The sequence below is a fragment of the Ambystoma mexicanum genome, chromosome 1p, assembly GCF_040938575.1.
Source record: "Ambystoma mexicanum isolate Mex_15411 chromosome 1p, UKY_AmexF1_1, whole genome shotgun sequence".
In the NCBI taxonomy this organism is placed as follows: Eukaryota; Metazoa; Chordata; class Amphibia; order Caudata; family Ambystomatidae; genus Ambystoma; species Ambystoma mexicanum.
In genome coordinates, this window is record NC_090921.1 from 1,142,894,397 (window position 1) to 1,143,182,754 (window position 288,358).

The following is a 288,358-nucleotide window of genomic DNA, read 5'->3' on the forward strand; positions in this document are numbered from 1 at the left end:
GTAATTGCTACTTGTTTGGATGCATCATTCTATTATGGTGTACGGGTTGGGTAGAAGTGCCGCTGCCTATGAAAAAAGTGTGCATTGTGGTATCTGGCCAAATGCTCACCTGCATGGCTTTGTTATGTTGTGCTGGGTGTGGGCAAGGCCTAGACTGTTGGGTGCATGGCCAAAGGCCATAGGCCTTAGGCCATGCACCCAAAAGCCTAGGCCTTGACCACAGTCTCCACAACATAATGCAGCCAAACGATATTGCGTCATAAAAGGAATTCCGCAGCAAGACACATGGAAAATACGGACAATGTACACAGCCACCCACATACCATTCACCACACCGAATGCAACGTCATGCATTAAACTAGGCCTTGACCACAGCCACCACAACATATGCAACCAGATGACATTGCGTCATGAAAGGAATTCTGCAGCAAGACACATGCAAAATATGGACAATGTACACAGCCACCCAAATACCGTTCACCACAATGAATGCAACGTCATGGAGCCATGCATGCAAACATGTGGGCAGGGTGAAAGATGGCAGACTGAGTTGCCGATGGGGAGTGTAGTGAACATGGTATGAGTATTTAAAGGTAGGGTACACTGTGGTGTGTTGTGTGTGGTGAGGTCCTAGTGCCTTGGGGGCATGGCAGCACGCCTTGCAACGGAAACTATGTGGCCTGCTTGCAAGTAGGTTTCATATTGTTTCCTTCTGTGTGTGTTTTGTGAACATTGCATACATTGCTGGATTCATGGGTGGGGTGATTGTTAGCACATGCTGTAGTTTGTAGTCCATGCCTGGAGCTGATGGAGTGAACACTCCTGCAGTGTGTGCACTGGGTGCTGTGTTCAAATACTCTGTGTATAGAAGTGCACAGGGTACAACTGGATATTTTATGTGCTTGGGTAGTGTGCATTGCGCAGATTACTGACTACTGTAGTGCACTTTGAAGTATTGGTTGTTTGTATTTAGTAGAGTGCTGCGAGAAAAATAAATATTGCTACATGTAGTTTGTGGTGATGAGTCCTGCTCTGGGTGACTCTCGATGCTGAAAGCATGGATACTTTTGGAGAACTTGTTACTGGAGGAGCTTTGAAATCACAAGAGACCTGTAAGTTGTGTGTGTAAAGGTACAGCACTCCACATCAATTACAGCTGTGACCAACGTATGGACCAAGAGAGGATGTGCTCTTCCCTGCTACCAATGTTGGCACTTAATCAGCCCGGCCAGATCACGTGTTTGGATGAACACATTTGTGAGCTCTGGTGCTCTGAATTATCCTGTATTTTGCTGAAAGCGGGCCTCTCTGTGGGCCTCTCAGCACAGTGTTACTTGGGTTTAGAGTGTGGAATGTCACTTGCAACACTGCGACCTTGGCAGCGGCTGTGTCCCTTGCTGCAGCGATTCTGCTTACGCTTACGCGACAGTCTGTGGGCTTCAGGGCTTGAGGCTTGAGGTTTTCTGAGACCATTGGGCCTAATACATTTCTCAAGCCATAGTCTGGCTCCTGTTGTATGTGTCTTCTATAGTGTCCATATGTTAGTGTAATGGCTGTCAGGTCCCTCGAGGGCTCCTGTCATACCATGGGGTTATTTGCATGTAAGCATCTGCATGCATTTACACAAGCTCTTCTTGCTTCTTGCGTTTCTGTGTTGCTGTAGCGAGCCTAATGACAAAATAATAAACATGCAGACAGCATGTACATGTCACTGTCCTCTAACTAATAGAACTGTATACAAGTATTCTTCATGCAGTTGGGTGTGTGACTGTCCGGAAATGTGCAGACGGCACATGTGCTTCCTGTCTAATGCAGATATGTCATCATGATGTCTCAAATGACTGGTGACATGGCGTTAGTCGATGCTGTCCATGCTGCTTTCTCCATCTTTGTCTTTGTTGTCTTCCTCCACCATGGGTGGAGTTTGTACTGCTGCAGGGTTGTAGGGTCTGCTGAGCGGGTATCGTTCATGGTAGATCTTCATTGTGGGAGCAGTGGGAATTGAAGTTAGTTTGTATGCTCGGTGTCCATATTGCTTTTGGTACCTCTTCCTGTTTGGGGGACTTCCAGGATGGAAGGTTTATTCTGACCTTCCCTCTTCAGTCCTCCATTTGGTCAACTTGCCGACCACACCACCATTGTTTCTCCGATCGTCTATTAGGCACCATACCTTAGTTATTACTGCCAGGTGCCCGTATTAGCGGACATGATCTTCAAAGGACCAGTACATGTAGACGCACCCACCTTCAGGCTTGCAATATACCCATTTCCCTACATCTTTGGGTTTCATGGGTTTTCTACCTTTGTTCCACGTGAGAACATGTCTGATTCTGCTATCTTCTGTCTTAGTCTTTCTCTTTCCTTCAAAATCTCATCCATTGCTCCATCATTTTCCAGGTCCATGAGCAGCTGCATTTCAATCACCTCTTCCATTGTCTTCTTGCATTTCCCAACACATATCTTTATTCCACATAAGGATGCTGTCCCTATGATCAGTCCTCCCACTATCACCTTTAGGCTGTCGACCAGCAATGAGGTCATCCATGACCACAGATAGGCGAACCAGCTCTGGTCCTTTGCTGTTCCCGTCAATTCTACTTCCATCTTTGCGTGCATCTGGGCCAATTGTTCTACCGCGTCTGAGGGTGTCCTGTTGTCTTCGTCATTGCCAGTTATGAAGGTGCAGTATGAACTCCCTATTTTTGTGCAAACTCCTCCTTCCATTGCTGTGAGGAGGTCCGGAACATATCCATTCTGTAGTGCCACCAGCCTTACGGCTCTGAGCTCTTCCTTTATTGCATTGAACCCGTTTACCATTTAATTTATTGTTACCATCAACTCTCAACGGGTGATCTGGAGCCACTTAGCATTTGCATATGCTTGCAATCCTGGGGATATTAGTGCTAAAAACAATATTTGTGTCCTGCTAAACAATCTGTGAGACAGGTGTACTTCATCCAGTTATTCTTCAGATCGTCCCTACAATTAGTTTCCTTCTCTCCTCAGTTCCTTGTGTTGGTTGGAAGTTGTCAGTTGGATAGCTGCTGCAGTCTCTAAGGACCTCTTCTTCCTTCTGTTAGTTTGCATCTTGCTGAATTCGTTGAGCTTGACGTCCTTTTTATGTACTACTAAGGAGGGTATGTTCACATGTGTTAGGGAGCATATCCCTCCCCAGTTATATGGCAGCTTATCATATGCCTTTGCTCCACAGGCCCAGTAATGGTCCATTAATACTGCGGTCCCTGCTCCCATTCCTGATATTACTTCTATTCTTTTGCATCCAATGTTTTCTCCTACCTCTTCTGCACCATTGTGCTGGTAGCATAGTGATGGGGTAGTAAGGGGAATTATTGGCATTGGTCCAGCTTCGTTGTCTACCCATGTTACTAACTTTTCGCTCCTGTCCCATTCCTTGAGGCACTTGTCGTTTTCCTCTTGTACCTTGCTCACTGCTGCCTTTGCTAGTGTTAGTGCCTTACTCCCCACTACTCCGTCGTGCCAGCCGTCGTTTGTGTATACTTGTCCATATATTTGTATCTGTGGCCTCGACTAGAATTCTGGCTCTCCTCCTATCTCTCTTGCTTCAGGCTCAGTCAGCTGGTACCAGACCACAAAGGAGTTTTCTTTTAAGGATTGAAGATGTCACAGGGTCAGAAGAGGTGGCACAGCTGCACCTAAGAAGGTCTAAGACTGACCAGAGTGTAAAAGGAAGATTATTTACCCTACACAGCATCAAGGGAAGCCCATGCTTCCCAGTTAAGGGCCTATTGACATATCTAGCCTTAAGGCCACTGGGAAGGGCGAGGCCCCCGCTCTTCCTACACGCAGTTAAGCAGGTTTGATTTTAAAAGCGTTATGAACAGGGCATTAAAATACATAGAGGAAATGGAGGGGGTTTTCAGAACTCACTCCTTCAGGATTGGAGCAGCCACCTCAGCTGCTGGGTAGGTATGACTCCTGAATCTATTAAAAAGATAGAGGGTTGAAGGTCAGACAGTTTTAAAAGATACATAAAGACAGATAAAATGTAGCAATAATCATTCCCCACTCCACATCTCTCCCCACCAAACAGCAACTAGAAGGAGCAGAAGAACAGTATGGGTAGTGGGTCACTTTTTTGTGACAAGGGCTAAAGCAAGATGGACACCGCAGAGGGAAAAGATGACAGCAAGACATTTCAAGATTGAATGGCCTGGAATCCCGGGGATGAGATGGGGTCAGTTGGAAGATCATGTGCAAGAGCTGCTGGCAAGGTACCCCAAACCCGACATTCAACTGGTACACGTGGGTGTAAACGATCTCACAAGCATAGACAGAGGGGTATTGGTGAGACAGATGAGGAGCACCCTGCAAAAAATGGCAGCTCGCTTGTGAGCCACAGATCATGTTGTCAGAGATTGAACCAAGAGAAACATGGAGGGGAGCAGAATCACATTCAGCAATAGAAAAGTCTAGGAGAACTTGAAGTCACCCAAGTACTACGTAGGGGTTGGGGTGCACTTATCAAAAACCAGGATGGATCTTTTTTTCTGGAACGTATGCACACAACTATTGGAGCTATGAGGCCACAACTGGGGGATCCACAGATGGGGGTGGACCCATTAGAGGCGTGGCAGTGTGTGAGCGACCATTGGCACTGTAAGAACTACAAATGAGCTTGGAAAATCAAGAGGCATCTTTGCTCCTCCCGTGATAATCGCCCCTCTGAGGCCCAGCGGTGAGGGCGCTTGGGGAATGGAAGAGAGCCCAGCTTCCCCCAGTGTAAAAGGCACTTCTCCAGCCCATCGCCTGCAGGGGGATGGGGTGCACTTATCAAAACCCGGGATGGATCTTTTCTTCTGGAACCTATGCACACAACTATTGGAGCTATGAGGCCACAACAGGGGGAGCCACAGATGGGCGTGGACCCATCAGAGGCGTGGCAGTGTGTGAGCTTTCAGTGGCACTGTAAGAACCTCAAACGAGGTTAGGAAATCAGGAGACGTTTTCGCTCCTCCTGGGATCATCGCCCCTCTGAGGCCCAGCGGCGAGTGCACTTGAGGAATGTAAGAGAGCTCAGCTTCCCCTGTCATAAATGGCACTCCTCCAGCCCATCGCCTGCAGGGGAAGGTGGATCACGGACAGAGGTGGTTGGGAGAGCTTTGGCCTAAAGTGGAGTTGGTTGAAAAGATGGGGGGAAGCAAGAAAGGGGTGAGTTATTCGGCTGGCCGCCACACCAGGAGAACAATTCGCCAGAGGGTGTTACTGTGATGATAATCATGCAGTGTTTTGAAATAGATGAGTGATGTGGATTGTTATAATAAACCTGCAGCCTTTTTATGCCTCAGAGAAACAACCGGCTCTAGCAGTTATGTGGCACCTGAGGGAGTACAGTGGTACAGAAATGGAGACATGCACCTATGGAATTGGTCTAGTAAGTGGACAGGAGCCCAGGTTATGTCAATCCACCTATTCGTGACAATACATGAAAGCCTTTTATGCCTGTTGGCAAAGGAAGAAAGTGCTGCTTAAACATCACAGAACTGTCAGCGTGCTAATCGCGCACTCCATCATTCTGATGTTTTTCAATATTTAAATCTGCTGAAGGTTTGCCTTGAGACGGAGGTAAAAGGTGAAGGGACCAAATCAAAAGCTTCAGATTTGTGGGGAGGGGGCCTGCCCTACCTAGCCTGGATATCCCAGGTCGGTGCACAACTCGGCTCCCTAACCTGCAGACAAGCATTGGCGTGGCAGGCCACTACAGTGATAACAGGCGCAGTATAGAAGATGTATATTACATGCTGAGATTGGTAAATCCGTATTTTACTGGGGAAATGAAAATCATTTCTCAGCAGGCAATTAGATGGCTGCAGGCATTACGCCCAACTTGGGATCGAGCCTATTCAGCCGGATCGCATCCCTTTAACATAGACATCAGCAACAGATCTGCGAGAGAGATAAGGGTTTTTGCAGGCGGACATAATTCGGGGAAAGCACGTGTCTTATACAAAAAGTTCTTGCCAGTCAAAGCAGTTGGCTCTGGTGAGCTGCCCTTTGACTTAAAGTTGCTGACAGCAGCTCTCGAGCTCGGCGTGCTTTTGTCTGTTAAGCACTGCCTGCTTTCTTCCAAGTGTCTGAGGAGGGCACGATTTGAACCTCATACCAAAACACGGCTCGTTCATTCAGCAACCGCAGCTTTAAACCCGTTGGACATGAAAGTTAAAACGATGCCTCGCATCCTCTTTAAAACACATGCAGGAAAGGGAAACGAGCATAGCGCGTCGCTAGGAGTTTGTTTACTGCAGTCACGCTGAAGAAGACACGTTCATTTCCACTCTGCGAGCAGCTGATTTCATATAAACATTCGGCACTTTCACTTTCATTATAAGAACACGAGGGTTGGGAGGATCAGATGTTAGGCAGAGAGCAGTCCCTCGCCAGGCAGCGATAGGTCATCATTTAATACTGCAGGACAGAAGTGGAAGCAGCCACAAGCAGCAGGTACGCTGGCACCATGCCACCATGCAGTTTAACGGGCGCAAGGAGGGTTTTTAAAACAAGTTAATGTTCTTTTTCTAAAGTGGTGGTTCTTAAAGTTGTTTTGCATATGATTTTTAATATTGCATGCCAATGAGTGTATTGGTTGGTGCTCCAGACTTGGTGGCATCATGACTCCCTGGTGATGCAACCCGTTGCATTTCACTAGGGGGCGCTGTTATGTTGGTGCATCCACATTTATGTTTCTGAGCACAGATGTGTTTGTGCGCGCGCGCACCCAGCACCATGAACCCACTGCGCGTTGCTTGGTTTGCACAGAAATACACGCACTTTGGTGTACTCACTTCTACTTGTGCTATGGGAGGTGCAAGTAGACAGGGTCGGACTGGGACAAGAAATAGGCCCGGACACCCCAAAAAAAGTGGCCCACCCCATCGCCTCAAAAAAGTGGCCCACCCATCACCTAAAAAAAAAGTGGTCCTCAAACCATCATCCGTGAATCGTGTCAATTCACGACTTTACAGAAAATGCTATTTATGGAGGGTTCATGTGTCTGTTACATTACAACACAACTCATAAAATAACATAACTTTGCATACAAGAATGGATCACCATATGTGTCATTAATATCTGTGTGTTTAGATCCATATTGTCAAATTACTGTGAATGCAAGCAGACGTCCAAGGGCAAATGATAATGTTATTGTATAGCGCATACGCTCTTTTTTATGGAACAAATATGCATACAATAGCACCCAACCTGTGTTGGTACTCATTTATCAACCTCAGAAGGATGAAAGGCTGAGATGGCCTTGCTGGGATTCAAACCTGTTACCTGCAGATCACACACACATCGCAGCAGCGAGCACTCAACCCACTGAGCTATCATATCGGCTATAGTAAAATGAGCAATTATTATGTATGGGATACAATTAAACTGGTAAGTGAGATTTAACAGCAGACCAGTTAAATTCTGTTGATTATTTGGCAATCACTAGCTATGGACATCATATATTGATCTAGATATATGTAATCCAAGGCCGATATTCACCTACCCCTCTTATCTTAAAATTACCCCAAGATCCCTTTCCATACTTACATGCTTTTTAAGAGCCCCATTTCCTATGGGCTCTTGTAATAAGAACATTCCACATTGAAAAACCACACCCAAGCTCATTGAACATTGTACACTGAACTGAGGCTGCCAACAGCACATCATTGCTCTATTGCACTCCTGCTCGGTCCCACTAACTCACCCGACCCCCCCTTTCCTTTTCAGATCCGCTAGAGCGCAAGGGGACCATTTGGTGTGTGATACAAATATCCTTTAACATAACATCTAAGAGACCGTGTTATAGCGCCAGCCACCTGAACTTCCTGTGATGAGAGCATCCCCTTTGTTAAAGCTGCTGTTCTTCGAACACCAGCTCCTGGATGGCCACCACCAAGTAACATTCCCGGAGCTCAGACATATGTTTGTAATGGTACAGCCTCGAATAGCAGCATCTGCCATTATTGTGGCTTCTTGGTGCTTGGTTCTGAAAAGGGGGATGGTAGTGGGAGCAGGTAATGTGGAAACAGTGATATGTTTGTGCGTGCAGATTCAGAACTGCGCGCTGTGTGCTGTTGAGATTCTAGGTGAATTGGGTAAAGGTTTGTGTTGCCAAATGGACCCAGGTTACGAACGCGATTCAACTTACGTATGGGGGTGTAACATGGTTGGGATGACAGAGCAGATAAGAGTGCCAAGTGGGCTTGGGAAGCTGCTGTATAAAATGATGGGGGACCTCAGCTGGGTGTGTTTTAGCTGAGTGGTGTCTGCATGGAGCAGAAGAGGAGGTATTAAAATGCTGCTGAATTTCTTTGTAGATGGTAAAGATTGGTCATTTGCATCCATGTCTGGCCCCTGGGCGTGAGATTTGGGCATTATTGTGAATTGTTAAATCTGCTTTCCATAGATGCAAGTGTGTGTGCTGAGATGCTGGTCCAGATGAATAAGCAACACAGAGTATCCACGGGTACGGAATCACGGCCTTTCAACTTTTTTGTTGACATGGGCACTGAACATCGGGAGGGAGGGTGGGGCAAGCAGCTGTGCCCGTGTTGGCTGTGTTCCGACATAGCAAAATGTTCTTTAAATCAGGACATGAAACGTGCGCTGCTAATCTGGTGCGTATTTGGCCGCATTTCAAGCCTGCGTGCATTTACTTTTCAGGCTTTCTAGGAGTGTCGCACTATCGCTAACAGCTGTCCGTGTGTCCCAGTGTTTCAAGCACCCACGTTTAGAGCGGTCTGTGTGTACTTCACCAGGAGCATAAATCTTACCAAAGCATTGTTTTTCAGATGCCAAAAAAAAGCTCTTTCTCGGCCAATTATAATGTAATATCCCTCAATGGGAAAAAGGTTGTTGGAAATCTTTCAAAGTGTAATTCACTGCATTCAAACTTTAAAACTAGCAACATTACCGCCATTTGCCACTGACCTCAGTGGTCTTCTTTTACAATTTGTGTACAATGATAGTAAGTACAGACAGTGTTTGGATATGTTAAAGAATAAATAAATAATAGCCAAGGCACAACTATTTCCTAACACACCTGTGCCGTGTCGAGCCAGCAGCACACCACACACTGTAGCCCCCAACATTATCAACATATCTGGGGTTGCAGATGACACTTCCGCCAGGCCAGCACATTAGGGCTGATGCACTACCATGGGTCATGGCAGAGGTATAATTAACAAAGACCAATCAACATAAAAAATGATATAACATACTAGTTACGTGGGGCATGATGAGCATCTATGCACAGAAAATAGAGTGAAAGCGCTTCTTCCGATGGTAAATTCAAAGTGACAGAAAAATGCAGACAAAATCAATACAGAACGGATGGCCACACCTGCCAAACTATGCAGCAAGATGTTTTGGTATCAGTCAGCTCTCAGTCTCAACACAAGCACTTCACTACCGTGGCCTTTTAACTGGCCTTTCCCATTTGGTGCTGCTGCTGGCTAGTATCAGGGGGGCATGTCTCTTACCTCAGCTCAGGGCCCCGGCTGTTTGCGTCTCTCTGTCTCTCTGCTGCCAGCATCCGCAGGCAGGCAGCCTCAGCCTCAGGTGCGCGCATGTGTGATGATGAGTGGGCTGTGGGGTAGGGGAGCTGCTCTGGTACTCTTGAGTCCTGGACTCCTGGGCCCTAGCAGTGGACTGGACAGTGGTCCTCCATTCTGTCTGTGCGTGAGTGGCTGAACCGAAGGAGCTCTACAAGCTGCAGCACGACCTCTCCACACTCGCTGTGAGTCTGTGTCAGTCAGGGCTGGCTTTTCATCTCAACCCAGTCGACCGCAGTGTCAGAGAGAGGCTGCAGGTCCCAAACAAAATATAGTCAGTAGGGGGCGGCCAGTGAGGACTGGTGGCGGCACGGAATCTCGCTGCATTTTCATTGACATAATAGTTGCTTTCAACTTTGCAAAGTGGCGCGCAACAAATTAGTTGATTGCTTCCTGCAAAGTTGAAAGCAACGTTAATGTGCGCGCTTCATGCACCTTGCCCAGCCCAGCCCTTCAGGCATGGCTCCAGGCTCCTCCAGCAGCTTGCACTGCTGTCTCAGCCAGGTGTGACTTCTCACACTACACATTGCAAACAAACACCACACTGTCTGAGCCGGGCCCGAGCACAGTCCGGACCGCCCCTCTACTTTGTTTGCATTGCATAACCATAATTGCATGCATGTTGGTGCATGCATCATAATTTATGATGCACTCTACACATCATGCATGCATGCAAATCAAAGCAAGTAACAATAAGTGTTACCTTGCTTTGATTATGCTGCCCTGACCCCAGCCAGCCCAACCCCTCCCCCTGCAGAGCACACGGTTGATGAATCATCCAGAGGCAAGGGGCCAGCCAGCCAGGCCCTGAGGCCCAGCCCACTCTCCACTCCAGAGAATCTTAACCTGCAAGCGGCCCCGGGCAGCACCCACCCCCGTGAGCATGACTGCTGGTGGCAAAGGCAAGCCTTTATTGGAAACAAACAGAAACAAATAAACATCAATAAAAGGCACAATGTGGGCCGCCGACACACGATTCAGAGTTTACAGTGAAAGTAAACATAGATGTGTCATAATAAAACCGGCCCAGCCCAGCCCATAAAACCGGCCCAAGTCCTCAAGATCCTTCGGCCACGGACCGAAAGACCGATAGTGCCAATCCGACCCTGCATAAGATACATATTTAGGTGTTTCTTTAAACACATCATCATTGCTAACAGGTTGCTCTGGTTCTATAGGTGGCACGTGGAATGTGTTGAGCATCGATACACAGAAACAAGCATTGGCAATGACAATAGTTTGGGCGTTTACTGTTGTTCTTTGCATTTTTCATCTATATGCACCAGGGTGCACAGAGGATGTGGTAAGGGGTGCATCTGTGCCTTGGAATGAGAAGGGGAATAGAGCAATGGAGGAAGCAATTGATAGTGGGTGCTGATGATGAACAACAGGACATAAGAACGAGAAAGTAAGAGAAAGTAAGAGAAAATTGAGTGTGGGAGGAAGGATGAGAGAAAAAGTAAGAGCTGAGAGCAAAGGTGAGAGGGAGAAGATGGAATAAGGGAATATCTTCAAGAATGCCAGAGAGAGAGCTACAGCATGTGCGGAGAGAGAGAGAGAGAGATAGCGACAGCGCACACGGGTGAGAGAGCAACAGTGCATGCGGGGAGAGAGAGAGACAGAGAACGACACAGGGAGAGGGAGTGACAATGCACATGGGGAGAGAGCAACATGCAGAGAGCGAGCAAGTGAGGGAGTAGTGGCAAAGACCGGAAGATGTCCAAGGGGAGTGCATGCTTTGCAGAAAAATCACCCTTCAGCTATCAGTTTTGCCAGCATTATACTTACAGAAACTGGTGAAAATGGAATGTGTGTAGCTGACATTTACTGTATCTACTTCTAGGTGCTATACAGCAGAACCCTTTCAAGTCATTTGTTCTAAGGATGACTGTCACACATAGGGTTGGTGGACACTAGGCTTGATCAGCAGTAAAATAGGTAACAGATGTCACAAGTTGATGGTGCATCATAGGGTATTCCAGTGTAACATTCGAGTTTAGTGATCCCTGAAGATGGGATTCTAGGGGAACAAGTCAGGAAATGCGTGGAGAACCTACAAGGTCAACAACAAGAATACATTTTGATTGTATAACCACAGCTTCACCTAAGCCCAACCTGCAAGCCTTTGCACTATTTGTGTATTACACGGCCCGCGGTAGAGGCCATGTAGTTATGGTTAAGTTGCTAAACCCATAGGAAGACCTCTTTTTGGGCGGCTTATAACTTTGCTTCCCCTGGAGGAATCCTCACCAAATTTGCAATAAAAGTATATGGCCCCCTCTGAATTCTTTGGGGAAGTTTGGTGAGGTTTATTCAAGGGTGGGCAAAGTTAGATGGGGGTCCCAAATTCTTTTTTTTCTTCCATAGACTGAACGGGAAGAAACTTTGTGCACGGCTACAGCCCAAACGGCTGGATGGATTTTAACCAAATTTGTGGCAGGAGCGGGGGCTTGGTCCCGAAAGCATGCTTTTGTGTGTTTGGTGGAAATCTGAGCAGTACTTCTGTTACAAAGATCTGAAATGTACATCTAAAAAAATTAGTGATATGTGGCTCTGCTTCGCGGACCCCTTTCCCTGTTTGCTCCATGGACAAAAGTCTCATTGGCTTGCAGTACGCCGTGATGTCGGCGAACATTGGACGCGGCCGGTGGTCGGCTGGAGGAGAGCGTGCTCTGCGTCAACATTTTTGGGAAACGCCACCATGGTGTATCGGAGGATAATGCGGCCCCGAAAGGGCCTGGCAAACATACTTAACACCATGGTGGTGAGAAGAAGGGACAGAAAGGGTGGGGGAGTGAGAAGTGGTTTATGTGAGGTATGTCATATTTAGGTGGAAGAAGACAGTGGTGTGCCTGCAGTATTCATGTGTATAGCGCTGATTCGCGGGTTCCTCCACAGGCGACTACCATGTGTGGTGAATGCAGGCATCCTTCGTTACGGCACGATAGGTTGTGCGGTGACCTCTTACCATGGTGACTGCTGGCAGCTGAATTGCAGAAGGGGAGTCCATTGCACATCACATGAAAATTGTAACATAGCATCTAGTACGGTGTGCTGCGCGTGGTAAGGCCGTAGCCCACTCGATGAATGAGTGGAGGCTTTGCTCTGACAACTGTGTGCCGTGGTTACAAGTAGCGGTGACATTGTAGCCTCGTGTGTGTGGTTCATCAGCATTGCATACATTTGTGGTTCCATGGGTGTGGTGATAGTAAGCACATCCTACAGTGTTTAGTCCATGGCTGCAGCTATTGGAGTGAACAGTCCTGCAGTGTGTGCACTGAGTGCAGTGTTGAAGTACTGTGTGCATAGAAGTGGATAGGGTTGAAGTGCATATTTGATTGTCTTGGATCGTGTCACTTGGGCGGAGCGGTGAGTACTGTACTGCACTGTGCAGTATTGATTTTGTGCACTTAATAGAGTGCTGGGAGCACGGCCACTGTTGTTAAGGTTTTGTCATTTGGTTGCCAATAATACAATGCTATTTGAATGGAAGGAGGTAGGGTTGCTGGACACTGTGCTATGTTGGTAGGTTCTGGTAATTGCTACTTGTTTGGATGCATCATTCTATTATGGTGTAGGGGTTGGGTAGAAGTGCCGCTGCCTATGAAAAACGTGTGCATTGTGGTATCTGGCCAAATGCTCACCTGCATGGCTTTGTTATGTTGTGCTGGGTGTGGGCAAGGCCTAGACTGTTGGGTGCATGGCCTAAGGCCATAGGCCTTAGGCCTTAGGCCATGCACCCAAAAGCCTAGGCCTTGACCACAGCCACCACAACATATGCAACCAGATGACATTGCGTCATGAAAGAAATTCTGCAGCAAGACACATGCAAAATATGGACAATGTACACAGCCACCCAAATACCGTTCACCACAATGAATGCAACGTCATGCAGCCATGCATGCAAACATGTGGGCAGGGTGAAAGATGGCAGACTGAGTTGCCGATGGGGAGTGTAGTGAACATGGTATGAGTATTTAAAGGTAGGGTACACTGTGGTGTGTTGTGTGTGGTGAGGTCCTAGTGCCTTGGGGGCATGGCAGCACGCCTTGCAACGGAAACTATGTGGCCTGCTTGCAAGTAGGTTTCATATTGTTTCCTTCTGTGTGTGTTTTGTGAACATTGCATACATTGCTGGATTCATGGGTGGGGTGATTGTTAGCACATGCTATAGTTTGTAGTCCATGCCTGGAGCTGATGGAGTGAACACTCCTGCAGTGTGCGCACTGGGTGCTGTGTTCAAATACTCTGTGTATAGAAGTGCACAGGGTACAACTGGATATTTTATGTGCTTGGGTAGTGTGCATTGCGCAGATTACTGACTACTGTAGTGCACTTTGAAGTATTGGTTGTTTGTATTTAGTAGAGTGCTGCGAGAAAAAGAAATATTGCTACCTGTAGTTTGTGGTGATGAGTCCTGCTCTGGGTGACTCTCGATGCTGAAAGCATGGATACTTTTGGAGAACTTGTTACTGGAGGAGCTTTGAAATCACAAGAGACCTGTAAGTTGTGTGTGTAAAGGTACAGCACTCCACATCAATTACAGCTGTGACCAACGTATGGACCAAGAGAGGATGTGCTCTTCCCTGCTACCAATGTTGGCACTTAATCAGCCCGGCCAGATCACGTGTTTGGATGAACACATATGTGAGCTCTGTTGCTCTGAATTATCCTGTATTTTGCTGAAAGCGGGCCTCTCTGCGGGCCTCTCTGCACAGTGTTACTTGGGTTTAAAGTGTGGAATGTCACTTGCAACACTGCGACCTTGGCAGCGGCTGTGTCCCTTGCTGCAGCGATTCTGCTTACGCTTACGCGACAGTCTGTGGGCTTCAGGGCTTGAGGCTTGAGGTTTTCTGAGACCATTGGGCCTAATACATTTCTCAAGCCATAGTCTGGCTCCTGTTGTATGTGTCTTCTATAGTGTCCATATGTTAGTGTAATGGCTGTCAGGTCCCTCGAGGGCTCCTGTCATACCATGGGGTTATTTGCATGTAAGCATCTGCATGCATTTACACGAGCTCTTCTTGCTTCTTGCGTTTCTGTGTTGCTGTAGCGAGCCTAATGACAAAATAATAAACATGCAGACAGCATGTACATGTCACTGTCCTCTAACTAATAGAACTGTATACAAGTATTCTTCATGCAGTTGGGTGTGTGACTGTCCGGAAATGTGCAGACGGCACATGTGCTTCCTGTCTAATGCAGATATGTCATCATGATGTCTCAAATGACTGGTGACATGGCGTTAGTCGATGCTGTCCATGCTGCTTTCTCCATCTTTGTCTTTGTTGTCTTCCTCCACCATGGGTGGAGTTTGTACTGCTGCAGGGTTGTAGGGTCTGCTGAGCGGGTATCGTTCATGGTAGATCTTCATTGTGGGAGCAGTGGGAATTGAAGTTAGTTTGTATGCTCGGTGTCCATATTGCTTTTGGTACCTCTTCCTGTTTGGGGGACTTCCAGGATGGAAGGTTTATTCTGACCTTCCCTCTTCAGTCCTCCATTTGGTCAACTTGCCGACCACACCACCATTGTTTCTCCGATCGTCTATTAGGCACCATACCTTAGTTATTACTGCCAGGTGCCCGTATTAGCGGACATGATCTTCAAAGGACCAGTACATGTAGACGCACCCACCTTCAGGCTTGCAATATACCCATTTCCCTACATCTTTGGGTTTCATGGGTTTTCTACCTTTGTTCCACGTGAGAACATGTCTGATTCTGCTATCTTCTGTCTTAGTCTTTCTCTTTCCTTCAAAATCTCATCCATTGCTCCATCATTTTCCAGGTCCATGAGCAGCTGCATTTCAATCACCTCTTCCATTGTCTTCTTGCATTTCCCAACACATATCTTTATTCCACATAAGGATGCTGTCCCTATGATCAGTCCTCCCACTATCACCTTTAGGCTGTCGACCAGCAATGAGGTCATCCATGACCACAGATAGGCGAACCAGCTCTGGTCCTTTGCTGTTCCCTTCAATTCTACTTCCATCTTTGCGTGCATCTGGGCCAATTGTTCTACCGCGTCTGAGGGTGTCCTGTTGTCTTCGTCATTGCCAGTTATGAAGGTGCAGTATGAACTCCCTATTTTTGTGCAAACTCCTCCTTCCATTGCTGTGAGGAGGTCCGGAACATATCCATTCTGTAGTGCCACCAGCCTTACGGCTCTGAGCTCTTCCTTTATTGCATTGAACCCGTTTACCATTTAATTTATTGTTACCATCAACTCTCAACGGGTGATCTGGAGCCACTTAGCATTTGCATATGCTTGCAATCCTGGGGATATTAGTGCTAAAAACAATATTTGTGTCCTGCTAAACAATCTGTGAGACAGGTGTACTTCATCCAGTTATTCTTCAGATCGTCCCTACAATTAGTTTCCTTCTCTCCTCAGTTCCTTGTGTTGGTTGGAAGTTGTCAGTTGGATAGCTGCTGCAGTCTCTAAGGACCTCTTCTTCCTTCTGTTAGTTTGCATCTTGCTGAATTCGTTGAGCTTGACGTCCTTTTTATGTACTACTAAGGAGGGTATGTTCACATGTGTTAGGGAGCATATCCCTCCCCAGTTATATGGCAGCTTATCATATGCCTTTGCTCCACAGGCCCAGTAATGGTCCATTAATACTGCGGTCCCTGCTCCCATTCCTGATATTACTTCTATTCTTTTGCATCCAATGTTTTCTCCTACCTCTTCTGCACCATTGTGCTGGTAGCATAGTGATGGGGTAGTAAGGGGAATTATTGGCATTGGTCCAGCTTCGTTGTCTACCCATGTTACTAACTTTTCGCTCCTGTCCCATTCCTTGAGGCACTTGTCGTTTTCCTCTTGTACCTTGCTCACTGCTGCCTTTGCTAGTGTTAGTGCCTTACTCCCCACTACTCCGTCGTGCCAGCCGTCGTTTGTGTATACTTGTCCATATATTTGTATCTGTGGCCTCGACTAGAATTCTGGCTCTCCTCCTATCTCTCTTGCTTCAGGCTCAGTCAGCTGGTACCAGACCACAAAGGAGTTTTCTTTTAAGGATTGAAGATGTCACAGGGTCAGAAGAGGTGGCACAGCTGCACCTAAGAAGGTCTAAGACTGACCAGAGTGTAAAAGGAAGATTATTTACCCTACACAGCATCAAGGGAAGCCCATGCTTCCCAGTTAAGGGCCTATTGACATATCTAGCCTTAAGGCCACTGGGAAGGGCGAGGCCCCCGCTCTTCCTACACGCAGTTAAGCAGGTTTGAGTTTAAAAGCGTTATGAACAGGGCATTAAAATACATAGAGGAAATGGAGGGGGTTTTCAGAACTCACTCCTTCAGGATTGGAGCAGCCACCTCAGCTGCATGGGTAGGTATGACTCCTGAATCTATTAAAAAGATAGAGGGTTGAAGGTCAGACAGTTTTAAAAGATACATAAAGACAGATAAAAGGTAGCAATAATCATTCCCCACTCCACATCTCTCCCCACCAAACAGCAACTAGAAGGAGCAGAAGAACAGTATGGGTAGTGGGTCACTTTTTTGTGACAAGGGCTAAAGCAAGATGGACACCGCAGAGGGAAAAGATGACAGCAAGACATTTCAAGATTGAATGGCCTGGAATCCCGGGGATGAGATGGGGTCAGTTGGAAGATCATGTGCAAGAGCTGCTGGCAAGGTACCCCAAACCCGACATTCAACTGGTACACGTGGGTGTAAACTATCTCACAAGCATAGACAGAGGGGTATTGGTGAGACAGATGAGGAGCACCCTGCAAGAAATGGCAGCTCGCTTGTGAGCCACAGATCATGTTGTCAGAGATTGAACCAAGAGAAACATGGAGGGGAGCAGAATCACATTCAGCAATAGAAAAGTCTAGGAGAACTTGAAGTCACCCAAGTACTACGTAGGGGTTGGGGTGCACTTATCAAAAACCAGGATGGATCTTTTTTTCTGGAACGTATGCACACAACTATTGGAGCTATGAGGCCACAACTGGGGGATCCACAGATGGGCGTGGACCCATTAGAGGCGTGGCAGTGTGTGAGCGACCATTGGCACTGTAAGAACTACAAATGAGCTTGGAAAATCAAGAGGCATCTTTGCTCCTCCCGTGATAATCGCCCCTCTGAGGCCCAGCGGTGAGGGCGCTTGGGGAATGGAAGAGAGCCCAGCTTCCCCCAGTGTAAAAGGCACTCCTCCAGCCCATCGCCTGCAGGGGGATGGGGTGCACTTATCAAAACCCGGGATGGATCTTTTCTTCTGGAACCTATGCACACAACTATTGGAGCTATGAGGCCACAACAGGGGGAGCCACAGATGGGCGTGGACCCATCAGAGGCGTGGCAGTGTGTGAGCTTTCAGTGGCACTGTAAGAACCTCAAACGAGGTTAGGAAATCAGGAGACGTTTTCGCTCCTCCTGGGATCATCGCCCCTCTGAGGCCCAGCGGCGAGGGCACTTGAGGAATGTAAGAGAGCTCAGCTTCCCCTGTCATAAACGGCACTCATCCAGCCCATCGCCTGCAGGGGCAGGTGGATCACGGACAGAGGTGGTTGGGAGAGCTTTGGCCTAAAGTGGAGTTGGTTGAAAAGATGGGGGGAAGCAAGAAAGGGGTGAGTTATTCGGCTGGCCGCCACACCAGGAGAACAATTCGCCAGAGGGTGTTACTGTGATGATAATCATGCAGTGTTTTGAAATAGATGAGTGATGTGGATTGTTATAATAAACCCGCAGCCTTTTTATGCCTCAGAGAAACAACCGGCTCTAGCAGTTATGTGGCACCTGAGGGAGTACAGTGGTATAGAAATGGAGACATGCACCTATGGAATTGGTCTAGTAAGTGGACAGGAGCCCAGGTTATGTCAATCCACCTATTCGTGACAATACATGAAAGCCTTTTATGCCTGTTGCCAAAGGAAGAAAGTGCTGCTTAAACATCACAGAACTGTCAGCGTGCTAATCGCGCACTCCATCATTCTGATGTTTTTCAATATTTAAATCTGCTGAAGGTTTGCCTTGAGACGGAGGTAAAAGGTGAAGGGACCAAATCAAAAGCTTCAGAATTGTGGGGAGGGGGCCTGCCCTACCTAGCCTGGATATCCCAGGTCGGTGCACAACTCGGCTCCCTAACCTGCAGACAAGCATTGGCGTGGCAGGCCACTACAGTGATAACAGGCGCAGTATAGAAGATGTATATTACATGCTGAGATTGGTAAATCCGTATTTTACTGGGGAAATGAAAATCATTTCTCAGCAGGCAATTAGATGGCTGCAGGCATTACGCCCAACTTGGGATCGAGCCTATTCAGCCGGATCGCATCCCTTTAACATAAACATCAGCAACAGATCTGCGAGAGAGATAAGGGTTTTTGCAGGCGGACATAATTCGGGGAAAGCACGTGTCTTATACAAAAAGTTCTTGCCAGTCAAAGCAGTTGGCTCTGGTGAGCTGCCCTTTGACTTAAAGTTGCTGACAGCAGCTCTCGAGCTCGGCGTGCTTTTGTCTGTTAAGCACTGCCTGCTTTCGTCCAAGTGTCTGAGGAGGGCACGATTTGAACCTCATACCAAAACACGGCTCGTTCATTCAGCAACCGCAGCTTTAAACCCGTTGGACATGAAAGTTAAAACGATGCCTTGCATTCTCTTTAAAACACATGCAGGAAAGGGAAACGAGCATAGCGCGTCGCTAGGAGTTTGTTTACTGCTGTCACGCTGAAGAAGCAAGTTCATTTCCACTCTGCGAGCAGCTGATTTCATATAAACATTCGGCACTTTCACTTTCATTATGAGAACACGAGGGTTGGGAGGATCAGATGTTAGGCAGAGAGCAGTCCCTCGCCAGGCAGCGATAGGTCATCATTTAATACTGCAGGACAGAAGTGGAAGCAGCCACAAGCAGCAGGTACGCTGGCACCATGCCACCATGCAGTTTAACGGGCGCAAGGAGGGTTTTTAAAACAGGTTAATGTTCTTTTTCTAAAGTGGTGGTTCTTAAAGTTGTTTTGCATATGATTTTTAATATTGCATGGCAATGAGTGTATTGGTTGGTGCTCCCGACTTGGTGGCATCATGACTCCCTGGTGATGCAACCCGTTGCATTTCACTAGGGGGCGCTGTTATGTTGGTGCATCCACATTTATGTTTCTGAGCACAGATGTGTTTGTGCGCGCGCGCACCCAGCACCATGAACCCACTGAGCGTTGCTTGGTTTGCACAGAAATACACGCACTTTGGTGTACTCACTTCTACTTGTGCTATGGGAGGTGCAAGTAGACCAAAACTTGGGGGATGGGGCGGTTAACACATCTTCAAATGGTGGGGGCGGGGCAATCTTAAGAGCACTGCCTGATATGACTAGGTCATTTAATATACACACGGTTTCTTTGCTTTATATGTAAAAACAAAGTGCCGGGACCCACATATTTTCTAGCATACCTGTGACACATTGTGGTGGGGAGCTCCCCGCCCACTGTTGGATTCCCCTACAGCTGTTTAAGGGTGAACACAGGTTAGTGATCGTGTGCCTGCTGGCCCATTGAAGATGATGGATGCCCGGCTATGGCAGATGTGCGATGTACAGATACTAACCAACAGAACATAAAATAACATACTGGTTGTCTGGACATAAGATACATATTTAGGTGTTTCTTTAAACACATCATCATTGCTAACAGGTTGCTCTGGTTCTATAGGTGGCACGTGGAATGTGTTGAGCATCGATACACAGAAACAAGCATTGGCAATGCCAATAGTTTGGGTGTTTACTGTTGTTCTTTGCATTTTTCATCTATATGCACCAGGGTGCACAGAGGATGTGGTAAGGGGTGCATCTGTGCCTTGGAATGAGAAGGGGAATAGAGCAATGGAGGAAGCAATTGATAGTGGGTGCTGATGATGAACAACAGGACATAAGAACGAGAAAGGGCGAGAAAGTAAGAGAAAATTGAGTGTGGGAGGAAGGATGAGAGAAAAAGTAAGAGCTGAGAGCAAAGGTGAGAGGGAGAAGATGGAATAAGGGAATATCTTCAAGAATGCCAGAGAGAGAGCTACAGCATGTGCGGAGGGAGAGAGAGAGATAGCGACAGCGCACGCGGGGAGAGAGAGCAACAGTGCATGCCGGGAGAGAGAGAGACAGAGAACGACACAGGGAGAGGGAGTGACAATGCACATGGGGAGAGAGCAACATGCAGAGAGCGAGCAAGTGAGGGAGTAGTAGCAAAGACCGGAAGATGTCCAAGGGGAGTGCATGCTTTGCAAAAAAATCACCCTTCAGCTATCAGTTTTGCCAGCATTATACTTACAGAAACTGGTGAAAATGGAATGTGTGTAGCTGACATTTACTGTATCTACTTCTAGGTGCTATACAGGAGAACCCTTTCAAGTCATTTGTTCTAAGGATGACTGTCACACATAGGGTTGGTGGACACTAGGCTTGATCAGCAGTAAAATAGGTAACAGATGTCACAAGTTGATGGTGCATCATAGGGTATTCCAGTGTAACATTCGAGTTTAGTGATCCCTGAAGATGGGATTCTAGGGGAACAAGTCAGGAAATGCGTGGAGAACCTACAAGGTCAACAACAAGAATACATTTTGATTGTATAACCACAGCTTCACCTAAGCCCAACCTGCAAGCCTTTGCACTATTTGTGTATTACACGGCCCGCGGTAGAGGCCATGTAGTTATGGTTAAGTTGCTAAACCCATAGGAAGACCTCTTTTTGGGCGGCTTATAACTTGGCTTCCCCTGTAGGAATCCTCACCAAATTTGCAATAAAAGTATATGGCCCCCTCTGAATTTTTTGGGGAAGTTTGGTGAGGTTTATTCAAGGGTGGGCAAAGTTAGATGGGGGTCCCAAATTCTTTTTTTTCTTCCATAGACTGAACGGGAAAAAACTTTGCGCACGGCTACAGCCAGAACGGCTGGATGGATTTTAACCAAATTTGTGGCAGGAGCGGGGGCTTGGTCCCGAAAGCATGCTTTTGTGTGTTTGGTGGAAATCTGAGCAGTACTTTTGTTACAAAGATCTGAAATGTACATCTAAAAAAATTAGTGATATGTGGCTCTGCTTCGCGGACCCCTTTCCCTGTTTGCTCCGTGGACAAAAGTCTCATTGGCTTGCAATACGCCGTGATGTCGGCGAACATTGGACGCGGCCAGTGGTCGGCTGGAGGGGAGCGTGCTGTGCGTCAACATTTTTGGGAAACGCCACCATGGTGTATCGGAGGATAATGCGGCCCCGAAAGGGCCTGGCAAACATACTTAACACCATGGTGGTGAGAAGAAGGGACAGAAAGGGTGGGGGAGTGAGAAGTAGTTTATGTGAGGTATGTCATATTTAGGTGGAAGAAGACGGTGGTGTGCCTGCAGTATCCGTGTGTATAGCGCTGATTTGCGGGTTCCTCCACAGGCGACTACCATGTGTGGTGAATGCAGGCATCCTTCGTTACGGCACGATAGGTTGTGCGGTGACCTCTTACCATGGTGACTGCTGGCAGCTGAATTGCAGAAGGGGAGTCCATTGCACATGACCTGAAAATTGTAACATAGCATCTAGTACGGTGTGCTGCGCGTGGTAAGGCCGTAGCCCACTCGATGAATGAGTGGAGGCTTTGCTCTGACAACTGTGTGCCGTGGTTACAAGTAGCTGTGACATTGTAGCCTCGTGTGTGTGGTTCATCAGCATTGCATACATTTGTGGTTCCATGGGTGTGGTGATAGTAAGCACATCCTACAGTGTTTAGTCCATGGCTGCAGCTATTGGAGTGAACAGTCCTGCAGTGTGTGAACTGAGTGCAGTGTTGAAGTACTGTGTGCATAGAAGTGGATAGGGTTGAAGTGCATATTTGATTGTCTTGGGTCGTGTCACTTGGGCGGAGCGGTGAGTACTGTACTGCACTGTGCAGTATTGATTTTGTGGACTTAATAGAGTGCTGGGAGCACGGCCACTGTTGTTAAGGTTTTGTCATTTGGTTGCCAATAATACAATGCTATTTGAATGGAAGGAGGTAGGGTTGCCGGACACTGTGCTATGTTGGTAGATTCTGGCAATTGCTACTTGTTTGGATGCATCATTCTATTATGGTGTAGGGGTTGGGTAGAAGTGCCGCTGCCTATGAAAAACGTGTGCATTGTGGTATCTGGCCAAATGGTCGCCTGCATGGCTCTGTTATGTTGTGCTGGGTGTGGGCAAGGCCTAGACTGTTGGGTGCATGGCCAAAGGCCGTAGGCCGTAGGCCATGCACCCAAAAGCCTAGGCCTTGACCACAGTCTCCACAACATAATGCAGCCAGACGATATTGCGTCATGAAAGGAATTCCGCAGCAAGACACATGGAAAATATGGACAATGTACACAGCCACCCACATACCATTCACCACACCCAATGCAACGGCATGCATTAAACTAGGCCTTGACCACAGCCACCACAACATATGCAGCCAGATGACATTGCGTCATGAAAGGAATTCTGCAGCAAGACACATGCAAAATATGGACAATGTACACAGCCACCCAAATACCGTTCACCACACTGAATGCAACGTCATGCAGCCATGCATGCAAACATGTGGGCAGGGTGAAAGATGGCAGACTGAGTTGCCGATGGGGAGTGTAGTGAACATGGTATGAGTATTTAAAGGTAGGGTACACTGTGGTGTGTTGTGTGTGGTGAGGTCCTAGTGCCTTGGGGGCATGGCAGCACGCCTTGCAACGTAAACTATGTGGCCTGCTTGCAAGTAGGTTTCACATTGTTTCCTTCTGTGTGTGTTTTGTGAACATTGCATACATTGCTGGATTCATGGGTGGGGTGATTGTTAGCACATGCTATAGTTTGTAGTCCATGCCTGGAGCTGATGGAGTGAACACTCTTGCAGTGTGTGCACTGGGTGCTGTGTTCAAATACTCTGTGTATAGAAGTGCACAGGGTACAACTGGATATTTTATGTGCTTGGGTAGTGTGCATTGTGCAGATTACTGACTACTGTAGTGCACTTTGAAGTATTGGTTGTTTGCATTTAGTAGAGTGCTGCGAGAAAAAGAAATATTGCTACCTGTAGTTTGTGGTGATGAGTCCTGCTCTGGGTGACTCTCGATGCTGAAAGCATGGATACTTTTGGAGAACTTGTTACTGGAGGAGCTTTGAAATCACAAGAGACCTGTAAGTTGTGTGTGTAAAGGTACAGCACTCCACATCAATTACAGCTGTGACCAACGTATGGACCAAGAGAGGATGTGCTCTTCCCTGCTACCAATTTTGGCACTTAATCAGCCTGGCAAGATCACTTGTTTGGATGAACACATATGTGAGTTCTGGTGCTCTGAATTATCCTGTATTTTGCTGAAAGCAGGCCTCTCCGCGGGCCTCTCCGCACAGTGTTACTTGGGTTCAGAGTGTGGAATGTCACTTGCAACACTGCGACCTTGGCAGCGGCTGTGTCCCTTGCTGCAGCGATTCTGCTTACGCTTACGCGACAGTCTGTGGGCTTCAGGGCTTGAGGCATGAGGTTTTCTGAGACCATTGGGCCTAATACATTTCTCAAGCCATAGTCTGGCTCCTGTTGTATGTGTCTTCTATTTTAGTGTAATGGCTGTCAGGTCCCTCGAGGGCTCCTGTCATACCATGGGGTTATTTGCATGTAAGCATCTGCATGCATTTACACAAGCTCTTCTTGCTTCTTGCGTTTCTGTGTTGCTGTAGCGAGCCTAATGACAAAATAATAAACATGCAGACAACATGTACATGTCACTGTCCTCTAACTAATAGAACTGTATACAAGTATTCTTCATGCAGTTGGGTGTGTGACTGTCCGGAAATGTGCAGACGGCACATGTGCTTCCTGTCTAATGCAGATATGTCATCATGATGTCTCAAATGACTGGTGACATGGCGTTAGTCGATGCTGTCCATGCTGCTTTCTCCATCTCTGTCTTTGTTGTCTTCCTCCACCATGGGTGGAGTTTGTACTGCTGCAGGGTTGTAGGGTCTGCTGAGCGGGTATCGTTCATGGTAGATCTTCATTGTGGGAGCAGTGGGTATTGAAGTTAGTTTGTATGCTCGGTGGCCATATTGCTTTTGGTACCTCTTCCTGTTTGGGGGACTTCCAGGATGGAAGGTTTATTCTGACCTTCCCTCTTCAGTCCTCCATTTGGTCAACTTGCCGACCACACCACCATTGTTTCTCCCATCGTCTATTAGGCACCATACCTTAGTTATTACTGCCAGGTGCCCGTATTAGCGGATATGATCTTCAAAGGACCAGTACATGTAGACGCACCCACCTTCAGGCTTGCAATATACCCATTTCCCTACATCTTTGGGTTTCATGGGTTTTCTACCTTTGTTCCACGTGAGAACATGTCTGATTCTGCTATCTTCTGTCTTAGTCTTTCTCTTTCCTTCAAAATCTCATCCATTGCTCCATCATTTTCCAGGTCCATGAGCAGCTGCATTTCAATCACCTCTTCCATTGTCTTCTTGCATTTCCCAACACATATCTTTATTCCACAAAGGATGCTGTCCCTATGATCAGTCCTCCCACTATCACCTTTAGGCTGTCGACCAGCAATGAGGGCATCCATGACCACAGATAGGCGAACCAGCTCTGGTCCTTTGCTGTTCCCTTCAATTCTACTTCCATCTTTGCGTGCATCTGGGCCAATTGTTCTACCGCGTCTGAGGGTGTCCTGTTGTCTTCGTCATTGCCAGTTATGAAGGTGCAGTATGAACTCCCTATTTTTGTGCAAACTCCTCCTTCCATTGCTGTGAGGAGGTCCGGAACATATCCATTCTGTAGTGCCACCAGCCTTACGGCTCTGAGCTCTTCCTTTATTGCATTGAACCCGTTTACCATTTAATTTATTGTTACCATCAACCCTCAACGGGTGATCTGGAGCCACTTAGCATTTGCATATGCTTGCAATCCTGGGGATATTAGTGCTAAAAACAATATTTGTGTCCTGCTAAACAATCTGTGAGACAGGTGTACTTCATCCAGTTATTCTTCAGATAGTCCCTACAATTAGTTTCCTTCTCACCTCAGTTCCTTGTGTTGGTTGGAAGTTGTCAGTTGGATAGCTGCTGCAGTCTCTAAGGACCTCTTCTTCCTTCTGTTAGTTTGCATCTTGCTGAATTCGTTGAGCTTGACGTCCTTTTTATGTACTGCTAAGGAGGGTATGTTCACATGTGTTAGGGAGCATATCCCTCCCCAGTTATATGGCAGCTTATCATATGCCTTTGCTCCACAGGCCCAGTAATGGTCCATTAATACTGCGGTCCCTGCTCCCATTCCTGATATTACTTCTATTCTTTTGCATCCGACGTTTTCTCCTACCTCTTCTGCACCATTGTGCTGGTAGCATAGTGATGGGGTAGTAAGGGGAATTATTGGCATTGGTCCAGCTTCGTTGTCTACCCATGTTACTAACTTTTCGCTCCTGTCCCATTCCTTGAGGCACTTGTTGTTTTCCTCTTGTACCTTGCTCACTGCTGCCTTTGCTATTGTTAGTGCCTTACTCCCCACTACTCCGTCGTGCCAGCGGTCGTTTGTGTATACTTGTCCATATATTTGTATCTGTGGCCTCGACTAGAATTCTGGCTCTCCTCCTATCTCTCTTGCTTCAGGCTCAGTCAGCTGGTACCAGACCACAAAGGAGGAGGGGGAAGTTTTCTTTTAAGGATTGAAAATGTCACAGGGTCAGAAGAGGTGGCACAGCTGCACCTAAGAAGGTCTAAGACTGACCAGAGTGTAAAAGGAAGATTATTTACACTACACAGCATCAAGGGAAGCCCATGCTTCCCAGTTAAGGGCCTATTGACATATCTAGCCTTAAGGCCACTGGGAAGGGCGAGGCCCCCGCTCTTCCTACACGCAGTTAAGCAGGTTTGAGTTTAAAAGCGTTATGAACAGGGCATTAAAATACATAGAGGAAATGGAGGGGGTTTTCAGAACTCACTCCTTCAGGATTGGAGCAGCCACCTCAGCTGCATGGGTAGGTATGACTCCTGAATCTATTAAAAAGATAGAGGGTTGAAGGTCAGACAGTTTTAAAAGATACATAAAGACAGATAAAATGTAGCAATAATCATCCCCCACTCCACATCTCTCCCCACCAAACAGCAACTAGAAGGAGCAGAAGAACAGTATGGGTAGTGGGTCACTTTTTTGTGACAAGGGCTAAATCAAGATGGACACCGCAGAGGGAAAAGATGACAGCAAGACATTTCAAGATTGAATGGCCTGGAATCCCGGGGATGAGATGGGGTCAATTGGAAGATCATGTGCAAGAGCTGCTGGCAAGGTACCCCAAACCCGACACTCAACTGGTACACGTGGGTGTAAACGATCTCACAAGCATGGACAGAGGGGTATTGGTGAGACAGATGATGAGCACCCTGCAAAAAATGGCAGCTCGCTTGGGAGCCACAGATCATGTTGTCAGAGATTGAACCAAGAGAAACATGGAGGGGAGCAGAATCACATTCAGCAATAGAAAAGTCTAGGAGAACTTGAAGTCACCCAAGTACTACGCAGGGGTTGGGGTGCACTTATCAAAAACCAGGATGGATCTTTTTTTCTGGAACGTATGCACACAACTATTGGAGCTATGAGGCCACAACTGGGGGATCCACAGATGGGCGTGGACCCATCAGAGGCGTGGCAGTGTGTGAGCTTTCAGTGGCACTGTAAGAACCTCCAACGAGGTTAGGAAATCAGGAGACGTTTTCGCTCCTCCTGGGATCATCGCCCCTCTGAGGCCCAGCGGCGAGGGCACTTGAGGAATGTAAGAGAGCTCAGCTTCCCCTGTCATAAATGGCACTCCTCCAGCCCATCGCCTGCAGGGGAAGGTGGATCACGGACAGAGGTGGTTGGGAGAGCTTTGGCCTAAAGTGGAGTTGGTTGAAAAGATGGGGGGAAGCAAGAAAGGGGTGAGTTATTCGGCTGGCCGCCACACCAGGAGAACAATTCGCCAGAGGGTGTTACTGTGATGATAATCATGCAGTGTTTTGAAATAGATGAGTGATGTGGATTGTTATAATAAACCCGCAGCCTTTTTATGCCTCAGAGAAACAACCGGCTCTAGCAGTTATGTGGCAACTGAGGGAGTACAGTGGTACAGAAATGGAGACATGCACCTATGGAATTGGTCTAGTAAGTGGACAGGAGCCCAGGTTATGTCAATCCACCTATTCGTGACAATACATGAAAGCCTTTTATGCCTGTTGCCAAAGGAAGAAAGTGCTGCTTAAACATCACAGAACTGTCAGCGTGCTAATCGCGCACTCCATCATTCTGATGTTTTTCAATATTTAAATCTGCTGAAGGTTTGCCTTGAGACGGAGGTAAAAGGTGAAGGGACCAAATCAAAAGCTTCAGAATTGTGGGGAGGGGGCCTGCCCTACCTAGCCTGGATATCCCAGGTCGGTGCACAACTCGGCTCCCTAACCTGCAGACAAGCATTGGCGTGGCAGGCCACTACAGTGATAACAGGCGCAGTATAGAAGATGTATATTACATGCTGAGATTGGTAAATCCGTATTTTACTGGGGAAATGAAAATCATTTCTCAGCAGGCAATTAGAAGGCTGCAGGCATTACGCCCAACTTGGGATCGAGCCTATTCACCCGGATCGCATCCCTTTAACATAGACATCAGCAACAGATCTGCGAGAGAGCTAAGGGTTTTTGCAGGCGGACATAATTCGGGGAAAGCACGTGTCTTATACAAAAAGTTCTTGCCAGTCAAAGCAGTTGGCTCTGGTGAGCTGCCCTTTGACTTAAAGTTGCTGACAGCAGCTCTCGAGCTCGGCGTGCTTTTGTCTGTTAAGCACTGCCTGCTTTCTTCCAAGTGTCTGAGGAGGGCACGATTTGAACCTCATACCAAAACACGGCTCGTTCATTCAGCAACCGCAGCTTTGAACCTGTTGGACATGAAAGTTAAAACGATGCCTTGCATTCTCTTTAAAACACATGCAGGAAAGGGAAACGAGCATAGCGCGTCACTGGGAGTTTGTTTACTGCAGTCACGCTGAAGAAGACACGTTCATTTCCACTCTGCGAGCAGCTGATTTCATATAAACATTCGGCACTTTCACTTTCATTATCAGAACACGAGGGTTGGGAGGATCAGATGTTAGGCAGAGAGCAATCCCTCGCAAGGCAGCGATAGGTCATCATTTAATACTGCAGGACAGAAGTGGAAGCAGCCACAAGCAGCAGGTACGCTGGCACCATGCCACCATGCAGTTTAACGGGCGCAAGGAGGGTTTTTAAAACAGGTTAATGTTCTTTTTCTAAAGTGGTGGTTCTTAAAGTTGTTGTGCATATGATTTTTAATATTGCATGGCAATGAGTGTATTGGTTGGTGCTCCCGACTTGGTGGCATCATGACTCCCTGGTGATGCAACCCGTTGCATTTCACTAGGGGGCACTGTTATGTTGGTGCATCCACATTTATGTTTCTGAGCACAGATGTGTTTGTGCGCGCGCGCACCCAGCACCATGAACCCACTGCGCGTTGCTTGGTTTGCACAGAAATACACGCACTTTGGTGTACTCACTTCTACTTGTGCTATGGGAGGTGCAAGTAGACCAAAACCTGGCGGGGGATGGGGCGGTTAACACATCTTCAAAAGGTGGGGGCGGGGCAATCTTAAGAGCACTGCCTGATATGAGTAGGTCATTTAATGTGCACGCGGTTTCTTTGCTTTATATGTAAAAACAAAGTGCCGGGACTCACATATTTTCTAGCATACCTGTGACACATTGTGATGGGGAGCTCCACGCCCACTGTTGGTTTCCCCTACAGCTGTTTAAGTGTGAACACAGTTTAGTGATCGTGTGCCTGCTGGCCCATTGAAGATGATGGATGCCCGGCTATGGATGTACAGATACTAACCAACAGAACATGAAATAACATACTGGTTGTCTTGACATAAGATACATATTTAGGTGTTTCTTTAAACACATCATCATTGCTAACAGGTTGCTCTGGTTCTATAGGTGGCACGTGGAATGTGTTGAGCAGCGATACACAGAAACAAGCATTGGCAATGCCAATAGTTTGGGTGTTTACTGTTGTTCTTTGCATTTTTCATCTATATGCACCAGGGTCACAGAGGATGTGGTAAGGGGTGCATCTGTGCCTTGGAATGAGAAGGGGAATAGAGCAATGGAGGAAGCAATTGATAGTGGGTGCTGATGATGAACAACAGGACATAAGAACGAGAAAGGGCGAGAAAGTAAGAGAAAATTGAGTTTGGGAGGAAGGATGAGAGAAAAAGTAAGAGCTGAGAACAAAGATGAGAGGGAGAAGATGGAATTAGGGATTATCTTCAAGAATGCCAGAGAGAGAGCTACAGCATGTGCGAAGAGAGAGAGAGATATAGCGACAGCGCATGCGGGGAGAGAGAGCAACAGTGCATGCGGGGAGAGAGAGACAGAGAACGACACAGGGAGAGGGAGTGACAATGCACATGGGGAGAGAGCAACATGCAGAGAGCGAGCAAGTGAGGGAGTAGTAGCAAAGACCGGAAGATGTCCAAGGGGAGTGCATGCTTTGCAGAAAAATCACCCTTCAGCTATCAGTTTTGCCAGCATTATACTTACAGAAACTGGTGAAAATGGAATGTGTGTAGCTGACATTTACTGTATCTACTTCTAGGTGCTGTACAGCAGAACCCTTTCAAGTCATTTGTTCTAAGGATGACTGTCACACATAGGGTTGGTGGACACTAGGCTTGATCAGCAGTAAAATAGGTAAAAGGTGTCACAAGTTGATGGTGCATCATAGGGTATTCCAGTGTAATATTCGAGTTTAGTGATCCCTGAAGATGGGATTCTAGGGGAACAAGTCAGGAAATGCGTGGAGAACCTACAAGGTCAACAACAAGAATACATTTTGATTGTATAACCACAGCTTTACCTAAGCCCAACCTGCAAGCCTTTGCACTATTTGTGTATTACAAGGCCCGCGGTAGAGGCCATGTAGTTATGGTTAAGTTGCTAAACCCATAGGAAGACCTCTTTTTGGGCGGCTTATAACTTTGCTTCCCCTGGAGGAATCCTCACCAAATTTGCAATAAAAGTATATGGCCCCCTCTGAATTCTTTGGGGAGGTTTGGTGAGGTTTATTCAAGGGTGGGCAAAGTTAGATGGGGGTCCCAAATTCTTTTTTTTCTTCCATAGACAGAACGGGAAAAAACTTTGCGCACGGCCCAAACGGCTGGTTGGATTGTAACCAAATTTGTGGCAGGAGCAGGAGCGGGGGCTTGGTCCCGAAAACATGCTTTTGTGTGTTTGGTGGAAATCTGAGGAGTACTTTTGTTACAAAGATCTGAAATGTACATCTAAAACAATTAGTGATATGTGGCTCTGCTCCGCGGACCCCTTTCCCTGTTTGCTCCGTGGACAAAAGTCTCATTGGCTTGCAGTACGCCGTGATGTCCGCGGAACATTGGATGCGGCCGGTGGTCAGCTGGAGGGGAGCGTGCTGTGCGTCAACATTTTTGGGAAACGCCACCATGGTGTATCGGAGGATAATGCGGCCCCGAAAGGGCCTGGCAAACATACTTAACACCATGGTGGTGAAAAGAAGGGACAGAAAGGGTGGGGGAGTAGGATGTAGTATATGTGAGGTATGTCATATTTAGGTGGAAGAAGACGGTGGTGTGCCTGCAGTATCCGTGTGTATAGCGCTGATTTGCGGGTTCCTCCACAGGCGACTACCATGTGTGGTGAATGCAGGCATCCTTCGTTACGGCACAATAGGATGTGCGGTGACCTCTTACCATGGTGACTGCTGGCAGCTGAATTGCAGAATGGGAGTCCATTGCACATGACATGAAAATAAATTGTAACATAGCATCTAGTACGGTGTGCTGCGCATGGTAAGGCCGTAGCCCACTCGATGAATGAGTGGAGGCTTTGCTCTGACAACTGTGTCCCTTGGTTACAAGTAGCTGTGACATTGTAGCCTCATGTGTGTGGTTCATCAGCATTGCATACATTTGTGGTTCCATGGGTGTGGTGATAGTAAGCACATCCTACAGTGTTTAGTCGTTGGCTGCAGCTATTGGAGTGAACAGTCCTGCAGTGTGTGCACTGAGTGCAGTGTTGAAGTACTCTGTGCATAGAAGTGGATAGGGTTGAAGTGCATATTTGATTGTCTTGGGTCGTGTCACTTGGGCGGAGCGGTGAGTACTGTACTGCGCAGTATTGATTTTGTGCACTTAATAGAGTGCTGGGAGCACGGCCACTGTTGTTAAGGTTTTGTCATTTGGTTGCCAATAATACAATGCTATTTGAATGGAAGGAGGTAGGGTTGCCGGACACTGTGCTATGTTGGTAGATTCTGGTAATTGCTACTTGTTTGGATGCATCATTCTATTATGGTGTAGGGGTTGGGTAGAAGTGCTGCTGCCTATGAAAAATGTGTGCATTGTGGTATCTGGCCAAATGGTCGCCTGCATGGCTCTGTTATGTTGTGCTGGGTGTGGGCAAGGCCTAGACTGTTGGGTGCATGGCTAAAGGCCGTAGGCCGTAGGCCATGCACCCAAAAGCCTAGGCCTTGACCACAGTCTCCACAACATAATGCAGCCAGACGATATTGCGTCATGAAAGGAATTCCGCAGCAAGACACATGGAAAATATGGACAATGTACACAGCCACCCACATACCATTCACCACACCCAATGCAACGTCATGCATTAAACTAGGCCTTGACCACAGCCACCACAACATATGCCACCAGATGCGATTGCGTCATGAAAGGAATTCCGCAGCAAGACACATGCAAAATATGGACAATGTACACAGCCACCCAAATACCGTTCACCACACTGAATGCAACGTCATGCAGCCATGCATGCAAACATGTGGACAGGGTGAAAGATGGCGGACTGAGTTGCCGATGGGGAGTGTAGTGAACATGGTATGAGTATTTAAAGGTAGGGTACACTCTAGTGTGTTGTGTGTGGTGAGGTCCTAGTGCCTTGGGGGCATGGCAGCACGCCTTGCAACGGAAACTATGTGGCCTGCTTGCATGTAGGTTTTACATTGTTTCCTTCTGTGTGTGTTTTGTGAACATTGCATACATTGCTGGATTCATGGGTGGGGTGATTGTTAGCACATGCTATAGTTTGTAGTCCATGCCTGGAGCTGATGGAGTGAACACTCCTGCAGTGTGTGCACTGGGTGCTGTGTTCAAATACTCTGTGTATAGAAGTGCACAGGGTACAACTGGATATTTTATGTGCTTGGGTAGTGTGCATTGCGCAGATTACTGACTACTGTAGTGCACTTGGAAGTATTGGTTGTTTGCATTTAGTAGAGTGCTGCGAGAAAAATAAATATTGCTACCTGTAGTTTGTGGTGATGAGTCCTGCTCTGGGTGACTCTCGATGCTGAAAGCATGGATACTTTTGGAGAACTTGTTACTGGAGGAGCTTTGAAATCACAAGAGACCTGTAAGTTGTGTGTGTAAAGGTACAGCACTCCACATATGGAGTGCTGTACAGAAATGATAGTGTTGAATGCAGAGGTTTTGGATGTTATTGGTGAATGCCTCTGTCATTATTTAATAGTACGTAATGTGGGAGTGCTACAAAAAGAATAGTGGAAATGGAAGAAGGACTGTCCCAGCTTTACTGGGGCACAGCCCTTGCTGTAGCTGAGAAAGAGCATGTGCCACATCCTGCCCTTCTGAGTATGGTGGAAATGGAAAAGCAACTGTGAGGATTATCCAATCAGGTGTCGACGGTGTGCTTCACAGGAGGCCCGGCAGTATTTATTCCCAATACTTTGTAGACTGAGGTCGGCAGAGAAGGAGAGACCGAGAGTGCTGATAGTGGGTGATACTTTTGTGGGAGATCTGCACAGGTATGCCGAGCACAAAGGCATGGCTGCTAATTTCGAGTTGGAAGGAGTGGAGCCTTTCTGGGGCACTGTGTATGAGGGTAGTTTCGGTGCTATGGTTGACGTTTGCAGATGTGTGGCCTCTGTGGGGACTGTTGTTGTTGTCGTGCACTATGGAGCTCTACATTTGGGGTACATGTCGTGTCGACGTTTGCTCCGTTGCCTAAAGAAGTTGATGGAAGGACTGATGCAGATTTTTCCCACTGCCAAGGTGGTTTTCTCAAGTAATTTGTCCCCAGCCAGAGGTCGGAAGGTGTTTTATAAACAGAAGCATGTGTCAATTTATGTGCAGTGCTGGGATGTTCGCCAAAGACTATGACATCATTAATGAGCGAAATATGCACTGGTTCCATGGAAATGGTATTTCTTTCACTCCCATTGGCAATACTGTTTTGGTTTACACTGTGCAAGAAGCGTTGAAAAGAATACTGTACAAATGTAAGGAGGAAAACATACCAGACAGTGAGATAAAGAGCAAAATCAAACAAAGTTCGATTGAAATGGCATTTCTTTCATCGCCATTGGCAATGCTGTTTGGTTTTACAATGTGCAAGAAGCATCGAAGAGAATCCTGCAAAACTGTAAGGAGGAAACGATAATAGAAACTGAGAGGAAGAGCAAAGACACACAAGGTTCTCTGCAAGCACCACAAAAGAAAAAATTAAACAACATTTAAAAAAAAGGCTCTTTTAAAAGGTGCCAGTACAAAGGACATCCTCCACCCAGTTGCAAATGTATTCCCCCGCTCTCGTTCCTAGCACAATATCTTTGCAGAGTCCACGGTACTGTCAGCATTGCTCGTGCCACATGCAGCCCTTTCCAGGATGGCAGTCATGGAAATGGGAGGGTGGTGGCAGAGGTACAGCTCAATCAAGTTTGTGGTTATTGTGTGTACGGCAAAAACTGTGGCAAAAGGTACATTTCTACAGACACATCCAGAAGCCTATTGTTGAAGTGTCCAAGGTAAATGGCAGGCATCCTGTTTGTATCCATTCACTGTATGTACTTTGTGTATGTTGCTAAGATACATGCATTGCTCCTTTTGTGCTATATTTTTACGAATTTTGTACAAGATGGGTAAGTGAGGCACAACATTTGCGGCAGTGTCCGAAGGAAAGAAGAGTGTTCCCATTTTGATGTTGAAATGGGCGACATGGGTAAATTAATACATTGAAAGCTTACTGCATTGCAGTGGCACTTGATGGTAGGTGATGGGAGAAAAAAACGACGTCTTTTACATACGTTGTAGATGTTCAGTGGTAGACAGCCTGCTCAGAGGCACTTGAAACACAGTTGTAACAATAGTGCACACAACATTTTTGTATCTGTACTTTGTGCTGATGGGTCCCCATTTGCATGAATGCAAATGAAGACATTTTGGATAGTTTTATGGAACTTTCTGCTGGAGGAATTAGATGCCACTTTTACTCCGATTTTGTAACAGTGGGCATGAAGTGTTGTACAGAACTGACAGTGTTATATGCGGACGTCTTGGATGTGATTGGTGGATGCGTGTGTCACTTTTTAATATTATCCATCGAGGTAGGGTTGCACAAAGATCAGTCGAAAGGGAAGAAGGAATGATCCTCCTTTACTGGGGTGCGTCCCTCGCAGTAATTGGGGAAGCGCAAGTGCCACATTCTGCCCTTCTCACCATGTTGGCCAATGGAAATGGGACTGTGGGGATTATCCAATCAGGTACTCAGGGTGTGGTTCAAAAGAAGAGGCGGTAAGACTGTTTCTCATTACTCTGCGTACTGAGGAGAGCTGACATGGAGAAGCGGATTGTGTTGATTTTGTGTGATCCCTTTGTGATAGATCTGCACAAGTATGCCCAGGAAAGACACTTTGATGGCGATTTCGGTTTGGATGGAGAGGACACAGTGTGGTCCACTGTCCATGTCCGTCGTTTCAGCATTTTCATTCACCTCTGCCGAAAAATTGCCAGTTTCGCTACTGTGCATGTAGTCGTCATCCATTACGGGGGCATGCATTGGGTTACGCGGCTTGTTCTTGTTTGTTCCTTGACCTCAAGAGGTTGCTGAATGGAGTGAAGAGGATTTTTCCCACCGCCCAGGTGCTTTTCTCATCCATGCCACCACGAAGAGTATGGGACAATGCTAATGCATGTTGTTCCCAGCCAGAGGTTGGAAGGTCTCTCATCAACAGAAGCATGTGTGACTTTTTGTCTGCTCGTAGGATGTTCTTCTGCAACAATGACATCATTAGTTGTCGAAATGCAGAGTTTTTCCATGTAAATGGAATTTCTTTGTCACCCATTGGTAATGCTGTTTTCTTTGCCCATCTACAGGATGCGTTGAAGAGTGTACTGTAAGAATGTGAGGAGTAGAAAAGACAAAATCACATAAAACCACACAAGAAGCTGTTTCTCTAAAAGCACCTAAAAAAAGGCTCTTTTCAGAGCCGCCATTGTACATGAAATACCCTACCCGGGTTGCAATTTATTCCCCCACGCCTGCAAACAGCACAAAAGCCACATCCTGGGCTTTTGGGGATGGCGGCCATGGGGAAATGAGACTGTGGAGGCTAAGGGATTGCACAATAACGTTTCTGGGTGTGGTGTGTACGCAGAGGACTGTTGTACAGAACTGATAGTATTAAAGGGAGAGCACTGCAATATGATTGGTGGATGCATGTGTGAATAATTAACAGTACCCAATGAGGGTATGCTACAAAGAACATAGCAGAAAGGGAAGAAGGACTGTTTGTGCTTTGGTGGGGCACGGCTCTCGCGGTACTTGGGGAACCACATGTGCCACATACTACCGTTGTCAGCATGCTGCGCATGGGAATGGGACAGTGGGGATTATCGGTACTGAGGGTGCAGTTGACAGGAAGGGGCATTAATACCTTTCTTCATTAGTGTGTGTAGTAAACTGGGCTGAAATGGTTGCCATTACTTGAAAAGGTAATGTACCGCAGTACATTTGGTCCGGCATCAATTACAGCTGAAAGCTATGTGGCCACCTATTCTGCGTTGAAAAGCTACAAACAGATTGCACAGCTGCTCTGGGGTGTGGTCTTTTATAGGGCTGCTCTAGAGACCGGGCACCCAGAAAACTGGGTTACATCGTTCAAACAAATACATACATGTGCAATGGTGTTTGTAAGCATGTACTTTCCCAATAACATTCCGTAGATAGTACAATATTGTTCTTTTCTGCTGTCAGATGGTGCGGATTGTGTCCGCGAAAGAAGGGCCAACGCGTAGCGTGGGTGCAGTGGCATGGTGATGTCGCAAATGTTGTCTATTGGTAGGGCTGTGCGCAGGATGCGTTTTGAGTGGAGTAGTTTGTGCGCATGTGCATAGGTGTCGTATGCACATCGTTGGGTTCTCTGGTCTGATTAATATTGCCACACACATGCGCCAACCATTTTGGGACAAGCTGGGTGTTTATAGGGTATAGCAGGTGGCATATTCATGTGTGTAGTTACGTGTAGGGCACGATTGGATGGCTCAAAATAATTAAAGGTTGTTATCACTTTGTTCGCATATGCTGGGCAGGGGCAGTGTTACCAGGAGACAGAGGAAGAGATACGCATGCGTGTATTTGTGCAACGGACAAACGTCCACTCCCACAACTAATTGTAGGTGGTTCACAAGATGCTGACCTGCAGATCATACTGGCATCCTGCGGATGCCTCCATTGTCATTACGAGTAGGCTGACCAGGTGCAGTGTCAGTAGGACACCTCCTTTTTCCTTAATTGCAGCCAATCCCAGCAGTGCTGTGCTCCGCTCAGTCATAACGGCATTTTAAAAACAAAGAAAAAGCTACATGCTCACTGAACAACAACTTAAGTATGAACGTTCACTACCACACATTCATACATACGTTCGGAATGAGAAAGGGTAGCAGAAGTGAATACTTCTTGTGGGGAAGTGGGGGTTAGTACAAGTTGGTCGAGAGGGGAGGAAGGGATTGAGGTATCATTGTACGGTTGCTGATGACACCGATTTTGAGGGGATGTCGGGCCCTGAAATGGGGAAGGGGTACATGTGCAGGTCAGGCAGAGGTGTTTTATTTTGTCCATAATATGTCCTTGTATGTAATATTTGAAAGCAGCAAAATTGTTTACCAATTCTTCCATTTCACCTTCCAGGCTCTACCCTTAGCTATTTATAGAGTTTCTTTCCTTTCCTCTGCCTGTATGCTGTTGTGGAAGGGGTGCCACTTGTGCTGCCTTGCTTTCCTTTCCAATATCTTGTCTTACACAATAAAAAATGTGTTACCTGTACATGAAGCAATAGAGATAAAATATGTTACATTTCCGACTGCTGTGTGTACGAATGGGGTAACTATGGTAAGTCACAATGTTATGAGGGAAATTCTCTTCCAGTCACTGTAAGGTGCTTTACATTGCTGCGTAAAGAAAGCAACGCTATGCTTATTTACTGTTGTGTACTGCACCAACTATCACTCAAGCTTTAGTGTGCTTAGTGTGTTGTACTGATGTTCTGTTCTTACTACTTTCAAGTCCCTACTTTGCCCATTCGTTCTTTCTTCCAATGTAAAGTAGCAGTGCGGTAAGATTGTTGAAGGCAGACATCCCCTCTCTTGTTGGTGCACTTCGTTGTGGTGCCCTCCCTTTGCCTTTGTGCTGTTTGTTTCATAAGTACACAGTTTACAGACTTACTCTATTTTCAGTTGGATATCATGTACATGGTGCTGTTTGTATATGTTACTTGTGTTTGCTGAATGGTAGCACTATGTAAGAGGGCCTGTGCATTTCTCAGCAGGTTGGATGCCACCCGATCTCTGGGACTAGATGCATAGTTGGTGACTACTGTGCATATGAACATATTGCCAGCGGGTTCAGTATGTTGTACAGTAAATCTTTACAAACTAAGGGTATCCTGGCTAAAAGCTGTGAATTTCACTGAGAAAACGTTGTTAAAAGGACATTATGGTTAAGTTGCACTAGAACAACCATATGACGTTCAATGGCAAAATGTTGTTACAGGCACGTTATGGTTACAGGTAAAATTGAAAAACCCCAGAAATTCAGCAGTTATGGTAAGCTATGCAACCATAACTCGCGCTACCACTGTGCACTGCAATGACTAACACCCATGACATCAAGGATGACATCACAATTGTCAATGATGACATCACTGATGACATCACATGTGTATTTACTTTTCATGACAAGCCTCCACAAGGGATTATCATTGTAATGTTGGCAGAAAACTATCAGAGATGATTGGAATAACTATCATTAGATAAATTGTTCATTAAACATTGCATTGCTATAAACACCAATGTATTATAGAGTTCTTTCCAGTACATGAACGCACTCATGCAGAAACAAATGCATTGTTTACAGCATGCATCATAGAGGTGCAATATTCAAAATCCTCCCACGTTTGATAGTACAGTGATGAATGCTTTCATTTCAGATTGTTGTATTCTGTAAAACATGTAATAAGCACCTAAGAATGCCTCACTTACTACATAATTGTACTGATATACACAAGACATAAAGAGACCACAACGCATACACATATGAGCATATACAGAGAAACTAAAGTAATCAAAACAATAGCAGTACTACCAGAAAGTGTTCACAACCACACTGATTAGCTTTATGAACAGAAAGGATTGCTGTGTTTCAGGCTTCCCTCCTCCCCATGATGATGATGATGATGATGATGATGATGATGATGATGATTCTTCCATATGATGCGACTGAACCATAAGGAAAGTAGTCTAAGACCATATCAGAAGGGTAAGGACCACAAATATAGTACTTTTTCCTTTTTTAGTTTCTCACTGTCAGTGAAGAAAAGCATCTGGTGTACATGTGTCACTAAACGAAAAAAGAGGGAGCCAGACATGTGATGTCCTCAGTGATGTCATCAATGAAATTTGTGATGTCATCCTTGATGTCATGGGTGTAAAGAGGGTTGAGGGTGCCTGAAAGAACTCAATGAGCATACAGAGTAAAGGACACTTACAAATCACTCCCAGTCAGGTATATATATATATATATATATATATATATATATAAAAAAAATACAAATACATTCATTTCAAGGCCTTTGAAAGTTCACCACACAATAACCATCACAGTAATACTTTTAGATCAATACAATCCTATCAAAATACATATCTACAAGACCAGGGAATCTAAAGGGTTAATGCACAAAATGGGTCCAGAACCTAAAAGGGAAAGGAAGCAGGCAGTGCAAATAGTCTTTAGGTCCTTTCTGCATCAAACACAATCCTAACTGAGAGGCAGTCCAATCCCTAAAGAGAGTGGAGCCTATTGCTCAAATGTACTTGCAATGCTGGCGCACGCGATAATGCAGATGGGCAAAACGGGGTCTCTTCAAGGGTCTGTAGCAGCTCAGGAAGGTGGGTGAGGTGATGAAGAATAAGTTCTCACTATTCGTGGAGGGTCTCCGCAACAGGGCAGAACAGGTTCCAGAGTTCAGGAATAGTTTGATAGTTCGCACTAGTAGGGTAAAGGAGAGAGGACCTCAGGGGCCACTCGTGCGTAAAAATGGATGGAGGCTCTAGGGGCGGTTAGGGTTGCAATTACTCACCGACCCCCAGTGCACTCCATACCGAACTTCGGCAGTCGAGTCCACTTCAGCTGCAGGTTGAAGTGCGGCAATTTGGTGGCTCTGCGGCTTTCAGCGACGAAGATACAGCGTTGATTCCCAAACAGGACACTGGTGATTTCTCTGCTCCTGGTGGATGGATCAGGCCAATTTCACTGCAGCAGGCTTCAAGGGCAAGAGGGGCACAAAAGCAGCGCACCTGCAAAGTTTGTCACCAGAGCTGGACGACACGGTAACCACGTGTGCTCGGTTCGAGGGCACTCACTTTACTCTAGACCTGGGAATGCCAAGTGTACAGAACACATAGCTAGTGACGTACCAAGTTTTGAGTGTCTCCTCGAAACAGTGGCAGTATCAGGGCAAAGGTCCTGTGTAAGCTGGTCACCACACTGGTTGGCCCAGGGACACTTCCGAGAAGGCTTACTTGCAGGGTTTGATGAAGGTGCCGAGAATAGTTGGTCCCACTATTCCATTGGGTCGAAGCGTCTTCGCAGACCTTCTAGGATGATCAGATGCGGAGGAGTCCAGCGGGACGACAGCGGGCTCAGGGTGCCAAACCTTCCAGCGGGTCACCAGCGGTTCCTCAACTCGGCTTCTTAGTTTTAGGATGCATGGATCCTATCCTTCGTTCAGTGAGAACTCTAGAGATCGACATGGTATGAGTGTTTAGAGCCTTCTTTTATCCAAAATTTATTTTGCGCCAAAATGAAGAGGACCCAATAGGAGATTTGCTCACATACAGGCATACCATACATGGACCAATCATGGACCACGATGGTCCCAGGCATTCACAGCACCTCAGACTCTCTGACACCCAGGATGTGTATTGGAACCAGACGTTCCAGCCCACATCCTGGAGGCACACACACAAGGGATGTAGAAGCCCGCAAAAGCTTGGTGTTTCATGGGAGAATGCATGCCCAAATAAGGACTGACCCGGGTCGGCTCGACCTGGAGAAGGTGAAGGGGCAAGATGGCCAAAGGACAGGATAAAGAACCTTGTGGCATGGCCATTTTGGAGCCAGGCCACCTATTTGTGCTAAACTCAGTTAATGTGGTTTACCTGGCAGGAAAGGGTTAAAATTACATGAAAAGATAAGCTGCCACCAGCCCTGTCCGAGACACATAGGCACTTCTCCTAAAAAAACCTTTGAGAGTTACTAGTGCCTTTGGAAATGACTATTAGACCCAAGTGCGCTGTACTGTAAGGTGCATTGTACACTTGTTAAATGGTGCAGAAAAGTTGCAAGATTGGCACGGACTAAGGGAAACAATATTCCCCCAGTACTGACTGTCTATAAGGGCATGGCAGTTTCCATATAACAAAGTGAGTGAAAAGCCCAGGGGAGTGCAGCAGAGGGCGGTGCTCCTCTGGTAAACTCAGACTATGGTGTTTAAACAAAGCAACATTTTGGGGGGTACACAACTGGAGGGAAAATTACACATTAAATGGAAATCTTTCCTAACAGGAAGTATGGGTAATTGTGTCCTCCATGTTGTAATTTCTTTCCCCTGGCCCACAAAAGAGTATTACAAGTTGAATCAGGATAGGTACATCTTATGGTCATTTGATTCTTTCTTTGTCAATATAATAATTATTGTCTTTAGACTCTTTCTGTTTAAAACCCAAAATTGGGCAATAAACAATGTATAGAACAAGTAAAACAAAATGTAGCTATGTTTTATGATTATCTGTGTTGTTCATGCTCATCACGATGTAAAAGCGACATTATCCAAATCGCATTTTGCAACATAATTACATATGAAGAGAGGGACCCTGGAATGCCCTTTGTGTCCCCTATATGCATGACAGCCTGAAGACTGAGAAACGAGAGATGCCAGTCACTGTTTGGCCAGCCCCCAGGAGGGCCAGTACATTCTACGTATGTGAGCAGATATTCTCTTAGACACCCGTTCAAACCCTATCCAGCTGATGTCTTTGCGGATACAGGTGCCACATCATTGCAAAAGGTTGACTAATGATAAACATCCAGTCTCAAAGCAAACTTGCATCTCTGCATGAAGTTACACAGACATACATGTGCACACACACACAAAGACAGAAGATGTACATACTGTCAGAAGCCTTTTTCTTTCATAACCAAAAGCAGAAATGCAGAAACGCAAGAAAGCAAGAGTCACACAGAGCAACTAACCATATGGACCTTCGGGGACGTATAAGGAACCTGTAAGAGCCAAATACTACTAACCCCTAAGGAGAATACTACAGTATATATCTATGTCAAGGTCAAACAAGTTTATTCGGATGTATAAAAACAACCATCAAAGAACAAATAAACACATTATTGCAAAAATCCAAATTACAAATTCTTAAAATTACATTTCCATAAAAATAGAATCGATAAACATTTCCAAAGGCAGCATACAAGTACAATTAACAGTCGAATGGTTACCTCATCGTGGGCTACATTAAAAGATAGTTTAGTGAGGGGTCATACAAAAAGCAGTACAAAAACCTTTAACCCATTACGGGTGCTATTATGCTTTATTACAGACCTTCACCACCTTGCAGTTTCAGAATGCTATTTCTGAAATACATCACCCTTTTCAAGAACGTCAAAAGAGCCCATGCAGTGTAAACTGTTTCGGCACTCAAAAGAAACACAAGAGCAGCCCTATGTGTGCAGATCATCGTCTTCTTAAGGGCAGGAATCAGGGTCGCTTTACGTATACCAACATACCTCGTACAGAAGAATAACAAATGAGAGATATCCTCTCTACAGTGTCCACAAACCGGGCAGCCCGCTTTGTCGGGAAAACCATTCCACTTATGAGTGTTACCTTGCAGCCGAAGGCAATCAAACCGTGCCCTCGTGATCAACCACCTGTCCTTTTTTAACGTGCTCCAAAGCAGGTAAGGTTGGATTCCAGTTAAGCAGCTAATGCTTGAGTGAGATTCGCCATTTCTATGGCCATTCTCTAGCAAAATTCTTTTTCTTACTATGGTTTCACCCAACTTAGCTTTGTAGACAGTCCCCTCACTCTTAGACAAGAGAGTATCAGGCGGAAAAAGGGCACCTAAGTTGGCTTCACCCAGAGTTGAAAAGACATACGCTAGCCAGGGGATTTTTTTCCAGCCACATTTGCCCTGCACAGTGCGTATACTGGTATGACACAGGGAAGCATGCTCATTAGCCCACAGCCTGACCCAGAATAAAAGAGGGGCCAGCGCCCACTGATCTTCCCAAAACTCCACACCCAGCTCCCTGTGGACGGCTTAAGGGTCACATCCAAAGGCCGGCCCCTACACTTCGACATAAACCGAAAGATTCCACCTATCTGTTGACTCATCTTAACAGATTGTTTGGCCCCATGGTATTTGCCATTTAAGGCCTGCGAAAAACATATTCCAAGGTAGTCAAAGGTCTTAACTCTGGGGATGATTTCACCTGCACATAGCATGGGTTTCATGGGCACAGGACGTTTTCTACCCACGCACGCCATTACTGCAGATTTCTTAGAATTTATTTTTAGGCCCAAATTGTCCATGAAAGTTGAATAGGCATTGATCAATACCTGTAGGGCCCTAGGTGTTCTTGCAAGAAGGACAGTGTCGTCAGCATAGGTCAATACTGGAAACCCCCTACCTCCCAAAACTAGAAAATCAGCCAATACACCAATCAGGTCCTGTGAGAGGCCATTAATATAGAGGCAGAAGCAAATGGGGGCCAGTACACAACCCTGCCTCACACCCCACCCCACCTGAAAGCAAGCCGTGCAGTGCCCCCCAGAGCCACTGCGAACACAGGCCTCGTTATCCGTATGGAGGTCAACCGGAGCCTGTAGAATTTCCCCTGGGCACCCTAAGGACCCAAGCACTGCCCAGAGCTTAGCTCTATCTACTTTATCAAAGGCAGTGCTTATATCTATGTAGGAAAACCATAGAATGACTGTAGTGTTATTGCATGATGCCACAGGCCCCAGAATAAGGGGCTAAGAGAAGCAGATTCTGCAGCACGAAGCAAAGTGCCAGTGCTCGAAGCCAAGGACAAGGGTGGGTGGAACATTCCTGACTCCAGGGACAAGGAGCCACCTGCAAAATAACAGAATAAATCCTCAATAATTGTAGACCAGGAAGCTCAGTTTTGCGTTCCTCACCCAAGTGACTCGGCCAAGCCGAACAGTAACTATTATCGGTGGTGGAAAGAGGAGCTGTTCCCAGCAAAGCAGACAAGAACTGATATCTGTGTTGCCCAACAATCATTGCAATCCGCAGACACTCTCTCAGGCTAGGTGGCTATACCAGTGGTAACAATTGGGACAAGCAGTCTTTCTCATTGCCTTGAAAAGGTACACTGAGCTTTGTGAACAGAGCAGGGTCCCAGGCATGGGGGGACTCGCGCCAGCCAATCAGGGAGGGAAAATCCTGGGGTGGTGTTTAATGGGCAAGGGCCAATGGTAGTCATGTCACCCTGCATCAATGTAATTGATAGTTTTTCTGGAAGCCTCAGGCTAGACCAACTGACATGGAAGGACCACTCATATAGGTGACCTCAATAGGTAATACCACCCGAACCATCCAATAGAATGGACTCTTAGTTTTTTGGGGTAAGGTTAGCTGTTGTGACGCCATTGTGTAATACAAACTTGTGACACAGGCTCAGGAGATGTGATTGCTGGAGAATGTGTTTTTCCTGTATGATCCCTGTTTTTTTGGGAAAATAAAGGACAGTTCTAACTTGCCCTTGGCTGAGTCCTGCATCATTGCCCGAGGAGGGCCTGTTGTGCCCAGGGCACTCTGCTGAAGCGTGACTGTGTAGCATGAACCTCGGTCCTCTGGCATACCTTTACACATATTTTAAAGTGCTTTTATAGGGCAGTAGGGCAATTTTGATTTGCCCCAGTATAAGGTTGAAAACATCAGACAACATTTCTTAAAGAGCTATATATGATGAAATATTGCATTATTATTCACTATTTTTGGGGGGAATGGTTTCAGGATGCTCTTAGGTAGGTGACCAGGAATTAGATTATTTGTTGGACACAGTCTCAAGACAAGCACTTCTTCACTGATGGAGGAGAGTTGCTAAACATAGTTTTTAGTTTCTGTAATGACACACTCCAAGCATGTAAACAGCATGTAAACAATGTATGGATTGTACGTGCTGTAGTACTTACTTATACCCATGCACAATACAATTTGTACTACAAGAAATTGGTCAAGGCACTGAGATTAATCAGAGAAATGATGCCAAAAGCATATATTTTGATATCCAATAAGACGTTTTTGTATTTTCACCTTCAATTAGTATACGTTTTTGGCCATGCTTGATGCCAACTCATGTTTCATTCCACAGGCACTTTTTCAAGTCAAGTCAAATCAATACATTGACCATCCTTTCTTAGTACTAGTTTGATAGCTAAAAGAAACTAATCAAAACCAGAAAATAAATCTGTTACAAAGATCACATTGTGAAACATTCAACATTCCCATTCATGCCGTTTTGCCCCTTAAGTCTCATTGGTCTCGTATTATTATTGCATGAGCGGTAGCCTAAGAATACATTTCAATTAAATCAATATATATTTACCCTGGTATTGATCTAACATATGTTAGCATACCATCTATGTAGCTGCCCATTTATATACACTACTATATTGTGTAACACCCTCATATTAAACGTACAATTCCAGGAATTTAGTCATTTGTTATTATTACATTTCACGAAGCACACATTTTATTTCTCTCATACAGTGAAGATGATCACACAAAATAACTTTGCAGTCTCATTGTAGGTAATTAACTACCACTGGCAAAGGCCATTTTTCATACGTTGGAAGAATATACACATCATACAATTGTCTGGTATCATGTTATAGACAATCTATTTCTAATATGGGATGATACAGAAGAATAACTATTTACTTATGTTGACAAACTTAATGATAACAACATGAATCTAAGGTTGACCATCAATAGCAGCGAACATGAGCTAGTCTTCCTCGATGTTACATTTCAAGTGATTAACAATGAGCTGATGTCTACTCTTTGTAGAAAGGTACCAGCTCTAATTCTACCTTACATGCCAAGAATTACCACCCCCAAGCTCTCATTAACTCCTTTGATTATGGGGAAGTTTTGAGAGCCAAACGAATATGTACCAGAGACTGATTAATTATCTAAGTGAGGCAAATTAAATTGGCGCCTGCTTTATTAAGAGAGGCTATCTACATTTTGTTATCACCAATTCATTCAACAAAACTAAATCTAGAGCTAGAACAAATGTTTTGAAGACCAAACATAAAGAATAAGAAGACAATACTAACCAAACACTGGCACATTTTGGCCAATGATAGAGATCTTAAGAGAGTCTTAGGGGAATCTGCTCAATTACATTTTTCTAGCACACCCTCTTTAAGTAATATTCTGTCTCTCTGTTCTGTTGATATAGAGAAACCACTTTCTAATTGGCTTCCTCATGCACGTAACACCACTGGTTTTTATAAGTGCCACACATGTAAAATGTGTGATTTTGTGTCAAAGGAAGTGTTTTTAATTCAGGGTGGTCAACTGTGGCTTTTCAGATATAGACTAACATGTTTAACTAAGTTTGTTGTCTATAAATCATATGTAGCTGTGATTTATAATCCATAGGATCCATGATAGGACCTTTAAAGATGTGTATATTACAACACTACAAGGTCATCAAAAATGCTGATACTAGCTATATTTTGACACATTTCATAGACAAACACAGTGGAATGTATGAAATGTGTGGGTCTCGCTCATATCCCTGAACACAAGAGAAAAGGGAATAGAGAACTAAAGTTACATCAACTGAAAGCCACATTGTTATGTAAATTGGATACTTTAAAACCGTCTGGGTTAAATGTGATTCAGAAATGTATGTATTTCTAAATTGACTCTATGTATACTGTAAGGAAGGCATGGTATCAACAGTAAGACAGACACAAGTGACCACAGTTCAAGAGTGTTTATTGAACTTCTAAAAGGGTTTGATAAATGCCTATCTAATCCTAAATCTACAGATGGCAGCAAGTTACGACCATCAAATAATAATAACGCAAACCTAGTGGTGTCTTGTCAAAATAAAAGGGCCTATACTAATAAACCTGTTGCAAATCCTTACCTCTAAAACAAATAGTGTGGGAAACAGTGTTACGGAAAAGGAGAAGTGTAATAAAATTATATGTCAGGATGTTCAGGCCATTGGCCTCCAATCCCCACATTTCAGCACGGGCCAAGGCTTTACACTCGAGCTTACCACAGTCTCTGGCTTCTCTAGCACAAAGATACAGTGCAATCACTAGCATCAGGGCCTTCCGTGCCCAAGTTTCTTTGCCTTTCAAAGTCTCTTCTTTCAGAGGGCCTGATGCGACAAACAAACAGTAAGTTATTTTCCTATTGATATTTCACAAGTATCCAATTTCTCAGGCAATTAACTATTCACCTCAAATCCCCCTCAGCCGGGCTCAGATCCTCTCAATATAATGTTTGGAGGATATGCATGCATCCAATTTCTCTTAGGATGCTCTTTCTCTGGAGACTCATGCTTCACCTCGGATCCCCCTCAGCTGGGCTCGGATCTTTTTCAACACAATGTTCAATTAGTCTCCCTTCTCTGGGCTCGGACTAATACCAATTTAACTTTTCAACATAAACTTGCTTTAACCAAGAAGCTCTCAGCTGATCTCCCTCTGCCGTTCTCGGACCAACTTCAATTTACTTTGTCATCAACTTTCTTTACGCTATTAACATTGAATACTTTTGAATGTGCACATGGTTTTGCTTGACCCGTTGCAGGTCCACTTTGATTCACAATTCTTTGTCATTCTTTTGCCACCTTTCAATTGAATACCTTACAGAGACTTTTGAATGAGCACACACGCCATGCCGGACCACTCTGTTTAAGATATCGTATCTTGGCTTCAAAGTTCAATCATTCATCTGTTGCAATTCACTATACAATGTATACATGCATCTGGCACCTTCAGCTATGTTTACATTCTTAGTCAAAATGCATTTGCACTTTATTTGACATGAGATGAGATGCATCTGCATACTGTTTTGCACTTCAATCGATCGGTCATTATGGCCATAAGCAGGAGTTTTGCATTTTGCACATAAGCACATGTACTTTCCCAACAAGGTTGTCAATCATTTTACAACTAATGTGGGATTTTGATACACGTGAAATTGCACTTGCATTATATTCATGGAATGCTTATACTACACGCAATATTCCAATCATATGCTTTTAAGTATTAATGCATATACAGGACTCATTAAGAGATACTTTTAGTAAATAAGTCCATGAATGGGAGTAGCCAAAATACTAAAATGCACAGACATTGTATATACACACATCTGGGAGTGCCATTCTATCTGCGAGGTTTAGTGTGTTGCATTTTCAGATAATGTTACTGCATTTGAAAGGGTTGAGAATGTCACTCATATTTGCTTTAACAATGTTTGTTTAAGGGCGTTGCTGCTGCCCTTGCCTATTGAAAGCACCATTCCATGTGGGGTACGCTGGGACTGAGAGTATATTTTATTCCTTGCACCTGGCAGTTTATCACAGGCTACTGCACTAGCGAATTAAGCTTTCTTATTCAGCTGCGATTAAAGGTATTAAGGTTGGGTCACCCCGTGTTTCAATTTCATCATATTAGTATGGATGAGATTAGATTAATTTATAGGACGGACGCAGGAATTCAATTATTAACTGGCTCTACCCAGCGTAACATACACCGTTCTAGCATATCTTAAAGGTTTTTAATTGAATATGATTGCACTCTTATTTATTCACTTACTCATATATTTAATTGTAAACACAATTAACAATCTCGTTCTTCTCAGACACAACTCTTACTGAGCCATATTATCGAACCTTTGAGAGAGCAACATATAGTTGCCTGTGACTGAATACAGGTTTAAGAAAGTATAGCAGATTCTGTCAAAAGTCTGTCCCTGTGTCTTTTGAATTTGAAAGGCATATTTGTATCAGATGGTATGTGTGGTGTAAGAACAGTATCTAAGTGTAATTAATCGATTACATGGGCCTCTATGATGTGTCTTTGTAGACGCGTAATTGTCAACCTTGTTCCATTGCAGAGTTCCTGTGATGGCATAAGGTTGGGTAGTAGCATAATTACAGTGCACAATGACAGCACCTACTTTCAGTTTCAATTTGTGAGGAGGCATTTGTCATACAGCGTTTCGCTCTTTAGAGACTGAAATGTTGAGCCAATAATTAACTATTAATTGACACTGGAACCGAACCATTGTGCCCTTTGTGAAGATAAGTGGAGGTGGAAGTGGAAGGTGAAGGTGACTGCATAGAACCATGCTCATTCTGTTTGTCAAAATGATAGCTGTTGTTGAAGTGGAAGGGCACACTGAGGTGCACTATGCCATTTGAACAGCAGAGGGCAACCTAACAGTGATCAATTGCATTAGTTATTTGTTAAAATAATAGCTGTGGTTGAAGTGGAAGGGCACACAGATGTGCACTTTGCTATTTGGACAACAGAGGGCAACCTAACACTTATAAATTGCATCAGATGACTACTGAAACATACCTAAGCGTTTATAAATGTATATATAGTTGTGAAACCATGTTTCTTGCACATTTTCTTACACTGTTCCAAGATGGCGAGATGCGCTTATGAGCATTTTCTCTATGGCAGTCACATGATGGCAATGAGATTGGAATGACTCAGCCTGTTTTAAATTAAGAGAAAGCTGCATTTGAAAACTGTCGACATAAGCCTGATAAAGTCCTTGTAATGGATGCAACATGTGGCGTTTTTCACCCGAGTGGGTGAGTGTGTTTACTTTAGCTGATCCGTCCAGATTGTGCATTATGTTTTGCCAATTGTTTTTATGCATTGTGATTTGTAACTTATATGTTAAATACATTGGGCCTCATTACACGGACGGCGGTAAGGGTTAACGGTCACCGTTAATGGCAACGGTGACCGTTAACCCTTACCGCCGTACTACGAGGTCCCTTTGCGGGTTGGAGGATTTAACGCCTGCTTCTTGCAGGCGTTAATATCCAACCCGCTAAGGGACCTCGGAGCTAATTACGGCACCGCAAAATTGCGGTGCCGTAATTAGCGCCTTCCCCATTCCCATAGAGCCCTATGGGGCAGAAATGGGAATGGGGAAGGGCAATGGCGGAAAGGGGATTTACCGCCCCTCCAACCTTGGAATGGGGCGGTAAATCCCCTTTCCGCCAAGGCGGTGCCGGTATTTTACCGGCATGGACCAAGGTGCTAATAGCACCTTGGTCCACCGCCTACCGTGTAATGAGGCCCATTGTTTTTTGCACCTTGCTATGAGTGCCCGGGCTCTTTTATATCTCTCTGAGTGCTAAATGACCATTCTCCTGTTGTACTCTTCAGATGGAGTGGATATATAACGTAGTTAAAGGGACATTATGGATAAGTTGCACTAATACAAACCTATTAAATTCAGTGTAAAAACGTTGTTAAAAGGACATTATGGTTACAAGTAAAACTGAAAAACTCTTGAAATTCGCCAGTTATGGTGAGCGAAGCAACCATAACTCGCGCCACCACCATGTACTTCTACGACTAACACCCAGGACATGAAAGATGACATCACAAATGCCATTGATGACATCACTGATGACATCACATATATGTGCCACTTGTTTTTGTTCACTTACATGTCCACATGGACATGCAGTGAGCATGCTAAACAGCATGCTTCACTGGGCCTTTTCTTGACGCCCAGGCACCACTATTATTCTCAAGTGGGACAGGCATCATCGCAGTGCACAACAGTGCACTGCTTGCAATCTGCCTGTTTCTGTGGAGAACGGACGGATTGCAAACTCTTGGCAGCATTTTCGTAAAATAATGAGGAAATTGTAATTTTACGAAAGAGTGCTCTAGAGATCTGTACTGTTCTGCATGCCTAATGAATCCATTGTTGTCATGCTGCGATGGTGTTACTGAATCACCGGTTTAGGATATTTTGTACGGGGCACCATCTGCCTCTCTGGGCAACATGTATGTGCTGTCAAATTCTTCAAATAAATAACAATACTATATCCTTTGAATGTTTAACTTCTCCAACTGTGCATGAATTAATGGTTGAATAATGTCTTTATTGGAAAAGAGAAAGATAGCTGCAATTATATTATTAAAAGCATCAACATACACAACATTTTTGCCCCGTTCCACCAAAGCAAACCATGCCATGAAGGGGCTTTGCCACTAGGGCCCAACCTATCCTATTATTACATTCTATGAGTAGCCAATCATTGTGATTCTTCCCTGTGGTCAGGTACACCCAGAGAAAGTAGGATATCATAAGGGCACAGAGGATGTCGGGATGTTACCTCTCAGAGAACCTGAAAACAATATTGTCAATATGCAGCAGCATCGAATACTCGGCAGATGATGAAAGAGTGGACAGACCAACAAATAATGATCATTTTTGCAGGACTATTTCCTGCCTCGTGTGTCTGGATTGAGTCATACCTCATGATATGATATAATATTTCATTTATATCACGCTCATACACAAGTGTTTCAGAGCGCGACCAAGCAAAGGGAGGGGAACAAGGAAGAACAAAAACAGCAATCTTAATAATAATAATTTAATTTTTATATAGTGCTACAAACCCTCAGGTATCTGAGCTCTGCTTATTATTACCCACGGTGTGTGGTGCTCATTTATTGACCTCGGAAGGATGAAAGGCTGAGTTTGGCCCTGCTGGGATTCGAACCTGCGTTAGCAGGCTCTGCGCGGATTGAGCTACTCGCTGTGCCACTTGACCGGCTTACTAGGACCAGTGACTTTAAGAACACACAAGTGCACGGAAAAGGGAAAAAGGGGCAAAGTGCGTGGAAGGGGGAGAAGTGGGAAGTTCGGAACAGAGGAGAGCAGAAAATAAATAAAATAAGTGCAATAAATAAATAATTAAAGGCAGTGAAAATTGGTAGTGCAGCCAGCAGTGGAAAGTGCGTGATTAGTCAGATAGGGTATATCTGATAAGTGCAGAAGAAGAATAGGGGACTGTATGGGTACAGATACAGATCCCAGTGAAGGGGTGGCCCGGAGGCATTGCAGGGTGAGCAGGTACCTGGGCCGAAGAACAGAGGGTGGCCAGGTGCGCGGTGACAAGAGAGGAAAACAGATCAACAGGGGAGAAGAGGGGCAAAGGCAGAAGCGAAGAGGAAGGTCTTGAGGTGCTTCTGGAACTGAAAATGGTTCTCCTCAAGTTTCAAGGTGGCTGGGAGGCTGTTCCAAAAGGAAGCCCCAGCTGAAGACAGAGATCTGCCCCAGCTTGTTCCTTTGAAAAACGACTGACCCTGAGGGAGTTAGAAGTGGATGAGCGAAGACCTCGAGAGGGGAGGTATTTACGGAGGGATAGTTGAAGGTATTTTGGACCCTGGCCCCAGAAAGCCTTGTGGACAATGCAGAGGGTTTTAAATGTAATCCTTGCACCCACTGAGAGCCAATGTAGGGAGTTCAGAGCTGGAGAAATACGATCCCAGGGCTTGAGGCCAAGGACAAGTCTTGCAGTCCTGTTCTGGATTAGTTGTAAAGGGCGAAGAGTGGGGGCAGGTAGATTTAGAAAGAGGCTGTTACAGTAGTCCAACATAGAGAGAACCAGAGCTTGGGAGACAGTGAGTTCTGAAGGAAGCAGCGGAAAGGCAGAGTACCTCTAAGGAGGTGCAGTAAGAAGTTTGACTTTTTAGAGATGGCAATGATGTGTGCGTTGAAGGAAAGTGTGGAATCAAAGATGACCCTGAGATTTTTAGCCTTGCAGGTTGGGGTAGGAGGAGGACCAAGGGCCAGAGAGTGAGGGGAAAGGATGGTGACAGTGTGCCAATGAGGAGGATCATAGTCTTGTTGGCATTTAGACAAAGATCTTTGGCGGCACACCAATTTTGAATGGCGATTATGCAATCAGAGATGAGGGAAGGAGAGAAGGTGTCATCAGCATAGCACTGGAAGTTTGAGCAGAAAATGGAAATGCAGTAGGCAAGAGTTTATGTTTATGTTTATGTTTAACATTTATATAGCGCACCTGGTACCCTAGGGCTTAAGGGCGCTTTGAAACGAAACATTCACAATACACAAACGGACAGGCGGGTAAAACCCAAATAGAAGCAAAGGGTTTGTATGCATAGAGAAAACCCAGATGAGAATCCAACCTACGAAAAGAGAGCAGTTTTCAGCCCTTTTTTAAAGATTTCTACGGAGGTAATAGTCCTCAATGTAACAGACAATGAGTTCCAATTGAGAGGGGCTGCTGAGACGAAGGCTGCGTCTCTGGATTTTTTGGTTTTTACATGTGGCATGGACAGAGTGTTTGTTTCATTGGAACGCAGGGAGCTGATGTTATTTTTTACTAAGACTAGGGGCCTCATTACACGGTAGGCGGTGATCCATGGCGCTATTAGCGCCATGGCTCATGCCGGTAAAATACCGGCACCGCCTTGGCGGTAAGGGGATTTACTGCCCCATCCCAAGGTTGGCGGGGCGGTAAATCCCCCTTCCGCCATTGCCCTTCCCCATTCCCATTTCTGCCCCATAGGGCTCTATGGGAATGGGGAAGGCGCTAATTACGGCACCGCAATTTTGCGGTGCCGTAATTAGCTCCGAGGTCCCTTAGCGGGTTGGTATTTAACGCCTGCAAAAAGCAGGCGTTAAAACTCCAACCCGCTAAAGGACCTCGTAGTAAGGCGGCAGGGATTTACCGGTACCGGTATTTTACCGGTGCCGGTAAATCCCTACCGCCTACCGTGTAATGAGGCCCTAGTTCTTTTAGATAAAGTGGCATAACTCCATGTATGCATTTCTGGATGATAAGAAGCAATCTAAACATAATCCTCGCTTTTACCGGTAACCAATGGAGGCTACGTCGGGCCTCCGACACATGGTCTCTTTTTGATAAGCCTTTCACAACCCTGACTGCTCCATTCTGAATAACTTGCAACCGGTGGATGTCAGAAACCGGCAACCCTATGAGTAGGTTGCAGCAATAGTCAATCTTAGAGCCGATTATGGCCCTTGCCAATGTTTCCGCATTGGATTCTGATATGAAGGGTCTCAAACAACGAAACAATTTGAGAAAATATGAGGCAGAGGAGACCAAGTTGTTCACTTGGGCGTTCATGTTAAGGTTTTTGTCCAAGTAAATGCCCAAGGTTTTCACCTTGCTCATAACCTCAATGTAACAGTCATCAATAATGAATCATTTATAGTTAGGACCTGATTTCCTAATTTCTAGTTGCCAGATATTGGTTGAAAAGCCATGGCGAGAGGTTAAACCCCTGAGGAACACCACAGGTAGAGAGGGAGATGGTTGATAGGAAGGACCAAATTATACCTTGGAGGATCAATCAGAAAGGAAAGAGATCAGCCAGGCCGGAGCCTGATCGGTGATACTCAGGTTGTCACGGAGATGATTGAGCAGGATGGAATGGTTGACCGTGTCGAAAGCAGAGGAGAGATCAAGTAGGATGAGGACGGAGAGAATGTTGGAGTCAATGTTGGAAAGCAGGTCTTCCCGGATGCTCCGAAGAGCAGTTTCCGTGCTTCTGGCAGCTCTGGATCCAGATTGGTGGCCATGGAGAGATCCAACAGAATCAGAATGGAGTTTATGCTGGGAGATGCCCAGCTTTTCCAGGAGCTTCCCCAAAAAGGGAGTAATGGAAATTGGGCGATAGTTTGCCGGACAAGAGGGATCAGCTGTGGGTTTCTTGGGGAGAGGAAGCACAAAGGAGTGCTTCAGAGGGGAGGGGAAAGAGCCAGAGGCAAAAGAATGGTTACAGAAATCTGCAAGGGCCGGAGTGAGGGTATTGATGTGGGCCTTAATGGTTTTAGAGGACCAGGGATGGACCTGTTTTGATGAGGCTTTCATAGATTGGACTTGTCTAGCAACCTCATCCGGGGAGAAAAGAGGAAAGGAGGAAAAAGAGGGAGGGGGATGGCTGAAGGAGGGTCAACAAGCCAGGTCAGAGAGGGGAGAGGAGGAGGGGGAGGAGAGGGTGGACAGGATGTCCTGGGTTTTGGAATTGGAGTGAGAGGCAAGGGCATTGATTGCAAAGACCCTGGGAGGCAAGAGTAGGGGTGGAGACTGCAGCAGGGTTGGCCAGCTCTTTGCAGTGCAGATTTTCAAGAGTTCGGCCGAGTTGTTGGATGGTACGTTTACCTATCACCTTTAGGATAGACTACGAGAGCCTCGCTATGCGTTGCTCACCAGAAGCATGCTGGATACAGGTCAGACTTATAATACGGCGATAGAATACACACGCTCACTGGGTTTTCATCACACATTTATCTGTGTAATCACTGCCCGACTGGCTGATAGTTGTCACAATCTGTCTAGTCGTTCATGGTCAACGACATACCTAACAAAGGGTGTATGCTAAGGAAAATGAATCAGACACACTGAATGATTTTTCACAGTTGGCTTATCACAATATACTATTTGTGAATGAACACAGACTTCTGGTGACATTTATAATAAAGGTGAAATAAGCACAATGGGAGTAGTGTGCATGATCGAATACTCTGAGAATACCTATAATGATATGCAACCTTATCAGTTGACTAACAGATGCAATGTACTGTTACTTTCCCTATATGTTTCTCTACATGTTGTCTGTCACTTGTGGGTACCCTGTTGTAACTCCAATGTAATATTATACATGATTTTGTTGTAAATGAAATGCAGTGGAAAAATTATTAGATAAGGCCCTGAGGAAGGATCGAGCATCCGAAATGCATTGGCCAATGTATATGTTAGCTTGAAAAACATTCTTTGGATATTTACAATATGCTGAATGTAACCATATTCATAAATTGAACATTGTTTTTGAAAAAAACTACCAACGAGTAAAGTGAATATTGAATGATCTAAGAACTTTAAAGTATTTCTAAGAATTATACAAACCCCCAGTGGGAATTAAGGGTGTGCACCCCACCCCGAACGCTATAAGCCTAGGTCTCCTTTTCTCCTGGGTTCCAGGAACTCACCAAAGTGAGTGAAGAAAATACAGAGCTTCTAGGGCATTTGAGGCATGCAGACACTGACCTATTCTAAGCAGCCAATGATAGATAGGCTTAGGAGAAAGAAGTGGTCAGTCTCACAGAGAAGTGCCGTGAGTAGGCGCACATTTCACAAGCTCAGAGGGAAAATTAATCCCTCCAGGAATAGGTTCAGGCACTGAGGAATAGATTGGTGGAGCAAAGCAGTGCACTTGAAGCTAGCCAAGCATCAGCGTCAGAGCTAAAAGTTCAGCTCTCGTGGTACCAGAAGGAAATCTGGACAGAGAAGAGCAAGAGTGAAAAAGTACACAAGGGAATTAGGAGAAATAAACAGGCATTGAGATGACCCGATCAGTCAGGGTATGGGGTAGGGACTTCTGATCAAGGACAGACACCCGTCCCATCAGTGACCTCAGGCCAGGTATCTAAAATCTCCCATACACAAAGGGGAACTGACCTCATAAAGACCCCCATTAGAGAACAGAGGGACATGAGGCAGTTGGACTTACTCAAGCTTAGCCAAACTGATCCAGAAGGCCAGTCCTCATCTGATAGTGATGAATATCAAATCTACCAGACAGAAGTGAAGGGGGTCAGACCAGCGTGTCCTGGGAGATTAAACATAATACTGTGAGTAATTCTGACCCAGAAAACTCCTATGATGAGAAAATCAGAGAGTTGGACTTACTAAAGATGAGAAAACAGAGAGACCACCTAGCTAGCTTCGCTGAAAAGGACCATTGAAAGCATTAGCCTAGGAGGGGCATATTAAAAACCTCCATACATTCAAGGGAAGCAGTGACATTCACCAGACTACCTGGAAGGAGGGAGGCCACACATTCGAGTCTGTTTTAGGAAGAGACTGAGTATTATCCTGTGCCAAAGGTGACTACAGGGGTAATTACACTGAGAATTCATGGTGGCACAGGCAAGAGAAGTCGAGACGCTGTGTTTCTGGAAGGTATTCCCAGTCTCATAGAGATAGGGAGCGCATAGACGACAGGCAATGGAGTACCAGTAGCAGCTCAGAGTCAGAAGGTGAATGGACCGAGGCACAGAGGAAGAAAAAGACAGGGAAGCAGAGCACATTTTTAGTTAAAGACCCAATAAGACAAATCAAGGCCATAAAGAGCTTCCTAGCCCCATACCACAAGAATGCCAAGTATTCAGTACGGGAGCACCTGGAACTTTATGAGCAGATGCTAGCCTCATTCCAGATCAGAAACGATGTGAATAGCAATGCATTTACGAAATGGTCATTCTCACTGAGTACTCCAGTTTCTTTGCACGACTGGAAGACCTGGATCATTATAAATGGTCATCCTATAAGGCCGCCATTTTAAAACAGTTCTCCTCACAGAGAAATACACAAGAGGCCCGTAAGGCTGCATATAATTTGCAATGTGGGGAGTAGCAGGCACCTGGGATGTTTGTGCACGAGCTAAAGCGCGCTCTTGCTCAGACTTCCTAGCGAGTGAACACACATAGTATGTACTTCCCAAATACATATTTACTCAGGTGGTGCGCAATTTCCATGAACAAAGGACCATGGATTGGGTAATTTAACAAGCCACCAGTAGCTATGAGGTCCAGAAGCCCACTGAGAATAAAAACAGCCCAAAACCCCCTAAGCCTGCTAACACACCTGCTGCTGCAAACGTGGCAGAGGTGAGAACTACCCCTCCTTTGGAAGCGGAGATGGAGGGGCCTAAAACGATCCCTCCTGCCAACAAGAAACATGGAAGGCAGAAGGGAACCCCCACCACGGCCCAATCTAATGTTTGACAGGCAGGGGAATAGAACAATGATCCCTCAGACCCTGCCACCTATGTAAGCCCAAGGTGCAAGGGTACCAAGCCAATCCTGGGAAATGTATACACTCCCCTGGCCCAGGGTGGGACCAATCAGGTAAGTAATGCCCCAGGAAACATCGATGCAAACTTCCCTTAGGAGAGAAGTGTCACTCCACCTCCCAATTTGAACTTTTTTCCCAGATACTCCCGAACCAGAACTTACAAAATAAACCTCCTTTCTCTTCCCGATTCCAGAACGATTGATCCCTGAACCTGGGAGAAGGGAGGTTTAGGATGGAAAATTATGGGGGAAATGCCCAATACCCAGGCTATCCCGGGAGAAGGGACAGTTACCCTTCTCAGGAGCAGCAGAGGTATGACTCAAGACCTCCTTACAAACCAGAAAATGTGTTACAGCTGGAGCGACAGGTCCAGCAACTGGACGATGATCTAGGGTGTATGCTGATGGCTCAGTCCACCTCTCAACCTAACCCTGCTTCCCAGAATTCCCCCACACCCAGGGCTGATGCCTCGGGCGCAGGGGGAATGATGGGAATAAAACATCCAACAAACCACAGGTGCAAGAGGAGGAGGCCAGGGTGGATGCGAGATGCCAAGCCCTAGAGGAAGCTTCCTTTATCATCCAGACAGAACCCCTAGAAACATCCAAGCCTGAAAGTTGCTGTTCTACCCCCGGTTAGTTAAAACCCAAAGAGCAAAGGGTAAGTAGAAGAGGCAAAAGAAGAACCCACTTTGTGGAGGAGCTCAAGATTATCCCCTTTGAAAGAGAAGAGCCCCAGAGGATTCAGGTAAGAAAACCTCTTTCAGAAATGGGGGGATCCCTCCCAAAGAAAAATGGGTCCCAAAAGACCCTGAGTGGGACAGGGTAAGTATGGAGACTGACCCAGATCAAGAAATTATTGTACCCCAGAAATGTGAGCTAGACACAATAGACATGTAGGTTTATTCTCAGCAAAAAGGTTCTGAGAATTACCTCTAGGTAAAGGGCACTGCAAAGAATTGAGGGAGAGAGAGGATTCCTCAAATCCACCCTTTTTAGTTGCAAAATGTTCTTTACTGATTCCCGATCTCCGACACAGAAAATCACCCAAGATCACACAGTGTCAGAGTTCAATTTTGAGAAAATGACCACCGGGCTGGCAAATAACTCACACTTTCTTTGAACCCTGGAGGTGAAAGAAGGCCAATTCTATGCACCGGTCAGTGTGCAGGGTCAGTGTGAATTATCTGCTCTGGTGGACACTGGATCCCAAGCCACCCTCCTGTCCAAAAAGGCCTTTGACCAACTAAACTCAGGACAGGGGGTGGGTCACCAAATTCCCCTCACACCACTTGCCGGACAACTCCAACATCTTCTCTTTTTGGCCTCCACCAAAGGATTGAGTAAGATCGAGGAAGATATTTTATCAGTGAGGTGATGTAAAAAATGTGGGAGATTCTAGGGGTAAAACGAAAACTCCATATTGCCTACCACCCAGTGGCAGAGAGATACAAAAAGACAATTGTGAGTATCTTAAAGAAGTTTGTGGCAGACTCTGAACCCGGTTGGGACATCCGATTACCTCAAGTCCTGATGGCTATTAGGTCTACACCATCTTCTGCAACAAAGATGTCTCCATTTGAGCTTATGACCAGACAGCAAATGTTGCTACCTCAGCATCTGCTTTACTGAACTCAGGAGCAGACACTGATGAATGCGTCCACCACTCATGAGTACATTGAAAATTTAAGGAAGCACCTGCAGCACGCTTTTGCTTATGCTCAGCGCAATTTAGTAAAGTTTGCTGCAGGAATGAAGACCTATTATCATCTAAAGGCCACCAAGTAAGAGTATGAAGTAGGTGACAGAGTTCACCTGTACAATTTTCAGAGGAACCAGACCAAGGAATGGCAGTTTCTTTCCGTCTTGGCATGGCGACTTTGAAAGTGTATATAAAATATCACCTGTTGCCTACAAGATCTGCATCCCAAAGGAGAACAAACGGAGGAGAAATGGGCTCACATCAATCAGTTGAAAAGCTGTCATCCCAGACAAGCTTTATGACTGATTGACAAATCCAATGAAGGTCGAGCGGAGGGACCATCTGAGGAATGAAAAGGAACAATGAAAAACTCTGATGGAAACTAAGATATATATATGTATATATATATATATATATATATATACATATATATATATATATATATACAGGGAGTAATTTAATTAATGCTCATTGTAAAGAGGAAGAAACTAAATAAGGCTTTGTGAAATGGTGTAAATGCCTTGTGTTATAATTGTATGTTGTTGTTGCTTTTGTCAATTCTCTGTAAGTAATCCGGGTAAATATGTAGTGCATAAAATACTTAACTTCTCTTTTTGTTCCTATCCCCTGAACAACTAACTTCCTTCACTTCCAGCCTGGGGGCAAGAGTGGAGTCAGGGAAGGCCCAAAGAAGGAAAAGAGAGGGAGGGGTTCCATGACCATACCCTGAAATCCAAGCGCCCACTTCCTAAGGAAAGAAAATGAGCCGGATGGGCTCCAATGAAAAAAAAGACTTCAGAGAAAATCCTCAGCCCCCCACTGTACTTTCCCATGACTCACCAGGGAAAGGAACAGGGGGGATATGTGGGGTTAAATGACAGCCTCACATGACTTGAACTGAAGGTCCAACTAGGCCTCTGCTGTGAGAGACATTGCATCTAATGGCAAGGCACACTAAAGAAAATGACAGGCCTAAGATAAAGCTGTAATACAGTGAAAGGGCCTGGTGAATGAACCTCTTGCCGAAGATGACACAAGAAACAGTGGATTAAGGAAAGGGTGTCTTTCTGCAGTTGAAATCTAGAGAAAGCTGAACAAAAGTGCGGATTAGAAAGGCACATCACATTGCTGACTGAGAGATAAATGCAGCATTTTCACTGACACTGCCACACATGGCAATGCTGTGTACACTGAAAAGTAAGAGAAACTGGGCCTCGCATATGAGAGTGAAAGCTAAGTAACATTTTCATTTAAAGCAAATAAGGCCCACCTTCCAATACAGAAGCATTTTACTTTCATTTTTGCCACAGTAAGAAAAATACTGGAAGTGCAAGAAAAAGAAAATACCTGGATTCAAAAATAAATTTCACCATAACAGAAAGATGCAAACTGCTTTAGTAAGTAAGATGCTTTATTCAGAACAGGTGGCCTCAATTGAAAAGGTTGTTTTGTTGCAGATACAATATGTGAATCTCCTTAAACACAGACAAATGTACTTCTTGTTGTTGGGCAGATTCTTAATTGCTGGCCTGGCTCTTCATCTGGAAGGGAAATCTCAAAGCTGATGTACACTCCCAAGTATTTACGACAGGGACAGATCAACACAGACCCAGCCCTCAATGGGGAAAAACACAAAGAAATACATAGTTTTGAGAACAAAATTGTGATCACCTTCAGATAACAGGACCCAGTGCCAGATGTCAGTATGGCCTAATGGCATTACAGGGCAGAGGTGAACAGTCTGTTGCCTGATAAGGATCCCCTCAACCGATCAACTTTTAAGAACAAAGAGACTAATGGCTCTTACTCCGGCATTAGAAAAACATTCTGGTCACCTGCTTGAAGAAGAATGAGAGCTGTGATGTGAAACTAAATATTATATATGTTAATGGTGTGACCATAGACTTACATTGGACATCTGATTTTATTTAATAATTGATGACTGGTTATAGTTACAGACTTGTGGAAGATGTCATTTTAAAGATAATAAAGGTTATCCACATGTGATGTATGGAATTGCAATAGCAAAGCTAAAATGTTTTTCTGGATGCCCTGAAAATGTCCAGAATGTAAGAATTAGCGAGTTGACAGAGTGTGTAATTAGGAACCTGGAGAGTAAATTGCATGTTTATAACTATTATACTTTTTGTATGAATGGCAATACATTGTCACACGCCTTTGCAAAATCGTGTGGACACGGCTGTCGTTTTATTAAATCCCCCATGAATAGCTGAAGCAGAATATATATATAAATATATCATGGCATCAATTTGTAAATGACAAAGTTTTGCTGTACAGGTACTTTTTGCCAAAAGGTGGACATGAGAAAAAAAGGAAATTACAAATGGGAGCTATAAAAGTTCTGTTCTAGACTCCTAAACCAAACCTTAGAGAGAGGTTTGACTTCTAGGGTGGGGAGATGAGTGAAGGGCCAATCAAATGTTTGAGAATTCTTGCAGGGCACTGACCAATATTGAAATCTTGATTTTGTCATCACTAGTATGTAAGGTGGACGCACTATGAGAGAGGGGACAGCTGCCAAAAAACATCAAAGGAGATCTACTGAAATTTCATCTGAGGGAAATATTGGAACAGTGCTGAAGATTTCTATTGCTGGGGAGACTGGAAAGCAGAGACTGTGATTATTCACTGGAGCCAGAGAGAGAAGTCCTTTGGGATCCAATTGACTGATGTGCTGGCTAAAATCCTGTTTTTCGGTACAATCAAAGCTCTGCTCAATCCCTTAGTGCCAAGCCCAGAGATTTCAAAAAGTAAGTAAATTGTCCAACAAAAGGTCAGCATGGGGATCTATTTAATCAACCCATTGTCTTTCATTGGTGTGTTCTTTTTCATTAGTGGTTGGGGGTGAACAACTCTATAGATCCTTAGCATATTTGACTGAATATTAACTTAATTCATTTCCCTTTAGCAAAACACCACAGGGCAATTTGTGTTAACATTTGAAAATAACAAAGCTCATTCCAAGTATACACTAAATCTATAGCCTGTAATGTAATAGACTAATTCTGTTGTTCCTGTTGACCCCAACTTCTTTAAGAAAGAGGGGTGTCCTTGTCCCTCAGCTAAAATTCCCTAAACTGTGTACATCCCCTAACACTGGCCTTTAACTCGAGGGGGGTCTGAAAATCCCAAATTCCTATTCATTCCCATCTTTCTGTCCAACTTCCCCAACACAGGCCTTTAAGTAAAGAGGGGTTTGAAAATCCCAAATTCCTAATCATCCCAATTTTTCTGTCCAACTTCCCCAACACTGGCCTTTAAGTGAAGGGGGGGTCTAAAAATCCCAAATTCCCAATCACCCCGATTTTTTTGTTCAAAATCCCCAACACGGGCCTTTAAGTGAAAGGGGGTTCTGAAAAACCAAAATTCCTACTAATCCTCAGTTTACTGTTCCAGGGGTCTGAAAAACAAACTTCTAAACTGTCCACACTCCCTAGTCCTGGCCTTTGAATAGAAGGGTGCTGCATGTAATTCATGCTTGGGTTTTTGGGGCTGGGGGAGAAGTGCTTGGCAAAAGTGAGAACTCATGTATCCAACAGTGAAAATGTGATGTATGTCTATCTTTGCCTGTGTTTATTTTGAAGCAAACTTTTGGGTGAAATAATAATTGCCATATGCATTTGTACAAATCTGTAAACCAAATTGCTAGCCCTTTTCTGCGTGCAGGAAAAATCGAAATTGCACAGCACTGCATAAGTAAATTGATTTTGTTTATTAACCAGTGTTGACTATTCTTTAGATTGAAATCTGCATGAAGTTTAAATGTGAGCCACAGCGAAGGTGGCATGTGTAATTTTAGTGCGATCTCCATTGCCTATAATTCAAATAAATATATTTTCTGTACACCGGACTGGTACTTGGCTCATTGGTGGCACGAAATGAGTCTGAAATAGGGCTGAGCAAAGAATCCATTAAACAGTTTGTTATGTTACACCTTGATTGGGCAGGGAGGGAACTCCCTGTGTTGAGGGTGGCCTCTCGATAAACCATTACAAGAAAAAATCTCTGCATAGTTTGCTTCACTCTCAGGTGCCGTTACAAGGTACCTCATATGCATCACCAGCCTCTAATGTGCACCTGGGTCAGGGTCTACCAGCTCACTGTACAGGAGCCTATCATCATAGTACATTCTGTCTTTGACAAATGTTTTTTCACTTTTCGCTTCAAAAGCATTTGTCTACAAAGACCCTCGAGATGAAGACATATTTTTTGACCCATCTGGTCAATTTGTCGAGCTTGGGCAGGACCTGCATGTCAGATACCTCAGCGTTCTCAGTGATCCAAGGGACCTGATAAGTGGTTTCTAAATATTCTAGGTTGGACTGCTAAAGGGTAGGCATAACATGGCTTCTGCTCTTTCCTTTAGATGGCCTCTCAGCTGTAGGAGAGCACTCCTTAGCAGGCTGTCCCTTTCTGGCTTATGCCTTTGTGATCACATTCCCTGACAAGAGGGGGCACTCAGACACCCAGACTATGGAAACCAGCTCATTTCCTAACAGTATCTTTAAAGTGATTTATGAGTTTGGCGGTATATTGGGAGATTGCCCAGCTTGTTTCCATTAGCCCCAGTGAGTCCAATGGCATTACCACTGGACTATGGGTGGTGGTCTGGTTTATAAATCCCCATTTGTGGCATCCATAGGACTACAAGGGGAATTTTGGCAGATTCGCCATGAGCAGTAATACTGCACGGTAAATCTGCTGTTTCTTCTAGGTAAAGTGGAGAATTCACCTTCACCATACGCATTTTGCTGGAGGTGATTCCTCCACTTTTCCTCCAAACTCCAAATTCGGCATTGCGAAAGCAGAACTACCACTACTTGTTTACTGCACCGCCAAACTCATAATGAGACCCAATGTCCTGTCCACTGACAGGGTGCTGTGCTAATCTATCACCTATTTGGATGGTTTGAATCTTAGTATGAAATCATCAAGGTACCCCACTTGCTCGCCTAGTCTGCACAGAGGTACCCTATCTCTTATAATTTCTCTGTAAGTGCATCCCATTCCCAACAGTGAGGCTGGCTCCCATGTCTCTCGAGGCAGACGTCTCTTGGTCATTGGTGAAGATGCTCATCATGTATCTAAGAGCAGGGTCGGATTGGACCCTCTGCCTCTCAGCCCGTGGCCGGGCCAAAATCGTCCCCGGGGAGTGGGGCTGGTTTCTGCCCAGGCCTGGGCTGGTTTGAAAAAAAAGAAATTATGAAAACAAAAAACAAATCGATTTTTTAAAAACATTTTTGAAGAAAAAAAACACCTGCAATGGCATAATTCATCAAAGCAAGGTAACACATGTTACCTTGCTTTGATAATTGATGTGCATGCATGATGTGTGCATCATAAATTCTCATGCATGCATCATTCACATGCTGCTGCAGCATGCAAAGTTGAGGGGCCGGGGCCACTGTCAGGCCGGCGGCTGTCACTGTGCCGTCACTCCAGGGGGCACGGTGACCCTTGGAGTGGCTGTGCTGTTGTATTAGTGATAAATATGTATTAGTGATATTAGTGATAAACGACCAATTTTAGAGTAGAATAAGCATCCATTTCAGACTATGTATTTTGCCTTTCGCAAGTTTCAGTAATAGCATGTTTTTTTTCTTCTGCTGTTGTCTCTGTTACGATCATCACAAGACATTTCATCTCGGTGTCCTCAGTCACTTGACAAAATCCTTGTGCCTAAAAGCTTCTGTACAGTGTAGAAATATTTGACCATAGCACATCAAGTGGCCATTGGCTTCATTGTGCCACAATGAATGTTTTGTTGTAATGTGTCTATCTTTCCCATCTCCCTGGCATGCTGTTCAGGATGTTTGTTTGCATGTATGAGGTAACAAGTGCTCAGAATATGGGATGTCCCTGTGAGTGTACTGCTTTCCCTATTTTGCCAACCTTTGAAGCCCGAAAGTAGAAGCATGCAGGCATTACATGCGGGCAACTTTGCACCAGATAAACTTAACTGGTCTGCTGTTAAATCTCAGTTACCACTTTAATGGTATCAACTACATAATAATTGCTCATTTTACTATAAGCGATATGATAGCTCAGTGGGTTGAGCCCTCACTGCTGCGATGTGTGTGTGATCTGCAGGTTCGAATCCCAGCAAGGCCATCTCAGCCTTTCATCCTTCTTAAGTCGATAAATGAGTACCAAAACAGGTTGGGTGATATTGTATGCATATTTGTTTTATAAAAAGATCTTAAGCGTAAGTGCTATACAATAACATATTATCATTTGGCCTTGGACGTCTGCTTGCATTCAGAGTAATTTGACAATATGGATATTAATGAAACATATGGAGATCCATTCTTGTATGAAATGTTAATCACGTTAGTGAAATCATAACCATATTTTTCGCAGTGTACTTAGGAACAATGCAATTTGATGCCACTTCCTGTTTTGTCAAGGGGTGAAAGGTCGTGTCTCATCGCTTCCCGGGATGTCCCTTTGGGCTGGGATCAAATGACATCACTTCTGGTGATGTGATCAGATGTTAAGGGTTGTGAGGCGAGGGGTGGCCCACTTTTTTTAGGCGAAGGGTGGGCCACTTTTTTGAAGCGAGGCGTGGGGCACTTTTTGTTTGTGTCCAGGCCTATTTCTTGTCCCAGTCCGACCCTGACTAAGAGTGTTCCCTGGAATATCCTCCAGTACCTCTTGGTGATGTTTCCAGACACCCATGAAAACCAGCACTGGGGCAAAGTGCCAAAAACATCTGGTCCCTTTGAGCCTTTTCTCCTGCTTCACCAGCAGGTGATTGATTCTGCGTAAAAAAGGTAAAGGTTGAGTGAAAAGTGAGCACGTGTCAGGGTGAGTGACAACGAGGGGAAAGCAGCAAGAATTCTGATGCTGATGCTGAAAATAAGGTGTGCTTGCTAGGAATTGAAGACAGTCTCATTACGACCCTGGCGCTCACGTAATGAAGGGTGCCGGTACGGGACCGGCACCCTTCATTACGTGAGCGCCGATTACGAGGTTCCCTTTGCTGGACCAGGACCAGATGTCTGGTAAAACCAGATGTCTTTTCTGAGTCCCGCGAGGGGAAGAGGGAGGTAATAACGGGCCATTCGTAATGTGCCCGTTATTACCTCCCTCCCCATTCCAATTGAGCCCTATACGGGCTCAAATGGAAATGGGGAATGGTTCCTGCAAGGAGGAATTACTGGGTCCTCCTATGTCGGAATGGCCCGGTTATTCCTCATTGCAGGAACCCGGTAATGGAGCCCGGTTTCGAGGCTACCTCCAAACTCGTAATGAGGCCCTATGATCCAGGGGACTGGGATATTGAAGTACAGGCGTGCTGGAGATTCTAGAAATTATATTGTGCAAATCATTTACATAAAGGGATCGGGAGAGAAAATTCATTAAGTCAAGTATACAAACATTTTGGAGTTCTGAAGGTAGGGACCAGGAAAAAAGGTCCCTAAGCATATGAAAGAACTGTAGAAAGAAATGCAAATTTCTGTACCATTATTACCTCTGAAAGTCCCTTAACGGGCCCCGTCCATAATGCCTGGTAAAACCAGGTGTTAAGGAAGGGACCCGCTAAGGGACCTCGGAATAGGGCCCAAAGGGATTACCGGCACCGATGTCCTTAAGGCTGCCCGGTATCCCTTTGCGCCCACCTCGTAATGAGGCCCAATGTACTGGAGGCGAAGACCTGAAGCTTCCTAGTAACAAGTCCTGAAGAGCAGTGATTTACAAGTTCAGAGATAAGGTCGTCCTGACAGCCTTAAAGATCTAGACAATGTTTATTGATACAAGTTTTTCCTATTGAGGTTGTGACAACTATTTACAATAGGCTCGCTCACGTGGTTCACATAGTGGCCAATCTACTGACCTACAGCCACACCTAGCCGCTTCCTGTCAACCACACTAGAGGGTCAACCACACTGGAGGCATATGCTGATGCAGAAAATGTCGGGAAGACTGTTGGCCCCTTTACAGACATATGACGGGCCCCAATAACCACACCAGAGCCAGCTTCTTCATTACTTCTCTTATTCCTCTCTCCTGTTCTCTTCTCCTTAAAGGCGCTCTGCCCTTATTCACTCGCAACATCCCCCCCCCCCGACTTAACATGAGACTTCCCAGGCTACATCTGCTCGATCAGCTTTTGGGGTCTCTTTATTGTTCGATGAGGTCTGTTCGCCAGCTCACGGGTCTCTCCCGCATTTTCTCGTTGCAGTGCTTCGTATGTCTCTCTGCTCTCTGCTCCTTCCATCTCGATCGATCCCCCTTTTGTTTGTTCAGGTTCCTCCAGGTGTTATTCTTGGAGAAGGGAGGCTTTTGGCATCCTCTCGCTGTGGCCCTTTATCGTTGTTAGCACTTGTTTTTTGTCCCCTGTGGCTAGGAGGGGACCTGCTCGGTTTGTCCTTTATTTGGCTTTCCTTGTCTCTCCCATGTCTTGCTGAGGTGTGTGGTCCTTCATCTGGGTAACTTTGAATGATATATAGTGGATGTTTATGAGGGCGCGCTGTAGTGCTGTCCGATGGCTGAGACAGCTGTTCCCTATGGCAGGATTTGGTATCATGTGGATGGCGGTGGGAATTCTACGGTCTCCCTGTGTTGGGCCACAGCGTGACTGCCCTTTTGGCTGCACCGGCTGTGCTGTTCGCCATTGGACTGCGCAGGATTGAGATTTGTCCAGGGGGTATGCTTCCTCTCTTGTTTGGTACCGTTGCCTGTTGCTGATGTTTACTGTGGCCTCCACGTCGTCCCCCCCAGTACGACATCTCGTAGGGTCCCGGGTGTTTGCATGACTCGCGATCATCTTGCGGGACAGGTGCGGGTTGTGTGCTGTCTTCCTGCCCCGTTCCGTATCTCCATGGGCAACTTGATTCTGGGTAGATTGGGTGTCCATACCTGCACGGTCCGGGTGTGTAGATGTCCATGACCTCGATGGTCTTCTTGACGTCCAGCCGTGCTATCGGTGGTATCGGATATCTTACTTGGGGCGGTGATACCTGGATCTTCCAGTGCATTGGCCGATCGTGGGGCCCTCTTGATTGTACAGGTTGTCTGATCAGGCTCGGTGGTGGTGTAGGTTGGCATGCAGGGTGTGTAGGTAGTCTCACTCTGCACATTCCCTTTGTCGCCAGTTGTTGGAACCCTTTACAGACCATATGACGGGCCCCCTTAATAACCACACCGGAGCCAGCTTCTTCATTACGTATTTTATTTGTTTATTTATTAATTTGGATTTGTAGGGGGAGCAGGACTTGTGTGTCGTCAGCATAGTTGGTGTAAGCTATGTGACGTTGGTCGATCTCATTGAACAGTGGGAGGGTGAAAATGTTGTATAAGGTGGGTGCAGTGCAGGATCCTTGTGGGACACCACAATGGATGGTGGTTGGGGTAGCTTTGCAGATTCAGAAAAGACTTTCATAAGTCGACCCTCGAGGAAGGATTTGACCCAGGCGACAGCTTCAGGCGAGAAGTGAGCTTCATTTTTGAGTTGCGTGCCTAGAATGTCATTTATGACCAGGTCGAAGGCAGCAGATAGGTCTAATAGTAGGAGGAGTGCCGGTTTGCCTTTGTCCAGGATGTCATTAAGTTGAATTTTAAGGTCTAATAGGGCCGATTCGGTCCCATGGCCCGGGCGGAAGCCCGATTGCCTTTTGCCTAAGATGCAATTTTCTTCGAGGTAGTGCTGTATTTGTGAGTAGGCGACTTTGTTGCGGATCTTGAGCAGGAAGGGAAAGGTTGTGATGGGTCTATAGTTGTTGGCGATTTCTGGATCTAGAGTGGGTTTCTTGAGAAGAGGGCGCACCCAAGCTTCTTTTAGGCTGGTTGGGACTGAGTTTGAGTTGAAGGATGCATTGATGAAGGATTTGAGGAATGGTGCTAGTGTTTCAACGCAGTCTTTGATTAGTTTGGCGGGGCAGGCGTCGCCTTTACAATGGAGGGTTTGATTCTGTTGACAATATCGATTACCTCTTTTTCTGAGATTTCTCTAAATTTAAAAGGTGTAATGTGACTTATCTTTTTGTTCTCAGTCACTGTTTCCTTATGGGATGCAGCTAAGATTTCCTGAGTGAGATTTTTGTGCTGGTTTAGGATTTTAGCTTGGAGGAGTTCGATTTTTTTTAGAAGGGCGGATTGTATGGTGTTACACCAGGCTTGGTCCTTGACAATTTCTTGGGACTTAGTGGCCGGTGTGGAGAGTTCTTTGAAGATGGCGAAGAGCTCTTTGGATTCTGAGGTGGCGTTGGAGATTCTTTCATTATATGATGCAGGTGTGTGGTCCTTCATCTGGGTAACTTCGAATGATCTATAGTGGATGTTGATGAGGGCGCGCTGTAGTGCTGTCCGATGGCTGAGACAGCTGTTCCCTATGGCAGGATTTGGTATCATGTGGATGGCGGTGGGAATTCTACGGTCTCCCTGTGTTGGGCCACAGCGTGACTGCCCTTTTGGCTGCACCGGCTGTGCTGTTCGCCATTGGACTGCGCAGGATTGAGATTTGTCCAGGGGGTATGCTTCCTCTCTTGTTTGGTACCGTTGCCTGTTGCTGATGTTTACTGTGGCCTCCACGTCATCCCCCAGAGGCCAGTGATTTGTAGGGTGATAGTGAGGAAGCGTTGGGCGCTTTTTGCCATAAGTTTACGGCTTTACGTTTTTTGGTTCGTAGTTCTTTTAGTTCTGCTGAGAACCAAGTATTGGAGTGTTTGGAGTTTTGGAATTATTTCTTTTGTAGGGGGGCGATGATGTCTATGGCAGTGCTAATAGTAGTATTGTAGATATCTGCCAGTGCAGCTGGGTCAGATGAGGCAGGGAGGTTGTTCGTGAGGGGGGACTAGGTAGGGTGAGATGTTTTCTTTGGTGAGGTTCTTGGCGCTCCTGGCCATGGCTGGGGGTGTGGGCTTGAGTTTTTTTTCCGAGTTGTTAGATAAGGGGATGAAGAAGTGAATGAGAAAGTGGTCAGACCAAGGGGTAGGCGTAGTGGAGCTGATGTCGATGCCGCAGTTGTGGTCAGCTACCCAGTCAAGAGTGCGCCCTTTACTGTGGGTAGGATGGAGAACATTTTGTACAAAGCCCATTTCTTGGAGAGCTTGTGCTAGCTTGGTGGATGGTTTATCTTTCTGGTCGTGGAGCCCCAAGTTAAGGTCTCCTAGGAGAATGGTCTTGGTAGTGCTTTTGAGGTTTTCACCTAGTAGGGGTGTGAGGTTGTCCTGGAAGTCCAGTATCAGGCCTGGTGGGCGATATACTAGATTAAGAGTGATAGTGGTGTTAGTGCGATCTTGGCTGATAGTGAGTCAATGTTATCCCCTAGTTTGGTGGGAGTTTGTCTTAATTCAAGGTGGTCTTTGACTATGAGTGCCACTCCTCCACCTGTGGATAGTGTTCTGTCCTGTCTGAGGATGGAGTATCCTGGTGGGATAGCTAGTGAGATGGCTGGGCCGGCGGCTTTGTGTAGCCAGGTTTCGGTGATGGCGAGAATGTCGAGGTCAAGGTTGGTGAGAAGGTTATGGATTTCGGTGGCGTGGGCGGGGAGGGATCTGCCATTAATTAATGCACACTGTATGTCTGGGTGAGGTGTGGGAGTGGTATTGGGCCTTTTGGCTACCTTCTTGGGAGTGGTCGGTTTCTTGCGTTCAGGGGTTATTTTGTTTTCAATTCTGCTTAGAGGGGTTTGCTGCGAGTGTGTGGAGCGGAGGCCTAATTTTTGATTTCTAGAGTTCGTGGTTCTGGGGCGCGTTGAGAGTTGGTTGGGTTTGTGTTCTGTGGGTTTGGTGAAAAAAGAAGGGAGGAAAGGCGTAGGGGGGATGAGTGCAGATGGTGGGGGTGTGATGTTGGCCATGATGGATGAGCACAGGGTAGCAATCATCTGTAGGTGCAGTCCGTTAAGGCAGAGTGTGGCAATCAGGTAACAGAGGTTTGGGCACAATTGAGGCAGTTCACTAACAGTGTAAGGCACAGGCACAATGCAGCAGTTCACTAGAAGTGTAAGGCACAGGCACAATGCAGCAGTTCACTAGCAGTGTAAGGCACAGGCACAATGCAGCAGTTCATTAGCAGTGTAGGGCACAGGAGTTTGGGCACAATTGAGGCAGTTCACTAACTGTGTAAGGCACAGGCACAATGCAGCAGTTCACTAGCAATGTAAGGCACATGTACAATGCAGCAGTTCACTAGCAGTGCAGGGCACAGGAGTTTGGGCACAATCGAGGCAGTTCACGAGCAGTGTAAGGCACAGGCACAATGCAGCAGTTGACTAGCAGTGTAAGGCACAGGAACAATGCAGCAGTTCACTAGCAGTGTAAGGCACAGGCACAATACAGCAGTTCACTAGCAGTGTAAGGCACAGGCACAATGCAGCAATTCACTTACATTCTAGGAGTGGCGCCTGCGCTGAGTCAATCGGTTGTACAAGTGTCACGCTAAGGTGCTGCGTACATTTGGATGCGCATATGTATGCAGTGTAGTGCATCATAGAAGGGCATGATGGTACTCACAGCGTTTTTTGTCCATGATGGGCCAGAGTTGTTTATGATCATCCTAGGCGACTCGCCACGCGCCGAACACGGCGAACAGGGGCAAACAGGGCCTTAGAGTGGCCTTTGATGCTGGCCGGCTCTTCCGCCTGCCGGCGGATGCTGGGTGCTATTAAGCACGGTTGCTTAGCAACCACGATGCTGAGCCTCGCTCTGGCGCCGCATCGCGCCCGACATTTTGTTTCTATGTTGATGTCGGCACGGATGCAGGAGCGCGACCCGGGCCACTTCTGGGTGAGGGGTGGGCGGCAGTGCGGCAGATTGGCGCTCTTGGAGGGGTGGGCAGCACAGGGGTGGATGCTCGTGATGGCAGGGGGCCTGTCTGGGAGGCGATCCTCTTCGTGCCTCGTGGCACGGTGCAGCAGCTCCGATGGGTTGATCCTGGGCTGGGGAGGGTGGGGGCTCCTGCCCTTGCCACCTGGGCCGATGTGACTGAATGCAGAGGGGCAAACAGGGCCTTAGAGTGGCCTTTGATGCTGGCCGGCTCTTCCGCCTACTTCTCTTTATTCCTCTCTCCTGCTCCTCCCCTTCCTCCCTCTTCCCGCTCCCTCCCACTGTCCTATGTTCTCTTCTCCTTAAAGGGACTCTTCCCTTATTCACTCGCAACAAAGACATCCAGAATGTCCTTTATCCTGATGAAAGTTCACCGCCCATCATACATACCCAATTCCTCAGAACACAAGGGATCAAGTTTTCCCAAAACAGATTCTCTTTCTTGCAGAAATCTCCAAACCTACTTAAGTACTCAGTTTGGGTTTTCCCAAACTTTTGCACAAATGCCTTCCTCATGCCACCATATTTTCATGGTTCCCTGTCACTCAGCTTATATATTGTTTGACTTCAACTCTGAGACAGGAAGCTGAGTAAACAAGGTGAATAATGTTACTCATTCAATTTGTGCACAGTGCATGACAAACCATGTCAGTACCAACTACATGGACTTTTACCAAAGCTTGTGGTAGGGGGAGACAGGGAGAAGAGCCTGGCCCATTGCTTGTCCTTGACGGTGATGCAGTGGTTCTCCACCCCCGAACTCAAGTTTCTTGCGCTCCCCCTGTCAAATCCAGTCCTTCTCTTGTTTAGCCACTTTGCAATTTTCCAAACCCATTTTGTACATATCCATATCATGGGGGCGGGAGGGAGCTCCTGCTCTGCTCGCTGTTCTCTTTAAATCTCCATTCCAAATCCCTTAAGTCGGAGTGCCCCAACATCAGGTGACACCGATGACCCAGGTGTCAGGGATACTGTAGAAGGTCACCCTCATGCCTGGCATGGCAATCTAGCTTGTTACTACTAGCTGCTCTTTACGGATGAAATTTGTATATGTTTTATCACAAGTCACTATAGGTGGTGATAGCGCACAAATTTCACTGCACCATTGTGTAAATATTTAAAGAAAAGTCAAAGAGTTTTGATGATGTTTCTTTCACAAAAAATAATGTGTTTAAAAATGTTTTAATAATTGAAGAAATAAGAAAATAAGACGATACAGAAGTATGTATATCAAAAAAGCAAATGAACAGCCAAATAATTAAATGCTGATTCTGCTCCATATTATTGTCTGTTTACTTGAGTTCTCTCGCACACAGAATAAGTTGGATTGTGTTGAACATGACAGAATAATAGTGTGTTTACAGAAACTAACAGGTAAACCCTTGATTCCAGACATTAGGGCAACCCCCTTGTGTCTCTAGCTTTATCCAGCCCATAGCCCTGACATACCTAGGGCTGTCCCTACAGTTAATAGGATTTAATCATTGTGCAGGGGTGATGAGGTCACTACCTTAACTATCTCACTTACTGAAGTTTTGATTTTCAACAAGTACCCAGTTACCAGCCCCGACACTCCTGCCACCCCCTCAACCAGAACTGTTGTGGGTGTAGTCGAAATAGCGGCTATGATGGCAAGTCTAGGCCTACACCCAGAGAACAGTGCGCCACGAAATTGATTACAGGGGTGGGGGCTTGCTGACCAGGAAAAGTCCAAATAGTGACAACAAAGATGATGCGTTTATCATCATGCAGGGACTTTACTCTAATTTTGCAACATTGGTACTCTCCCCACCCCCCAAAAGCATCGCTGCACCCAGGGAAAATGTGGATGATAAGGGTATTGAAGATAATCTGTGTATTGTCAACGATTCTAGCCCCTCTTGCACAGGTCCGGCTCTAAACATGAAGGGGTCTGTCATGTGGATTGAGAGTGGCCTTTTATTGTCTACTCTTCCCCCCAGCCCTCCAACCATCCCCGTCCATCTATTGTGCACAGGGGTGTTGCTAGGTCTGGAAGAGATCTGGGGCTACGCTAATGCCGGGACTGTCAGTATACAGGGCTAGCTAGCATTTGTTTGTAGACCCTGAGCTTCTATCCGGGGCTACAATCAAAAGACCAGGGGCTATAGACCCCCGCACACCCCTCCTAGCATCGCCTCTGATTGTGCACATGCATGGTTCACTTGCCAAGGGGGCACCTGTGGTTGCAAATTCATTCTTATGCTGTCTGAGCTAGCAGACTTAAAGAGTCTACTTTTGGCTCTTCTGGAAGCCCAAGGAACAGGGAGAGCTACGGGGGGAGGTTACCAACCAGATTGGAGGACATTTTGAGGGTGCCAAAACCATAGGAGGTGGTAGATCTCCATGATTCCGATGTCGCTACAACCATGATAAGTACCAGTCGGATTGGGACAGGGTACATTTATGAAAAGGCCTCTTGCCATTTTGACTCCCCTGTCACCATCCTAAGACCTTTAAATCATGCAGTTCAATCATCCCAGCCGATCTCCATCTGGCGGGCAGACCGTGAACTCAGCACTAACCCCACTGCTGTTAAGCAAGCTATTAGGGGTGGCAATGCGGCACCCAATCTTTCCCTCTGTGGTGTTTGCCCCAGGGCCTGTAGACAACAGTCTGGGCAGGTTATGAATACCAGCAAGGTGAGAGGGAGCTGCATGGGGGGTAGTATATTTGCACAAGTTCCCCCAAACTGGCCTACAATCACATAGAAACCAGGGAAGTACTTATAAATAAATGTACCCACTGGGTCCGTGCTGCACATGGCTACTTATCTGTAATCTGTGAGGATATCCTAAATTGCACCAGATTGCACTATCAAGGGGTGAGTGCCTTTATTGTCTACGGATCGAATTCAGGGAGCAGAAAGTGGCTAATGGTATACTGGACATTTATTTATTTATTTTTATTTATTGTATTTGTTAGTACGCCCAAACCAGGAGGTATTACGTCGTAGGTTACAAAGGGATGAAAAAAGACTTGCTAGTTACAGAGAGGTAAAACAAAATACACCATGAGAAGACAGAGGACATGATGGCAACAGTGGCCTCGTATTTACAAGAATATCATCCGGTGACACCAAAATATAGTACAATGAGGGTGAGTTACAGAGGCCCTACAGTCACAATTGACAAGCTTATTTATTTGTACAACAGATTCACTCACAGAAGACCCGGGGTTGTGTGCCAATCTAACTAGTCAGATTAGAATCTATTAAAAAGCCAGGTTTTTATGAGATGATGTCCCCCACAAAATAGCACAATCGAAATCAGAGCCAACTTCCAGCACAACAATGACTAGTCCCCTCGGAAACTAGATCACAATATCCTGTGCTCTCAGGTTCTAATACTTTGCCATTGGGGAAAAGGACCCTGAGTAATTTCATTGGAACAGAGGAATTTGCCCTTCCGGCCGATTTGAAGAGAACTTAATTGTGATTTGAGTCTGCTGGCCAACAGTTGGGTTCGGGGGTCATAGTAATTTTGCTTTATTGCACTATGGATGGTTGTATATTCATTTGTATTATTGTATTTGTTACAAAGTACTTGTATGGCCTTATGTCCGAAATAAAGTTATTGACTGACTGAATACGAATTTGTGATTTACATAGCACTTTCAGCAGAGCACTGTACATAGAGCATTCACAAACAATTAGTGGAACTTATTTTTCAACATTGGAACAATGAAAGACTGAGTTGACTTTACTGGGATTCAAACCTGCGGCCTGCAGCTCACACACAGACCATAGCAGCAAGTGCTCAACCTATTGAGCTATCTCACCAGCAATCCTGCTGATAGTTGAGTTTTCATCTGTTCACTGATCAGTTTTGGTATTTAGCCAGTTCTTGTCATTGTGATCGCAAAGTGTTACTAGTGAAGCATTTGAAGTGTTCCTCGTGGTCATGATGGCTAATGTAGTGCTTTGATGGTTCCCTGGTTGCAGAACATCGGCAAAACGTCCTCTGGCATGCAGCAAAAGCTGGCATATGCTCCTGTCACAATGCAGAGTGACTTGAGCAGCTTCTTGAAGAGTTCACGGCACAGGGCACCTACACAGTTGTCAATTGTTCCTCCTTTCTATGGTCAGTATCCACACAAGGATCACAGCCAGACATCTCAGTGAAGGGAGTCTTGAGGGCTTACAACTTGACTGGTCAAGGGGTGAAGGGGGGGGGGGTCTGAAGAGCTGAAGCACTGGTGCTCCTGTTGCTAAAGAATGTTGGTGTCCACAGACACCAGCAGAGTTTTGCCATCTGAAAGGAGCGTTGGATGATTTGCAGGACTGACCTTCTTTGTGGTTCATCTTAGTCTTTCTTGGCTTGTTCTGCTGTTCTTTGTGAATCAGCCCCAGGTTTGAAAAGATATGGCTGTACACCAAATACCTGGGTGAATAGCTCGCTAGTTAAGAGCTCGAATAAGGAGACAATAACGTAGAAAGCCATATTATGAACAGGAATTAACGTTTCTTGTCCCATGGCTATGTTACCTATTATGTAAATGAAGGGCACTCTTGGTGCTGCATATTTTTTCTAACAATAACACTCTCAAATGAAAATGTAGCGGGAGCTAAAAACACTCTTTGGTTGGTGAACACAGTGTTCAGATGCCATTCCAAATGCCTCACGGTTAGAATAGAAGAGGGGTGCAAAAGAAATAGAAAAAGAGTTATGCAGTGAGGAAAAAGGGGGCAGTTCCCAGCTATTTTACCTAAGGATAGGCTGCAAAGAGAGCCATTGATAAAAGGGACATAATTTTTTAGGAAAAGGTAGAATCGTTTAAAAATCTAGGGATGATCATCAGTAAAATCTAAGTGGAAACACAAAACATCCTAGTTTTAAGATCTACTATGAAGATGTTGGCTAACCCATCCCTCATGTTGAAGCGGAAATACTGCTGTTACTCGTTACTCCCATTGCTGACATTCTACAAAGGCAAGTTAGGGGCAATCACGATATATGGTGCAGACAATCAGGTACAGTTTCCAAAGAATCAGTGGTCAATCCTAGAAGGCATGTTCTGGAAAAGGGTGTTAAGTCTGTCAAAATCGACTCCTATTCAAATAATTAGAAGAGAGCTGGGACTCACGTCGCTAAAAGCAATGGCCAATTGGAAGACCTTGAGGTTTTTTTATTTTTTTTTTATTTTTTATATTTGTGTTAACAAAATTAATTGTTTTTACAAAAACTGATGCAGCTCCTTTCGATCCATCTTTTCGTTTCTTTTCCTTTCCTGCTTTGTGTATTTGTACTGTTGCATTTCTCCTGCTATTCTTGGTTGCTTATTTATCTATCATTCCCACTCTTGGTCTCTGAGTCAATTTTTTCCAACGCTGACTGTAGGATTTTGGTAGTGGCAATGGTCCAAGCAGTTCTTTGGCCACTGATCATACGCGGCCACCAGCTCGATTCTTCAGGGACCTGTTAAGGCTCTAAGACCGATTTTAGATAGCTTTCTTGTATTGATTGAAGTGCCGTGCATGAAGTTACTAAATGGCGGATTGATTCTGATTCGGCCTCCTCCTTGCATAGTCTGCAAGTATTCGTGATTGCCAATCCTCTGATGAAGCAGATTTCATTCGTTGGCAATAGGTTCAGTCTTACTCTGATAAAAAGATTTCGAAGTTTTTTGCTTGGGAATTTTTTGTAAATTTCCGCTGGATCATTGATTTTCCTTGTAAAGGGTGGCAGATGCCTTAGTAGCTTATTCTTTGCCGCATTTTCTTGAGTCTTGATCCAGTCTAGTTCTTCAAGTTTTTTTTTTATTCTCAGTGGGTTCTGCAGCAGTTCAGTCTCTGAACATGCAACGTATTCCAGCTTGGATTTTCTCCTTGAAGCCCAGGCAGTAAGCATTTTTGATCTGCCTGACTTGAGTTCTTTTTGGAGCAGGATATACAAAGGCAAAGCTTCCGGGAGCAAGATGTTTCTGTAGAGAGACATGCTGTTGTTTTCAGCCCGGGCCTCCAAGGAAATTAGGCCTAGCTCTCTCCTGATGGCCGACATGGATGTGGAGTTCGGTAGAGAGAGAACTGATCTCCAGAAGAATCCTTCGATCTTTACCCAAATCTCATCTGGAAGAGCTGGCATGGCTTCTGCTCCGTACAATAAACTGGGAACCACTTTTGACTTGTAGTAGGTTAGCAGCGGAATCAAGGAGAACCTGCCGAATTTATTGTCTAGCATTCGTGCTTGGGTTGCTGAAGAACTTGCTTTCGACCATATGAAGCGCTGCATGCAGGTTTCTGAACGTGAGTTGTCCAGCATGACCCTCAGGTATTTGAATTCCTTCACAAGTTCAATAGGAATGCTTTCTAATTGCCATGACCGGCACTTCGAATTAGAGCTGGTTTTGTTTCTTGGATTTTTTCCCAAAATCATTATCTTTGTTTTCTTGACATTGATTTGCAGTTTGTTCGATTTGATGTAGCTTGCTAGATTGGTTAGTTGTCTTTGCAGGCTGATGGGGGTTTGGTCGGCCAGGGTTATGTCATCCACACAAAGTAGTCTTCCGATTGCCACTTCACCTATTTTCGGAGGAAAACTTTTCGCCATTTCTGCAGTGACATTGAAGTCTCCTAGAAAAGCAGTAAATAAGGCCGGGGCGAGGGGGCAGCCCTGTTTTACACCCCTGGATGTTGGAATTTCCTCTGACAATAGGCCTTTAGTGTTCAGCTTTACTCGCATTGATGTACTCGTATGGAGGGCCTTTATTGGATTCAGTATCGCCTTAGGACAATTTGCGGCTGCCAGTTTGTTCCACAATAGTGGTCGGTCCACCATATCGAAGGCCTGTGAGAGGTCTACGAATGCGAGGAACAGCTGTACGGCTCCATCTTGTGATTTGCTTTTGAGAGTACTGAGCAGCATGATGTTAACAATGGTTCCTGAGTTTTTCCGGAATCCTGCCTGAAACGGATCGTTAAGGCTCGTTTTCTTGAACCAGAGTTGAAATTCGCGTAGCAGGAGAGAGGCGAACACTTTCCCTATTGCATCAAGAAGTGCAATTGGTCCGTAGTTTTGAGGGTTTGTCCTGTTGCCTTTTTTAAAAATCGGGGCTACCACAGCTGTTGTCCATGATCTCGGGAGCAGGCGGCTCTTTGCGCAGGTTTCGAAGACTTTAGAGAGAAAGATGGACCATTCTTCTGGAAAGTTTTTCAAGGCTACGTTTGTCACCCCGTCGGGGCCCGGGGCCCTTGAATTTTTTAGTTTGCTTATGGCAGTTAAGATGGACTCTCTGTCTGCCACGTCTACACATTCCTCGCTTGTATCGGAAATCCCGCATTCAGAGATTACAATGGGGCCTCCAAAAACTTTGTTGAAGTGGGCCATCCAGCAGGATTCACTCACTCTGTTGGTCAGAGAAGGCTCAGCGTGGGCCCCCGAGGATTTGATCAGTGACCAAAAGGCTCTTACGTTCTTTCCCCCCCATTTTTGCAAGCATTGCTTCTGAGTCTTTTTGGTAGAGGGACAGCCGTTGATTTCTTAACCAGGCTTTGTATAGTGTTGTCTCTTTTTGCCATTCCAGAAGGGCGGCTTCTGTGTTTGCAATTCTAGCCTTTCTCTTTAGGCCTTATTGCAGCTCTTTTCGCCACTAGTTGTTTATCATATTGATGCGCGAACTGGTCGCTCGTAGGAAATTTGTTTTTTGTCCTTAATTTGTAAGGGCTCAACAAGGGCTGATAGTCCGGTTCAGAAAGCCCTTGAGTGGATTTGTTGTCCAAACTGTTGTTGTATCTAACTGTTAGTTCTTTTATTCTGTGCTCCGTTAATTTCAATCGGGACCTCTGTTGGTTGCACTCAGTTTGGGGTTCAGTCCACATAGCTTCCGGGGGGGACACAGTCCAGGTAGCTTTAAGCAGGTTGTGATCGCTTGCGATCGTTTTTACGACTTCAAACGAGGTAGCCAGGTTGAGCATATGGTTGCATGTGAAGATATAATCTATGGTGGCGTTTGAAATGTGATTTTCCCATGTTGGACATCGATTAGGATTGGGAAATGCTAGGGCGAGATTTGCACATCCTCTCGACTTCATCAGCTCCACCCATTGTTTACCGCGGTTTTCCGCTGATGTAGTGCCATGTTTGATGTCACTCGGGGTCGAGGGGCATCTCGCATTTAAGTCTCTGCAGATTATCAAGGCGGACACTTCTTTTTCTGTGTACAGCTAGTCGATAGTCGCTTCAATGGAGTTGAGAAAGGCGTCGTCCTCTATAATTTGAGGGTTCCAGTAGACTGCAATAATTGCAATCTGGAGTTTCATAGTAATTCCTTTTTTTGGAGGATCCGGCAGTATCCAGCTGGTAAGAATTGCAAGATGAGTTCTGGAAACTGATACGGTCTGCTCAAGTGTGATTCCTCTGCCTGATTGAACTGCAAGGAGAATTCCTGCTGACGGACGGCCCAGGACGTTTTTTTTGGCTGGCGAGTCCACTATGGTGAATCCGTCGAGGTATGGAGTTTCTGATAACCAGGTCTCTTTCAAAGCCAAAATATCGTAATCGTTTAGATTGACATCCCCTCTTTGCATCAGGTGCCGGAACCCACGTGTGTTCCAAGATCCCATTGTTAAGACTGTTGACGATAGGACTGGTTTTCCTAGCTTACCCGACGGTTGTGTCGCGAATCCGTCGGTAGCAAACTGTTATTTGTGGCTTCTGATTGACAGCTGTTTAGGGAGCCACGGCCACAGTTGTTCCAGGGGTGCAGTTAGCGATTTGCTTCCTTTCACGTTGTTGGATTTGATTGCAGACCTGTCCAGCTTCTCGCTGGGTGCTGTGAGCGACGAGGTACTGGATTTGCTTTGAGTTCCAATTAGCTTAGTTTGGTTGATTTTTTTATTGTTTTCGTCAGCCCCAGGCTTGAATCTGGGCAGTTGGTCCATTTTTGGACCAAACTCTGTCGCATTGGTGATTCTACTATGACTAGGTTGCCGCTGCACCATTGGATTGGCCTTGCCACTCATCGGTCTTCCCGCTTTGGTGGAGTCTCTTATTGTGGACTTGTGGTAAGTTCTACTTGGCGATTGTTTTAGCTTGTGGTTAGGGTCTGCGGAAGTTGTTAGAGATGTAGTTAGTATTGAAAGGTGAAAACCCGTGAGGTTAGCTCGTCCAGGGCTTTATTCATTGAATGCAGTTGTTCTTATATGGATGTAGGCTTTTGCTGTTTTTCCCCTATGGTAAGGTTCAATCCTCAGGTAGTCTTCCGTTTCCAGGTGTTTAAGTGCCGAGATTTTGCTGAAGATATATCTCACCATTCTACGGTTTAGCACCATGTCGTCTTTGTTCCTAGTTGATTGTTCTAACTTCAGGGTTAAGATCGATGGTGAGCGGCCTCTCCTTTCCCGAGTGTCGGAAAGTGCTGTCTTTCTCTTTTCCTCAGACCTTCCCCTTCGCGAAAGTTTGCGAGGGCTGTTTCTGAGTGCCGATTCTGCATCTGATGAATTCACTGCACTTTTATGCTTTGAGGGTGAGGCTTTATTCTCTCGGCGATGGTTTTTAGGAGGACTTTTCAATGATGCTCCTTTGGCTCTACTGTATTCTAACTCTTCCAACCTCTTAGTGCTGCGCTGCACTGCTTCCTGCGGGTATCTTTGTCGCTCTCCAGTATGCAGTTTAGGTGTTTGCTCCGTTGCTGTCTGGTGTCTTTGGGTGGATCTGGCAGTCGGCGGAGTCCTTTGAGTTCTTCCATCCTCACCTAGCACAGTGTTGTTCAAGTGCTGTGAGAGATTCATTAGAAATGAGTCTGCGAGAAAGTCTTCAGTTGTCTTAGGGGATTGCATGTTGGACTCACGCAGAGTTGCGCACCTTTTTGGCGTCGCCAGAACAGTTTCTGGTATTTTTTTTCCCGACAAGGGCTTCGATTTTCTGGGATAGTCTGGCGACTGGCTTTGGCCAGCCTGATTGGCCGACTGCTTTGGCTGGTCCGATGGATCATTTAATGTCAGAAGGGCTTGTTTTTTTTTGGCGATCTCTGAGCATTAGGAGTATGTTCCAGCGAGCTCTTGGTCTCCTGCGGAACCCTCGCCATTTGTTTCTTGTTGGAGGCTCCTGCTGAGGTGTTAATGTCAGTTTGGACTTTTCTTGGCGAGCTTTCCTTGAAAAAGAAGACCTCCGGCAGGTTTGCACTTTTGGGGGACTTTGGGCCACTTGAGGAATTGAAAATGCTAAAGTTGTCCCAGTGTAGATTCTTTTTAGTCACTGGGAGTGTTTTTTTCTGATCTGTTTGAGTGCTTTGAGATTTCATTGTGAAGCTCTTTTTTTTCGATATGGCTTGGTCTGTATTAGTTCGTGAATTTTCTGATTCATTGTGCATGGACTGAGAATTGGTAGTTGGAGTAGTAGAACTGGCTTGCCTTTTTTCCGTCGCTTGGATGAAACCTTCTAAATAGATGAGTTTCGTGTGCATCATCGCTATTAAAGTTGTTTGGTCTCTTTGACTATCATATAGAGCTTCGTAAAGCTTACAGAATAGGCTCAACGGATGGTAAGGGCTGACATAATGGTTGACAAATCTTTTGACTTCGATGGGGTTTCTTTGAGGGCAGGCGGCAGTTGATTTCCCAGGCTCTGACGTCTCTGGGCCGTACTCGGCGGGGAAGAAAGATTGAGAGCATGGGCTGGAAACAATTGAGGTGTTGAATGTCTTTCAGGTCTACCCAAAAATGGTTGTTCACAGTCTTTTCCCGAGCCCACGTCCTGCTGATTGAGAGACTTATGAGGCTTCGTTTGCCGAGAATTCGAAGCATGATGGTGATTAGGGGTGCCCACTGGAGCAGGGCTTGAGGGCCTGTCAATCGGTAAAGGCTGATCACAGGCTTTCCCAGCTGACAGGTCCAGTTCCCCCAAGGGTTCCGCCGGAGGGGTTGAACCCCGAATTTCAGCCAATTTTGCAGGTTCGTGAGTTTCTTCAGAGTTTTTAGAAGAGTGGACCTGAGGCGGGGCAGTGTACATTTCGATTTCGCAGGTCTGGGCTGCTGATGCTGCAGGAGGTTTATTGTTTAAGTCCTTTGTTTCCAGGTACTTCCCAGCGGGCTCTGCCAGGCCCATTGATGTTAGAAAGGCTGTGCTGTTGTTAGTTTTCCTTATTTTTATGGCCGGAGGAGGCTCCTTTGTGGCCTCTAAAATCTCGGCATCAGAGAGCTCGTCCATTTGATCGTGGTTTCTTTTGCCTTGTTTTATGAAAAAGTCTTTCAATGAGTTCAGTTGGACCATTTTCGCAAAGGTTTTCTTCTGTTTGTTAATTAGGGCCTTTTTCCTGCTCATTCCTCTCTTTTGAACTGCAATGATTTTCCGTTGACATAATGGCTTTAGCAGGCCCGCTTCGGGGCTCGGCACTCTTTTTTCTTGTGTCTTTTTTGGATTGTAGGTGGCTGAGTTTTGGTCTCCGCCGAAAGGACTCTTTTCTCCATTTCCTTGAATCCGCTGGTCGTTCCGTATGGTCTGGCGTTCCTGCGGAGAAAGATTGAGATGGGAAACCAGAGAAACAGTTTTGCTCGTTGAGCCATCGCCAGGCGGCAGAAGCATCTCTACAATCAACGAGTCCGCCTTGCTCACGCATCTGTTTCCGCGGAACGGCCTTCCTGCAGGCACTGCGCCTCCCTCGGGGAGCACGCAGCGATCTCAGATCCTGCGGCTGGGAAATCACCGGATTGGGGACCATCCTCACCGATCCGAGGGCCACAAGGTAAGAAGACCCGGGGGGATTCCCTTAGGGCTAGTAGATCCGTTGATGATTCCGGGTTGATCGCGGATAACTGCGGGGTCACCAGGATGGAAGTACTCGCCGGTAATGTTGTTGGATTTCCACTGGGTGACTCCCGCAGTGCAACTCGAGCGTCGTCACTGTTTTCCAAGCCCGAGACCGGGCTGATATGCGGCTCTGAAGTTTCTGTGGTTTCTAGGTGTTGCACAGCGGCTGACAAAGGCTCCGGCACCGAAGACCCTCCGGTCCTCGGGGCCGAAGATGTCTGAGCCAGCTGAACGTCTGGCTTAGGGCGAGGGGAACCCGCAGCACTGTTGAGTTTTGATCGGGTTTCTGCATGGTGTGGTGACTCGTTTGCACCTTGATCGTCGGTGGAGTCCATATGATCTTCTAGGCTCTGCGTAGAGAGGTGGATTTATTTCTCTGGTGTTACTGGTGCTACCGCGGCCTCCGAGCACGCGGGAGTAGCCAGAGAAGTCCTCTCATTTTCGCGCTGTGATTTAGACTGCTTGCAAAGTTTTGATGGTGCCGACTGCAAGCGGCTTCGCTGAGGGGAACAGATTGGGTGTAGGTCAGTTCTGTTTTGATTCGGTTTAGAGCTATGGAGAATTCGTTTGGCTCTTTCACAATCTGCTTCTTCAATTTGCAGCTCAGTCGGTGTCAGTAATTTGAGCCCGGGAGGCGCCGATGGGGGAGGCATGTCTGGCAAGTCCTGACACGGACTGCACTGACTGCTCCTACCTCAGCGACTAGCTCCGCGGTCGCTCCACGGCCTGGGGTGGGTTTTTCAAGGATCCGCCCACAGCAGAAAACAGTAGATCTGGTAGACAGACTTCCAGGCAGATAACTGGAGAACAGGAGCTCGAGGAGGTAGCGACTGCACTGACCGCTCCTACCTCAGCGACTAGCTCCGCGGCCGCTCCGCGGCCGCTCCGCGGCCGCTCCGCGGCCTGGGGTGGGTTTTTCAAGGATCTGCCCACAGCAGAAAACAGTAGATCTGGTAGACAGACTTCCAGGCAGATAACTGGAGAACAGGAGCTCGAGGAGGTAGCGACTGCACTGACTGCTCCTACCTCAGCGACTAGGTCCGCGGCCGCTCCACGTCCTGGGGTAGGTTTTTCAAGGATCCGCCCACAGCAGAAAACATTAGATCTGGTAGACAGACTTCCAGGCAGATAACTGGAGAACAGGAGCTCGAGGAGGTAGCGACTGCACTGACTGCTCCTACCTCAGCGACTAGCTCCGCGGCGACGTTTTATGAGAAATGTATGAAAGACGACGGGGCTCCAATCCTGGCAATAATAAAACAGAACTGGATCTGGGACCCGAAAAGGCAGTGCAAAAATGGCCAACGGGTTGCAGATTCTTATTAGAACAGGCTAATGTTACACTAGACGACCTTCACAAACAATCCAAACAAAGTAAAAAAGAAATTGCAAGAGTGTGACTGGTTACAAACTTGTGATGAAGCGGACCAGTTTAAGAAGTTTCGGAATCTAGCAACTGAAAGTAGAGCCTTGGGAAACATACCATGCTACATATGAAAATGCCCAGACCCTTATTTTAGGACACCATTTATGAGGTTATGATTGAACATGCACAAAACGAAGGAGGTCCTAGCAGTGAGAAACAGAAAGGTCCCTAGAAACATTACGTGTAGATTCTGTAAATGTGAGGGCTCACTGGAAAACCTGCAACTTCTTCACGAGATAAGGACAAGATTTTTCTCTCGTTTTTTGAAAGACACATGTACACTCTCTGCTGAGGGCTGGTGGAAGCAACTGATGAGGGGGAGAAATCCTCCATGGTGATTACTTCAATTAACTATTTAAAAGAATGCCTGGAGAACAAGGTCCAGGCACATTTTTAACGATACATTTGGACTTTATTTAAAGGACTGGATAGTAAAAAGGAAGTGTGTGGAACATTTTCCTAAACGTTTTAATGAACAAAAATGCAACAACAAAAAAAAATGAAAAATATCTATCTCTAATGATCACTTCCATTACGGTATCCAGTCAATATGTCGAAATTTTTTTTTCGACATACCAATATGTCGAAACAAAAGTGCCGAATTTTTTTTTTCACATTTTTTTATTTTTATTTTATAGGGTTTAGTTTTGTTTAGTTAGCAAAAAAGAGATGTTTTTTTTAAAAAAAAGACGGGGGTGGGGGGATCCCCCAAACATTTTTTTTTAAAAAAAAGCATTCGAAAAAAAAAAATTCTGCACTTTTGGTTGGACATATTGGTATTTCGAAATAGTGACTGTCACAAAAGTCGCTATAAACCTTCCATTACATATTGTAGTCAAACATATGAATGAACATCTTAGTATCGGAGATTGATCCTCACTCCCGTTTCAAGGTGATGAGATGTTTAGTAGAGACTCTTCTGAGTGTGGAACTAGCCCTTTAGCTGCCTTAAATATGGTACTACAATCATTCATACCTCTCTACGACACAGTAGTTCTTGAAGAGAGAGCTAATTCCTGCATCATGAATTAAATTAACGCATGGCTATTAATGGATGATCAGGTAAAAACCCAGGAGAAAATTTACTAGCAAAAAAGGGAGACAAATATAATTGAGAAGAACCGATGTATTTTGAGAAAGGGACAGCAGAGTGTGATTTGCGATTTTCTTGAGGTCGATAAGAATACCAAAAATGGCGACAGCAAAAAGAAATCTAAAAACATCAAGATTTCATTGCCTAGGGTCTGCGGGTATGTCATTAGTAGGGGAAGAACAGGAGGAACGCTGTATGTGGGAGCCCTAGATATTTCCTCTGCTTTCAATAATGTAGATATATCAAGGTAAGCTAATAAAGTGGGGCATTGTATTGGCCTACTACGAATGCTACAGTTGCATATTCAATAACGTTGCTAGAGTCTAGCTAAACACTGATGGAGATTTGTCCATGTGCATACCAATGGAGAAAGGGGTCAGGCCGGGTTGTGTACTCGCCCCAACACTGTTTAATCTGGCTGATTTATGGGAGGTAGGCAGTGGTTGGGGCGGGTTACCACCACAATGTGTAGATCTACAAATTAATGTTATCACATATGCCAACGACTTATTTTTTTAGACTTCACATCGTCGGGGTTTCAGCGAACCCTGAATGGCGTTGAGTCGTACTTTGGTGATCATAAGTTGATAATAAACCCTGCCAAAACATACACTATGACAATAAGTGGAAGAGGTAAAAGGAAGAGGTATGTGTGGCCAATAAATAGACTAAAGGTGTAGAGGTAGAACCACTGAGCTACTTGGGCCTGGTTATTTCCTCGCAAAAAGTGTTAGTAAGATACAAAAATCAAATGGAGGAGAAGGTAAGATCATGCACAACTCTAATGAAGTTGATAAAAACAGATTATGTGCTTTCTCTCTCTGGATCCCATCATAGACGTTTTTCGCTTGAAGGTTTCACCTATGGTGTTATGTGGAAGAGAGCTGACAAACATCTCCAATAGAAAATATTTAGATTCTCTTGAGAGCAATATTTTGAAGCATGTTTTGAGTTTATGAAAATCAGTACCCATAAGCGCTGTTAGACTAGAACTTGGCTTACAATTCAGGTGGGCTCGATATATAAAGAAAACTATATTTTTTTTACCTGAAGTTTGTGAACATGGATAAACCTAGTTTAGGTCCGTATCTGGGTGGACTTTTAAAGAGGGAATCAAACCCATTTCCTGTTAGGTTGAAAAAGCAATGTGTTAGTCATAAGAAAGATAGAGACTCTCAGTGGGCCATCAAAAATAAAATGGAACTCTCTGTGAGAAAGTCATGGTGCTCAGAGGTAGACACAGACACAAGGATACAAGTTTCAAAAACAAAACCTTTACTTATAGAAATGGGGTTTTAAGAATGTCTAACTTACCCTATTTCTAAATGGGAGTAGTCTTGATCATTAAGATAAAGAAGAAAGAATAATCCAAAAGTCTGTCTTTCAAAATGAAAGAATCTGTGTCAAACCTATGTTTGCCCTCACTCTCTGACTTAGCAATGGTTAGGGTATTGAATAAAGTATATAAGTGTCTAGAAAGAATATCAGGCTGATCATGGAGTTTTTTCTCAACACCCTTCCCCACGCTTAAGTGACTTGGGATCTCCAAACGTTCAGTTTGTTCCAAACAGTTCACAAAAAGGCAGTTCAATAGTTTTCTTATTCGGCACAGTTCATGTACTTCTCTCAGGCGTCCCTCGCCTGTTTCAATGCTCTCTAGTATAACACAGTTCTGCATTAACAATGTTCTCTTTCTCATGCTTCCCTCACCTGATTCAATGCTTTCTAGCATAACACAGTTCTGCTTTAACAATGTTTCTGGGTGGATCTTTCAGGCTTTCCTCACCGGAGCTTAGAGCCTCTTTACTTGTTACTTTCAACTCTTTAGTATTTTACATTACAACATTTCATCATCTTGATACACAGGGTTACCTTCCCCAATCTTCCTGCTTTCATCATGTGGCTTATATTGAAGACTTTCGAAATGGCATAGCTTTACCCATCCACATGCGCTCTGGATATTGCATTCTTTATACTTTGTTGGTCTTTCCTCAAGCATGCCCTCTAGCACAATGACAAGTTCTACTTTCTTGTCTCCATCTCAAACATGCTCCTTAGCACTCCGACAAGTTCCACGTTCTTGTTAATTCATTTAATCATTCAGTTCCGTTTCATCGGACCCTCCTTGGGATCTTGTTTCACTCAATATTCTCTTCCGTAGCATTTCCCACCGGCTTTCACTTCCATTAACTTTATTCAACTCGCTTTTCACCTCAGGGATACTTAGTTAACTTTCACATTTCACAGAAACTTTCATCAATGCAGCATTCCACAGGACCACTCTGTTACTATATTTCATCACAGTTCAATACAATTGAAGCTTTGTTTCAACACGTCTTACGTGTAACCTTGTTTGCAACTTGGTAATCATTTGCGTCTTTATAGACCAGGCTCTCTCATCACTTTGAACTCACCAGTTGTACTTCAACAACGCGTCCTTCACAATTCTTTTATCTGAGGTCAGGGTCTCTCCCCTCCTACCTCTCAGACCATCCCGGGCATCCTCTCTTGGCACACAGTTTGGGGAGATGAACCAGCTTCCTGGCTTCCTTTAACAAACCCTTTTGGCTTCTTGGAGACACGGCTCCCTCACCATGCTTTCTCCTGCTTCAACCAGCAGCCTTGTAGAGTCTTGGCATCCTGCTCTCCCAAGCCTGGTTCTCAATATCCTACGCTCAGCTGCTCACCATCTCGCCTGTTCTCCTTCATGAACTCACCCTTCCTCGCTTTCCATGCTCCATTTGTGAATCTGTGTTCCACCGTTTATACTTAGTTCGGTTCTCATTTGTATTTAGGTGTTTGTGATCGTAATTTAGTGCCTGACTTTGCCGGGCCTCATAAGAGAAACATTCATAGAAAGAGAAAAGTTATTTTCAGTGTAGGTGTTCTTTTTTGATGTTATTAAGAAGGGAGACGCATTGAGGGCTCTTGAGAAACCAGGGGTCTGGCTGACAGTAGGCTTAGGGGATGTCGGGTAGGGTGTTATTTGAAAATGGGGATACCATGTCTCACCCTTGGGTAATCCCTCCCCAATCCCAAGGGACCCTCCTCCCAGGGGATCCTCCCTCGCTAGTCCGACCCCAGGATCGGGATCCAAAAGCAATGGCCCTCCCCTGGTCACCTGTTTGGAAGGTACCCTGGGACAGGGACGTCATTTAGGGGTCGCCAGAGGTCGCAAATGCGACCTCTGAGGTCTCCCTTGCGACCTCTGTTGTCTCCCTTGCGACCTTTAAAAAATAAAACCAAAAAATATATATATTTCTTTTTTTTTTGTTTTTAATGCAAGCTCCTGGGCTGTGGCCAGCTCCATGTGGCTCTTTACTTCTGGAGTGGCTGGCTTTCTTGTTCAGGCCCTTTAAATATAAGAAAAATAAGAACAGGAGTGCCACAAGTCTAACACTTTCAGCACTGACCCTAAATAAGAAAGAATAGGAATACCAAAATATGTTTCTTTCTGGAATTCTATGCAATAATTGCTAGGCTCATTAAAGGTTTATTTCAGGCACACTTCAGGAGGTGAGTCACTGATTTAGTCTGTTATTAAACTCCTCAACTTAGCCTTTCATCTTTCTGAGGTCAATAACAGGTTGGGTGATATTGGGTGTATATTATTTCTATATAAAGCGCTTAAGCGTAAGTGCCATATAATAACACGTCATTATCATTTGGTCATGGACGTCTGCTTGTATTCACAGTAATTTGGTAATATGGGCCTATACACACTGATCTTAATGATACATATGGCAATCCATTCTTGTATGAAATGTACATCAAATTATAGTGATATCGTAACCATATTTTTCGTAGTGTACAATGCTATGTGATGCCACTTCCTGTTTTGTCAACAGGTGAAAGGTCGTGTTCCATCCCTTCCCCCGATATCACTTTGCGGTGGGGTCAAAAGACATCACTTCCTGTGATGTCTTCAGGGGGTCAAGGGTCATGTGATGTCACTTCCGCTACCCCTGGCATTTTGGTGAAATGACGTCCCTGCCCTGGGAATGGGAAGGGAAATACCCTCAGGCGTTTCACAGCTGGGACAGGATAACAGACATGGATGATCTGGATAGACTTACATTATACAGAAACAGAGGTATTTTCTATGTTCCTATGAAACATATTAAATTGTATCTTTGTAAGTTTCCCTCACAGAGTTATCGAGACTTGTGTTTTAGGCTTCGACTTAATTGTTTGCCCACATTGGAGGTAATTGGTCCAAGACTTGGAATTCCACAAGAACTTCGAAAGTGTAGACTCTGCAAATCAGGCTTCCAAGAGACATTATATAATTTTGTTTTAGAATGTTCTTAAACCGTTTCATTAAGGCTTACAATACTGGGAGCCTTTCTACATGCTGCATCAGCAGTTATATTAAAGGGCTTGTGGATGAGACTAACGAAGTGTAGTCATTTAGTTATTTTATTGGCATTAGTAAGATTCTTGATGAAAATATTCACCGAACTTCAACGTATTGTAGATCAGGGCGAACAGCTCATTATTAGAGTGACGCATAATGCACTTAATTGAAATATTAGATTTGCTTTTAGATGATATGTTAAACATTTTAGATAATTTGAATTATGTTTTATTAGGTTTTAGTAAGCTTCTGTTCCTATGAGGTGTTTTAGGGCTGAAATTGTTAATATAAAGGAAATGTATAACAGTTATGAAATGAAATAGAAATGTGTTCAGATGAAGTTATTGATATTTTTATATTTTTCCTGTTTTTGTCAAGGTTTGTATTTCATATTTTGTGTAAGGTATCTTGTATACTAAAAACACTAATACATTTTTAAAAAAAACATTGTAGTCAAAGTAACAATTATACTGTTTTAATGAGCAAAGCACATTATCAAAACCTACAATAACAATGTAAATTATGTTCTCATAATAGGCTATTTTTTTTATTGGAAATCTGTTATACTGCTATTTTATAACAAACTGCTAGTTCCAAATAGCCCCATGAACTAGGGGAAGGCTGTCAAACACCAATAAGGAAAGTTTCTGGCTGCTTTGCATAAAATCATTGCACATTTTGGGGGGCATAAGAATGACCACTTATCTTTATGTTTGATAAATATGTCTGTGATAATAGGGTTGTGTGCTGAACCACTAAGTACATAATGACTGCTATGGTTGGCGTTCATTTAATTTTTCAAAGCAGTCACACAAATATTAAATGTGTGTACCCATGAGCCATATATACTCATTCGAACAATCTCAGACCTTAGACATGAGGATTATTTGGCTGTGACAACTGTCATTTCTTCAGTCCAAGTGCCATCTAGAGGATGCTTCAGAGCACTCTCGGTCAAGACAAGCAAATGTGAGGGAGGCATTGTATCACAAGTAGACACTGACACAAGATCTGCAAGTTTCAAAACATTTACTGATGGTTTAAAAGGAGTTGGAAAACTCCTATCTTGCCCTATAACTAAGATGTGAGTATTCTCGGCCATCAAACGAAAAGAAAATACAGTCCTAGTCAGTCCTTAGTCAAAATAAAATGGCCTATTGTTAAGAAACTAGCACAACAGGATTCTAACCCAGGTATATGCAATGGACTAACCTGTTCAGATGCGGCCAACCGTGATGTATGCAAGAATCCCCCTACCGCCTCTGCTGACCCCTGTGATAAGTTGGTTTGCAGAAACAGCAGGGAAACCCTTAAGTGGGAAACAAACCTGTGTCTCATCTTTGATTGCATTGTTCCCAGAGCCTCCAGGAAGCCTTCCCCTGTACTGTGCCGAGGTGAACAGCAGGCTAGCAGCCGATGGGTAATGCGGGCTGCGAATACAGAAGGCAGGATGAAAGGTCTGGACTGCAATGCAATCCGTCCGGACCGTTTTTAATACAAAATGGGGATTGCCTTAAACAGGAATCAAGGAGACAGAGGACAGGGAGAGTCGGGGGGTTTCAAAGCGAGGAGTTCAACTGCACAGAGTTCTATGAACAAGAAAGGGATAGTGAGCGGAAATAGGGAGGATAGTAGCAAGGATAGTTAAAAGTAACACAGAAGTTAAGCAGAGAAGGAAAACAAACTTACAAGCATTATGCGGAATCATAGCAACGCGCCTCGTCTTCGGTCTTTCCTGTACTTGAGGACTTTCCCACTGCAGACTGATTCCGGGGCTGCCAAATCCGCGCACCAACATTCCTCCTTCTGGACCACTAGACCGTTGCGCTGCACTTCAGCAGCCATGTTGTAGGAACCAGGAAGTAGTGCACCAACCCTCTTCCAGCGATGCAGGAATAAATGTCAGCGGAACTGGGATATGACCCCTATACTAATCAACCTAATACCTGCCCTCTTACTAATACAATAAATGTGTAAAGGCAATGTGTAATGCAAAAAGGAAAATCAGTGTTTGAAAGAAGCAGTATAGCTGAGTAAACTCCCTTCCACACATTGTGGGGCACAGGGTAAGGTGGCACACTTGGACCTTGCAACACACTCTGGCTTCGGACACAAGGATGCAGTTTGTTTTGTGGACCAGGTCCCACGTGGCCTTCCACGAAAAGTCACTAGTCTATCCGCTGGACCTATCGGCTTTCTCTCACTTCGGCCCAGGTCACCTTTTGGCTTGTAAAACAAAAGTTCAACAAAAGTTTGTTTCTTTCTGGTTACCACAATTCAGTAGAGGTTTCCCTCTGGCGGGCTCAAACCTTTCACTCACAATTTGTGGGGGTTCCCTTCCCCAAGATTCAATCACACCGTCATAGGCTTTCCTCCATTGGGCTCAAGCATCCTTTCACTTTCCTTACTCTGTCGAAGACTTTTGAAACTGCAAGTCTCTGGCTATTACCTCGGCATGACCACTTCAATTATCTTTTCTCAAACATCATTTTTCCTCTCCTACACCAAGGCCTCTTGGTAAATGAGGTTTCGAGCACAGCACTTATTTCAAAGTTCAAATATATCTCTCACATCAAGGTGTCCCTCTGCCAGGATCAAATCTAACATTTCAAAGACTTCTTTCACATCCAGGTTTCCCTCTGCCAGGACCAAACCTAACAACAGTCCAAATCTTGCATTTAATTTTCTTTCTCTTCCCCTCACTTCTACGGCATCAGACATTTCACAGAGACTTTCGATTGGGCAATCTTCTTTTGGCTGACCACTCTGTTACTTTGCATCTATAATTTACAGTTCTTTAAAATGAGTTAATTTCTCTTGCGTTTTATCAGCACATGCACAACCTTCATTCATCAGATACAGTTGCCGCCAAGTTTCATTTAACACAGATCGGACTTTCATTGCTTTCATCAACTCACCTGCTGTGTTAATTCATTTTCGTCTTTCTCAACTGTGATCCTGAAGTCAAGGCTGCTACCACAACTGATGCTGAACCTCCCCAACTCTGCCGTTTACCCGGGAGGGTGACTGGTATCCTTGAAACACAAAAGAGGTTTGTCTGTTCTCTCTGGCTGGGCTTCATTGCAGGGCCTTCAAGGCCCTTTGAAGGTAACGATCTCTCACCGGGGTGTCCAAGGTTTCTCCGTACCTTGAGTCCGTCCCTCAGCCTGTCACTCTGCTCCACCTGGTTCGCCATCACCCTGGAAGAACTGCTCCTTCTCGTGCATTGCATCGCTCCGAGTGTGTCTCAGTGTTCCACATTCCAACCGTATGGGGAGAGCTAATAGGTACCAGGTGTTTGTAATTAAGATCAAGTGCCTGTCCCTGCCTGATCTTATTAGTGGGACATGTCCAATGCATTGCAGATTGTGTGGGCCCTTGGGGATGACATACATTCAGGGAGATGGGGAATGAAAAGATTTTAATTTGAGTAAGATCTTGTCATAGAGGATGGTGCTGCATAGGTAAGTACTGTTACGAGGAAGATGATGGCATGAGTAATGAAGATTACAAGTAAGTAATACAATCTTTCTTGCAGACACTCTGTGCTACTACACACACACACAACACACTCTTACTTATGTTGCAGTGAATATGGGTTATTCATCACACTCGTTATTCTGCTTACTTGTGGGTACCGTAAAGTATGTGCAATACCATAATACTTTTAGCAGTTGAACAAGTGTGTAAATAGCAACATAATTGTGTGCACTTCCTCTACAGTGATTGTAATGTTTACCAAAACTTCTCAGCAGTTCTATTACCTCCATTTCTTTCTTTCCGAGTATTTACTTTTGCGGGTTTTCTCCCCAACACACTCAGTGGTGTAAAACAAAATGCTGCATCCCTCTGTGAGCACTGCCAACCCAAAGCTCCTCAAAGAATCACAATTTGCACCACAGACTCCAAGGCAACCTGGGCCACCACACATGCACAATGTGCATGACGATCATGCTTGCTGCAAGGTCACGCCGCCCTGGGTAAAAGTTGGAAGTATTTTTTTTAATCAGACCTTCCATGTTCCACTTAGCGAAGAAACAGGGGGTGGGTGGTACCTGCTGCCTGATGTCTAACATGCTTGCACAGCCACAAACAATATTATGTGTATGCCAGTATCAGAGGCAGCTTTTGTTCCCATGGGTGTCTTGGGGACAGTTCCTGAGGGTCACTGGCATTGTAAGAGATTGAAGGTCTGTGGTGGCAGGTAGATAAATTAGTGGAGGGCATTAACATGTAGCACATATTGGCATGAGTGACAAAGCATTCTGAAGAAGCGCCAAGCAATGTAGGGAGGTTTAGGAGGGTTCTCTCCAACCGAGAATATTTTTTAAAGAATGTGTTCAAATTATACATTTTAGAGCACAATTTTAGGGGAAAATGGGATAAAAAGTCATTGAATTTACAATTCGTAGGATAACACATGGGGGGAGGAAACAATAGATGTCATGTTCCTATCATTTAACAACGTTTTCATGGTGCACCGGTCCACATCATATGCCAGCATTGCTATTGTAAGGCATTGTCATGCAACTGTGTCCATGAAATATGCCACCATTGCTGCGGTAAATCACTTAATGAAGCTGTACCCATAATATATGCCAGCTGCACGCATAATATATGCCAGTGATTTTGCATCAAAATCACTTTGATATTGTGGCCACAATCTAAGTCAATATGATCCACGTAAATCACGTTAATTTGGATGTAACCACAATCTATTGCCAGAATTCCAAATATAGCACTTTCATCACATTTATGCAGCCTTCCTCTTCTAAACACATGCAGAATTCACTCTTGTACATGCACATAGACTCACTCACACAAACATATACACGCTGTGACGAAGCAATGGAATTTGTCCCTTCTACCCAAGGGGGAACCCTCACGAAACTGTACTCCGCTCCGCAATACTCTCCCTAGGGATATAGGCAAGCGGGACCTCACTGGGAGAGACTCCCCCTTTGGGGACAAGGACCCCCATTCCCAGGAGCAACTCCCTAAGGAAAAGTCCAAAATAGCCTGTTTGGGAATATCCAACAGCATAAAAGACATAGGGCCTCATTACGACCCTGGCGGAAAACCATGGTGCTATTAGCACCATGGTCCATGACGGTAACTTACCGACTCCGCCATGGAGAAAGGGGGAATTACCACCCCATTACAAGGTTGGCAGGGCGGTAATTCCCCCTTCCTCCATGGCCCTTCCCCATTCCCATTTTTGCCCCATAGGGCTCAATGGGAATGGGAAAGGCGGTAAGTACGGTGCCACAAATTGCAGCACCGTACTTACCACCAAGGTCCCTTTGCGGGTCCCTACTTTAATGGCTGGTAAAACCAGCCGTTAAGGTCGCGAGCCGCAAAGGGACCTCGTAATTAGGCGCTAATGGGTTAACGGCGCTGCTGCCTTTTACGGCGCCGTTAACCCATTAGCGCCAGGGTCGTAATGAGGCCCATATAATTGTTAGGGAGAATTCTCATCTATGGCTAATTTCCCTCACCTAGTGAGTCCCCCTGCAGCTTTGCTGGACTTCTGGAGTTTATTTTTTTTCCACTTGGTAAGAGTGAGAACTTTTCCCCCACTCTTACCTGTGTTTTGCTATGTGTTTTTATCTGTTTTTGTGATTGTGGACTCTGAAGTACACCACTTCAGTAGCCCCCTTCTTTTTGTGTGTAACACAGCACCTTCAGTGCCGTGGCACAGGGTTGTCTTTGAGACTTCCATCGACTCCATTTCTGAGGCGAATACCGTCCCCCAGAAAAGGGTGAAGTTACCATTAACTTTACTTAGTCAATCTACCACAGATCCAGTACACCCCATCTTCCATGGAGTACTGGAAAGAGTTAATTCATATCCCTTTTTATCTGTACCTCCCAGAGCATTGTTTCGCTGTTTTAACATTTAGACTTGGCTGGTGGCAGTGGTATCTACCCTAACTTTCCTACCGCAATTATATTAGATAAACGTGGTACTGTTCTTGGCTATTATATTAGCCTTGAACATAAACCCACTTGACCAAATCGTCTTTCTTTTGGCTCCGGTTGGGTTTATTCGCCATTTATTTTTGTTAAAGTCCTTCTTGTGTTTTACTTTGCAGGGCAAACTAGGTTCACCTTCTTTGTTCGCTGTCTTTTGGCGGGCTTCTGCTCAGAAGCCCTCCTCAAGGCGCCTGGGTGTCTAGGTGGGCTGAATGTGAGGGAGGGGTGTAGTCACCATATGCACAGGGTATCCTAGGAAACCCAGGTCGCACTTTGTCATGATTGGCCAGGTTAGTTGTCCGGGCTGGACAACCCCCCTGCTGGGTGATTGACAGCCAGGCTGTGTGAATGGGGGGTTTTCGCATAAAAGGCAGGTCTCTTGGGCTAGAAGTCAGAGAGTCGCCACTGGAACTACAAGGAACCGAAGAGAAGCGGAGAGAACAACGGCTGCTGGAACTACCCCGTCCCGGTGAAGCCCTGCTGCAGTCCTGAGCTATCTGCCCTTCAACGACTTAGAGAAGATCCAGTCCGGAGTCTTCTTCCCTTGAGCTTGGTGGGGATAACCAGCTCATCTTCTACAGCCATAGGATCCTCTTCCTTGGACGAAATAGCTGCACGCTGCTGTAGTGGTCCGGATAGCCACCTGAAGAGCCTATCCTATTTTTAAGGAGCGCACCTTCTTTTTCCTTGTCGCTGCTGCCGGATTCATCCCTGTGTGGTGCAGACCCCCTCAGATGTCCTCCTTCACAACGAAGCTCCAGGAATCGTGGGTCTGCGGGAAACCAACAGGAACAACTGTCAGGGCACCAGCTACACCATTGGAACAAGGTACTGTGTTCTGCTGAAGAAACTGGGTGAATCCCTTTTTCTTCATTGCCAAGGCTTGCCCTTGTCGTCCCTCCTTCTTATAACTTTTGCTTCCGAACATTGACAATATCGAAGTACTTTTGGCTACGTTGAATCGTGAACTGTCTGACTGTGTGATCTTCGGCAACAGGCCCCGGTGTCTTTCGATCCTGGCTCTGGCCCTTTGACTTTTGAACTCCTGTCTCTGAGTGTTTCTCGATTCTGTCTGCCTAACCAACATATTGCCTATGATTTTTTCCTCCAACTCCCTCTTGGTATCTCAGGTGGTAAGTGTGTTTTTGCCCCGGTAGCATTTCATGTCACGGATACGCGTTTATTTAGTAGACCGAACTGTCAAAAAGTGATCGCAATTGTGTTCGCGGTAACATGTTTTATACCTAACACCGGTTCATTCAAACACAGGGTACTTACCTTGAGACATACTGTACAAAGTGAATTGGTTAGTTGTAGTATATTTAACGTGGTTTTTGTTTAAGTTTAATAGAAGTGTTGTGTTTATAACGATGGTTTAAAAATAAATGTACTTATATTTTTCTACCTGAAACCTTGAGTCAGTGTTTGCTTGAGTCACAGTAATTGTGTCCCTTTGTGTAATCTCTGCTACTGCTCATATACTCTTGAGATAAGCCTGGCTGCTCCGCCACTGCTACCACTCTGACATAGTAGTACAGGCTTGTACCAAAGGTAAAACTTGTGTTGCCACATGTAGTCTTAATTGTGTGTAGTGGTCCCTAAGGGCACTGCACAGGATTCTTCCTAACAATAATATAATAACTGGGATGAAGAAGAAATTGACATTTGTTATTGTCTCTTTAAATACAAATTCACATTTAAATGGGATGAAGAAGCTGATGAGAAAGGAGACGGCACAGTCAGCGTACTCAGAGAGATGTGTACGCCAACATAGGAAGCCAGACAGCTTCCTAACTCCTCAGAGGGGCGGAGACTCGGGTGACGAGAAAACTTGTGAGTTTGAAACCTGCTGTGAAGCTGACAACAGGGCATGGGGCACGGTGCGTCCTTCAGGAATGACCAGGAAGACGGTCATGGTTGTATTGTGACCACAGAGATCCTGTGGTGGAACAGCAGTTCCTCGAACAATGCCAAGACCACTACATGGCCCTGTCTGCCTATCAGCCACTTACCAGAGAAGCTCTCATTCCACCAGGAGAGGGGATACAGAGGACCAAATTGAGAATGAGAGATGGAGAAAAGCAGACAACCCTGAACCTGCAAAGGCTCCGGCAATGTTATCCCAGTCAAGTTCAGGTACTTGGACAAGGGGATCTGTTATGGTGCTATTCATACTCGTCCCAGTCATATAGATCAAAGAACTGCTCATATTCGCCCCATTCACGTATATGAGAAAGTAAGAGAATGGAATAAGGAGGATCAAAGAAACCAGTACGCAAAATGAATGGCAACAAATATTAAGAGTGAGAGAATAACACCTGAAGGGAGAGGCAAAGCAGAATATCCCTTCGAGAAATTAAGAAAAGCGAAGTGCTTAATATGAGAATAACGGATATAATCAAAATTGTAAGAGACATTAAGAATGAGAGTACAAAGCCTGAAGAAAAGGCAAAGTAAGGTATTTTTTAAAAGGCCAAGAAACGGAGTAAAAGAGAATATGAACTAAAGAGAAAAAAGTGTAGATCTGTACCATGGCAAAGGGGAAAAGCCATCCTATATGATATTGGTTGTTGATCAAGATTCAGGAAAAGCACACCCGAGAAGAAACAAGAGACTCTTTCACATAGCCTTAAATGAATGAAAGGAACGGGTTAAAGAGGTCACAGAGACTATTTGAAAATATCATATTAAGAGGAGTATAAAAGATGGAAACTTGCCAGAAGAAAAATCCAGGAGAAGAGAGTCATTCTCCTGTTCTTAGAATAAGTGATAGGGTCAGTGGAGGTTAGTCTGGACTGTGGACACTTTTCCTTTTGAATATTCACAGACGACTGACAAGCACCTTAATTAGTTTTGATAGGTAGGGAACCCCATAGAGACAGGGAGAGTTAGGCTTTATATTTTTGTTCTTCAAAAACATCCTCGAAATGTCTATCAAGAATCAGTGTCCTTCTGATCCGCCACAAGGCACACAAACATTCAACATCTTGCACATACTTATACATTGTAGAGCATTCAAACACGCACATATAAAATCCCTTCTTTTTTTTTGTTTTGCTTACCTTCGAGTTCACACACTGCTACTAAGGGAAACTTCTCTTGTTCTGGCAGGGGAATACTGCACTCAGGAACAAGTTAGGATCCAGATGGTTACGTAGCAACCAATAGGCGTAGGGCTGGCTTTGCATGCAGTCCACATTCCCACACTTCTATTTTTTGGTTCACTGCCACTGGCCAACGTCAAGGCCCCCATGCTCTTTCCCCAGAGGTTTCCAGGGACCCTGCTATGCCAGTGATCACAGGAACCATTTTCAAACTTGTATCTGTCCCGCCCCTTTGAACATTTGAGGTATATACATCCCATATCTTAAAATGCCTAGTTAAAACATTTCCTTTCCTCCAGAAAACAGTTAAAAGGGCAGAGCTTAATCAGCAACATGTGAAAGGTTCCCCTCCATGGCAGACATTGGCGGGCCTAGAGTTGTGCCAGAAGCTTGGAAATCCCCTCTGAGAGCCTGCAAGATTGTTGCTACAAGGTGGAGGGAGGGTGTTTCGACCCAATGGTTTCCAGAATAAAATGGTCAGAAGGTTGCTGGGCCTAGAATTCTGCGGCATTGAAACAATTAATTGTTGCTGACAGACAGATATGAGAGGATGTGTGATCACTCAAGGGATAGTGTGATTAATTATTTAATGGAGAACATACTGCATCTGCTCAATTACTCTGGCTCCGCTCATATACAGGAAGGTTAGGGCTGGGTCACTAGTAGGGAGGAAGGCATGAGGTGCTTTCTCTAGGTGGTGTCTCTGCCCGAGAAGTTAGGACACTACTAAGGGGAGACCGGTAGCATTCTCCTCCTGGTGAATTGTTTCCACAGAATCAGCCATAGGCATGGGGAAAGCATACAACTGACTGTTGCAACTGCAGTGTTGTGGTTCAAGGTAAAGCAAAGTAAAATGATGCCGATGCTGTTTGGGAAAAGAGTGCTATGGTGTAAAATGAAAGTCCGAACAGCCAGGTGGGAATGTGATCTCCTTTACTAAGTTCCAGGTGACAAAGTATATACAACAGGCAGGTCCAAGGGTAAGTAAGTAGGAAGGTATATGAGAGACACCCACCACCCTTCACTCTTACAAGCTGCTTCACTCCAACTGACATTCATGGAACTTACAGGGGCACTCACACCATAACCTTCCCCAGGTATAAATTCCACCAGGCATTCTATCAAGCAAGCATTCATGCAGGTTCAAGGCAGGGAAACACAAGGCATAACATATCTCCCTCCTCAACAGAAACCAAGCTACAGCATATGGAAGGAGCACAAGGGAAACCACAAGGTAATGCGACCAAAGCATAAAACCAACAACACTCTAGCTACATCCAATCTCCAAATCCAAACTCCAATCCAATTCCCACTCACTCCATTCCGAAGAACACAGAGCCATGCTCCCACCTACCTCGCCCCCTCAACGACCTACAGTGAAGCCAACGAAACACACAATACCCTCAAAGTCTGGCCTACAACAGACACTCTAACAAGGGAACCAGCCCTGACACAACAACACTCCACCATGCCACAAAATCTCAAACCAAGACCCACAAGCATCTTACCACGAACCACTAAGGTGCACTGATGTGCAGTGCACCCTTCAGCTACCACTACGCCAAAGCAAACAAACTCAGCACAGGACACAGGCACCCACTCCAGTGCACAAGAGGTGGAGAGGACCACCCCCACAAAGTAGAGGCGTCTATTGTGATGCAATGATATGATGTGGCATTTATAACGTGCCTATACACAAGTGTTGAAGGCTCAACAAGGCAAGGGAGGGGGAACAGAGGGAAGACAGACAGCGATCTTACTAGGCCAGGTGTCAATCAGATCGTGCAAGTGCATGGTAAGGGAGAAAGGGAAAAGTGTGTGGGGGAAGGGAGAGGGGAAAGTGTGGTACATGGGATAGTAGAATAAATAAGATAAATAGAAATGGCCCGATGGTGGCAAGTGCAAGGTAAGAGCAGAACATAAGTGCTGGTAGGGGGACTGTAGTGATACAGAAAACAGTTCCCAGGTGCGGGGGTTGCCAGGGAGGCAGTGCAGGTGTGCAATTGGCAGGGGCCTGATATCAGAAAGGGTGGCCAGGTAACCAGTGCAGTTTCAGCCAGGAATTCAGCAGGGGAGAGGGGGAGAGAAAGCAGAGGCAAAGAGGAAGGTTTTGAGGTGCTTCCGGAACCGGAGATGGTTCTCCTCAAGTCTCCTCAAGTTTCAGGGAGGCAGGACGGCTGTTTTCAGAGGGAGGCCCCTGCCGAAGAGAGAGATCTACCACCAACTCGTTGCTTGGAGAAGCGACTGATACTGAGGGAGTTGGAGGCGGGTGAGCGAAGAGCTCGAGAAGGAAGATATTTGGGAAGAGAGAGTTGAAGGTATTGCGGCCCCAGGCCCCGGAAGGCCTTCTGGACAATGCAGAGGGTTTTGAACATAATCCTCGCAGCCACTGCACAGCCAGTGCACAGATTTCAGTCCTGAAGTGATATGATTCCTGGGCTGGAGGCCAAGGACAAGTCTCGCAGTCCTGTTCTGGATAAGTTGCAGAGGGCGCAGAGTAGAGGCAGGCAGATTTAGATAGAGGCTGTTACAATAGTCCAGCCTAGAGAGAACCAGGGTTCTGGAGACGGTGAGCTCCTGGGGGAAGGAGAGGAAAGGAAGAATACCTCTGAGGAAGTGCAGCTGGTAGTGTGACTTCTTAATACATTGGAGGGACAGGGCCACCATGTCCTTGTCCTGTAGTCCTTTTATCATGTGTGTTCTGTGTTATTTTCTGCACAGGAGTCCATTCAGGACTCGTGGCAGTGCAGCTCTTCCTCTTTTTGGTCCTGGAGAATAGATCCTTGTGATACCCTTATGGCACCCCTGGGTGGGGGTACAACCCTGTACCCCTAGTGTATGTTTTTGGCTGCCTGTGTGTGGCCCACAGAGCAGCGTATGGCAGGTGGCAGCTCCATGCTGAATTTGACAGGTGCTCTGGGAACCCATGCCCTGCCATTGGAATCAGTGATTCCTGATAGGAGACACGATGGCCCCCGTGGCCTCTTGCTTTCTATTGCCTGTTACCTTGTTCTCCCAAAGTCCTGGGAAGCCCTGACTCTGTCCTTTCCCATGACTGGCTGTTGAGTGGTAGTTCCATATATGGTATTGTGGGGAAGTCTAGGTCAGACTGGCTGGAGCCTTCGCAATGACTGTATGTTGTGGGTATGCCCGTGGGGTGGGACTGGGGTGAATGGAGTGTGTGACCAATATACACTTTGTGTTATGGGTGTGTGGTTTCTAGTATGTGACACAATGAATGAGACAGCCCTGCCCGAAACTGGTATGAATGCAGTGTGGAGTGCTGAATTGCTGGGTGCTTGTCCCAATCCATATTCCTTGTTGTGAGTGTCTGGATGAAGAAGAATGGCCAGAATGCACTATGAGCCTGATTGGCTGCCTGCCTGCCTGCCTGGATGCTCTTCTGAATGATTGGTTGCCTGAGTGTGACTCAGCAGAGTGAATGAAAGACCGAACAGTATATCTGGGGACCACTCACTGATGGAAATCGTTCAGAAGCTGAAGTCGAAACTTGATGCTTACTCTCGAAGCCGAGCCGGAAGAAGAAGAATTGCTGCTGCTTTCCTTTGACGCAATCTGAAAGCTGTCGTGCCTTCGAGGACTAATCCAAGAGAGGACCTGGCTAGGAGACCTCTTGCCGAGCTTCGAGGGAACATCGTGCACCAGCTATCCTTCACCAAGGCTCCCTGGATGTCAGTCATCAAAAGGCTGCCGTCTGGAGACGGGGACCGACGCAGAATCTGAAGTGAAGCGCCAAGACATTGAAGTTCATCACCGTTGACGACCATCATCGCCGACCGGAGCCGCAGCACTCCATTGCCTAAGACAATTGAATCAAGGATTCTCTTGCTTATCACTGTCGACTGCTTTTGTCCCGCCGGAGAAAGTCAAGGTCGCCGACTAAACGAGGAGAAGCCGCTGGTGGGTTTCCCTCCACCCGAAGTCCTCAAAGACGCCGACAAAGATATGAAAGCTAGCCGTGGTCGAGTCCCAATCACTGACGACCCGATGCCCTTGCTGGGCCTACGTTCCTCATGGACTCTTTGCAGCAACAAACTATGGTCGCCGAGGTGGACTGCATGCCTCAGCTTCACAGGACGTCCACGATCGATCGCCGACGAGCACCGCGAAGGCCGAAGCTGCCGTCTCGACAATATTGTTCACCTTTTCTTCGAGGTATCTCGACGATCCGTGGCTCCTGCCTTAAAGGAAGTTCACTCAAGAAGGATCCATCTAGTGATAGGGGCCAAGTATTCTGCCAATTGTTTGACCAACTTGTTTTCCTCTTAAATCTATGGTTGATACCTTTTGCTATTGATTTGTATGTCATTTGAAACTGTCAGCAGTTGGTGCATTTTAATGGAGTCAGCGTTGTTACATGGAAAACTACCTCAGACTGAAATCTTATGGATGGAATATAAAAGTATATACCTGCCCACCGGCTTATCTCATAACAATGCCCCTACCACGATGATGGAGGCACAAGAATTGACCTTGGCAACGTATGAGTTGAACTCTCCAACTGACACTCTTATAACCAACGCAATTTTGACATTTAACACTGACGCTGCTCACCACACGATGAACGCTGCTCGACCTGCAATACAGGTTCCGATCATGGGGGAGGGGGGTGGAAAAGGGGGGCAAGGTCATGTTTGTGCACAAACCCTATGTATGAAGAAGGTGTTTGCAGGACAGACACTAAATACGCCAAATTTTAGGGGTTCGCTTTCCCATTATGAGATAGTTAATTGTATACTTAAATGTATCTTTTCTTTGCATGACTTGTATCTGTAAAAACTAATAAAACCAAATTTACACAAAAAAAGAGTAATTGTGGTATCACATGGAAATTGTACATTTATCATTATAGCATTGCCTGAGCACAAAGTGTGTTATTGTGTGTGTATATAACTTCAACCTTATTTATATAAAGAACTGTGTTATCGCTAACATAGTGTGTGGACATTCCTTTGTGGGGGTTTGGGGACTACACTGTACTTAAGAACCAGCCTGCATCACCCCCTGAGAGCTTAAGCCTTGATTGCTCATCCATGTTTACCAAATAGAGAATCTTGGCTGGGGTGCTCTGTGCTTCTACTCTGCCACATAGTGGGCAGGAGTACAGATACCCCCCCTCTAGTCTTTACACTGGTGGCAGTGTTGGGATGCTAATGGTTTTAAGAATCAGTGTGTAACCTTGCCACTTACAAAATATCCACACTTTGTTAAACTGAGGTTTAGTTGTGTACTAGATAACTACATTACAAGCAATGGAATCTATTGCAAATTGTAAATTGACTAGGATGGGCTTAGAGGCTCTCTAGAGTGCTTGTGAAGCCAGGGGCTTAGACTTTGAAGATACGTCTAGGGCTGAGCTGATAGCTGCCCTGGTGGACTACCAGATTGATTGTGAAACTCTTAATGAAGGGGGGGGCGGTGCAACCATTGAGGAACCTGCCTCTGGGGTTGTTACTAAATCCGTTTCTTGGAGTGCCACCACTCCTGCTGCCTCTATTCTGAGCCCTAGCAGTGCTTCTTCAGGGAATCCCTTGGAACTTGAATTATTGAGAATGAAATTGGCCTTTGAATATAAAAAGTTGGAAACAGAAGCTGAACTTAAGAAGGAGGAGTTGGCACAGCAAGTGATACTCAAAAATAGGGATCTTGAACTTAAAGACAGGGATCCTGAACTTAAAAACAAGCACACTGAATGTCAGAGAATCCAGCTAGAGAAAGCTAGGCTGGAGACTTCAGCAAAACCAGTTGAGAGTGTCAGGTCGCCTGCCACGAAGTTTATGAAAGATTTGGTTGGTGTGTATGTGGAGGGTTCTGATATCCTCCAGTGGATTGAAGCATTTGAAATGGCTTGTGGAATCCATGATGTTGATAAAACAGATTGGACTAAGAGTTTGTTAAGTAGAGTGCCTCAGATTGGATATGACTGTATTCTGAAACTGAATGTGGAAGAAAGGGTTCAGTATGAGTGCATGAAATCTGCTTTGATTGCCGAGTTTGGCAAGACACCAACCCAATACCTTAGAAGGTTCAGGGAATATAAGAAAAGAGAGAATATGGGCCTCATTACGACCCTGGCGGAAAACCATGGTGCTGTTAGCACCATGGTCCATGCCGGTAATTTACCAACTCCGCCATGGAGAAAGGGGGAATTACCACCCCATTACAAGGTTGGTGGGCGGTAATACCCCCTTCCTCCATGGCCTTTCCCCATTCCCATTTTTGCCCCATAGGTCTCAATGGGAATGGGGAAGGCGGTAAGTGCGGCACCATACTTACCACCAAGGTCCCTTTGCGGGTCCCTACTTTAACAGCTGGTAAAACCAGCCGTTAAGGTCGGGTCCCGCAAAGGGACCTCGTAATTAGGCGCTAATGGGTTAACGGCGCCGCAGCCTTTTACAGCGCCGTTAACCCATTAGCGCCAGGGTCGTAATGAGGCCCTATGTCTTGGATTGACTGGGTGAGTGCTGCACATAGGAACATAATGGGGTGGATTGATGGTTACAAGATGAAAACGTTTGTTGAATTGTCCCACCTTTTCTTTTTTGAACATTTTTCAGAAGCCTGTTCACCAGAGCTGTGTCAGTATGTTGCTGACTAGAACATTTTAGATCCCTTTAAGCTGCCCAGGCTGGCTGACAAGTGGGTCTCCCACCGGTGTCCCCTAAGGAACCCAGTGGGAAGGACAAGGACAAAGAAAAGGGGGCCTCTCAGAAGTCTGAGGGGATAAATCCTATGTAGGTGGGAGTAAGAGTAGTAATCCTTGTGCTGCAAAGCAGGCTCCCAGTGGCTTCCGTTCCGTACCCCACATTCCTGGCACTTGCTGGGACTGTGGGGTTCTGACCACAAGAAGGGTGACCCCAAGTGTAAAGGTAAGGCACTTGGAGTCCAGGCTGTATGAGCGCGATAGAAATAAAATATCAATATCAATACCCTTACTTTATGCCTGAGGTGGAGGTCACTGTCCTCCCCTCCTCTGCAGGAATCACATTCGGTGCGCCTGCAGAGATTTCGCTAGTGTCCCTTAGGGCCTGTGACCAGTATGCAGAAGTACTGGCTACAATCCCACAGAACACTTTGACTGCTGCTGCAGTCACTAGGTCACAGGTAGTACCAGGTCTGACTTTGAGTCAGGTACCCAAGCCAAAGGGGAGACCCAAGGCAAGAAGGAAGAGAAAGAAGGCCACCTCTGTGAAGGGGGGCTTCTTCTCTTCCTGCTGCTTCAGCAGCACCCACTGGGCTTCATCCTCCAGTCGGGCTCGTTCCAGTGGTAAACCCAGACTCAACTCCTGAGGGAGAAGAGCCAGAAGACCCTCCTGTGGGAGAGGGGCTCAACCCAGAAGATCACCACGACCTTCAATGCCTGCTGGATGAAGGGAGGCCCTCTAGGAGCGACTTCTGTAAGGGTCAGAGAAAGTGCCACTCTCTGGAGGGTCTGAGGAAACAGGCCCTGGCCCAGGCACAAGGTGAAGTGCCTAGGTCTTTCCGGATTTATTGGGAGGTTGAGCTCCTTTGTAGTGAGCCCACTAAGGCAGGGATGCCGGATCCTCTGATTGCTGTACACTGCCTCCCGCCGGAGTTAACTTCTGCGTCCCTGCAGGGATGACAACTCGTCCAACTCTCCCCTTGCCGATGAAAAAGCCCAACATGCAAATCCTCTTGATTCCTGCACCGCCTGGCTTTCAAGCTACTTGGGAAAAGTGCTGAATGGTCATCTGCCAGCCTCCAACTATTTTCCTCTCACCTCTGCTCCTGCGCTGCCCGGCACTCTCAATCGCATCTACTGCCAGGTGTCTGTTGACATGCTGGAGTCTGATCCTACCCAGCCGGCAGGCTCCAGTGTCTGTGCACTTCACCTGCCAACCCAGCCTCGCTGCTGGCGCTTGCTCCACTTTGCATGCAATCCCCCTGGAACCCTGGGGTTCTCCTTGCTCAGAAACAAACTCCTGCTGGCACCTTCAGTGTGGATGAAAACCCCTGGAGGGCAGTGACTGTCCCGTTGCTGCTCCCTTCACCATAGCTCCAGTCCCTAGCGCCTGCTCCAGCTCATTCTTGAAGACCACCTCGTCACCAAAATGTTGTACGTTCGTTGGGTTTGACGTCACTGAGGCCCAAGCTCTTTAAGGTAAGTTTATTAGTCCACTGGTACACATCAGGTAAGTCACATAGGTAGGTTCCTGAACATAAGACACTTGCACATTCACTCCTTCCAGCTCCAGGATTTAAATGCCACACATAGGGCCTCATTACGACTTTGGAGGCAGCCATGCCTCCAAAATCGGGTCCGGGTTCCCTGAATGGGAATTACCGGGCCATTCTGAGTATGGAGGGCCCGGTAGTTCCTCCTTCAAGGAACCTGGGTGCGGGAGCTAACAACGGGCCGATTACGACCGGCCTGTTGTTAGCTCCCTGGTCCCCTCGCGGGACCCGCTATGGATGTCTGGTAAAACCAGACGTCCACATCGGGTCCCGCGAGGGAACCTCGTAATATTGCGGAATGGTGTTAACGGCGCCGCCACCATTAGCGGCGCCCGTTAACCCATTCCGCAATACTTATAATGAGGCCCATAGAATCCCCAGCCGTCACCCACACACAACATTCTGCCATGAACTCACCACATTCCAATGCACCTCACTACATTCCCCATGCATAGTACTTGCACCTCCAGAGAAAGACCACTACATATACATTTTCCTTGTATTGCGTGGCGGCTACTAAAGAGAGCAGCCATTTTGGTCTGGGAGGGGATATCCCGATTTGAGCTGGTGCAGCGTACGGACCAGAAATCCCTGGTTTATCGGTGTGGCTCTAAGGGTCCTGTGTTCACTATGATCTTCACAGGCAAGAAAGCATGTGATATATCTTGAAAAAGAAAGGAACTTCTTGTTTTTGGTAGAGGAAAATAAGGACAGTATGTGAGTGGGTATAGAAGCGATCTGCTTCACCCAGTGAGAGAATTACCCAGGACTGTAAGGAATTGACCTTGATAGGGACTTGGGCAGATGTCTGTGTAGTGGAAAGGGCATGGAAATCATGTCCCTGGAACATGACCCTGATCCCCCAGGCCAAAGGGGGATAGAGCAGTTACTCATACAGCTAAGTGAGGCATGCCAGTGATCTCTGATATTAAATAAACGCACACACAGGAATATAGGGTATGTCAAGAAAGAGGCTGTGTTTCTGACCCTTTCGTGGTGGGTACTCACTGGTGAGTAGCATACTTATGTGACACATACTTACTCTTCCTATACTCCCAGGAAGTGTTACCCATTTTTAAAGACCTTCAATGAGGGCACTCCTCACTTGCCCCATAAAAAGGAGCTGATTGATGCTGGTCTTTTTCTCTACTTTGTGTATTTGTGTAAATCCCAGTGTGACAACAAGCTCTCAATAAGATAGTGTGTATAGTGGCGAAAGGGTGGGCCGAAATACAGACTATAATTATACATCACTGCAAGCGGATCAAAGAAAGAGAGAAGAAAAAGTCAAAGAGGTTGCAGCGGAGGAAGCAAAACCAGTACATAAGTTAGCACAAATAGCAGTTGAAGGGTCGGTTATGGCAGTGACTCAAATGGACACAGCAGAGTTGTGAGTGGCCTAAGCGGAAGCAAGAATAGCAGCATTCTGGCCCGACAGAAGGCAATGGAACGGTGGACTCAGTCACAGTACCTTGAGTGGTACCAACGCGGTCAGCAGCGAGGAAGAGGAGGGTTCCAAGGCAGAATGTGGGGGCAAAGGTGGATTTGGAGGAATGGGGCCGAGAGGGAGAGCAGGGCCAGTTCAATATTGGGGATGCAGAAACATTTTTCATTTTGTGAAGGAGTGCAGGAGCAGGATTGGGGCAGGAAACAATTTGTATGCTTCCACGGTCCCAACACCACAGCAGCAACACTTCCCAGTGCCCCCGATGCCCATGCCAATACCATATGGGATGCAGCAAGTTTATACACAGTTGCCCCCATAGCCCCTTCTGGCACAGTTGCCTGCCCCGCCCAGCATCTCAACACAAGCAGCGCCACCAGGCCAATCATACCGTGCCCAAATACCCGGTAGCAATGCTGTTCCTAATGGGACAGTGACGCATTACCGAGGAGCAAGTGTCAAGGGAGGCAACCCTTTCACGTTCCCAGGTACAAATATATATCCTGATTAGGAAAGCCCACAGAAAACTCTTGCATGCCCATTCCTGTCCATGACTACCCTCCCAGACGAGGAATGCTTGGTGGGCGCTGAGATAGGAAATAAACAATTCATCTTCATGGTTGACATGGGTGCCAATAAATCATGCATTAGTAAAGGAAACTTCCTGTTATCAGGTGAAACTCTCGACGTGCAAGACTTCTCTGGGGCTGTGGCAACGGTTCCTTTCACAGAAGAAATACCCATCAAAATAGGAGTCAATGTGGTGTGTGCACCTTTATTATAATTAGAAACCTCCTCAGTAAATTTGTTAGGGCATGACATCTTGAGCAAACTTAATATGACCATCTCCTTTACAGATCGATGAATAGTATGTGCTACCCCGGGAATGTGTGCTGGGACAGCAAGATGATAACATATGCCATAGGAGGAGAGGTGGTGGTTCGCGGCATTCCTGTTCACACTGATATGTTTGTGTATCAGATTACAGTCTTACTTAATGCAGCGCCCCAGGTCGGAAATGTGTGTTAGCGGATACCATCTGATTTTATTTTTAGACCTGTTGTGTCCCCGGAGCTTGTGGCAGGGACAGCACTGGATTCGGAAGGATTGGTGGTATCAGAGCAGAGGATTGTGGTAATTGGGACTGATTCAGACGGGTGTGGGTGGCTCACCATATTGTGCATTGAGCCAACAGTACCCTTAAAAGAAGTAACAGATGCAGAATTGTTTGAGGACAGGGTTGATGATGGAGAAATAGTGTTGGCTATTTGCATACCCTGTGAGATAATGGTGCAATACCGTAGAGTACCGTGTCCCGTGATGGCCCTTGTAAAAGCACCCCATTCACTGAAAATGACCTGGCACAGGTTCCTGAGAGGTTATGGACAAGCAGTGCCCACAAGTAGGCCTTTTACATGGTGTGGCACCCGTTCAAATCACACTTAAACATGGTGCAGTTTTGCCACGGGTGAGACAATATCCCCTGTCCAAAGAAGCAGAAGAGGGGATAAAAGACACAATTTCCACCCTCCTAAATCAAGGGATTATTGTGCCCTCCAGCTCTCCATGCAACACAGCTATATACCTGATAAAAAAGGTGAAGGGGTCAAGATGGAGAATGATAGATCTCAGCCCCTTCAATTACATTGTACGGGTGGAATTTCTGCTAGTTCCTAAACCTGCAGCCATTCTGTGCTTACTCCAAAACAAGCAACACATTTCACTGTTGTAGACCTAAAGAATGCCTTTTTTCCATACCCCTACACGCATACTCTCTATATTGCACCGTGTTTATGCACAGTGGAAAGCGGTACGAGCACACAAGATTACCACAGGGGTATTCTGAATACCCTAGTATCTTTAATAGAACACTACATGCAGATTTGGTAAACATACAGGTACCCAGCACTATCATTCAATATGTGGATGACTTGTTAATATGCAGTGATAATGAACAATAGTGGCAAACAGACTCTGTCACGCTGTTACAGCTGTTAGCACATAAGGTGTACAAAGTGGATAAGGTTAAGTTTCAGTACTGCCTCCAGGACGTTCTTTACTTGGGCCAATTGATATCTGTCTGTCCGTGGGAAGGAAATAACACCAGAACACTCTGCATCAGTGCGCAATGCTCCCAAGCCAAAAACTGTCAAAGAAATGCAGAAGTTCCTTGGGCTGTGCAATTACTGCAGAGCGTGGATCCTAGATTAAGCTGCATGCACCAGGCCCTTGTTGCAAGGCTTTAAAGGAGCGTACAAGACAGGCACTAAGATAACATGGACAGAGGATATGTTCAAAAGCTTTACCTAACTAAAAGAGGTTATTTCTACCGCCCCGGTGTTGGCAAATCCTGACTGCACTCAAGAGTTTTACTTGTTCACCCATTCTGATGGTCAGATGATTGTGATGCTGGAAATGCATTGGAGGGCAGGGCCTCCATATCCTTGTCCTGTACTCTCTTATGATAGGTTATTTATAACATGCATAATACCCAGAGGTTTCTAAGCACAGACCCGGGGATCGAACGTGTGTTGCTTCGTGGCATTTTGCTTCCAAGGTGAGCATGTTGCCGCAGAGCTATCCTCCCAAGAACAAATCATGTGTGTTCTGTGATGTTTACTGCACAGGAGTCCAGTTGGGACTCCTGGCAGTGCAGCTCATCCTCTTTTTGGTTGTGGTGAACAGAGACCCTTGGGATACCTTTATGGCACCCATGGGTGGAGGTACAACCCTGTACCCCTAGTGTATGTTTCTGGGCACCTGTGTGTTGCCAACAGAGCAGGGTATGGGCTGGTGGCAGCTCCTTGCTGACTTTGAGAGGTGCTCTGAGTATCCTCCATTTCGGAATACCCAGGCCGTACCAACAGAATTAGTGGATTCCTGATAGAAGGCAAGATCGCCCCTGTGGCCTCTTGGTTTCTATTGCCTGCTGCCTTGTTTTCCCAGAGTCCTGGGAAGCCCGGGCTCTGTCCGTTCCCCAGACTGGCTATTGGGTGGAAGAACCATATATGGTATTGTGGGGAAGTCCACGTCAGACTGGCTGAAGCCTTCCCAGTGACTGTATATTGTGGGTACAACCTTGGGATGGGACCTGTGTGAATAGAGTGTGTGACCAATATGCATTCTATGTTATGGGTGCCTGGCTTCTGTGTGTGTGACACAATGAATGAGAATCCTGCCTGAAACTGACATGAATGCAATGTGGTGTGCTGAAAGGCTGGGTGCTTGCCCCAATCCACATTCCTTGTTATGGGTGTCTGGGTGGAAGTGAATAGCCTGAATGCCTGTGAGCCTGATTGGCTGCCTGCCTGCATAAATGCCCTTCTGTGTGATTGGCTGACTGAGCCTGGCTCAGCCAGAGGGAATGAGGGACGGATGTGTATATCTGGGGACCTCTCACTTCCTAATTTGTTCAGAAGCTGAAGTTGAAACTTGAAGCTGCTTATCCTTGAAGCCCAGCTGGAAGAAGAAGAATTGAGGCTGCTTTCCTTTGACAAAATCTAAAAGCTGTCGAGTCTGTCGAGGACTGATCCGAGAGAGGACCTCGCTAGAAGGCCTCTCCCTGAGCTATGAGGGAACATCGTGCAAACGCTGATCTTCATCGAGGTACCCTGGAAGCCAGTCCCGAAAGGCTGTTGACCGGAGAAGGGGTCCACCGAGAATCTTGATGTGAAACACCAGTACATCGAGGCCATTGAAGTCCATTGCCATTGACCAGGGTTCGGAGGATTTCCATAACCACTGGAAGCCAGTCAAGTTGTTTTGCCCGAAGTGGGGACAGCTTGATGCTGTGCTGCTTGACGACCGGAGCCGCAACGCTCCACCTTTGCCTAAGAACATTTGAACGAAAAGCTCCCTTGCCATCACTATCGACCGCTTTGTCCCGCCATGGAAAAAGACAAGGTTGTTAGCTACCGAGGAAAGTACGCCAGTGGGTTTCCCACCACCAGAAGCCGACAAAGACGTCCCGAGGACACTGACAAAGTGAAAATCCGAAGTCCAGCCCATGGTCGAGTCCTGATCGACAAATCTATCCCAAGGTACATGCTGCGGCTGCAGCACTGACAGGCCAGAGGACCGCTGAAGCATCTCCCGACACCTGACGCCCACTGCTGGGCCTACATCCATCACTGAGTCTTCTTTGCGGCACCAAACTCTTTCCACCAAGGTGAACCGCACGCCTCATCTTCACAGGACTTCCACGATGGATCGTCGAAGAGGACCGCGAAGGTTGAAGCTGCAGTCTTGACGGAAATGTTCACTTTTCTTCGAGGAATCTTGATGCCCTATGGCTCCTGCTTTAAACTCTTCTATCTCATGTACATTGGGGTGGTTGAACTTTATGATGAGGAAACAAGATTGATTAGACATTTATGGACTGGGCTTGCTAATACTTCTATTACAGGTTGCCCAGTTGGGGAGGATCCTCACTCAGAATTATGTCTTAGTAGCAAAAGAAGCATTCTGTCATTGTTTAACCGAACCTGCTATGATCTATGCTGTTACACATTGCTGCATGATTTGTATGCCATTATAACTGTCAACAGTTGATGCATTTTAAAGGAATCAATAGCTAAGCGTGGTACCACGTAGACATTGTATATATTTGCCATATTAGAATTGCCAGAATACAAACTGTGTTATTAATTGTGTATATATTGTGAACCTTATTTTTAAATATATAGAACTGTGTTAGCACATAACATAGTGTGTGGACATTCCATTGTGGGAGTTTGGGGACTACACTGTACTTAAGAACCAGCCTGTATCACCTTCTGAGAGCTTAAGCCTTGGTTGTTCGTCCATTGCTACCACAATAGAGAACCTTGGCTGGGGTGCTCTGTGCCTCTGCTCTGCCATATAGAAGGCAGAAGTACAGATACCCACTCCAGTCTTTACAATGATGACCACAGTACTCACTCAAAAGAGCACCATGGGACACAAGCCATTGACCTATTACAGTGGAGTGCTAAACCCAGTAATGCAGGGACAGCTCCCTTACGAGCACAAAGTTCACTGGTACCGATCTAGCATTAAATAAACTAAGAATACCTAATGGAACGAGAGCAAAGATGGAGAGGGTAGTACAATATAAATTGTTGATAGTACAGAGCAAAATATTGGAGCTGTCCCCAAGTGTGTTGCTCTTACATATTTACAGCCCAAGAAGCTACAGGTACATGGCATCAAGCACTAAATCAATAACAGTTTACCATTATCCTAACAAGTTGTCTGGTTGCCTTACATTTGTATAATTGTTTTCACTTCCTAGACATGTGGTCCAGTTTTGCCTACCCCATCCCGCAGTCCTCTGTGAAACAGACAGTTGTGGAACTTAAGCTCATCGGCATGCTGTCTGCCTGGATCAGCGTTATCCTCTTGCTGATAGCAACATCCAATGACTTCTGGATTGTGAGTCATGACAGCACAATGTCAGGACATTGCGGCCTCTGGCACAGCTGCAAGCTGAATGCATATTTTAATATAGCTTCTGGAACAGGTAAGAAATTGGTTGTCCTGCCAATTGGTGAATTTGTTTGAATGACTTCACGTTCAGATAATACATGTACACTTCCACATTATTGACTTGACTCCATTGGTTTTCACTATGATTCTTGCTCTTTGTGACTAGATTTGCCACCTGCCTGGATTTGGTCTGGACATACTGTAATTTGGGTTTAAGTGTATTTTTGGGGGCACAGATACCAAAATATTGCCAACACCATTGCCACAGAGGAGAGGGCAAAGGGGTGCCAGAAAGCTGGCTTTGTGGTTGGCATGACCACTGATAATGCTGTGGCATGATCGGTTGATGCACTAAATATTATTTCTTGTTCTATTACGCTGATGTAATCAAATAGTGGCTTGTTTAATTTTCTTCCAAGCAGCAGTACTGTACCAAGTCATGTGGCTGTGTCACTTTCAAAGCTGGGGCCACGTAGTTATCTTTCTTTTTGCAGCCAGAGGGAGTTGTGCTCTATTTGGACTACTTTCCTGGCCCAGCTGGGCTGCATGTAGATTTCTCTTTCTAGATACTGTTACCATACAAGCGATTATTTTTTGGAGAGGTGCAGTACCACTAACAACATGCAGGTGTCCGTGTAATAAATCACATTGTTATCCAAACTAAAATATAGCACAACAACGACCAAAGGCTGAATTTATACATACAACAAATAGGTGTTATTCCCCACTTGCGATGTTGCTCCTTTCCCCCTTTGGCTGTCCTTTCCCCCTTGCGCTTTTGCACTGTCCCTCCTCACCCTGTTTCGCAGGTCCTCCCCTCCTGAGCTATCCTCCCTTGTGCTGTCGCCCCTTCCGCCTTACTCTGTAGCTCCTTCCCTCTTGCGCTGCTTCTCCTTCCCCCTTGCGTTATCGCTCCTTTCCCCCTTGCACTGTCTCTCCATCCCTTGCGCTGTCGCTCTATTCCACTTGCGCTGTCACTCCTTTCCCTTTGCGCTGTCTCTCCTTCCCCCTTGTGTTGTTGCTCCTTTTCCCCTTGCACTGTCTCACTATTCCCTTGCGCTGTCGCTCTATTCCGCTTGCGCTGTCACCTCTTCCCCCTATAGCGCTGTCACTCCTTCCCCCTCAAGCACTGTGACTCCACCCACCTTTACACTGTCACTCTGCCCACCACCCATTTGCGCTGTCACTCCTTCCTTCAAATGCTGTACAATGCCCCTGTGTACCGTTGCTGGCCTTCCTTTCATATATTCATTCTTCCTCGTGTTGCCATTTATTTCTAATTTCTCCCCTGACAGTTCTTCCCTCACCCCCTGGTGGTGTCCTTCATTCAACCCACATGCTGTCATTTCCTCGTCCCTGTGCTGTTATTCCTCATTCCTTCTCTCCATGCTAAATGTAAAATGCAATAAACAACTGCAGACGCCAAAACTATTGACTTTGCCAATGCTTGTTAGAGCTGTGTCTGGTTCTCTGTTTGTCAGTCAGTAAGTCTGGATTTGTTCTCATTGGTGGGATGGCAGTCTGAGTTGGAGCACTCAGAAGCCAGGGGTGTAGCAATAGCGGCTTGTGGGGTTGTAAGGTGTGTGTCAGCAGAGCGGCCATGACTGGGCTTCCGCCCAGGCACCTGATGACATTTTAAGTCTGCTCTTGTCTCAGATAAGAGCTGCGCGATAGGGAGCAATACATGGAAAATGTGTCATTGGCAAGTTCATCTTCGGTGACCTTTCATTTGCAAAATTGCAACTCTTCATTGAAAGTGCTCATGTTCGAGCAGTGATGGCCCATATATGTTTTAAAACCACAGGTCTCGCCAGTTATTTGGTTTATTTGTAAAAGTAAAGGTCAGCTGTATACTTTAAGACATTTATAAAGTTGCTTGCTTGATTGAAAGCAAAATAAAATACTCTTGTCCAAAATTCCAAAACTGCATATTTTATTTACATCTATGAAAAACAATATGATGGATGTCAGTTTCATATAATGAAACAACGCGAGCATCGTTTACTAAAAATTCAAGCAACCTACAGCAGACTTCGGACACTTAAGTTTTCTCAATGTCGCATGGGAATAGGAGATGCAGGCCATCTGCCTGTTTTCCATTAGATCATTTACAGCTCTGCAATGATAAATGAAGAGCAAAACTGCGAACACCAAAATGATATTCTGATTTACTTAGCATGACAAAAATGCCCTAGCTCAGTTAGGGCAGCTTCAACTCGGTGTTCACCGGGTGCTGAGCTTTGGTGCGGGTATTGGATCGGTGTTAGTCCGCGTGTGCTGTTGCTCCAGTTTATGTGTTGTTGCAGTGTTGTGAAGTGCGTGCGGCTTGTTGTGCGAGAGATGGTTGTGTGAGTTTTTTGAGTGAGATAGGTATGCAGAATTTGAGCCTATAATCGTTAGTGGGTTACAAGACTTTTAGCATGCTAACATTCACAGTTTCGTCTAAGTGTGGCACTTGTTGGCCTTCGCATGTGGGCATGCCAACATTCACAGACTTTTCTAGGTGCGGCGCAGGCTGGTGTTTAGAAATCTGTCCAGGTGTGGGCATGCTAGCATTCATACGCGGATTGATGTGTAAATGTTGTGCACATTAAGCATGACGAAAAGAGGCATGCCTTTGTCAAACATTAACTACAATCAGTTGAGATTTTCATAAAAGCTTTTCTAGAATGCATTTACCTTGGACAATGTAAGGCCTATAGAACAGTTTATGGACATCTCAATTTGCCGTGGGAAAAATTGAATTACTCGCCCATCTCTCTCTTTTTCACTCGTATTTTGCATCCTGGTACTTGCAGTCCACCATTTATAATGTACAGGAAAGCAAAATAACATATATTATAATCGCCAAGATTTACCGAAACATGTTTTCGAGCTTGGTTTCCACATCGTTTTCAGCAACACGATTTGTGAATGAATTGCGGATGTTAGGGGGGAAAAAGGGTATTCGAACTGCAGCACTAACTTCGGTTGGCTGTAGAATTATCAAAATGAGCGGTTACTCTGCATGCAGATTGCTGTTGTGAAACGGAAGTGTAAACATGTACCTCTGTGACTTAAACGGCTTTCTCCCTTAAGGTTCGGTAGGCATATGCGTAGGTCTCCTGAGATATTGTTGCAACCTGTATGGGTGTGGAAGTACCATTCAATGGAGTAACAGTAATATTTACATTCCATTGAAGATAGTGGCTCTCACTGTGACTCAGTGAAGTTTACTCCTTGCAACGGCTATCCTCTAGAACGCTTTTGGGCCTTTGAGGGGCATCAGTCCCTGTAGGCCCTACACGGTACTTAGCAAGCCATGAGGGTACCTTTGTTTGAGCCTCAGCATGTACAGAAGAACTGTCACCGGAGCTGCACATTTGATCACTCATGACCTTTGGGGCAGGACCTCCAGTTTTAGCATATGTTAGAGCAGTGCTAAGGGGATCTATGTGATCACTGCAACCACATATAATTGCGACGGCCGAAAATGGCGACTTTAAAAATGTGTCTTTTACTTAAACCCCCTTTACACCACATGCATATGCGGGGGGAGACTCCCCGCAGGCCCCCCCATATTTCGATAATATCCCATTCCCCCCACATATATATGTGGTGTAAAGGTGGTGTTTAAAAAAATAAAAAAGTCGGGCATTTCGGCCGTCACAATTGTGAGGGTGACATTTTGGGCCATTTCCATGCTAAGGTACCGGTAAGAAATAAGTTACATTCAAAATGTGTGTGTGTGTATACACAAGGATGGGCAGTGGCCAAACTGCCTCCTCAGCTCTCCCACTTCTACAAACCAACAATGATTCAAATCATGAATGTAAAACAGGCATAAACCAAGAAATATACCTCCTTCATATTTTGTGGTAACGTGGGCTGAGGGCAGGTTCTACGGTAAGAAGAAGGTTCTATTCAAATGTATATGCTTTCATTAAACTAATGAATCCTACAACTATTCAAACCCAGTATAAAGGATAGCCAACTGGTAAGAGTGTAGGATGCCTAGCTTTTTAAATTGAAATTTAAATATTAAATGATGCTCTCTCTCAAAAAGGGTGGTCTGCTGATGAGAACCCCCTTTCCACAAACACCATGCTAAAAGCAATGTATACACCTCTGCCCGACTGAATACTGATCTGCAGCTCCTGGTCTCCCTTAGCACAGAGCACATTAAGGGCACTGGTGCCCTCTTGACAGCTGCAGTGGCAGCTCAGTCACTGCAGCCTAAAGGCTGAATTTAAGATATGCACCTCTGTTCCAAAACCCCATAATTATGAGTCTACTGTCCTGGTCGCATATTCATCTTTAATGTAAACCATATGTGAGTTAGGGTTATGGTGGATGGTATTTCTGATAATTATTACAGCCACATCAAGTTGGTATCACACATGTGTCAGCCCTATGAGACGAGCTCAGCTGCGGAAGGATATGTGTATTCCCCCCAGCCAAGGCTGTCTCTGCTGTTCCCAGCAAGAATGCATCCCTGGGTGGTTGCCTCTCTTTGATCATTTGGCAGGGCAGGTAACACCCTCCCGAGTAAGACAGTCACTCTGCAGGAAGTTATCCTGGGAACAGGAATCAAAGGGAACACCTCAAAAGACTAGCCTCACACCAGGGTGCTGTATACCAAAAAGGACAGTTGATGCTATTGATTTTTCTCTTTACCTCCATTCCTGCCCTCTCCACTTTCTCTAACACCAAGCACTTTGGGTGTGATGCCAGAAGGCAAAGTCCACTTTTTCCAAGGACAGGGATTGGACCCTTAATGCAGGGTTGGTTTTGCCCAATCACCTGTAGGTTTTTGACTTCAAAGGAAGTGGTCTCCCACCCCTTCTCAGATTCACTTTGAAACAAACACTTCAGGAAGAATGTCGTTGGACCTCTGTAGGGAGAGTTGACTTCCAAAGCTCCTTACCACTGAAGTGAAGACTGAGTGTCCAAGATAGAGGCGAGCTCTGTTTCCTACCCATCGCCAGGGCACATTGGGAGGACCTGCTTCTGGAGGAAGTCCTGCATCTCTTCCCGTCACACTGCTTCCCAGGACCTCATCTTGGTGAAGTACTCCTGGAAGCATGAACCAGCCTCCCTTACATTGAGAGCCATATAACAAGGACTACCCTTGTCCGTGAGACCCCTTAGTGGGATTCTTAGCACCTTACAGCCAAGACATCCAGGATTCCTACATTTCCTGTTGTTGAAATACTGCCAACTGTAATTCGAACCTGTTTGACTGCATCAAACCATCAGCACCCTCTGTAGCTGCCTTTGACACTCACCTGCTTTGAAAAACGCTGAATTGCACATTCAAACCAGTTAGCGGCCCTACTGTGCTAGCTGAGTGGGTTGTTGCCCCGTCTCAAACCCAACACTATGTGTTGCATATTCCGCCTTCGAACAGCTATTCGACCCACCAGCATCTACGCTGGTAATCTTCATTGCGAGTCAAACCAACTCTGGTGGCCCATCAAACCTCAACCATATAACACTGCATTGAACACCCTGACTCGAACTGTGCATCCAGTCACTAGCATCTTCACCACTGAACTGATCCTGGTGGTTCTCACAATCTGCTCTCAAGCATCCTTTCGAACTGAATGAGCTCAACTTTGACCCCTGAGTGACACAGCTCTCAGTCTATTATAACATGTCCGCTGCACTCAGACCGTCTAGAACAGCACCTGGAATCCTGGTTCTCCATAGTCGAACCACCAAGTAGGTACTACTGACCCATAACTACCCCCCTGGTCCTGGGCCCTAGAGACTGGATAGGTCACTTGTGCACCTTTTTTCTTGAAAGACATATCTTTTTTAAAACAACACTGTGGTTATTGAATGGACGTTCACCTCTGATTGCCCAGAGTTCTGCATTATCCCTTTTCTAGCATATTCTCTGTTATTTCCACAGGGCTGGATTTTGTATAGTTTTCTATTTGGTTTTCTCACAGACAATGTGCTTAATTAAACCATATCTGTTTTTATGGAACCTTGATTGGCCATTCCCTTTATGTTGGGCTGCTATACTTTACTGTTTGGGGTGCTAGAGAGTCACATTCACACAAAAGGCGAAGTAGGAATATCTCGTAACTGGTTCTGTTTTATCTTCATACTTGGGAACACTGTTGGTTTGTAGAAGAGTGAGGGCTGAGTAAGTGGTTTAGTCACTACTCACCCCTATAACCCTACAGGGCAGTCATCTTTTCTTCATCCCCAACCCTGTAGAAGAAGGCAGGCAATGCAGAACAGGAATTCATAAGCATTTTGGATACTTTAGCTGGGAAGAGAAAAGCAACAGCTGCTCTAATGTCACTGAAAGGATAGGTTCTTCAGGAAAAAGAAGCAACACAGGCTTTAACCAGTCACAATGGCCCCAAAAATGGACCAAGGGGACACGGGCGGTCAATAGTACCTGATTCCAGTTGATAAGCAGTTTTATGGGGTTGAACCAGGCTTTGAGATGCAATGCATGTGGGTCAAACGGGGTTCAAAGGCAGCAAGTCACTTTGATCACAAGTCAGTGTTAAGATGGGCTGAAAGCGCTGCCTGGTGTGGTTCGAAGTCGGTGCTGAGTGATGCAGGTCGATGAATCACCGGGAATGGTTTGATGATAGCGTGGTTTGGAATGAGTACCGCTGGTTCGGATGAATGGTCCAGCGGTTCGAGCCCAGGTTTGATGCAAAGACCTGGTGGTTCAATGCTTATTTAAAAAACACAGCAGTTCAAATTTGTCTGCAGGGTCTGCTAGTGTTCCAGTAGGACAGGTGATCAGCTCTGCTAGAGTGATGCAGCGTTGAACTGCTTTGAAGGATGCAAGTAGTAGTTCAAAGTATAAAGCAGAGTGCTACAGGCAGCACTGCAGGTCCCAGTGGTTTGAAAGCATTGCACACTGTACGAATTCTGTTTGAAGTGGTTAGAGCAATGAAAACTGGAGACATATCTTCTCTGGATGCTGCACGGCCTGCTGCAGGGGACTCCAGGACAAGGTGAGTCCTTTTCAGTCTCTGCTCTCCCAGCCTAGGGAGGTTTACTAGCAGAGTGGCAGACCTTGGTTCACAGCAAAGTCAACATCAATGTCCGCTGGGGATGGGTAGGGAGCAGAGGATAGCTCAGGCGCAACGTGCTCGCCTTGGAAACAAGAGACATACAGCACCATAGGTTTGATCCCCGGGTCCGCGCTTAGAAACCTCTGGGTGTTAAGCGCGTCATAAATAACCTATCATCATCATCATCATCAGAGTGTTCCTCTTCCTTGAAATGCCTGTCTTCACTTCTGGCTGAGAGCTTTGGAAAGCACAGTATTCCCAAAGCGGTCCAGATGAATAATTATTCCTGCTGTCCTTTAAAGTCCAAAAGTGAATAAAAGGAGGAGAAGGCACCCCCCATCCCCTCTTTTAAAGGTAAAAGATCACAGGGGATTGGATGAAAGCAAGCTAAGGGGTCCAATCCCTGTTCTTGAGACAACTGACCCTTGCCTCCTGATGTCATACACAGAGTGACTTTCTCAGTGGAAAGGCCCCCTTGTGTTCTGACTGCCCAAACCCTGGCCCTCTTTCAGCCTACAGGTGCACAGACTCTCTGGTGTGCCATCCCCTTGTGACAGGTATTTGATATGAAATTGCTTCTTTGAATCCAGGCTCTCAGGTGATCCCCTAATGGAAGATTCCAGGCCTTGAAGGGAGGAGTTACCAATCCTCCCAGAGTCAACAGAGGCAGGCATCCTCAGTTTTGACTCAGTCTAGTCAGGCTGCCTGGAAACCACATAGCCTCTAATAGCTGTTCTGAGCCCACAGAGTTGACACTGGCATGATTCTAATTTGATGTGACATTAATAATTATGTGAACTATCAGCCACCATACGAAAACCTAGGCATTGCTTATATTTCAAGATTACCCTGCCACAAGACAATGGTTTATCATAATTATTATTGTGTTTTGAATCAGAGGTGCTGAAGTTAATGCAGCCACTGCTTGCAGGAGAGCTTGTGCTCCAGTAGCTGTAGAAGAGGCATTTGTGACCTTTGAACCTGCTTTGTGCTACTGAAGAGAAGATGCCGTAGATATGACAGGAGACTGGCACAGCAGGGCTCATGTGTATACTATGTTTTTGGCAAGGTGTTTTATGAAAGGGGGTCCAGTTATCAGACCACCCTTTCTGAAATGGATTACCCGCATCATTTTATGGTTAGTAAAAATCAAAAAAGGCTGGGGCTTCTATACCCTTGCGTGGCAACCCTTCACATGTTTGAGGGGCGGAAATGCACCATTGCCCCAGTTTTTGGCACATGAGGCAGACCTGGGGCAGCACACACATATTGGTGATAAGGACTGCATGATTTGCCTTAGCCACTATCAACATGAAGGTGGGGCTACTGGAGGATATATCGTTGAACTAGAATGCATGATTTCATTTGGACACAGCAGCTTGTAAGGGGAGAGTGGCATGGGCATATATTGTTTAGCCGGAAAGCATGTTTTGATTTCGGCTTTTGCAGCATTAAATGGGAGGAGCAGTTCTGGTCTTAAATTGTTAAGACAGACTGCATGATTTGCTGTGGGCACTGACAGCAAGAGTGGGGAAAGCATGGGCTTATGTCCTGGAAATAGGACTCCTATTATATTTGGGCACTAGCAGCTTAAACATGTATTTTACAGTGGAAATGATGGCATGTATCGTTGATCACCAGCATCATGAAAATGTGATTTGCAGGGATAATGCTCACATATGTTGTTGAGACAGGTATCATTTGCTTTTGGCGCAAGCATCATGAAACGGGGGCAGCACTGGCAAATAACGTTGACACGCTTCGTGATCTTATTTCTGTGCAGTGAGCATAACAAGCCAAGCAGTCGTGGGTTATTGTGTTGGGATAAGATTCAAGTAGGTCAACTAAAAAGAGCTAATGTGAAAATAGTGTACAAAAGAGTGCACATCAGAACAACTAAAAGTACACATTAATGATTACTTCCACACTGGAGCACCCCAAATCCTGCTCTCTCCCACTTTGTCAAGACTGAGCATTGTGTGTTTCATGAGGAGATCATCAGGAGTCCCTCTTTCCCACTACACAATCCCCTCCACCTGCCTTGTCCCCATGCAGGCAGCAGAAGGGGTATGTGTGCATGGCTCAGTACTGCAGTGCAGTACTCATGTGCCCACCCATACCTGTGATCCTCATTCCAGCAGTCCGTCACATGCTTTTGGGAGTTTTGGGAGAAGTGCCAACTGTTGTTAAAGCAAACGGTACTCGTTGGGTAAGAAAATGAGTAAAGTGCTCCGTATTGTATATGTTGAACAAGGCAACATGCAACATAGTGATATTGTGAGCATCGCCATTATGAATGATGCTATAATAAATACACTGTTTCTAGATACAACTTTATGCTATGATACGTTGTGTTGTGAGGCGTCATGATCTGCATTGGGCACAACAAGGGTAAAAATGTTTTGTACAGTGGCAATGCTGGCATATATTGTTAAGCAAGGTCCTATGACTTTCTTTGAGTCCAAGAAGATGTTTGGTTAGATCTCGCTTTTTCATTAACCAGAAATGGAAATATCCAAAACCCACCTGACAGCGAGCCCCCGTGCCCCACAAAATGGGAACTTTTTCCAAAGTTTGCCATCTGACCTCCTGCCATGCGTCATACCCCAGATTTAAGTGTATTCTCGAGATGCTCAGTGCTGTTGGAACTAGGCGGGCCTTTTGCGGAATGCAGCTTGCTTGCCAGGGGCAAGCTCAGTGACTTGGTTTAGGTGTGAGGACTTGTGCAGGTGGCAACAACGTTTCTTGGCCCAGAAGTGCTAGCCTACCCCACGCCAAAGTGTTGTGAAAGACAAGAGGCGGCAAAGATAGCAATTCATAGCTTGCCTTGAGTTGTCACTGAAGTAAGCACTGCAATTGGGTCTGCTGATCACCGAGAATGGGCAGAGATTCCATAACATGGGCAGCATGGCAGCTCCTAATTACTAATCCTTCAAAATGTTCTTTCATATTTCCAATATGAAACTTGTCAACAAGATGCACATGCTGACTAAGTATTGTGTTTTTATAGACTGAATACATTGAATAGATCCAGGGGACACCACATCTTCAAAATGGGTCACGTGTGCCTTGGGATATGGGCGATTTAAATTGTCACCTAGCCGACCCTGATTTCATAAAGATGCTTGGTAAATTTTTCCATTATCTCTCTCAAGCAGAATTGGATTATCAAATTGATAAATTCGGAGGGTTATCGCTGATTTTATGCCCGAGGCAATTCAAAGGAAATGTGGACTCAATGGTGGTCTGACGACCCTTGTTCGCTAAACTCTTGGTAAAATGAGCGTTCTACTTGGCTAAACAGCTGCCCTTCTCTGTCCTTTGTAATGAGCATAGGAGCAGAAGGCAAACAATTAATATTGATAAATAGCAAAATCGATGTCATGCACTCAACATCCAATTTGGCAACTTCCAGTTCAACGACTGCTGGTTCACGATTTGTCCATCCCTTGTGTCAACCTCACCTATATGAAGCCCACCACCACTGCCCTCTTCACCATCCCCCCAAGACCTTTCCCCGGCAACCCCCTATTTAAAAAAAAAAAATCATTAACATTAGAGTTGTATTTTTTTTAGAAACCTATACCCTGAAAACGCAATTCGTTAACATGGATTTTGTATAGAGAGTATCCCAAATAGCTTCATCCCACCCAATCAGAGCAAATGTTTTGTACAAAGTTTAGAAACATTTCATGTGTAAAATCGTTTTTTTTTAAATAATAGTTTATGTCAAACGTTCAAAGCACATAATCAACACAGATCATAAAAATACAATTATAGATGTACATTTTTTAATAATTTATGCTGAAATAAGTAACATACAATTAATAGGAAGGACACAGCTTAGAAATGCAAGAATTGCTACTAAATGACATAATGATAATATGGAAACTTTAAATTTAAGGTGCATCACAACTGTAAAACACAAAATGGCTAATAACCAAGAGTTCATATACCAGCACATTATAACCAAGTAAGCCAAGACCTAAACATATTTTAAGCAGAAAGACTTATTTTATTTGTAATTATATTGTTTAAAGCACGGTCCTAGCTTGAGAGCAGCGGAGCACTGCACAGATTGTGGGTAGTCGGCATTTGTACTGGCATCCTTGGACAGTAGCGCAGTACATTGAGGTCTGTGTGTCGTTATGTGCATCCATTGGAATTTGTCCTTGGTCAGGTGTTCTTGAAAGAGCCATGCTTCGAGAGATTGGCAAAATTGGAGAATTGTGGGGGCATTCCGAGCTGACACTGGGATCGAGTTCCAGAGGGTGGGTGCATGACAAGAGAAGGAATGTTTGCGGATCCTCCCTTTGCAGACGAGTTGTGATTCAAGACGGTTGGACGATTTGCTGCATGAGGAGCGTGTGCCACTAGGTATATGGAACTTAGCCGTTGCTTGAAGTCTAAAGTGCATAACTACTTTAAAGTGCATAATAATTCAGGACCTCAGGTCTAGGTATCAATTCATTTGGACCAAACAAGATAGGTCTTATGCAGACATTTTGCGAAAACTACATTCCTTTTATTGGTAATTTAAAAAAAGGTCTATGCATCATGAACCCATCTCAGAGTTCTCCCTTAATATTGGCTTTAATATATTATTATAAAAGCTGAATATAATTTGGGCAGACGAAAAGGAAATGCTCAACCGATTCTCTCTCCAAAAAACATACTGGACCGAAATCAGTTGCTCATACCTTCCACACCTGTTGATTATACGCTAATGATAGAATACCGAGACAGGTAGTCAGTCGCCTGTCTGTTTTCATTTCCTTCCCACTCTCCCCCTCCCTTCCTAATCTATGTCTTAGCTCTTGCACTATCTGAAATGTCATCAGGCCTAGTACGATAGTCGCTTGTTTTGTTCCTCCCCACCCTTTCTGCACCCCTCTCCCTCACCTTTTGTTTTTCGCTGTCTTTCTACCAGAAATGTCATCAGGCATAGTACGGTAGACGCCTGCCTGTTTCCATTTCCTTCCCACTCTCCCCCTCCCTTCCTAATCTATGTCTTAGCTCTTGCACTATCTGAAATGTCGTCAGGCAGAGTACGATAGTTAATTTCACATCCTTACTGTTCATGGCCTGTAAGAATGTCATTGTATTTTCCCTTGTTCCCTCCCTTGCCTTGAAGCACTTTGAAACACATTGTTTATAGGCGCTATATAGATAAACGATGATATCATATCATAATTGCAAAAATAACATATGCATATAAGCAGAGACCATCTCATCTAAATAATCTTCAAATCCAAATTCGTTTTACCACACAAATAAGGTAATCCTATCCTCCAAAAAAGTGCAATGTGCTGCATTAAAGGTAGCCTTCATTTTAGCTGCCATGTTGTGAGGATTATGCCACAAATGTAAAAAGAACAGGACTCTAACGTGGATGCACCAGGGCACATCACATCCTCCATCCTTTGACAGGAGGTTGCATATGGAATCTCTATACTTCCCTAGGGAAGGTGTAGACCACAATCTTACCCAATATAGAACAAGCATAAAAGAAATGGTGTCACTTATTGATCTCGGGCTGTAGAATAGCATTAGCCATGCTGGAAGGGAACTAGAACAGCTTTTATATTATGCATGGTCAGTGCTGGTGTAATCAACCCATGCGATTTTAGGGTGTTTAATAATTGCACTGCTGTTCCTTCCAAGTGTAAGATTTGTTTTCTCCACTTACCCTGTCCATTTAGTATTACCTGAAAAGCAAACAACCAGATATTTATAGACCTGCTTTATGCTACCGCCTCCTAAGGTCATATCTAATCGATGTGTTTTTTTGGGGGTGGGTGAAAGACCATGGTCTTGCTCGTACCCATATTAGTGGTTAAGCCATTACGTGTACATTCCTTGTTAAAGACAATACATTGTTTCCTAATACCAGTTGGATTCAGGGATGTCAGGATGGCATTGTCCGTGAAAGGTAGGAGTGGAATCCTATCGCCTCCTAATTTAGGTGCGCTGTTTCTAAGGCTGTGATTCAATTGATGATCCTTGTTACGAATCACCTTCTGGGGTACCAGTGGTCATGGGCTGAATATCGGTTTCTAAACCATCAACCAGCTCACACCTCTAATACACCAGATGGAATCCGAAAAGATTGGAATAACAATCAAATTATAAACCTCCATGTCCAATTTTATTAATGTGGATGGAACGGCAGGCTTATCTCCGAAAGGTTGTGGATCGCTGGTTAGTTGCAACACAGAGAAAATAGAATTATTACCCAATGATAAAAGGGACTGTCTAGTTAAGATTGTATTAAGAATAACTACTTTATCAATCGCAACAGACAGTCTAACAACACTACTAACTACAACCCACCCTGTAAAGGAATGCAGAGGACAGACCGTTTCAAAGAAGGAAAACGGATGCACTTTGGATACTGACAGGAGGGTAGGTGGTATGGTTCCACACAATAGTTTAAGGTTTCTTGGCTTCATCACAAAGGGAGAAATGCATCTTAATATGTCTCTGGGGGCCTTCTGGGAAGGACCAAAAGGACATAACCACAAGGTAACGTGTGCTGTTGGTGTTCTTGGTGCTTGACAGGGTCCAGCTGTCTTCAGGGTACATTGCAGGCTTCTGTGAGAGATTTTGAAACTGGAGTCAGCTGCGGGTATCAGGGGGCAAGACAGTTTTGCGAGCGAACCTGCATGAATGACTGCAGACTGGCCTACACAGCGGCACAGGTCTGGAATCATTGTCTCAGTGATGATCGGACATTCTGAAGCACTGGTTGAGACATCTTGGATGTCTTTAAGCGGCAGCAGCTTGATAATGGTCAGCATTGTTGTTGGTTGCGGATCGAAGATCTCAGCTGGCTCGAAAATGTCCTTTAATGCGAATGTTGGTAGATGCTCATCGAGGTACTTCTACCAGATGGGCTTGTGCCGTCCTTTAAGGCAAACGGCCCAAAGCTTAGTAGTGTGTTGCAGACAGCTGCCTTTTCCTTGGTTGTAGGTGAAGAAACCTTCTGGCACTACCTGCCCAGAAAGCATATTGCGGGGCACACTGTGTGCTTGCTGGGTAGCGGTTCTGGAGCAGCTTGAGGGTCCTATGAGTTCTGTTTCTCCCTCTGCTCTCTGAGAGCCATTTAAGCGAGGGATCTTGCTTCCCTCTTTCGATATCCTGGTCTTCCTTCATAGGCGGGAGATGTAAGGCAGATTTACCTTCAGCCAGGGCAAGGGTGGAGTTCTTCTTTCCTACTTCTTGTGAAGTCTTCAGATGATCTGCAAAAAGAGGGTTTCACCACTACTGCCCCCTGCAAAGAGCGTCTAAACAGCGTCTGCAGGGAAAACCACACTCCCAGAGTGTGAATACACTGCTATGAGCAGCATAGTCCGGAGCATGGTGATGGCATTAATCTATTACTGCTTTAAAGTATTCCTGCCCATGCTAACAATGCCTTGCTGAAGTTTGTAGATTGCTTTGGAAGGCCCTGCCAAGGTTTTCCAGAACTCATTGACTGTGCTAAATCTGACCTTGAATGAAGAACATGCGCGGGAAGAGGGAGCATTAATGAAATAGTCCGCTGCCTCTTCCTGAGCATCTAATCCCAATCGCCCGTAGAGAGTCATTCTGGAATACATTTTCATAAAGGGGGGCACTAGTACACAATGGGTTCACAGTCCCTGTATTCCAGGTGTCCCGTGGGAGCCCCAGGGAGTGGTGGGTTAGCTTCCACCGGCATATCCTCCTCCTTCAGAGAAATGCTGGCAGGATCACTCTGGTTTGGGTTGGTTTGGCTTGGGCCTATGGTGGTGCTGTGCAGCCTGGGTTTCTTTTAAGCACTTGGATGTTGGGGGAGCACAAGGGATTTCCGGGGATGCCTGGCCATCGTCTTCGGGGGGCGGGGAGGGAGGAATAGATCCATAGCTGTACCATCCAGTGTGTGGACATTTGATCCTGTCAACCAGGGCGTTCCTAGGATTGGACCCCTACGCACCTTTACAGTTTGGGTTCAAACCACAGGTGGTACGTGCGCAGGCGAGAGGAGACCATCCCGTTCCTCTCCTCAAAAGCATTCAGACATCACCTGTGATTTATGTTCAGCAGTGTCTTTGTGACAAAATGACGACTACTTAAAAAAAATATATTTAGGCACTTGGGTTATTTCAAACATGTGCAAATTCACGATTGTCGTAGAAAAGTTAAGAAAGTAAAAACACACATTTCAATATTAAAATTCTTTTGTTCATATTTCATCATCAAGACATTGAACATTTGTCTTCAAAAGTGAAAAAAGAAAGGTAAAAAGAACAAAGAAGGGGGGAAGAAACCCGAGTGTAAACTACAGAAATAAAAGATAAAAGAAGTAAGAAAACAGCATGAGAAAGCATCAAACATATTAAAAGGGAAGCAGTTGTTAGTATGTCATTCATGTTCGAGCAATGAGACTGTTTTAAATACTTAGTTATAGCAAGAATTGCTTTAACGTTTTCACCCCGACACATGTATTGCAACCAGTTTTCAATACTTCCAGTTGGAGCCTCAATAGAGCCACGATATTTGGTTCTTAAAGATCTCAATTCAAGACAACAGAGAGACAAATGTTTTAGTGTTTTGCCTAGGGTTTGCCACAATCTGCCGACATCCGTTCGGTCAGCGTTTTGCTTTCTTGAATTGAGAACTTGATTGGTTAGTGGTAAGTTCATTCTAAAGCTCATGAAAAAGGCTGCGATGGTGAGAGCTTGGAAATGTAATCAAATATCTTGGAGATATATTCATGGCTTTAATATCTTTACAAAGATGATCGCAAAGTTTGTACTGTGCTTTCGATGTCTCCATTTTTATCAAGTCCCAATACCATAGTTTTTTCTTCGCTGCATCCAGATTTGTTAATAACATTTCTAACTTTATGTCTGCTTCATCCAAAATTGCCAGACATGTTTTAGACCAGAGATCTTGCACCCAATCCTATGAGGGTCCATCAGTTTATTGAAGAATTTTTAAATTGGATTGGCTGGTCCTTTAAAGTCAGCTTTTTGAATAAGGAGAGAGATTTTCATAATATGACAGCATAGATAGACGTTAGACCTAGCTCATGCCTAATAATGTTGAAAAAAAATGTCTCGGGAGTCCCAGAATTCTCTTCCAAAGGATACCTTCTAGAATGCTCCAGGCTTCCCAAGGAAAGCATAAGCAAATGACGTCTACTATGCAGTTCAGGCATGAGTGGCAATGCAAGTTCTACGTAGCCCCACACTACTTCTAAACCAGCAGCAATCCCAATCATAAAGGTGAAGCAGGCAGTACACCTGCATCTCTTCATGGTAGCATTGGCTGAGGGCATGCAGTTCTACAATACCAAAATAAAAGAATGTCCATCCGAGGTTCTGTAAAGAGAAAAAAAGTCAAATTCAACTAAAAATATACACATCTAAGAACCCACTCCTTTAAGAGAAGACACAGAAATGAAGAGTTTTGAATGAAAGGATGCACTCTGGATCTGATGACGGGGGTAGCCTGGCAATAATGTGCAGCAATGTTCAAGTTCAATGAGGTTGTCTTTATTAATTTATAGAGTGGGGTCAATGAGTGGCACCATGGCCCCTTCAGGCAGGCCAAGTGAACAGAACCACTTCAGATACCTTGAAAGGCTTGTTTCTGAAGGTCAACAGCATAGATTTTGGAGATTTCTCAGGTGTCGATTCGGCTTTGGATTGATGAGCAGACTTGACTGGGTCCAACATGTGGTACAGTTCATCAAGCGTCAACAACAATTGGCATGGAGAAGCTTGGGACAGAGGCCATGTCTTGGTAAGTAAGCTCATAAGTGGTTTGAGGCAGGAACCAGATCCCAGAGGTGTTCTTTTGTCTCTGGGTTGCTGTGAGACGCAGTCCAGTGTCTCAATGGATAAGATGAGTCCTTGTTCTCTGCCCCTCCCAGAAAGAAAGGTTTCCAAAGAGCACTTGCTGGGTCTGCCACCTCAAGTGAGCAGGACGCTCGGTACCCGTGTTCTTTTTGAAGTAAGGCTTTGTCCAACATGAAATCATTCAAATGTTGCTCTGAGATGGGAGAGTGGAAGGCTCTTTCTGGATTCTTTGAGGCCTCTGTCATTATTCTATGGCAGAATTTGGGAAGAATGTACAAAGGTAGAGCTCCAATAAAATCCACTTACTCTGTAGTCCAAAGATTGTTCAGTTAAAGGGACGGTGTTAGGAAAGATTTCGTAATTGTAGGTAATTTTCCTTCCATGTGGCAACCCCTAAACTTTTTGCTATTGTTTTTCACCTTGTTCTCGACTTTGCCAGAGAAGTGCAGCCTTCTGCCGCACTCCTCTGGGCTTTCGCTCCTTTCTTACGGGGAAACTGACATGCCCTTAAGACAGTCAGTACCGGGGAACGCTGTTTCCCGTAGTTTCTTTTATCATGTTGCGGCTTTCGTGCAACATGACACAAGAGGGCACTGTAAGCTAAGTTACAGCTCTCTTGGGTCTCTAGCCTTCTACAGGCCCTAGATACTCGTTTAGGATTGTATCTGATCGGTGCAAGTGATTCAGGGACGGGAATGGTGACAGCGATCGTTTCTTGTGTTTTGAGCTCCTCTTGGCGTTCTAAGCGCGTTTCTCGCGCTTAACCCAAAATGGTGGCCTGGCTCCCAAAATGGCCAGACCACGAGGCTCCTTTGTCCTGTCCGCTGACCGTCTTGCTCCCTTCACCTTCCCCAGGTCGAGCCGACCCGGGGCCTTCCTTATTTGGGCATGTACTTTCCAGCGAAACACAGATGCTTTCGCGGGCTTCTACATGTCTTGTGTGTGCCTCCAGGATGTGGGCTGGGATGTCTGGTCCCAATACACATCCTGGGTGCCAGAGAGTCTAGGGTGGTGTGAATGCCTGGGACCACCGTGGTCCGTGATTGGTCCACGAATGGTGTGAGTGTTGATGAGTGGATCTCCCATTGGGTCCCCTCCGTTTTGGCGCGAAGGGAACCGTGGATAAGAGGGGGCTGGAAACACCACTACCATGTCGATCTCCTGAGTTCTCACGAACGAAGGAATACAGGAGCCAAGTATCCTGCAACCAAGAGGCTGGACCGAGGAATCGCTGGTGACCCGCTGAAGGACTTCTCCTCTGCACTGCTGTCGCCTTGTGAAACCCTTTTCACCTTTGATCGAACCAGAAGTCCTGTACTGGTACTTCGACCCTTGGAATAGCGGGAACAGCTATTCTCGGCATCTTCACCATCTCCTGCCAGTAAGCCTTTGGAAGCGTCTCTGGGCCATCCAGCTGACTGACCAGCTTACACGGGAGTCTTGCTCTGTAACCGCCGCCAGGTTGTGTAGTATTTCGAGTCCTTGTCACTCTCACACGCTTCGTACACTTGGCGTTCCCAGGTCTGAAGTGAGTAGTGTACATTTGGCTCAGATACACACGCCCGCTCCGTTGCCCGGCTGTGGTAACAAACTGTGCGGGTTTCTTCGATTGGGACGTCTTTTTACTCAACACGACGACGAGGCGTTCCCTGCTCTTCTGAACCTGCCAGCTGCTGAAACTGACGCAGAGAAGCCTGGGTCTGCTTGCATCGGGGACCGGTGAGCAGCATAGCTAGGATCTGGTCGCCCTCCTGCAGGAGCCCATTGCTTTTCCCCGCTGTGTCAAACAGCACCCTTTTCCGTACTCGCGCTCAGCTTCTGCCCACTGTGGAGGCTGCGCTTGAGTCACGGAACTTGTTCTTCTTCTTTTGTGCACTAAACTGAACTGCCTGATTTTCCTTGAAGAGCTTCTCCTTTTGCCCGTTGGCACCAGCGCGTGCAGGTACTTTTGAGCACAAGGCTCCACTCTTCGCAGGGCTCGGACTTCCATCTAGTTAGGTGCCTCTGAAGGCGAACTGGGTCTAAGCATTATTTCGCACTCCCTGTCTTCCTTCCCTTTTAGGTGGACTACACATTTCGTGCATATAACGTTTGAGACTTGTTGTATTTGTATATATATTGTGTTTATATGGTATGTGTTGGTTTACTATCGTTATATTGTGATTTTCTCGCTACGGTCATTGTTTTAAAGGCCTTGAAATAAATGTGTATATATTTTTAATATAACAACTGTTTGGAGTAGTTTGTAAGGGTCCTTGCTTTGTGTGCTCATTGCGGGCTTTCAGTCACCCTCACCCCTCTTGAGACCTAGTCTTGACCGCCGCGATCGCTACCTTGATTGGTCTGGCTCGTCCAGAGGTTACCCTGTTCCAAGTAATTAGGTTGGCCTTCTGAACTTCTGCGCCACCAGGACAGAGTTCAGAAATCCGTCTTAACAGATGGTATCACCTCCCTTTTATAGTCAATCTGTCAAAGCGGGTTGGCCCATCTCAAGCCTTCTTTAGGAATCCATTCCTGCTGTGATCAGTGTTGTTTGCCTGATGATGTCAGTCCCAGAGTGATTTGTCTGCAGGAAGTGGGACTGGAACAGGAAATGTCAGTGGCATAACAAAATCCAGTATCTTTGAACCCTTCTTTGGACTATCACTTCTCTTTTGAGTAATCTGACTCCTTCCTCTGCCGGGCGGTCCTACATCAACAGAAACTCCAGTAATTACCCAGTGGCATGGTATTCCCATTGCTGGCAGAGCTTGTCTTTTAATCCTCTGACCACTCCTCAACCACTGGGGTCATATCCTGTTCTGTGGGAAGGTGGCAAACCTTCCCGTGCATGAACAAAGAAAGGCTCTGCCACTCCCTGACAGGCTAATCCACAAACTCTGACAAGAGAATGAATCACTTGGAACCAGGCTTACAATTAAACTACATATGTAGGGTGGTTTGTTGGAGTGGTTGTCGGAAGCGGCCACAGGGAGTTGCTGCGACTTGACGACTGTGTCTCGTTCTGAGGGCCTTTCCTCTAGCCTCTTCAGTGGTAAGTGTGGACGACTCCAAGTAGTGATGAGTGTATCGGCGCTGAGGATCTGCACTCTGAGACCCTGCTATTGCCTGGAGGAATCTACCCCTCGTGCTTGCATCCTCCACCCCCCAATACGTGCCCTAGCTGGTGGGTGTTGGCGGATGTCACCTGAGGCTGACACATGTACCTAGAGTACCAATTGCTGAGCGCCATACATGGGTGAGGGGGTGTGTTGGGCTGGCCACTTGCACCATTTTTTACAGTGTTTAAGATCCCTGTAGGAGGACACAGAAGTATGGGCGATAAGTGTCTGGTGTGATCTGACAGAAAGAAGTATATCGTGCAGCTCTTTTGTCTTTCTGGTGCTGCTTGTGCTGAGACTGTTGACCCTCTAACTCCAGCCAAGCTTACTTATCACCCTCCCCCCACCCCCCCATCCCCACACGAAGCGTGTGTGACAATTGTGGGTGATTAAGTGTCTGCTGTCTGGACATTGGTCGTCTGGGGCTGGGAACAGACCGCAGCGCACCCGCTGCTCTTCCTGTCAATTGTGGACTTCAAAAAGGAGCTATTCGGTGGGAGCTGACTGCGGGCCGTAGTGCCTTTGATCCAACTCCCTGGTCAGTGCTTTATTGATATTGATCAACACTGTCTTGCCCAACTTGTCTTGGTTATGACTCCTGTCTAGTTTCCTTCTTGACGGGCTATTTAGCTACTTTGGATAAGTGCAGTTTGGCACACTACAGCTGTGAATTACTGACAAGAGTATTTTCGTTGATGGGGTTTGGAATATTGCTGCAGCCACAAGGAAATCTTCACACGAGAAGCGTCCTGCTGCTAGCTTTCTTACCGGAAGAATTGAAAGGTTGCGATTCCCCTCTTTGTGCGGGCGGTGTGTTTAGTGTTTGGATGTGTGGATGGCAGGCTGCAGGTAGACGAGTCTCTGTGACCACTACCTGTTCTGGTAACCGCAGTGTGGTAATACCACGAGTGTCAGGATTTTGTGGCCAAGGGGTAAGTTTGACATTTGTTTTCTCCAATCGATGCTTAGTGTATCATCTGTGCAGCATGCAGAAAAGATTTGCTGCCGCAATCAGGGCCGGCACTAGGCGTGTGCAGCATGTGCGGCTGCACTTGGTGCCGTGCTGATGGGGCCCCGTGCAGAGGACGCCGTTCACTCCTTTTTGCATGCTGCAGCGTGTGCCGTGAGCTCAGAGTAGCTACACTTGCATGATGGGGAAGCTTGCCGGTGTTGGGGAATATCTTTTTCAAATGCGACTGTTCTACCTCGATGCTGAGCTCCCTTTTTGTTTGTCCTGTGAGGCAATGTGTCACATCTCAACCTCCTACTGTGACTCTTGAGAGACAAATACCCCCCTCCCTGCTGCACAATAGATGCTTCTGGCCTTGTAAGCACTGCTGATCACTTTTTCTTAAACCAGAGCATTTAAAGCCGCTGATGGCCTATTTAAGAGACCATTGTTTTGGACAATGCAAAGGGCTATTTTTATTTTGAAAACACATGCAAAGCACCAGTAAGCTGCTTAATATCTGTGCCCTCCCCCATCACGTGTTACTTTCTGAGTTTTTTTTTTATCAGAGTGCAGACTCCCAAAAGCACAGAATGCTTTAAGAACCCCCACAAAATAGGGAATGTAATGTCGTTTTCATTGTTAGCACCTGCATTCATATGCACCTATTTTTAAGCAATTGAAATCGTGATGTGGGGTTAGTACTTGCATGTCAGGGGAGTGATTGGAAGGCTAGGGGGGAAAGGATGCAGCTCATTCTCACAGCAGTCCTTAGGTGTGTGGTTTCAGATGCGAAGAAGAGTTAACTGCTTGTAACATTGAAGCTTCACCAGAATATAATAGAATATAAATAGACTGTGACAGGACCCCAACTATCCCTAGCATATGCTGGAGTGATCATCGCTCCAATCAACAGTGCAGGCCTGTCCCCCTTCCAACACTTCAGGATAACATGCTGTTGGCAAAGTGGGTAACCCAGGTAGGTAGTCATCCGCCAATCCTGTAATCCCCAACTGGGAAAAATGAATAATAGTTACTAGCAGCACCATTTACATTATTGAAACTTGACAATAGGTGATATATATATATATATATATATATATATATATATATATATATATGAAAAGGAAGGTCAGGCGCGCACTCTGGTTCCAAGTCATTTAATCCTGATGTAAGTAATAACAGGGTTGTATTCCCAACACAGTTCAAACAATAATAACAGGGCTGAATCCCAGATGAAAATAGTCCCAACAATGTTCAAAAATTACCAGGGTTAAATCCCAACTGCTACAGTCCCAAAGCACAATAGTTAGTTCTACTCCTCCAAGTACTTTCAAGTCTCAAACTCTCATCAGGGAGGCTGTGTTAGCTGTGTTCCTTTTCAGGTGTTGCTAATTACTTTTTTCAATTTCAGTCTCAAAGGATTCTGGTTATTGTAGTGATGGCAGAAGTGTTTCATTCAGGAGATTTAACCCTGGTAATTTTTGAACATTGTTGGGACTATTTGCATCTGGGATTCAGCCCTGTTATTATTTTTTTAACTGTGTTGGGATTCAACCCTCTTCTTACTTACATCAGGATTAAATGACTTGGAACCAGAGTGCGCGCCTGACCTTCTTTTTCTACTTAATGTTACAGGAGACCCAGGCTCCAGAGGCAGCAGCACCGGGGCTATTATGCCCCCACTTTGGAGAGCCATATTCATGGTTTTCCCCCCTCCCCCAATTGTGGGTAAGATTTGTGTTTGGAGGGGAGTTGGTTCCTGGTCTCCTGAATGAAACACTTGTGCCATCACTACAATAACCAGAATCCTTTGAGACTGAAATTGAAAAAAGTAATTAGCAACACCTGAAAAGGAACACAGCTAACACAGCCTTCCTGATGAGAGTTTGAGACTTGAAAGTACTTGGAGGAGTAGAACTAACTATTGTGCTTTGAAACTGTAGCAGTTGGGATTTAACCCTGGTAATTTTTGAACATTGTTGGGACTATTTGCATCTGGGATTCAGCCCCGTTATTATTTTTTGAACTGTGTTGGGATTCAACCCTGTTATTACTTACATCAGGATTAAATGACTTGGAACCAGAGTGCGCGCCTGACCTTCTTTTTCTACTATATATATATATATATATATATATATATGGCAAAAATGAGGAAAGGGGCGCACTCCAGTTCCCTGCACAACCTTCCAAGCCACTGGTGTTCTCCTCCGACTGGTTTCTGTGACAATACACGTCATCAGGGAGGCTGTCTTAACTTGCAGCTCACAACAAGTGCAGGTGATGATAATCTCCTGCAAGGGCTTCTGGTAGATGTAGTCATCAGGTTAGCAGGGAAAAAGCTCACGCGCAATCTCACAATGGAGAAAGGGGGGGAGTAGCCTACAGTGAGGCACTCCAAAGCTGGGCATGTATCACCCTGGTGCAGCACCCTGTCAGGTCTTGAAGATTCCACCCTTCAAGATCCTGGAAAAATGGCAAAAACGAGGAAAGGTGCACACTCCAGTTCCCTGCAAAACCTTCCAAGCCACTGGTGTTCTCTTCCAACCGGTTTCTGTGCCAATACACGTCATCAGGGAGGCTGTCTTAACTTGCAGCTCACAACAAGTGCAGGTGATGATAATCTCCTGCAAGGGCTTCTGGTAGATGTAGTCATCTGGTTAGCACGGAAAAAGCTCACGCCCAATCTCACAATGGAGAAAGGGAGGGAGTAGTCTACAGTGAGGCACTCCAAAGCCGGGCATGTATCACCCTTGTGCAGCACCCTGTCAGGTCTTGAAGATTCCACCCTTCAAGATCCTGGAAAAATGGCAAAAACGAGGAAAGGGGCGCAATCCAGTTCCCTGTACAACCTTCCAAGCCACTGGTCTTCTCCTCCGACCGGTTTCTGTGCCAATACACGTCATCAGAGAGGCTGTCTGACATCAACAGACATCTCATAGCATGGTCTCTCAATTTGCTTCAGAAAAAACATGCGTTATAGAGCAAATACTCTTCATCGATGACGTGAACCTACGTATTTACTAACATCCTACGTGGCAAACTACTAAAACCTAGTAGCAAATGTGATGGCCCAGAGGGCACATTAAGGTATACGTTCCGTACTAGTCTAAGAGAGTGATAGGCTTCTTAACATCAGGTGGTGCAACTAAGCCCTCCCCTCAACAAAGTCACTATGAACGTCACTAAATACACAACGTCCCATTGGTTATGCACACTATTGGGCTCTTAATCATGTGGCCCCCCTACAATTGTTTGGCACTCTTACATTCGTCAGTACTTTTCCACCTACGTTTAGCAACACGCAGGCTAGACTTTCAGGTGCTGGTGAGCTGGTCATAACTATAGGGGGACGCTTATTATTAGCATATCATCTATCATCACCTCAGTGGTCTGCTGTCAATTAAGGCTTTGAACTTGTCCTTGGAAATGTTCCTTGCACTGGAGATTTCTGGGGAGTGAAGGCATGCTCTGCCTTCAAGCATAGGTGCCGACCGTTATGTTTGTCCAACTTCATACTTCCACGTGAATGAAGACCACAAGTTCGAGCTCTATTGCATTTAAAATACTATTTTTTAATAGACCGCTGGCGTCTTCCTTGTTTTGTCCATGCCTTCTGAACAGGAGTTTTGCTCTTTTACACAATTTGTAACTACTTTCTGCTCATCCAAGTCTGACCTCGGCTTGTTGGTGTCCATCCAACCTCGCCTTTCTGAGATCTGCTTCTGTAATTCAATTGCTTTTTCAACTGCGACACACTGGAAAAGAGGCCTTTTTTTTTTTGGTCTAGCAACATGTCGTGGAAAACATCCATTCTTTGTTTATGCCTATATGTATCCATTGGCGCATGCCCCAATCTATTCACTATGTAGCTAACCTCAAGAATACTTCATCTGCTTGCGTTTCATTGCATATGCACATGTGTAAAATGACTTGATATCTTCATCGTTTCTGTAGCATATGTTTCTTCATCCTGAGCCCAAGATGTCACTTATCTTTAATACTTTCTTGATGCCTTAAAGAATATTTGAATTCTCTTGTCTCTGCATCTCCTCTATGTACGTCAGTTCATCTTTGTGTGTGATATCACCATTACGCTTGTATTCATTGGTCCTGCTTCTTCTGGGATTTCATTCAAATGGCCATCATACTTTCTTGTATGCAGGTATAGCTTTCTCAATGGGAACCTAGCCTCCAGGATTCTCCTAGGAGATGGTTTAGGTGGGGGTACTTGGCTCCTCCTTTAGACACTCATTACAAGTTTTCACTTCAACCCGTTTTTCAAGGACGCTTCTGGTAGAATTTTCATTCAGTTTGGTATTCAATGAAGGTGAGCTGTGCTTATCGCTCATTCGCATGTTGTTGCTAGATACGCATTCGTTTTACTTTAATTGACTTGCCCATTGTTTAGAGACCTTCGGAAACATGTTTTTTGACACACGCATCCACTCCAATACAACGTATTTTCAACTCCTCGCAGCTCTTCGATAATTGACAATGAAGGATCGGAGACTTTAAAAAATGTGCTAATTCCAGGCATGCGTCCACTATGATACAAAGTCCCCACACTTGTGCATCGTGTTTCCCATTCAATAGAAACTCACTGATCGCTCCCACAGTTCTTGCTGCTGCTCACATCACACAGCTTTCTGACTTTAGTGTCAGGGCTGCAGCTATTGCCCCTCAGACACTCCTGTGTTGATTCTCCAGCACAGGGGAACAAGCACTTCGAGTAAAAGGGAAAGGACCATCCTTCCCACATGGCTTCCTTCACCTTTTTAGCCTGCTCCAGGGAGTCCTAACTCCTATGCCACATTTCCATAGACCGTCTCTCTACGTGATTCCCAGCATCTAGGTGTCCTGCTCCAGCTGCTTGCACAGGCCTTCTTGCTGCTTCTCCTGCTGTTCTCTTTGCTGCTGGGCTGTTCTTCTTGTATACACCTGCAGCCCACTGACAGGCTGCCGATGTGGATTTCCTATCAGCCATAGAGGACCACAATTAGAGGTACATGCCTGACCTTCACTGCTCTTAGCAGGCATATTCCTCGTCCCAGTACCAGAGTGGTAAAAGAGCATAGTCTTCATTGCTCTTAGTTGCCTCTTCTTCGAACCAGTACTGTCAAGTGTCAATTGTGGAGAAATGAAAGGTCATTGGCTTATAACAGCCTATGAAGGTTGGGGAGGGGTTGGGTTGGTCCTTAATAGAGAAAGGGGGATACCATGTCCCGCCCAAGGCAACCCCGCTCCCTGTTCCCTAAGATACTCCACCCAGGTGATCCTCACTCCCTTCTCCACCCCCAGGGTCAGGATCCAATAGCGATTGACTTTCCCTGGCCACCTGCGCAGAGGATCCAAGGGGTTCAGTAGGGAGAATAACCTCAGGTTTATCACACATCCTTGCTAGTTGGTGGCTTAGGGTTGTGTAGGTTCACATAGTTTTAAGATAAGTTTTGTGCAATAACCAAGAACAGACTAAAATATTTAAATCAGGTTTTTGCAATCACTTGTAGACTACAGCATCCTTCTGGATGTAGAGGCAAGTTTTTGGAAAGGTCCAGCGTAGGATGTTATAACACCTGCACAGGAGGTTTAGTGTCAGGACAACTCGCACAGTCTGCTTCGTAAGATAGATCACCCTTGGGCACTAAGAGAGGCTATCGAGGTACATAGGAGTCCCAGATGATCAAGAATTGATAGGGGGAAGCAGGAGAAGGATATTAACCAGAGCATCACCATCTTGTGTTTGTGCTAAAGATTATGTGACGATCCATAGAGTAGTAAATCTGAATTTAGTTATTTTGTCTCATGTCCCTTTTCTCCTTTAGGGTTGCATTAGTCCCTGCTAGTATACGCAGGGGTGTGTATAACCTCCATGACAGTCTGCAGGTCTAGCAGTGGCTCCTATGGAAATCATTATAAATGGACCTAACACTGGTAAAGCACAATGGCTGTTCTTCTCTGTAGGCCATTTGTACTGGTTCTGATCCTGAGGTGATCGAGGGAGCGGGGTCTCAACATTTTGTGGGCTCTCCGCACTTGTAGAGAGTCTCTGGGTTTATTTAATATTACAACACATCCTCACACCATGCAATTACTAGTGGAAGACTCAGTGACTTTCTCTGGCCCTTTCTATTTTTGGGTTTAGACAAAACCAGAGTTGAAAGTTCCCAAGAGTGTGGAGGCAGTGCTAATCACATCCTGTGAGGCATCAGGTGAAAGTTGAATATAAAGTACTCAGGGGCACTGCAATCCAAGTAGGACCAGTTGGGAGTGTGATCTGGTCCCCTGCCTAGATTATATATGGAGGACTGTCATCAGAGCATGGACTACTGCACAAGTAACACTTTTACCAGACCAAGCAAGTAAAGTGACCATCTTTAAAGGGGCTTATGCTTAAAGTATTTCCAGCCCACCACTCACCGTTCTTTGGAGCCTTTACCCTATTTAATAATAATGATGTGTTTATTTATACAGCGCCTTAATCCAAAGTGCTTTACAGAGCACATATTTACATACAATATCACCCAACCGAAATTGGTACTCATTTATCAATCTCGGAAGGATGAAAGGCTGAATTGGGCTTGCCGGGATTCAAACCTGTGACCTGCAGATCACTCTCAGATCGCAGCAGGGAACGATCAACCTGCTGAGCTATATTACCGGTTCTATTTCATTTCCTGTCACGGCAAACCTTACAGATCTTTGTCCATTGCCCTTGTTTGCAAATTTGCTGGGCAATCTGATGTTATTGCTTAGTTATTACAGCTAAAATCTTCCCCCAGCATGCTGTCCTCAGCCTACCCTTGCTTCTCCAAGATAGACCCTTGGCCTTATCTCAGTAGACTCCCTTGGGGGCACCCTAACCTTCCCTACTCTAGCCTGTCTCTAGTGAGCTAAAGGGATATGGTCTTCATGCCATGTAGACATCCACCTAATTTTGGTCTTCTTCTTTGCCGCTCACTCTCGCCTCTCCTTCTCCTCACCTGTCTTCTCCTCATTTCAACTCCTCCTCCCTCCTCTTCATGTCCCTCTGATGTTTCTCACTTCTTATAGGTCTCACCTCTGCCCTTTGATGTAACTACCTATTCTCCACTCTCAGTACTCTCCATTACTCCACTACTACTCCCTCCTCTGCTCTCTCATCTACACTACTACTCATGCCTCCATACTAGCACTTCCTCCACACTACTACGACTCAGACATTCTTCATTAACACAGTACCATACTCTTCACAGTCACTCCTTACAGTATCTCACCTAATCACACTTGCCACACTGCCATATACATACTCTCTCTCTCTCTCTCTCTCTCTCTCTCTCTCTCTCTCTCTCTCTCTCTCTCTCTCTCTCTCTCTCTCTCTCTCTCTCTCTCTCTCTCTCTCTCTCTCTCTCTCTCTCTCTCTCCAGCACCCATTTCACTCACCTCACCTGCTCCAGAACACACCTCCACACTGTGCTGCGCCTTTCTCCCTCCTGCTGGTCTCTTGATCATCCACCTCCTATGACGTCACTTGAATAACCAACACTTTCTGCTTCCTGTGGCAGTCTTTTATACAGCTCCTCCTGCCTGGAGGGGGCCTCTGGCCAATCTGGCCCTGTTTCCTCCTCCACGGATGGATTGTATGCAGCCATATATACAAATGGGGGACTTAATACCTCCCGCTTCTTCCGTGCATGTCTACCGTGGAACAGCAATGATGGTCCAGGAAGCTGAGGGCTTGCGTTTGTGTTCAGGGTCTTGCTTCTATTGACGCCACAGGTGAGACCCAGTGTTGGATAAGACTGGGGCACTGTATTTATTTCCTGGTGGTCTAGAGTTGTTATCTGCAGCTCACTGTTCTTGCCAGTGTGGCACCACACAGCTTCTAGAGCTGGAATACATTGGAGATGCAGTGTTTATCTCTGTTGGTCTTCCTTCTGTTTCAGCTGAATGACGAATATTGCAGGGTTTGCTTTCTTTGCTCGGGTCATGATCTGCTGGCGTTTTGTGTCAGGCGCTGTATATTGCTTCCAATGTTGCTTGTTTCCATTTGGTTTCTCATGTCAATAGGAGAAATCAAAGAAAATTGACAAGTATCTTGTTGCAGAGGCATGGCCTGGGACAAAGGAGGACTGCTTAGATACATACTGGTAATGGGGAGGGCAGGAATTCGAGCCCACTGAGCTCCCACCATCCACCTCAGTGGTAGGGATGGCCCTGGATTTCTTCTTGGTAGGCCCCCCCTCGCAAGGCCATAGTACTGGCCTAGTGACAGTGGATACAGTGGAAACCACAAACTTTAACAATATGTAATGCAGCCAATACATGCCACAGGTGTAGCCATTTGAAATGGTAGCCAAATATTCTGCTTTTCAACTTTACTTCACTTCTTCTCTTCCCTCTGTAAAATTGTTTTGATCGCAGTTAGGTTAAAACATCACCAGATGCACCAGTTGTGCCGAATCTGGAGACTCCGTTCATTCTTCCCTAGGGAACCACCCCCTTTGAGGCTAGGGAGGTGAGCCCACTCAGCAAAACCCTCCTAAGGTGTTTGGGAAAGCGGGACCTCACTTTCAGTGACTCTCATTTAGGGGACAAGGACTCCCATTCCTGTGAGGAATTTACTGTACCTAAGGTATTATCTACCTACATAGGAGTAAGAAATACTGACAATACCTCTGTGTTTGGCACAAGGGAATGCTGAATTTTCAACATGCTTGACAACCTATGATGAACAATACACCCTTTTTGAGTAGGGCCAACAACCCTTGAATGGAGGAGGGGAAACCCAACGTTGAGGCGAGACTCAGACGTGAGAACATCAGTGAAGGACGGTGCAGCAGCAGACCATCGGAGCCGGCTGCTGCGTGGAAGGAGGCGGGCGGGTGTGGGAGTCACCATTCGCCAGCCAAGGAAGCGCATGGACCCTGAGAGGCAGAGGCCGAATGAAGTGAATCAGACCTGGAGGCGTGACTACGTACAGGAAGTGGTGGGCCCAGAGCTTGCAAACAGCTGCCGAGTCCAGGTACGAAGGGAAGCCTGGGTCCTTCACTCTCAAACTGAGCGCCAACAAGAGTTAGAGAGACCTGAGATAAGCGGAACGCAAAGACCGCTAGCATCCAGCGTGGAAAAGCAGCAAGCAGAGGAGAATGCTGCTGTCGCTTATGAGACAGAACCTCACTGGGGCAAGCACTGCAACATAGCAGGTACGCGGGTTGCCCAGGTTGGAGGGAGGATAAGAGAATGAGAGGGTACAAGGGAAAGACTACCCTACCCCCATCCAAGCGTCGCATGGACCTGAGAAAAGAGAGCGTATGAGACGGGGAGAAGGGAGCCTGAGAAACCTGAGCAGCATAAGGCCTTGAGAAGAGTCCAGAGATCCGAAAAAGCTAAGAGCCAGATGGAGAGAGGGGTTATAGGAACCGTTAAGAATTAACTGAGATATTGGCTCAGGGGACCCCAAAGGAGCCACAGAGGCACACTAGACAAAGTGAAAAGCATATATCATGGGAGCACTGAGGCACCCAACAGTTGGTCGAAGTGCAGAGAAATCGTCCAAGCTGTTGGAAAGGGACCAGACAAATATCCCTCCACCTAAAGCACATTTTGTTATTTCAGTAACGTAAGACTTTTTGTTCGAACTTTGGGACTCTTTGCTGGAAGTTTTGATAGACTGACAAGAACTGTTTTCTTTTAGTAGAACTGTTACTTACTTCTTACCATTAGATTCAGACCCAGGAGGGATTCCTGGGACAACCGGAGGCACCTTTAGGAAGAACCAAGAGTGCATGACTCTCCACATATTTTGTTTTAAGTTTTTGCTATTTTGCTACGTGGTAGGGCCCATTTAGTGGATAGGTTTGGACCGAGGACTACATTTAATTTGGACTATAGACGAGCATCTTAGTTTAGCTAGGAAGGGAATTCCCTTTTAATAGTAGGATCAGGGATGTGTTTTCTTTTAAGTTAAATAAAGCTATATACTAGCATGTCTTCTGGTCTGAATCCTTCTTCTGGCTTGCCACACAATCCAATCAGTATTTGGGTGCGCCTAGTGTTCGTGCCCGTACCTTGGTATAACATGTTATTTAACAGAGTCCTAGCTTAATTTGGGGCACAACCCTTTTGCTGTATTCCCTATCACCACTGCCGATTGAGCGTGCAGCCTTTAGATAATGCACTGCTGTCTGATTCATAGTGGTTAGTAAAAGGATCATTGTGGGCCATTGCACTGCAGCACACTGAATGGAGGCAGGGCCTTTTTTAAGAAATATAAAAACCTTAAATTGTGTAAAAAAGTACAACTTTGTAGTTAAATGACTAGATAATAACCTATGATATTTATTATAACTAAGCTATTCATTTATCATAGAGGACAAAAAACATTGAAACTAGGATGTTTCCACAGTGATAAAACTGCTAATTTGTTGGATACTTTGATGAACTCCTCAGCCCAAATTTGAAGCCATCCAATGTGGTGAACAAGGGGACCTGGTGCCTCCCTGAACTATTATATGGTGGGCCTAGCTGTTGTCGGTGGAGGGTCCTCTGGTCCTCTGGTCACCCGTACTCCTTCCCCACTCTAAAGCCCAGGTCCATCACTTGAGGTCATTTAAGCCCCTTTATGGGCTTTAGAGAACCAACATCTACAATCAAAGAAAACTCTGTAGTGAAGGAATTAAATTATTTTGGCGCTGGTAGTGGACACCTACTAAGACATCAGAAGCCCACTGTATTTTCTTATGGCACTCATTCTGTGAGTCCACTCCGGCATCAGAGGCATGCCACACTTGCCTATACCAATTTCATGATGCATCTGCTTCAGAACCAGCAATGAGTTTATTTCCCTGCAGAGCGAACCCAGTGAGTTTACGCAGGGAAACGCTGCTAATTTCAAAATAGATTTTACGTTGTTCACCATCAGATGGGTCTGCTGTGGAGTACAAGCACAGGGCCTTGATTGCTGGCAGACCCAAGGAATGCTCTGCGAAGCCTGGGGAAGCGGCACCGCCAGCATTAGTGAAAGAAAAATCTGTGATGGCAACACAGCCTTTAAAAGGCATGGTCTGGCCCCAGATTTTCAAGGAAAACCCAAGTGAATCAATTTGGTACAACCAAGCACAACCCATAACCTACTCACATTCACAGGTGCAGACCCTAGCACGAATGAGAGCCCTAAGGGAGGGGCTATACAATCTCGCTGTCCCAGGGAGGCATTGAGGGTGTTTGAAGTATGGTTTGATGGCGGTAACTTGCAGTGACTTGGAGAGCAAGAAAGGACTTTTGTGGAATGGATAGAGGGGGAGTTTGAGGGAGAGATAAGGCAGGGGCAGGTTATTTGGACAGATAGGTGGAGAGTGGCTGGTTAGTTTTAGACATCAGAAGGCTGGTTTGATATATCAGGAGGAGGTTGTAGCAAAACCTCAGGGGGAGGTCCAGGATGCTTGTAAGGCCATTTCTAACAAGACCAAGAAGGTATGAAAGGGTGTGCTTGGCAAAAAGCAGGGCTGGGATCTGGTCTGAAGAGATCACACCTATGGTGGGAGGAGGAATGACATGGCATGGCGTTGAATAGGAACAAGTCCAGAGCAGGTGTAACATGATAGTGAAGAGAGGTGGGGCCAGTTGGGAGCCTAGGAAAAGAAGTAATGGAGTTCTCATAAACTCACTTGTGGAAACTGCAGGAGAAGGCAATCCAAGTTAAAGTCAAAGGGAAGCTGGACTACTAGATACAGCCCATTACTGAGGCACTGCAAATTCTTCCAGAACTACACAGGGGAAACTGAAGTGGTCGTATACCCCAACAACCAGAGACAAATCAGAGGAAGACCAGAGAGAGCCTCCTTGAGGCTCTGAATGACATGGAGGTACCCGGATTCTTGCGAAAATTGTCAGGAAACAGTGTCACTGTTGGGAACTGTTCAGAAGAAACTATCCTGCCACATTATGTGACAGTTTGACCCATGAGAGAACTTTTGTACCGTAAATACAATCTGTTTTAACCTAACGGTTGCGCTCAGCCTATTTGTGAAACACACACAGCTTTATGGCAGTGCCTAGAGGCAACACACTGTCCCCATGTTTGTAAATCTGTATCCAGTGAAACTGATCAATGCCATCAAACCAGCATTCTATAGTTCTAGATGTTTGCAGACACCATGAAGCTTAGGTTTGAGAATGGACTGCATCATGCACTCAGTCTATTCAAGCTTTGTGTAATATTGGAGAAGGCACTAGGCAGTACTTTGAGGTAGCTAAGTCTATAAGGTAGCACTTAATGAATTAAGGGTTTAACAAATGGGATGGCATGAAAAGATTGCATCTAAAATGCTGAATGCACGTTTAGAGCGCATTCCTCATAGTAGATACAATCTAAGCCGGACAGGGGTGCTGGGGTTACATTATAGGCAGTGCGAGGGACAAACAGTGACAAATCCCAAAAGACAGAATTACAAAATGAGAGCTCTGTTATTCGATATTTTGGGATACAATATTACTACGTACATCCTTAACAAATGTGTACTTAAAATGAAGGCAATGCAGGGACAGTGTTGATGCAGACTCAGGGACTTAACAGCTCTCTCCATCCCTTGCCTTCATATCCTTCTAATTGTACCCTTAATATTCTAGTCATGCTATTTTTCACATTGTTCTGCCACTGCGTCCCCTTGTTGTGCAGTGCTTTGCTGTTTCACCGCTAAGTTCATGCCATTTAAAGCAGAAAAACACACATACACGTTTGGCTATGGGAAGTCTAAAATTATAGTATTTTCTTTTTTCGGATAAATACTTCTTTTGCTTTCAGGAGTTGAGTACAAGCAAATTAGGTCATAGTGGTCTGCCTGTAGCTCACTTGGAGAAGCAGCGCAGGTCAGCACGAAGGAGTGTGAGCAGCATAACAAATTATCAATGAATACTGGAGGAGGGCATCTCTGGAGACCTGGGACGATATGATCAGGACTTGCCGGAGACAACCGCATTATACACAAGGGCAATGCACAGAAGAGATCACCTATGATGCAGTCATGAATAGCATTCTATTAATAGTTCCTTATTATGCCTCTTCTCTCACAGGGTACATCTTTGCCACCAGATTCTTCATGAGCCTTGCCACCGTGGCCTGCTTGGTTGCTGGAGTTGCCTCGTTGTCCCCACTTAATGATTGCTACTGTGGCCAAGTAACTGGGGTCTTCGTGGCTTCCATCTCAAGCTATGCCGCAGGTAAGTCATGATCAATGCCGTTTTACCCATCCCTATAGTTTGAAAGAGAAAATGATGCAAAGACGAGTATCAAAGTGTGCCAAAAGAGAATGTTGACATTTTCACTCTCAGGCGAAATTCTCCCTTATCCCCTCACCCTTTTCTATTTGCCCCTATTACTGCAAACTCCCAGGGGGGACATTTGGGATACTAGGACCAGTTCAGAGCTTGCCCTGTCTGAGAAATCCCACATCAGACCCAGCGTTGGGTCCTCACTGGAGATGAGGGGCCAAAGCACAGCCAATACCCCAGCACAGGAGGCCTGCAAAACCTCTTCTGTGTAAAACCAATACAAAAAACAAGAAACTTACATATAAGTCCCTCATAGCACAGCTGGACAGGAAGGTCCTCAACAGATGCAGAGGATACCAAGTACCAAATTGAGGGCATTGAACGGGATCAAAATAGAACCTGACCCCAGGATGGTGCCTGACCTTGTAGTGGTGCCTACCTCTTATGAAGCCTTTCATGTGCTAGGCCAGTGGGATCAACAGTGCTGCACTCCCATCTAACGAGGCTGCAGGAGCAGCGCTTGCATTTCTCCCTCCGAGATAAGCCCTGATGGGCATTGTGTGCTGAACAGTGCACTGTTTGATGTTTTGGAGCTGCGAGTTCTCTGCATGCTTTTAATCTCTGCCTGCATTGCTTTTCTTCATCGCGGCAGCGTTTGCCTTGCTGAATTATGGCCAGAGTGTTTATCTTTCCTGCAAAGCCCAGTTGGCAGACACACCCCTCCAACATGGCCGTCGCCTGATGCGAGCACCGGAGTGCCTGCACCACCCTTCTTCCTCATCTGCGATTGGGCCATCTTTCATTCATCTAGCCCAATCCAGGGAGCTGGCAGGCGAATGCCGGCCCCCTCGCTAAGGCCCACACTAATGCCCCTGTCTGGTGCTGGAGGGAGCTCCTCTCTATGCCGCTACTTCATCATCCCGCCTACAGCAAAGCTCTGAACAACAAACTGGCAGTGTCCCCTAGTTGCTCGGACCATGGAAGCACCTGCTTTCACAATGTACCAGTAAGCAACCCGGTTCGCTTTCATATGGCCTGCATACCTCCCTTGGACCCTCTACCATTGACTGCTTGGTTGTTTCATGCCTCTTTTCCCCCACAAGCTTAACTTTAAATTTCTATTTCTGCGTTATGTTTCTTGCTGTATTGCTCAAACGGAATGCTTTGCTGTTGCTGAATGCCTTGGTAAACATCATATTTACGTGTGCTTTACATCTGCGCATCCTCCATTATTGTGCTGCATTGTTATGCTTTTGGAAACATTCGAGTATAGGTGTGCTTTAGATCTGTGCATCCCCCGCCTCCCTCGGCTGCAAGGCCACCTGGTGACTATGCTAGTGCATTGTGGAGCCTCTCCATCTGTCCCCCTTTCTTCCACTTGAATGGCACTCACTATTTCCCCCATCTATTCGAACAGTTACTCTATCACCTATCGCTTCCTCTCTCATGAAGTCTGGAAGAAAAAAGATTAAAAAAGGTCTCTTGGTCTCTAATCCTGGCCTACTTATCGCTGCCACCTCCATTAGTGCTACTTCCAGACATACTATCACTGATATCCTCCTCTCTGTCCCTTCTTCATACCTTTGGACCTCTCATCTGATCTCTACCCTCGGGCCTTTTTCCTCTTCAACCATTAATGGCGGCACTATCTGGGAAGTACTCTTGGCGCACTTCTATCCTCCAAGTGTATCATTAACATCTATCATAATAACACTGTCATTGCCCAGGATCCTCAATCCAATCTTTTCCTCTTTGACCGGCACCTGCCGGCCCTCATCAACTTTATATCTGCTCCTGCTACTCCTCCTTCCTTTCTCTCTGCATCTCCTTCACCACCTCCGACGGGTATACCACCCCCTGTAACCCTCCTCAAAGGTGGTGATGGGCTTCACTTAGCCACTCTGAATGCTATATCTGCTGTCAAACATTCTGCCAACATCTGCAGCATTCCTGAAGACTTTAATCTGGACATCCTCACTCTCAACGAGACCTGGTTCAATGCCAGCTCAGTCACTGCTTTTGACTCTCTTCCCCTTAATGGCTACAAGATCTTCTCCAAGGCTCGGGCCAAGACTTGGTGGTGGAGTAGTCCTGATCTTCCCTGAATGGGTCCCTACCTCTCTCATATCCACCCAGCCCTACTCCTCTTTTGAAAGTCTTGTCTGCAAGCTTAGCATTTCTCCTATTCTCTCTCTCACCCTTGCCACTATCTTCTGTGTCGTAGGGTTTTAGGGCAAGAATGGTAGATAGGATCTGTTCTTGAGTAACTTCCTTGAAGTTTAAAAGCAGGGGAGAGTCAATGTGTGTCACTTTAGTAGATGTAAGTGCCTTGTGTGTAGGCGCCTTGGCAGCAAGGATAGCCTTTTGCATTGATTTTTAAATGCAGTGATTGAATTTTAGAGGAGAAAGCATTGTGTATTGTGGTGCACCATGTTTTGTCATTGGGGGTCACAGAGATAATGGGGGTGGGAGTCTCAAGTTCTCTCAAGATAGAGAAGAGCTTGTTGGTGGTAGAACTGGCGGTTAAAATTCTCCTGTTGCATGGCTCTGCTCTATGCGTGACAATGGCTTTTTTGTAGGATTGGGAGATAGCGGTAAATGTGTCCTGGTTATTTGTTGTAGGGTGCCTTCTGCACAGATGTTTGCAGGCTCTTTTGTTCCTGCGTAGTTTAACAAGGTCCTCTGAGAACCAGGTCGAGTTTGGTTTGCGTGGTTTTGGAATCTTGGCTTTGATAGGGTCATGCTGGCCAATGGTATGGAGAAGGCAGGTGTGGTAATGATTTGCCAGTTCATGGGGATCATTAATGCATGACAAGGAGCAGAGTTCTAGGGAGGTTAAGATAGTCGGCTTGAGGAGTTCATGGGTACGTTTCTGGGTATTACTTCCTAGAACAGGGTTCATTGCCGGTGGGTAGTTTTTGTGGGGGGGAGTGGGTGCAATTGAGAGCTTGAAGTGGATGAGTAGGTGGTTCAGCCAAGGTATAATATCAATAGAGGTGATCTCAATGGTGGTATTGGCAGTGAGGATCCATTCAAGGATGCGCTTTTTGGAGTGGAGGGGGTCCTTAATCAATTGGGTAAGTGTCATGTCATGCAAAGCTAGAGCAAGTGCAGTAGCTTTGGGGTCAGAGACATCATTGAATCTGAGGTTAAAGTCACCCAGGATGATGAGTTTATGGGTTTCATGATTGGTGTGACCAGGAGGAAGATGTCCAGGTCAGGGGGGTGGACCCATTTGGCTAGTGCTAAAGCAAGAGGCAGTTGTAGGTGGTATGGGGGTTGGTAGAAGCTTAGGTAGTAACATTTCATACCCTGGTGTGTCAGGAATGGGTGATGATCTGATGGAGAGGGAAGTCTTGGCAATGAGGGCTAATCCTCCTGTTGCATTTAGACGGTCTGCCCTGAAGATTGTATAATCCGGAGGGATGTCGAGGGAGACGAGCGGGCCAGGATTCTGTGATGGCAAGTATGTCGAGATGATGTTCGAGGAGTACGCCATGTATGTCGGTAGCATGAGCTCCTAGGAAATGAGCATTTACACAGGTTAGCGTCTGTGAGGGTGTGGCTGGGTACTGAGGTATGAGGGGAAGCTGAGCCTAGTGGGTTCAACTAGGAGATGCCTACAGTGGCAGGCAAAGATGCCAAGAGGGTTTCACAGGTAGGCAGAGGCGGCAGGTCAGTTTCACAGTCAGGCAGAAACGCCTGGTGTGTTACAGTGGCAGGCAGAGACGCCTGTTGGGTTTCACAGGTGGGCAGAAGCACTTGGTGGGTTACAGTGACTGGCCAAGATACCTGGAGGGTTTCACAGGTAGGCAGAGTTGACAGGTTGGTTTTATAGGCCGGTGGCGACATCTGGTGGGTTACAGTATCAGACAGAGACGCCTGGAAGGTTTCACAGATAGAAGGAGGCACCAGGTTGGTTACACAGTCAGGCGGAGATGCCCAGGCGGTTACAGTGGCAGGTGGAGGCGCTTGATGGATTACAGTGGCAGGTGGAATAGGTTTTGCGTGTCTGGATATTCTTGGTAGGTGGGTAATAACCTTGGCACTGCAGAGCACTAGAGGAGCAGTTCTAGCACAGAGCCTAGCTTATCAGGGTACTCCTAGGCAAGGGAGGCTGTATTTTTTTTAGGGTGGCAGGTGGCATTTGTGTGATCATGACAGGCATAGAGAAAGTGATGGGTGAGTTCTCATACTTGACAGGATCGTGTGCATGATGCAGGTGTTGGTTAGGTGGTGCAGGGAACTGGATCGTGAAAAGTGATTAGTATTGTCTAATGTGGCCTGGGATGGTGCTACTTGGTTGCTACTAGGCGGTGTGAAGAGTGGCTGACGGGACAGTGGGCAGGCAATCCAACATGGCAGATGCAGGGGTGGCTGGTCCTGATGTGGGGAGACTTACGATGACTGAGTGCAAATGCAGGCAAAGCATAATGGCAGAAAGAAGAACCTCGGGATCAACAGGGACTCAGCTGTAACAAAGGTGACAAAGCAGTGTGTAATACAATTGCATGTACAACTAGGAGCAAGATTGCTTTTACCTTTATCATTGGGTTCATCTTCATGGTGTGATGGCAGCGCAACTGTGGGCTGGAAGGGCAGATCTGCAGGCCTTAACTTCAATGAGTCATTGATTAGAGTGGGGGGCACAAAGGGGACTCATGGCAGGACAGGGCCAGACAAGGGTAGCTAGAGGCCTTAGTAATTGGGCTTTGTAAGGGGCCAGCTTCATCTGCCGGCTGCAATGATCAGAATTAGATAGCTGTACTGTGGGCCAATCCGCACATCGCAGAGGCGGGCTTTCAGACACAGATGGTAAGCATGGTGGTTGCCATGCAAGGATGGCAGCCATTTTAGACTGCATTGGATTCACTGGATTCGGTGTTAAAAGCAGCCCATGAGTGCTTGCCATTGCATCGGATAAAGTCGAATTTTGCAGATCATACATCAATGAGAGTGGCAAGGCAGGGCTTTCTGGGGCATTAGCAGGTATTATATGCGGTGCATGGCACACAATATCAATATACCCAACTGCACATAACTTCTATTTTTACCACAGGCTTGGGTTCTGGAAGTCATCAAGCTCTGAGAGCACTCAAATAGAAGCATGCTTAATGTGCTCTTTGAGGGCTTCAACAAGATTTGGTGGTCTGTTCAATATATACTTCCCCTAGTTATTATACTATAGATAGAATTATGCCATTGGTGTTGGGACTGTAATAGAAGATTACTTAACGTGACTGACAAGTGACTCTCTAAGCCCCCGGTCTAGAGATTCTGGCCATGGATGCCATTTTTAACCCAGTCTAAGCTAAAGAAGAATGTGTTTTAGAAGACTAATTTCCTCAGTATACTATCCCGCTCTAACCCAGCGGCAGTTTTTTATTGAGCATGCCTCCTTTCTCAGTTCAGCTGTAGCTTTCTCTCACCATTTTTTTCTCGTGCTTTCTCTGTCACACATCACACTACATGTCTCCACCTCTTTTCTTCCCTTATGTTCCACTCCTTACTTTATATTTTAAAAAGCCTTTCTGTTGCTTACAGTCTCTCTGACTGTTCACCCCCCTCTTTTTCTCAAGCTTGCTTTATTTCAGTTTCCTACCCTCCCTCCCTGTTTCCTAACATCTTCACGCTGATCTTCATCTCATGTTTTCTTGGCTATGTACCTACTCTCGTTATCTGTATTCTGGTTCTCTTTCCTTGGACACTTGTTCCCTGCCCTTTACCACAGCAGCTGCTTAGCTGTTTCTAATCTCTCCAGATACCTCAGAGGAAGGCTCTCTGCTGCTTCACCTTCTGTGGGTATCAAGTAATAATGTCCCCATACATAATGTCCTCGTACATAATGTTGCCGGGAAAAGCCATTGGTGACATTATATATAGTGACATTATGTATGAGGGGACGGGTTGCAGGAATGTCCCCTGCTCCCATTGTAAAAAAGAAATGGTGGGTGGGTGTCCCCTTCATGTTCAATGTAATAATGTCTCAAAAACAGCGACAATTTTGTCAGGAGACATTTTTGCGGGGACATTATTATATGAAACCCATCTGTGCTGGTGGGAAGAGGGAACATGGTGGATGCTTGAAGGGGAAGCCAATGCAGCTATGTGAGAATGGGTATGATGTGGTTGAATTTTCTTAATCCCTTGATGGGGCATGCTGTGGCATTCTGGATGTCTTTTGGATGGGCCATAGTGGCAGCTGGGACTCTGAGTAGGGATTTGTCACTGACCAGGTGGGTAATGACCAGGGCTTTGACAACTGTTCTGAAACTGGGGGCAGTGCTGAAAGACTTGTCTTTGTGGAGGAACGCAAGCTGGTACCATGCTACTAGGATCTCCTTGGTGGTGTGTGTTTTGAATGAAAGGTCACAGTCGATAGAAAGGTTGAGAGATTTTACACTGGGTGAGAGCTTGAGGTGTGAATCCAATCGAGCTTCATTTCAGTCACCCAGTCACCCAACTTAAGCATGCTTTCTGGGGTTTCCTATGAGAATTAATTTGGTCTTTGTAGGGTTGAGCTTCAGGCTTGGATGAGGGACAGTGCTTGAGTTGATGGTTGTTGTTGATGCGATTGATCATTAGGTAAAGCTTTTCATCGTCTGCATACTTGTGTACCTTGATGTCGGTGTTGACGAGGAGTTGCCCAGAGTTTCCATGTAGAAGTGGATGGTTACACGGAGAGGATATGGTCTTGTGGAACTCTGTAGGTTACTGGGTGGCTCCTGGATCTGTTTTGGTCTATGTGGATGAGTTGGTCTCTGTTTGAGAGGTATGATGCAAACCACTGCAGCACTGTTGCATTGAGACCTATTTCCATGGCGAGGATGTTGAGGAGGGCTTCATGGTCAATGGTATCGAAGGCAGCTCGGAGGACATGGATGATTAATAAGTATGGGTTCCCTTTGGCCACGATGCAAGGATTTTCATGGTGGATAATGGCGGTGTCTGTGCTGCTCAATAAATGGATTCATAGTCCTCTAGGTGCTTGTGCTGAGGGATCCTTTCATGTGACTAAATGTTGACTGTATTCTCTGTCACTTTGCCAAGGAAGGGTAGATGTGTGATGGGGCAGTAGTTGGCCAGGTGTGGGTTTACTCAGCAGGCAACATATTTGTCCAATTTCAGTGTCTCTGTGAAGGTGCTTTGTGTGAAGAATGCATTGATGGCGTTGAGAAGTAGTGTAAGTGCTTCACCTTTGATGACCTTCACAATGGAGAAGGGGAGAGTTTCATCTTCGTAGTTGATGGGGTTGAGTGCTACAAGAGTGTACGGCAGGTCTCCTAGATTAATTGTCCTGGATATTGTCCATCTTGATATTTTAGGTCCTGGCACCATTGGGATGTCTATAGTGTGTTTGTATCTGTCAATGCCTTATCTTGTCTATCTCAAGTGTGAAACACTATTGGTGGTGCATTTATAATTGAATTGTGGTATTGTGTGGTCTGTCTGCAGGTTGATGCAGTGCTTGACATGATGGTAGAGTCCTCTGCTCTTGTTGGATGTTTTCTGGATGTTATTGTGTGTTATTTTGCTTTGATGTGCTTGCTGTGGATGGCTTCCTGTCTGTATCAAAGTGTGGAGGGCTTGAGTGTAAGTTTCAATGGTGAATGGATGTTGATGATCCCATTTAGGGTGTGGTTGAGTACGCTGATCTGGACGTTGACATTCTACAAGGTGTCCACATGGCAGCAAAAGTGATGAGGTTTCCTTTAACTGCATCCTTTGGAAAGTTCTGAACGATGATACATTGGACTACTAATGGGGTAAAACAGAGGGTTCCGCCCTTGTGAAATTACAGCTGCCCCAAGCATACTTCACTGTACAAGTGAAGATTGATAGGATCACACTAGGACCAACATGGGTTGCTTAAAAAGCACCCCTGTCCTAAGCGCCAAATGGGACCATTTGATATTATAGGAAAAATTGTTATAGTGGCATGGAGAAGTCAGTAGACATCCCTCTGGTCACAAAATAAAGTCAAAGATCCAAGAAAACAAACCGGGAAAAGGCAAAAGGTTTACTGGTCCCACAAAATGGGACCAGATATGGAATTCTGTTCTAAAAGCTTTGTTGTGGTTGAGCCACCCTGACACTTTACTTTGGTACTGTTTAGTTTCAGTTGGACTGTGTACATAATCCCAGAATAAAAGAAATGTGACATGTGGTCTTGGCATTTTCTTGATCCCAGGAGTACTACGTGCCATGGTGTCAGAAGAGGGATCAAGAAAGCCTAGACTGGTAGGTCAACACAGTATGCCGTGGTCAAGACCCAGACCTTCACAGCCAGATCACTACCCTCCTGTTCCAGAGTATAATGGTTTCTCTCAAATCTCAGAGAGGCAACTCAAACAAGAATCCTGACAACTGGTTTTGGGGTTAGTGGAAGGAGGTGTTATGAGATGGAGGCTGGGGAGAAGCCCAAACCCACAAAAAACATAACCTAGGTTGTAAGGGTAATGATCCACCCACCCAGTCCACCCTCCTTCTAGAGCTCTATTCCTCTGTAATAAGTAGGTGGAGGACTGGACCCATACTTTAGAAGAACAATGATTCCAAGACCAGTTGACATTTCATGCAGGCCAGTCAGAGTGCCACATCTTTGGTTCATCAGCGAGACTATTGGAGCCCTTGGGATTCGAAAAGCTCTTTTGGTAGAGACTGCCATACATTTAGATATTTCCAAAGGCTGTAACGGGACAGTAAAGGTCCCTTACTCAGCCATTCCAACCAAGAAGATACTTGTCACGAGTGTCCTGGGCCCAAAAAACCACCATGGAGAACGAACCCATCTCATGATAAACTTAACCCTGACACTGATTCCTATCCATCCAGGGGATGTGTTGGGCTTCCTGCAGCTTTAGCACCAGTACCCAGTGGAAAAGGTTACAGATAGTGGAGTGTACACGTGAGCCCGCAGAGAGGGAAGGTCTAGCCAGATGATCCACATTGGACCATGTACCACCCTGGTTCAGCCGGGACTTCGATGGTGAAACTGGAACTTTCAGACAAGTTGGGAGCAATGGTTCACAGCCCTTTGGCAGCTACACCACCATCCATGACTAATAAAGAGGGGAACGGCGGAAAACAAGGGAGTTGGTGAGAGCCTTAAACATGCTTTGAGGACGAAGAACCCAAGAGCAGAGGGAGCTCTGGAGTGTACAGCCAGTCAGAAGACCAGGTCGCAGAGGAGGTCCCGACAGCCTACCTTCGGACCAGCCCCGAATAGCAGAGCCCATTTTAGAAAGACTATCAGAAAGGCCTGTGGGTGAAGATACACCAGAAACCTGTGGAAACCAGAGAATCAAGCCCTGTGACAATCGAAAATGAGCCCCAGGCCCAGCAAAGGCCAGTATTCTCACCCGAAAGGAAGCAAAGAACCAGTGATGGGCTCTCATGAGAGGAAGTAGACTGTGCCGGTCCTAGGATTAAGGGGCGCCTTGGGCAGCAAAGGATGTGTGGGCCTCCCTAATTTGCATAAATAGTGACATTGGTGATATCACAGAATGAGTCTTCAGTACGCAAAGGTATCATGAGAAGTTAAATTATGGTGCCATGTGTAAGGGATAAGGCAAATACACTGTGACGTCCAGTATATGAACTGTCAGTATTAGCATTTACCTATGTGATGATATCAGGAGCTATTTTTTGAAAGTAGCAGACAGCTGAATACCTTGTACCTTGAATACCTTGTACAGACTTCTAATTTTGGTAGATAAGGCAGTGTGATAAAAAGATGCAGGAGCACTCACTTTGGTTATTTGGATTTAAGAGCAGTCTGCAAGTCAGGAACTTAAACACATTTCAACCCAGATGTAATTGATAGAAATACTGTTTGCAAAAGGTCTTTGAAACTTTGGTTTAAAAACACTATCTGTTGAAGGCATTGCAGAAATATAGTGATTGTGTTTTGATAACTGAAACTAACTGCTGTTTTTGCTGAAGTTTCAAGATTGTTTTTATTTTTATTGTGTGTATATGTGGGTATATTATTCAAATTAGCAATATACTTTTATTTCTGAAGCTACAGATAAGGATTATTTTCACTGTCAAAAAAATAATAGCAATAACTACATTTATCAAGTGCTGCTCACTACAAAATGAGAAGGTAGCCTCATTAATGTACCTCCTGAGCCTTGATTGGAGGGGGACAGCAGTCCAAAACTGTTCAACCTGTGTAGAACACCAGGGGATCCAATGGCAGAAAGCTGCAAAGGCAGATGAGCAGGTTGGGGGATTGTTGCTGAGATGTTTTGTGATTAGAACTTCCTGATAATCATAAGTCTTTTTTTTCTATTTTTGCTGCAACAGCGCCTAGATGCCCAAGGCCTTTGTGCACTTTCTACAAATGTAAAAATAAATAAATAAATGCGCTGTAAATGTGTTTTGACATGAGGATGAGTATAGCTACCACGCTTTACTCAGTGTGGGAACTTTTGCTGCAATAGCAAAAATCAAAAGCTGGCACCCAAGAATATATGGACAGTAAGTGTACATATCTTAAAGTGAAAGATGACATATATAGTTCACTTGACCTTTGCCCTTAGAACAAAGTGCAGCAGACAAAAGAGCATTGGCCTTTCAATAGTAGCAATCAACAACAGAAAAATAATATGTAGTGAAATATTCCCTAGAAAACAAAAGCCCAATACAAGCATGTGCTTTGATGATCATTGTATGCGTCTTGTGTTTGAGGGGTCGATTCATGGAGCAAACGTGCGCCGAAAAATCCCAGCGCAAGCAGGCGCAAGGTAGCGCAAGTGCGAGAAACGCAGCGCACGCACACGTGTGCGATGCAAGGAAGACGGTGCGCGTGTTTCCCGCTGTCCGTGCGCCCAATCCAGCCATGGCGCACACAGGCATACACGGCGGGCACTACGCGCACAGCAAAAGTGCACATAGAGCGGCGCACACAACCAAAGTGGGCGTAACACGCGGAATGGGGAATAACGCGTGAAAAAGAAGGCGTAACTGGGGAAGTACTGCAGGGAACTACACGGAACGCCCACACGCACGCGAACAACCCGTATTCATGGATTCGAATACAGGAAACCGGCGCACGGCAAAAGACGCACACAGGCGTCAACGCGTCCGCCACACGAAGGCAGGCGGAAGCGTCCCCGCGCACAGTATAAAAGTGCGTGCAAACAACAAACACGTATATACAGCTACAATGAATGCCCCAAATGTCGCAGCACTGATCGTGGGACACCGCAGGAGGAGGAGAATAGCCAGGGCACGCATTTTCGCACCACGGACAAGCCTTTTTGGGATGCCTGACGACCAGGTCTATGGCAGGTATAGGTTTCCACCCCACATCATCCTAGACCTGGTCAGGGAGTGGCAAGATGACCTTACATCCCCCACCCTTTGCTCCCAAGCATTGAGCCCCTTGGAGAAGCTGCTCAATGTCCTGCATTTTTTGGCCACTGGGTCATTTCAGCGGACTACTGCCATAGTGGGGGGGGTCTCACAGGCCACGCAGTCACGCTGCCTACACCAGGTACTGGCAATCATGACAGCGCGCCCCTCAGTCCGCAGGCACATATACATGCCCAGAACACCCGCAGAAAGACAGGCCGTTGTCCTGGATTTTTTCAGGGTGGCACACTTCCCCAAAGTGCTCGGTGCCATAGATTGCACCCATGTGGCCCTACGTCCACCTAGGGCCACTGAGCACATCTACCGAAACCGCAAGCACTGGCATTCCATCAATGTACAGGTGGTATGCGATGCAAAGGGAATCATCACCTCTGTCTATGCAAACTACCCTGGCTCCACCCATGACAGTTTCATATACAGAATGTCCGCCCTGAGCTGGGCCCTGGAAGCTGGGCAGCATGGCGACACCTGGCTCCTAGGTGAGTACAAATGCCCTTGCACATGCATCCATGTCACACACACACACAAATAAACAAACCCCAATAATCACAACCATTTACACCTCCCCTGGGGACAGTGCCTACCCTCTGAGCAACCACATGATGACGCCAATCCGGAACCCCACCACACCACCCCAGGTAAGATACAACGCCGCCCATATTGCAACCAGGGCCATAGTGGAGCGCACATTCGGAGTGCTCAAGTCACGTTTCCGCTCCCTTGACCGCTCTGGCGGGCAGCTACTCTATGCACCACCAGTAGTGCGCAGGATCATTGTGGCAGCATGTGTCCTGCACAATGTTGCAACACGGCAGGGCGTCCCGGTGGACATGGTGGTGCCCACACATCCCCAACCACAGGCACAGGCACTGCCCATGGGAGGGGACAGGGCACGTGGCGAGGAAGCCCGGACCCAGCTTGTGGCCACATTTTTCACCTAAACTCCCACCCCTGCAGAGTGCACACAGGCTTGGCACATACCAGGTGACAATCGATGATGACAAAGAAACAGTCAACTGTCACAACCCTACCACCCTGAGATAGTTGCCATGGAAGTGCCACATTGTCTGCATCCCTAGCTACTTAAACACAAGCTATCCTGTGTGACCAAAAGGCACACATATGACATGACATGATATGGCCTATACACAAGTATTTCAAGGTGCGATGAGGCAGGGAGGGGGGAACAAGGGAAGACAGACAACAGTACTACTAGGCCAGGTGTCGTTTAGATTGTGCAAGTGCAGGGGTAGGGGGAAGGGAAAAGTGCAAGGGGAAGGGGAGAGGGGGGAGTGCAGTACAGGGTAAGTAGACCAAAAAACAAGTACATAGGCCAGCTGGTGGCAACTGCAAAGGTAAGTGCAGACAAGTGCTGGGAAGTGGGGACTGTAGGAATAGAGAGACAGTACCGCAGTGCAGGGGTTGCCAGGGAAGCAGTGCAAGTGGAGTGGCTGGGCCAGGGACCGAGGTCGGTGAGAGTGGCCCAGTTGCAGATCCAGTGCAGTTCCAGTGAAGAATTTAGCAAGGGAGAGGCAGAGAGAAAGCAGAAGCAAAGAGGAAGGTCTTGAGGTGCTTCCCGAACCGGAGATGGTTCTCCTCAAGTTCCAGTGAGGCAGGAAGGCTGTTCCAGAGGGAGGGCCCTGCCGCGGAGAGAGATCTACCCCCAGCTAGTTGCTTTGAGAAGCGGATGACCCTGACATGCAAGGTGTGAATCACACACACCTGCGAAACAGGCCATGGCCATCACTGTTATGTCACTCAAACCCTCCCAAACCACAGCATGACATGGCAAGCAATACCCATACACCAACACAGTAACAATAAGGTACACATTGCCATGTCCAAAATGTACAGTGGCATCAGACAATGATGCCTGACCTGGAATCAGATGAAATGACTGACCAACAACCTCCCACCCAAAATAAGTAATTTCCAAATGCATTACAAGAGTTGTAGACGTAACATAACAATGAATGCCTGTCTACATGCACATTGTGCATTGCAAAATCAACACTGCAGCTTCTGTGTGCTGTGTCCTACTCCTGCAACACACTGCTCAGCGCACAGCACAGTGAACAGCCATTGTGTGTGATGCACACCCTGAGCATCACATCTAAGCGACAGACCACATCAAAAAGCAAATTAGGCATGTACAGGATCCATAATTGGTCACAGAACATGTGCTGCAGGGACACAGTGGGCACCAGAAGGCAAACAGTGTACACATGGATATGCAAGGGTGGTTGTACATGTAGTGCATCAGAGTGCAAGTGTGTGGGTCAGCAAGGACATGCACTCAACATATGCATGTGCAATCAAGTGACCATCAGTGTTTTCACCATGTGTACACCCCAGCATGTCAAACCACAACTATCCCCTCGCACCTGAAAGGTAAACACAACACATGAACAGGCATTGATCAGCAGAACACAACATGAACATAGGATACCACCATTACAATATCAGGGTTCCCATCACACTGCAGGGCAAGGCAACTATCAACAACAACCCCCCCTCCCTCACAAATGACCATGACCCACTGAACAACTGCACCTGGGTCATGGAGCCTTCAACCCTCAATTCCACCTGGCCACAGGATCACCTTTCCCCTTTGTCACCATCTCCCACCTTGTGTGTAAAAAGGTGCCTGCACCCTCAGAATCCACACTCATTTCCAAAATCACAAAATCCAAGGCAGAAAAACGAACCAGAACACCCTCCAGTAGATGACTTGACGTAGCAGTACCTCACAAAGGCCAAGTACTACCACAATGATGCAACAACCAAGGTAGCACAGTAAAACAATGTCACAACAGGATGTGAACCATGTGTGGTACATAACATAGAATGATGCACCATGAACGGATGTGTACTGTCACAGGTCCCGTGTACAGGCGCAGGAGTGTTACGAAACAACCACCCCCACTGTGTCCCGGGTGCCTGCAAGGTGAAACTCACACAGGCCCCTGAGACCCTGGTGGGGAACGAGGGTCAGGCATATGCAGTCGGGACCGGTGTTGGCACACTGGATAACTGGAATGAGTGGCAGGAGAGGGGAGGAGGAATGACACATGAAAGTAGGGAAAGCACGAAAATGTACTACCTGCATGAACACATACACAATCCAAACAAACTTGGACATCATTGTCATGGCCTTGTGTAGTCCAGGCTTAGGATTGGCACGAACCAACCACCCCCTCTAGGGTTTTGGCGCCTGCAAATTTGGGGCTTACACAGGCATCCGCAACCCCAGCGGGGATAGAGGGTTAGGGAACGTTGCTTGGATAGGTACAGGAAGCAGGAACACCAGGTAGAGGGTACAGGGTTCAAAATTGCATAGGATTCCGGGTGATTAGGGGGAAAAAAACATACCAAATTGAATTACACATTCATCCATGCATTAGTGCACCCCCCATCAAGCCTATGCAGAGCAGTTTGAAAGAAAAACAACAAGACACTTAGCTCTGGTTTTGAGTGCTGGCCTCCTGCCTGCGCACTCTCAGGTCAGGTTACAGGAGCACTGCAATGCTGCAAAGAGAGCCACAGTCAACAACCTGTATGTGCCAATTACACAAAAACACACCACCAAACATGCCCCAAAGCAACAAACTACTCTACAAACAGACAATCTGGTGTAGATGCTTCGTACCCATATATAATATTACCCCTGTGATGGGCCATACACAGTCAATGCAGTAAGTCAGCCGCCGGTGGGTGCGTGCCAAATGGAACACCAATTTGTCACAATTCACACAACATGCAATGTTCCCTGGGTAAGCAGACATACCCATATAGCAAGCCATGACTTCGGAGCAAGTTGTGTACCACCATGACCGAAACAAAGTTGGCAGTGCATTAATCAAAATGTACATGGAAATGAAATGCACTGCACCCGAGTATGTCCCTTGCTGTATGTCCCTGTGAGCTGCCCCTTTCCATGTCTCGGAAGGCTACATGGTTGATACAAGTGCCTCAATGGACCTTGGTGTACCGGAGGGTATGTGCCACTGCCCCTGCAGGTGTCCCAGACAACCTTACTATCAACAGCCATCAGTCCACCAACACATCTGAGCTGCATTGTGTGCTTCAACACAAATATTCTTCCAAGCTCACCCTCAGTGCTGTGACTAAGCCTGCATGTGCAACTCGCCTGGTGCAAGCTTTGTTGTGTTGTGGCCCCCCTGTGCTGCGCCCCTTGCCTGAAGTTCCTTGGAACACGTAAGCAGTTCTAGGATGTCGGTCTGCAATCCCTGTGCCTCTGCTTGTGCACACATGTGCATGTGGGCACCAACAAACGTGTCCAGAATTCCGTCATCCAATGGGCCATGTCTGCTGGCAAAGGTGCTCTGGAGGCTCATCCCCCTGCAGAAAGGGCATGAAACACATGATTAATGCTTCAAAGTCATCTGTGTGAGTCTCTTCAGGCATCTCATTACTTGACCATGTCAGAGAGTCACATCATAAATCACACCATCAGTCCGTCTTTCACATCCAAAGTGTGGAACACTATCTACGGCATGAATTGCAACAAGCACGTGTACATTAAAGATAAGAAACATACTACACAATGCATAGCAATGAATGTGCACATTAATCATGAAACACCCCAACTAGCAAAAGCTGAACAGTGGACAATAACACCAAAATCATCCCCACTAGGGGTGTAAACACAAGTCACACAGCACCAGACATGCCACGGATATGACAGTCCAAAGCCCTTGTGTAACAGGTTGTGACACCGAACCATCCTTGCAAGCCCATAAATAAGGGAGGCAGGAGTGGCATATGTGAGTCAAGGACCCCAAGCAGCAAACACATACACAAGACAAGCCTGAAGGGCCCAGCTGGAACAGACAGTGGATGCCTTCAAAAGCCACAAAGCACCGCACCGTCACATGAAAGCACAATAGACAAGCAATTTTAAACTATATTAACTAATTACACTAACTATGGAAAACCTACATTACCTAATTAAACTAACTATCAAACAGAAACTTAACTAACTAAACTAAAAGAAAAATCAAAAATGGCCACATACGACCCGGGGGGGGGAGGGGAGGCACCCAGGAGGGGTGAGGTACAGGGGGCTGCTCAACATCCACATGCGATGATGCTGAGCCAAAAAACAAACCTCCATGGGCTCAACGCCTGCACAGCCCGACCCATGTGGGAGATAGATGGTCGTCCGAGTCTGGCTCATCCTGGAAAGGAGGACGTGGCACAGTAGCCTGGCCACGCCTAGCCGCAGCTTGCCCCTCGTCGGCAGCAAGTCTGCCAGACGAGTGAGCCAGGTTCTGTGTGGCGATGTGACGTAGGTCTGCATGCAGAACCTCACGTGATACACGTGCTTCCTCTTGCAAGGTAGCACGTGTAACACGGAGTTCCTCCTGCAAGGCCTGGCTGGACAACCGCTGCACCTCCCGGCAAGCCTGTAGCTCAGCCGAGATGGTACGCTCAAGCTGTGCAAATCTATCCTCTGCCCGCTGCCTCTGGGACATCATAAGGACACCCAGAGTGGATTTGAGGGAAGCATACTCCTCCCTCAGGGCATCCATGTGCGCCTCTGCGTGAGCAGCAATTGCTTGATGCAGAGACGACATTTCAGCCTGGCGTGCCCTGTCTGAGGCCGCCATGCCCAGCCTGAGCAAGCGGGCCGTGGACCGTGCCGCCTGCTGCTGGAGAAGCACCTGCCTAGCAGGGGGGAGCACAGATCGGGCCACACGCTCCATGCTCTCAGCGATGTTCTCCATTGCTGCCCCCTGCCGTTCTGAATTGGCAGTCATGTCTTGCTCCCACTCAGTATACTGCGGTTGCGCGCGGCAACTGCGTTGCCGGGCTTGACCCCTGCGGGACCCAAGGACCGGGGGTCCTCGCTGTGTTGGCACCGCCCGCGGCTGCACGACTACATGCCCCCGTCGACGTGATATCCCAGGCACATCAGTGACTGGTGTGGAGGGTGACCCTGCGTCCCGATCCACCACAGGCGGAGGAACCAAGACTGTCTGATCCCTCAGTGCAGGTGTCGCGGACAGAGGAGTGTCCACATCAGAATCACTCACCCCTGACACATGGACTTGATGCTCATCCAACTCAACATGGACGTCAGTGTCGTCATCAAGGCTGGACTCATAGGCAGACAGAGACAAGATGGACAGTAGCACTTAGGGGTTTTCGTGGCCTACCACCCCACGACCCCCACTAGTGCCGGGTTGATGTAGTGGTAACAACCCTGTGTCTGGCATGACAACACCATCCTCCGCCTCCATTGCATCATCACCTGAAAAATAGAGAGAAAAAAGGTCACTACAGATGTCAGAAGCACACAACACACACACACACCGACAGCAAACGCATCAGGCAGACATGTGACACACAACATATAACCTGGCATGCATGCTGGGTCAACTTTGAATTGCTTCTGTGATCAGACCTGTTGAAATGTGTCAGTTTCCATGGAAGTGGGTCTATGCAGTGCAGAAAATGTGTACGCCACTCACTACCTACATGTACAAGGACTCCATGGTGTGTGCCAGGAAATGTGAAGGCAGTGCAATGTCAAATTCAGACATCACGTGTATTGTGCATTCAATGTGTACCATATCTAGAAGCCAAGCACCCCTCCACCCCAGTACCAAAGCAGGGATGACTAGCATGGTATCAAAAGGATGACCATACACCTGTGTATTGACAGGCAGTGTTGACTGGCATCAACAGCTTAATGTGATTCAAGTGACAACACTGCAAATGATGCTGGGACAGTAAGCAGGACACATGATGAAAACTCTGGATGCCACCCATGTGTGAAGAAGACACAACAACAGTTGGACAGAGTCATTGGCCATTGAACAGGCTGAGGCCTGTGAGCCACACAGATTGTCAGACCCTAAACATGTGTGCAACGCAGGACTGAGCCACAGTTGACATGGGAAGGCTGATGAGATGCCAGGCAATGTATGTAACCAAGGACTTGTATTACAATGATCATCCAGTCAAGGACACATAGGGGCATGCTTGCAATGCACATGGAGCATGAATGGGCACTCATGTCCCTGCGGGACATCTGACCTATGCACAGTACAAGTGAGATACCCTGCATCAAGTACTAAGGCTGTACCACACGGCATATGTCTGGCAGATTCTACGCTGGAAGTTAGCATCTACACAGGACACATGAACAAGAAAGTACACATTGGCAAGATTGAAGCAGACCAGTGCAAAGGTGGAACTGGGGTGCAGAGTGGCGGAGGAGGGGCAAGGGAGCATGCCTACATGGAGTCCCCGCATGCAGGCAGAGGAGACATGCATCACGGAAGCATTGCATTACTTACACATCAGAACCATGTACACGTCACATGTAGTGGCAATCATGCACAACACATCCCACAAGTGAAACACACACGTCCTCAACAAACACGCATCAACACTCACCGGACTGGGCATCAAAGTCCAGCATCTCTCCCACTCCTTCGACCAATTCAGGTGGTATGAACTCCGGAACGAGTGCCTCATGCGGAGTGAGCACTTCCTCCTATGGTGCAGGCCCACCGCCAGTCACCAGAGTCAAGTTGTAATTAGAGGCACACTTAGCCTTAGTGCTGCGTTTGATGTCATTCCAACGCTTTTTGCACTCTTGCGCCGTGCGCACCTCATGGCCGAATGAACTGACATGTTTCGCAACATGCTTCCAGTGGGTGTCACGTTGGGCAGCCGTAGTCTGACTATTGGCACCCACTAGCATGTCACGGCTGTGGCCCCGCACGTAGTCCACGAGGAAGTCCAGTTCCTGCTTGCAGAAAGGCTTCTTCCTCGACGTGCAGGAGGTCGTGGCTGTGTGTGGGGTCCCAGCCTGTGCTGCAGGTGCAACCTTCCTCCTCTTGGACTGTGGCGCAGACCCTGGCTGGCTAATGCCGCCCTGACCAGTATGGCCAGTGGGTTCGGTGGATTGAGCCAAGGGAGTGGCAGGTGGAGGGACGACCAAAGGCCTGACTTGCGTCAGTGGCAGCTGGGTGCCCTCTAATGGACCCTGCGCAGCAACATCAGCTGTGGCAGGGTCATTGACCGCAACAGTCCTGGTTGGCAGACTCACAACCGGGGTGTTGTTGGGTGCATCTGCCCCTGCACTTGCCAACACCCGGCTGTTCGGGGCAGCAGATGACATGACTGCCCCAGGGACACGTGTCTTGGTCTGAGCAGCCTGGCTTGCCCCTATGGTTTCCCTCCTGGCCTGTTGGAGATCTACCAAGGGCTCCTCAAGTGCCAACACAGCCTGCGCTGGCAGACCCTGAGCCTGGGTGGCGGTGTCCACAACTGCACCTGCAGCTACCACTACCCTTGGGCCCGTGGCAGTCGATGGAACAGACTGCCGGGTCACACGGGCGCCAGTGCCAGATGCAGAAGCTGCATCCCCCGGAACCACAGGGCGTGGTGGCATGACTGCACCGACACATGGCACAACATTGTGCTCAAGTGCGCACCCCTGCTTCTTCCCCCTCTGTGGCTGCCCTGGACACCCTGGAGTCCCCCTACTCCCTGGTCACCACGGCCACGTCCCCGACCATGCCCGCCACGAGGAGTACGCCCAGCTGAGGCGCCCCTCACGTTTGGTGGCCTCCCAACCATGGCACAGATGTAGTAGTGCCGGCACAGATGGAGTGGTGCCAATGGGAGGTGTACACCACAATTGACCTGGGCAATTGGGGTGAAGGGGGTGGGAAGCAAGATGTTAACAGCCCCCCTGCACCTGCAAGGCTGTATGTGACCCCGGTGATGTAGTGACGGGTCACGCAACGCTCAGGCACCCCAAAACTGCAGTAAAACCGTGCACGCAACCCTGCAGCCTACGTGCGTGGATTCAACCTCCCGCAGTACGCGGTGGCACCCAGTAACACGAATAACGCATACACGTGGGACACGCAGGCTACTATGACATCGAAAATGGGTGCAATACACAGGGGCACCCGCAGTTGGAAAAAGAGCGTGTGCGACTCACCGTCTGACTAGCGCGATGCAGAAAAACACACGCAGCCAATACCCCCGCCAAAAGAAGAGATACGTCCTTGATAGCTGTGAAGTTGTGATGGCACGCGAAACAGGAAGCAGCAACACACGTCGGTCTCCACGAAAGGCATATACAGCGAACTGCTGGGCCCGCTCACCTTTAACCCGTGCTGAGGGAAACGCCCGCGAGCATCACGTCACTTACACGCATGGGCCCTTTCCTCGGATTACACGTGGACGTGCAGTTTTTCACGCGCGCTGAAATGCCCATGCACGCCTGCGCGCGTCACATCACAGGGGCGCTTGCGCTTGAGGGGCCTTCTGTCCAATGAAATTGCGTATGCGTGCAGACGCGCTTACGCGCTAAGGGCCTTTCCTCGAATTACACGCTGACGTGCAGAATCACTCCGTATCAAGCTGGCCACGCGTAAGCACACAGAAGACCACGCTCCTGCCCAGAAGGCCGAATTACTGCCCCCCAGAGCCCCGAGCACGCTCCCACCTGCTGCTGCCTGACTGCCTGCTGCCCACGTGCCCTGTCATTTGCTGCCTGCACATCAGCCAGGGGTGCTGTTGCTGTGACCACCCCTGCTGGAACCGAAGACTCCCGACTGGGATTCCATCGCTCCACAGCCCAGCCCCAGGACCCAGTTGCCCACCCACTCCTGCTTCTGGGGTTGTCATGTCGGGAACTGCAACATCTGGCACCACTGACAACCCCCGGCCAGAGAGGCAGAGGGGCACCAGATTCAGTGCCAGGGAAGTTGGTGTCCTGGTGGAGCAAGTCCTGGGGCAGTATGATGCCCTCTTCGGGAGTTCCCGCGCCGACAAGGAAGGACGGACCCGGATCTGGACGGACATCGTGACTGCCATCAACGCGGAGGGGGTGGCAGTCTGCGACATCCAACATGTCAAGAAGCGCTGGGAGGACTTCAGGTCCAGGACCCTGAACAAGGCCCGGCGCCTCTTGAGGGCAGCGGATGCTAAGGGGCGCTGGGGCCACTTGTCGGAAGATCAGATGAGGGTCCTGGAACGCATATCCCCAGCGCTCCACGTCCAGGTCCTTGAGGCAGACCCGTCTGGAGTCGAGCGGTAAGTGTACATGCATCCTGATTGTGAGCTGTGCGTGTGGTGATGTTTCAGTAGTGTGCACGTTGCACATCTGTTTGTATGGGGTTGAGTATGGGTGGGGGTGTACAGGGCCGTGAGGCTAACACATGCGAGGGCTGTAATGTGTGAGACATGGATGGTGCTTGTGTGTGTAGGCTTGCATGCCAAATGCAGTTGTGTGGGCACACATGTTTGGATGAATGTGTATGTAAGTAGACATGTTCGTGATGTCACGCATGTATGTTGTTTTCAGCTGCATGTATCAGCACTGTGTATATGTGCATGTGTGTGTATTTGACAAGGGTGCAACAGTGATGCAACATGGATGCATGTGACAGCGGGATGTGGAAGCCTGATTGGCAGATGTGACATGGATGCCCATCTGAACACTGCGACACTTGGCAGAGGTGTACACATGCATGCAAGTGTGGTGGTGTGTGTACATGTGTAGTGCACTTCCTGTGTTGCATGTGATGTCTGGCTCAGCTTTGCCTGCTCATGCTGTTGTATGTGTATGGATGATGCTGGCAGTTGCGATATGGCTGTGGTATGGCTCATGTGTGCGAGTTGAAATGACATGTGTGTTGGGGATTGTGATGGCATGTCTGAGGTTTGCCAATGCCACTCATGTACAACTGTCATGTGTGTATGTGTCCATTGTACAGTGCCCTGATGCCTGTGTTTTATTTCTCCCTGTCTGCAGCGTCAACTGATGAAGAGGGCGTAAAAGGTGCTGTGGAGCACAGCGGCGGGGATCCCACCGCCAGCCGGAGACGCAAGGCCCGGCTCCCCTCCCAGGTTGTGATCTTGTCGGGGAGTGAGGTGTCCGGTGCCGCGTCCCAGGCCGCAGCTGCCGGGGGGAGGTCCAAGAGGCGGAGGTTGGAGTTGGACTCCTCGGCAGCAGAAGGGGCAGCTGGGACCCCACAGGGCCCAACGGGGGAAGATGGCACGGAGTCATCCAGGTTGGAGGGGGGTTTGGTGGAGGAGGAGGCCGTGCAAGCAACAGAGACAGGGTCTGGAGGTGGGGATTCCACTGGTGCAGTGCAGGACCAGGGACAGGAGGCAGCACAGGCCGCCGCGGAGGTGCCTGTGTGCAATCCTGTCTCTGATCCTGTCCCTGCATCATCTTGCACCAGCAGGGATGCCTACGTCCAGACCTGTTTTCAGGCAGGGGATGAGCTCACGACAACTGGCCTTCCTCTGCCTGCGGACGTGGCTATCCGGGTATGGGTTGAGCCTGTCCTGACTGGTGTGGCGTTGTGTCAACGGGCCATGCGAGGTGACCTGCAGTCTTTTCATGAGGAGACTGCACGTCATCTCGAATGGCTCGTTGACCGCGTCGGCCTACTGGGACAGGTCACCCAGGCCGGATTCCTCCGTTTGATGGGGCTTGCTGCGACCCCCTCCTCAACTGAACCCCCTATGCGCCAGTCGTCCTCCATGCCATCTTCTCACCCATCAGTCACCTGGGTGCCCTGTGGAGCTTCCTCTGACGGTGCGGCCAGGCCGGTGGAGGAGGCATCCCTGCCACAGTCGGGAGTCGGACGTCCAGCAGGGGTGGCCACATCAACGACTGCACCCCAGCCAGTGGAGGATGTGCGGGCAGCAGGAGGCAGTGCACGGGCAGAGGCACAGCAGCAGCAGCAGCAACGTGGTGGGAGCCATGAAGGCTCGGGGCCTTCGACATCGGAGAGGCAGGCATCGGCCGGAGGGCAGGAGGACCCAGGACAGAAAGTGTCTTCCATGTGGCAGCGGTTGGGCCACACCATAGATGCAGAGCGGCAGCGGGCGGAAGAGGCACGGCTCATGATGGTCAGGGCAGAGAACTCCATGCGGAGGGCCCTGAGGCGGGCCGAGTGCCTCGAGGCAATCCGCAGGGGGTTGGAGGTGGACACGTCGACGGCCCTGCGGACCCTTGGGGCCATGGAGGAGGACCGCCTCCGGGACATTGAGCAGGAGTTCGATGATGCCCTGGCCCGGGACATCCAAAAGTGAGCCGTCGGACTAGCCCGCTGCCCTTGTACATAGTTCTGTAGTTAGTGTTAGGTTTCCTTTGTTTTTGCATTTTTTTTGGACCTTTTGGACAATGGGCCACTTTTTTGTATATGGTTTTTTTTTATTAGGTAGTGTTGTTAGATAGGTTTCATTTCTTTTGTTGGGATCATGGACCCTGACTTGTTCATCTGTACATAGTTGACTGTTGGATTGTATTTTTATTTTACAATTTACCCATGGAGCAATGGCTTTCAATTATTATTTTCCATTGGATTTTCTTTTATGGACTGTGACTTTGGACACCATTCCTTTGGATTATGATTTTTGGTTTTGCATTTTTTCACGGACATGCTTCTTTTAATTTTTTTACATTCCCATTTCTGTTTGTTTATTTTTGATTCAATTTATGTTTCCTTTAATACATATTTTTTGTTCAAACTTCAATGTGTAGTATCATCTCATTGGTTTCATGCATATCATGATATGGGTTTTGAGATTCACTGACACCCATTGGGTGTATGTGAGGGACATGTGTTAGTTTCCAAACTTGCAATTGGTGTTCTATCATGTTATTGCCATTTCTAAGTGGGTGGATGCAATACTCGGGTGGGTGTTTTGCATTTGGAAGCTGACCATAGGGACCAGGGATCTAGATTGTGATGACATGTTGGCTGGGGAACATGAGTTGGGGCCTGGTGGAGGGTGCACCACAGTGCTGGGGGGTGGGGGTGATGGAAGACATGAGTGGGAGCCTGGTGGAGGGTGCACCACAGTGCTGGGGGGTGGGGGTGCAGGGGAACATGAGTTGGACATGAGTGGGGGCCTGCTGGAAGGTGCCCCACAGTGCTGGGGATGGGGGTGCAGGGGAACATGAGTTGGGGCCTGGTGGATGGTGCACCAGAGTGCTGGGGGGTGGGGGTGCAGGGGAACATGAGTTGGGGCCTGGTGGAGGGTGCACCACAGTGCTGGGGGGTGGGGGTGATGGGAGACATGAGTGGGAGCCTGGTGGAGGGTGCACCACAGTGCTGGGGGGTGGGGGTGCCGGGGAACATGAGTTGGGGCCTGGTGGAGGGTGCACCACAGTGTTGGGGGGTGGGGGTGATGGGAGACATGAGTGGGAGCCCGGTGGAGGGTGCACCACAGTGCTGGGGGGTGGGGGTGATGGGACACATGAGTTGGAGCCTGGTGGAGGGTGCACCACAGTGCTGGGGGGTGGGGTGCAGGGGAACATGAGTTGGACATGAGTGGGGGCCTGCTGGCAGGTGCCCCACAGTGCTGGGGGCTGGGGGTGCAGGGGAACATGAGTTGGACATGAGTGGGGGCCTGCTGGCAGGTGCCCCACAGTGCTGGGGGGTGGGGGTGCAGGGGAACATGAGTTGGGGCCTGGTGGAGGGTGCACCACAGTGCTGGGGGCTGGGGGTGCAGGGGAACATGAGTTGGAGCCTGGTGGAGGGTGCACCACAGTGCTGGGGGGTGGGGGTGATGGGAGACATGAGTGGGAGCCTGGTGGAGGGTGCACCACAGTGCTGGGGGGTGGGGGTGATGGGAGACATGAGTGGGAGCCTGGTGGAGGGTGCACCACATTGCTGGGGGGTGGGGGTGCAGGGGAACATGAGTTGGGGCCTGGTGGAGGGTGCACCACAGTGCTGGGGGGTGGGGGTGCAGGGGAACATGAGTTGGGGCCTGGTGGAGGGTGCACCACAGTGCTGGGGGGTGGGGGTGATGGGAGACATAAGTGGGAGCCTGGTGGAGGGTGCACCACAGTGCTGGGGGTGGGGGTGCAGGGGAACATGAGTTGGGGCCTGGTGGAGGGTGCACCACAGTGCTGGGGGGGTGGGGGTGCAGGGGAACATGAGTTGGACATGAGTGGGGGCCTGCTGGCAGGTGCCCCACAGTGCTGGGGGTGGGGGTGCAGGGGAACATGAGTTGGGGCCTGGTGGATGGTGCACCACAGTGCTGGGGGGTGGGGGTGCAGGGGAACATGAGCTGGGGCCTGGTGGAGGGTGCACCACAGTGCTGGGGGGTGGGGGTGACGATAGACATGAGTGGGAGCCTGGTGGAGGGTGCACCACAGTGCTGGGGGGTGGATGTGCAGGGGAACATGAGTTAGGGCCTGGTGGAGGGTGCACCACAGTGCTGAGGGGTGGGGGTGATGGGAGACATGAGTGGGAGCCTGGTGGAGGGTGCACCACAGTGCTGGGGGGTGGGTGTGCAGGGGAACATGAGTTGGGGCCTGGTGGAGGGTGTACCACAGTGCTGGGGGGTGGGGGTGATGGGAGACATACGTGGGAGCCTGGTGGAGGGTGCACCACAGTGCTGGGGGGTGGGGGTGCAGGGGAACATGAGTTGGGGCCTGGTGGAGGGTGCACCACAGTGCTGGGGGGTGGGGGTGATGGGAGACATGAGTGGGAGCCTGGTGGAGGGTGCACCACAGTGCTGGGGGGTGGGGGTGCAGGGGAACATGAGTTGGGGCCTGGTGGAGGGTGCACCACAGTGCTGGGGGATGGGGGTGATGGGAGACATGAGTGGGAGCCTGGTGGAGGGTGCACCACAGTGCTGGGGGGTGGGGGTGCAGGGGAACATGAGTTGGAGCCTGGTGGAGGGTGCACCACAGTGCTGGGGGGTGGGGTGATGGGAGACATGAGTGGGAGCCTGGTGGAGAGTGCACCACAGTGCTGAGGGGGTGGGGGTGATGGGAGACATGAGTGGGAGCCTGGTGGAGGGTGCACCACAGTGCTGGGGGTGGGGGTGCAGGGGAATATGAGTTGGACATGAGTGGGGGCCTGCTGGCAGGTGCCCCACAGTGCTGGGGGGTGGGGTGCAGGGGAACATGAGTTGGACATGAGTGGGGGCCTGCTGGCAGGTGCCCCACAGTGCTGGGGGGTGGGGGTGCAGGGGAACATGAGTTGGGGCCTGGTGGATGGTGCACCACAGTGCTGGGCGGTGGGGGTGCAGGGGAACATGAGTTGGGGCCTGGTGGAGGGTGCACCACAGTGCTGGGTGTGATGGGAGACATGAGTGGGAGCCTGGTGGAGGGTGCACCACAGTGCTGGGGGCTGGGGGTGCAGGGGAACATGAGTTGGGGCCTGGTGGAGGGTGCACCACAGTGCTGGGGGGTGGGGGTGATGGGAGACATGAGTGGGAGCCTGGTGGAGGGTGCACCACAGTGCTGGGGGGTGGGGGTGCAGGGGAACATGAGTTGGGGCCTGGTGGAGGGTGCACCACAGTGCTGGGGGGTGGGGGTGATGGGAGACATGAGTGGGAGCCTGGTGGAGGGTGCACCACAGTGCTGGGGGGTGGGTGTGCAGGGGAACATGAGTTGGACATGAGTGGGGGCCTGCTGGCAGGTGCCCCACAGTGCTGGGGGGTGGGGGTGCAGGGGAACATGAGTTGGGGCCTGGTGGAGGGTGCACCACAGTGCTGGGGGGTGGGGGTGCAGGGGAACATGAGTTGGGGCCTGGTGGAGGGTGCACCACAGTGCTGGGGGTGATGGGAGACATGAGTGGGAGCCTGGTGGAGGGTGCACCACAGTGCTGGGGGGTGGGTGTGCAGGGGAACATGAGTTGGGGCCTGGTGGAGGGTGTACCACAGTGCTGGGGGGTGGGGGTGATGGGAGACATACGTGGGAGCCTGGTGGAGGGTGCACCACAGTGCTGGGGGGTGGGGGTGCAGGGGAACATGAGTTGGGGCCTGGTGGAGGGTGCACCACAGTGCTGGGGGGTGGGGGTGATGGGAGACATGAGTGGGAGCCTGGTGGAGGGTGCACCACAGTGCTGGGGGTGCAGGGGAACATGAGTTGGGGCCTGGTGGAGGGTACACCACAGTGCTGGGGGGTGGGGTGATGGGAGACATGAGTGGGAGCCTGGTGGAGAGTGCACCACAGTGCTGGGGGGTGGGGGTGATGGGGGACATGAGTGGGAGCCTGGTGGAGGGTGCACCACAGTGCTGGGGGGTGGGGGTGCAGGGGAACATGAGTTGGACATGAGTGGGGGCCTGCTGGCAGGTGCCCCACAGTGCTGGGGGGTGGGGGTGCAGGGGAACATGAGTTGGGGCCTGGTGGATGTGCACCATAGTGCTGGGGGGTGGGGGTGCAGGGGAACATGAGTTGGGGCCTGGTGGAGGGTGCACCACAGTGCTGGGGGTGATGGGAGACATGAGTGGGAGCCTGGTGGAGGGTGCACCACAGTGCTGGGGGGTGGGTGTGCAGGGGAACATGAGTTGGGGCCTGGTGGAGGGTGTACCACAGTGCTGGGGGGTGGGGGTGATGGGAGACATACGTGGGAGCCTGGTGGAGGGTGCACCACAGTGCTGGGGGGTGGGGGTGCAGGGGAACATGAGTTGGGGCCTGGTGGAGGGTGCACCACAGTGCTGGGGGGTGGGGGTGATGGGAGACATGAGTGGGAGCCTGGTGGAGGGTGCACCACAGTGCTGGGGGGTGGGGGTGCAGGGGAACATGAGTTGGGGCCTGGTGGAGGGTACACCACAGTGCTGGGGGGTGGGGTGATGGGAGACATGAGTGGGAGCCTGGTGGAGAGTGCACCACAGTGCTGGGGGGTGGGGGTGATGGGAGACATGAGTGGGAGCCTGGTGGAGGGTGCACCACAGTGCTGGGGGGTGGGGGTGCAGGGGAATATGAGTTGGACATGAGTGGGGGCCTGCTGGTAGGTGCCCCACAGTGCTGGGGGGTGGGGTGCAGGGGAACATGAGTTGGGGCCTGGTGGATGGTGCACCACAGTGCTGGGCGGTGGGGGTGCAGGGGAACATGAGTTGGGGCCTGGTGGAGGGTGCACCACAGTGCTGGGTGTGATGGGAGACATGAGTGGGAGCCTGGTGGAGGGTGCACCACAGTGCTGGGGGCTGGGGGTGCAGGGGAACATGAGTTGGGGCCTGGTGGAGGGTGCACCACAGTGCTGGGGGGTGGGGGTGATGGGAGACATGAGTGGGAGCCTGGTACAGGGTTAGCGCAGCCCTTTGCGCTGGATTGGGGATTTTGATGGCTTTTCCCTGCGCAAGGGGCCTTCTTGGGGGCGTAACTGGCGCTGCTGCAGGGTCGCTGCGCCACTGTGCTCCACGGCTGGTTTTGGTGGCTGGAATCCATGAATACGCTGTGCGCGGAAATGTATTTTGGCGCACGCGGATGGCGCAGGGATTCGCACGCGCACACTGTGCGCCAGCCGCGTGCGCCACTTGTCAGCTGAATTCTATGGATTACCCCCTGAGTGTCTGCACTGAAAACATGACAACTTGGGTGAAATCCTGGTAGCCAAATGCATGAGCAGGCTTGCCAACCTCAAAAACACCCAAGGGGGTTGCGTCTGCCCTCTGAAAAAAGTTACGCTGTCCATGCACATGAATCCTTTACTTGTGCCCTGAAAAGCAGCACATGGCCACAATCAGGGAAACATAGCTGCACAAGTCTCCAGGATTGCAACCTCTCTTGCCACATCCTGTACAAATACTCAGGAATTGCTTGCCCTCTCATCATTCCCGCTATTCAATCCTCAATCCCATGTCTGGCTTACAACAATACTCTGCATTATAAAGATGACCTGAAAGGTACACATACTATAGTAAGGTATCCACTCAAATAAATATAAATCACTACAGAAATATGTTAAGCAAAAAGTGTACAATTGTGGAATTATTATATTATCCAATTCAGCAAAATGCAAAAAAATGGCCTTTGGGTTTTGAAAATGTATTTTCAAGACGTATAACAACATGTAATGTGTGAGAAGGTTACCTGTTGATTGTGTTTCAGTGTTTGAAAAATGCAGGATTCATATGTGATGAAAATATCACATTCTACCGATGCGTTAAATATTAACATCTGAAAATAATGTAGCTAATTTAAAACTGTTTTTTTATATGTTGTAAATGTCCTAAATCTATGTCTTGCATAGATTTACGCAGATAACTGGTGCTTTGAGTGTGCTTTCAGAATTAAAATGCCTATTTGCATTTCTGAACACAGAAACGTTACGAACATCTCTTCCAAAACAATGGTCTCTTAAATGGGCCCTCATTTGCAAGAGGCCCTGGAAACAATTACTGGGAACCAAAAGAGGCCCTGGAAATCATTTTTAAAGTGGCCCCATATTATACATTTTCAGCAAGCCCAACACTTTTTATGAGAACATTTGGAAATATCACACAAAAGAGGCCCACTAGGCCAATCCACCCCTGTTTGGTACACCCACAAACCGGAGAGGGAACAAGAAAACTGGAAACTGCAACTCTCCACGCTGTGCCTAAAACAGTTGCCAACACAACCGGAAATTGAAAACCCCAACTGGATTTTTTCAGTTTGGGAGCCAATGGCGTTGTCTACTGCCCGTAGCTTTCCAAATTATCGGTATTTTTTGTGTAGCAGGAAAAAACCTTTTGTTACAATTCTTGTGATGGACAACAGGGGGAGCGGTTGCCTTAATTTTGGTCGGATTAGAAATTAATTGCGAAGTGAAATGTGAATAAGAGTTAACAGAATGTTGGAAAAAGTTTGAAAATGTAATGCAAATGTATGTTAATATGAACAGAATGAATTACCTTGTATAAAGAGTAATGCCAATTACACAATAATCGTGTTATAAATGTTTAGCTGAATTCTGTATTCTACAGATGAATTTCTATCTTTTTTATAATGGGAAATGTAGTAAGATGAACTACGTTTCTGTTGCTGAAGTTTTAATTGTATTTAATTGCTAACATGTATTTTTATTATTAAAGAAGTGTATATAAATTAATGTGGAACTATGGGTAATAGACATAACTTTATCCACGATGCCAAGCTCCGAAGCACGTGTAGTCTGGGTTGATGTTTGGGGAGCTGATGAGGAGATGCTGTCAAGTGAAGTACGACCTGGTGGTGTGAATTGCAGGGGGCGCCTCTTGGAGGGGAATTGTGAATACCGTTGTCAGCGTTGTATCCCTTCGATCGCATCGCCTGGGCCTCAGTTGCAATAGGGTTGGGTTCTCTTTTCAGGCATGTACCAGTTTACTTTCCAAATGACCTGTAGGGGGCGGAGGGCTTCTCTGCTGCACCAATTGTAGGGTGTACGTCTGCCCCCCTTCTTTATCTCGGATTTTTGTTACATGTGCTGCAGTTTCAGAGTAATGCCTTCGACAGGACCAAGACTTCTTCCACGGGCTCGTGGTGTTGCTATACTCCGGTACCTGACCCCTGTTATGTTCGCGGGCCGCGGCCTACGCGCGGGGGCTGGCGTTGATCAAAGAGGCCGCGCGGCCTGTGGCGCAGCTCCAGCAGGAGCTGGAAAGAATGCACACCCACGCTGATGTTGGGTCTGCCCCGGAACTGCCTCCCGAACGCGGGGGCGGGGCTTTTATTAGGACGCCCTGCGTCACCGCGCAGCGGGACGCAGGGCGGAACGTAACATTCCTCCTTTATTATAAAACAAAACAACACACATAACTATAACTGCCAAACAACTGCGAGGTCCAACAACAACTGTCCGTCTTCAACACTCAGCCGCCCCGCTAGTAGGGTTCAGGGCACCAGTGTACCATCTACCACACATAGTCACTTAGCTTAGCTGGCGGTCTTGTTGTTGTTCTCAGTCTGTATCGTCCTTCGCGGGGGTCACCGCCCCTTGCTTCCGGCTCTGTTCCATCTTCGCGGTTCGGGTCCTCGAGGCCGGGTTCATTCACCGGCTCCCAGTCTCCATCCCTCGCTCCGTTGTCCTCAGGAATGGCCTCCGGCTCTTCTTCACTGGGAGGAGTGTCCTCGCCTTCACAGTGGCCCTCCTTGTCGGTCCACAGTGTACGTGGTACGGCCTTGAACCATGACGCATTCCTCGTCACTTGGCGGCTTCCCCGTGTTACCGTCACCATGGTTCCATGCCGGTTGCTGACGGTCCATGGAAGTTCCTCGTACCTGGTGTCCAGTTTAGACTTGGAGGGGTTTCGTAGCATGATGACCTGGTCACCCACTTGATGATGGGACGGCCTCGCTCTCCGCTTGCCACTCATGTGTTCGTTGGCATCCCTTCTCCTTCTCTCTGTGCGTTCCTCGTTCACCGTGTCCGGGGTTCTGCTTGGGTGATGCGGGATTGAGGATCTGATGACGGTGCCGAACATGAGGTCCGCTGGCGGAATGCCGGTTGTGCTGTGAGGCGTGACCCGGTAATTTCGGAGGAATCGGAAGAGGTCAACCTTCCAGGGGCTGGCGTTGGCCTTAGATACTCTGAGCACCTTATTGATAGTCCTCATAAATCGCTCTACATCCCCGTTTGCCTGGGGGTGTCTTGGAGTGATGTGATGATACTTCACATTGAGTTCCTGTAGATACTTTTTGAAATCCTCCCCTGTAAACGGCGGCCCATTGTCGCTTTTGATTTAGATAGGTAGTCCGTGAGTCGCGAACATTTTCTCTAGTGCCGGAATTACCACTTCCGCTGCTGTGGACTCAACTACCTCGACTTCCGGGTATCGAGAGTGATCATCGACTGCCACCAACAGGTGGAGGCCTTCTCGGAGCTTGCAGAAGTCAATGCTGATGGCCTCCCAGCGAGAGCGGCCCCGTTCTGCTGATATGATAGGTTCCGGGTCTGGCGGGGCCCCCGTGATCTGACAGGGTAGGCATGTGGCAACGAGTGTCTCGACCCGCTCCTCGATCTGGGGAAACCATACTCGGTGCCGAATGCGGGCTTTCGTCCTCACCAGTCCTTGGTGTCCTTCATGTGCTAGGGCCACTATCCTGTCCTGTAGTTTGAGAGGTATCACTATGCGGTTTCCCCGTAGCAACAGTCCACCTTCCGTGACTGACAAGTCTTGCCGCACTGTGAATATGCCGGACAGAAACCCTTTTGCTTCCGCTGTTCTGTTGTGTGTGTGTCTCATGAAAGTCTTCCAATCACCGGAAAGGATGGCATTTTTCACTAAGTCACAACACGGGTCCTGGTGCGTTTCCGCCTCGATCTCCTCGATGCTCACCGCCTTGGGTCTCATTGCGCGCACTACTTGGCATATGTGTTCCTCTGTTTCTGCCGCCACTTGGATCTCTTGTTGAGTGGCCTCTCGCGGAGGCCTGGAGAGATAGTCCGCTGGGTTTCCACTGCCTGGTTGATAGACGAGATTAAAGTCATATTGCTGGAGGTGCAGTAACCACTTGGTGATTCGGGCCGGAGGGTGTGCAGATGTTCCCATGAAGATTGGTAGCAGGGGCTTGTGGTCCGTGATTGTTGTGAAATGACGCCCATAGAGGTAGAGGTGAAAGTGTCGGCACCCCCACAGCACGGCAATGGCCTCTTTTTCGATGTGTGAGTACCTTTGTTCGGTCTCTGTGAGGGCTCTCGACGCATACGCAATCGGTCTCTTCTCCCCTTCTCTCGTGACTTGCATTAAGATGGCTCCGAGCCCTACGGGGCTGGCATCTACGAATAGCTCTGTGGGCAGTTCAGTGTTGTAGTAGGCCATCTTGGTGTCAGCTGAGAGGGAGTCCTTGATGCTCTCGAACGCGTCCTGGCATGTTGGCCCCCATTCCCACTTGACGTTGGCCTTCGTGAGTTCCCGCAGCGGCTCAGATAGTGTGGCCAGGTTTCGGATGAACCTCCCGCAGTAGGTGGCCATGCCTAAGAAACTGCGCACTTCCGTGGGGGTCATCGGTGGGCTTGCCGCCTGGATGTCTGCGACCTTCTGCGGGTCAGGTGAGATGCCTGTGCTGCCAAACTTGTAGCCGAAGAAAGTGATCTCGGATTTGAGGAACTCGCACTTTTCCCGGTGTATTGTGAGCCCAACCTCTTGTAGTCGGCCCAGTAGGGCGTGAAGCCTCTTGACGTGTGTTTCTTTGTCGGGGGCGTGAATTAGAATATCATCGCTCACGTTGAGGACACCGGGGATGCCCCTGATGACCTCTTGGATGGTCTGCTGGAACACCTCCGCGGCAGACGATATTCCAAAACTCAGGCGTTTGTATCTCCGTAGCCCCAAATGTGTAGAGAACGTTGTTATGTATCGAGAGTCTCTGTGGAGTCTGAGTTGGTGATACCCCGCCTTTAGATCAATCTTTGAAAATATGCTCGACCCTGTGAGGTCAGCCACAATCTCGTCGATTGTTGGGGTTATGTGGCGTTCCCTTTTGATGGCGGTGTTGGGGAGGCGCATGTCTATGCAGATCCGTACCTTTCCAGGCTGCTTGGGCTTCCGTGTTACCACCATGGGAGAGACCCAGGGTGTGGGCCCTGTGACTTCCTCAATGATACCTGCTTCTTCCAGGGCCTTGAGTTCCTGCTCCACTTGTTCTCTCATGTGGAAAGGCGTTCTCCGGTGCCGGACGGCTTTCGGCTGCACTGTCTCATCAATATGAAGTTTGATGGTTTTGCCTTTCAGACAGCCTATGCCTTCTTGCAGGTCAGGGTACTGGTTCAGCATCTGCTCCACTTCCTTTTCATCGTTGACATGGCCGATGAATTGGACCACCCCCAGATCCTCCGCTGCGTCCCCGCTCAGGAGGCTCTCAACACCTGCCTTCACCACATAGACTTTGGACCATAGTCTGTTTTTTCCGTGTTCCAGCGTGGTGCGGAACCTGCCAATGACCGGCAGGGGCTTTCGACAGCCGTATGCATACAACAGAGTGTCGGTGCTTTTCAGCTCTGGTGTAGGACTTAGGGTCAGGAAAATGCTTTCAGGCATGACGTTCACCGAAGCGCCTGTGTCGATGGTCATCAGAATGCACTGGTTTTGGATGGATACCATGCATTTGCGCCTTCGGGCGGCTTTTCTGCGAGGTCCTCGGTCTTGGCATAGTGCAGACACCATGTATACCTTCCTTCCTTTCCTGTCTGTGTCCTTGGAGGGGGCCTGCAGCATCGCCGAGATATCATCCCCTTCATCCTCCGTGGAAGAGCTGGCCACTGCGACCCTTCTGGCACTGGCTTGCTTCTTTTTCTTAGTCGCAGCCTTCTCCGGCTGGTTCTGCGGGGGCTGTATGGGGGTGTCCGTCGATCGGCATACCTTCGCGTAATGGTCCTTCCGGCCACATGCTCCACATGTGGTGCCTTGAGCAGGACAGTTGCGACGGCCATGTCGTGGGCCACCGCACCAGCCACACTCTGTGGATCCCGGACCGCGCGGTTGCCACCTGTTTTGGCCGTATCCACCACTGTTGTCATCTCTCGAGGGTTGTTTGTTGGTGACGCGGGCCACCATAGCTGTGTTCAGAGCAGGTTGCAGCCTGTGTAGTGTGGCCTCCATGTTGGCCGCTCTGGTGTGTGCCAGTTCCCTCTGACGTCCTAGTTCAAGGATCCGCTGTAGGGGAATACCCTTCTCACTAAGTATCAGGCGCCTCAATTTTTCCGAATGAATCCCGTTGATGATCTGCCTCCTGATTTCCTTCTCCACGTTCGTGAATTCACAGGACATGGCTAACTTTCTCAGGCGGGTGTGGTATGCATCAAGGGTTTCCTCCGCTGCCTGTAAGGTGGTGCAGAAGAGAAACGTCTCATAGTCTGGGTTTAGTTGAGGGAGGAAGTGATCGGTGAGGGCGTCTTTCGCGCTTCGGTACCCATCCAGGCCATCATCAACGTTGAGGGAATTGAAAATGCGCAGTACCTCGTCACCCACGCTGAGTAGAAGGTGTGCCTTCAGTTTCCTGGGCGCAGTGATCTCTTTGCACTCCATCGCCATCTCGAACTTCTGGATCCACAGCTGCCATCTGGGACCGCATGACGACGGATCCGTGAAAGGGTCAAACGGCTGGACCAGTGTCGACGAAGTGCCTTGTGTTCGAGGTGGAGGTGGCGTCATGGACAGGTTTGCTGCAATTCTGGACGGCGTGGAGGGCCCAGGCGTGGATGCGCCGGCCGCCATGTTGGCGTGGACCTGATCCGTGTTGTCGTAGTTGTCTCTGACGGCCACCCATGCAGCGACGTTGGGCCTACCTTGGAGGTGCCGCCGTATCCAGGCACCGTGTTACGACTCAGGGCCTGGCCTTCCCTACCCGCCGTGATGCTGCTCCCTTGTGTTGGAAGTTCGATGCCACCTGGTTTTCTCGATTCTGGAGTGAAGAAAAGTGGACTTGGTGGCAGAGAGCATGAATGGATGAGGTAGACAAAAAAAAAAAAAATTTTTTTTTTTTTTTTTTTTTTTTTTTTTTTGGGTGGGGGGGGGTCACGTGTGTGATGGCACCCCCACCGGGTGTCCAAAAATTTAGCCGATGGCTGTGTGGCGTTATTGTGCTCTCCGAGCACCGAGCCTTTCGTGAGGTTCGTCTCTCCTCGTCGCCATTGTTATGTTCGCGGGCCGCGGCCTACGCGCGGGGGCTGGCGTTGATCAAAGAGGCCGCGCGGCCTGTGGCGCAGCTCCAGCAGGAGCTGGAAAGAATGCACACCCACGCTGATGTTGGGTCTGCCCCGGAACTGCCTCCCGAACGCGGGGGCGGGGCTTTTATTAGGACGCCCTGCGTCACCGCGCAGCGGGACGCAGGGCGGAACGTAACAACCCCCTTCGCTGGGAGTCGGTAGAGAGAGACCCAGCTACGCTTTCCCAGGTATTTATAGCGCCTCTCTGCGCGCTCGGGATGACGTCACCCCCGACCCCCCTCCTGGCTGGGGGGATGCTTGGCTCCACGCCCCCCACCTCCCGACTTCCCATCCCACCGTGCCTCATGAGGAGGTCGGCACTAAGGAGGGCCCCGCCGAGGGGCCCTCCTTTGTAGGGGGCGGGAGCCCGTCGTTCCTTCTGCTCTGCCAACGTCACGAGAACAACCGGCTCAGAAATAACCAGGATACTTTTGGGGACTACGTGTATGGAGCCTAGGGGAGGTTTAACGGTGTTTTACCGACCTCGCCTCGCCATCATTTGTTCTATCCAATGGGCAGTTTTATGTGCACTGAACACTTCAAGTGGAAGGCTAGGAAGGGGGGCAACAGAAGGGAATGTTATGATGTAGTAAAATAACTGAATAGCAAACTAAATGGCGGAGGGGTGGGCGGGAGTTCAAAACATGAAGACAAGTTTGTTTAACAGTACTGAACATGGATGGGCTGCAATCCCGGGGAGAACGAGCCAGCAGAATAGGGATGTCAGTTCACCAACAATCCAGGCATCGTGGAAGTGACATTACACACCCGATGACATCAAAAGAAGTTAAGTCATATTACATTTTACCGTGATGCATCACATGCAATGACATCACCTGACAGTTAACCCCAATGACATCATCTGAAGTGACTGAGTAGTATAAAAACAGGCGCACGAACTTGCATTTCATAAAATAACAAACCATTACAAGCAGCCATACATTTATTTTTAGATACCAACCACATTTTATTTAGGGTGTTGCATTGATATGCCATGGAGTGGGTCATGTTATGACAGGGGCAGGCATAGTACAATCAACGTAGGTCAGGAGCGCTGCCATGTGTGTGGCACTACAACCTCATATGACCATTTGCTGCCGTCTTATCTCTGCACATGTCAAATCTAGTATTCATGAGCTAAACAAAGCCACACATCCCCAGGTGCTGCCATTATTCAGTACAAAATGTATCCTCTATTTGAGGAAACTGACATCTTGTGTCTGTTATTAGCCGCCGATGTACAGTAAAAATATATAAGTCACAGCTTTTTATATCCTGTTGCTTCTGTCACCCACTCTCTTTCCCCTACCCCCAAATCCAGAGAAATCCGCCCGACCTGTTAAACACCCCCCAAAGCTTGCAAGCCCAATCAGTTCACCACCAACACCAAGAGGAGATTGTCTCCTGATTCTCCACACCTGACTTGATCACAGACATTGGAAGCCTCTACCCCACCACTAACGCCAAATACTCTCCCTCTTCAAACCAACGTTAACCTGAACACTAACTCTCTCCCCCTTCACATACTCCATCAAGTCTCCAAGACACCATACCAAACAACCTCCCGACCTCTCCAACCACCCTAACCTTCTCCACACAACCCCCAACACCATGTCTGCCATCACCTTCATCTCCTTCCACTTCAATCCAAACCCCAACCCTCTGCAGGCAACTTTCCACCACACCAAGCTCCCACCCAGCACCTACAGCCCCAGCCGCAACCAAATAAAAACTCTCTTCAAATGCATCCTCATTAATGCCAGATCTGTCTAAAAAAATCATCATAATATAAATGATCTAATCATAACAGTGTGGTGTCCTGACATCCTTTTCATCACCGAAACCTGGTTTTCCCAAGCTTTCCTCCCAAATGCACAGACGGCCTTCCCACTGACATACAAACAAATCATCCAAAACCGGGCCAGCGGGGAAGGTGGCATTGCCATCCTCCACAAAGTCTCTCTCTCTGCTTCTCATTTTGACAACTTGCCTACAAAACCAGTTTACAAATCCCTCCTAGTCAAATTCCTGCTCTCCCCCACCTCTACACACTCCTTCGTGCTTATATACCAACCCCTGTGATACAATATAATCTTTGCTGAATCCCTAAGCAACACCATCACACCCATCATGGTCTCCCACCCCCATTTAACAATATAATGGGACTTCAACATTTGGTTTGATATGCCGCTTAATCTAATGACCCGCTCTCTTCTGGATAACCTGTAAACTTTGCAACCAACACAGATAATCTAAGCCCGACCTTATCACACCTTATTTGCAATCTTCAGATCCCCTGACTTCCTCACCACGTTACCACCAGCCTGACTCGCATGGTCGGACCATTCTGCCATCTTCTTCATCCTATCATCCTGGGACTCTCCCTCCCATTTGGTAGCCTCGGGACCAGGAGCCCAATCCCACATCTGGAAAGAAGTCAGAGTGATGCCTGACCTGGTAGAGATACTACTTGTCTCTCAGACCACTCTTTCTCTTTCCCTGGCTCAGGTCACGGTCTTTACATTGATAACTGGCTTTCCGAAGCACTCAACTCCCTGACACCCGTTAGATCTTTCTCAAACAGTAAATGCCATTCACCCAGCTGGTTTTCACCAGCACTCAACAAACTGAAAACCTTGAACCATATCCTGCAGCGTTGATGGCGTTCAGACCAATCTGCACACAACAAACTTTCCTATGCCTCTCAGCTCAAACAGGAATATAATCTCCAAGTCCCCACACCCAACCAGGCAACTCTTTAAGATCATTGCTGAATTTAACTCCCCTGCAGGCCCCACCAACTCACCCCACTATATACAATCCCTGACCACTTATGCAATAAAGCACTAGAGAGACACACTTCTATCCTGTCTAAAATCTCATCCCCCATGCTACCTCGTCCCCTCAAACAGAGCGATTATCTACCCTTACACTTTTCTCCTCCTCTTCACCACTTTTCCCCATCAGAATTTCTCAAATTACTATCACATAGCTGTCACCTTCTTGCCAGCATTGCATGTTATCTTAGATCTGGTCACGCAATGTATCACAGGGATGGAGGATCGCATACAACACTGGCAGAGTGCATTCATTAACACCTGCCTCTGAATGTATGAGGGTATTAGAACGCATGTCAGAGTGGGGCATGCTGTCACTAACAGACTGATAACCACTCCTTGGCCATTAACACCTCTTCAAACCCTAAAGCAGTGTAATAGCAGGGTGCAGGCTGGCTAGAAAAGGAGTATGACTCCATTGTGCCCCTTTCTCAGCTGTTCTGTGCACATAGAGATCACCTCCCTACCACCAAGTGTTGTAGGGGGGGGCGAGGGGGATGAAGAGCCCCTGGGCTAGGCGAGTGTCAGGTGGACACGTGCCAGGGGAAAGCAGGGTGTGCAGACAAAGAGGTTCCACATGATAAGTGCAAGGACGGGGAAGGATCAGACTCAGTAGGGTTGTAGGCCCCGCCCGGGGGAGGGAGCCTGGTGTGGCAAGTGTAGGTTTGGGGTGAGCAGGGGAAAACAAAGTGCTGGGGTAAACTGGGTGAGGAGGGCCTGGTGCCCTGAATGACTCAGAAGGAACCAGGAAGCCAGTCCAAATGCGGCAGAGGTGGAGATTAGCAGGGGCGGGGAAGGTGAAGGAAGAAGAGAAAAGGAGGATTTTGAGAAACTTCAGGGAACTTAAGGAGAGCTGGCTCAAACCTGAGAGGGGCAGGAGTCCATTGCAGACGGAGGCTCCTGCCGAAGGAAGCGATCTACCCCCTCTATCTGGAGGTAGCAGGGTCCCAGGCCCCAGAAAGACTTGTGGATGATGCAGAGGGTCTTGAACTTGATCCTCACAACAACCGGGAGCCAGTGGAGAGATTTTAGGGTTTGCAGAGATGAGGTCCCTGGGCTTGAGGCCAAGGATACCTCTTGCAGTCCTATTCTGGGTTATTTGAAGGGGGGCAAAGGGAGGATTTAGGCAGATTGGGGAAGAGACTGTTGCAGAAATCCAGCCTAGAGAGGACCAGAGCTCTGGAGACAATGAGTTTCTGGGGGACGGTGAGGAAAGGGAGAATGCCACTGAGGAGGAGCAGCTGAAAGTGGGCCTTCTTTGCAAGGTCTGTGATGTGAGGAGAGAAGGAGAGAGAAAGAGGAGTTGAAGATGATACCAAGGTTTTTTGCCTCACAAGAGGGTGAGGATAGGGGGTCCATGTAGGGGCGCAAGAGAGTATGAAGGAAGAAGGGAGCAGGGGCCCCAATGAGAAGGATCTCTGTCTTACTGGCATTTAAGCAGAGATTGTTAGCAGCACACCATGCCTGAGTAGCAGTCAGATAGTCAGGAATGAGAGTGGAAAAGGGGGAAGTGGAGTGAAGCTTGAAGGAGAGCTGTGTGTCGTCTGCATAACACTGGAAGTAAGGAGACCAGGCAGAAATCAAATAGGTTAGAGGGGCAAGGTAGATGTTGAAGAGCCACGGCGAGAGGGTAGAGCACTGAGGGCTGCTGCTGGTGGAGAGTGTGATGCAGAGATAAAAGGGCCGAGTTTAACCTGGGAAGTTGGCCAGAGAGGAAAGGGGTCAACCAGTCCAGTGCCAGGTCTGTGATGCCAAGGGTATCACAGAGCCAATTTATAAGGGTGACATGATTAACCATATCAAAGGTAGAGGAAAGCTCAAGAAGGATGAGAACGGAACGAGAGTTGGAATCGAGATTTGAGAGCAAGTCTTCGCAGGTGTTCAGGAGTGCAGTTTCTGTGCCTCTGGCTGCTCTGAAGCCAGACTAGTGGCCATGGAGACAACCAACAGATTTAGTGTGCTGGATCAGCTGGGAGATGACCAGCTTCTCCAAGAGTTTGCCCAGGAAGGGGGTAATGGAAATAGGGCAGTAGTTAGACAAGCAGGAGGGGTCAGCAGAAGGCTTTTTTGAGGGGTGGGTGCACAAAGGGAGTGCGTGAGGGGTAGGGGGAAGGAGGTAGTTGCAAAGGAGTGATGGCAGAAATCAGCTAAGACTAGAGCAAGGGATGCAATGTTGTCCAAGATAGTTCTGAGGGAGCAGGGGAGCACCTGTTTGCAGGAGACCTTGACAGAGAGTACTTGTCTAGAGATCTGTGATATGGGCAAGAAAGAGGAGCGTAGGAGGGAAGGGGAAAGGTGGGACAAGGGAGGGCTGAAAGTGGGTAAGGAAGAGGGGGGGTGAAGAGGTGAGTGAGGACAAGATGTCCTGAGTTGTGGTTATGAAGTGAAAGGTACGTGCAGTGCAGAGGGCCAGGGATGGCAGAGGAGAGGTGGAGACTGCAGAATAATTGGCGAGTTCCTTGTAGATTTTGAACAATTCAGCCATGTTATTAGTGGCCCCTGAGATGTGGGCTTCGATATAGGCTGCCATCTCCAAGAGGATAGAGAGTCTGTATTACCTTTGGTGCAGGCGGCAGGCCAGTCTGTCAGAGGATGTACTCAATGGCTGCCACTCCCGCATAGCAACTCTGCACTTGTGTTTCAGAGAAAGTAGGTCAGAATCATACCAGGTGTTGCGCTTGGAGGCAGGCTTCATGCAGATCTTCATGACAGGGACAAGGATGTCCAGAGTGTTGGAGATGGAGAGGTGAAGGTTAGCGAGGGTTGTGTCAGTGCCAGAGTCAGTGGCCGGAGTGGGAGGGGGAATGAAAGTGGCGGCAAAAGCAGCAACTGACACTTGCTTCATCAGTTGAATGACGGAGAAGGAGACTGGCTTTGTGGGCAGAGGGTTAGCCTGGGGGCCCAAGAGATCTAGGTGAGAGGCAGGGACGTCATTTCACCAAAATGCCAGGGGTAGTGGAAGTGACATCACATGACCATTGGCCTCTGATGACATCACAGGAAGTGATGTCATTTGACCCCACACAAAGTGACATCACGGGAAGCGATGGAACACAACCTTTCAACCCATGAAAAAACAGGATGTGGCATCACATAGCATTGTTTCTGAGTACACTACGTAAAATAGGGTTAGAATATCACTGTAAAGTGATATACATTTCATACAAGAATGGATCACCATATGTATCGTTAATATCAGTGTGTATAGGCCCATATTACCAAATCACTGTGAATGCAAGCAGAAGTTCAAGGCCAAAGGATAATGATGCGTTATTATATAGCACTTATGCTTAAGCGCTTCAGATAGAACAAATATACATACAATATCACCCAACCTGTGTTGGTACTCATTTATCAACCTCAGCAGTATGAAAGGCTGCGTTGACCTGGCTGGGAGTAGAACCTGCAACTTGCAGATCACACACAGATTGCAGCAGCCAGGGCGCTCAACCCACGGAACTATCTAATTGGCTATAGCCATCAGAAAACCAGCCACTCCAGAAACAAAGAGCCACATGCTGCTGGCCACAGCCCTGGAGCCTCATTGTAAAAAAAACAAAATATAATTTTTTTTAAAGTATTTTTTTAAACTATTTTTTAGGGGTAGCAAGTGAGACCACATGGGTAGCAAGGGAGACCTCAGGGGTCACAGTTGCGACCCCTGGCAACCCCTAAATGACATCCATGGTGAGAGGACAGGAGGACATGGTCAGACCAGAAGAGGGGTGTAGTGAGAGGGTTGGAGATGGGGATGTCTGCTGAGATGAGAGCATCCAAGTTGTGTCCAGCTGAGTGCATCGGACCAGAGGTAAGAATGGTGAGGGAATGAGAGTCACAGGAGCTGCAGAAGAGTCCAGAGGCTGCATCAGGAGAGTCAAGGTGAATACTGAAGTCTCCAAGGAAGAGAAGCTTGGAGGTGGAGGCCAGGAGAGAAGATGTGAGGTGAGATCACTCCGAAAGGAAAAGGGAGACCGGAGCAGGGGTCCTGTAGATAGTGGCAAGTTTCAGCAAGAGGATTTGAGAGACACCAAGCCTGCAGATGAGGCATTCAAATGAAGAGTAAGTCTTAAAAAGGGCATATAATTGTGTGCATCCAAGATGCGCTCTTTCAGATGTCTCTCGTGGATCGGGCTGCTCCTTTTATTGGCACAAGTGATGAAATATGCCAGAGAATCGGCCCCCATGACATTATTATGAACCAAGGCATGGATTTAATGATGCTAAAACTCAGAGCTTTATAATGATCTGTTACTTATATAGCGCTTTTGCTAAAGCAATTTACATAAAATACTCATATCAAATGATTGTTACATGGCTACCGAAAATTACTACTCAATTGGCGACCTCAGCAGAATTAAAGATTGAGTAGACCTTGCTAGGATTCAAACATGCGACCTGCAGAACACGCATAGATCCCAGCAGTGAGCACTGAACTGCCATGCTAGCTATTTCTCCTTACATGTGAATACCGTATCATTTGTTAATGTATTGCCTCTGGGGCTTTTCTTATTAACATAACACTTATTATTACAGTGCTCAGAAGCTAGCTGAATATGACATGGCCCACTAGTAGTAATAGTAGTGTTACATCGTGTTTTACAACGTAATACAGGGGGACAGGAGAGAGTGGTGGGTAGATATCCTAATAAATGTTTCTTTTTAACTGCACAATTGATTAAACGGCACACTGTATCGAAAATGCATAACTCAGCAAGTTACAAGCTCAACTCTGGCGTGTCCCAGCCTGCACTATCCAAGTTTATATTTCAGCACTTTGTCCTTCTGAGGTTGATAAATAAAGTATTGTTCCATTTCACAGTAATAATACCTATTTGTACAGTGCTTAGAAGCAGGGGGAGTCAGACATGAAGAGATATGCATAAAACATATTATAATTAAAGCCAACTATTTGATCGGAGCATAGAAAAAACTTGGCTACAGTAATATCAAAACGTGGAGTATTTCTGCACAAAATGATAGACCTCAGAAACATAAAACATTCAAGTTGACTTTAAACAAGAAGCTCTGGGTATGGAGCATTCAGTTTGCCTGGCCTGCATACGCGCAAATACTAATCTCCATCTGCAAAATTGCAAAGATAGCACATCAGAGAAGAGCAAACTTCACAGCATGATTTTCGAAATTATATAGAGTTCTAAAAAACGACTTTATTTTCGTTTTCTCACTGCCTTGTAAACTACTGATGTATGGGTTTCCAAGTTGCATGACCAGTTCATATGATGGTAAACACAGCATATACGCATCCACCTGCTTTCATTTTATATTGCTAAATTAGTTCAAAGTTTGTTTGTTTGTTTGTTTGTTTATTTATATCGCGCACCTGACCCAGAGCAGAGTTATCTGGGCGCTTTTAGTAAGTTGTTACGTACATAGGAAATACAGCATAGGTTGTTATATACACAAGAAATACAGTATAGATTGGAGAGTGTGCATGCAGAGGAAATGCAGTTATGTGATTGTGCATACATCGAGGTAATAAGCAAAATAACAGATAAGTACAAGTAAACAATTAGCGAACATAGGTAATGATGAGGTTCTCCAGAGTGGTTATTATAAATAGCTGGGGGAGAGGCAGGATATAAATGGCAAAACAGAGTTTATATAAGTCGCTGGAGAATGGACAGATTGGACTAAGCGGGTTAGAGTGTAACATGTGCATGTACTCAAAGGCGATTGATAGTTCTTGCTGAGTGACCAAGAGCTGACACTTTTCCTGAAATTGGAGAATAATTGGACGATTTGATGTCAGATGGGAGGGTGTTCCATAATTGAGCCGCCATTACTTTAAGTTGTATCTTGTGACCACCAGGCAGGAGGTGTCAGAAGATCTGGTGATATGTGTGGATGATCTCAAGGTGAATTTTTCAGTGAGATATGGGGATGGCTGTGTGGTTCAGCACTTTAAATGTAAGACAAATGGTTTTAAGTTCAATCTTTTCTTTTATAGAGAGCCATTTACATTGTTTTCTAGTAGATGAGATGTGCTCACTTCTTTGTATATTGAGTGCAGCTCTGAGAGCATTGTTCTGCATAATCTGAAGTTTGTTGAGTATTGCCTTATTAGCGCCTATGTAGAGGCCATTGCAGTAGTCCAGTTTGGACACTATAAAGGCTCTGGATAATATGAGGCAGCTTTCTGTAGACAGCAAAGGTCTGCATGCTCTTATCAACTTGCCCATATAGGCAGTAGCTGAGGTGGTCATATTCACTTGTTTAGTTAGGTTGGAGGTGACGTCGAGGTACAAACCAAGTGTTTTGACTAATTTAGCAGTTGGGAAGTTGTTCCCGTCTAAGTTGAATGTGTTGTATTTGGGGCTTAATTTTTTCTTATGTTAGTTGGCGAGCCTACTAGGAGGAGTTCCATTTTATCATCATTCACGCACAGGCAATGGATGGCCATCCATGCCTGAATGATGGTGTAGATTTCGTTCACGCATTGAACATCTAAGTCATATACGCCCGTGAGGGGTAGGAGTATCTAGTTGTCATCTGCATAATTCATGTAGGTGACACCCAGACGGTCCAGTTCATCAAACAGAGGCTTTGTAAAGATGTTATACAAAGTTGGCGAGATGCATGAGCCTTGGGGCATGCCACAGGTGATGGGTATGGGGTCAGCTGCTGCAGCAGGCGAGAATACTCGCATGGTCCTATTATTTAGGAATGATTGTATCCACATGATGGCTGACTTGGAGAAGTGGGTTGCAGAGGCAAGGTGATCACATAGAACTTTATGATCGACCAAGTCAAAAGCCGCTGACAAGTCCAAGAGGAGCAGGATAGCAAGCCTACCTTTATCTTTAAAAACGTCAATTTGGCTTTTTAGGTCAATAAGGGCAGTTTCTGTCCCATGTTGAGGTCTAAATCCAGATTCCTGAGTTCCCAGGAGTTTGGTGGACTCAAGATAGTCTTGGATTTGCAGGTATGCAACCCTGTCTAAGATCTTTAGCAAGAATGGGACTGTGGTGATGGGTCTGTAGTTTGTGGGGATCGAGGGGTCTAGTGTTTGTTTTTTGAGTAGTGGGAGTACCCATGATTCCTTCAGGTTGCTGGGTACTATGCCACTTGAGAATGATACGTTAATTAGTTTGGTGATGAAAGGGGCCAAGTCTCTGGCCGCATCGTTGATGATCTGTGCTGGGCTATCGCCCTTGCAATTAGAGGGTTTCAGAAAGGCTATGATTTTTTGTACTTCGGATACCGATACATTTGTAAATTTAAAGCCTTGGGGCTTCGGGGTGAGGATCTCAGGAGAGGGTTTGGTGGAGGCAGAGTTGGTAAGTTGTCTTCGTTTGTCTGCTATTTTAGTTTGTAGGCTAGCAATTTTATTGGTGAGAGCATTTTGAATGTTCGTGCACCAGAGTTTGTCTTTTAGGAATGAGTCAATGGGAGGGTTTGGCGACTCCATTTCTCTCAGGATGACGAAGAGTTCTTTGGTGCTGGAACCTGCTTGATTTATTCTATTGTTATAGGTTTCACGCCTTGTGCGGATAATCTCTTCTTTGTATTGAGTGGATATAGTAACTAGGTTATTTTTATTCTCCGAGGAGGAAGTGTGTGTCCAGAGGGTTTCACATTTTATTTTTTCAGCACGGAGCGCTTTCAACTCATGGGTAAACCATGAGTTCATATGGGCTCTTGGTTTCCCTTTGTGCATTTTGAGAGGTGCTACATTGTCTAGTGCTATTGACATGGAAGAGTTATAGGCGTCTGCTAGAGCGTTAGGGTTGTTCATGTCTACGAGGGCGTTTGGTGTGGGGATTACAAGAGGCATAATTGCCTCTGCAGTAATATTACATTTGTTTCTTGTAGGGGAAGGAGGTGCTATAGGGCAGGTTTTGTTGGATGTGTTGTCAATGTTGAAATGAAAGGAGATAAGGTGGTGGTCAGTCCAGGTTTGCGGTTGGATTTCGTTTACTGAAATGTTGCAATTTAGATCTGCTATCCAGTCAAGGGTCCTACCTTTCTCAAGCGTGGGTAGGGTGATGTTTTGAATAAATCCATGTTCAGCTAGGTCATTGGCGAGAGAGGTTGCATGGAGGTCATTAGGGTCGTTATAGCCTAAATTAAAGTCTTTTAGGATTAAGTATTGCAAGGTGGTTTTGATGTTGTCGGAGAGTAGGGTTTTAATGTACTCCTTGAAGGAGCCTATGGGCCCAGTAGGTCTGTAGACTAGGTGGATAGTAATGGTGCTTTGTGCAAGGTTTAGAGTTTAGCTGAAAGGATTTCACATGAAGACAGTGATGGTGCGGAGGCTGTTCTCAAATCTAGCGTGTTTCTAAAGATTAGAGCAATACCTCCGCCTCTGGAGATTGGTCTGTCAACTCTAATGATAGAGTAATTGTCTGGGGTTGCTAGTAGAAGTGATGGTCCGGCTGCAGCATGCACCCAGGATTCTGTTACTGCTAGGAGGTCCAGGTTATTAGATAATATGATGTCTGCTATGTCGGTAGCAGGAGCTACTAGAGACCTTGCATTGATTAAGGCTCCTTTAATGGACTGTGTAGGGTTGTCCGGTGTGATAATGCTAGCTTTGAGGTGTTTCTGGTTCTCATTATGGCTGGTGTGGGTAAGATTGGTGGCAATGTGTCGCATTGGGTGGTAACTTGTATTTTTGGGGCAAAGTTTGATATGATTTCTGATGTGTACAGGCTGATAATGTGATGGTAGCCTAGTGCAGAGTCTTCAAGTTTGGGCAGTTGGTCAATAAATCTGTGGTGCAACTTGTGGTGTTCCTGGTTGTCATGGGATTAGGCATTGTCACCTTATTGCTCCTGGGAGTGTTGAGGTGTAGTTTGGGTAATAATGTTGTTGGCTTTAGTGTGGCAACCAAGAGGTTGCTGTTCAGTGCTGGTAGGAACAATGTTGCTTTAATGAAAGGGTCTGTGATTTTGGTGGAGAACATTTTGGGATGTTCCTGTGGTTCAGATGGGGTATGCCAGATACCAATTAAGGTGGGGCCAAATAGTAGTGGCAGTGTGATGAGTATGGTGATCATGGTGCACTTATATAGTTGTGTCTGTATGCACAGTGGTAGTGAAGGAATTCTAATGATACTGAAACAACCCTTTATCATTGCAGCTGTCTGTGATATCATAGCTATGATGGTTTTTACTAGTGGGACATCTGAGACGGTGCGGTCCACTCCAGGTTTGAGCTATGACTGGTGCTTCGCTCTGGGCTGGGGTGCCCTGCCACTGTCTTTGATTACAGGTAAGTGTACATCTGGTTGAGTGTGGCCCTTGAGAAGGAAGGTGATGTGACCTTGGGGCCGAAACCTGTATATGAGGGGGTGCATGAGTTTGTGGAAAAGGCTTTGGCATGACTTTGTTGACAGAGTTACAAGCAGGGTAAGATTGCATTTAAGCACTGCAGATTTTAGTAGTGTTGTTATTTCTATTATTAGTAGTAAGAGATGCACAGAACCTTTTTGTGTTGTTTAAATGAGTATGTTGTCGAAATGAGTGTGGTTCCTCCGTTGCAGAACAAAGCATAGCAGGGCTAACCCCTATCATGGCGCCCTACATAGCAACAGTAATGCACAATGTCTCATACTTTGCTCACCCGATGATATGAGACAGAGACCTTCTAAAAGTTGGAAACATATCACACTTTATTGGAAGCATTATTAGAGTCATCCTATCGCCCGGCCCCATCCCTGCTCAGGTATTACAAATGCCTGGAAGACCTGCTTACGAATCCTTTCCGGGTAGCTCCGTCCAATCCCGCTTTACAAAGTACCATGTCCAAAAAACCTGTGAGCCATCTCACTTCCGTTCTTGCGAGAACTGCCCGCCCTGGTATCCGACTGCCAGTTCAGTCACTCCCATTTGGACAATTGATCGAACCCAAGGCCACTGCATCAGTTGTTGAGGAGTACCAACCGTCCCTAGTGGTATCAGTACCTGTGTCACCCCATCCTGGCTGAAGCAGCCAGTGGTTTTAGCTCGCGGGAAACCCCTGCAGCGTGCCTCCTTCTCTGGGACCGGCCTTGTAACTCTGCCACACTTTGGGGTGGCCCCCCTGCAACTCCAATGCCCCCACCATGAAGTAGGAACCTAGCACCCTGCTCCCTTAGGCATCATGACCCACTTTCCTCCTCAGAGCTCTGAACCTACCCTGCGATGAGCCTAGCCCAGAGTTCTCAGCCGGTACTTATATATTCTCCCCTACCTACTTCCGGGTGCCCCCACCCCTAGTTGTCATTGTCATCCTGTCAAGACCCCAACCTTAATGTGATCTAGTGGATCCCCCTTGCCCAATCTCCTATTCCTGAGACAAACTAACATTCCAAGCGCGTCAGCCTCTCCATCCCACCGCCAGGGACCTGTTGCTCCATTTTATTCCACTACTGGGTGGCCCATTGATATATCTGGGAGATAACTTGTAAACTCTGTGCTGAGTCACCTTACACTTCGGTGAGTGGCCCACTGGTACGTAGATATTTACCCTTACTTCCGGGTGACCCACGGCCTTTCCAGGGCATCTCGGGTATCCACGTGCCCTTACCGCTCATCCGCACAAGCAGCCCATTGGCAGTTGTGACCCGTCGTTTTCTTTTTGGCACCTCCTCCTAGAACATCATGCAACTCCAGCTGACACCTGATCCCCCTCCTGGCACCGGCCAGAGCGTTGGGTCCAAGCACCCCTCGACTGATCCCTGCCTCGACGACACTATGGATTGCCTTTCCCGGAGTTCCCCTTCAAACCGTGTTTCCTACCTCACCTGTATGAGTCCACTTTACCAGTGCTGCTCCACCAACCACTCTGAGCTGTTGCCACACTGTATCTCTTTCCAGGCATCCTTCTGCCTGGTCCTTTGATCCTGTGACACAAATTCCAAAAATTAGTGGTTTAGACATCCATGCCCCCACAAACTCGCAGGCTGCCTTGTGCCCGGGAGGCAGTAAAGCATCAGTGAATGCTGCAACCTTGCTACCTGTTCCTCTACAGCGCCCTCCTGCTTTATGTAGCCCATGTTCACATATAATTATCTAAATCAAATTTCCACATATGACTCCAACCCCCCACTTTGTCCACCCTTGATAACCTCTTGCCTTCTACAATAGTTTAGATCTATGCATATTGTAAACTGTAATGACCTCTTTCTGCACCCTTCCAACCGTGCTGACATCCCTTGCGACCCCCACCTCAAATGTGCACCAATATTGGGTGTTATACCTCAAGCTAGTCTGATTTCACTTTACCAGTACTCCAGTGACAGGGGAGCCCACCAAGGAACTTTGCACTAGTACATGGTGTTCCGCACATCCGAAGTTCACCTAGGATGCAAAGCCATCCCTGTGTCCAGCATTCCTTATAGGAGTAATTAAGCCATGCCATACTTAACAAATTAGTACCATTAAACCCAAGTGTAAGACTTCCAATAAATTCCTGTTAAGTCTTTCTTCCACACTTCCTGGGACACACCCTCCTAGCTTCAGTGCGTGGGTTGGGCGCAGCCCATCCAGGCATATGGCCGTTCATAGACAAGCAACCGAACAGGAGTAACCCCAGTACTGGATAGAGGTAACCCACTTACACACCCTTAACTTTCGTGCTGCAGTGCAGCATATTACCTTGTCCTTAATGGCTGAAAATTAACCGCTACCATGGAAGCTTGACCTTCACATCAATCTTCTGTACAACGCCAGAGTGAGTTGCCAAAGGCTCTATGCAAAGCAAAATCACCATATTCTTAAGTTAACTGAGTAAACCTGAATCCGGGCGCCCACCCAATCCCCTTAAAATTGTATGCAGTTAAGTGCCCCAATTTGCCCGGTGGTCTCCAATCACCTTTCCATTAACATAAGTGTAGCTCTGTTCAAAACATCTTGAAATTTAAGGGGTCAGGATTGTGCCCGTATCTTACATGTGCCAGCAGACACTTCATACACCTTGCCTGTTCTCCCAATTCTCTCCTAACCTGCTTTATACCGTTTGGTGCATTGACCTGATACAATAGGTTATTTATAATGGGCTTAATGCCCAGAGGTTTCTAAGCGCAGACCAGGGACTAAACCTGTGTTGCTTTGTGTTGCCTTGCTTCCAAGGTGAGCACATTGCACCCGAGCAATCCTCCCTTTGCACCACAGCGGCTGGTGCCCGTCATCTGCCAGAAAAACACAGCCCCCCATTTCCCATTACAAATCCAATCCATTAATACTATTCCTGTTTATACGCCCTACCGACCTGCTCAGAGTTCCAACACTCTATTAAAACCACATGCTGGCGGTATGCCCTTCCAGCGGCTGCTAGCCCTGTGAAAACCCTCCCTATGTTTGCTTTTAAAAGTCGCTATCCAACCTGGTCACAACACCCAGCCTAAACGGCCACACCGGGCCCCAATACTGCATGGGCACATGGTTGCCCACAAGGAGCAATCACCATGGGAAATGAAAACATTCCCGCAAAATGCGGTCTCGGCAGCCGCTGGTCAAAAAACCTGAACCATCCACAGCTATCCCAATCTGGAAAAATTTGCCAAAAACTTCCCCTGTGCCTCAAGCAATGCCTCAATTACCCATTCAGAGAAAACACTGGGCATTCATAAAGGTGCGAACGTGCGCAGGCTAACCGCCCCGATAAATACTCAAGTTCAATATATAGAAGCGCTTCTGTTTCTTTGGGCGCCCCAGAGAACAACAACCCATAGACACTCTAGAAACTGTGTCTCAAAATAGACCCTAACGTGATGGAGAAGTCTCCAAATGAGCCTATGGTAACCTGCAGCACTAAACCGTTATACCCACCCAAGTCTTACCAAGTCACTGATATCAGATGGTAAAGTCGAGAAGTGTGCTTTAACTTCATAAAGAACAGTTCTGGAATGGTGAAAATGGTTGCAAAAGTAGTGGAGCTTTTAACAGCAAAAATTTAAAGTAGTGGAACACCTCTAACGACTGTTCCCGCTCACTTCGACCACTGCACGTTAATGATAAACAAGCCTGTAAACATGGTATATGCTGTCTGCACTCTGAAAGCTGTGAGTAAAAGATCGAAATGGAGACACTGCTTTGACGGACGTGTGATCGTCCCACATCCAATGCCCCCTCATGCCAACCCCCGGGTGGACCTCACTTTCTCTGTGGAAAATAACTATGCACACTGTCTTTCCTTCTGATGATCGAACCTTGTAAAGCCATCATTTTGTACTCTGGTTTGGAGTGTTACTTCCCTCCTTGAACGTCGCTGCGCAGCCACCTAACGCCCCATCCGATTCCGCTTGGCTTCCGACATCGGAAGCGCTGCAACACCCGGTGGCCATCGTTACCTTACTTATCCTCACTTAGTTCTAGCAAAACATGTGTTGCTAATTTCTATTCCTTTGAATATAAAACACCCACGCTGCTGAGCCCCAGCCTTCGTATATACTCAAGCTGTCTTGCCTTACAGCCAAGTACATTTACGAGCCATCAAGTTAGTTCTCTAACAGAGTGTTCCTTACTGCCACACATAAATACAAGTTCCTCACCCATCCTTTTGAAATTATATGCTGTCATATTTCAATACGCCAAAGCATGTCATATTTGTCCCAGCCCCCTGGGACTCTTAATTATTGACCGTAAGGTCATGTGTAGGTGCACTATACTACACAATAAAGACCTTCCTCGCTAAAGCATTTTTTTTAAAAATTGATTTATTTGTATTTGTATTTTATTTATTTGTAGCGCGCGCCAGGCCAACAGTCATGATTTAGCTGGCATAAGTCAACTTTACCATTTATAAAATAATCAATTCATTCTGTGTATTGACCAACCAAAGGAAAGATAAAACAAAATCATTCATTTGGTATAAACCATCACATATATATACATTTTCCAATCCATTTAGCAGAAAAAAAGACAATGGCCCTCATTACAAGGTATTACCCAAATTGTTCGTTTACAATTGTTCGAATGAACAATTGACTGAATTTAAAGGGTCACAATTGACCTTTTCACAATTGACTGTATATATATATATATATAAATATATATATATATATATATCTGTTTGGTAATATATATTTATTTATATATATAGGGGTTTTGGGGGGTTTGGCGTTAGGTGGGGGGTTTCCCCCCACATATATGTTACAATTGACCTTCACAATTCGGTCAATTGTGAAAAGGTCAATTGTAATTCGAACAGTTGTAAAACGAACAATTCGTATACAACCCATTACAACACCGTCGGTAACCAATGGCACTATTAGCACCATGGTAGCTGCCGGTATTGTAATGAGTCTGCCATGGTGCAATGGGGAATTACCACCCCATTCCAAGGTTGGCGGGGCGGTAATTCCCCATGCACCATTGGCCCTTCCCCATTCCCATTTTTTCCCCATAGGACTCAATGGGAATGGGGAAGGCGGTAATTACGGTACCGCAAATTGCGGTACCGTAATTACCTTCAAGGTCCCTTTGCGGGTCCCTACTTTAAAGGCTGGTCCAGACCAGCCATTAAGGTCGGGAGCCGCAAAGGGACCTCGTAATTAGGCGCTAAGGGGTTAACGGCTCCGCACCCTTTAACAGCGCCGTTAACCCCTTAGCGCCAGGGTCGTAATGAGGCCCAATAAGATTTAGGTATCCCGAGCTTATTATCAGTTCTCACTCATATAAAAACATTCATGATGAACTTAACCTTGATGTGATTGTTTCAAATTCAATTCACTTAAAATCTAATGGCACTTATTCATATGTGTGTGAGAAAACCAGAGTGAAATACGTTTCCACAAATATTCAGAAGAAGGATCTCAATAGGGTTCCATAACCCTTTTAAAAAATGTTATTCTTTTATCCATCCTCTCAATGCACTCTACTAACAGATGTCTCAATGTCTATATCTGTGCACGGTTTTTACAAAATCGACAATAGTTTTCAGAGTGTTTTATAATTCGATGTCATGCTAAAACCTCTCGAGTGGACCAGAGATTAAATCTCAATCGCATAAAATCACTCCTATGCGACTGTGATGGAGATTTTAAAATCTATTGTTCAGGATTGCTATATTTTTTTTATTGTAAATGGATTGTTTTTAAAGTCTCGATGTACTTCACATTTCTCTCTGGTTAAGCTCCAATCTTTCTGAAATAGTTTGGTTTTCACTGTCATCGGATTTTGGATGAGATCTGATGAAGAAACATCTGCCAGTGACAAAGCATGAGTTACTGATTTGCGCCCCATGGAAATAAATGTATCTTTGGAAGTGAAAACATAATCAGACAAGATTCCTAGAACGGTAGAGGTATGTAAGGCCAATACACATTTCCTAAATAAGGCTACCAGCTGCCACATGTAACGGGCAAACAAAGAAATAAGGCCAAGCTCATTCAATATCCAAGCAACTGGGGTACACGAGGGTGGATGTAAAATTCTTCGCCAGTATTTACCCTCTAGACAAGCCCATACCTCCTCTGGTATTATCGGCTTGTTTTCTGAGGCATATAAGAGGATAGGAATAACATTTGACAGTAATATGACATGGCTGGTGCAACCATGAATTTTCCATATTTGGCTTGTATGATATTAGCCTGATATATGGAAGTTGTTAACTTGGCCTTTAATGTTTGTTTATATAATTCTCTGCCACTCTGGCTCGTATTGATTGTACCTAGATAGGTGTAATGTTGTACACATTGCAATTGATGCCCCTTCAAGGTCCAAGTTTGATTTTGCTTATTGTATCTTCACGATGGAATACATTTTATGATTTTGGTTTTATCCAAATATATAGTTAATAGATTTTCATCAGCATAATTCGCCAGAGTTGTAGTACTCTCTGAAGCCCACTGTGCATTTTGGAGACTAATACCAAATCATCTGAATACAATAAATATAAGACTGTTTTGTTGGCCAATATGGGAGCGTCAGCTATAATATTAATAAAAGCTATTCCTATGTCTGAAATAAAAACGTTGAAGAGGGCTGAGGCTAGGGTACAACCCTGCCTCAGCCCTCTGAAAGTCTTGATTGGCAGGGTCCATTTGCCATCCAGTCCCAGTTTCACTCAGATGGTGTTACCTGTATGTAGATCTCTAATCAGAGAGACAATGTGGGCTGGACACCCATGGAGAATCAATTTGTTTAATAAAAGTTCTCTTGATACGGAGTCGAATGCGGCTCTTAGATCGACAAAAGTTAGGTAAAGAGCTTGCTTTAATATGGTATGGTGAGCTATAATAGATGTGAGGGTTAGTTAATTGACGCTGCTGGTTCCCATACCTGATATAAAGCTAGTTTGAAATGGATCTTTTGTTAAATGTTCAGATGTCCACTTATTAAAATCTCTCAAGGTGAATTTAGAGAATATTTTGCCTGGTGCCTCAAGAAGCACAATCGGTCGATAGTTACTAGAACATGATCAATCGCCCTTCTTGAAAATAGGCACTATGACAGACAACAACCATGACGGCGGTATGACATTTGATGTTATGATCTGTTTAAAGATAGTATGCAGAATTCAAGCCCAGAGAATAGGATGCTGTCTAAACAGAAAGTTATCAAGCCCGTCTGGACCTGGGGCCAGAGAGTTAATAAGTTGGGTATGTAAAACAGAACATCCTCCTCTCGGATGTGCAATCCCTCTTAGCATGACAAGTGTGAACTAGTCATGTCTTCATTACCAAAAGGCCTAGCACAGATGTTAGTAAAATATGTCACCCATTCGTTCTCGTTCACTCCATTGACTTGTACAGGCTTTTGAGCAGTATGATTAGCGATATTTATGAGAGCCCAGATTTGTGCTGTGTTCTTTATAGTTATTGCTTGTAGCATGCTTCCCTGTCAGTTTGAAATATTTAAGCTCGATATGAGTGTAGCCAATTTTTGTATTTGCTGTTAAGAGCACATATAGCTTTTATTTCTCATAAATATCAGAACATGCTATTGCTTTCTTCTGTTTCCTCAAGAGGGATTTCTTCATCTGCACATGGGCATCAAATTCATGAGGGGTAATATTGCCTTCACTGTCCTCAATGTATGCCCACAGTAAATTGCTGACAAACTGCACAGTCAACAATAAAACTTTGAACATGCTCTTGCAGGTTGGGGGTGAACCACTGGTCATGCAACTCCATGGCAATATATTCCCTAAAGGCAGGCACGGGATAGTTCAGCTGTTCTATGCCACTGTCAATAACTCCAGCACCATTCCAGGCCTCCCCATGATATTCTGCCACCACATCAGGTCTGCAGGGGACAATGAGCAGCCCTCTCCATCCACAGTTCCTGCTCTTCATGTGGTGCACGTCCTTGTAGTTCTTTAATTTGTGACAGGGATACTGCACTATATGGTTCTACTATTCCCTTCTGATGTACCCTCTCATTGCTTGTTGATAAAACTAACTCTACAATTTCTGATAAATATGCTGCTTCTTTGGCTGCCTGGTCTGCTGTGTCATTGCCCTGTGATATCGAATCGGTACCATTAGTATAAACAGAGCCCTTTACGACTGCTACTAGCGTAACCAGTGGGAGTCTCATCAGTCAATTCGGACAACAATGCAGCATGCTGCCCTGATGAGCTGTCTGATTGCTGGAACCCCCTTCATTTCCAGCAGGATAATCTTGAATGTTCAGTGGAGGTTACATATGCTGAATCAGAGTAGATTGTCGCCTCTCCATCAGCACGCAATTGTAATGCTGTTATTAATGCCACTAGTTCAGCTGATTGCACAGAATAGTGCAATGGCAATCTTTTCTTTGCTATTTCCTCGAGGTCTCCATCCTCATTATGTACAACTGATGTGTCCATGTGCTTCAATCACATGTTGTGATTGATAGTCGATGAACCATCAATAAATGCAATCTCTCTGCCATCAAGTGCATTCTCCTTCACTTGGGGTATGTCATCATATACATCACTATGGCCCTCATTACAACACCGGCGCTATCCCATGGCGCTATTAGCACCATGGTTGGTGCCGGTGTTGTAACGGGTCCGCCATGGTTCAATGGGGAATTACCACCCCATTCCAAGGTTGGCGGGGCGGTAATTCCCCATTGAACCATGGCCCTTCCCCATTCCCATTTTTGCCCCATAGGGCTCTATGGGAATGGGGAAGGCGCGAAGTACGGTACCGCAAATTGTGGTACCTTACTTAGCACCAAGGTCCCTTTGCGGGTCCCTACTTTAACGGCTGGTGTATACCAGGCGTTAAGGTCGGGTCCCGCAAAGAGACCTCGTAATCAGGTGCTAATGGGTTAACGGCGCCACAGCCTTTTACGGCGCCGTTAACCCATTAGCGCCAAGGTCGTAATGAGGCCCTATATGTTTGTTTGTTTATTCATTTGTAACGCGCTCCAGACCCGAGGGTATCAGGGCGCGACAGTTACAGGAAGGTTCTCAGCTTGGTTACACAGATATATAAATTAGCAATACAGGTACATACATGCATAGAATAGTTACAAGATAATAGTGGACATTGAAGTTATACATTATATTGTTAATGTCCACTTGAAGGTGTTTAAATCTAGTGGGCTCACAGCTGCTGTTAGATATTGGAAGATTTGAGCCAGCTGGTGCATTTAGATCTGAAGAGCCAGCTGATCTTCTCGGATAGCAGGAGGCATGGAGTTCCAGAGCTGGGCTGCTTTAATGGGGAAGATGTTACCACCTACCTTAGAAAGTTAGAATCTAGGGACAAGGAGGGAGTTGCTATGGGCTAAAATGGAGGGTCTGATGGAGGTCCTTTTATGGAACCTCTCGGCCAGATAGCTGGGGCAGCGTTGTTCAGGGATTTGTGAGTGAGGGACGCAATTTTCAGTTTGATTTTGTCGTTAGTCGAGAGCCAATCGTCTAATCTCAGAAGTATGGTCTCTCCTAGCCACTCAAAGGGCCACTCTAAGGTCATTGTTTTGGAGTGTTTGTATCTTCCTGAAAATTGCTTTGTTTGAGCATATATAAAGGGTGTTGCAATAATCAAGCCTGGACAGAATGAGGGCTCTGGCCAGCAAGATGCAGCTGTTGTTTGAGAGGAAGGGTTTACTAGTTCTGATGAGTTTACAAGTGTTGCCGGTAATGGAAGCCAGCATATTGACTTGTTTGGTGAAGCAGAGTGTTGAGTCGCGATAGAAGCCAAGGGTAGAAGCCGCAGGAAACATTGACTGTCTTGACATGCGTGGGATGGTGCCCTTTATTTACATATATATAATGATTTTTTGTTTATTTCTTTTTACTTTTTTCTAATTCTCTAATTTCTTTTCTCTTTTTTCTGCCTTACTTTGGTTATATAATTTTGATTCTGAATACAGATTGGGCATTAACTTGAGATTTAAGCTGTCCTCTGATGCAATATGTTTTCGAATTATCTTATGCACAGTGTGTCCACTCTACACTTTAGGATGCTTACTAGACTAATATGCACTTTAACTGGAAATTTTCAGTGTTGATTGTGTGTTTTTATGCTGTTTTTATTGTGATTTCAGCACCATGTGTAATGTAATTGAATATGTGTCTATTAAATATTGATTGATTTTTTACTCTCCTTGACCTGGTCTATCCCCTCATTAAGCTCCTACACAGTGAGCAATTTATTCCGTTGATTCGTTCAATGGTTTGTTTCACGGGAACCCACCCTCTCTCTTGTGCTAATCACCAATAGATCATCAACATATTGTATCACTGTATTCAGTGTCTGTCTGTTTGCCAAGCCATCTGTAACACTCTATTAAATACACTATGGGATTCACAACACACCAATTTTGTATGCTGAAATGTTTTCCCTCTATAGGTAAACGGGATGAGATATTTAGGTCTGGATGCAAAGGAACAGAAAAGAAGGCATTGTTTAAATCCATAACTGTGAAAACGGTGGCACTCGTGGGTATGTTATATAACATTGTTGCTGGATTAGAGACAATTGGAGTGGCCTCCACAATATTGCTCAAGCGGTGCAAATCTTCTATGAATCTCCATTTGCCTCCCTTTGCTTTTTTCACTGGATACACAGCTGTGTTCCAGGGGGATTCTGATGGTACGATTATGCCTTGCTGTAGCATCGCAACTATTGTATTGTCTAAACTTCATCTGCTTCTCTTGACACGGAATATTGCTTCACTCAAGATAATATTGCTCACTGCTTCAATGTAATTTGAACTGTTCTTATGCTCTTGAGGCAACCTACATCTTGGAGATTGCTGGTTCATAATCCCTTGGGGCCTTTCTCAAAATCTTCATGGCAATATGGTGATACTTTTTTAGCCCATAATATCCCCTGGGGAACCTCTCTATACACTATCTTCAGTTGTCATGGGATATTTGTCTGGAAAATAAACTCATTGTCATCATCCTAATCTTGAAACAACTGTTTGTCAGTAATGTTGGTCAGTCGCAGTGCTAGATCAATTGCTTAAACTGTGCACCGGTCAATACCCTCTTCATTTATTGCGTGCAAAATTACTCTGTCTTCCCTCACCACTGCTACTTCTATATGCACCATAATATCTGCCCCTCACTTAATGTCTGTACTCTGTGGGTAACCGCCAAACCTTGTCCTTTATTCTGGGGACCCATCCCAATAACTCCATAGGAGAACAAGACGGCATTAAGTGGCTCTCTTCTCATAACTCTCTGGCCACAAAATGCTCAAATTAGTATTTTGACGTTCACATAATGGATACCTGCATGGAACAAACTATGCCCTTTTCTGTAAACAAAAGGGTCATGTTAAATTTGTGCATCAAATCTCTACCTAAAATATTCACTGGTGCGCTTCCTGAATATAATAAAGGTACTGACAGTGTGTGTGACCCAATTATAACTGGTAAACCTTTTGCAAAAAAAAAAAACGTTAACATAACCCCAGAAAATCCCAGTGTGGCCATAATCATGTCTGGCAACGAAAATCCCCCTCTGTGACACAGGACCTAATCGCCCCTATGTCTACCAAAAAAGAGAATGTCCTATCCCCATTCCCACCCTTGGTTCCTCTTCTGGGTCTGGAGTTACTGATAGTACTGGACACACCAGAGCCCCCTGTGGGCTGTCCTATTGTGGGTACATGCATGTGGGCCCCCTGTGGGTAAAAAGGGATTCCCTCCAGTGACTGCTGCTCCTCCAAAATGCAGTACAACATCCGCTGGTATCAATCTTTTGCCCCACTGCTGTGCTGTCTGCTGTGCTTGTGCTTGTAAAGCGTTGGGTTGCTGCTGTTGTAATTAGGGCTATGTCTGTTGCTGTGTATAATTTAAATTATTTGTCAGGACATATAGCATCTGTGGTGCTTGTGATGCCTCATAAAAATACTGTGTCTGCTGCTGTGTAGGGTACGTGGGTACATAATGGGCTGCTCTTCCTCTCTGTACCTGTGGCACCAATCCATGCTGCACCATCCCCCTACTTCTACATCCTCTAGCATAATTTCCTGTCATCCCACATGTCCAACATGAGCCTCCAAAATTCCCATTGTCACCAGAACTCAGTCTAATGTCTAATCCTCCTCAATATGCGTGTCCAAATCTGCCTCCCATTGCCTTTGAGAGTTCCCTCTACCTCTGGGATAATACATCTGCTCTCCCCTTCCTCCATTAAATCCCCTTTGGTAGTGCCTGCTGGAAACTCTGCTGATATAGTTCTTCTCCTGTATTCCTGTATTTGTAATCACTGCACCTTCTATTGCTATTCTCGCCAACTTCTTTTGCACTAATTTTGTACCCTAGCTCACACTGTCTTCTACTTTCTTCTATTCCTTATCCTGTTTCAACCTACGAAAATTAACAATGTGCAATTGTATCTCGGGCCACATTTTCATCTCTGTTCCTACTATCTTTCGCAATTGAGCCTGCATGCTTTAAGGGAGACTTTGACATACATTGTGATAAAATATGGGAATAGTCTTGTACCACCTTTCTCTTGTTGCTAAGCACCACATTTCTTTAATTTCCTGAATATACTGCATGGGGTCCTCAACTGGTATAATTTCCCTCAACCTTATGCCGGTCATGTCGGATTTATCTGGGTATATTACTCTGAATGCCCTCCACATATTCACCCTGAAATTATTACATGGGAACCCATCATGATGATTAATGTTCTGTGTTACCACTGCATATCCTGCCCTCCTCAACAGGCCATCTGCTGGGTCTCCCATAATCGAAGCAAATAAACTCTTTGTGTCCCCCAGAGCCAATGTTATTCCTGCTGTTCTCTTTTCCAGTTCATGAATCCACTTGGCCGCCCCTGCTGTAAGGGGACAGCCATTTAGCCATTAAATTATCCTTATCTGTTTGGGGCCTCAGGATTTACTGTGTCAATCACAGGCTCTTCTGTAACAGGGGAAGCTGTGTACTCCGCGTCATGCATGTAGGTGCAATCATTACCTTTTTCCCCATTGCCTGGCATCAGCTATCCAGAGCTGCATTGTCCTCTTTTTAGGGGCCGTGTGGCTGAGGACTATACTATATCAAGCAAAGCAAATCCCACAAAATGGCTTCCTCCCTTTAAGCTATGAGTTTGTTCTTGGTATCCACCTGCCACATACCCAACCAACACTTTTAGAATTTAGGTGGGCACACAAGGTTTTTCCAAAAAATATACATATTTTAATGTCTATAAATTCATAAAACACAATCATAAAACGATCAAATTCTTTAAAAAAAAGAACCCCAATGGTTCACAAAACTGCACCATTCCACTGAGAACACCATTTCATTTCAGTGTGTAAGCATCAAAACACATTTTGACATATTGGTCAATCAAGACATAACATATGCCCAAAATCAATCATGTATTTTCAGTGAAAAATTACCTTTCAAGGGGGAAATAGGTGTGTCAACACTAGACATGTGTTTCTAGAACCTATATGTAATTTGGAAATAGAATCAGATTAATTTTTCTTTGCATTTCCCATAGGTTCTGTCTTCAGGACACTCTTTATTTTCATCACGCGGTCATATTACATGTGTTGCATACTAGGAACATGATGTGCTCCCAAACAATATCTTATTTTCCTTTCTAATACACCTATCTGGGTTATATGAAAAGGTCGAGTCACCAGTGTGATGTAGTGCAGCTATTCCTTGGAATTATAGGGACAAACAGCATATCGGAAGATGGAAATCGATTGTTCACATCCTCTTCTCAATGTATTAAATACACAATACTGTTATCTGCTACTAGGTCTTGAAACAAAGATGTATATGTCACTGGACCTTAATCGGACCGTTGTGTCACGCCGTCTTTCTCGCCTTCAGCTTGGGTGCCCGTTTCCTTAAAATTGAGTTTTACTCAAGGAATAGCGGCATGACATCATGCTGGTGACATCAAGAGGGCCTCATGTGTCCTCTTTTATCTATCCTGTCCTTCTGTTGCTGTCTTCATCATTGCCTCGCCACTCTATGTGCTGACTGAAAGACAGGGTCTATCTATTTGTGTTTATCTAACCCAGCTGCAGTTAAAATACAGTTGCAGAATAAATCACAAGAGGGGAATATCAACGGAGTAACACAAACCCAAGTACACTGGTCCACGGACCATTCAAGCAGCAGGTACTATATCATTTATTTGTGTGTCAGATATACCAGAACTCGCTGAGGGGATTTAGAATCTGATTTAACAGAATTTTGTGTGGGGTAACAAAATAATCATATAAATCTAGCGTCAAAAAGTAAAAATCAAACATATATGTCTATATTGTGGATAGAAGGCTAAGCAGCAAAGGCTGAACCACGCAAATGGGGGATATAGATTGGAACTCCTCTCCACCACTTTGAAGACTCTTGCACTACCAAAAGCGACTTCCCACAAGGAACTCACGATGGGGTAAGAAATGTTGTTGAACTATATGGGTTAACTGTACTTGCACATAACAGAGTCTGGAGAGTAACCAATTCTATATGATGATCATTGTCAATAGGTCACATACAAGAGGCAGGAAGTACCAAGCCAAACCAACTTGAGAACAGGAGTTTACACATACCTAGCAAGCTTAGTATTATAGTGATTAGGTCACAAGACATGTAAAACTCTGACTCAGTGACCATTTTAGTCGTTCTAGATTTTAAATGTTTTTAATACACCACAGTAGGTTTTTACAAAACTGTTGCTGCCTTCCAGGGCCCCCATACAATGCACAGTCCTGAAGAAGGTGGTACAATTATAAGTCCACCGAAACGTCAATCCATGGATAAAGGAACAGGACTAGTCAAGAAATGTTTCCATACGGGATGTCGACCTGGTTCCAATTCAATAGTGTTTGTATCAACACTATTGATATATTGATATATTGGGTCACTAGGGGGTTCTAGCTCACGCAGTGATGGTGGCTGTGGCAAAAGCACTTAGGTTTTACAAAATAATTGTTTGCATACTCATAAATGCAAAGGTTGTCCCTCTGATATGAAACATGATCAATACCAAGGGACAAATAAGGAGTAAAACATATGCTCTTATCAGTATGATATGTGAAACATGTATATTTGCATGAAATGGTTGATACATAAAGTAAAATGGTAAAGTATTAACCAATAAATGTATGTTGTTTGACGATCTAAGAGCGAGTCAAGAGTTTTGGATTTAGTCATGCAAAAAACTGTGAAATTGTTGATATGTTGAGGTGCATTTGTGTAACTAAATGTTGTTCTACCCCTAGTACCTTGAATTAAGGGGTTCCCTCTTGTCTCACAACATTACTGTGTGCACCTGGCATATATTCCTGTCTGCTTAGCACAAAACAAACTCAATTGTTGCTTACCTATGCTGGAAGCATGGGGAAAGCCTATTCATGCAGTTTCTGCTATCCCCCCCCTTTTCTCTCAGCCTTGACATTTTCAGTTGTCTGGACACCATCATGAACCAAGAAAAATCTGTATTAAGCTATTTTATATACAATACTGTGCTTTCTGACCATGCGCTGTGCTGGGCCTTGCAAGGGGAAGATATTGCATACTTCTTATATGTACCCTACCTAACTGTGCACTTCCAAGCAGAGAGTGGGGGGGCAGATCTCTCTCTCCCCCGCAGATGCCTGCCTCTGGAATGGCCTCCCTGCCCCTCTCAGACTTGAGCCGAATTGCCTTAAATTCCAGAAGCTTCCCTTTTTCTTCCTCCTTCCCTCTCCCCATCCCCTGCTAATGCCCCTGTCTGCCTCTTGACTGGCTGCCCAGTTCCTTCAGATGCTTTCAGTACACCAGGCCCCCCTCGTCCAGTCTTCCCCTGCACTTGGTCTCCCCTGCTCCCCCACCTCACAACCTGTACTTGCCCTTCTGGGCCCCTACCCCTGCCCAAGCCTGCCTGGGCTTGCACCCTTGAGCCCTTCCAGACCCTACCTCGCACTTAGCTTGTTGACCTTCCTTGCCCTGCACTCTCTGCATTCCCATGGCTCTGTCCACCTGGCCTTCCCAGGCACTCACTTTTTTCTCACAGGCCCTTGCGCCCTGACCAGCACCCCGACCCCTGACCCCCGTCTCCCCTGCACTTCTTGTTACCGCGCTTGCAAGTTCCAAATGTCACATGGCCTAGCAGGGCTTTTTTGTTTTTGCCCTCCCCACAACCCCTTGTCTTGTTGCACCTCAAAACACATTGTGTATAGGCATATTATAAATACCCAATACATACAAATTAATAAAAAATACTGCCATTCACTATAACCCCTCTCTGTGTATTCAGCAACCTAACCCTCCCTATGAAGCTATAATATAACAACTAGCTTCCTACAGTGTGGCAAGCTAACTCTATCCTACTTTTTTTCCATTCTACCTGGTGGCGGCATAAACAAAATGGCACTTTTATTCTAGTTTCTTTATTCTATATATTCGGTGTCACTTGGGAATAGGCAGGGGTTTGGCCTTACGTATCACAAGTCTAATCTGCACCACACAGGAGTCCTGTGTCTACGTGATCAAAGGATGAGCTAAGATCCTGTGACAAATCACAGGATGCCGTCACTTCTCCTCAAGGGGAGGCCTTTCCCATAAGGCCATGGAGGTGAGGCCGCTACCCGATAGTCCTCCTGGGGGTGGTATAATGTGGTAGGATCTGATGGGGAGGTTCTCGCCCCTTGTGCCCTAGAGAGAAGCATGACCATGTAGGCTATAGCCCTTATGACAGCATCAGACCCCCACACACTTTAGCCTCTCCTTCTTCTGCTAACCTCTTTGTAGACCGTAGACCTATGTATTGTTGTAAGGTAGACTACCTCAAGGTTCTGTAAAGTATTGAGATGAACAGGAACCTCAGGAAAATAGATAACCCCAGTGCTGGGACGAGGTGGGACACAGGAACAATGAAGAGCAATACAAAGAAGGAACTGCAGTGGTATAGACTTGGCGTGGCGAGGCATGATTCCTATGCGATAGTGAACAAAGAAGGACTACCTATCGGGGAGACACAGCCAACCAGGAAGAGAGACCGGGAGCCCGGGAAGTATGAAGGAGATGTGGAGAAGGCTAGGACAGAGCCAAGAGCAGGCCGGTCTCTGAGTCACAAGGACAACAGGACTCCCTTGCCCAATGGCGTCCAGACAGTAATGGGAGGCTGGCAGACGGTAATGTTAACGCAAAAGGCAGCATCCATACCGTCGGTCCAAGTGCTAGGCAGGAGATCTTCAATGTGAAGGCATTGAGAGACGGAGATGCCCGTGCAGCACACAGAGTAGGAGAGAGACCCCGGGGAGAACTGACCGCGTATCCTGAGAACAAGCAAGGTAACGGGAGAGGCGCAGGGATCCAATGAGGATTCAAAGTACAGGAGGCAAAAACCCTGTATGGACATAAGAAGCAGGACTATCCTCCTTGTGGCAGTACTTGGCAGGGAAGTGAACCAACTGGGCCTAACCAAAGAAGTAGAGAAACCTGGGTCAGGGACTCAACAAGAGAGTGATACAAGTAATCTTCATTGTGGCAGTACTTGAAAGGGAAGTTGACCAAGTGGGCCAAACCAGAGAAGTGTTGAGTGTTGTAGGTGTGAAACCTAGTGAAGAGAGACCCATGGGAAGAGAGCCGTTCCCCCTGGTTGTAAGAGATCATTTATGATTACCAGGAGAAAGGAGTCATTCTCCTGGTATCTTGGACCCAGAGGAAGGTCCAAACCGGCCTGGGGAAGGGAGTTATTCCCCTGGGCTTTGTGAGACTGAACGCCAGAAGAGGTGAGGCATTCTCCTAGCCTACAAAGTAAACATTGTTTGGAACTTTGTGACCTGGGGAAGGGAGTCATCCCCTCAGGCTATGTGAGACCGAACACCAGAAGAAGGGAGGTATTCTCCTGGCCCACCAAGAAAGCATTGAGTGGAACTTTGACCATAACCGAGGCAAAGGGAGACATTCTCCTGATATCAGAACAGTACTACTTTATTCCATAGTTTATAGTGTAAGGGACAGAAGTAAGATTTTCTTGACCCAGGACGATGGACACCTTTACTTTAACAGACATCCTGACAGTCACCTTAGCCCTTTAGTTGAGGCAGGGAAACCTCTCTTAGGAATAGGGAAAGATGGGTTTTCTCTTGCTTTATTATTCAATAAGTCTTTAGCCCAGACATGGCTCTTTGTGTCAGAGTCCTTCTTCTGCACCCTTATAATCCATAAAGGCCATGTAGATAGGGGCTCCTACAAGGAGGACATACTTGGAAACTAGCAGACACAGATGTATACACTGATTAACAGTTCCCAGCCCAGGCCAAAAGGCTAGCTGGGTATTTGAGAGGACATTATTTCCCAGGACCCATTCCTCAAGCCTTTTCATGATCTCTCTGGAGAACAATTTTAGTGTTCCATCCAGTAGGCTGATTGGGTGATAGGATGACAGGGATGATTTAGAGCCCTTCTTATAGATAGGCACAATTGTGCTATTCTTCCAACTAGTCAGTATCGTATCTGTAAACAGAAGGGCATTAAAAACATGTATCAGGAATCTGCCCCACAGCTCAACACATGAGCAAAAAAGGTTGTTCGGAATTCCATCAGCCTCTGGAGCTTTATTTGTTTTTTATTGTCCAATAACTTGTTCAAGCTCCCTAACAGTAAAGGTATCTAATTGCATAACACCAGAATAATATGTTGTCTTATTGCCACCCAAAACATCCTTGTCGTACACACTATAGAGAGAACTAAACTGTGTGACCTAATCTTGTTCCAAGACAAACATTTCAGGCATGTATTGCTGACCAAGGTCTAACCCGGCGCAATTCGTGGAGACAATCTTCCCAAAATACTTATTATCATTAGATAAGGCATCTTTGCACAGTGATTCCCGGTGACTAAAGGCGATCTCACATTTCCTTGCTGATAATTCATGCCTATAGTCTCTGCGACATTGGCGAATAGTATCAATATCCGTAGCATCCGCATTAAGGACGCCCAGAAGAGCCCTCCTTTTCTCCTTACAACTTTCTGAGAGCCAGCACGTGGCCTTTCCGTTTGTAGAGGCACCCTTTATTTTAAAAAGGTCCCCACATTTTTTGTAAGAGAGGAAAAGGCCCTAATCAGCTTGTGTGGAGTGCTATTCATATTTAAACACTTCATGAGCTCATCCTTAATTAAGTTAACCTCTTTTACCAAAAAAGCTTCTGCCTGATCAGCGCTACAAGATACAACTCTTCTGTTAGGTATTATTTCCAGTGGTAATGGGTAGGTATAGACATCACTGGCGCCCACTGGTTGATGGCCCCAGCACCTAGTTAATGATACAGGGTCATTGGCTCCAGAATCCAGAACTGCAAAGTCACTAATACAGTCCCCGGGATATAATGAATTATACTATGGAACTGGCCATTATTAAACGTGAAGTTACCTGCAGATGGTGACTCAAACCTCCCATTAATGGCGCGGTAACGAGTTTCTAGCAATATGTCCCACAAAATAAGGGCACTATTAGAGGTAAGTGTATCCATTAAGCAAGGATTATGGACCGAAAGGGTAAAGTGCTCCTCTTTATATATAGAAAGATCCTCTCCTGCCCCCAATCTGAGATTGAAATCCCAAAAAATGATCAGAGTCAGTTCAAAGTCTTTAGATACCATCATTTTGCATTAGTCCCTTTAAAATCCTTAGCCGTACAGATTGTTTTATTTATTTATTTATTGTGCATTTGTAAGGCACTTATACATCAAGTAAATTGTGTTTCAGAGCGCCTGCAGGGCAATGGGGAGGGAACATGGGAATGAAAGGCAAATATAATAATGAAAGAGAGACGGTCCTACTGGGCCTTGTGAGCATTAAGGCATTAAGAATGTGCACATGCAGAGAGAGAGAGGGGATTAGGGGCAGGGGGTAAGTGCTAGGAGTACCATGGAGGGAAGTCCTAGGGAATGTGTCGCAGGCAGCTGTTAAGTGACTGGCAGAAAGCACTTGGGAGGAGTGATCAACTGCCAATAGATGAGTGCAGGCCTGTGATAGCACAGGTCAGTAGGCACTAAGGCAAGTGCTGGCAGTGGGCGGAGGCTGAAGGTGATTGGAGGTGGGAGGCCAGACCAAGGTGGACACATAAGGGCCCAGGTCACCAATCCCAGCAACCGTGGGGTTTAGCAAAGTAGGGAGGGGGGAAGGAGGAGGTGAAAAGGAAATTCTTGAGGCGCTTCCGCAATTTGAGGCGATCTGGCTCAAGATAAAGAGGAGGGGGGAGGCTGTTCCATATGAGGGAGCCAGGCGTGGAAAGAGATTGGCCACCAGCTTGCTATTTAGCGAAGCGCTTGACACACTGAGAGTTGGTGCTGGAGGGACGTAAAGATCTGGAGGGAGAGTATTTGGTGAAAGCACGTTGTAGATAGCGTGGTCCTCTGCCCCAGTCAGCCTTGTCGATGATGCAGGGGGATTTGAATTTGATCTTTGCAGCAACCAGGAGCCAGTGGAGAGATTCTATGGCAGGAGAGATGGGGTCTGTGGGCTTGTGTCCAAGGATAGGTCTTGCAGCCCTGTCCTCATTAGCTGGAGGGGACGCAGAGAGGAAGATGGTAGGTTAAGGAAGAGGCCTTTGCAGTAGTCTAGCCTAGAGAGTACCAAAGCTCTAGACACAGATGACCTATAACCATTTCTATTATAAAGATGTATGAGTCTCAGCGGTTTATAACCTCCGATATCAATAGTTAAAAATGGTATGTTCTCATTTGAAACAGTGATTTCCTTAATGTCTCAGCCCATTATAATAGTTATATAGATGGCTAGGCCCCAAGATGGTCTGCCCCTATTCTTCAGCCTAATCGCAGGCAGATGAAAAGGGAGAACACCTTGCAGGGTATATGCTCAACTGGCCAATTTGCTTGTAGCATTATAACTTGGTACCCCTGAACGAGATCAAACAATGAACCATCCTGGGCCTCAGGAGCCAAACCAAAATGATGTCAGTGGTAAATGTGGAAATTGTGGTTAAATGTTGAAGAGCAATGACACAATATATAGATGATGTGTCTCAAAAAACTTTGAAGAGTAATGTATAAAAAGAAGGGATCTGATATTTTAAGAGTGAATCATTTTGAACTATTTGTCTATATTTTCCTTCCTCTCTCTGAATGCCTCTTTTTTTCTTATAGTCATTCATTGGTTAAGCAAAGCACCTCCCTTTTCAGCACTCCCCTTTCTTTCATTTTCTACCTTAAGTGTATTCTGTGTAAACATCTTTTTCATAAGGATTTTGAATAATTTTCTGCAAGACCTGAATTTGCCACAGGAATATTGATATCTTTGTTTTCATATTTCATTGTGCAGGGACATAAATAGTTTTCTTTGAGGTTACCTGGGAGTATGCTCAATTGTGCAGTTGTTGTATAGAGCATCCCCCAAGGGATTACTAGATTTGTTTTATGCATGCACAACACTTAATCATATTGTGTCATTGAGGATAAATGGGACCTGTTGTGGAGTTTTGTCTATTCAAACGCGCGGAAAGTGATCACGTGCCACAGTTGCATGTAGCGGTTCTGGCTACTAGAACGCTCTGCCCGCGTGCCTCGTGGACAGATCATGCCTGTGGTGCTTTGTCGATGAAACAGGAATTTCAGGCGAGGAAAAAAGAGAAACGTGCCTATATGTTCCTCGCGTACAGTAATGTATTTTTCTGTATCTTGTTTGACACGATGTACCCAGCCTCATGTCCCATGTGTGAAGGCTTTGATCCGTCAGCATTTTTTGAGGCATTGCATGTGGAATGGTGCTTAGCATGTTTTCAGTGGAAGTTCATTGGTTGTGATTGTTCATAGTGTTTGGACCGGTGGTCAACGTGGGCAGGATTTAAAGGGTGAAATGTCCCTCTAGCTTTCCAAGATTGAAGCCATCTGCCTTACTTTTTATTATCTTGACTAATGTTCCCGGAGTTGGTTTTAGGCGCATTCGTCTCTTGCCAGTCCACTGCAGCGATTTGAACCTGTGTCCTGAACGTAATGCAGTGGCACCATAGCTCATCGAGCTAGCTTGCTGACAAAGCTCTGCTTCAGTTTTGTTCAGTTACCAGTTGGGAACATTAAGCCCGTTCCCAAGAGCCACCACACAGCACTGCACCTACCGCGATCAGCTGTTTCACACGCTAAAGAGCACGAATGACATGTTTATTCTGCATTTAAGTATAATTAACGTTGGATTGCCGCAGGCACAGCTGCGTTTGAGTAATGGTGGGTGGCTATGGTCTTTGGCATGTCCCTTAAAAAGTCTAAGGATGGGTGATTAAAAAGGTGAGGGAGGAACTAGCAGGTACACTTTCCATTGAGTTTCTTTCATTCTTGATAATACAGTTGTAAAACACAACGTTTTGTTTAGGCTCCCATTCCTAAAGGGGTTTTCTGTTGTAGTGGAGGAGAGTCAGATTGCCGGAAAGGTGGCTTGTTTGGGAGAGGTAGAGTGAAGGAGAGGAGGATGGTAGGTTGGGGTTTTGTGATTGTTTGTCATTGGGGGCTGGGAGACGAGAGGCATAGTTCTGGCATTTTTTGTACCCTAGAACAATGGTTTTGACTTTCTTCTCTCTTCAGCCGCCATTATCTTCTTTACACATGTCACATTAGGCGTCTGAACTCTGCTCACAGTCCTTCAACACACAAATTGACATGAAACGTGTTACCCTCATACGTTGGGGAAAAATTGATGTAAGTGAACACATCGCTTGTTTGTTTTTTTAAACTCAATATGGAATCGAAGACATTGATCCTTGTTGTAAAGTAACATGTCATGAATTGGATGACTGAAGTTAGTACAATTGTGCGTTTTCAATTGCATTGGGAGACAAGGCTTTGAAAGCATCGCAGGGTGCTGAGGAAACACTATTGTTCATGTCTCTGTGTCTTTCCTTTTAGATATTTTGTTTTTTCATGTGGCATGGAGTGTGCATCGAGCGGGCATTTTGATTTGTGGCTGTCGTCTTGCAATTGGACCATTTGACAAATCGTCAGTAACAATTTTCCAAGTACATTGGAACCATATAACAACAATCTGAAAAGCTCCAGTATCAGTTTTGCACATCGTTTTTTAGGCACCCTCTGGTCCAAACTGGGAAAGGGAGGGATGTTAGACTACATTTCCCCCATTCAGTTCTTGTCCTCTTTGCTGAGAACTCAAACAGAATTTCCAAATTCTGGCCACACTGTGATTGTGCTCTTTGTTTCGGTTAAGCGTCGAACCAGACATGTGCAACAATTGAAAGACAGTGCCAATGCTAGGTTTTAACTGTCTATATGGTAATCCACCACTGTGAAACACTTGTCTCAAAAACGTGCAAAGTGGAAGATTAATGTCCTTTAATTTTTCTTCTTCCAGGTGTAATTTACAGCGTTCTTTTCTGGAAAAGACCACTGCCGACGATTTAAGAAAAGGAGAAAAGGAAGTCAACTACTGGACCTTTTGTGTCTTCCAGCACCGCTTCTTAAACCGGTCTTTTTGCATCCACTTATCAAGTTGAAAAGTTCCACTGCCCGGTATCCCCATGGCCATGTGTCGAGAACTACATTTAGCATCCCGAAATCTGGGGAACCATACACGTAATCTGAGCAATGCAGCTAGAAGTTCGAGAGTAAACAGTGCTGTTGGCTCAAAGTCCAGGGCCGTCTCAGCAAAGGGGCTGCTCAGCCGCTATGGAGAGCTGTTCGGGAGGTGTCTCCTTCTGTGTCACAAAGCCACTCTTGAAGATGTCGCATCATACGCCATAGTTTGCGCCTTGGCACAGCGGGACCTGAAGCACCGTGACATATCCTTGCAGCCACGTGAATGATCATGTGATATCATTTTTCTACTTCATGTTACAGAGTTTGGTCCCTTTTCTGTTTCTTCACTCGCCATGACGCTGACATTGTTTACATTGCCCGTAGCAATTCTGTAAGAAGCTCAAGGAAGGAGGTCAGGAAAGCAGAACCCTGCATTAACGTTTTACTCTGTCATTATTTTGTGCGTACTGTTATTAACATGACATTTTTAAATGTATGTCTTAATAAGCTAATTCATTGGTGCTTGTTGAGTTATCCTCAAATTACTAAATTAGTTGGGTAATTATTGTGGCCAGATCATCTTTCCCCATAAGGTGTCATAAGGATAAACGAACCCAGACAGACACAAAACGGCTTCTTCTCTGGCCACCACCTGGCACCTGCACAAACGTAATCTAAAAATCAAATGAATTAGTCTTTCTAATGCATTCCTTCCCCAAATCAGGAACTGGTAACACCATAATTTGATTTTAAGCAATCCTGCCCTTATGGCTCTGCAGCGGGCGCTGCCGCGGCTTCGGCTATACAATCTGTGTGTACCCTGCGGGCTTCAGGTTAATTTACATCAGCAATTCATCCTTCTGAGGGCCCTACAAGGAAGTCTTTTACGTTTCATTACCACCTATTGCTGTGTGCACTACATGCATGGTGAATAGTCGTATTCATTATATCCTCTTATGTTAGCTAATGCAGTCACACTGCCAAAATGAAATAAATAGCATCAATGTAGACCAATTAGCAACTGAATATTAGGATACACCAATACTGGTAGGTCATGTTGATTGAATAACGGTTTTCTGACAGCTGTTGAATCATTTTACCATGGTCATATTATCTCTGTTTCCTTTTACTAATGTATATATTTATTTTGTATTCTATGAATGTCTTTTTTTTCAATTCACTTTCTAGGCCCATTTTGCTTACCTGGTCCTTTGATGTCAAAATGTGCGCTGGTTTTTCCGTGTAGAGCAATATAGCCCTACGGGGCCCAATCTAAGGAATATGTGTGCACAGGCAACATCTTTCTTCAAGACTTGTGGCCAGAATGTACAGGGCCAAATATCACGGCCCCTTGCAAGATTGGATGCAAATAACGTCATGTTCTAAAGGTTGAATTATAGTAAGAAGGGGCAAAAGACAAGCCAGCATGGTTTATTAGTTGATGATAAGCACAGTCACAAAATAAGCAAAATAAATTAATTTATTTTTGCGGTTGAATTACTCTGTGCATCTTCAAATTGAACATGTCTCATTTTAGTAGAGAACATATTCGAGGACCAGTATAGTTCGATTTTAGTGTTGCAATGTTTCTATCTTTTAGGATTTATTTTAGTCCTTTTTGTTACTGACTAACGTTTATGGACGTGAACCATAGCGTGCTCGCCTCCTAGTCTTTAATAGAATGAATACTTCCTGCGCAGCTAGCAGGGGTAATCTTCAATATTGCACATAAATAGTATTAAAACATTGTGTGTAGCCTTTCAAGGCTCCCTGCTTTATTTGGGGTGGAGGTTGTGATGCTGACATTTACTGGAGTTAGGTTTAGTCTTTGCCATTTTCATGAGGATTATTTGGGGGTGCAGGGGAGAGGTTCACCTGTATATGTTGTCTGCTATGTTTGTGCACAATATGGGCATCTGCATGGGTGTATGATAGCCGTCTGTGTTCTTGTTATTAAACTCAATAAACGTTGATTGGTAAAAAAGATTGGTAAAAAAGATTATTATTATTATTATTATTATTATTATTATTGCACTGTTTTGCACACATGTTTCAGATGTATGTTTCTTTTGCCCCAAGGATGTAATGCAGAGATAGCCCCAAATTGTAATTTAGTTGATTCCAGACCACAGAACCCGTTGCATCATGAGTAGGAGAAGTGAGAGCCATGTGCCCCTGCCGTTTCAGCAGGACATTGACTCTGAGGCTTTTAGGTAAGTCAGCTCATGGACTTGGAAAAGTGAACGCTCCCTAAGGCAAGACCGTCTTTAGAGAATTAGGGATTCACACTTATAAGGTACTTGCACTTTCTCCCGAGAAAAGAGTATACAGCACCGTGAATGCACTTGCACGTTCCCCGCAAGGGAAGACAGTGACATTACTTTGATGCGTTCTGCACTTCTACAGAGGAAAGTATATGAACACATTTCACATCATGTGCACCCCCACCGCTGTTCAAACATCGGACGCGGCTTACAGCTGGGATACCATCCAATTGGCCAATTCCCTTGGAACCTGATGAAGTGCAGCTAGAGGTAGAAACATTTGATCTGCCTGTATTCACAAACGAGCATTGGCCAGAACAATAGTTCTGACTTTTGCAAATGTTCGATGCAGATTGCATTCATAGGCGTCAGGTATCCAGGGAACATTGGCGTAATTTTAGGGGGGGAGAAGGGGGTTTGTCCCCCCCAACTTTTGTGGCACACCATTTTGCCCCAATCATTTGGCAGGGACCCCTTTCATTTATAATGTCATGTCCGCAACCCCATCCCCCAAACGTTCTCAGCAAATTGCTGAGCCACGTTGCTTAGTGGGGAGTCAGACTGTTACAGTGGCCTTTGGGGCCCATTTTAGTCTCGGGAAAGGATTTCCAGCTGAAATCCCAGGACCACTGTGATGTGCACACTCCTCCAGGAGAGGCCCAACTGTATCTTGAGTGAAACCCATACAGCTTGGCGTCAAAGACACATCCGACAACATAACTACCTGACTGTGCCCCAGCATCCCCCATTGGCTGACATGGCCGAAAACAAAGTGCACTTCAGCCAAAGCATTCCACAAACGTTGTCAGTTGCCATGCCAACCAAATAATCCTGCTTCTCAACGCTCCCCTTGTGCCATTTCTATTAGAATCATTGTGCATGTACACCAAAACAAAAAAAGAAGGTGATTGCTGTGCACGTGCTTTGGGCTCTTACAAAGGGTTAATTATGCCCGTTGTCATATCATTTTTTTCAAAATGCTACCGATTAATTAAAAGGTGTTTAGCAGTCCCTTGCAAGAGAGGTGTCCATTGAAATACGTATCTTATTGCTTTAATAAGTTGACGACAATTCACCATATATTTGGATACAATATCTGTGTAGGATCTATGTGAACAAAAATAAATAATTTTAGTAGAATATCTAACCTTGCATTTGGTTAAACCAGAGATTTCTTTTAGTGGTAGATTTCTTTTAGTGGTCAGGGCAGACTTATAAATAATTATGTCCAGTCTAGTGATCGGGAAAAAGCAGGGAATCATTCCAAAATGGTGAACTGCAGGACAAAATATTCAACCATTGCAATGTATGGAAGGTCACCAGATGACTTGACACCCAGCCACAGGACTTGGCTTTGATTTCACCATCACTTGCATTCTGGAAGTTGTAGTCTTGGGTCACTTCAAATGGACAAAATGAACTAAAGTAAAACCAAATCCCAGGACATGTCAATGGAGATGTCCCTGTTGACATGGCATCTGGTAGCATTAACTTTTGGTTACTGCTGTGTATAGTCCTGTAAACCCTAAATGGTGTAACAGCCTGAAAAAATGGAGTTGCGCACCTGCGAAGAGTGCCTTGAGAGTGGCTGAATGCGACTGACTGTCCTGCTGCCTCGCTTCCAATCCGCCGTGAAGAAATCAACGTGCCTGGATTTGGCACTTCAAAAACATTGCTGGGTACTTACAAGACCTTAAGAACATAGAGGAAGAACTTTATAGACTTTAACCCATTCTATTAACAGTTAATATTATCTATACGCCTCTATTTTCTTATCTTTTAGATAAGCCACGCCCACTTATTACCCAGCGTCCATAAAAACACTGGAGCGCGTGCACCAGCGCGCGCGCGCACCTGCGATGAGTGCCTGGAGAGTGGCTGACTGCTGACCGCTGGTCGCACGGTTGCAGAGTCACCCATGCCGTAACGACTTTACGGCATTTAGCTCGAGATAAGCACAAGCCAAGCACAAGCTAAGTAGCATCCAAACCCTCATAGCATCTTGCACGTGTACAAAAATCACTAAGAACATTTCTCGCAGTATTATATATACTGCCTTCCACTGAGAAATTAGCACCGACTGACACAGAGAAACGCGGGTAATGATCTGCTTAACCTCTAGTATGCCTGAATACACACATCCCAATCGAAAAACAAACATGCCACAAGAAAAACACCTGCATCATTTGCAACGCAAGGCTCACCCATGAATACAAAATGAATACGAAACCGAGCTCGACAATCGGAAAGTCTAATCTCGATATTCGTAATTATTTAGTCTTGAATCATAATGGGCCTCATTACGAGGTGGCCGGTAAGGGATTACCGGCACCGGTAAGGGCACCGGTGTCGGTAATCCCTTACCACCCTACTACGAGTTCCCTTTGCGGGTCCTCCCTTATGGCGTTAAGGACTGGACCCGCAAAGGGAGTTTGGAGCTAATAACGGTACCGCAATTTGCGGTACCGTTATTAGCGCCTTCCCCATTCCCATTGAGGCCTATGTGGGCTGAAATGGGAATGGGGAAGGGCCCTGGTGAATGGGGAATTACCGGCCCCGCCAACCTTGGAATGGGGCAGTAATAGCTCCATTCACCAGGGCGGAGTTGGTAAGGATTTGGAGGCAGCCATGCCATGGTTACCTCCAACCTCGTAATGACCCCCAATGTGAGCCTACCACCGCTGCTGAAACCCCCATGTTTATTTTACCCAATGTAGGCTTCTGGCAGCACCAAGGAGACGTTACAAAAATCATGGAATCCATCGCACAGAGCCTAATATCAGATCGTACTATGCAAGAGCGTGTGCCCGCAATTACAGAGGACCAAGATCAGGAAACATACCACAGCCCGAACCATGTATTCGAATCTCCTATCAACTTGCAAGTACAAGCGAATGTTCATGCAGTAGACTCAATGAAGATTCCTCCACTTTATTCACAAATAGTGAAAGCTGACACTAGGAATACTGTTGCACCTTTGAATGGCTGTCCACTGGAAATTGAGCAAAATAACATGGTACAAGATGACCCAAAATCAAGCAATGGCGATCTATCCACAGTAAACCCCTTAACACAACAATGCTCAGTCACCTGCATTCCGCCTACAGGCAATGCAGAAACTGAGCATGCTATCAAGCATGTTACGCCTAGGCTATCACATTCACCAATCTTCTCCCCCGAACACAGACAGACAACTGCAACACAACAGTGTCAGAATCCGAATCATCAATGGTCGCTTCCTTTACAAAACCAATACCAAGACCATCTTTTCACTTAATTTATTATTGGCAGATGCGTGCGTTGCTTTGTGTTGTTGCTGTGTTGGACTCTTCTTGTACACGAGGCAAGCCCTTTCCAGGATGGCCTCGTTCTTTGTTTCATGCTCCGGTGTGCCTTCTCACTCTCTGCTGGGTGCCTGGGATTGGTCCTGGCCCACTTCATCTCGGCCAATGAGGAGGCCGGCAGGCTTGGGTAGTCCTCCTGACAAAGGCTACTCCTGGCCCCATCTACCCCTGTCCACCACGGTACGCCACTAGCCTCTCCTCTCTGGACACTGTGAGTATGTACTTTCACCCTCCCTATGTCCCCATGTCCCCCTACCCCCACCACTGTATCTTGTGCCCCCCAACCCCCGTATTATATCCTCGTGCCCCCTACCCGCCTCCATTGTCCTCTTGTCCCCCCTACCCCCGCCACTATATCTTGTGCCCTCTGACCCCCATACTGCATCCTCGTGCCCCTCGACCCCCCCTCCATTGTCCTCTTGTCCTCCCTTCCCCCGCCACGGTATCTTCGTGCCCCACGACCCCCGTACTGTATCCTCGTGCCCCCTACCCCCTCCATTGTCCTCTTGTCCCCCCTACCCCTGCCACTGTATCATCATGCCCCCCGACCCCCGTACTGTATCCTCCTGCCCCGAACCCCCTCCATTGTCCTCTTGTCCCCCTACCCCTGCCACTGTATCTTCATGCCCCCTGACCCCCGTATTTTATCCTTGTGCTCCCTACCCCCCTCCATTGTCCTCTTGTCCCCCTTACCCCACCACTGTATCTTTGTGCCCCCCAACCCGCCCTCCATTGTCCTCTTGTCCCCCGTATCCCCCACCACTGTATCTTCGTGCCCCGCGACCCCGTATTGTATCCTCGTGCCCCTCTACTCCCCTCCATTGTCCTCATGTCCTGCCTACCCCCGCCACTGTATCTTCGTGCCCCCTGACCCCCGTATTGTATCCTCGTGCCCCCCTTAACCCTCTCCATTGACCTCTTGTCCCCCCTACCCCCGCCACTGTATCTTTGTGCCCCCGACCCCCGTACTGTAGTTCTTTGACACCTGCCTGTTGTGTCTACGTGCCCCCTGATCCCCCTGGTGTTGTCTGTGTGTTGTGTAATGTTATTCATGATTAATAATGGTATGTTGCTAGGTTAAGGGAAATTATAGAATGCTGGCCATGGAATGTGTAAAGGAATGGTTGGGGAAGGTTCTGGAATGTAGCCAGTATTCATGTTGACTTTATATAAAGAGAGATGCATATATAAATGGCTCCTGAGTGATTTATACAGACTAGACTAAAACAATGGCGACGAGGGGAAACGGATCACAAAGAGAAAAGAAGAGAAATTGAAACGAAGGAGGATTTAAAAAAAAAAAAAAAAAAGAGGACGTATAAAGAGGGAACAAAGAAGTGAGCGACGTGAAATGAAAAAAGAATAAGGAAAGTGAAGAGAAAGGACGGTAAGGCGCATGCATTTGGTAGCTTCTGAAAAGGGATATTGTGGCTGGTGAGGAGGGGAGAGAAACATTTGTTATTTAAAAAGAGCGAGGAGAAAATTTAAATAGATGGAACAACGGTACTCACAGGCACTGATGCGAGGCAGAAGGCTCGAGATGGTGTGACTGATGCGGAAGCATCGTTAGAAGTTAGAAAAGAGGACCGTCGTACGTGGAAATACGTGCAGCCATATTGGAATAAACCAAGGGTTGCATAGCAACAAGGTTCAATGGAGAACTGTATTACGAGAAGAGGCGGAATATGACATTATTTATGAAATAAAAACATGAAGCAGTAATTTTGCGCAAGAGCGAACGTATATAAACTGGTATCATTTGAGAGGAGAGACTGTATAGCATAAAGCAGTGATTTCACATCAAAAGCATTTCGTTACGTTGGTGAAATAAAGATTTTCTTCACTTGTGCCCGTGTTTGGTGGAGGATAGATAAGGCTCTGGCGCCACCTGCTGGATTTGTGTTATAATACAAGAAGAAGATGTCCATTGCAAATATGTGAATGATACTTGCATACTATATAACTGTTACTGCCTGCACATAGAGGAGAAAGAACATCTGCGACAAAATAAGAAGCAAGCGTGCAAGAATAGAAACAAGGGCAAAAGCGGATCAAACAAAACAAGCACAAACGGAACAAACATAGAAATCAAATAGTGAGAAATAGTATTAGCATATTGACATTAACATTAGACAAAATGTCGTTTGAGAATGCAAATGGAGACTCTGTTCAAGTGTCGGCAGGAACACTATTGACCATGAATCCATTAAATTATTTGAGACGCCCGAATCCTTTTAGTTTGGAACCACAGGAGGATCAAGGTCAGAGATGGCAGGAATGGCTGGATGAATTTGAGAGATTTATGAGGGCTGTGGGAAATGAAAATGCTGTAAATAAATTGGACATATTTATAAACATAGTTGGAAATGAGCTGAATACCATAATAAAAACAATACCTGCCGAAGAGAAAACTACCTATCAACTGTTAATAACAGCCATCAATAACAAACTGATAATTCCGACAAACAAAGACTATGGGAGGTATATATTCAATCAATGCACACAAGGTCTAAATGAATCCATTGCTCAATTTGCATTAGACTACAACGCAAAGCAGTGAACTGTGATTTTGCAAACTATAATGACAATGAAGCAATAAGGCTAAGAATAATTGAAGGATGCCTATCGTCTCAGTTCAGAAAACATCTGCTAAAAAAAACCCTTCCTCTGAAAGAAGTCTTGGAGTTGGCGAGAGTATGTGAAAGGGTAGACACTCAAGCTGCAAATATTGAAAACCCAAGGAAAATAGACTCCGTTGCTGCAATGGGGCAGAATGTGCCATGGCAAAGAAAATATCCGAACAATGTGGGGACAACAATGTCTCCCTCCTGGCGAGGAAGAAATACAATGGAAAGACAATGTTATAGGTGTGGGTTTGAATTCCCACACAAAGGTCTATGTCCTGCAATGGGTCAATTGTGTATCCGATGTGGACAAGAAAATCACTTTCAGACAATGTGCCGGGAAAGACTAATAAACCCAGCATATGGAGCGAATGCACAGATGAATTCAAACCGTAAATATGAGGGTCAAAGAGGTTTGGGCATAAGACAATTCCCAGAAAGGGAGACAACACGGTCAGGTGGTATACCCGAAATGTCTAATGCAATGCAACGACAAGGGTTTGTGAGAGCAATGGACAATTTGCAAATAGATATGCCTGGACAAAGATACAGAGGACAAGAAGTGCCTATGGAGTTGTATCATAATCAAAATCAAGAAGGAAAGCAGGTGGAAGATCCTTATGAGAACCCGACACTAAAAGAGGATAGTGAAGATCAAAGTCAATGTCAATATCAAGAATATGATAGATACAGTAAGGAGTATGTGAGACTTGTATATGATAATGGAAATGAAAAAACAGCCATAAAGGTCACTGTGAAGTTGGATGGACAAGAGATACCATTTCTGGTGGACACTGGTGCAACTGTGAATGTGATGAGTGACAAAGCATATAGAGCAATTGCAGAAGGTGTATTCTTTAAAACCATCGAAGGCACTCATATTTCAATGGGGTGCTAAACAACCATTGATGTCAAAAGGACAATTTCAGTGTAATTTAATTCATAATGGAAAATGTGTGACAGCCACAATGCATGTTCTAAACACACCGGTAGTAGGAAGATGTCTCATCAGTTGTAAGACTGCTACAGAACTACAACTTATATCTATTAAATATGATCGGATAGAAAAGATACAAGGATATCCTTCGAAATGTCACAAAGTGTGTGTCCTCACAGATGAACCGTTGAATGTGAAAAAAATAAAAGAAAGATTTCCAAAATTGTTTGAAGGAGTAGGAAAATTGAAAGACAGTATGATACGATTGCATATTGATCCGACCATACGTCCTGTCCCTCAACATCCTAGAAGGATTGGATTCCATTTGCAAGACAAAGTATCAAAGGAACTACAGCAGCTGCTGGATAATGACATCATTGAAAGGGTGGAGGGTGGTCCCACTCCATGGGTGTCCCCCTTAGTAGTGGTTCCTAAACTGGATGGTCGTCTTCGCTTATGTGTAGACATGAGAATTCCTAATACAGCAATTCAAAGAGAGAGACATCCAGGGCCCAATATTGAGGACATGATGATTAGGTTAAATAAGGCTACCCGATTCACGAAATTGGATTTGAACCAAGGATATCATCAGTTAATGATTGATCCAGAGTCGAGACCGATAACTACATTTACGACACATGATGGTCTGTTTAGATATAAGAGATTGAGTTTTGGTATCTCTTCTGCAGCTGAGATATTTCAAGAGACAATAAGAAGAGTCATTGCTCCGGTAAATAACTCATTCAATTATAGTGATGACATCCTGGTATATGGAATGGATCAGAGTCAACATGATGAGGCATTAGAGAAAATATGCAGTATTCTTCAGGAGAATGGATTGACATTAAATGGTCCAAAATGTGAGATAAACAAAAGGAGTTTAAAATTCTTTGGACACATATTCTCAGAAGATGGTATCAAAGCAGATCCGGGAAAAGTAAAAGCAATACTAGCGCTAGAGTCTCCTAAGGATGTAGCTGAAGTGAGGTCATTTTTGGGGATGACAGGGTATTGTGCGAGATACTTACCCAATTATGCAACAATGACTGATGCTTTGAGACAGTTGCTAAAGAAAGATGTTCCGTTTCAGTGGAATGATGAGTGTAAAGCAAGTTTTGAATTGATAAAAGAAGAGTTAGCAAAGGAACGGCAACTGGAGTATTTTAATCCTGGATGGGAGACTGAAGTCACAGTAGACGCAAGTCCGGTGGGTCTGGGTGCTATATTAGCACAGATAGAGCCAGGAAGAGACAATATGCGACATGTTGTGGCTTATGCAAGTCGTGCTTTGAGTTCTGTTGAACAAGCGTACTCGCAAGCGGAAAGAGAAAGTTTGGCAGCGGTATGGGCTTGTGAGAAATTTCATCATTTTGTGATTGGGAGACCGTTCATCTTGATAACAGATCATCAGGCTTTATTGTCTCTGTTTGGTAACCCTAGAGTTAAGATGCCACCAAGAATTGAGAGATGGGGAATTCGTTTACAAGAGTATGATTATGACATTATTCATAAGCCAGGAAAGGAAGCGAATCCTGCAGATTACTTGTCGAGACATCCAACAGATGTGTCTGAGAATGAAATGCAAAAGGAAGCAGAAGAATATCTATCATATTTATCATTTAATGCATTGCCGGTGGCGATAACTAAAGAGATATTCTTAGATAAAAGTAAAGAAGATCCAACTATTCAAATGGCCATTAAGATTACCAATGATGGTAAATGGAAGTGCTGGACGAAGATTCAAGTTGAAGAGGGGGTGGACATAAGAGATCTAGAGAGGATAGCTAAAATAAGCAATGAATTGTCGGCTGACAAAGGGTTACTAATGAGAGGAAATCGATTGGTGGCTCCAAAAAACTTGCGGAAAGCACTTGTCATGTTAGCCCATGAAGGACATTGGGGAGTTGCAAATACCAAGAAAATTCTAAGAAATCAAGTATGGTTTCCTTATATGGATATCGTTGTTGAGGATATCTTAAAACATTGTGTTGCTTGTCAAGTGACTATGTCTGGACAGCAGTCTGAACCTCTTAGAGTGGTGCCGTTGCCTGATGGTCCTTGGAATAGAGTGGCACTTGATTTCTTCGGTCCACTTGAAGAAGGAGGATATCTTCTAGTAGCGATAGATGAGTATTCACGTTTTCCATTAGTTAAGCATTTGGCTTCTACTGCATTTCACCATGTTGCAGTGGTTCTAGAAGAGTTGTTTAGTGAATGGGGTGTCCCGAATGTTGTCAAGACTGATAATGGGTCCCCATTTCAAAGTCATGAATTCAACAAATTTGCTGCTCACCTTGGGTTTAGGCATCAGAGAATTAAACCATTATGGCCACAAGCTAATGATATGGCTGAAAGATTCATGGATACATTAAATAAAAATAGACAGAAAGCATTAGTGGATAATATGTCGATGCCTCAAGCGATATCTCAGATGTTGAGAAGCTATCGTAATACTCCTCATGAAATGACTGGATATACACCTTCTAGTTTAATGATTAAATATAAACCTTGTATCAGGCTTCCACAAATAGAAGATTACACTCCTATTGAGGATGATGAAATCAGAGAAAGAGACCAGAAAAAGAGGAAGAAAATTAAAGAATGGACTGATCTCAAGAGAAATGCCCGTGAAAATACTCTAAAAGTGGGAGATTCTGTTTTAGTGAAACAAAGGCAACGTAGAAAACTGGATTCTAGATATAGGCCTTTGCCGTTGAGGATTGTGGAGATCAAGGGCCCTATGGTAACTGCCATGGGGGACGAATGTGAGATAACAAGGAATGCTTCATTTTTTAGAAAATTATTTCGTGATGGAAATGATGAAGCTGCAGATGAATACATGATTAATGGACCTGAAGATGACAGTTTTCCTTTTGATGATGATGACTCTATGGATTTTGATCCTGTGTTAGAAAATTCTTTGTTAAATGAATCTACTGGTCATATAAGTCCTGAATTACAAGATGTTGTCTTAGGAAATCGTCCCTGTAGGGTGAGTCGGAGACCAACACGTTTAATTGAGCAGATGTAATTGTGACCCTGCTAATCTGTAAGTACAAATTTACTTGTTATCTTATCGAGATGAAACAAGATGATAAGTAAGGGGGGGGTTGTTGTGTAATGTTATTCATGATTAATAATGGTATGTTGCTAGGTTAAGGGAAATTATAGAATGCTGGCCATGGAATGTGTAAAGGAATGGTTGGGGAAGGTTCTGGAATGTAGCCAGTATTCATGTTGACTTTATATAAAGAGAGATGCATATATAAATGGCTCCTGAGTGATTTATACAGACTAGACTATTGTATCCTCGTGCCCCCCCTAACCCTCTCCATTGACCTCTTGTCCCCCCTACCCCCGCCACTGTATCTTTGTGCCCCCGACCCCCGTACTGTAGTTCTTTGACACCTGCCTGTTGTGTCTGCGTGCCCCCTGACCCCCCTGGTGTTGTCTGTGCCCCTTACCCTCGCCAGTTGCCATTAACCCCCCCATAAACCCACTACTGTCCTCATGTCCCCTCCTACCCCTGCCACTGTCTTTGTGTCCTCCACCCCCTGCCATTGTCTTCTTGTCCTCCCGACCCTCTCCTGTGTATCCATGTCCTCCCCTTTACACCTCCTACCTGTTTGTCCATGTTGTCCACGTACACCCTTGACCCCGCCTTTGTTTTAGCCTCACCCCCCTCTTGATCTTCTCCTGCCCCCTCTCTCTACTTCATTCTACTCCCTGTCCCTCCTCCTCTCTTCCTTCTCCCTCACCCCTTCCTCCCCTCCTTCCCTTTCTCCCTCCTCTGTCATATTCTGGCTGTACCCTAATTGCATAGTAATCTGTTGCCGCCTGTGTTTGCAGCCTTCCCCCCCCACCAACCTTTTCCCAGCACTTACTCTTATCATCTGTCCCTGTGACCACTGATAATAGCTTGTCTGTCCCTCCTTTCTCCCTTCTTGTCTTTTCCTCCCACTCCCTCCCCTGTACTATCTTAACAGTCATCGACCTACTTGTCATCCTTGCCAGTTATTGAGATTGTACACCAGAGTATGCATGCCTAAAAAGGATAGCTCTGGGGCAACGTGCTCACCTTGGAAGGAAGACGAAACAGGGCAGTACAGGTTCGATCCCTGGGTCCGCGCTTAGAAACCTCTGGATATTAAGAGTGTCATAAATAAGATGTCATATCCTAATCATATCATGGGCAACAAAATATTTCAAACGAAGTGAAACAAGTGTTTTGTGTCAATCTGAATGTTAAACCACCACCTTTCCAAAAACGTGATGCAGCAATCCAAAAACAAGAAGTAGTACAACACATATCAGCTGATATCCCAACCTTTCCTGGCAAAACCCAAGCGCGAAGCATTCTAGAAATTCCAGAAGCACTCCTGAATCTGCCTATATTACCGTTTCATTCAAAACCAACTGATATGATATGACTAGGCAAGAGAGGGGAACAGGGGAGAAACAACACAACAACGATCTTACTAGGCCCAGTGACATTGAGAACGTGCAAGTGCATGGGAAAGGGAGAATGGAAAAAAGTGCATGGAAGGGGGAGAGTGGAAAGTACGGAGCAGAGAAGAGCAGATGGATAATAATAAATAAAATAAATAGAAAATGGAGGCAATAAACAATGGTAGTGCAGCCAGCAAGTGGCAAGTGCTGTGTTTAAGGCAGCAGAATGGGTATGTCTGATATGTGCAGAAAAAGGAGTAAATGGGGGGGGGCTGTATGGGTACAGATGCAGTCCCCAGTGCAAGGGGTGGGCAGGAGGCAGTGCAGGAGGGTGGCAGGGTGAGCAGGTACCTGGGCCCAGGAGATATAGGGTGGCCAGGTGCTCAGTGCTAAGAGAGAGCAGATCAGCATGGGAGAGGGGGAGCAAAGGCAGAAGCAAAGAGGAAGGTCTTGAGGTGCTTCCGGTACCAGAGATCGTTCTCCTCAAGTTTTATAGTGTCAGGGAGGCTGTTGCATAGGGAGGCCCCAGCCGAAGATAGAGATCTACCCTCAGCTCGTTTCTTTGAAAAAACGATTGACCCGGAGGGAGTTAGAGGTAGAGGAGGTATTTGCGGAGGAATAGCTGAAGGTATTTTGGACCCAGGCCCCAGAAAGCCTTGTGGACAATGCCGAGGGCTTTGAATTTAATCCTTGCATCCACTGGGAGCCAATGGAGAGATTTCAGGGCTGGAGAGATACGATCCCAGGGCTTGAGGCCAAGGACAAGTCTCACAGTCCTGTTCTGGATAAGTTGCATAGGCGGCGAGTAGAAACAGGTAGATTTAGAAAGAGGGTGTTCCAATAGTCCAACCTAGAAAGAACCAGAGCTTGGGAGACAGTGAGCTTCTGAGGGAAGGAGAGGAAAGGCAGAGTACCTCTGAGGAGGTGTAGTAGGAAGTTTGATTTTTTAGAGACCACAGAGATATGGGCAGAGAAGGAAAGTGTGGAGTCAAAGATGACCCTGAGGTTCTTAGCCTCGCATGTAGGGGTAGGAGGAGTGCCCAGGGTGGCCGGCCAGAGATTGAGGCAAAAGGATGGAGATGGTGTGCCGATGAGGAGGATATCAGTCTTGCTGGCATTCAGACAAAGATCATTGGTGGCACACCAATCTTGAATGGCAGTTAGGCAGTCAGCGATGAGAGAGGGAGAGGAGGTGGCTGAAGGCAGTCAGAAAGTGATTTGAATGTCATCAGTGTAGCACTGGACATTTGAGCAGAAAATGGCAATGCAGTGGGCGAGATTTGCCAGGTATTGGTTGAAGAGCCAGGGTGAGAGGTTGACCCATGGGGAACCCCACAGGTAGAGAGGAAGAAAGATGATAGGAAGGACCCCAATTGGACCTGGGAGGGTCGATCAGAGAGGAAAGAGGTCAGCCAGGCCAGAGCCTGATCAGTGATAGCCAGGTTATCATGGAGACGGTTGAGCAGGATGGTGTGGTTGACCGTGTCAAAGGCAGAAGAGAGATCAAGAAAGATGAGCACAAAGGGAATGTTAGAGTCCAGGTTAGAGAGCAGATCTTCACAGATGTTCAGGAGAGCAGTTTCCGTGCTTCTGGCTGCTCTGAAGCCAGACTGGCGGTCATGGAGACAGCCAACAGAATCTGAATGAAGGTTAAGCTGAGAGATGGCCACCTTTTCCAGGAGTTTGCCAGAAAGAGGGTAATGGAAATTGGGTAATAGTTAGCCGGACAGGAAGGATCAGCTGTGGGTTTGTTGAGAAGAGGGTGCACAAGGGAGTGTTTCAGAGGGGGAGGGAAGGATCCTAAGGCAAAGGAGTGGTTGCAAAAATCGGCAAGGGCCGGAGCGAGGGTGTCCATGTGGTCCTTGATTGTTTTAGAGGAGCAGGGATGAACCTGTTTTGATGAGGCTTTCATAGATCAGATTTGTCTAGCGACCTCGTCAAGGGAGAAAATAGGAAAGGAAGAGAAGGCCTGTGGGGGGATGTTTAAGGGGGGTCTGCAAGCACAGACTGAGAGAGAATAGGAGGGGCAGGGGAGGAGAGGGTTGACAGGAAGTCATGGGTTTCTGAGATAAAGTGCAAGGCAAGGGCATTGCAGAGAGCCTAGGAGGCAGGATGAGGGGTGGAGACTGCCACAGGGTTGGCAAGCTCCTTGCAGATTTTAAAGAGTTCAACCGAGTTGTTAGATGCCGCAAGACAGAGGCTTGAATGTGAGCTCTCTTCTTAGTGCAGACAGAGAGTCGGTGTTGCCTTTGGAGCCGGTGACAGGCCAGTTTGTCAGAAGATGAGCAAAAAGCCTTCCATTTCCTCTTACGTTTGAGTGTAGCTAGGTCGGAATCATACCAGGAATTGCACTTGGCTTTGGACTTCAAGCGGATCCTCATGACAGGGGCAACAGCATCAAGAGTATCAGAGATAGAAGAGTAGAGAAGGGACAGGGTTGTGTAGGGATGTGAGTCAGCCAGAGGAGGAGGGGGAGGGGGAGAGAAGGTGGCAGCGAAAGCCTCACCTGACACACGCTTCATAGGTCGGATGTCCGAGAACGTAAAGGGCAGTGTTGGGGTGGGGTTGGCTTGGGGGGAAGAGAGTGAGAGATGGGAGGAGAGAAGGCAGTGGTCACTCCAGCAGAGAGGAGTGGTACGAGGGATATAGAGGGGGAGGCCAGGGGGGATCAAGACATCAAGTGTGTGTCCTGCAGAGTGCGTCGGGCCAGAGGGGAGGATAGAGAGGGAGAGGGAATCACAGAGGTTGTGAAAGAGCAGAGATGAGGGACAGGGAGGTGGATTTTGAAGTCACCAAGGAGGAGGAGTTCTGTGGTTGAGGCTAGGAGGGAGGAGGAGAGGTCAGCCCACTCAGAGAGAAAAGAAGAGATTTGCCCGGGGGGCCGGTAGAGAGTAGCAACAGTGAGAGAGTGGCTAGGAGAGATTGAGAGCCTGCAGACACGGCATTCAAAAGAGGAGTACATCTGAGTGGGAATGATATTGTCAGGAATCCATTCAGGAAATATCAGGGCTGTGCCCCCTCCAGGTCGAGTGAATCTTGGTTCGGAGAGGATCTTGTAGCCATCAGGGAGTAGAGTGTCAAAGCTTGTGACAGAGCTCGCCGTGAACCTTGTCTCTGTAAGACTGAGGACATCAAGGTCCAGTTCTTCCAGGTGGTGGCAGATGTCAGAGGAGTGTCTGACAACAGAGTGAGAGTTGAGAGTGGCAAGATGAAGGTTGCCGGCCTTAAAGACCTTCCATGTAGGGGTACAAATCAGAGGTATGCCCTGCAGAGTTGTGGAGGAAGCCTGAAGAGTGGCAGAGGAGGAGGAAAAAGTGGGCAAGGCAGCCAAGGAGTGAGAGGAGGGGACAGCTGGAGATGACAGCTTGGCAGTTACTATGCTAGAGAGAATCCCGTCATATCCCTTTCATTGCAGATCTACTTTACTTAAGATTTTATAGGTTCATAGTGATATTTACGACAGTCAAAGTTTCGACATACACAAGTTCCGATACAAAAGCCTCAAAAAAAAGTTTTGAATGCATTATTATTTTTTTTTTATAAGGGGGGGTTCCCCTCTAACCCCCTGTTTTCTTTTTAAAACAAACTTTTTTTTCTACACGAAACTAAAAATAAAACCATAACATGAAAAAAATGCATTCGAAACTTTTTTATTCAAAACTTTGTATTCAGAACTTTTGTATGTCGAAACTTTTTTTCCAAAAGTATGACTGGACACCATCCTATACACCTTTCAAAACTTATAGATTTGAATGATATTGTGCCTGATCAAGCAAATGTGGATCGAGTGGAACTAAGCATACCATCAAAAATCATCAAAAACATCATATGGTGGGGGCGCTGTTGAGCAGCCTGGAAAATGGCTGCCCAGCTCATCAGCTATGCACCACGATTGCATAATATCCAAATAAGGCGGCGGTTCCAGGGATTTGTTAACCCTACAAGTTATTACAACGGTATGCTGAAAGTGAGGAGGCTCTCCGAACTCGGCTCTGATAGGATCGAACACTCTGATGTGAAGATCTAGACCCCGTAGCTCGGAGACAGTGCGTGGCTGGCTTGGGGCCATACACCCGAGACAACGCCACCCGACCTACTGGTGGACTGCTGGGGGACATCAGGGTGGTGCTGAGTGGAGGCAACCTGCTCACCTGGCCTTATCCCCCAACCGGCTAGCAGTTGCATGTGGCCAGGTTGCAGGCCTCCTCTACCACTCCGCACATCACCGACGCCGGCCGTGCGACCTGCCGTTCGGTCTGCTGGGGGCCCGTCTCACTGCCATCACAGCTCAACCAGGCTGGAGCCGAGCTCTAACCATCTCTGCTGTCCCCACCCGCATACTCCTGCAGTAGAGGCCCTGGTGAGACAGGGAGCTGGGCACTTTCATCCGCTACGCAGGGGCCTCCACCACATGTTCTAAATACCGGGAGAGAGGGCTTACTCAAACGCCGACATAAACACCTGGATATTTCAGCGACACCTGCTATCAGATCCCACTAAGCACTACTGAAATAGCGCGCTCCCATAGGGACACAACCACTACCAATGCTGTAGGATTCTGCATGTCTCATGAGGCGTAAGCCGCATCAGTGACTGCCACATCCACACCATCACCGCAGGCCGGTGCTGCAGCCACAAAGCTCCTTCTACTACACGTGTGCACTTCAATGCTAATTAGCTGCATTGAGGTGGCTTAGCAGGAATCTCTGCGGCGGGACTATAGTCCACCGTATCTAAGTAAGTGTTGTGAGCTGAACTCTGTGAGGCCTCGAGGTGGGGACATCGCTGGATACGACCTGAGCAGGGATACAGACATGATATCCTATGACGCTCTTCCCCTGCTGGGCTATCAGCCAACTTGCCTATGTCTACCCGCATATCTGCTGTGCTCCCACCCAAGCCCACGCACATTCATGATTGCGTAGCACCATGTGGGGACCTACGTTTAATTATTTGCCAACCTAACCAGTGTTGCACCACGGTAGACATGCCTGCAGAGAGGCATAACTTCAAGGGCGCTGACCCAGCGGCCCTTCCTGTGCCTCGCTACCCCCCAGGCCTGAGTGGGGAACCAACTGCGCTGCATGGCTGCAACCTGTCATGGAAAACTACTGACTTTGCCCTGCCAAGACACACCTCCAAACCTTTGGCACTCCCGAGGGACATTCTAATCGACTCTTACGCCACTCTGTTAACCTCCTGCCCTCCAATCTTCGTGGCACCCCGCTTGGGACACCTTATTGCTCAGCATAAATCAAAACTGGTAGAAAATTCGAAGCAGAGCTCTAAAATGAGGAGCGTGAAGGAAGGCTGTCCGCCTTCCATGACCAGAGGCGCCAGAGGGGGTAAGAAAATCTGTGCCATGGACAAATTTGCAAAATCAATGCCCAGACCTGAACAAGGGTAAACAGCGCCAAGTCACAGCGACGCCCACACCCATCTCCACACTCACCCCTGATCTAACCAGCATGATGGAAGCAATGGCCAAAAACTTTGCAGCCATACACAAAAGACTGGACGGTATTAATGCAAATGTGGCATCACTCAAATCCCAATTTGCTCACTCACAAAGGTGCCAAAATCACTGAAGCTGAGACTAGAATCGGAGCCAATGAGGATAGGCTACATACCCTTCAAGACACGGTTGCTACCCTAACCCGAGACATGAAATTTGTTAAATTCAAGTGCGACGATCTCAAATTCAGATCACGTAGAAACAACATCCTGATAATCGGGGTGCCGCAGGACGCACAAACGCTGAAAATGGAACTTGCAACCGAGAACTTACTCAAAGACCTCCTAGGAAACCCTGACCTTTCCGCTTCTTTGTGGTGGAGCAGGCTTATCGCACACTGGCCCCACATCCCAGGCCAGGGGACTTTCCCAGACCCATCATTGGAAAGATTGTCATCTTCCACGACAGGGATCCCTTACTTTGGCTTGCCCGGGAGAAAAAAGAATTGAAAATGGGATCCCAAACCATCAGGATCTTCCCCGACTTCTCCATGGGAGTGCAACAAGAGTGCTGCCAATTCCTCGGGGTGAAAAAAATGCTCAGGGAGCAGAACATCCAATACGCCATGCTATTCCCGACACGCCTCAAGCTCACGTTCAGGGGTAAACTTTACTTCTTCACCGTTATGGACGAAGCAGTGAAATTCATTGAAGTGCAAATAACGCTAAACAACCTCATCGACGGCCAAATGGAAGACAACCAAGCTGGCTGAAAATACTTAATCCACACATCCCCATTTAAGACCTCTATCCTCCTCTGGTTATGAGTAGATAGTAGCATATGGAAACTACAGCTGCCTCCTACATACTACGGAGATGGATGTACCATCTTAGATCCTGCCAGTGATTGTGCAGCAACAGCATACCCCTTGTGAGTGCAATGATTGTTCTAATGGTTCAAATGTTTATAGGTCCCGTTGGGCCTCTAGTTGCAGTAAGCCAATTTGGGGCAGGCTAACCATAAGCAGAACCAGGACATGCGGCCAATGCACTGCTTGGTTGGGGAGGTCAGTGAGGGAGGGAGATTTCAAGTTGGGATGAGTAAAAACAAAACTGGCGGAGGCACCACAGCGGAACACAAGTGGGGTATCGAAAGTTCAATTGTCACGGACAAGCTATCTGACAAACTAAGGTGGGATGCCTGGGATGTCCCCTGAATTGTGAAATGGCAACCAAACCTTTATCATGGAATATCAGGGGTGTGGGTAACTTCACTAAGGCACGCAGAATCACTGCATGCGCACAGAGACATGGGGTAAAGATACTACTACTACAAGAAACACACGCTACAAAACACATACCGGTTGGTTTAGCACCATCCTGGGGACCGAATCGGTTCTATACCACTTTCTTAATGCAGGGGAGAAGGTACTGATGCTAATTCATAAATCAATCAAATTCACGTTGAAGAAAAGCTACATTGACCCCAATGGCAGATATGTAATCCTACACTGTATGATCGTAGATGGGGAATACCTGCTAGTAAACACGTACTGCCCCGATGTTGACATACTGGATACTAACCTAGACCGAACAGGATCAACACCCAGGACACTATCACGGGCGGCCGGCAGACTGCTCTCCCACATGACATTGCTAAGCCTACAAGACACCTGGAGGGTATTACATTCCCAAGAAAAACAATTCTCGTATTACTCATTAGTGCATGATAGCTCATCACGAATGGACATGTTTTTAACATCAGGCCCATTGATGGGCAAGGTGGAGAACACTGAAATTCTTGCCTACACACTATCGTACCACTCCCAGGTGACACTATCTATAGTGCTGGGGTCGGCGCCACCAACTCACACTGCCTGGCGCTTTAAATCAGAACCCCTGTCAGATATCGTATTCAAAGCAGAGATCCGATCTGACACCGAGCTGACACCCAGACATTCTTCGAATGAAACACTCAACACTCAACATGACACGTTCGCCGGGGTGATATGGGAGGCCTTCAAGGTGTACATATGGGGTATGTCGATATCCAGGGAGGCAGGCATAGTAAAAGTGATCAGGAACGACCTTACATGCTTGGAGGCCAAACTCAGGGAGTTGGAACAGGAATGCACGACTGCAGCTTACCCCACTAAGCTAGCACAGATACAAGCTGAACTAGAGATCTTTGAAACACATGCCCTTAGGGAAATACGCTATTTCGAAGAAATACGGGAGGGAGAAAGACCAGGGCAGGACACTGGCTAAACTGTCTAGAATGGAGGGTGGTCGGACCCAGGTAGAATGTATCACTAACCAACATGGCGAGCTACAATAGGCGGATCATCAAATTCTTGATATTTTCACAAAATTTTACAATACCCTGTACATATCGAGCCTACCACACGAAGTACATACTATCCAAGCTCTGCTCGACCAAATCCCTATGACCTCCATTAGCTCCCAAACTAAAGATTACCTTGATAGCCCGATTTCCCTTGAAGAACTTGTGGTAGCTATAACTGGGCTTCCAAAGTAAGGCACCTGGACCGGATGGCCTCACACCAGAATTCTACCAAGAACACGTGGTGCTTCTCACCCCCCAATTACTAGAAGTTTGGACCGAATCTCTTTGCAACTCCATTATCCTTCCCTCTTTGCATGAAGTGACCATTACTATCCTCCTGAAACCTGGCAAACCGAGTACTGAGTGCGGATCGTACAGAACCTTATCACTTATAAATATAGATACTAATATCTTTGCGAAAGCATTAGCAAAGAGGTTTCTGCCACTCATGCCCCATTGCATTCACGAGGACCAGGGATGATTTGTCCCTGGAAGATCAATGTCCCTAAACATCAGACGACTCTTTAATGTAATATCCAGGATAGGCCAAAAGACGGAGGCAGTGGCTGTCACACTCGATGCACAAAACCTTCGACATGGTTTAGTGGAAATACATGTGGGAGGTCCTGGGAAAGATGGGTATTGTTGCTGAAGCTATCAGGTACATTAAATTACTATACACATGCCCTACAGTGAGTGTCTTTGTGAACTGCCAGATGTCTGCCCCTTCACACTGAGCAGAGGCACCCGACAAGGCTGTCCATTTTGCCCTATCCTTTTCGCATTGATCATCAAACCAATGTCAGATTACATTACAGCACGGCACGCCCAGAAGGGAATACGGCTGAAGGACAACCCGGAGGTAATATCGCTCTACACGGACAACGTGCTTCGGTATATCAGAGAACCGTCCATGAATTTAGATCCAATATTGAGGGACGTGGTCTGAATAGGCACCTTCTCTGGATTTACAATTAACTACAGTAAATCTGAGATATTTCCACTCACTGCGGCGACCCAACAACCCACATGTGAGTACCCTCTCTGCTGGTCACTAGATGGAATCCGATATCTAGGGGTCCAAATATCCAGAACTAGGCCAACGTTACTAGCCGACAACTATATTACTGCAGCACGGTATGCTGAAACTAAGATTTCTAGATGGAGTCCCTTCCCGCTCATCATGGCGGGTAGATTGTCATTGGTGAAAACGCTCCTGGTCCCAAAACTCCTGTATGTCTTCTGAAATGCTCTTGTCTGGCCTGTAAAACTATATTTTGATGGACTACACAGCATCTGTGCACAGTTCCTCTGGCATTCCGGGGCGGTACGCAAAAAGTGGATGCATAGGTCTCTACCATACAAGAAAGGAGGCTTCACCGCCCCGAATCCTAAATCATATTGCATAGCAGCACAGGCCTAATACGCCTCATACTGGTATACTGATTCGGAGTAACCACCACATGTTAAACTGGAACAGCTGGCAGCAAGTGAAATAAACCCCAAAACACTAATTCTTCATCAAACCTATAAAGATGACTCCTCACTAGATCCCACAGCTGCCACAGTGCAAGCTTGGGACCAATACTACAACCACTGCAGCCGTGCTACCCAAATGAACCCCCCAACAGGCCCGAAATACACTACATTGCTAACTCTTCCTTATACAGAATGCTATTAATGATAACCCCGGATCGACCACCCAAAGTGCGCAACACATGGGCAAGTGAGCTAGATTTTGAAATCTCTGACACTATGTGGGAAAATATGTGCTCCCACACATGCAAGGTCTCCCTCAATTTCCGGTTCCGCTGCATGCAGTACAAACTTTTGAACAGGTTATACTACACCCCCCACAGAGTCAGACTAGGTTCGCCCAACAATCAACTCATGCCTGCCCAAGGTGCCAGGATGAAAGGGCCGATCACATGTTCTGGTCCTGCAACAAACTCCAGGACTTCTGGAGGGAGATCCAACAAGAACTCTCCGAGATTGTGGGAACCATGATTAACCCAGAACCAGCCGGGGTACTGTTTGGGTTGTGGGGGGATGTCAGAAATAAGAAATAAGAAATCACAAACCTTCCTAAATGTAAGCTGTATGGTGGCCAAAAAATCTATTCTCCAACACTGGAAGCCTTCCTCCTCCCCCAACCTTTACAATATGGTTGAACGTACTTACCTGGACTCAGACATGCGAGGAGGAATACATAAACTCTCTGCCTTCTCACACTTATCCGGAAAAAAAATTGGACTGGATTCCACTCCTAGTTAACCACCGTATCTGATAGCAACCCTGGTTCACACAAACCATGCTCTACTAGGAATACTGCCTAAACTGTAATGTATACAAATGTGATAACACCCACCAGATAAACTACTGTAACTCCCTGTATGTATGCAACGCATGACATGCCTTACTGTGGCTGCTGTATGCTCTCTGCCAATAAATAAAAGTTAAAAAAAACACACAAAAAATCATATGGCGAGAGCGACACATACTCAAAGAAAGAGGCCTACTATTAGAAGCCATAAATCCCCCTCAGCCCCCAGAATCTATAGAGTCACCACAGTTTCAAACACAGGGACCCCAAATTACAAATGATCATCCAGGATCTACCTGCTCCAAATGTCAAAACATGGCCCCTCACCCCATACAACCATTATCCAGTTGGTTGTGGATAGTTAAATCTGATTTGCAAAGAAATAAAACTATCACAAAATAGGAAAATTATCCTCTATCTCTACACCAATGTACCTTGGTTACCTGGAATACAAGAGGATTCTCGCATTTGTTATCAGCAACGGCTGACTTTCTAAACCAATATGATGTAGTTCTGCTACAGGAAACTTGGATGACATCTATGCCAGTATGGCCAAATCATCAGATAGTTTGGGTTCCAGCTAACCAAAGCCCTAAAGGGCCATCCAGCTTCTGGACTCCTAATAGCCACCAAACTTGGTGCCCAGATAAACATCGAACAATGGCAAAACCCCGACCCAGGTATCCAAGCAGTAAAAGCCTCGACCACAAATATACTACATCCTTTCTATCCATGAACTATTATAATCACCATATACTGGAATCCCATAAAATCTAATGAACAAGAGTTCTTGAACAAAATAGAGAACTTGTTAGGTCTAATTCTCCTGAATCATATGGTCAAAACAACCATTATAGCTGGAGATTTCCATTTAAATTACTTCCCTATAAAATCAGATAGACTAAAATCAAGAGCATTTGCATGGCTCGAACGTATGGAAGCCAGAGAATTCATCATGCTGAATGGCTCAACCACAGGTGATATAACACCAGCCTTAACCTGGTCCCAAGGACATATATCATCGATAATAGATTATATTTTCAAATCAGCACAGGCTAACAGGAGAATCACGTCATTTCAAATAATAAAGACTAAAGCCAGTGATCATAATTTTCTTGAGGCGAAATGGACACCTCATGGTATGCAAACTACACAGCATTATACCCACGACCTGAGATTAAATCCAGGATGAAATCGATTAAGATGGAATCCGATTAACTTAGCGCAACTGCCAACTAAACTAAATCGATTGTACCATGATAATGATCCTGAAGCATATCTTTTCTATAATTATCACATACAAATCATTACCCAATCAAAGCAGAATACATCTCGTCTGACCTTTAAACATAAATATAAATCCGACGTAACCATTGACTAGCATGCTTGGAGAGTGATGTGATAATAAGGATGACACACTGGAGGGGTTAGAGAACAGCTTTATTGTAGCCAACCTGAGCCCAGCAGGACTCCGCCATCACCTCCCCAACTGCTCTTCTGTGGAACCCAGAACCCTCACGTAAGTAAACAAGAAGTGTTGGAATCCTACCACAGTAGGATTCCAACCAGATAAATAACACACATCACAACAAGTGACTCTCCATATATAAGTATCTCCATGTTGGAATGATGCTCCTATATCTGAATATCGTTGTTGTGGTATTCATACATATTCATATCGTGCAGAAAGTTGACTTGTATAGTTTGTGAGATTACTTTGCACAGTACTTATTAGGCATAGGAAAAATACACAAAGTATAAAAACATTTGACATTAAATCATTGCTCACTTGTTATTAAAGTATACATAGAATAAAATGCTTTTCAAAATCTATGGAACATTGCTACAGATCACTTGCCATATGATATATTTATATTGAAATGTTTGCTGGCTGACAGGCAAACTCCTCAATCGGATCGTTTACAGCTAAAGTGCATTGTGCAAATACTTTTTAAATATGTTGGTACATAAACGTACTCCATGCCATTAACAAAATATTTCATCATGGCATTCAGCACAAATGGGTTTATGGACATGGTTCCTTGTAAATCGGTATGTCATTGACTTGCCATATGTAACATTGTTTAAAATGTGTCTATTGATCACACCATGTATGTTGCAGAGATAGTGCAAGAACAGGTAGGCAGTAAATTACCCCTGCGGTCGCCTATATCGATACAGGGAAATTTGGGCAGTAAAAGAACCTCGCGGGCGCCTATGTTCCAATTTGTACAGAAGGACTGGCTGTTAAACCATGTGGGGGCGCCAGACCCTTGAATGTTGGAAAATATCACTCTTGCACGATAAACACTCACAATGTAACAATGCCACATAAGTATTATTCATACCATTGTATGCTAAACATAAGATTTTACAGAGTCTTGTGAACAAGGTAACTACTATAAAAAATTGACAAATTATTTATGGCAGGTAATCAGAATTTCCTTCTGTAGCTCAATGTCAGTGAATCCTTGCGGGTGCCAGTGCTTCGTTTGTCATCTTAATATATATAATAGGGCGGCGATAGCGCCCTATAGTTAAGGAGAGTCTGATAGATATAGGAACCCCTCAAAATACTATTGTGAATAACATTCGATTTGAGTAATGGATTTGCCTGAAATTCCAAAAGTCATCAAAAGTCTGCGGGCCTCACCAAACTGCAAATTGTTGTAATGTTGTAAAGATGTGTTAAAAAAATGAAAAGTTATTAAGCGTCAACATTTTCTTTTTCTCCAAAAGTGCGGCCTACTTCATATTCATTTCCCCATAGACGAAAAAGGTACATTTTTGCCAAAACACACACCTCTCGCCCAAATCAGCTTAGTCAATATGCTATTCACGGAACGGCCAAGTAGGGTGGGGCAGAATGCCTATGATCATTCGCAGTGTCATTCCTGTGCTGTAATTCTGACATGTGACACAGTGGATAACCATATTTGCTAAATGCTCCTGTAGATTTGGAATGAACCAGGCATCCTGCAGGTCTGCAGCAATGTGCTGCTTAGAGACATGGGATGGGCGATGAAGCTGGTCAAATGCTACTATTAATAACTTGCATGGCATAACTGCTTTCCACGTTACCTCCTGTCTCCATAATATATCAGTTGGGGACTGTAAACACCCTCTTTTTACCCACAGTTGCTTTTCCTCCTTGGTGCTTGTCCTTGTAAGTCAATTATATGTGTGGTTGGCAGTGCATTATAGAGGACAGGGGGCTACTTGATGTTGGGTTTTAACACAGGGTATTCTGCTGGTTGAGGTACTACTGGAAGTTATGTGGCCTTTTTTTGAGGGAGATTTTGTCTGTGTTATTGGTGTGCGTGGCACTTTTTACGACGGACACTGTGGATGGCTGTGAAAGCATGACATTTAGCCTATCTAATAATGTGGCATGTTGATTCAGGGACACATCAGCCCTCCTGAACCCCCTCCTCTTCCACCATGCAAAACCAGCATGCACTGTTGTAGCGACGTTTGCTGAATCTGAATAGATGGTCACGTGGCACCCCTTTCATGCTTGTAGCGCTTCTATGAGCGCTATGAATTCTGCTGCCTGAGCTGAAAAGTGCATCGGCAATCGCTTTTGCACTAATGTTTCATATTCGCCGTCCACCAGGTACACAACAGCCGCCCCAGTGTGCCTCAAGCCCGTGCCTTGGTCAATTGTCATTGGCCCATCAATGGAGAGCACTTCCCACCCCTCGAGTGGGCTATCTTTTGCTTTGGGAATGTCGTTCTCCTCCCTCTCATAAGACAAACCATCATGTCGGCCATGTCTTTGTTGTGCACTTTTCAGTCATAAATGTAGCAGGGTTTCTGTTTGCATTTTACAATGTGTATATTTGTGCTGGATATGATGATCTCATAGGCAGATGATCTCTGGGTTGCTAGAAAGGACTTTGACCTTTCCAGGATAGCGAACACTGCGTGCCCCAAGTACAAGGTGATGGAGCACCCCATTAATATAGTGGAGCTTTTTTCAACTGCAAATGCTGCAGCAGCAAGCACCTGTTCACATGCAAATTGCCCCTGGATTACTGAGTCTAGCATGGCGCTGTAATAAGCCAACGGTTTGTGACCCATTGTGCTTTTTGCACTAGTACTGCAGTCATGAGTGGGCCGTTGGCGTGAAAGAATAGGTAAAACTTCTGAGTGTAGTCTGGGGTTGCTTATACTGGGGCAGTAGATATTGCTGCCTTAAGGGCATCAAAATTGACGAGCATATCTTCTCTCCATACAATCTTGTCACCAGTCTTTTGTGCCACCTTTAGGCCCTGCAAAAGGGGCCTAGTGTAGGATGCTCAGTAAGGTGTCCAGGCCCTACAGTAGTTACACAAACCTAAGAACATTTGCATTTCCTTCACAGTGGTGGGCCGTGGAGTGGTGCACACTGATGCGGCGTGATGAGGTATTTTTCTTATTCCCTTCACAGATATTAATTACCCCAAGTACAATACTTCCTGCAGGCAATACTGTAATTTTGTTTTTTGTCAACTTTGTAACACTTGGTGGCCAAAATCTGTAAGAGTGTTATTGAATCTTTCCCACATTGGTGTTGGTTGTCACTGTACACCAGCAGATCATCCATGTACTAGATGATCATGCTGGGTACCTGGATATTTCCTATGTCTACATGGAGAATTCTGTTAAAAATACTCAGTGACTCACAGTACCATTGAGGCAGTGTCTTGTATGCTCAAATCTCACCCCCCTCACCCCATGTGTAAAAGTAGTGAGGTATTGAGAGTCAGGATGCAGTGGAATGGAAAATAAATTATTTTTGAGATCCACCCCAGTAAAGTGGGTTGCTGCCTTGGGGATGTTACAAAGTATTGTCGCATGGTTTGTAACCACAGGAAATTCGGCCTGTACAATGTCATTTTGGGGGTGTAAGTCATGGATCATCCTCCAACTGCTGCACTTCACCTTTTTTATAGGATAGATAGCCGTGTTGCATGGGTACCTACCTACATGGCACTATTATTGGCTGGTTAAATAGGGCATTGATGGTGTTCCTAATCCCTCCCGCTGCCTCCCTTGGTAGGGGGTACTGTCTCACTCGGGGCAGAATGGCACCTGCATTCAGTGTTATTCGCACAAGCGTCACTCCTTGTAACAGCCCTACATCATGGGTGTTCACGGTCCCAAGTCTCTCAGGTACCTGATCTAAGTCTCCATCAGTGAAGTGGGGCAGGGCAGCAAGGGCCATGAGGGGACAACTGAACTTTCCAGTACTGTACTATAATTTCACTGGGGATACAGATAGCCAATACAGATTCACTGTCATTAGGTTTGTCTTCAAACAGTTCCACATCGGTTACCTCCCTTGGAGATACTGTAAGATCAATACAGAGCACTGTGCACCACTCGCACCCATCATGGTCAAACCCTATAACAGCAATTCGCTTTGCGGAAACCACCAGACCTTGCATATCTAGGGACAATATTGTTCCTGCAGCTAACTCGGGGGTCACTACAGGGCAAAAAATGAAATCAGCTGGCATTTGCCAGCAACCTTTGCCAATATGGGGGCACCGCTTCAAGAAGCACTGTAAATCTCTACACAAACATATCTGGGTCCATAAGAATTCTGTGAAATATTCTTTTGCATATTTGATAACCATTGCCCTATCGCGCACATTCCTGTGGTGGTACAACCAATCCTGCTATCTGTAAAGGAGATAGTCATGTTCAATTTGTGTAACGCTCACCTGGTATCCACGGGGACGTCACTCAGCCTGTTCTGACCTCTTACGACCTCGTACCCTTCCCTGGAGTCCACTCGACTGGAGACTGGGCCTGAAACACAGGATTGGTAGAGTTTAACTCCCTATTGTCTCTGTGTGTTTGAACCCCTTCTTCCCCGGGGTCCAACCCTTCCCTTTGATCCACAGCTCATCTTGTTTTCTTGGAAAGTGTGCTCTCCGTCCTGCTTTCAGCACAGGGGTGTGTTGATTGATGCGGGCTTGTTTCTGCCTAGTTTCTGGCAAGAGTCTGACAGGTAAGTATAATGAGTCTTTTGAACAGTTCTCTAACTTCGTTCCTTTCCATCCTTAGATGATGGCCGGCGTCCAGGCATGGCGACGTGCTGTTGAGATGAATTGCGCTGAAGGTGAGTGAGAGCGCGATGCGCGATGCGACACTTTCATATTTGTATTGAACTGAGTTCTTTTTCTGTGTCTTTTAGGTGCCGCAACGTTTTCAGTGTGGATGTCGGTCATGAAGAAGAAATGCAGTGAGTAAGCGCGGTATGCGGCGCCTCTAGATGTTTCCACGCTAACCCGGAGTGTCTTTTCCCTCTTGCAGATGGATGAGAAGTTTCGGAGACAGAGTTCCCCCAGAGTGGCTGGGATTCAGGTAAGCGTTTGAAGCTCGTACAGTCTTTAAAAATAAGCGAAGATTTGCTGAATGCTTACTAATGCCTTTTTTCTGTTCTTTTCCCTTTTCCTTAGGAAGCAGCGTGCCGGGATGGGAATGACACCGCCGAAGATGCCTGCAGAACAGAAGAAGCGATGAATGATGGGCAGAAGTGCCACAAGGTAAGGCTGTTCCTAACAGTGTTCTTGTTCTTGCAGGAGCTGAGCGCAGAAGAAAGATGCAGGCCTTTTGGAGACCGATCCGAACACGGTGAGTGTCACGCTGCAGGTGCAGAAAACGCAAAGCATGTTTCTCAGCCTGGGCATGGCTTAAATAGTCTCTGGGTATCCCATGTGTCTCTGGGCTGAACCACACCCAAAAGACTAGACTGCACATGCAGTTCTGGGAACCAAAATATGCGGGGGCATCCATCTTGTCCCCATCAATGCACTACAAGTCCAATCCCCAATGTTATCCTATGGGAGTGAGTGAGTCTGGTGCCACAAGCGCCAAGTCTGACTCCAAGTGGGTTTTTGGAGGGATGGAGAGGCCCTTGAGGGCCATGTAGGTGATCGTGGCCTGGCTCCAGCCTGACATCTTGGAGGGCTGGGGAGATGAGGGGCAGGAATCATGACAATTTGATAAGCAAGCCACGGCCCAACAAGTTTATCAGGGAATTTTCACAGTATAACAGGGGTGCCTGCACCACATTACCACCTATTTTAATGTTAACCTCTTTAGTGTATGGAACCATGGCAACAGCCCCAGAGAAGCCCTGTGTGTCAAGAGTTTCACCCGATAGCGGGAAGGGTTGCTGTCCATGGCACTGAACCCCCATTAAGGTGCAACTGTGCCATTATGTACAGCATCAGGTGTGGGCATGTGTCATCCATGTAATGCATTGGGCTGGGTCCAGTGTGGCAGTGCTACTTGTGGATTTTACATTTGTGCAACTGAGAGTCGAGGGAGCAGCTGGGTATATGCCTGATGTATCTCACAGAGTATGGAAGTTGGTATTTGGAGCTGTCCTTGTGGTTGGGGCTGTGGACAATAGATGCTATATTGGTTATATCCAATTCCTTGTCTGCTCCTACATTCTACTGCAAAATGTCCCCATTTCCCACAGCTCCATCATTGAGAGGGCTCCATACCACCACCTCGGAGACCCATTGCTCTAAACAACCCAAATCCCCCTCTGTCCCTCTGAACCCATCTCTTCCCACTGCTGACGTCCGTGCTGCCACTTGAGCTGGGTTTTTGATGCCCCCCTTCCCACTATTGTTGTCCCCCTCCCCCTGGCAAGAACGCACCTATCCTTGCCTCTGTGGGTGCCTGTGTGCTCCCTGTAGTTTCTATCAGCGCAGATGCAGGTGTCGCCCCTTCTACATCTATTTTAGCTAGCTTTCACTGAACTAGTTTTGCTTCTTCTGTCTATATCCAATGTCTGCCTCCTCTTCGCGCTCTTTTATCCTTTTATAATGTTGCATTATGATTGACTGAATATCCGCTCACCAGTTCGCTTAAATACCCAGTATTTTGTCGATTGCCTTCTGCACCTCTTTGGGTAAGCCCCTTTTTATAACAAAAAAAAGAGAAACTGATCGGTCCCACTGGTCTCCCGTCTCCGCCCTCCACATCTCTTCAAGTTTAATAATGTACTGCGTGGGGTCCTAGTCCTCTCCCATATTGTATTGCATAATAGACTGTAAGTCTGGGATGCCGGGATTTGTTACCTGTAGGGCATCCCACACTTGTGACCTAAGGTTGTTGAATGGTGCCCCGTTGTGTTCATCGTTGTCCAATTTCACTCCCGGATATCCAGCCTTGACCCATATGTCCCCGGCCTAATCACCAACAATTGCCACTAGCAACCTTTTCATATCCCCCACAGTTAAAGGGACACCTGCTGTCTGCTACTCGTTGGCATAAATCCACTTCCCAGTCCCAGCAGTAAGGAGTGGGTGTGCTTTGATCAAGTTATTTGTATCCATTTGTGCCCAGGACACATAATACGTTATCCCCGGACCTTTGTGTGACATTGGCATCCACTTCCCTTTCTTCCATCCAACACTTCCATTTTTCCCTGCAACTGCCACTCGGCTGAGTTTATGGCTCTTGGAAAGTATATCTATTACTGGATGGGATTACACCAGAATAATTCTAAATCCAAATAACCGGACAAACTCAACAAGATGGCAAGTTTCTGTTGTATTAGCAATTATCTAAAACAGGGAAGTTACAATGAACATCAATGGACATACGCTCATTCTCTGCGATTTCCACAAAAAATTTAATGATATACTTCTTTATGCGTCCGAATGACGTCATGCTACGTTGTAATAGTGAAAAACCTATCAAGGGTTGGGATTGATTAAGGGACACATCTAGATATACAATCATATAGGAGATAGGTTTGTTGTTGGCTGTTCGATATCAGGTGGACAACTTATGCCTACCTCTTCATACGTGTCATTGAGGAAAAATCAGCTACACAGTGTTTCATTGGTTTCTTAAGCTATACGGTCCTTCGTTATACAGACTAATACAATTGGTTTGGCACACTTGTGCCATGTCTGGAACATTTGGTTCAATCAGCAGCATGTAAGCCAAGACCCAGGTGCAATTAATTAGGACAAGAGGCTGCTCTACCACCTAATTAGCCCAACAGCTCTCATCACCCATGCCTTCTGCCATGACATTCTCTTTGTACTTGGCCTTGCAGAGTATTCTTGTCCTGGGAATGCAAAGGGAGTGAGGGCATTCACTATAGCACCTGGAACACCAAGTTCAAGCCCTATTTCCATCTTCAAGTCATGTAACAGGAGACTCCGATTCTGCTCATTCTGCAAGCTTTTAAATGTTTTACATGAATTAAGACTTGGCCTCATTTGTGTTATTTTTTGCACAGTAACATGAGAGGATTCATCCTCTACACACATGTTCCTCTTCAGCGTAGATAGCTGACCTTGACTTCTCAGTTCTTGACTTCAGGCCAGACATCCTCCCAACGCAGCTCCAATAACCTGTTATTCTATTGTGACACAACCTTCCATTTTCTCCCCATGATTCTTTGGCTTATTATTTCATGATACGAAAGTCCAGTGTCTGTACAATGGTGGCTCTGCCAGCATTCTATTCACTACTTATAACTAGCCCTTTATGATGACTTGATCTATCTTGTGTTTCAGAGTATGTACATTCTTTATACTTCTGATTTCTGTGGCACCTTTTACTATTTAATCTTCTCCTTTTTCACATTATGGTTCACCTGATTCTTTACTTCATTATTGCTCCCCTAGGAGCCATACATCGTGTTCATTCAGTATTTCAGGACATCGTGCACTCTTTCTTATGATGTCATCAGTCTATTTTCTTAGCTCTTTCTCATATTCCTTCAGGGAGTTCCTCCTGTAGGATGTCATCAACTCGAGGGTACTGTTGATATGGTCCTCTTAATGGATACCGTCTTCCATATACTAACGCTGCGGCATTGGTACAATAGCTAGTGTTAGAAAGGGCACAGTCTCATGGGTCCAATACAGGGGAGGTAGGGGGGTAGGATCTCCTGCAGATATGTACATCTGCTCCTCTACATTCCCCCCTCTGGTCGAGGACAAGTTTTCCTGCTTCTTTGAATCTTCTCTTGAAGAAAGGTTTCTTTGATATCCATATCTTCGTCACCCCCCTCAGGGTGCCCGCATTTATAATGTGTTTATCCACATTCCAGGTCAGTAATTACATTCTCCACTTGGGGTACAAAAGACCCAACGTCCCATGTAATTCGTAGGATCTCTTGGATACAAGAACTTTGTTCCCTCAGGTGCTGCAAAACTGGATTTTATGCAGTCTCTAATGGTACTTTCAGTCTGCCCGTTGTCTTCTGTTTCACCCCTCACATCAATCATGATCTTCATTCGCACTACTATTTTTGCTGTTTTCTGGCATTCCAGATAATCCAAACATTATCATTCACCAATATTGCTCCTAGGAACTTGAATATACTCACTATCCAGTCAGGAATCCATGCAAATAGGTATGAGAACCAATCATCATCTCTGATAGCCTCCGTCTCCTCCTCCATGTTCATGTGCAATTCTGTGAACATGGTTATAGCATCCATCAGACTCCTGTTCTCTCCGTCATGAGATGGTATGAAAGTACAGCAAGAAGAGCCGACCTTGGCGCAAACACCTCCTTCCATTGCTGTAATCATGTCAAAGACATACCTGTTCAAGAGGGTCATTAACCTTATGGCCCTCAATTCTTCCTTAACGGCGTTAAATTCTTTTATAGTGGCATTGACTGTCTGTAACAGCTCCCATCTTGTGATCTGCAGCCATTTGGCATTCACTACTGTTTGGAGTCCAGCATGAATATAGATGTCATTATTATAGCAGTCTTGCTGAACAATCTGTGCTCATCAGGAATGTCTTCATAGGCCTTTATTGATTTCGATGAGAAATAATTCTCTCTCTTCATTTGCTGCAGTGATATTCTTTTTCTCAAGTACTCATCCAATTTTGGAAATCATTTGATTTTCATGTCACTCTGGGGAATCACCAAGGCTGTAACATGGATGATTATAATGGAACACACTCCTCCCCAGTTGCTGGGCAACTGCATACATGCTCTGGATCCACAGGCCCAATATCGATTCATTAAGCAATAGTCCCTCTCTTCATTCCTGGGATATCAATTATGTTCTTGCACCCTTCATGCTCCCCAACTTGAACTTTACCTTTGCTTCAAAAGCACACTGTCACATTAATCAGCCATTGGTCCTGATTCATCATCCACCCATGTCAGCAGTTTAGAGTTCTTGGCCCATGACTGTAGGCACTCATCATTCACTTTCTGCACCTTGTGCACTGGTTCCTTCCTTAGTAGATGAGCTGCACAGGACATCATCCCATCTTCCCATCCTTTGGTCATAATCACTCATCCATGGATTAACAGCTGTGAGTGCACCCAGCATCCAGGCATTCCAGTCTTTTCAGTTTTGTCAGAGCAATTCATCCTCTTCATTTCTTCAATTATTACTTTGTCTTGTCTGATGGACGGATACACAAGCATCTTGTCTTTCCATTTGTGTTGTCTTGACATAACCATCCTGGTATGGGAATGAATGCCTTGATCCCCATTGCAGGGTTGCCCAACTACCTTGGTAGTGCATGCTGCTAGATGGCTGAAGCACTTTGCATCATGTGCCGACATCCCTTTTGAAATGAATGTCCTTACTGTACTCATGGCATAGGGGATGAGAGAACATACATAGCAGCTATCATCATATGCTCTCGCCCCCACCTTTCTCATATGTTGTTAGAACATATTGTTCCCAAGTGAGCCGAATTATCAAGATAGGAATTTATCCCCTGGTTATCTTCTTCTTCATCCCTCTCATGTCATTTGACATGCCCAAATATGTCAAAGAAATTATCATCATTGGTACTTATACTGGGAAAGATCACTTTTGTCGTGTTTTCAATTAAACCATCAGAGTGATAAAGACCTTTAAATGTAAGATACAGAAAGAAAAGGAGAAAGCACATACATATGTATATCAGGCATAAGAGTCTAGAAAAACTTTTCATTTTCCACACCATTTCTCTTTGAATGGCTAGTCTTCCTGCAACTGCATTTTCTTCCTCCTGAATCATGTTTAATACAATTATTCCAATCACATTCGCGGTTGCACAATCTGCTCAATTTTTGCAATTAGAAGCCTTCTTATAAATGGGCCATTCTTTGGATCATGGAGAAAGGTGAGATATTGACATCTCTCTTACTGAGGGTAGAGTATGACTGGTGTATAAACACAAAAACTGCTACCTCAAACCTATGTCTGTCCATTTCAGCTGGTTTCATATGCGTGCCTGAGCCTTATTCATTGATGTTATGCTTCTGGCTGTGGCCTTGCGTTTTACCATTATTTGATATGGCGAGCTGGCATCTGGTAGCTTAGGGGCTGATTGACTGGGTCATTAAGATGAACAATGAAGAGGAAGAGACTGATTGTGTAAATCCCCGAAGAAGTGCAGGAACCTGCTTTTGAAAATGCAGTTTGGCTGGGACAGTTTGTCTCTTTTATGAATGAGTCCTTGGCTCAGGATGTGCAGAAAGGCGTTGAAAGTGCATGATAGGAAGCCTCCACGCCATTGCGTAGAAAGTCATTTAATCCTAGAATTTGCAATGGAGTTGTGATTCTAGTAAGGGCATGGAGTATTAGCCTTCCTGCTTTTGCCCTCCCTGAGGTCCTCTTGTTTGTTCTTTGGCAGATGTATTCTAGCCTATACAGGCATTCCTCTGAGATGGTACCCGCTGGTTCCGGTCTTTTTTTCTTGATTGTGGTCAGTTTTGGTGGCTCTTCTCTTTCTCCTGCATGGGGTGTTGGATGGATCTTGGCAAGTTGGCATTGGAATAGTGAAAGTGATTGGTCATGCGCGATCTATGGTGACTGTAGTTATTTCTTCCAAATTCTTAATGCTATATGAAGCAAACTAAGAAAAGAGGATGAACAATATTCAACTCTGCCATTTATAGAATCATGACTCTGTCACAAATTCTAGGAATAATTGACAATTATATGGGCTGTGGTTTCTCGCTCCCTGATGAAACCAGGTTTTTCTGATTTTACCAAGGGTGCCCTTAGCAATTTCCCATTTTGAAGTTTCTGCACTGCAGAGGAGAATTATTTTTTATTTACCACTATTTTCAATAAACCTGAACTAGTGGGAAATGCCCAAACTACTGCGCTGCTGATGGGTATTGAGTTGGAAATCGTGAGTCGCGCTGGAGACTAGTTGGATGTGTTACCCTGACACACCTCTAAACATTAAACCAAAAATGTCCAAGCACAAGGTCTCACTCTGTGCACCTCACTCAAAAAATCTAAAGCTCATCTATCTATGATTAAAAAGTTTTTAGAACTGTGTTTGATATGGTGTTGGACCAAAAACATAAAACCAACATTAGCAAGGAATCACATATATTCATAGATGCTCGTAAGATACCGAAAACACATTTATTCTACCAGAAACAGGACTCATAAATGTAGCCGATTGGGATTCAAATGTGATAAAAAAAAAGACACATATATTCATCCAATTCCAGTTTACGTCTATTCAGCATCATTGTGTTCAAATAAATGATGTGAACGACCAAAATGTATCCAATAACTGCATGGATCACATGTATTCAGCAATATTTATCATATAAAAATCGAAGGCTGATAAGTGCATCCAGTTAAACAAATCATATTCAGCTTATTTAAATGAAAAGCTCACGTATGTTCAGCTGACATGTGTTTCGAACACCGCTCTTCATCAGGGCTGTTATATTAAATATTCAAAACCACAAAAATATAATCACATGAATATATAATAAACAATACAAGTAAAAATACATACGATAACAGGAAACACTGGCAAAGAGAGAAGCAAAATAGTCAAAAATTGCATGATTTACCATATGCAAGTGTTATATATGGTGTTTTTAACATTGTAGGGAGCTAGCAGTGTTGTGTGTGACAACATCGAGATACATTTGTTAATTTTCTCATTTATGCATCATCATGTTAGTGTTAACGAAAGATGTGCGAATTGTTGCAGTGAAGTTAGGCAGGCATTGATGGAGTTACAAAGCACCTTCCCAAATTTAAAAGTGCAAATTAAATTAAATGTTTGTGAATTAAGTGTTAGATCCTAAATTAACTGTGATCCTTATACAAGTGAATATTTGATTGGAATATGAGAATGGTGATGTAGGACTTTTACAGGGCCGATTCATACCTTAGTGAAACGGTTTTTCTTAAAGACCTGTGTTCAAGAAAATACAATTTGTAAATATGAAACGGCGTAGAGAAGAAGTATCTCCTTTGGTCGTGTTAGTGATAGTCAGGAGCACTTGCACGATTACAAGTGGCAGCGATGTGAACTATTTTGGTGGGTGACCGCTGTCATGATGATCTCAGACAAGTGGTTGCTGCAGATTATGAATGAATTCGAAGGAGGTTGGCACAAGAATGTGAGATTAAGGGAGGCCCTGATTCCATATTGGGAGGTAAGAGAGGAGTTGTCAACGGAAGGAGGAATGTTAGCACGAGGACAAACGTTAGTGCCTCCAATGTCGTTGAGGGAAAGATAGATAAGGTTGTTTTACGAAGGAACCCTGGAATAACACCACTACGCATAACATTCGTGCAAGGTATTGGTGGCTGAGAATTGATGTCAGTGTAAACAGGAGGGTTCGAAATTGCTGGCCATGCCAACATTTAGACAAAAGCTGCAAGGTGAGGAAGCAAGAGATCACTCTTGTGGGACTTCCTCAGTGATCACGTAGACAAGTGGGCATTGGCATATTAGGTCCATATCCAAATTTGAAATCTGGGGTGATGTTCCTGTTAGAGACGGTTGATTCTTTTGTAATGGCCTGAGGTGATGTTGGTGAGCAATGAGAACATGCATGAGGTGATACAGTTCTTAGACCAAGCTTTCAGGAAGGAGGGTATAATAAGTCCTAACGGTGCTCGCTTTAAAGGAAGATCATTCATGGACTATGCAAGAGAGGTGTGCATAAAATTGACATTTTTAGCTAAGTCCCCTCCAGAAATAAATGAGTTTGTAGAAAAGCATAGACGTGTCATGGTGGAGACAATAGAGCCGGCTGTAATTAAGTGTTTAGCAGTCAGGAAAATTGTGGAGGACTGGTAGTGACGTGTGAGTGACGTGTGAGGATGTCTCCCAACATGTTAACATAATTGTCCCCTTTCTCCGGTACCTAACATGAAACTTAAACTGTCTTGGGTAAGTGCTAAGGCATCAAATGAGAAGCTCACTCTTCCAAAGTAGGATGGTTTACAGCACAGATGGATGATGCGAAGACGGAATTTCAACCTGGGTGAGAATAATGAAATGACAGATGTATAGAAAGGGATTGTTTAAGTTTTCAGAACCAGTCAGGGTGAAAGAGGTGTTCTCAAATTATGGACGAATCAGGGATGGATCGATATGGAATTTTAACAGGATCGCTAAATGGAGGGTTGACGTCCTCATGGGCAATCTTGCGTTAGAAAGAGAAACAGTGTGAGCGCATATAAAGACAGGTGCTACCTGTGGGAAGGTGGAAAGGAGGGAACCCGAAACATGAGTCACAGAGTCCAAGAGGGGAAGAAGTGTTAAGAGGGGTGGATGTTGAAAATGATGAAGTACAAGAGACCCAAGGGGAAGAGGCGTTTTGTTTTTCAAGAGAGAGCCAAAAGGCAGGAGAGTGCGCAAACAACTAGTGTGGGCCAAGGACTACTTAATGCATTAAGGAGACTTGGGTACAATGTGCCTGTGGGTGATGACAGTGATGTGTTGAATGTTTTCAATGTATTTGATAAGAAACGTATGTGTTATGTTAGACTATGGTATGTAATTTGTGCAAGTAGTTGCTACCATGCCATGTTATGGTCGATTATTATAAATATAAAGAAGTGGATATAGTTATAACTTTCTTTGGGAGGTGGAAAGGTTACTGGTAGGTCACATGTCCAGAGAACATGGAGGTTGAAGGGTTGTGGAGCTTGAGCAGGATCGTTAAATGAAGCAGCTTTGGAGGGTGTAGGACACCACAGATGTATGGCATCAACGTGAATAAAAGGATGGACGTACTTCAAATCGCCTGCAGTAGTCTCCTTTCTTCTCCTCAAGAGTGGTGGTAAAAGAAAATGATCAGGGTGGAGGAGCTTCTGAAAGGCGGAGTGGGGCATATATATGTAGATCACGACCACCATATAGGTCTCCAGATCCAATTACGCATTTGCCTATTACACATTTGCCCATGCTTTCTGAGCCTTGCACCTCATGGAGCAGCTCCTCGCAATGCAGCCTCCCTGGCCACAATCCACCTGAGGTAAACCACTGCCATATCATCTCAGCTTGCTCCTGTAGTTTACACTGTCATTGCGCTCTCACTGACTCCCTCCCCCTCCATTCTTCCATCCCCCGCCCCACTCCTGCCCACCCCATCTGCGATTGGCCCACCATTTCCAGGAAGTACTCAGTGCTGGGGTAGTATGTGTGTGCAGTGCTAGGATTAGTATGTGCTGGGATTAGTACGTATGTGCAGTACAATGTAGTGCCAAGGACAATGTGTGTGGAGCTCAAGGTGATCTGTGAGTGTGTCTGTGCATGCATGCGTGTATAGTGTAGTGCAAGAGGTGGTGTGTGTATGCAGTTTAGTGCTTATGATGTGTATGTTTGCAGTGCTGGATGCAATGTGAGCAGAGCAGTGTTGGGTCGGTTGTCTGCATGCAGTGTGGAGATGGTCCAAGTACAGTAAAGTGCCAGAGGCAGTGTGTGCAGATGCGTGTTGGGATTTTGTGCATGCAGTGTAGGGATGGTGGTAGTGCAGAGCAGTGCTGGAGGGTACTAAGTGACTTGTACATTTTGATTTACCTGACTACATTTATGATTGATTTAGAAAGACTGATTAAAATCGGTTAGTCATGCAAAGGCCATTCACCCATCTCCCCAGCGCATAACCACACCTCGTGCCACCTTCCACCAACTCCTCACTTATCTTGCCCTCTGCGACCCTTTGTAGCTCTGGGTGCACCCACCATCTTTGGATGACAGCTGCTCCCTGCGACGCACAAGAGTGCACCCAGGGGCTGACAGGCGCAGCGAGACGAGGTAAAACGCATTAATCTGGTAAGTAGTGTGAGTGTATTTGTGTGTGTTTTTGCGTGTGTTTGTCCGGATGGGAGATGAGGGGATGTTCATAGTGCAGAAGGGAGTGGGAGGGTGTGCGGGTAAAATTGTGTGTTTTAATTGTGGAACTGCATTGTGTTGGGACGGGGAGGCGAGGCCGATGGAGTAAATAGGGAGTTCACAGGGTGACACCCTCTGTTTGATTAGGAATCCCACCAGCGTGGGAGGTCACATTGTGATTTTTCGGCATTTTGAAGGTCACACAACAACGGCCGAAATAAATCGGTCTTTTTTGTGTTCTGCCTTCAAAATGGCAAAATATCACATTGAACCATGCTGGAGGCAGTGTGTGCTAGGAATTGTTTGGGTTGTGTGTATAAATGCACTTCAGGGGTTATGTGAGCTCCGGGCTGGAGAAAATGTGTGCAGAACAGTGGACATTCATGGAGTGTAGGAATTGTGTGAATGCAGAGCAGTGCCGGGGTTGTGTGCATGTCTGCCGTGTAGTGCGGTGGTTTCACACAGCGCGGACTCGGGATTGCATACATAGCAATCCAACAGTGGCGACGAGCGGGCTGGGCGGCCCACCTCGGCAGCTGGTGGCACACTACACCAGCTGCCTGGCTAAAGGTGTTGCTCACGTCGAGCACCACTTCAGCCACCCACAGGTCTGAGGTCAGTGCACAGGCAAAGACAGCTCACTGGCACCCTCTCAGAGCTTTGGGGACACAGGGAGCTCGCCAAGCCACCCCATGCTAATGATAGTCAAGGGAGATCACAAAGGTAACCACATCAGCCAGTACTACAGAGGTCAAACACTAACTAAGACATGGCAGAGGGTATGTCCACAGCGAGACCGGGCACACCATTAAGGATGGCAACCACGCTCATCACACCTTCTGCAATGCAAGGCTAAAGCGATTTGAACACAGTATTGGCACATTTGATCCATACACTGATCCATCGTCGGTGGGGCCCAGATGGGTCATATGGCTCCAGAATTTTGAAATGGCGGTGGAATGCAAAGACGTCACTACACCCAGAAAGATGAGGTTTCACCTGCTGCTGAATGGAGGGGATGATGTACATCTTCAACTCTCTAGTCACTGCTAATGCACAGACGTCTACAAGTTGGCAAAAGACACCCTAAAAGCGCATTTCATGCAAAAATTAAGTCTGGACTACAAGATCTTTAACTTCTGCACTACAGTGCAGACTGCCGACAAAACCCTTGACGCATGTCACACCAGACTACGGCGTTTGGCCCTATCGTGCGACTTTGAGGATGTCGACAGATCAGGCACCAGATAATCAAAGGCATGCAGTCTGAGAAGTTGCAGTGAATAATTCTGAGTGAGAAGGGCATATCCCTAGCGAGAATACTAGAATATAGACACCAAAGGGAGCTCTCGCACACCACAGCGGCCCACATGAGTACCACCCTGCAGAAGCTACAACTTGCCCGAACAACTACAGTTGCTAAAATCACCAATCACTAAAAACCAAGAGGAGGGAGCAAAGAACTGTACAATACCCCTCTGTGGGAGCCATGAATGCCAGGACAGAATGACTGTGGTTTGTGCGGTGGGCAATGCCATGAAAAGAGGAACTGCCAGGCACAAAGGATCAAGTGTAGTGCATGTTGCCACCAGGACCAATACCCAAGAGTAGCACTGGGCCCCAGATCCTGAACCCTTGAACCCAATATCAAGAAAAAAAGCAAACCAAAGCTTGCCACGTTGAGGCTAAAGACAACTCCTCCTCCAACTAATTGGAAGACGAGAGAGACAAAATGGTGGCAACGGTCATGACAGAATGCACAAGAAGAAAAGGGAAGGACCACCTAATATCAGCACTGGAACACAGGAAGAAGATGTCGAGGAAGAAAGGGAGGCCCAGATGCCTTGTACATGTACAAGGACAAGAGACGGTGATGACCATCGATACAGGAGCCTCAGTAAACGTCATGCCTGTGAGGATTTTTGAGCAGATGCAACCTCTGCTGGAGCTGAAGAACATGGACACATTGTATGCGTATGGCTATAAGACACCCCTACCAGTGGTAGGACGGTTTCAGACAAAACTCGGCAGAGGAGACACAAAAATCCAATCAAAGATCTAAATCGTTGATGCCAGCATAGAGTTTTTACTTAGCTGGAACTCTGCAGAGGACCTGCATCTGACAAGTTTATCTGTGATGTCACGGACTATATCCAACAACTACTAGCAGAGCACCCCAACCTGCTCCATGGCATAGGATGCCTGAAAGGGAAGGTCATCAAACTACACATCAACACAAAGGTACAGCTGAAATCAGTGTGACACAGGAGGACACCTTTCCACATGTGAGACCTGGCCACAAAGGAATTGCAAGAACTAGAGAAGGAAGGCATAATAGAAAAGGTGTCAGGGCCCACGCTGTGTGTCTCCCCTATGGTTGTCACGAAATAGCCAAAACAACCAGGGAAGTTGTGCATATGCATTGGCTGACACGACCATGGTATACTATGATGCCATGCTACAGAAAGGAATATTTTACTACAAACCTCCCCCACCGGCTAAGTAAAGCCAATCATATATGCCTCTTGTGCACTGACGCCCACATAGCAACGATACTTCCACATTGAGAAAGAGGCCCTTGCGGTTTTGTGGGAGTGCACACATTTTCACCTCCACTTCTATATGCATGGGTTCTTCCCCCACACTCCAGCAAGAATTGAGAAGTGATTGCTACACCTCTAACAGTATGAATTTGATTTGCTCTTCCATGTGGGGGCAGACAACCCTGCTGATTTTCTATTGAGATACCTGTGGGCTGCAACGGCAGCAGAGGTTAAAGAGCCCACAGAGACAGAAGGCACATCTGCCAGATCGTGAGCACCATGAAACCCAAAGCAGTCAGCATTGTGGATATTGCTGAAGTGACCACCGCTGGCTGACCTGTGTGCGACCACAATACTAGCAGGTGAGTGGAATTAATTCCGCCTCAACAACCACAACCGCACAGCTGCAGCCAAAGGCTTCCTAGTTGGGGTATTCATAGTCTGTCAGGAACTATCTGTCATAAGTTATGGGTTGATAGTGAGAGGCGCACACATCCTCAACTCAATCAGTCTACATGACAGAATTGTCACTCTGGCACACAAAGGGCATCAGGGGCTCGTCAGGATCAAAGTCCGGATACGGCACAGAGTGTGGTTCCCACAAGTCAATGCAAAGGTTGAGAGCCTTGTGTCATTATGCCATCCATGCCATATGACTTTTGAACCAATATGTAGAAAAAAGAGGGAGGGTGAGGCGCACACTCTAGTTCCCAGCTTTCAATACCTGCTGCATTTCAGTTGCTGTTCTCCTCCAAGCGCTTTCATGTCTCTTACAATCTTCAGGGAGGCAGTGAAGGGATTGAATAATTTGCTGTAAATGGATTGTCTAGTCTGCAAACGTGCAAATATTACACATAACTGTGACGTGTTTCTCCCATGAGGATTCTTCATTGGAGACATTTTTATAGTGTTTTTAAAATAATGTATTAATTTTGAAACAAAGTTAAGGATACATTTTAAACAAGTATTCATTCATAAAAAATGACAATCTAAAAGTTCAGCCTGAAACCTTTTTTATACATGTCCAAAGTGTAAATATTAGGAAAAACATAATTTGCACACAAAATACATGTGACAGCCATTTTATCAAAATTCAGTTAGCATTTCAGTTTAGGCGGTCAGTGCACACAAGTTCAAGTAACCATAGGATGGACAATATGAGTTCTGAGAAACACGTTCCATTACCCAGTGTGGATATGCTTTCTGCTGCCCAAGGTAGATGTGCCCATCACCTCCGACACTTCATTTTTTATTAATTTTTACATTTGTATAGCTCTCATACAGCCCTTGGGCATCGCAGCGCAGTTACTTGTGTGAGGCTTAGTTACAGAAAAAATATAATTTTACATGTTTACTGAAATACATAAGATACAATTGCAACATATTTAGCTCGTGAAGATCCTTGCTGATGAGTGTTACATGGTTATGAGAAGAGAAGTGTTGTGATCGCTTTGCGGAATGCCATATGAGAGTTTTCTCCCCGCAGGGATGGTGGCAAGGCGTTCCAATGCATAGTTGCTAGAAATGGGAAGCTTGCGCCTTCTGCTCATGCTCTTTTGATTTTAGGTACTGATAGCATGTTAGTGTATGGAGTTCTTATCTGTCTAGAGGAGGAGAAGCGGTGCATTCTTTTCGAGAGGTAAGGAGGGGCAGTTCGGTGTATACACTTATATGTGAGGGCAAGTGCCTTGAAGGTAACTTTCTCTTTGACCGGGAACCAGTGGGCCTGTTTCCTGGTGGCAGTGATGTGTTCTCTTTTCTGAATGCCAACAGCTGCACCCAGGGCATTGTTTTGAATTACTTGTAGTTTTGTTTTGTTATGATTTTTGTTGACGTGCCCAGGAAGAAGGCATTGCAGCAATCCAGTATCGATCCTGTAATGGCTCTGGCCATGGTAATGCAGTTAGCTTCGGAGATGAACGGTCCTACTGAGTTCAAGAGTTTGGCGTGATATGCCGCTGAGGAGGTGATGGCGTTAACTTGCCTAGTCATCGATAGGTTGGAGTCTAGGTAGACTCCTATTGTTTTTACAGAGTCGGCAACTGGGATACTGATGCAGTCACTAATGAAGTGGCTGTACTGTGAGTCAAGGTTTTTTAGTGTTTCAGGGTAGCTTACAAGGAGCAGCTCAGTCTTGTCCAAGTTCAAGCAGGGTCCATTAGCCACCATACATGCTGCCATTAAACTATATATCTCCATCTAGATTTGCACGTTGCAAAATCATTAATTATCTAAGCAATTCAATCTCCTGAACCATTTCAGACTCATTATTTAACAAAGCAAAATAATACAATCAGGCATGAAGAGTACAAGTTCGTAGCTCAATGTATAGTTGAGACGATTTCGAAAATGAATGTTCCCCAATGCAATTTTTAACAATCCTTCAAAGGAACCTTATGAATGTAATTTATACATTTGGAAATTAATTACAAGCTTACATTTTTGTTTTTCTTATAAAGCCATGTAATGGATATGATTTCCTTTTTCAAATGAATTATGCTATAAATGCTGACATTCAGAAATGAGGTCATCTTTGTTTAGTTCTAAGTGGTACCAAGAGGCTAGATGCTCACAATGCTCAGTCAATACTTTTCCATCCATGTCTATTGTTCATGTTTTGTATGCTTGATTGGTAAGTATGCTTGTATGTGGAAATACTGCCATCCTTGCAGGACAGTGTCATTAGAAGCTCCTTCAAAGCTAGTTGGTTGACAGTTTTGCAATTTCATACATTTACCGTGCTTACTGTAATTTGCTTCAGGCGATGTTGCCATTGCCATGGCATCGTATTAATCAAATTGGTCTATTTTCTTGTGTATATGACTTCAACGACTGGATGATGCTAACCACAACAGACAGATAGACGTCTTCTTTTTGTAGCCTTGCTTGTTTCATTGAAATTGGTCAGAATGCCATTCCAAACAATGATCAGAAAAATGGATTCCATTCTTTTAAGAAGACTTAAAGCATGATTTGTTGTGTCTTTTGATTGTGTGTTATCATTGCTTGGGGACTTCAGAGCAGCTTGAATTATTTCATAGCCATTACACACAAGAGCTAATTTTGCATTGGGGCATGACAAAAATTGAAGGTGTAAAAGCCTTGGATAAAGCTTTAACACCTTCATTCCTGTCATGCCCCATTTTTATGAATTTGTATGGTGGAGAGGTGCAATGAAACATCTGTTTCTGCCACTCTTTTCCTTACAACCATACAAATACCCCAGCAATTGAGCCAGTATGCATTTTCATGCAGACACACATGCTGGGGATCCCTATGGAGTCTGCCGGCTTTTTTCAGCAGAAAAGGAGTCTGACTCCCTGGGGATCCATTGGAAATTCTACCTGCCATGTACACGTGGCAGGCAGCATTTACTTCATTTTTATGGTGGAGTGCAAAAGGGGAAGGCAAAATTCAGCATACACGCGTGTACTCTGCCTTTTACCCTCCTTTATTGCACTCCGCTGTGCAAATGATGAACATTTGGCTGTGGGTCCCCACCGCTGAATTCCGTGGAGCATCAAAATGAGCAGGCTATCTATTGCCAGGTAAATGCTTCATAATCATGTGAGCTGGGCCTACAAATGAACCCAACACATTCCTGAGAGGAGTGGATGCAGCAAAAGCATGTACAAATGTTGAGCAATGGCAACATAAGAAACTATCTGCATTCTGCAACATTATAAAATGACTAGGCTCTAGGAATGTCCTGTTCTGGGAGCCTAAACAGCAAATGCACTGATCTCATTTAGTCTTGCTTCAAGCCTGAGTACTGTCCTGCAATAGTGGATGCATTATCATATGAATGACCATGACAATCTGATCAGGGACTCTACGCCCTTTGCAAGACTTTGTCTACAGTATCTGCATTGCACTAGATCCATATTGATGAATTGTGAATAACTCAAAATCATTCCATTGTTGCTTCAACCTTTACATATTTTACTGTAGAAATTCATCTGATTGATGCGAAACACATCTGGAGTGGAGTCCTTGCTAAGTTATTAATATTTTGCTTGTCTCAGTCCTGAAATGATTTCAGAGAAAACGTTTTCTTGTTTTTTTACTCATCAGTGTTATAAATTCTTCACAAATATTTGTTGATAGTGGAATATTTATGGATGTGTTCATAAAGGAAGGGACACAATTGGCTGGCTAGCTACAAGATTGTGTAATCATTTCCATTGTGCTTTGATCCTTTAATCTGATAATCTGCTTTAAATTCCAAACCACTAGAAGACATGAACTTTACAAATACTACCACTCTTTTTAACACATACTTCCAGTATGTTTGACCACCTTTTAACTGTCCAGCTACCTCTGAGCCAATGGGGTCAGTTTTCTCTTGACAGTTGCATTATATTGCCATACATTTCTTATGCAAGGACCAGCTGCAAGATGCATGCTTCCACTCATTAAAACCAGCTGTACTGTATGATGAATCATTACCCAGAAAAGAAACAGTGAACAAAGCAGTAAACTGAACCTTGCAATGGTGTGTATAACAACCATTTATTTATTTATTTATTTATTATTATTGCATTTATAAAGCACACATCGTGGCGCTGTTACAGAAGGCTTACTTAGTTACATATGTGCTTAAAGAAACATACATGGTGCCTAACCCCTTGTTGCAGGGAGGCAGCAGCATGAAAGAGCAAAAGTCAATTTGGCGGCAGATACATGGTGCTTAACCCCTTGTTGCAGGGCGGCAGCAGCAATCCAATGCAAAGTCAATTAGGCAGCAGATACATGGTGCCTAACCCCATGTTGCATGGCGGAAGTAGCACACAGAGTATTGGGGCACACATAGCATCATGGGTGACCGGTGGGATAGGTGGGGGGCACACACAGCATCAGAGGCGACCAGGGGGTGTGGGGAGCACACATCATCACAGGTGACCTTGGGGCGTGGGGGGCACACACAGTATCACAGGCAACCGGGGGGCTGTGGGGGCACACAGAGCATCACAGGCGACCAGGGTGGAGGGTACACACATCATCACAGGCGACCAGGGGTTTGGGGGCACAAACAGCATCACAGGCGACCAGGTGTAACGCTTACCTTAAAACTCTGCAGTGCCACCACTCCCGAAGTCAAGCTAAGACTCTTCTTGGTGTGCGTTGCTATCTCGCTACTAAGATTCTTCCTTCTCTGCCGCCAAGAATCTGAGAATACACAAGGAACTTCTCAATAAAGAATTCTAAAATAACAGCATGAGAATTGAACTTCTATTCCTTCTTGACCCCCTTTTCTCTCTATTTGTCACCGTTTTTACCTTTGCTTATTTTATGGTGGGCTCTCCATCCTGCTTCTGCGCAGGGGCGCATGTTCTGTAGAAGGGAGACTGCAAGTGGGACAACCCACCGTGAATGGTATGCAAAGGGAAGTGGTTAGAATTGGGAGCAAGGAAAGAAAATCTGGAACCATAACTGTAAACTAATGACGCCAGAAGTGGAAGGTTAAATGTATGTGAAAGAATATTTCTTTGGTAATGAAGGTGTCTCAAAGAACTATCTCACTCAACTGGAGGATAATACTAAAATACCTGTGGAGCTGCAATAGGAAAAAACTCAACTAAAGACCTGGTGAACCTTCTAATTTTTCTCTCAAGAACTGCCTTGAAGCGCTATTCCATTAACCACTGAAAATGTACAAATGCGCATTCACATTCCTCAAAACAACGTAAACTAAATGAAATGGTAAAAGTTTTCTCAGTGCCGGTGGTTTAAATACATCACACGGAATTTCAAAACACACGCGCACTGAAACGAGCGTACCTTAAGAACACATGCGCTCATGAGGAAACTATAATGATAACTCATGCGGCACAGTGAAGTGCAGAAAAACACAGGCGCGCGCGTTAACTATAACAGTGATACGTGCGGTGTGCTGAAAACAGGAGTCGGAACAAGGTCAGGACGAACTCCCAGCCAGACTAGCACCAGAATTCCTCACAGACTTTCATGACAGGAGTGACAGGAAAATTTGGCCAACAAATCAGGAACTGTAAACAGTGAAGCTACAAAGAGGAAAGAAAGGGAACGGGGGCTGCTAAGACTTGAAAACACTGTGGAAAAAATGTGCTGTGGAATTCCTGTCAGGGGGCTGAACCGCGTTAAGCGTCCACTGCAACTGCAGAATGACGTGAAGCGCGGAACAACAAAGGGGAGGGGTTTATATACTCCATGAGCAACAACAACTAGACTCACAAAGCCGCTTTCAGGGAAAACAACGCGGTGGCAATGTTGGGCTATGAGGAAGTGCCTAATTCTTAGATAGCCTAACATTGTCCTATCTACCCTTAACTCAGGAATGATATGCAATTAACTAAGACAGCTTGGGGGTAATTCTAGGGGGAAACCCTGTGGTCATGACACCAGGGTGATTTGGGGGCACACAGTATCATAGGTGGGTACCTGAAGCGGAAAGGGAGCAGACAGGGTCTTAGATGCGGGCCTTTGATTTTCTGCACCGGCTCCGCCTCCAGTCCATGTGACTGGTAGATAAGATAAGGGGTGTATTCTTTGAGATTGTCTGATTTTTAAGCCAAGGGAAAGCTTTACCAATCAAAAAGTGTAGCACAATCATTACAAAATGTGGGAATATCACCCATGACAAAAGCAGAAATGCACAGATAATGGGGTCTCTCCCACTCACTCTGGAATCAAAAGCTAAATAGAAGGGATAACACCTGTTCCAAATGGAAGGGAGCTGAACATGGCTATTCCATTCAGGATTGGGCCATATCCATAAGAAGACTCTTTACTGGAGTAGACAAGCTTGTCAAGAGACAGGTGAGGCTGACTGGGTGTTTCTTGAAAACGTATGACGGTTCATCCTGATTTAGCACCTTTCATTATTATTTCAAAGTAAGTATAAAAACTCCCCCAAATGTAATTAGATGAGTCCCCTCAGATCATTGCACTTCTACGTTCCTCTAGTGCGAGGGACCTGGGAAGGTGGTATACACTAGGGGATGCATATTCCAAATAGAATATCTTGATTGTTTTGTGTGAAATACAACAGTACTTTCTCACTATATTTAAAGTCAAATAGGATTTTACTTCATTTCTATGAAATGCAACATCACTTTCTCACTATATATAAATTCAAGTGAAATTTGACGTTGTGTAGAAAACACACCATTATTCTGTGCACATAATTCAGGACCTGATACAATATTATTAACAGAATAAGAATATTTTATTATAGTTCGCTAGTCTGTGTTATATCCTACTTTCACCATACTGTGGCTGAGGGAGATTACATTTTATTAAGAGCAAAAATGCATTTGCTGTGCTGTATGTGCTGGGCAAAAAAGGGAACACTTATCCGACTGGACAGTGTAGTATTTTGTAAACAGTAGCTAAAATGAAATGGAATCATGTGGTAATCACAGGAATAGTCACACACTTTAGGCTGTGAATTGGTGGCCATGATTAATAGCCTAAATAGAAAACTGCTTGATAATTTGTGATCTGTGAAATCCATAGATATTTTAAAAGTGAATGAGGAGGAAAAGGGGAGTTTACCCATCCTAATTTAATTCTCATGGAAAATGATACTAATTTAAATACATCGTCTCCTCTCTCACAATATTGGACATTAGGGGATGGGCAATGCACCAGTGAGACCCGATTCACCAAAGGAAGGAGGAGGGGTACCCATCAATGAATTTGAAAATCATAAAATCATTCACCTACACTGGGTGGGTGAACCAATATCCTCTGTGTTCCAAAATGATTTTTGTTTTCCTAACCCAAACCTGCAAAATTAGCTGAAACTCATTATCGTCTTCATTCAATTTGCATGGGCATACTAGTAACTTGAAGCACTGTATTTACATGGGGAAAGTGATTCCTATTGAATGAGAACAGCATTGATAGGCATGCAACCTTTCTCTGATACTATTACTTGTTTTTGATACTGCAGAAAATAAAATGTTCTAAACTTGCTGATTGACTATAAATAAACAAATGTTATGTACATGTTAAATGAAGAGAGTTTTAATATTCTGACCGGTAAGTGGCAATATTGTAATGGACTAATATTGTGTTAGATTCTCTTAGGATTAGAATCAGAAATACCATTAATAGTTATGTTGTGTGACTGTATGTGTGTATGATGTAAGAGGATTCAATTCAACACTACAGCTAAGTCAATGCCTAGTCTGGGATACTGAATGGAAACCCTTATTGATATATCTTTATGTCCAGTTCATGAGTTCTGGATGACTACCCCTATATAACACCCCTCTCTTAGAATCCCCCTGACCCCACTGAGCCAAGAAGTAGTTCTGTTTTGCAAGTTGAAAAGGTTTATTTGAGAAATAAAACAAAATATAGATACCACGCTTTTATAATAAATTAATAATCGATATCGCCCTTATAAATATAATGTTAATCAACAATGGGTAATCTGACGCTAGCACACTTCTTTATAATCAATGAGGAGTTAGTATAGGATGGATAAAGTAGCAAAAATACTTTTATGATTTCAAGGGAAAAGCAATGAGGAATAAAATGCAGTACAGAAATACTTGATATGATTTGAGCAAAAGATAAGATAATCACTTTTTCTCTGGCAATTCACCCCACTCCCCTCTGCAATGTAAGAAATGGAAGGAGATGGAAAGAGGAGCACACAGTTCTCAGGAATGCACTCAAATACAATACGAAATTCAATTCCCACCCCAGCAAGCTTAGAGAAAACAGGTATGAGTTTTAAAACACAGGCCCAAGTGCTTTGAATGTGGTGGCAGTGAAGTGAGAAATATGCTGAAAATGCTTTTAATTCCCTTTAGGAGGTTTCTGGTGAGTGAGAGATACTTGGGTATTAGTTCAGGCTCACTTTAGGAATGCTCTATGAGTTATTACCAAGTTGCAAACGGATTTTAACAAAAGAAAGAATGGAGCTGCTATTTTGACAAGTGGAGAAATTGAGCCAAAATCGCAAATCGCGGTAAATTTGGGGGTGTGTGAATCATAATTGCGGCAAAAGTATAAGGAGAGCTGAGATTCTAAGCTTTCAGAGGAAAGTTAAACCAAGTTCCTAGAACAAACGGTTCCAGAGATATGAACGATTTTGTAAAGGTCGTTTTTCGGATTTAAAGTAAACTCAAAATGACAGGTGACAGCTTGCAGCTGCAGAATTGACAGGTGACAGTTGTGCAGCTTTACAAATGACAGATGACACGATTTCTAGGAGCCTGTTCTACTTAGGTTAAAATAGTTTGGATTAGATTATTTTAACTAAGAGATTGGTTGTGCACAGTTCTGCTAGGTACTCACAATATAAATTTGAAATAGGCCTCGCCACAGATCTGGTCAGTTTTTGGACTGGACTCCGGTTCTGGTCTCGGCACTTCACAGTGATCTGGGTCAGCTCTCTGGTTCTGCTCACAGCGGTCTGGGTCACTCTGGATCTCTGGTCTGGTCTCTGGCAATTGTTCTTGGCAAAAGAATTCAAACAGCTCGCCCGGCTGTGGAATAGTTCGCAAATGATTTTAAGGTTGCTGAGGCCTGCTGAGAAGAGTTCTCAGTTTGTGGGTTTAGGCCCTTGCTTTAAGTTCTGAAGTAAAGTTCTGGTCTTTGGAGATTGATGGATTTGAAGTCTGGATCTCTGGATGTGAAGTCGTCGGTCAGCATGCTCCGCAGCAAATGGAATTGAATTTCTCTACCTGTCCCAGCAGTCTCTTTTTATGTGTTTTGAAAATGGGTGTGTGCCTGGGCCTAGCTAAGCCTGCCCCTCTCTACTTGTCATTGGACCAATTCTCCCCGCTCCCATGATTGGGGGAAGGAAATGGATTGTCAGCATGATGAAGTCTGTTTATGGGTCAGAGGATCCTCCCCTGGTCAGTTTGCCCACAAATCTATATTTTATTCAAATACATCCTTCCCAGATATACAATTTGTTGAAATTACATGTGCACATTTTATATTCCTTATGGTCCATGCTTGTCCGCCTCTGATCTTCCTGGGGGCTTGCATTCAAAAATGACAACATTTTGCGCTTTTTAACTGGTTTTGCAATAATGGACATTTACCCAAATTTACACACATGTGCGCAAGGAGTATGGACATTAATTGATGAAGTGTCAGATTTTTAACATGCAGACATTTGGAGTGAGACCCTATTTTCCGCTAGCAACCCCCCAGAATACACCACAGGGTACTAACGCATCTCAAAATGTTCACAGAAAAATCACAAAAATAATGATATTACTTATATAATTCTGACAAGTCCGCACTTTGAGTTATCTATCTTTTTAAAATTATGCCCTGGTCAAAAAGGGGTGTGGCTTCCCACATCACAGGGTGAAATAACTGGTTTATCCACTTCCCCCAAGCTCAGCTGCTAGCAGAGGCACTGCCCCTCCCAGTTTCCCCTAAGAGGAAGCCACTTTACAGCCCCCCAATATAACATTTGCCTGAGTCCAGGACAGGCCTTTGTTCAACTCCCTGTAGTCCCCAGCTGCTCCACCCCTAATCTAATCAACAGGGCCATGTGACCTCAGGATGCAGCTAGGCCTGGCAGCCAGGCCTGGGAACACAGCTGTTGATCCAGTATCAACTCCTGTCGGGGGTAGTTGTCAGGCAGAATTCAGTTTCATTAAGCCAGGTTTCAGCTAAATGTCACTTTTTGTTCCCAGTTTTCTACATTCAAATCAAACTGACAATTTTTACATATACATTAAATAATTACTTCCTTCAAGTCATTTCAGAATATAGTTTTACATTGTATCCACCTCTTAGCAAATCTTTCCTTTGTCTGGTTTTGTTTCATTTGTTCAGTTTTACACAAAAGTCTGGTGGTTTTAAAACGCCGGCTTTCTGATAGTGGTGAGTACTGGTAATGCAACCATTTTTGAGATTAAGAAAATGAATTCCCCACAAAAATTCCCCAGAAAAAGCCTACCAAGAAATAAACAAAACCTATAAAACAGCTACTATTACCTACAAATCTAATGCGTATAATAATAGGATCAGCAATGCTACTTCAGATACCAAGGAATTATTTGCCATTCTAAAAGAATTGGAAAACCCCACTCCAGCCATAAACCCAACCATCCCCAGCAAGGAATGGTGCACCACTATACAAGACGCACTAACAGCCAAAATTGAACTACTCCAAATAAAAATCACATCCAAAAAACAATCACTAGCCAACAAACCTGCCCTCCTTAACCTAAATCGACCACATCAGGAATTCACCAGCGCCCCATTCCATTTCACACCAGTATCCCAAAATGTAGTGTTTGACACCATCGCCAAACTTAAAGCCTCCAACTGCAAAGGCGATTCTGTCCCCGCATCAGTAGTCAAATCCTGCGCTCACACCCTCACCCCCATTATCACCAACTTCGTCAACGCTTCCTTCAATACTAACCTAGTACCAGCTAGCATTAAAGAAGCCTGGGTCACCCCTCTCCTGAAAAAACCTACCCTAGACCCCACTGTGCCCACTAATTACAGGCCAATAACAACTGTCCCATTTCTCCTCAAAATATTGGATAAATTAGCATACAACCAAGTCCAAACTCACCTCGAACAAAACCACCTCCTTGGCACGAGGCAATCAGGCTTCCGCCCCAACCATAGCACAGAAACTGCGCTCCTTGACTTAAAAATCCAGATGGATACCATCAGAGACTCAGGGAAACTCTGCATCCTCCTCCTACTCGATCTCTCCGCAGCGTTTGATTTAGTAGACCATAATAAACTGTGCGCCACACTAGCGAAAGACTTCAACTTCTCCACCGAAGCTACTACCTGGATCAAATCCTTTCTTGCTGACCGCACCTCCAGGGCCGCCATAGGTAAACAAGCCGCCAACCCCATCATAGTACCCATTGGTGTCCCCCAAGGTTCCTGTCTCTCACCAACATTATACAATGCATACACTAAACTTCTCTTCTCAGCGCTAGACGACATGGGTGTCATCTACACCAACTTTGCAGATGACACCCAGATCCTCATCCCTTTATCGGGAGACTACACTCAAGACACCGACACTATCAACAAAATATATGCCATAATCCAAAATTGGATGGCACTAAATAGCCTCTGTCTCAATGATGAGAAGACTGAGGTTCTCATTGTGGGCTCCCAATCCAAAATAGAAGCATTACATCCTGATTACTCATCCATCAACATTGATGGCACAAACATATCAGTACTCAAACAAGTGAAAACACTAGGTGTCTACCTTGATGCCAACCTCACCATGACCAAGCACATCAACGCCCTCTCTTCCTCTACATCCTACACCGCAAAACTTATTGCTCTCAGTCGCCAATTCTTGACACCCACCAATTGTATCACGCTGGCAAGAGCTTTAATCTTATCCAGGCTCGACTACTGCAACGTACTCTACCTGGGTACCTCAAAAGCCAATCTAAACAAACTACAGCTTATCCAAAATAAAGCCCTTCGGGCGGCCCTTGGAATAAGGAAGTCAGATCATATCTCAAATATTAGAAGAAACCATCACTGGCTCCCCATCAAAGCCAGGGTTACATTCAAAGCTCTGTGCGTCACATTCAGATGCATCCACTCCTGTGTCCCCATCTACCTCAACCACGCCATCACCAGAAAAGTATCTAAGAGGCCCCTCAGATCTAACAGTCAATTACTCCTAGCTATCCCCCGCTACAAGACAACCAAGGCAGGAGGCAGTAGTTTCCAATACCTCGCACCCACATATTGGAACACTCTTCCCCTCCCCATCAAAAATGAGCAAACATTCTCAGGTTTCAAGAAATCCCTGAAAACGTGGCTATTTAACCAAGACTAAAAAATCCCCCTCCATGCTTCAGGAAATATCATTGTACTGAAACCCTGCATTTAATGTCTTCGTGTATGATTATTTGTATTCACATGCACTGCGCCCGATTGGCAAAGTCCAAGAAATGTTTTAACCAAGCTGTCTGTAACATCGCCGTGGTACCCAAGGGTTTGGGCGAGTAATAAATGCAATAAATAAATAAATAAATAAATAAATAAATAAATAAGGTTGTATCTTTGGAGTGGTCTCGTGCCCACTGCGCAATTTCTCCTATTCTGGTGTGAATGTGGGCGGCGATAGCTCATCCCCACATCCACCCAGTATATTGATTTAGTTTGTTCTGGGATAGAATAATGGGCGGCGACAGCTCATCCCCACATCTACCCAGTCTATTGATTCAACATGGGTCAAAACCCATGACAAACCCCCTCGCCTGACTGCGCTTTGATTCAAGTCGAGGGGAAGTTGGGTGCAAAGGAGGTTTTGAGCCCTTGCGCTGGTATGTCCCCATTATCTTCTTCCAATCCTGTAGGTGGCACAGTTCAGCATCTTTTCCTCCCTCCAGTCGATCAATCAGTTCTCCTTGCTGGTCCTGATGGGAGGATTGGGCGGTACCCTGGGCCCCTTGGGTCTCTGCTCCCGGTCTCCGGATCGCCCTCCTTGGCCAGTCTCCAGGTTTTCTTTCTCCTAGGACGACAAAGGAAAAGCAGCAATACCTATTCGTAGACATTTTTCCATCACTACTAATGGTGTGGCAGACATATACATTTTATACTTTACCATACCTAACATTTTACTTTTGAGATACAAGTTATCATTCAAAGACAGTGGCTTACAAGAGTATAATATTTTAGAGATTATATGTGGGATATTTTAGGGTTGGAACTGAATTAATCTGGAGCGGTCCCCTCTAGGATTCCAGTGGATTCCTCCAGTTGTTGCATAGTGTGCCTGGGATGGCAACACTTTAGCTGATTTATATGTACCCTCTTGTCTTCCCCCTCTGCCAAACCGCCTTTGGGGATGCAGATCTTGTAGGCCACAGGGGAGATTTTGTCTATAATTTCAAACGGTCCCTTCGATGTAGGCAAACATTTTCGCTGTTTGGCCTGGTTCCATTGGAAATTGTATAGATAGACCCGATCACCCACCTTATATTCCTTTCGGGTAGTTTTTAAATCATAGTGGGTCTTCATGCTCTCGGCTGATCTTTCTAGATTCCGCTGAGCATAGGCAAAAGCATGCTGAAGGTGTTTCCTTACATTCTCCACATACTCATGAGTTGTGGAGGCATTTATCAACGTTTGCTCTTGGGTTCTGTAGAGCAAATGCTGGGGAAGCACCATCTTGCGTCCAGTCATCAACTAAAATGGTGACATTTTGATTGCAGATGAAGGGGTAGATCTGATGGCCATTAGGACCAGAGGTAATCGGATATCCCAACTTGGCCCAGAATCTGCCACAAACTTTTTTAAGATGCTCACAATGGTTCGGTTATATATCTCCACTGCTCCAGAAGAAGCTGGCCGGTAAGCAATATGTAGCTTTCTTTTGACCCCCAGTATCTCCCACATCTTTGTCATTACTTCACTGGTGAAGTGGCTACCCCTGTCTGACTCAATCCTTTGATGTAGACCAAAACGGGAAAAGATGTGGTTAATCATCAGGGCAGCTGCTGTTTCTGCCTTGCAGTTTGGTGCCGGGAGACATTCCACCCACTTGGTAAACAAGCATGTCACGGTCAACATGTACTTGTTTCCTCTAGACGAGCGAATCACAGGGCCTACAAAGTCGATTTGCAAATCTGACCATGGCAGTGTCACCCCACTCTTTTGGAGAGGCGCACGGTGTGTGAGGGATGATGGCTAAAATTGTGCACACACAAGACACCCCTTCAAGTATTGGTCGAGGTCCTGCCCCATGTGTGGCCAGTATGCAACCTCTCTTAAGATTTCCAGTGTTGTGTGAAACCCCCTATGACCGGCGGTGGCCGCATTATGGGCGTGACTTAACATCAGGCTTCGGAATGAGGTAGGAACCACCCACTGATCATGGCCAGCTTGGGATTTCCTTACCAACAAACCGTCTTGGATTCGGAACATTTTTGGACATTTCATCAACACTCTTAGGTCCTCTTTCCCAATGTAATCGGTATCCGTCAGGGGAAAGTTCTCAGGGTCCTCAAGGTGTTGGTAAAACTTACCAATAATTGGATCCCCCTTCTGAGCTGTAATTAAATCAGCATCAGGGGTCTCCTTACTCCATTGTGCAGTTGAAAGATCATTGTGAGCATTTGTCTGGGACCTAGTGATAGCGGTGACCTGGATTTCCCCCAACAGGGACTCTATTTCGATTAGATCCCCTTGGATGGCCCCGGTTTTGGCCAGCTGATCAGCTAAGTCATTTCCAGTTTTGTCTGGTCCCTCTACTTTGGAATGACCCTTGATCTTCTTCCAGTAGATGGTCATCCCATTCGAGGTGACCAGATCATCAATGTTTTGGATTAACTTCCCATGTTTCAGGGGTTTGCTATTAGCGCATAACATGCCTCTGGTTTTCCAGTTGAACAGGAGCTCCACGAACCCGTTCCGTACATAATCCGAATCTGTGATTATGACCAGTTCGTGGAGTTGATGTTGGACAGCAGTGAGGATGGCCTGATGCACAGCCATCAATTCTGCCACCTGACTACTTCGGGGACCAATTTTGTATCCAGCGGAGGGTTCTGGGAACTCCTTCACCCATGCATTCCCTATGCCAGCCACCAGTTCTTTCTCCCCGTCGTTGTCAACATGGTAAGAGCATCCATCCACATAGACAGTGGGCATTCCCTCACACTTGTCTTCTTTAAAGACTTTGTGTGGGGAATTAAGGTATGCCTCCATTGTCCTTGATTTTTAGACTTTCGTCCTCGAGACAGTTTTCTCTGGCACAATCATGCAAGTCAGCCAGACCTTGCGCGAGGGGACTCTTCTTGTTTTGGCCATATCTGACCTCCACAGGGAAGCCTTGCATTGACAGAATCCAGGAAGTAATTCGGGAATTACTCACATTTCTGGGCCGGATTCTGTCACTTTGGAGATATTGCAGAGGCTGTTGTGGAGTCTCCACTATGATGTGTTCCCCCTGGATAAACGGGCGGTAATTCTTCAATGCCCACACCGTTGCCAGGAGTGCCTTCTCACAATCGTTGAATTTTTCCTCCACAGAGGATAAAGTTTTGCTCGCATAGGAGATTACTTTATTGACCTTGTCATGCTTTTGGTATAATACTGCCGTCAAGCACGTATTAGAGAACCCCGTCTCCAGGAAGAACTCCTTGTTTCTGACAGGGTAAGCTAGGCAAGGCGCTTGTGAGAGGCTTCTTTTGAGTTGTCTTACCGCCTCGGATTGTTCTGGACCCCATTCCCACTTGACCCCCCCTTCAAGAGATGAATCAGGGGTCTAGTGATCTCTGCGTAGCCTTCAATGAACTTTCTGCTGTAATTAGTCAGTCCAAGGAGGCTCCTTAGTTCCCGCAGAGTTGTGGGGTCTTTCAGTTTCTGGAGTGCTTCCACTTTCTTTTCTTGGGGACAGAGACCCTGAGGAGTAATCTCATGCCCCAAGAAATTAACACAGGTTCTACACCACTGTGCTTTCTGAAAGGAAAGTTTTGCTCCGGCGGCCCTCAACTGTGTCAGAACATAACGGATCTCCGCTATGTGTTCCTCCACAGATGAACTTTTGATGAGGACATCATCTACATAAGCCAGGTTACCCCTCGCACCCAGGTCGGGCATGGCCTTATGTAGGAAAATGTTGAATTCATTGCCGGAGTTGAGGTATCCGAAGGGAGTCCGGGTCCATATGTACTGCTGGCCCCCAAAGGTAAAAGCCAGTTTGTATTGGTCCTCCCTACTGACAGGCACGGTCCAGTATCCATTGGTCAGGTCTATTTCTGTGAATACCTGTGACCCCTGAATCTGGGCCAGCCCTTGGTCAATGTAGGGCAGAGGTCATCGGGAAGTATGGACCCGTTTGTTGAGCTCCCTAAGGTCGGCGCAGAGTCTCCACTGGCCGTTTGGCTTCAATATTCCCAGCACCGGATTATTGAAAGTGCTGTGGACTGGACGGATTATTCCCCGGGACTCTAGGTTCTTAATTATTTCAGTAAGGGACTCCATGGATGCGAGAGGCAAGCGATATTGCTTCACAAACACTGGAGTCATTCCAGGGTCCGTGGGAGTTGTTGTGGTGTGGATGTCGGTGCGACCACAGTCATATGAGTCTACCGCAAAGAGATCTTGGAAATCCAAGAAAACTTGTTTCAAATTTTGCTTCTGTTCCAGAGTCACACAGGCATCAGCTAGGTTGACTCTCTCTTCCACCATCTGCCTGAAGCCTGGAAAAACTTCTGGTTTGGCTATCTCAGCGGCCTCCTCGAGCTGTGTGGAGAAGTCCCTGGTCAGAGTGCTGATTTGGACTGGAGGCTTCAGGTGGGAAAGGCAGCCCTCATGGACCTGGAAAATCACCTCATCCCTCCTGAAGTCACTAGTCACATCTTCCTTACCGTAAGGGCAAGAAGTGTACACCAGGAAGTTCCCCCCATGCCGGGTGAAGATCCTGTCTGGTGTTGTTTTGTCATCACTGTCACTGTCAAAACAGTCCTTGGGGATTGGTCCTAACAGTTCATTTCCTAGATCAATGGAGAAATGTCGGTCATCAACCGCCATTCCAAAAATGGTGCCTGTGGCTAGAGTAATACTCTTTAAGTCGCTGTTATCCACCTCTATTGGAATGGTGTCATGTTCTATGTTGACTAATGGAGTTGGGTTTACCCCCAACCCTTGCTGTTGGAGAGAAGCATTTAGATGTATATAAGCATCAGGGTTTTGCAATTTTTGTCCTCTTTTAACTTTCACTTCCAGGGAGAATTGTCGGGTCCTTTCTGGGATGGTGACTTCCTCTTTGATCTGAATTTCAACTGCATAAGGTAGCAATTGAGCTGACCTAAATGCTTTTTCTGGATCATCAAAGCCCATGGGATTATCCGCTAATCGGGACCAAGCTTTGAAGTTTATTAGGTCCAAACTAATGGCAAAGCGATTGAGAATGTCACTGCCTAAGTAAAAGGCGGCAGTGACGTCTCGCACGACCCAACAATTATGGACTATGCTCTTGTTGCCAATGGAGATTTTGAGCATACACCTGCTTGGCAGGAGATGTTTGGAATTAGGTGCTTCCAGGACCATTTCCCATTTGTCTATCAGTTTGAATGTGGGAATGGCTGGATCTTTTGGGAGTTGGCAGAACATGGCGTCGCTGATGAAGCTCTTACTGTTGTTCACACCCATTCGAGCGAGAACAGAGTCCTTCCCATCATTTAACTGAACAGGGATGAACAACTGCTCTCCAAATTGCTGAATATCAGCCAGGCTCTGAGCTGATTTCACATCTTTCTGGACTATAGGAGTGGGAGTGTATGATTGTGGATTGGTATAGAATTTCAGAGTGTTTCCTTCCAGTGTGGAATACCACCTTAAACTGGAAGGAAGGTTGATTTTCAGAAATAGAGAGGACCCCCCATCACCAGTCTGTCGTCCTACTGCTATTACTGTCACGTCTGGAATCTGGTTGTTCTGGAAGTGAAATTCTACTTGATCAGATTTTTGTTCAACCATGTGGCAGGTGCCGTTTAAACTAACATGGTTGACACTCTGTTTTAATTTTATTGGTCGACTAGTCTGGGTCCAGAGGATCTTGTTTACGCAATCTATTAGGGGTGACAACCTTCTCACGAGGTGATTCCCTAGTAAACAAGGGGTGCCCTCTGGAGTCACTACTATGACCGGGTGTTTCACCTTGTGTCGCCCAATTTTGATGTCCAGATCTGCAGTCCCGTCGACAGGAATTTCCTTCCCGTCAAAGTTCTGCAGTTGTCCAGGAAGAGAGGTGAGAGGAATTCGGTAATTCTCCCCCCTTCCTGCATTTAGTTCTTCAAAGGCCCTTTTGGACAGAAGGGTAGCTTGGGATCCAGTGTCCACCAGTGCCAAAATTGTACCCTGCCCCTGTACTTGTACCGGGGCATAGTATCTTCCGTCCTTCTTCACAAGGGGGCACAGATAATGCACATTTTTGGACAACTGGTGGGCTAACTTTCTGGTTTTGGACATTGCTAGAGAAGAGATTTGGGCAGAATTCTGTGGAGAGTCTTGGGAATTTGAAAGAAAAAGTTGGCAACTGGAGATCAGAGCCATTGTGGGTTCCCCTGGTTCCGGTTCTGGGCCACCCCCCTCTTTTTGGAGGCAGTCACCAGGATGGGTTTGAACCAGGGGATTTCGGTATTGTCATTCTGGGGTGAGATGATGGGCGGCGGTAGCTCAGTCTCCACATCTCCCCAGTCTGAATTGACATCCCTTGGGACCCATTTTTCCATGGGAGGAGTTCCCCCATCTCTGAAGGAGAAGATCCTTTTCCCAGGATCTTCTGAGGATCCCCCCTCAAATTGGAAGACCTGTACCTCCTCCGCAAAGTGGGTCTGTTTGGGTCCTTTGTTTCTCCTACCTAATCTCTGCTTGTTGGGTGGCAGACTTTCAGGGGTAGGAGATTTTGTTTCCGGTTCCTGGTTTTCCAGGGGCTGTTTACAAGTTGGGAAGGAAGCTTCCTCCAAGGCTTTACACCCCCCTTCCTCCTCCCTGGGAACCGGTGGGTTATCGGGGTGCTGCCCTCGTCATTGTTCTGGAGCACCAGGTCCAGAGTTTGGGGCATTCTGCGGTGGCATGCTCATCTGAGGGTTCTGTTGAGCCCTCGGTATGTGACCCAGATCCCGTGCCATATTTTGGACCTGGCGCTCTAACTGGGAAACCCGATCAGGCTGATACGGGGCTCTATTTTCTCCCCTGGGCTGATCCCGGGAAGGGTAGCTATCCCTTCTCTGGTAGTACCACTGGTTGGGAAGATTTTGGTACCCCTCCACCCTTGGCCTCCCCTCTCCCGGATTAGGTTGTCTGGGCTCAGGGAATTGGGGAAAGAAGGATGGATGATTTTGGGACGGAAAATTGGGTGGATACCTGGGGAAAAAGTTCTGCCCAGGATTTGGTGAATTTCTGCCCTCCTGGGGGAAGTTAGGAGGGAAGTTCCCCGGGTCAGGTGCTTGGCTGGACCCCCCCCTTGGGCTGGAGGAGTCCACACATAACCCAGGATTGATTGGTTTCCCTTGTAGCGGGGACTTACATAGTCAGGGGGCGGGGACCCCATTTGTGGGACTACCTCCTCGACTCCCTGTCTGTGACTGGCCCGAGGGCCTTCTGGGCTGTGAATTAATTGGTGCAGGCAGGTTTTTAGGCCCCCCCATCTCCAAATCTAAAACGGGGGCAACCTTTACCTCTGCCACCTTGGCAGCAGCAGGGGTGCTGTTGGTTTTGGGGTTTTTCAGCGCGTTATTTTTATTTTCGATAGGCTTCTGCACCTCATAGATCCGGGTAGCCTGTTCAATGACCCAGTCTAAAGATCTTTTCTCATGAAAATCTCTCACGAGCTGGGTCATTATGTATTTGGGTAAGGCATGGAAAAACGTATTGATAAATTCTCTGCTATCCGTGCGTACCCTTCTGGTGGTCTGCGCAAAAGCACGCTTTAATTCTTGCACAAACTCTTGTGGGGCCTGATCCTCCCCACATTGCAAATTGTAGGCTGCCTTGCAAGCCTCTTGAGGATTTCTGTGCACAGAAAAATGTTTCAAGATGGCCGCCATGTATGTGGACCACCTTGAATGGTTTTGATCCTCCAGCCCCGCAAAGAAACTGGAGTATTCTGGTGAGAAGGTCCACTTTACATATTGAATACAGCTTTGGCTTTCCTTCAAATGGAACGTCTCCATCATTTGCTCATAGAGCTCCAAGTGTTCCCAAACAGAATACTTGGCGTTCTTATGATAAGGCGTGATGACACTCCTTATTGCCTTTATTTGTTTCAATGGGTCCTTAAGCAAGGCCCTTTTTGCCTTATTGGCCTTTTTGGTTCGGGGCACCCTTGTCCATTCATCCTCCGACTCAGAAGCGCTGCTCCCAGAGGTGCCCGTCTGATCTTCCAGGTTTTCCCGGATTCTGCGAGCCTGGGAATGGCTGGCAGAATGTGGGGACCTGGTCTCCTGTGTCCTGTAATGCTCAGAGGAGTCTTCAGATCCCTCCTTGCTGCCAGGATTTGATGGGTACCCCCCCCACTGACCTAACTGGGCAGAGGTTTTCAGGATGCCCTTAATGGGCCTACTCTCCTGGGGTTCCCCACTAAATTGCACTGTGCTTGGGTGCCCATACCCGGATGCCCGCCCATCCATTCCTGGGAGGTACTGGCCTATGAGCCCCATACTTCTAGCTGGATAGTAATCTGCCGTCTCCGTGGCCCTGGGCTCATGTGCGCGAGGGGACATGGGGGTGGCAGAGTCCAGGGACTGGGAGAGATGAAGGCCTCTGGTACCAGGGCTCCTGAGGTTATGCTCAGGCGTTTCCCTTTACCAGCACACCTCGTCTCTATCAGCCCCTCCTCCCTGTTGCAATGCAAGAGCCTGCACTTTCAGTTCCTCAGTTAAGGCCTTACTAGACTCTATCAGTCTCTCCTGCATCGCTACTTGTTGCTGGAGCCTATCATTGTGCTGACAGAGAGCCTCATTTTCTCTCTGTGCCTCCTGATTGGTCCTGGAGTACTGGGCCAGTCTCTGCTGCAGGAGGGTTACCTCCTGAGCTGTGTCCCTATTGGCCTGCTCCTTTCTTGCCAGAGCATCCTCCACCCTCCTGGTGTGCTCTAACAAGTTCTGGTGTTCTTTTTGGAGGTCACCCAGTCCCTGGAGGGCCAGGTGATTTTCTTCCATTTTGCTTTTTAAGTGGCAGACTTCATGGCCTAAGGTATCCCTTTCCTGACTAAGAGCCTGCATCTGTGCCGCCAGGTCGTCCCTTTGCCTTTGGAAGGCACCAGCTTTCTGGCGCTCCTGGTCAAACTCTGCCTGGGTATCCAGGTCTTTCAAAATCAGTTTATTGCTCTCTGCCTTCTCCCTATCTAGGTGGCTTTGCAGGGTGACTACCTGCTCAGAACATGCCCTATTGAAATCTAATTGTTGCTCCAGCTTTTTCTGGCTCTGCAGTAGGGAGTCCAAACCTTCTTGGTACTCCTTCTGCAAGGCCAGAAATCTGGTATCCTGGTCCGCCTTTTCCTGTTGCAGCACATCCATATCCTCCTTTATTTTAGTGATGTACTGTCTGCTGTCCTTTTCTGACTCCTGAGCAGCCTCTGCTCAGAAGAGTCCAGATCAGATTGGGCCTTCTCTAACGCCATCTGTTGCCTATTTGCCAGATCTTGGCCTTCAGCACATTTGTCCTGTATGGCTCCCATATATAGATACAAATATGCCGCTATCCTGGCAATCTTATTATGTTCATCTTTGGCTTTAGGGACCATATATAGTTCACTCAGGGCCATATGTAGGGGACCCTGATCTCCCCATATATCTGACCCTGTTTCAGTGACCTGTTGCGCGATTGCCTGCAACCAGACCGTTTGGTCCTGATGAGTCCACTCACCTCTCACAAATAGCTTATGTAAGAAGTGCTCTCTGGCTATTTTGATGTCTACCAGTGTCGTCATTCTAGAATTTGAGTTCCTTCCTGACTTACAGAAGTTTGTATTTTATTTTTGCAAAACAGACCGTTTCCTTAGAGCGTTCCTTTGAGGAGTGCTTTACAGCGTAACACAGCGTGGTGATCCGACCGGATGTATGTATCTTGTCAGTTAGCACACTGTATTAATCTGCACAAGTGATAGATCTAATCCGGAATCTCCGGCTACGAGCCCCTAATTTGTAAGAGGATTCAATTCAACACTACAGCTAAGTCAATGGCTAGTCTGGGATACTGAATGGAAACCCTTATTGATATATCTTTATGTCCAGTTCATGAGTTCTGGATGACTACCCCTATATAACACCCCTCTCTTAGAATCCCCCTGACCCCACTGAGCCAAGAAGTAGTTCTGTTTTGCAAGTTTAAAAGGTTTAATTGAGAAATAAAACAAAATATAGATACCACGCTTTTATAATAAATTAATAATCGATATCGCCCTTATAAATATAATGTTAATCAACAATGGGTAATCTGACGCTAGCACACTTCTTTATAATCAATGAGGAGTTAGTATAGGATGGATAAAGTAGCAAAAATACTTTTATGATTTCAAGGGAAAAGCAATGAGGAATAAAATGCAGTACAGAAATACTTGATATGATTTTAGCAAAAGATAAGATAATCACTTTTGCTCTGGCAATTCACCCCAGTCCCCTCTGCAATGTAAGAAATGGAAGGAGATGGAAAGAGGAGCACACAGTTCTCAGGAATGCAATCAAATACAATACCAAATTCAATTCCCACCCCAGCAAGCTTAGAGAAAACAGGTATGAGTTTTAAAACACAGGCCCAAGTGCTTTGAATGTGGTGGCAGTGAAGTGAGAAATATGCTGAAAATGCTTTTAATTCCCTTTAGGATGTTTCTGGTGAGTGAGAGATACTTGGGTATTAGTTCAGGCTTACTTTAGCAATGCTCTATGAGTTATTACCAAGTTGCAAACGGATTTTAACAAAAGAAAGAATGGAGCTGCTATTTTGACAAGTGGAGAAATTGAGCCAAAATCGCAAATCGCGGTAAATTCGCGAGTGCGTGAATCGTAATTGCGGCAAAAGTATAAGGAAAGCTGAGATTCTAAGCTTTCAGAGGAAAGTTAAACCAAGTTCCTAGGACAAACGGTTCCAGAGATATGAACGATTTTGTAAAGGTCGTTTTTCGGATTTAAAGTAAACTCAAAATGGCAGGTGACAGCTTGCAGCTGCAGAATTGACAGGTGATAGTTGTGCAGCTTTACAAATGACAGATGACATGATTTCTAGGAGCCTGTTCTACTTAGGTTAAAATAGTTTGGATTAGATTATTTTAACTAAGAGATTGGTTCTGCTAGGTACTCACAATATAAATTTGAAATAGGCCTCGCCACAGATCTGGTCAGGTTTTGGACTGGACTCCGGTTCTGGTCTCGGCACTTCACAGTGATCTGGGTCAGCTCTCTGGTTCTGCTCACAGCGGTCTGGGTCACTCTGGATCTCTGGTCTGGTCTCTGGCAATTGTTCTTGGCAAAAGTATTCAAACAGCTCGCCCGGCTGTGGAATAGTTCGCAAATGATTTTAAGGTTGCTGAGGCCTGCTGAGAAGAGTTCTCAGTTTGTGGGTTTAGGTCCTTGCTTTAAGTTCTGAAGTAAAGTTCT

The 288,358-nt window shown here is 46.1% G+C and overlaps 1 protein-coding gene across 4 annotated transcripts; it reads left to right on the forward strand.

Moving 5' to 3' along the window:
- Nucleotides 1-19,365: 19,365 nt before the first annotated feature.
- Nucleotides 19,366-222,894, forward strand: LOC138449874 (lens fiber membrane intrinsic protein-like). 4 transcript variants are annotated; one of them, XM_069604798.1, is made up of 6 exons: nucleotides 28,648-28,767; nucleotides 39,101-39,213; nucleotides 115,071-115,298; nucleotides 149,226-149,372; nucleotides 197,164-197,295; nucleotides 220,734-222,894. In XM_069604798.1, the coding sequence occupies exons 2-6, from the start codon at nucleotides 39,165-39,167 to the stop codon at nucleotides 220,781-220,783; spliced, it is 606 nt and encodes a 201-aa protein (XP_069460899.1). In that variant the 5' UTR covers nucleotides 28,648-28,767; nucleotides 39,101-39,164; the 3' UTR covers nucleotides 220,784-222,894. The 4 variants fall into 4 exon arrangements, with proteins under 4 accessions (XP_069460902.1, XP_069460899.1, XP_069460901.1 ...); XM_069604800.1 differs by lacking the exon at nucleotides 39,101-39,213 and adding an exon at nucleotides 62,132-62,402 and having other exon boundaries at nucleotides 28,649-28,767; XM_069604801.1 differs by lacking the exons at nucleotides 28,648-28,767; nucleotides 39,101-39,213 and adding an exon at nucleotides 19,366-19,451.
- The last annotated feature ends 65,464 nt before the right edge of the window (nucleotides 222,895-288,358 follow it).

Bases quoted from the DNA above. Each gene is read 5' to 3' on its own strand.
- LOC138449874 (XM_069604798.1), top strand. From the start codon at position 39,165: ATGATGCGACTGAACCATAAGGAAAGTAGTCTAAGACCATATCAGAAG. The intron at 149,373-197,163 runs GTAAGTCATGAT...TTATCATTGCAG, and splicing joins CATCTCAAGCTATGCCGCAG to CTGTCTGTGATATCATAGCT. The intron at 197,296-220,733 runs GTAAGTGTACAT...TTCTTCTTCCAG, and splicing joins GCCACTGTCTTTGATTACAG to GTGTAATTTACAGCGTTCTT.